At 43.0% G+C, this 276,710-nt stretch overlaps 3 protein-coding genes, 1 non-coding gene and 1 pseudogene across 4 annotated transcripts; 1 reads left to right on the forward strand and 4 right to left on the reverse strand.

Moving 5' to 3' along the window:
• Positions 1–53,304: 53,304 nt before the first annotated feature.
• Positions 53,305–59,329, reverse strand: DUSP6 (dual specificity phosphatase 6). The gene is made up of 3 exons (XM_036252228.1): positions 58,340–59,329; positions 57,296–57,733; positions 53,305–56,272 (listed from the first exon to the last, which is right to left on the reverse strand). Exons 1-3 carry the CDS (start codon positions 58,737–58,739, stop codon positions 55,965–55,967), a joined length of 1,146 nt encoding a protein of 381 aa, XP_036108121.1. The 5' UTR covers positions 58,740–59,329; the 3' UTR covers positions 53,305–55,964.
• Positions 59,330–125,553: 66,224 nt separating this feature from the next.
• Positions 125,554–220,424, reverse strand: POC1B (POC1 centriolar protein B). The gene is made up of 11 exons (XM_036251278.1): positions 220,326–220,424; positions 198,738–198,909; positions 193,032–193,211; positions 177,515–177,622; positions 177,285–177,400; positions 176,114–176,247; positions 173,499–173,567; positions 172,641–172,793; positions 164,694–164,774; positions 130,286–130,504; positions 125,554–126,546 (listed from the first exon to the last, which is right to left on the reverse strand). The coding sequence occupies exons 2-11, from the start codon at positions 198,881–198,883 to the stop codon at positions 126,442–126,444; spliced, it is 1,311 nt and encodes a 436-aa protein (XP_036107171.1). The 5' UTR covers positions 198,884–198,909; positions 220,326–220,424; the 3' UTR covers positions 125,554–126,441.
• On the reverse strand, positions 158,078–158,197 carry LOC118624918 (annotated as a pseudogene).
• On the forward strand, positions 184,380–184,486 carry LOC118624799. The gene has a single exon (XR_004958468.1). It is a non-coding gene; the product is annotated as a U6 spliceosomal RNA (small nuclear RNA).
• Positions 215,288–219,984, reverse strand: LOC118623561 (polypeptide N-acetylgalactosaminyltransferase 4). The gene has a single exon (XM_036251277.1). It carries the CDS (start codon positions 219,737–219,739, stop codon positions 218,006–218,008), a length of 1,734 nt encoding a protein of 577 aa, XP_036107170.1. The 5' UTR covers positions 219,740–219,984; the 3' UTR covers positions 215,288–218,005.
• Positions 220,425–276,710: the final 56,286 nt, after the last annotated feature.

Below are 276,710 nucleotides of genomic sequence, written 5' to 3' on the forward strand. Positions count from 1 at the left end.
TCTGGTTTCTCTAATACAGGGGGAAAAATGCTCTTTATATCCCTTTCTTACAGATCTTCAAAGGCTGAGACTTTAATAAGCTTTGTTTCTCTCCTAAACAGCTCCTAAACTCTACAGCTTGGAATTTGACCTATCGTCTGAGTGATCTGACTGGCACTGAATCTAACTACTACAAAGCATCCTATAGCATCAGCAGACTTCCCAAGCCAAGCTTGGAACTTTTTATTGATGATAAAACGTGGAGATTTTATATAGTAATGAGGTAATAATTTTAAAATGGAGATACGATAAGCAATCGTCAGAGCTATACTGTAGTTAATAAGTACTAGAGGGACAACAGTAATAACTTTAGATTGAGTCTGACTGTTTTCTGGTTCAAAGTAATTGGTTAAGACTTCCTGAAGTAGGTTCCCCTAAAGAAAGATTGAAAAGATCATGGTTGACAAATAAAAGTGAGGATGGTGAAATAAAAGTGATTGCTAACATTGATTAACTCCAAATCCCTATGTTTGACCTCTATTATTTTGCCCTGTTGGTATCCAGCATTATAGTGTGATTTCATGCATGCAGGGTTCTGCACTTATTTACATATCCCAATGTCATCGTGACCTTTCTTAGCAAAACTGCAATGTTGACTTATGCTCAACTTAGTCTGCTCTAACCCCAGGTCCTTTTGTGACAGAAAATTACATTTCCACAACAAATAATATAAAATGTTAGTCATCAGAACAGAATACAATGTTCTGATAAGAAAAATTAATTTGCAATTTATTTTTATACTGTTGAATGTACTTTATTATTACTCACATATGGATTTCAGTCTGAGATTGGATTAAGATGACACAGACCACTCTGACTTAGTCCAATAGCCCATGAGGATACAGTAGGCCTGCTGGTACCAACACGTTCTTGAACAATAAATTTCATGAGACTTACTGTGAAAGATCCACTAGAAATTTTCATCTCTTCCCGCTACTGTCATGCATCCTAAAATTTAGATATGTACCAACTAATGTTAGTATTGATCTCAGTAAAATATGTAAAAAGAAGGTCTACTATGAAATACAGTCTACATTTGCACAATATATGCCTCTGTAGACAATGCCAAATTGAATTGATTTCTTAAAATTACCACGAGCTGGCTATAGCCACACCACTCCACGGTCACTAACACAGATCATCAAAACATGGTCAAAATTGCTTTGATGGCAAGAAAACTTTCTTTTCTCAGGATCTTCTGGGCTCTCTAGGTTATTAGTTATTATTCTAAACTGTGCAATAAGAATCATTTTATTCATGTTTCCAATTTCCATTGGCCAATATACTTTATTCTTAGAGCCAAATGTGTGACCCATATATAATATTCATTCTGTAAACTAACCCCCTTTGAGTTCCATTCTGCTTTCTTAGCTTGGTTTCCCCTTTTCCTACTTATCCATGCCTATTTTAAACCTCTTATTATATTGGTGGTACCTGTGTAGGCCATTTCATATTCTTTTCTGCAAAAAGACAATTGTGGGGGCTGGAGTCCTCTGAGAAGCAGACACCATGATGTGATTAGACATGCAAGAGATTTGGGGGAACTGGTGAAGAATAAAGAGGAGAGAGCAGAAGTCGCGAGGGAGAGGCTCCCAAGGCAGATGCAAGAATAACCCCTTGGAAAGAAAGGAGCCATGGCTAGGAAGAGTCTCATCCTGCCGGGCAGTCCTATGAAAAAGAATCTGCCAGATGAATGGGGAGTTGCTGAGCCAAAATCAGTCATTAGAAAGGTCCCAAATGGCACTGCCCTGCCATCATTGGCTGGGGGCAGCCATCAAAAGTGTGTCCACTGTGGCGGATTCTCAGAGAAGGCTCTCCATCAGCCGCGCTCCCCGTAGGAAGTTCTCCGGACGGAGATGTCAATGGCACATTTCCCAGTTCTCACAGTAATACACAAATAAACAAATAAGCGAGGAAGCGTTCACAGATAAATTCTCATCGTTGCAAACCTGTCACAGTAATTCTACCCAAACAAATCTTCATGAAAAAGTAAGATTCTAATGTTTTCAAGTTATAATGGATTCGAGTCACATGGAGATTTATAGTGACTGAACCACGTCTGAGTGTCCCTTTAATAAGAGACAAAAATCCTTAGGTTTCGGAACTGTGCCTTCCTCACACCTGGGCTACTGGATTTGCTGCAACATGTAACTGTTCTCAGCTATTTGTACTGCGGTTATTTTTCATTGTGCCACACAGCAAGCCAGAAAGGAAGGGAATCTCAGGTTTTGCTTTCCCTTCTGTTTCCATGGACACAGGTTTATAATTTTATATGAAAAGTCAAAATCTGTCACTCTCATTAAGTCTGTTCTTGAAGCTACTTTGCTAACAGCTTTGATTAATGCAGTAAAATAATTAGGAACCAGGAAAGAAACACACACAAAACGAAGGGAAATGAGCCCCTTCTTAAAGATGACCAACTGAGGTGGAGGGGGGGCAGGGGGGGCTTGGGAAAGAGATGAATAGAAGGCAATAAAGTACTTAATGAATGTGAGTAGTACAGGGCATTGGATGGCATCTCAGCAGGCACCGTGGATATAGCCTGCTTTTAAACCAGAAACAACAGAATTAATGTTCCTTTTAAGCATAATAAATCCTAATGGTTAGCACTATATCCATTTCCTGCTGTCTTACACAAAAATGTGAATATATCAGCTGAACAGTTTCAAGAATCTTGCCATCAAAACATTTACCATTCCAAAAAAAAAAAAATTAGAATTATCTTCATAATCATCCACTTGACTTTGGTCCAGACTGCTACTCTGCTAGCCCTGAGTCCCTGGAGCTGTGCCATCCTGTTCTCATCACATGAGATTTACTGAGGCCCTACTGTGTGAAGGGCACTCATAGACGACAGTTGATAGAAAGAACGTGAGGGAACTTTCTTTTTAGGTAATATTATATTTTAAAATATGAATTTTAGCCCTGGCCAGTTTGGCTCGGCAGTTAGAGCATAACTTTGCAGACCAGAGAGTCCTGGGTTCAATTCCAGCCAAGAGCATGTACCTTGGTTGGGGTTCATCCCAGGCCCCGGTTGGGGTCATGTGGGTGACAACCAATCTTTGTGTCTCTCTCACATCTATGTTTCTCTCGCTCTCCCTTCCTCCTGCTCTATCTGAAGATAAATGGAAAAATATCTCAGGTGAGGATTATAAATAAATAAATAAACATATGAATTTTAGCCCTGGCCGGTTTGGCTCCGCAGTTGAAGCGTCGGCCCACTGACCAATGAATCATGGGTTTGATTTTGGTCAAGGGCATGTACCTTGGTTATGGTTCAACCCCCACCCTGGTCAGGGTTGTGCAGGAGGCAACCCGTCAGTGTGTCTTTCTCACATTGATGTTTCTCTCTCTCCCTCCCTCCCATTCTATCTGAAGATAAATAGAAAAATATCCTCAGGTGAGGATTAAATACATATTTTTTTTTAAAGCAAACTTAGGAAGTAATTATTAAATTATAAGGAATTCTTCACTTTGCAGGAAGGATTTATTTCACTGGCGCCATGAAACTGGAATGACTGTGTAATACCTCATTTCCAAAGTGTTTGGTATGGACCTGGGCCATGTTCAAGCTGTGGGCAACTGCATTCAGAAGCCCCACCTGATCAGGTCTGACCCACCCAGGATAATCTCTTTTTTGAGTAACTCAAAGTCAACTAATGTGGAACCTTCACTCCACTTGCAAAATTCTTTCACATTCGCTGTGTAACACAACCTCATCATGAGAGTGAAAATCTGTCACAGTCACAGGCCCACAGGCAACAGTCAGGGATTCTAGAGTATGTACATCAAGTGGCAGGAATCGTAGAGACCACCTTAGAATTCGCCTCCCATGGGTGAAAACCAAATCTTCACTTGATAGATAGTGGTACATTTTTATTGTAATAATGAGATCATAACTGGATTTCATTGTTAGTCTAAATACTATGCCTCATGAGCATCATTACACAATTTTAGCTAGATTTAGAAACACCCATACATATAGACTGTGATTAAAGGTAGCCATGGTAACTGGAAATTTCATTACAGTCTTAGTACCAGTATTTCTTTTCCTCTGAGTATTATCCACATCCTTAGAGAGTGTACTCATGTGTGTGTGCAGTTGGGGGTGAGAATTAGGGAATACATTTTGTCTGTTTGAGTAGAAAGTTGTTATTTAAAATTAATGAGTAATATACCACCAAGAGCTTGACAGAGGGCAAATGCTGTTCAGATGATATTTCTAATGTAAGAATCACTTCAAAATTTCTTCTTCAGAGACTATGAATAAAATCACTCTCCATATGAACATGACTACATATCTTCTCTATATGATAAACATATCTTTTGTATTATATACATATTATATACCTTCTAGGCAAGTTTGAACACTCTCTGAGGAATGGTCTTTATTTTAAATTAGACATTGAACACCCTTATGTCCAGAATCCCCATATCCATTCTAACAAATTGTTCTCACTCTAACAAATTACTTCTGATGTAAAATTTTCCAATCCAAGCAATTAAATTCTCTATTAAAATACCAACATATTTGGCAAAACCTTTCAAATATCATGTTTGAAAGTTCATCAAGAATTATTTTCATGACCTACTGTGTGACAGGCAGTGCTTTGGAAAAGAGACAGAGCCCTGTTTTTTAAGAAGGAGAGAGTATAAATAAGTAAGAAAATAGACAGGACATTTGCAGACGATGCTACATTAGATGAAGCAAAACAAACTGATGAGTAGGATTAAACTAGGAGCAGCAGAGATGAGGGGAGGTTAATTTAGATTGTTTATGAGATAAATTCTCATCGAGGAGTTTGAGCTGCAACCTGAGAGACAAAAACAAGGTCAGCCAAGAGAAAAGCTGAAGACAAGAGCTCCCGGGTAAAGGGATCAACAATGCAAAAATTCATGGTTGGAACAAATTTTGGTGTGTTTGAGGAATACAAAGCAAGTCAGGTAGTATTGAAGTCCAGTGAGGGGAGCGGGAGAGCGGAGGTCAGATCATGAAGGTTATGTAGGTTTTATAAGCCATGCATGACTGAGTTTTTGTTTCTAGTTGCAATTGGCAGCCATTCTAGGACTGATTTGAATTGCGCTGTTTTTAAAAAAAAACATTCTGGCTGCTGTATCGTGAATGGTATTTGATACCACCCCATCCGTATTCATTGATTATAACTCAAAACAAAAATGTATTACTAGTCCTGGGGAAGCAATCAGTCAATTAATTATTGTTTTCACTATCCAGTATTTACTTTTGTTTTTAACACATCTCTCAATTAATATTTTTCTATTTGGCATAAATCTTGTCCATAGTTATTTCTGATTAAAAACCATAAAAGGGAACTGTCAAAGAAATATTATCAATATTTTTACTGCACTGGCTGTTACTTTCGAAAATCCAAAGGAACCCTGGCCAGTTTGGCTCAGCGATGTGAGCATTGGCCCACGAACCAAATAGTCGTGGGTTCGATTCTACTCAAGGGCACGTACCTCAGCTGCAATTCTGTTCCTGGCCCCGGTTGGGGTCGAGCAGAGGGCAACCAGTCGATGTCTCTCTCTCTCTCTCTCTCTCTCTCTCTCGCTCTCGCTCTCGCTCTCTCTCTCCCTTCCTCCCACTCTATCTAAAATAACAATAATAATAATAATAATTAATTTAAAAATCCAAAAAAATGTGAAGCCCAAACTTGTCCCTTAATCTATTTTTCCTCTATTGGTATGCTATGATTTGTTACTTTAGACTTGCTAAGGAGTTCAAATATAATGGTACTACAGACTTTTTTAAAACTAGAAACACCAACCAGGCCAGTTTGGCTCAGCAGTTAGAACATCATTCCACGCACCAAAGAGCCGCAGGTTCGATTCCAGTCAAGGGCACGTACCACGGTTGCAGTTGTCCCCAGCCCTGGTCAGGGTCATGCGGGAGGCAACTGGTCGATGTGTCTCTCTCATGTTGATGTTTTCCTCTCAGTCCTTCTTTCTCTCACGTTCCCTCCCACTCTATCTGAAGATAAATGGGAAAATATCCTCTAGAGAGGATTAAAAAATAATAATAAATAATAATTATTAATTAATAATAATAAATAATAATAAAAATAATAACAACAATAGTATGCCTATGTTGCAATAAAAAGGAATAAAATTTCATGACATAGAAAAGTTAAATTTGACAGGATTCTTTTCTTTTCAATAGCCTATTTTCAGTACTCATAACTGTTTTTTTTGTTTGTTTTTTTTTAAGCTGTATTTGGTATGCATGAACAAGCATATCCTGCTTACAAACCTCCATCATTTTGGTCACTTTAAGTAGCTAGGATTTAAAATATCCAGGCCATTCACTTCGCAGTGCTATTTAAAAAAAAAAAAAGCAGGAATGTGGATACAGTTCAAAACATTCTCCCCTTCAAGCACTATAGAGAAAGGAGCACAAGAAATCCAAAATCAGAAGTCAGAAGCTGGCAGAACCAATGTTAATCCTCTTAAGAAGAAGCGCTATCCTCGACCTCAAATTATTTCTATAAACAAGTTGGCACCAGAGAAATGAAAAACTGTACATATATTAATAACAGCAGAAAAATTGACCATAGAAATCAAGCAACAGTTACTTCAAGGTATTAGACTCCTCAGACACAGACTTGAACAAGCAACATTTATCATTTATGATGTTGAAGGAGATAAAGGCCAAGATTGAGAATTTCGACAGGGGACTAGAGACTATCAACTAAGAACCAACCAGAAGCTCCATAAACTTCATTGAAAAATAAAATTACATTTTAAAATGCAATGGAGTGAGAAACCCGAACATATAAGATCATGAAAAAGTTACACAGTGTAGGACACAGTATTTGAAGAACACAAACCAAGGATTCAAGGATTCTCGCCGACCCGTGTGGTACAAAGGCTTTCCCTGAGACAGGGCACAAGAAAATAACGCTTATAACACCACTTTTATCCAACAAAATAGGACAATAAAAATTGATAGACGCTTTAGGCATAGAGAGGAAAAACAACATAGCTGTCATTCTTCTCAGACAATATAATTATGTAATTAGAAAAATCCAAAGAAATAGTGAATCACTCAAAACAATTCCCTAATATTCTAATCAACTGTAATTTAAAAATTTTTTTAAACTTATAAATAAATATTCTTAACAAGCAAAGAGAAAATACAAATACACAGAAAGTAAGGGCCAGTACTAAAAGGGCAGGGAGGTTTTATTGCGCATCTTCACGTGTGTGCTCAGGGTGACCACAGCGGCAGGCTTGGCTCGGACTCTCCTGCGGACTCAGATTGTATCAGGGACACTGGGGCTCCCAGAAATGGTCAAAGGTGACCTTTCTTTGCTGAGAATTTATAGTCTATTTACAGATATAAGGCTACTGCAGATACAATCAGTTGCAAAAACAGTGTATTTATTCATTCGGGTATTTGTTCATTTTACCACAAAATATCGACTTCCTGCCCTAAGCCAGTGTGGCTCAATTGTTTGGAACATCAAAGGTCTCAGGTTCGGTTCTGGTCAGGGCACATACCCTGGATGCGGGCAGGGGAGGCATGTAAAAACATATCTTTAAGTGAGGACTTAAAAGGGGTGAAGAAAGCCCTGGCTGGTTTGGCTCAATGGTTGGAGCTTCGGCCTGCGGACTAGAGAGTTCCAGGTTCGGCCCCCGCTAGGGGCACGTACAAAAGAAGAAAAAAAAGAAGTACGGACTTCTTGCCTACCACAAAACAAGCAATTTTTTAAAGACATTAAGAAATATAAAAATGAGCAGAACAGAATCCTTGCTTAATATTATACCCGAAAAGTCCAAAAAAGAGAGACAGACAACAAGGCTTGAAGGATGTAGGGAATGTTTTGTTGAGGATGAACTAAGCTAAGGTTTTCGGGGGTGGAGAGGATTTGGTACAGTTAAAAAAGGGAGGAGGGGGATGAATGTGGTGTGGCCATGCATTCCAAGTTAATTTAAAAACCCAGCAGAGGAGTCTAGAATTCAAGCAGTACGGCATTGGGAGTGAACTGTGGTCTTTTTTGCACATGCGAAATGTCAGGGCATACACATAATTACCTCTACTCTTAGTTCCTGGAGTTGACAAATCTGCGTATCTATTTTCGGTAGATGAGCATAGTGCGTAGAAGCAGGAAGCCCAGAGCCAGGCTGCCCAGGTTTGAACCAGCCTCCGCCACTTACTAACAGTAAGTGACCCAGACACCTTCCTCATACAGAAAATGGGATAGTAATAGTACTGCTTCATAGATCTTTTTTAAAAGCTAAATGAATTAATTCACATTATGATTCGGCCAATGCCTGGCACAAAGCAAACACTGTATAATTCAGCTATAATAATAATTATTACTATCTATTTTATGTCCAATATTACCCTGAACACTGTGGTAGATTTTTTTTTTTTTATCCTCACTTGATGACATTTTTTCATTTTTTTGTTCAGATAGAGTGGGAGGGAGAGAGAGGAAGAGAGAGAGAGAAACATTGACGTGAAAGGGACACATCGAGTGGCTGCCACCCGCACAACCCAACCCGGGCCGGGGACAAACTGCAACCGCGGTACGTGCCCTTAGCGGGAACCGAACCCCGGTCTCTCTGGACTGCAGGCTGACACTCTAACCACTGAGCAACCAGCCAGAGCTAGATATATTTTTTTAAGTCTCTGCTCTAAAAGACTTTATTATTTACTTGGGGGTGGGGCAAGTTGCCACTAATGTAAATGGTGAAGGAAACTTAATATCATGAAAAAATGTTCAAATACATGGCAAAGAAAACAAGAAAGGAAAAGGAAACAACAATGCAGAACAGGAAATAGAATCCCAGATATCTTAGTTTGCATGTACAGATAGAATTTCTAAAATTCTGGAAGATACCAGGTACTAGCTCTGAGTATGGTGATTCTGAGTGATTTGAAGACGCATTATTGGACTGTAAACTTGAAAGAGAGGCAGTGGGGTAATGGGCCTCACAGGCTTTGGGCTCATAAAGTGGGTGGATGTCTCAGCTGAACCTCTTGCCTGTACAACCTTGAAAAAGTTTTAGTTTTTTTTGCTTGTTCGTTTTTAACTTTCTCAGCCTCTGTTTCTTCATCTACAAAATGGGTGCGTGCCTGGCACCGAGTAGACGCTTTACACTGTGGATTTTTTTTGCAAAGTAAACTAATTCCACATAGCATTCACTGCCAGTCACACAATGTCACCATAAGCCCATGTCTGTGCCACTGGCTACTCGTGTCACCGGTGTTACAATGTGGTCACATTGATTTCAGACATTTGTAAATATTCAGTGATGTTCAAGGCAGCAAAAGAGTGTATTTGTTTCTTCATTCACCTGGCAAGAATTCACGCTGAATACCTGAACTTGCACAGTGAGATGCTGGGCGGTAGTCTTCGCAGACATCTAACTTGTCACACAGTATGAAGTTAATATTCATTTTTAAGTATTTTTTTATTCATTAAATGACTATTCATAAATTGTGTTCACTAGGCTAAGCAACGAGTATGGAATCGGTGCATCCCCAGTTTATTTCTTCTAGCCTCTTACAAAAACTACATTTGGTTCTGCTTGTGGTTTCCAAAGGAGACCTAAAATTATATTTACCTTTGACTATAAATAGCACTGGAATAAGCACATGTCAAATAAATTCCCACTGATCAAACCCTAGCGGCTCTCACATGACATTTCAATCCTTTCATGCTGTTTTTGAGCTATTTGAGTGAGGTATTTGGGGGTTTGCTTATTTTAAAAGCCAAGATCAAATACTGTCGCATATTTTGTCGGTTTCAGATAATATTGGAAGTTGAAAAAAAAAAAAAAAAGCCAGCTTAAATTTAGTCCAAAAACTCTTATTTAATTAATAGCCTACTGCCAGATAACCAGAACTTGAATGAAATAAAAGGAAAGACATACAGAGTCTCTTTTTCTTCACAGCAGTTTTTTCCAGACAATATCTATTTCTGAAACCCACACAGAAAAAGAAAGAATCAAGAAATGTTCTTCTTATGAAAAGTTTGGTAACACAGCTATAAAGGTATTGTTCACAGAGTTATAAAAGCAAGAAGTTTAAAACAATCTATATACTTAGTAATAGAAGACTAAATAAAATATTGTATTTGTACAAAACAGAATATGTATCCATTGAAATATTATAAATATTCAATGATATGAAAAGTCCTACAAGATAACCCTGGCCGGTTTGGCTCAGCGGTTAGAGCGTCCGCCTGCGGTCCGGAGAGACCCGGGTTCGGTTCTCTCTAAGGGCGCGTACCTCGGTTGCAGTTTGTCCCTGGCCCTGGTTGGTCGTGCGGGTGGCAGCCACTCGATGTGTCCCTTTCACATCGATGTTTCCCTCTCTCTCTTCCTCTCTCTCCCTCCCACGTCTGTACAAAAAATGGAAAAATGTCCTCGGATGAGGATAAAAAAAAAAAAAAAAAAGTCCTACAAGATAAATTGTTATATAAAAATCAAATTACAAAATAATATTTACAGGATGTTTCAACCTCACCATTTTAACCCAGCTATTTTTGTCTTTGAGGACATTTTGACCTTGAGGATGTTTATAATGCAAACATTTTCATCAGATTAGGCCAGTATTGATAAAATTTTTAAAAATTAGTTCCCAGAGCAAATACCACTGAGCCAAACTATTTCCTTGATCAAAGTAGTATCATAAACATTTTCAATACTTTTTTAATTTTATTCTTTCTTTAACTGAGATTATTTTATTGGCATTAATTATTTTCTATGTAAATGATAAAATTATAATTAATTAATCAATAAGGATTTGGTCATGCCAAGTTTTATTGATTCTTTTCTATCCTTGTGAGTTTTATTTTGTGGTCTATTTCTTCCAAGTTCAATATTTCTGGGTGAGATTTTGCAGTTCTCAACATTCTCAGGAAGATGTTATTCTTCTATTGATTTTTAGTCAATAACAAATTTTATTCTGTAGAGATTTTTATGCATCAGTAATGTTTAATGCAAGCATTATATTTATTTCTCAATTCATTCATATAAAATTGTAAGCAATTTAATAGAAAAAAAGGGAAAGAGGTCAAAAAAGGGAGAGAGGATGGGTGAATGGAGAAAGCAAGAGAGAATAAGAAAAACAGAGACCCTCCTCCCAAAAACACTATAGAAAGATAGAACAGTACATATGTGTAATCAAAACAGTAGGATCAAAATGGTGGGACAGGTGATTACCAAAATAAAATTTAATAATGCTGTCTCTTTAAGCTTAATCATGCTAATGTTCTCCCTTCATGAGATGAGTTCCTAAAAAGACTCCTGGAAGAACATCCCTGTGTTTTCTACTTTCTTTCTTTTTTTTTTTTTTTGGTACATGCCCCTAGCAGGAACCGAACCCAGGACCCTCTGGTCTGCAGGTCAATGCTCCAACCGCTGAACCAAATCGGCCAGGGCTGTATTTCCTACTTTCAACCTCCCTACATACTGATTTGCATCAGAGAAATAATGAATTCACCACGTCAATGAAGGATCTTTCTACATGACCATGTAAAAACCAGTTAAAATGTATAACATTTAATATTGTTTGTTCTACGTGCTGAACAGTTAGTTAGCCTGAGGTTGTTTATCAAAATGACTGGGTATTTTGACATCAGCCTATTTGGGGTACGCGGAGATTCTATTGGATCCCCAACATCCCACCTCTTCAAATAAAATACAATGAAATCAAAGATAAGGCTGAGATCAAGAAAATGAGCAAACCAAATGCTCGATATTGGTCTGCAACTAAGGGCCAAGGGTGTGGAAGTAGATGAAGGGATAAGGAGGACAAGCTCAGTGAGGTAGAGCAGATAAGAACAAGGGTAGTTAGTATCCCTCAGCTGGGATGGTCACTTCTCTGGGCCACTCTGAGAACCAAGAGATCTTGGTTTCTGCTACTCTTTGTGCCCAGTCCCCATGCATTTATCTTTACAGTTCCAAATTATTACTTGAACCAATAGTTTTCAAACCTCTCACCCTGCTTTGTAAGACATAAACTCTTAAATCTTATGTAAAAGCCTAATTTTATAAATTAGAAAGTTGTTCTGGAGTTATAATGCCCAGTGGATGGAGCCGGTGGTGGGGTATGGTGACCCCCACACACTCAGGTTTCCTGTTCTTCTCCACTCCAAACACACCACAGTGGCCATAAAACCCAGTTTAAACTCCACTGGCTTAGACTTTTGTGCTGTATACTAGAGTTTCTAGAGGTAAATTTTACAAATAGGGTTATCCTTGTAAAGATATCACTGCTTTACTGAGCCTTGAAAATTGAACCAGCTTAATACATTTTAGGGTTTGTTTTACTGTTTTTTAGCTAAAAATTTAAATTTTAAATATTTTAAACATTTGTCATTGATGTTTGATTTAGGTTATTAAAAATAATGATGATGAGCCCGGCTGGTGTGGCTCAGTGGTTGAGCATCAACCCATACACCAAGAGGTCACCGGTTCGATTCCCAGTCAGGGCACCTGCCCAAGTTGTGGGCCTGATCCCCAATGGGGAGCATGCAGGAGGTGGCCAATCGATGTTCTCTCTCATCGATGTTTCTCTCTCTCTCTCTCAAATCAATAAAGAATAAAAGTTTTTTTTAAATAATAATGATGATGAGATGATGATAGCCAACAACAATGTAGTACCTTCTTCTTTCCTGATGAGGTTCTAAGTGCTGACATATATTAACATATTTATTCCTCATAATTCTGAGAGAGCAATACTATTAGTATCCCCTATGTAGACTAGATGAAGAAACAGACACAGAGACGTCAGCTAATTTATCCAAGTTCATATATCTTGTAAGTGAAGTGGAAATAGATTAAAATCATAATCTGATATAATTTTCATTTGCAGGAATTAGAAATTATGCTTGAATCCAATTATGGAAAAGTTTCTTCAGTGATTAACAACTCATATGGGATTTTCTGAATAGTTCATTCCAAGCAATTTCCAAAGGGTCATGGAAATTAATTCTTCAGGCTTAAGTCATAGAAGGTCATGAAAATTTGGCCTGAGTGATTCAAGAGCTTTGTAGGAATCTCTGAATCTTGATAAATTCATTTTATATTTGAATAATTTATGGCAATAATACTTGCCTAACAGAGTCTTCTTATGAAACCCACTTAAAGAATAAAATCTATCCCAAAACATTTTTCCAAACTTTTGCTAGGTGTCACAAGGGGAATTAAAGTAAAAGATACTGCTATCATCAGGAGTATAACATAAATCAATAGGGAATAATATGGGAAGATATTATGACTAGATTACAAAATATTAAGTACAGTGGAAGATTAGTAGTATGGGTGAAAATTATCAGTGGAAGATGAGATTTTACCTAGATTCTGAAGAACCTCTAGAAATTCATTAATTTATTTAATAACAAATAAATAAAACAATAAAAGCTTTAAATTTGATTTTAAAGAACTAGCACAATTTTATTAGTTCATTCAAAAATTAACAGTTATTGCCCTGGCCCATTTGCTCAGTGGTTAGAGCATCAGCCCATGGACCAAAGGGTTGTAAGTTCGATCCTCAGGCCCTGTTGGGATCCTGAGGAAGCAACCAATCAGTGTGTCTCTCTCACACAGATGTTTCTCTTTCTCTCTCTTTGCCTTCCTTCCACTTTATCTAAAAGTCAGTAGAAAAATATCCTCAGGTGAGGATTAACAAACAAACAAAAAAATTAAGTTATTTATTGACTACCTAATAATAGTAAAAAGTAGCACTGTCTTCAGTAATACAGAATAAGTAGGACCAAAAGGTTCTGCTCTCTTGAGGCTTATATTCTAATGAAGAGAGACAGATGATAAACAAGTGACTACATGAGAAAAGCACTGGATAGTGGTAAGTGTATGCAGAGATGGTGTGATAAGACAACCAAGTCTAGTAGTTACTTTAGACTGAGTAATCAAAAAAAAAAAGCATCTCAGCATCTTTTAAGCTGCAACCTAAATGACAGAAAATGTTCTGCAGATGAGAGAGAAGAGCAGGCAGCAGGATGGATAGTGGAAAGACGCTAAGGTGTGGTCAGATTGGGCTTAGTCACAGAACGGAAAGACAGCTGGTGTGGCTGGAGCATCATCGTCAAAGGAGGAGAGAAAGAAGAAATGAGGCTGCAGTTCTGGGCCTTCTAGAGCAGGGGTGAATTATATTTATTTTTCAGTAGAAAAACTGATAAACACATAATACTTCCATAGGATACATGTTATGGTAGAGATAAATATGGACAGCCTGCTATTAGAGCATAGAGGTCCCTACCCAAAACTAGGAAAAGTGGCATTAGTTTTGAACACTACAGGATAAGAGGAGATAGCCAGACAAGGCAAGACTAAAAGGTGGGTTTTTGAAGAACAAATAGTTCATTATAGTCAGAGCCTGGATTCGGAGGAGTGTGGTGAGAGATGAGCCTGAGTACATAGGCAAGAACAATGACAGTCCCCAAGCACCCCAACACCCTGAAGTTAACATTTTAACTCGGTGGCTCAAACGAGCATAATGAATATGAATGTACCACATAACACCTATGTAAATATATTAGAAAGTGGTCCTCGAGAGCCTGGTGTTCTAAATGATGAGGTCCTCTACCTTATTTCTAGCCTCCTGGAAAAATGAAAAGGAAGATATTAGTGCCAAGCCCAGTCACCAAACTCAGTCCTTGTCTGAAGTTATTTTACTTTATGTTGACATATTGCCAGTGAATCCTCCCTGCAGTAGTTTGTTCCCCAAATAGTCTGGTCCCCTTCTTTGCAGTGTCTTCCCTGAGGGAAGAACATATATCACTGCTCTGCTGAACTTAGAAGTGACCATGTGACTTGCTTTCACCAATAACATACATAGACAGAAATGATATGCATTACCTCCATAAAGAAGCTTCCAGATCTGGCAAGCAGTTCTCTATGTTCCTTATCCTTCTGTTCTGATGACCAGGTGTCTAGATAGAGGCTGCTCCATCAGAAGACAAGAAGTAGAACAGCAGCAGTATGGAAAGGACATGGTGTAGAAGATAAGCAATAAATCACTGAGATTGGCGTGAGGTGTTCGTTACTGCAGCACAAACCAGCCTATCCTGACTAAGATATTCACAGATTTCAAAGGATGCTGAGCACACACCATAGACCTGCCAGGTGAGTACCTGGGGCTTATCCTACTCAGGAATTTCCACCACAGATTTCACACCAGACCCACGGAAATGAAGCAGACTGGAATTTTATATTTTCATTCTCTCTCTGCTCGTGACCAAACAATTCAGTACTAATGACTAACTACTCCAACCAAAAAAAAAAAAGTGTGACGGGATGTAGGCAGACTGTCTGTGCTCTATTTCCACAGCCACGGCTATAAATAATACCATTAGGAAAGCACACATTGCCTTAGAGGGACAGCACAAAGAAAAGCACTTTCTCTGATAGTTTAGCAACACATTCAGATTTCATGTCTCAAGGTAAAAATAGGCCTCACAAAGAATTAAATTTGGAAGCTGAGCTGAAGCGAAGAGAACTAGTATTATGAAATGTGCTGTAGGAGGAAAGAGAGACTTATAAGGTGCTGTATTCTCTCTGCTGGCGAGCCGTATAGAAGAGTGAAAAAAAAGGATTTTCCTGAGAAATAAATATAATCATAAAGAATGTGAGATTTAAAATACCATCCTTATTAAATTGGTAACCAAAGGGAACTCACAAAACTGGGAGGCCTCGGCAAAGCATAAAATAAGTCTCAACAGTTCAGAATTTTTCCTCTGCACTTTCAACATTAAGAAGGAAAAAAAATCCTAAGAAAATAGATGTCGAAGAAGGTTAACAAACAATACAAAAACTTTCAGTTCAGTAAGTCATATGCTTTGATTGTTTAGGTTTTTTTTGTTTCAGTAGCCCCCATTTCTATTTTGCCATTTTCAGTGCTATTTTTAATGGTACCTGGACAGAAAAAAGCATTAAGGGACGCGATATCTTCCAAAAAACAGAAAAGTTTATCAATCATCCACCTTTCTTAATGCTGCAGTCTAGGGCAAGTATACCTCTCTATCCTCTACCACATGCAAACAAAAATAATAATAAATTGTCTTTCTACATCAAATATATGCTTTTTATTTAATTTTATTTTTCAATTACAGTTCACATTTAATATTATTTTGTATTTGTTTCAGGTGTACAGCATCTTGGTTAAACATAGAGTTTCCAAAGTGATCCCCCCGATATTTCAAGTACCATGCGTAGTTATTACAATATTATCGACTCTATTCTCTGTGGCTGTTTTGTAACTAATCTTTTTACCAAGCACTCCCAAACCCCCTTCCCTCTGGCAACCATCAGTCTGCTCTCTCTATTTATGAATCTGTTTCTGTTTTGCTTGTTCGTTTATTTTGTTCCTTGGATGCCACATATAAGTGAGATCATATGGTATTTGTCTTCCTCGGTCTGACTTATTTCACTGAGCATTATACCCTCCAGTCCATCCATGCCAGAGTGAACTTTGTCCATTAGCCTTATTTGCTCTAAGTGGCCTATTACCAATGTTGATGCAAAATTAGTGCAGGCAAAACATCAACAGACAGTAACAGCACATTATCACTTTATGTTTAAATCTGTGGGCCTGAAACGTTCTCTACACTATACCGCTGGCACCATCAGTGAGTTAGGATAACTCAATCGCATCACTTCACTGAACAGCTGAAGAGCTGCCTAAATATGCCAACAGACCTGTGACCATGGTGATTTGGCCAGGTCTCAGTTCCCCAAGCACAGGCCCTGAACACAGGTGAACCCTTTCCAAGAGATCCAAATAAATGGTTTGGGGACATAGCCATGATCAGGAGTAAGCAGAGGGCCCTTGTGTTCCTTGTAGAAACCGGCCTGAAACAACTCATTCCCGGATACCTGCATGACTGTTGTGATCAACGCCTCCAAGCTGTAGAGTTCTAAGTAATCAGCCATCCCACACTGTCAACAACGGTTGTGCAAACTGCCGAGACAATGCAAGGGCTCCTTCATTAATCTGTGAATAGTTCTGTTCTGCTGCTTTAAGACTGGCTAGCATGTTAGGACAAAGCACAGATTTAATATCAGAAACAGAAACATCAATGATAAAGAATTTTTTCATATTTATTAAGTTACTAGCACAGACGCCCAGCAGACTGGACACCCCACTCCAGCAGTGCCTGTCTTGATATGTCTGTGAAGTGGCTCAACAACAGGACCTAAATTAAGACAAACTAGAGCAGACTAGGGTTTCCATCTTGTTGTTTTTCAGAGTAAACACACCATGAACTTAATAGTTTTGTCTGGGGTTGAGTGACTTCAGGGTCATTCAGACAGAGACTTAAAGCAAAACTGAAAGTTTCCAACTCACACTTCATACAGAACCAAATCAACAAACATTAGTGAATGTTCAGGAGTGGGATTGGACACCAAGATATAATGATGATGAACAAATGAGTAGGGTATTATTAGAAGGGTGTAGCACTTGTTGAATGTTGCATAAATTTATCTTCCATTGATTTCACAATTAGGATACCACTTCTCCAACCCCAGAAAAAAGGCTCTCAATGAACTAATGAAACTTTCAGCCTCAAAGATATTTTATTATTTTTGTAATATTTTTTCTTTATTGATTTTAGAGAGAGAGGAAGGGAGAGGGACAGAGAGATAGAAACATAAATGAGAGAGGACATCGATTGGCTGCCTCCTGCATGCCCCGCACTGGAGATCTGGTCCACAACCTGGGCATGTGCCCTGACCGAAAATCGAACCGGCAACCTCCTGGTGCATGGGGTCGATGCCCAACCAGTGAGCCACACTGGCCAGGCTCAAAAATATTTTAAAATAAAGACGCAACTAAGAGTTAACCTCATTGAATATGATGACTTAGGCACCTATAATAATACACTGACAATCAGCCATTGTTGATAAGCCTATGCATGGTCAAAATCTGCAAAGACTTTGAACCTAGAAGGAAGAGCAAAAAGCCAGTTGATTGAAGAATCTGGATATAGATTCATTCATTTAACCATTTATTTATAAATGTGTTTATTCAACATAAATCTACTGAGTCTTGAATATGAGTGTATCTGTCCTAGGCATTGGAGTACCATATGGAACAAAACAGGTAAAGTCTTCCTGTCTTTAACCTTATATTTTAATGGGGAAGACAAAATAAATAGACAAGCAAATAAAAATATATAATTTCACTAAGACTAAGTGCTAAAAAGATAAAGTAGGATAAGGTCAAAGAAACTGATTAATGGAGTGGGAGGAGAAATACATGGTGAACATCTCATCTCAGCAGGCTATATTTTGGCAGACATAGAAAATACACACAAACACACACCAAGAATATCGCTGAAGCAAGGGGGCCACCGAAAGAAAGAATGGATCCAACATGTCTCAGCTCAACTCCCAAAGACTCCCCCAAATCCCAAAGCAATGCCACATCAGCCTGTGATGATACTGTTTATGCAACGCAGAGCCTGGGATTTTATGAAGAGCAAATTAGGTATAGTAAAGTAATAATTAGTTTCTGAGATGCAAAATAGGATAATGTGCCAAGACAACAGTCTTGCCAGATACATTACTGCACCGAGAGAAGATTTTCCAGATCACTTTATTCTTTCCTTTAGTATATCAAAAATTGAGTCTGGGTGATTTGGATCATTGAGCTCCACCATGGTGCAAAAGGATGTCTGCCGTCCTCACACCGCTCAGAGGATGTGTCATAAAGAAGGTACAAGAAAGTTTGTCATTTTATGGACACAAGATTGGTGAAAAAGGGAGAGGAGAGAGGGAAAAAAAAAGTAAACATGTGTCTCCAAACCTTTTCCATTTTGGCTTCCACCAGGAGAGGGGTGATCCGTCACACAAGTGCAGTGCCGATGAGATCGGCTTCCCCCAAGTGAGGTTCTGAAAGGGAACTGCTGAGCAGAGTATCCACTCTGAGACACGGCCACAGTTTGTAACTTTAGCAGTACAATGTGATTAGGTCAAGAAGCCTTGAAATTTGTGGGTCACAAGCCACACGCATTCCCCTGTGGTTTGGATTCAGTAGACCCACCATGGAGTCCACCATGGCAAAGCATAAGGATTCCCCAGCAGAGGCTAGGGAAGATCCCCCAGAATTGCGCTGATGGAGGGCTGATCGGGGACTCGGTGGCTGACATCAGCACAGCCCAAAGATTCATCTGCTGCAAACCTCAGCTCTGAAAGCCAGGAGAGAATTCAACAATCAATACACCACTGGCCATGACGTTGGAGCGCAGAAGACATCACACCTAAACATTCCCAAATCTTCTCCTTGCCGAGCACTGTACAAGCTTAAGCAACACTCACCTCCTAGCTCACAGGAACTCACTGTTAGAAGCCTGAGAAAATAGAAACCGTCTGAGATGCTAAATAATTGTTATTCTTATAAGAAACTGAGTATAACCCGAAGGGATTCTTTAAATTGACAGAGTGGGCCAATATAAAAACATACTTTAAATTTAATTAAGTTTTCCCACAAACCAGCAGACGGAAGCTCCTGAGGGAGGCAGTCTACAGACAAACTGAAGAAGCTCTGTCTCTCTGGGCATCGAAACCATCATGTGCGTTAAACCCACATCAGCCACGTGTCACTAAGCACCCCCTTCTCTCTCCGCCTGTGGGGTCCATGTACTGGGGTTGGAGAAAAAGCTGCCGCGAGAGACTTGAGTTCAAAATATGAAAAGCTGACATAATTCTTTTCAGGATAGTCAATCATTCTATTCAGAATTAAGATAAAAAGGTGTTTTTTTTTTCTAAAGGGAGAAGGCAGGAACTACTTTCTGAGGTTTAGTTGTCTAATGGGTGTTGAGAACGTTCCAGAGATTAGAAAGCCAGAACTGTGCCAAATGAAAGCACACCATCGAAGGGACAGTGCCTTTGCGAAATGCGTAGATTCAGAAGTATACGTTCATGGGAAAAAGTAGGTGGACATGATCAAAGCTCCCATAAGAGGTGTCTTTCTTTTCCCATAAATTTGTCCCTCCAGTTATTTTAGTTCCTTAGTTTTAAAAGATCACAAATGAGTTCAACACATGAATGAGAACTGTACTCTCAACAATCAAACCCTGGATTGTTGTTGTTTTTTAAAAGAAATGTAAATGAAATCATGACTAGGGGGCAGTGATGTAGTTGTGATTTTAAGAAATCTCCCGCATATGATCTCACTGATTTGTGGAATATAATGAACATAACAGTTTGAGGAATGGGGTAGCCCCAGAGACGCGGAAGCGGGGTACAGACTGACAATCCCCTAAGGAGTGGAGAGGTGGGAGAGGGATGAACCACAGAACTTATACGCATGTATGCATGAACAGTGGACATGGACAACAATCTGGGGACAGGGGCAGGGAGGGAAGGGGGAGGGGGGAATCAGTGGGGGAAAAAAGGAGAATCATCTGTAACAAAAATTAATCAATAAAAAAATAAAATAAAATAAAATAAAAAGAAATCTCCCGACTTTACAGAAGTCCAAATTCCAACATAAAATAAAATCAATGTACCTATTTTACAGAAAAATGCGAAAATAATATAAAATAAAAATTTTCTAAGATTAAGAGATCTTCCCCTGGGGGGGGGGGGACCGAGATTCATTGAAAACATTTGCAAATATTAATTTCCATTTATACTTATTTCAGAGTTGTGTAAAGTAGATCTCTGCTAAAATAAGTAAAAAATAGCTTGCTGACAAAATGCAGTTTAGGGGGGGAAAAAAAACAGAGGTCTAACCATTGTTCTTTTACTATTTCTACCTAGTATTTTTTAAAGTTCTGTCTTCATTGTTCTTCTAACATCTTTTTATAGCCAACTTCAATGTGATCGCATATTACATTTTCTTAAATGAAATACTATATCTATCTTTTATTCCACAAATCAATCGGGTATAACCCATAGCTTACGTACTTGAACAAAGCCAAGTTTTCCCCTGCAGAGATGCCGAGTGGGATCCAAAGAACCCCGTGGAGCACGAACACGGTTTGTAACACGATTTGTTACTAAGCAAGTCACCTGATCGAGCCCCAGCTCACGTTTTTTAAAACGCCCTCTCGCCCAGCAAAACTTTCCACACTTGTTAAATCTTATCACCTCCGGTAACCTTTAATACTTACAGGTGACTGATCACTTGCCCTTTCCCCAAAGAGCCCCCTGCTTCTACTTCCCTATAACAACCTTTTAAGATGGAACTTAATTTTCTTGCTCACAAATTACAAGCCTATAACCGTTACCTCAAGAGTGGCACCAGGAAACAAGAGTACATTATTACCGCACCATCATCCCTTAATATTTTTAATTTATTCCTCTCGTGCCCAGCCTTTGCAACAGGGCTCATTTATTCTTAGATTCCAGGAACACGGGAGCTAGGGCAAGCTTTGTTGTGTGGCAGAGAGCTTCAGATCTGGCATTCATGGGGCCGGGGAAAGCAAATGGGGCCATCCGTTAACAAGTCGGCCCAGAATCCTTGTGAAACTCCCACCTTTTCAAATGACCGATGAGCCTCTCGTCCTTTCTGGGCCCGGGGCCCCTCGGACTGCAGGCTGTTTGCATTCATTCAACACTTCAATTTTATAGGCCTGTGGAGCCAAAGATTACAAGAGTTTTGAACTCCAGGCTGCCTTCTGTCTGGCTACACCCTCTGTTTCTGGAGCCCAAATCTTTTTTAACAACCCTACAAAAACAAGCAATTAGGGTAAGGTCTGTTAATCCTCTCCTTTGGACCTAGAGGTAATTACGTATTTTCGAATCAACCAGTGAGGCAGCCGAATGACCACTAGCAAAGCTCGGAGCTGTTTTGGAAAGGATCAAACTGTGCATCAAAGGGAGTGATGGGGGCTGACGTGAGTCCCTTAAAAGTGTCCTACTGTGGTTTCACAGGAAGTTATGTGCGAATCTCAGCTAGACTTTTAAGGGAAAGAAGAAATATATACATGAAAACGGATGAAAAAACAAAGTCAGGGAGAGCTTTGAAAAGGCTCAAAGTATGTGAGAACCTCCCCTGGTCTGTCTTCCTCTTGGTAACTTCGCGTCTAGTTTCTCTGTACGCATAACAGCACCTCATCTTTTTTCTTAATTCACATTATTGATGTACTTTCTGTCTAGTAGCAGTTTTGAGATTTTGTCTAGGCGATTTGTATTAAATTAATAACACATTGGGGTTCTTTTAGTTACACAAAATAAAATAATAATTCAGGAAAATTCATTGCATTCCTTTTAAAACCTGACATTTAGAACCGTATTTTATTTCTAATCTAAGTTGTGCACAATAATAGACAATAAGTAAAGTGTCCTTCGAAAGAGAAATATTTTTTCTTCCCGTGAACAAATACTTTGCTATAAAATGTGTCATTAGTCAATTCTGCACTAACCTGGCATCTTTTCAAGCAAACCTGTTGTTTTTCAGTAAAGATTTTGCATGGATGTGTCAACTCTACACTTCTTGGAACATAAACATCATCAGTTGTAGCAAGACTACCACTATCACCAAGAGAACTGGGAGTTCTCAATTTACTAATGGGTTGCCTACTTCAAACTTCATTTTTCAAGTATTTGGAACACAGAATGCATTTTTCCATAGAAACATTGTTGTGACTGTTTCATCCAAATAGGCAACAGCTCTTCACTCGCACCTCTCCCTATCTGCCCTTTGACTGACTCACACAGCTCCCTCCTCCTGAAATACCCTTCACCCCTCCTCTCCCTCACATCCAAAGCCAACTCATGTCCTGGGCTACCAGCTCAAATGCTACTCTACCAAGATCCTCAGCAGATGGAACTGATCACCGGATCCTCAGAACTAAAGTACTCGTCATGACCCTTCTGTGGTAGACACTGTGGTTATTTCCTCCAACATCTGTTCCACCCTTCCCAGCCGGTGGTGGCGAGATTGCGTCTACCCCATTTCCCAGAGAGTGATCTGGACACTGGTCCAGGTAATCCAGACCTAAGTCGATAGGTATTTGGCATTTCCCTGGCCACATGGACTGATTCAGGGAAGGTCCAATCAGCACAAATTTCAGGGCTTTTGACCAATGGTTGTGGAAGGGAGCTTTCTCTACCTGGGTTTGAAAGGTAAGGATTATATGGCTCACATTGCTGTGGGCACATCTTCTGCTCAACATGAAGTTGACACCCAGAGGAGAGCAGAGCAGAGGGATTCAGAGTAATGAAGCCAGATCCTGGTAGAGCGAACTCCCTAAGCCTGACTAACCTCTGCACTTTCCAGTTACATAAGCCAATCATTCCCTCTTATCATTCAAGCCACCGTGAGCTGGGTTTTCTAACCTCCAGTGAAGGCATACTACTTTATATATCATTTGTGTATCCCAGTTTTATGTTCCCTATTGCACGCATTAACTTTCTGAGACCCATACCGTATCTAACATATTGTATCTGCCCATGGTGCCTAGCATATACATGTGTATACATATATATAACTGCTGGTTGAATTGAGGCGATTGACTCCGTGTTTGTCAAGGGAATGTCAGTTATGTGAGATGTTCAAACAGTTTATAGAGGGAAATTCTATCTTTAATTAGGATTGACACGCACTGGATTTTTAAACCAGGGAATAATATTTGTACTATAATATATCTTAGAGTCCTCAATATACCGTCCTAATGTGCATTGTGACAAAAGGTGGGATTTAACACATAACATTTTACAAACTTATGTGACTGCTTGTCTCTTTCATACTGAGCACCTTGAGGAACTAATGTCACAAACAACATACTTGGGAAAATACTGTTATATGTCACAATGTACTTAAACTATGCTGAGAACTCCAACTTGATGGGTTTTGAAGAATAGGAAAAAGGAAAATGAAGTTTTCTCAATTCCTGAAGTCAGGACCAGCCCAGCACAGTTGTCTGGGAACACTTATAGCTCCTGTGGGCGTCCCACAGACTCACACCTGTGTGTCAACCTGCACCATTGAGCCAAACTCACCAAGTTTTGATCTTCCAATCAAAGAGCTCCCTTCCCTTGCCCCTTCCTACAGTCAAACTCTTTCCCTCCAAACATTTGGAATTTGCAGAGGAAAACAATCTGACTAAATTATGTCCTTTTATGTGTGAAAAATCAGCCAATTTTTCAAATGTCCAATTCCTACAGATATACTTTTTTGTTGTTGTTAATCCTCCCCCGAGGATATTTTTCCATTGATTTTTAGATAGAGTGGAAAGAAAGGAGGGAGAGAAAGGAAAAAATCATCGATGTGAGAAAGACACATCGACTGGCTGCCTCCTGCACAACCCCAATCGGGGCAGGGGATGGAACCTGCAAACCAGGTACATGCCCTTGACCGGGAATCGAACCTGGGACCCTTCAATCCACGGACTGACACTCTAGCCACTAAACCAAACCAGCCAGGGCCAGATATTATACTTTTTAAATATTTCTATTAACACTGTCCCCACAACTTATTTCCATGTTGCATATAATGGATGTCAGCATTGCAAATGGAAGAGTAGTGCAAACATTCTTTGAGTGTTTGTTTTTAAGTGAGATTATTCTATGGAAGACCTTTGACCTTTGCTATAGAAATAAGGGGCATTTTAGTTGTCAGGATCATCATCACCATTGTTAGGTTTTTTTCGTTTTTTGTTTTTCTTTTATCCTCACCAGAGGACTTTTTTTTTTTTTTTTTTTTTGCATAGAATGAGAGGGAGAGAGGGAGGAAGAGAGAGAGAGAAACATCAATAGGAGAGAGACACATCAAGTGGTTGCCACCCACATGACCCCAACTAGGGCCAGGGACAAACTGAAACCGAGGTATGTGCCCTTAGCAGGGACTGAACACTGGCCTCTCTGGTCCATGGGCTGACGCTCTAACTGCTGAGCCAAACTGGCCAGGGCCCATTGTTAGTTTTAATAAGAGTAGATTTTAATAACCTCTGGTCTTTACTAGAGGTAAAAGGTGAGAGGTGGCAAAATGGTTGAAGGGTATATACTTCCAGTTGTGAGATGAATAAGTTTTGGGGATCTAATGTGCAGTATGGTGACTATAGTACCAATACTGTATTATGTACTTGAAAGTTGATAAAATAATAGATTTTAAAAGTTCTTTTGATTAGAAAACAAAAATTGTAACTATGTGTGGTGATAAATGTTAACAACTTATTCTGGTAATCATTTGGCAATATGTACCTATATTCAATCATTATTTTGTACACCTAAAACTAATACAATTATTCATGTCAGTTGTATCTCAATTAATTAAAAATAATAATAGTGCCCTGGCTGGTTTGGCTTAGCAGTTAAAGCATCAACCCTCGGACCAAAGCGTCTCAGGTTCGATTCTGATCAAGGGCATGTACTTCGGTTGTGGTTTGGTCCCCGGCTCTTGTCAGGGTTGTGCAGGAGGCAACCAGTCGACGTGTCTCTTTTTTATTGATGTTTCTTTCTCTCTCTTTCTCTCTCTCTCTCTCTCTCTAACCCAGGAATTCAAAGGGTATGAATGGATTTTCCCCATCTCCCTTGAAGAAAAACTCTTCCCAGGAGGAAGAAGTGAGAAGATTCACCAGATTGCATCTTTATTTTTATTTTTAATTTTTTTTTTAGCCTCACCTGAGGACATTTTTCCATTTTTGTTCAGATAGAGCGAGAGGGAGAGAGAGGGGAAAAGAGAGAGAGAAACATCGACATGAAAGGGACACATCGAGTGGCCGGCCGCCTCCCGCCCGACCCCAACCAGGGCCAGGGACAAACTGCAGCTGAGTTACATGCATGCCCTCAGCAGAAACCGAACCTGGGTCTCTGGACCGCGGGCCAATGCTCTAACCGCTGAACCAAACCAGCCAGGGTGCATCTTTATTTTTAAATCTTTCACTCATGAGCACCATTAATCTAGTTTGCAAACTTGACCTTTATCCATGTAGAAATGTGTTGCAAGTGCTCTTTGATTTTTTGAAGGTATTTTTGGCTCTAAAGGTGAAACAGTTTGCTTAGAGCTGCTCTATAAATCCACGGCACCCGTGTTTCATTCTTGACTTCCCTTTCATCCGTTAAATTTCTTTGCCAACAAGGACCTTTTGTCTTGCAACAACAGTTTCACAAACTTTATGTTAGGTAACGGTATCAATAACACCACTTTCTGGAACCAGATTTATTAAAACTGCCTTAGATTGCTAGCTAGTCATTCCGACCGTGCATGCAAAGATAGATCTTTTTTTAAGAACACTGCATGTAGTATATCGGACTTTCAATCTGGGTAATAAATGTGGTGTGTGAAACAAACAAATAAAAGAATGAATAGTAAGTGGCTTATAGGACCAATGATTTATTACTTCTCTCAGTTCTTCTGGTCTGGGTCAGCCTGATACGAAATGAAAGGTCTCAGATGCCCTGCTGACTCACCTGTGAGGCCTCCGCAGCGCACCTGAGAGGCCTGGCCTCTCCCCACTTGCTTTCTCCTTCTCCAGGAAGCTAGTTTCGGCTTCTTCAACAGGTGTTCTCCCGTTTCTCAGCGGCAAGAGAAAGCGCCAATGTGCAAGGACCTCTCAACGTTCTGCTGTGGAGTGTTTGCTAATGCCCATGGGGCAAAATATGTCACACAGTTAAATTCACTAAGGAGGGTAGAGAAATGAACCCCTCCGTTTGACGAGCGGGGTGGCAAAGTCACACCGTAAAGGCACATTTGTGTGGGGGTGGAAGGAATTGTCACGCCACCTTGGCAGACCATCTACTTCGTTTCCACTCTGGACCCAGGGACCCTCGAGATGCGTGGTCACAGCTGAGCTCTGCACAGGCTGCTGATGCGAGCAATCGAGAGAAAATAAATGCTGGCCATTTAGGCCACTAAATTCTGGGAACAGTATTTGTATCGCAAGAGCTAACTAAAACAACTTCTGAATCCATACGGTAGCAGAGTTCCAAAATGGTTTCAGTTTCCTTTTTAAAACTCGTCTTATTTTTTTAGACTAAAGTATTTTAAAGTAAATTAGAGGCATCATGTAACTCTTCCCGACAATTTCCCTTTTTTTTTTTAATCCTCACCTGAGGATATTTTTCCATTTATCTTCAGATAGAGTCTGAGAGAGAGAGAGAAACATCGATGTGAGAGAGCCAACCAGTCGATGTTGGTCCAACGGCCAACGCTCTAACCACTGCGCAACCAGCCCCAGGGCACTCCCCACAATTTCTATTAAGCAAGATGGAGAACAAAAGGCTGTTCATACATGAAAGTCAAGTGTCAGTTAGGTACTTGAACGCTCGGGCATGCCTCTGTGGCCCTTCTACACCAACTCACCAGTGAAGAGAAGGACGAGGGTTTAATGAAACAACCACAGAAACAAAACATGCATTTGATTGAGAAACACTGTAGGAGAAGCCACCATATGCTTTTATCCTCAGTCTGACATATGAAGGCCAAACCATAAGCAATGCATTTCCTTAGGAAGCTCTCAGAATTCCTAGAACAGATCCCAAGGCAAAGAAAAGGCAGGGAAATAAGAGAGGCCGGCAACTCTGCTCTAAGTTTAAAATATAAAAGGAAACACTTCCAGTTTCCTGCCTACCACTCCTCCAACTGCATTTCCAGACGAGTTTTTCATCAAAATGTAGCGGAATTTAGAACTCTTGGACTTTCCTTTTGCCACTAACCAGCTATTTGACCTCAAATAAATCAGCTGACACATCTGGGTCTGGGCTTCCACAGCCATTAACTGAAAGTGTTCGACTAGGCGACCTACCTAAATCTCGCCCTTCTAGAAATTAAACTACTGACCCAACCTCACACCTCACACTGGAATGCCGGTCAGTGTAGCATTGTGGTCAAACACATGAACTTCGTTATCAAAAAGAAGCAGTGCGGTGTCCAGCTCAGTCACAGACTAGCTGTATCTTAAATTCTCGGTTTCTTCATTTGTAAAATGAGAACAAGAGCTGTATTAGCATCTGCTAATTGTGAGATAATGCGTCTCGTATGTTCGGCATATGCCTGGCCCATTAGGAAGTGCTCGGGAAATATGTCTTCGTGTTGTTGACAAGAACCTAAACCATGTCTGTTAATCTTGTCCATACTGCCATAAATACCCAGGTCAGACCACATGGTCCACCAAGGAATCCTGAAGCTGCCCATCACAGCCGCCGGAATCTCAGCTCGCCTCGCAGGTCCTGGCGACAACGCAGAAGTAGAACGTTCAAAATCAACAGAACATTCTAGATCGACCACTTTCCCTGCCCAAGCTGTTTTACTTCCCTTAAAAAAAGACTTCTAATTTCAAGCCTGAGAAAGAAAAGGAGAGTCGGGATCTGAGCTGAAAGGAGAGGAAGAAGGCAGGCTGCGCAGACCAGCGCTAGCTTCTTCCCTGGCTCGCGGAGGAAGTCCTCGCCCGGTTCCCAGAGTGAAGAATGTCTTCCAATCCTCCACTTGAAACAGGATACTCAGTCCAACCAGTAATTCTGGTCTCTCCCTCTTCCCCCTTCATGAACAAGGTATCAAAAGAACAAATGATGCCAAAAACATCAAAGATATTTTTATCCTTCAACTAAAAACAACTATGTCCATTCACAAAATGAAAAGTAATGAGAGTTAAACAGCAGGGAGAATATGCTCTTCAGTCTTTGAGGATCTCTACTGCAATCGCTAAGGAGAGTAACAAAACAATAGCAATGTGAGGGGAGGGGACTCTCAACCTTTCACCTCTGTCTAAACCAGTAAACCCAAGAAATAATTCATATGCAGGCGGGGCCAGGGCAGGGGGACCAATGAAAGCCTGCACACCAAATGAATAAATAATTAAAAGTTATAAAAATACATTTAGCCCTGGCCAGTTTGGTTCAGTGGTTAGAGCATCGGCCCGTGGACCCGAGAGACCCAGTTCGGTTCCCGCTAAGGGCAGTACCTCAGTTGTGGTTTGTCCCGGGCCCTGGTTGGGGTTGTGTGGGTGGCGGCCACACGATGTGTCTCTGTCCTGTCGCTGTTTCTCTCTCTCTCTCTCTCTTCCTCCCTCTCTCCCTCCTGCTCTATCTGAAAATAAATGCAAAAAATGTCCTCAGGTGAGGATAAAAAATAATAATAATAATACATTTAAAGGGTTATAAAAATGGGTAAATAAAATATATTCTATCTTCCTGCTGTGACAAATCTATCTTCTTAATAACGAGGAAGACCAGGTTCACGATCAGTATTCCTGGACTCCTCAGAGTTCCACACTCGCACATGGTGACATAGAGAGAGTCCTCCGTTGACCCCAGCTCACCCCGTCTCTATCCAGCACCACAACCAGCCTCCAAGGCACAGTTGAGGACAATCCAGCTCCTACACCCAAGCAGTTCAAACCCTGCCTGTCAGCTGGCCCTTGGCAGCCACACAGGCCTAGAAATGCACAATAGTGTGCAGTGAGGACAAGCTCAGGGCAGATGCCCATCAGGCCCAGGGTGTTCATGGAGCCTAGGCATCCAGACCTGGTCAGGAAGGAGAACATGGACTCCAGATAGGGAAGTTCTGCAGGCCTCCCAGACTCCCTGCCCAGTACATCTCAAGGAAACCAGAACAGGACCATTCTGCGCTTTTGACCCAGGAGAGATTCCTCTTACCTTGGTCTGAGGGCAACACCTCCCCTCAGATCTTTCTCAGTCCTTGGCCCCAGGAGTTGTTCCATAAGGGAGATCCCTCCGCACACCTCCTCCCACAGGCACGACTTCTAGAGAAGTCCCTCACCCTTCAACTTCTTTTAGGTTCCACCTCCTCTCTCACAACCTTCTCCATAAGTCACAAACAAATGTCAGGCAACCAGCTTCTTTCCAATGTCTCATTCCTGACATTATTCTTTAGACTGAAACTGCAGTCCGAGTTCCTCATTTTCTCCAAATTCAGAAAGCTCGTTTTTCTCCTGACATTTTAACCTGCCCCAGGATAATTCTAGTCATTCACCCTTCCCCCACCGAGAAAACGGGGAATATACATTTATGTATTAGACAATGGCCATCTTAAAGTCATTGCTTCCCCTTCACTTCCCATAAGAGGCTAATGCTTGGTTCCTTTTTCAACTTAATAATTACTCATATCTGACTTTGTGTCTTTATCCCTGGGCCATGATTGTTTCCTAATTTTACTAGGATTCCCTTTCTTTGAGGTTATCCCTAGCTATTGCCCTACAACTGAAATCAGTTCAACCAAAACCACCCAAGTTATCATTCTGGCTGACACCCCTTTCTCTCTCTCTTTTTTTTTTTTATCCTCACCCAAAGACATTTTTCTATTTTTTGTTCAGATAGAGTAGGAGGGAGAGAGAGAGAGAAACATCGATGTGAAAGGGACACATCGAGTGGCTGCCACCCTCACAACCGACCAGGGCCGGGGACAAACTGCAACCGAGGTACGTGCCCTTAGCGGGAAAAGAACCCGGGTCTCTCTGGACCACAGGCCGACACTCTAACCACTGAGCCAAACCGGCCAGGGCTGACACCCCTTTCTCTAAGCCCAGCAAGTTCTCCCCATGCCTCCTCACAAAAGATTAAAGCCCTGGCCGGTTGCTTGCTCAGTGGTTAGAGCGTTAGCCCGTGGACCAATGAGTCATGGGTTCGACTCTGGCCAAGGGCACGTACCTCCGTTGCAGTTCATCCCGGCCCTGGTCGGGTGGTGCTGGAGGTAACCAGTCGATGTGGCTCTATCACATCGATGTTTCTCTCTCTCTCCCTCCCTCCCACTCTATCTGATGATAAATAGAAAAATGTCCTTGGGTGAGGAATAAAAAAAGAAAAGGTTATTAGAGAGCCTTCCCTGGCAGCTTTTACCATCAGTTGCTTCCTCTCCCTCATCCACTTCCCCTCCCACCTGCTTTCTCTCTTCCACTCCCATCAAGCTCTCTCTCCTTTGTCCATTCTGTCCTACTTCTTTGTGCTTTTTAGTCTAACTCTCTCTGTTCTAAACAAGTTCCATTTCCTCAACAGCATCTACTAAAAGCCCTCCTCGTGGGCCCTGTGAATTGTCACCGGGCCAAGGCATAGGGAGGACATTCAGGGGGCAAGCTTATTTTCTTTCAACCAGCCCAGTAAGCTCTCCTGCACTAAGAAAAGTCAGATGAAAAACAGGGCCAATTTCATGGGTTTGCATCCCATGCTTCCTTCGGTTTAATGTTCTGTCATCTTCCTAAAATTCATGTAAGTTTTCTCTTTGAACCCTTTTCTACGCAAAATCGAATGGGCCACTTGGGCGTGCGGGTGAGCGGAAGAGAGCGACACGTGAGGCCTGCCTGCCGTTCACCGCTACTGCGCTCCCAGAAGGCGTTCGCAATGCCCCGTGAGCGCAGAATGCCCGGGGTCTCCGACGTTCGGGAGATCAGCCAGGCTGAAAGCAAGTGCGTGGAATGTCACATCCATGGCTGCGTACGTGGACTACTGACCACACCGAGGAGTCACACTTTCCACTCTACCCAGAACTTGCTCCAAATGCAAAAAAGAGGCAGTGGCATTCTAAGCCACCCAAACCAACAAATACTCGCATGTCTTTTGTTATTCCTAGCACTTCCCTGTATTAGCCAACCACTTACCCTGAAAATTTTGACATAGAAAAAATGGTGAGATAGTAGTTCCTTTTCTTTTCAGTCCTTTTTTACTCACCAGGAAGTAAAAGGTAGAGTGTTGGTAGATATTGCATATTAAGAAATATAAAGAGCCCTGGTCAATGTTGCTCAGTGGGTAGAGAGTCAGCCGGCGCACCAAAGGGTTGAACGTTTGATTCCCAGTCAAGGGCACATACCTGGGTTGCAGATTCAATCCCCGGCCCCTATCAGGGCACATGTAGGAGGCAACCGATCAATGTGTCTCAGATCAATGTTTCTCTCTCTCTCTCTCTCTCTCCCTTCCTCTCTCTCTTCCTCTCTCTCTCCCTCTCCCTCCCTCCCTTCCACTTTCTTTAAAAATCAATGGAAAAAATATCCTCTGGTGAGGACTAACATAAAGGAAGAAGAAATATAAACAGTTGAGGTAGTTTTATGCAGCATTTCCACTGTTCTGTTGTGTGAACTACCAAACGTGAAATGTACAGTTTTGGTGATTCCACATATAGGCAACATGCTCTTACATTTGCATTTAATCCTGGCACTGCACAGTATGGAGATGAATGGTACAGTCACTGCTATAAGTTTAAATGTCAGTGTCTCTTTCGAGTTGCATTAAATGGCAAATTTAAAACATTATGAAAGAGTCTGCAAAAAGAAGGGAAAAGCTTTACATTTTAGTACCTCTCACTGTATCTTTTTTCCTCTGTTTGAACAAGAGGCCCCATATTTTCTTTTTCTTTTGGACTAGGTCATGCAAGTTATGTAGCCACCCTTGGTGACAATGAAAAGAAATTGAGTGAGACAGAGGTAGGGCTGGAAGAGGCCACAGCTCAGCAAGATACAAACATTTGTCTACATGGTTTCCTTGACACCAGAATCCCATATTGAAACATGTCCTATTTCATTCAGAGTTAAATCCAAAATTTTTATTATGGCTCTATCCCACCAACACCTCCCTGCCTACCTCTCTGAGCTCATCTCCCACCACTCACCAGCCTTCTCAGCTCTAGCAAGGCTATCCTACTTACATTCTCCCACCTAACAGACATTCTTCCACCCCAGGGCCTTTGCACATACCATGACTTTCCCTCAAACACTTTGCCCTCAGGATATCTGGAGCACCCATTTTTCTCACATCTACAGGCATCTCATCAGATGTCACTGTACCAGAGAAGACTTCCCCGACCACCTCATATAAACAAACAATACTTTACTCATCTGCTTTATTTTCTTCCTTAGCCCTTCTCACCACTGGACCTCTCATATATGGTTTTTTTTTGTTTTGTTTTTTTAATTTATTTAAAATCTTGGTCTTTACCGGAATGTAAATTGCATGAGGGTAGAGACTTTGTCAGTTTTATCCACTGCTATATATTCAAACTTAAACAATGTTGAATGAATGAAGCTAATATACTTCCTAAAGTCTGAAGTCATGGATATTAAGATAAGAAACGCGTATTGAATATGGAGGCATAAAGCCGGATGAGCTTTTTATATTACGAAATAAACTCTAACTTAAATCCACAAATGGTGCCTGACGTCCCAAGTCAGGAAGCATTCTGTTTAGGGAAAACCACCGAACTAGGGCGCCAAGGAGCCTGGGGCTGAAGAGGGAAATGGACTCTGCCTTTAATGAGCTGTGCAATCATAGGAAATGACTAGAACCCACTACAGCCTGGAGTCTCTCAGCTATAAAACGAACATGATTTAACAATACCTGCCCTCCTTATCTCACAGGTTTTTGCATGTAATAAATGAGGATAATAAATGTAAACAGTCTGAAATGTTAAAGAAATGCTAGGGAATTGTATTTGCCCTGCTAATAAAGGAAACAGTGAGAGGGGAGGGGGGGCCTGGTGGAGGGAGAACCAGGGCTGTGGGGCCACTTAGCTAGGACTGGTATTTAGAGAGAGTGGAACGAAAGAAGCCATGCAAAGCAGCCGACGCTGGGTCCTTGTTGATCTTTCGCAGGGCGACCCCCATACATCTCTTATTTGACACGAATGTCACTGAGTCCAATTAGAATTAGCCTTTCACATAACATTCAAATTCCTGGACTTCCGAGAACAGCCATATAAGGGAGGGACAGACAGTGCAGATAAGAGGAGAGGAATGGAAAGGCAAAAGGTTACAGGAAAAAACGGAGATTCTTACATTCCCCACACAAAGGACACGATGTTTCGACAAATCCTATCATTTGTGGAAAGATTTAACTAGAGAATATTTATTTATCTAAGTTGTCCGGATATTCTTTTTCTCAGCATGTCTGTGCGGGGTGGGGTTTTCTTTCATGTCTTTTTACTTCCAGACTTTATTTTTGGTTTGGTTAATTTGCTTTGTTTTTCATCTATTTCAATGGGTGTTTATTTGTTTGATTTTTCATTTCCTTTTGCTGCACTCACGATGTTGGCTGATCTGTACCCTCAGCACCAAAGTCACCTTGTGTCTCCCAATTTAGTCGGCTTTGACACAGCGGGGGATCAGGGTGCTCACGGCCAGGCGAATGTGTTCTTCAAACTCATTTTCATACCAACAATACCCCTGCAAAGATGGTGAAGCACAGAAAACCAAATTGCGCGTGACTTTTAATCAGGAAACTGAAGCCATTTTTAAGCACTCTTAGATGCTTTAAATAACCCTTCTTGCATAATTTCGAGGCTCCAGATAAATTAAGCGGAACATGTTTAAAATAAAAATGCTTTGACATGTACCGGAGAAGGGAGGTAGAAGTGGCTGTGAGCAGTGAGCAGCCTGGCATTGCTCTGAACCAGGGAAGCCCGAGTCTATTTTTAGGCCAACCTGTGTCGTTAGAAGTGAAGTCACCAGGTCTCCTGATAAAGCTTTTGGGGGCTGCCGGAGGATAAGTTTGAAGTGCTGGAAATGTCATTACCACCCACTCTGAGGAAAACGAGCCTTGAGATTCTGCCTTTTTGCAGGACCAAAAAATAATAAAAATTGTGCATTTCCTGAGTAAAGGGAAGCAGCCTCGTAGAGAAAACCCAGAAGCCCCCAAGTCTTCGAAAATTGGTGTGAACACCACATTTTTGGTGCTGGTCACAAGCAAGAGAAGTGAGTGATGTCGTGTTTGAGCTTTGAGTAGTTGGAGAAAAATGAGTAGTGCCTCATAAATAAATGTGGTTGTTTAAGTAATTCCAATGAGAAACATGGAGCAAATATGAAAGAATTTGGACAGTAGGGCCTCCGCTACTCCGTTACCGGGTCCTCAGATAAATGATAAGGATGGAGATTCATCCGCCAGGTAGGAATGCAAAATGATTGAGCAGAGAAATTATGGACTCCCACCTCCCAGCTTTCTAGTTCAATGTGTAATCTTAATTATTTGACATCTCTGAGCCTTAATTTTCCTCATCTCTAAAATGGGCCTGATGACACTGGACCTTGCAGGGTTGCTGTTAGGATTAAAGAACAACACAGGAAAGGGGGTAAGAGGACTTAATATATGTTGATGGAAGATGGTTTGATTTTGGGTGGTGGGCATACAGGACAATATACAGATCATGTGCTATAGAAATGTACACTTGAAATCTATATGATCCTACTAACCAATGTTACCCCAATAAATTTTAATTAAAAAAAAAAAATAACACAGAGTAAATGGCACTTAATAAGACCACAGTGAAGGGTACATCCCAAGGACCTGCCAGACCTCAAATTTCCCGAAAGGGCACTAAGTATGAGCAACCAGAAGGGGTTTTCTGGGCGGTACCACCTATATTCTTCTCAGTAATCAAATAAATGGCCCAGCTGCCCCCTCCAGCTTCCGGTTGACCGGTGCCTGGTCCTGACTTAAGTTCTGACTAGGAGCTCAGTACCCTACTCCCCAAACCCCACTCCCCACCGAAACACACACACATGTCCACACTCCTCAGACCACAGCCAAGAGCACACACTGTGTCAGTGCCCGGCCCTGGGTGATCCTGACACGAGTCCCCTAAGGGCAGTTGTTTGACTGAATGGAACCCCTTATTATAAATTAATTTCTGTCAAACCCGATTACATATGAACACAGCCTCATTGTGAGCGCTACCGTGATTTCTGGAAACAAACATAGGCCCTACTGTTGCCAAACGCAAGGGGCAGTTTAGGACAATTCTGAATCCTGATCCATGAACACAGAGATACAGCCAGCAGATTCCCTGAGGCTCACAAAGGCATTTGTGCCCTGGAGACTTCAGCGACCCCACCCTCCTTCTGCCCCTCCCTACCCCACACACTCTCCCGGCCCTGGGAGCTGCAGAGACGAAGGCCGAAGGCCGGCCCTTCATGCACATGGCCCTAGCACCGAATCCAGATTCTACCACAAGCGTGCTGTCCTTTGAAAGTTTAGGCTTCCCCCTCTGTAAATACTGAATAACTCTGGTAACCTAGCTCATATAGTTGGGGGAGGATTCAATGAGACAACAGACAGGGGGTGGGCAAAAGTAGGTTTATAGTTGTTCATATGGAAAATAACACAATCATTAATAAACAAGAATACAAGAATAAACTCTGTGTTTCGTGTACTCAAAACTGTAAGCCTATTTTTTCCCACCCCGTGGGTAAATCACGGAGAATATAGAGAGCAGACCCTCAATAAATACCCATCCCATCGCCCACTTGCCACTCTGCCCTGTGCATTCCTGTCCTGGCATATTGTCTTCTGCAACGTGTCTTCTAAATTTAGGGCACAAAATCAAGGGTTCTCATTTTCATTTTTCTTTTTTTCATCCTTACCTGAGGACAATTTTTTTGCTTTTATCTTCAGATAGAGCTGGAGGGAGGGAGGAAGAGAGAGAAACACATCGACTGGCCACCACCCACATGCCACCACCCACATGACCCCACCCGGGGCCAGGATGAACCGCCACCGAGGTATGAGGTACATATCCTAAGCAGGAACCAAACCCAGGTCTCTCTGGTCCACGTGCCAACACTCTAACCACTGAGCCATATCAGCCAGGGTGGTTCTCATTTTCTTGATAGCAATGGATTGAAGAGAACAAAGATCTAAGGTTAAAATACTCTAGACCAGATTTACACATGCCACATTATCTCTAATAAAATTTGATTTTTCTCATCTGCATTAATTGTTTCTTCTCCTTCTATCTCATGAGATCAAGGAGAAACAAGAGCTAGAGGTAGAAAATTCAGTGTGTCCTCCTCTTCTCCCTACTTTCTATGTCTTCAACATTTTTGCAATCGACAACTTTGACCTGGCATTGTACGATCTTCTAATGTGGAGAGATGCCAACTTCTAAAATGGGTGCTGGCTGAGAAAGATAAAAAAGAGTGACAATGCCCGGTGAGAAAACGGTGGCAAATCTGAAGGAAGGCACGCATGCAATAAGGATCAGATATAAAATGTGAGGTCACTGACCCAGTCACTCCACTTCCAGGAATTTATCCAAAGGAAATAATTAAGCAAGCATAAACCAGTGAATTTTATTATAGTGGTGCTGACAACACATCGAGAAAAATTATAAACTAGCTAATGTTCCTCAATAGGAAGTTGGTCATATAAATTATTTTATATTCATACAATTGAATATACTTGTAATCATTTTTTTTTCAATAAAATAAAGTTATGTTTAGGGAAATGGAAAGTTCTCTATAAATTGTTAAAGTTGAAAAAGGCTGGTTGCAGAAAAATATGTTAATATAGTTCTGTTTATGTAAAAATATAAAAATATTTTATGTGTATTTATATATAAGCATTTTTAAAACCCAAAATATGCTTTTTCAAAGTCATTATCTTTGGTGGGAGGATTATAAGGGTATTTTTAAAGATGTTTATAAACTTAAGCATGGCATGAATTTAGTAATTTGTGCCTATATACATCTGTAATCACCCAAACAAAATAGAAATGTTTCTTCATTTTTTCAAAGGTGCTACAAGGTTTAACTTTTCTCATCTGGTAAATAAAAGAATTGAGAGTATGACCTAATAAAAGAGTTTTAAAACACACAAAGCAAAAATTGACAGAATTAATGGAAGATATAAACAATTTAATAATCAAATCATAGATATGAACATTCCTCACAAGCAATTAACAGATTAACTGGACAAAATATCTGTAAAGATATAAAAGATCTAAAGACCATCAACTACCTTGAACCAATAATTTATAGACACTTTACTCAACAACTACAGGATACATATTCTCTTCAACTGCACATAATATGCTCACCAAGATAAACCATGTGCTACGTCATAAAACAAACCTAGTTATTAAAGAAGTTGAAATTATACAAATATGTTTTCTTACCACACTGGAGGTAAGACAGAAATCAATTTTAAAATATCTAGAAAAACCCCAAGTGTTTGGAAATCAAGTGACATATTTCTAAATTATCCATAGGTCCAAGAAGAATTTGCAAAGGATATAGGAAATATTTTGAGCTAAATAATAATAAAAATATAACTTATCAAACTTTGTGTGATGCAGCTAAAGCAGTGCTCAGAGGGAGAATTATAGTTTTGAATGGTTATATAGAAAAAAGAAAGATGTAGGATCACTTATTTAAATTTCCTACATTAGATGCTGGAAACAAGAAGAACAAAGTAAATCCAAAGTAGAAGGAAGAAAATAATTCAAATACCAACAGAAATCAAGGAAATGGGGAACAACAACAGAGAAAATTAACACAATTTAAAAAGTTGGATATAGATCTTTAAGACCACATTTCCCGAAAAAGTTTTAGAATTCTAAGTGACTTTAGGCTATCAGATTCCCAAAGACTGTCTTCCTATCTCTGGATGATACATGGTTCTATTTAGCAAACATTTGTCAATTTGCATGTTTCGCCTAGATAAAACCTATGTAAGGTTTATACTGCTTGTACCCCTAGAACATAAGCAAATATGTATTGCCTAGATAATGAAATTCAGTAACCAAGATCCTTACAAACATTCACATAATAAGTATTTATCAAGGATCTACAAAATGTATGACACTGTGTTTTACCTAGACATATCATTAATATGTATAATACTTCCATTTGTTTATCCTTCTCTAATATTCATTGAACATTTAGCATGTAGCAGGCACTATTCTAGGTGATGGGGTAACAAGAATACTTATAAGCTAGTTATTATTGCTCCCATTTTACAGTTGAAAAAACTGAGTTACAAAGAAGTTCAGTAGGTAGCTCAGGATCAGAGCAAAGATTTTCTGCCCAACTCAAAGCCTAGTTTTAAACAACTACACTACATGAAAAGACACTAAGACACAAAGATGAAGGGACACAGTTGAGCCAATAGTTATAAACCAACCATTTATAATAGAATATAAGGTATGATAAATGGAGATAAATACAAATTGCCATGGGACCATGTTAAAATCAACTCCTATATCTGCTTAAGAAATTCAGAAAGCTTCCCAAAGGATATGGCATGAGTTGAGACTTGAAGCATCAGGAAAAGTTTGCCAACAAGTCTGGCAAACACATCATCACATTTAAGCTGCACGATAACCCTGGAAGGGTTACCATTTGTGGTTATGGCTCTTTCACAGATGAGAAGACTGAGGTCAAGATTGCTCAAAGGACTTACTCAGGTTCACACAGTGACTATGCTACATGCCAGGGTCTGTGACAAGCAATTCACAGCCATTGGTCTTGGGACAATCCTGAGGTTCAGGCCACCCAACCACTAACATTATTGCCCCTGGGCCTTGCCTAAGTTTGGGCAACATCATATTTATTAGTGGTGAAGCTGGGGCATACTCCCAAGTCCAAGAAGTAGGTCCTATAAAAGCTTTCTGGATTATGAGTCCGAAGTCCTGGGTGCTAAAGACAAGAGTGACTTTAGGAAGAAAGGAGAAAATTTGCTTATTTAGGCTCATGTCAAGAACCTCATTCTTCCCACCAAAACAAACACCAGATATATCTAAAATATAATTTTTAAAATTCTAAAAAGAAATGCTGACTTTCACTCCAACTTAAGGAATAAGTTCCAACATATTTTTTTAATCTCTGGTCTTAAACCTCGCTTCTCCTCATCTCCTCCCTACAGGCTGATTTAGTCACATGCCTTACCTAAGTCGAAAGACTGGCCTAACTCTAGTTTCCCTTGGAAGGCATGACTTGAGGCTGGCTCAGCTTCCTCTGTCTTTTTGTGACCTTCTGATGACCTGGAAATTCCACCCACTTTGGTTAGGGTTGCTCCACTCCTCCATCTACACATCAGTGGGATTCAGTTTTCCTTTTGCTGAATGACTTCTCAGAACCTTACTCATGTAGCAACCCACCCATTTCCTCTCCTGCGTCTCAGGCCTTTATGGGCAATAGCCCACCTCTCCTCAGCAGGCAGCCTCTTTGGGGGTGATGGTGATTGATTGATTTACAGTTATCCTTATGTTTTATTTGGTTGTTTTGACTGTTTTGTTTTGTTTTCCCTTCTTACATGGGTTAAAGAGCCAAATTGTGTTTTGCTGCCACTATCTTAAGACTTTGGGTGTCAGCTAGTAATCCTTTGGCTTCTCCTTCTATAGTAACCTTTGTTTTTTAGTATAATTATAGACCTCGGTACTTGGGACAATCACACTTTAAACTGGCCTGTCCTTTGACTGAAGAAATCATCCAGAAAAAGTCAGAACAATACAGGAATCATGCTACTAAATTAACATCACGAAGGCCCATTATTTTTTTTTAATTATATATATATACATATATATATGTGTGTGTGTGGAGAGAGAGAGAGAGAGAAAGAAAGAAAGAAAGGAAAGAAAGAAAGAAAGAAAGAAAGAAAGAAAGAAAGAAAGAAAGAAAGAAAGAAAGAAAGAAAGAAAGAGAAAGAAAGAAAGAGAAAGAAAGAAAGAAAGAAAAAGAAAGAAGTTTTAAAAGAGGAAAAAAAGAACTGGAAAATGTTTGCTTTAGCTGGCTCAAGGGTACAGACTTCCCAACTGCCCGCAGAAGGGTAAGGAAAAGGCCTTTGGTGAGAATGACCACCAGCAGCAAAACCCTGCAATTCTGAACTACAACCACATAAAATACAAAGTGTATTTAGCATAAAGGGAGCCAACAGAAAAATGTGGCTGCACAGAGAATTCTCCAGTTTTAATAAATTACAAAGGACGCATTTAACAAATTTTGCAACTCGTTTTCAAAAGCCTCTCACATCTCTCAGCGGCCTCCAAAGTAAACACAGCTTCCACATAGTAGCGTCTATTTCTATAGAATTAAGTTTCTGCTCTAAAATCACGGAATCTTCCATCCGGGGCAACTTAACAAATACCTTCACCAAAGGACAGAGCAACAGAATCCAGCCCCCTTTCTTCCATTCCTCAGAAAACGTGCCATGCTGGGCTGCACGTTAGTGCATCAACCAGGAAACAGTTAGTAAACAGAATTTGTACTCCATTTACTCTGAGTTTACTTTAAGAAGCCACTTATCTCTTTTGGAAGGACTTCCCTTGCCAATACCTTGTGGAAAAGGCCTGGGAGAGACACTCCCTGAGGACGTGCAGAATCCTAGGTCAACCGCCAGTGTGGTAGAAATAAACAACTAACCTATCTGCGTCCTACGATCTTCCCTTTTCCTTCCAAAGACAATCGTTCTTTTTAGAGGCACTGAGACACGTACGCAGGTACACGCGCGGACGGGAGCTCGCGTACAGGCACGTGCACGCGCATTGCAAGGACTCCTCTGCACCTTCTTGGAAACATGACCACCATTTCTTTCCCAGTGACGGTGTATGCTAAAATACCAAACATAAATAATAATTTTGGAGGTAAAAAGGCTCTTTAAAATCCTATTGCTCAATACTTCATTTAACAAAGAAGGACACAGAGGCCAGGTATAAATTCATTCCAAAGAATTTCTATTTCCCAAGAATTTTGAGGCAAGCTTAGAGTATCTCCTTATCTGATCTCTCACAGTGGAAAGATCAGAGGCTCTGAGATCAAATCAGCCTGGGTTCAAATTCCAGTTCCACCATTTACCATCTTGGTGATCTTCGGTCAATTAATCTCTCTAAGCCTCCATTTTCCCATCTGCAAAATGGAAATGATAAGAATTGAAAGGATCCAGAATGTACCACTGTGAAAAGGGTTCTTTGTTTTCTTCTAAAGCCCCTATCTGCCTAAAAACTGAGCCTCCCAAGAGAATTCAACTGTCAAAAATCCCCTCCCAGGGAATTTCACAACCAGGGAAGTATGACTCCTATAACTGGAGAGAAGTCAGCACTATAATAAGAAGTCACCTAAACAGACATTGTCACAAAACTATCATATCTCCTAAGGACCCACTGATCTTTCCTCAAAGTCACTGTTTTTCCATAAATGCCCTTCTCTCCCTTCGTTTCTCCTATTAAGACGGTATAGAGCCCTGGCCGGTTTTGCTCAGCGGTTAGAGCGTCGGACCGCGCACCAGAGAGGCCTGCGTTTGGTTCCCACTAGGGCAAGTACTTCGGTTGCAGATTGTCCCCGGCCCCAGTTGTGGACATGTGGGTGGCAACCAGTCGATGTGTCTCTCTCACATCTATGTTTCTCCCTCCCTCTTCCTCCCTCTCTCCCTCCCGCTCTATCTGAAGATACATGCAAAAATTTCCTCAGGTGAGGATAAAAAAAAATTTAATTAAAAAAAAAAAGATGCTATATAAGCCCTAAATTCTAACCACCTCCTTGAGTCATATTGTTCTGTGCACTCCAGCAAACATAATGTGGATAAGTTTGTCTTTTCTCTTGCCAATCTGTCTTCTGTCACAGGCTTCCAATCACCGAATCTAAGAAGTTAAAAGGAAATATATTTTATCCCCAACAGAGCAAACATGTATTTATTACTTACAATGAACAAAATGCTATTCTAGGAACACTTAAGTGTATTAATGTATTTGTTTCCCACCACATCCCTATATTATTTCCATTTTAAAATCAGGAAACCGAGGCACAGAGAGGTTAACCAACTTACTTAAAGTCAAACAGCTGGTAAATTGTAGTATCAGGATTTGAACCAAGCAATCTACTTCCAGAGTTCTTGCATTTATGAAGGTAATCTCTACCTCACCAGAGAGTACCAAAAATTAGAGGAGGCAATCTACAGATAGCATCTAGCCTGGCCAAAAGGAAAGGCTCAAATAATGTAGATTGCATTTTTACTGTTGAAAAATGTGTCCATGTGCTGTTGATGAAACTGGGGTGTTGCCCATCTCTCATCAACGGTTAGGGCAGAACAAAGAATCTAATCTCTGCTTGATAGTCAGTGTTGGAGTTCCTGAAAACAGACAAGGACGAAAGAGACAGAGAAGAAAAACTTGTCAGGATTATCTAGCACCATCCGATGAAACGCAATAGTCCACTGACTACAAAAGTGCAGGCTTTGTTTCATTTTGTTTTGTTTGTCTGATCACAGAGCAGGAATAATGTCTCAACTCTGATATAAAATGGCTGAGGTATGCCACAAAGTCCCACCATGTCCATGCTCATCAGCAATCTTGCAGTAAGAAGTTCAGATATCCTCATTCCCTCACCCTCAGCCTGGGAAGGGAGTAACCAGTGCAGAGAGCAATGTTCACATCTCTGTAGAGGGTATAAAACAGATGTTAACAACCTGGGCTTTAGAATCACACAGATCTGTGAACAATACCAGCTTTACCAGAATTTACCTGGGAAACCTTCACTTAATTTAAACTCTATGGCTCTGGCTGGTTTAGGTCAGCAGTTAGAGAATAAGGTCATGGGTTCGATTCGCTGTCTAGGGCACGTACCTGGGTTTCAGGTTCAATCCTCGGCCCTAGTTGGGGTCATGTGGGAGGCAACCAATCGATGTGTCTCTCACATAGATATTTCTCACTCTCTCTCTCCCTCCCTCCCTTCCATTCTATCTGAAAATCAGTGGAAAAACATTCTCGGGTGAGGATTAACAAAAGAAAATAAACTGTGTGGATTTCTGTTTCCTCATCTGAAAGATGAAGATTTAATATGCTTATAAAACCTACCTCACAGGATAGCTGGGCAGGGTTCATGGTAAGAGCTCAATGTGTATCCTTCAGGAAATTTATAAACTGGCTTTGTAACTTAGCCACTTGTGGAAAGTCTTCCCCGGGCCCTTCCTTCCTCTGTGGTCCTTCTGGCTCTCTAATGTGGAAATAGGTAACATTACCTCCTATGTGCCAGCCAACTTGCTAAGCACTTTACATGCATTTTCTCACGTAATCCTGATAGCAACACTATGAGGTAAGTAGTATAATTATCTCCATTTTTTCACAGATGAGAAGAACATTTTAATGAGGCTAAGTAACTGATTTAAGGTTACACAGGTAGCGAGTGATGAAGCTAATAATTGACCCTGCAAGAGTTTAAATCCAGAACCTATGTCCTTCATGCTGTTTGTCATTCTACACCTTATAATGATTTATGTTCATTCCCAGTTTCATTTCAAGATTCAAAGGTCAAGATGTGTATGTCAGTTATATTTTTATGGCCCCCAGACATCCTTTGAACACACAGGTTGTCTATTATTGAATGAATGAATCATTGTATATCATAATTCCACTCCTCAGAGCCTTATCAATCATAATTGATTTGCATTAAGTGCTTGATATCAATTGTCTTGTTCTATGCTCACAACAACTCCATCAGCTGAGTGTTACTATTTCCACTGTGCTGATGAGGAAACCAAGGCTCAGAGCGATGAGTAACTTGCCTAAGGTCACATGGCTACTAAGTTACAGATCTGGATTCCTATCTGGGAAGACAACCCTCTGACTGAGTTTGTAGCCATCATTCCTCAGCGGAGAACCAGACCTGAACTGAGATGGCCCCATCAGACCACAGACACATTCTAAGGGCCACTCAGCCAGCATATCTTTTTAAAACTTTTTAACTCTTGATGGCTTTATTCAAGGAATTAGAAGGGTCTTTAAAATGTGAAAGTTTGTATGTAAATTAGTGGCAATTCCAAAATTCCTTATAAGAGGGTTTAGAAATAGCAATTTCATTGGACTTGAGGTGGGGGGGAGAGGGGTACAAGTATCTTTCTTTTTATTTATTTATTTATTTTTTTTAATTGAAATTTTTTAGAGAGAGAGGAAGGGAGAGGGAGAGAAAGATAGAAACATTGCTGAGAGAGAACATTGACTGGCTGCCTCCAGCATGCCCCCCACTGGGGATCAGGCCCAAAACCTGAGCATGTGTCCTGACCAGGAATCTAACCAGCAACCTATTGGTGCATGGGTCGATGCTCAGCCACTGAGCCACACCAGCCGGACAAGAATCTTTTATTTTCTTTGAAATTATCATAAACTATATTTTCATACGCAGCTGTGTAATTTTTAATCAGATTCCATTATTATTTGCAGATTGTTGATGGATATTATAGGGGCACTTTAAAGGGATAATTACTCTTTTGTTTGAGGATATATTTAAAATTGTGTGTTTCATTTCCTGTTGGAGCATTTCAGATGGTTGGGGTAATGTCCCATGCACTGAAATGTTGCTGGTTCCATTCCCCAGTCAGGACACATGCCCAGGTTTCAGGTTCAGTCCCTGGTTGGGGCTTGAGTATGGCTGAAAGCCGATGGATGTTTCTCTCTCTCTCTTTCTCTCTCTCTCTCTCTCTCTCTCTCTCTCTCTCTCAGCATGTCCTCAGGTGAGGATAAAAAAAAACAAAATTGTGTGTTTCATGATTCTGTACGTGAACCAGTCTTGCTTACCTTTTGTAAAAGTGATTTAAACATCAATAAAGCAAAGTCTCACATTTATAAACGACATCAAGATTTTCGGGCAATTGAAATCCTAACCTGACAAGAAGAGACATTAAGAAGATTGCACAGAGCTATGTGAGCGGGCAGGGACCGCGCGCTCGGGGTAAAGAATACACAGATACACAGAATCCCGCGGGGAAAGACCCCACCTTGTTCTCAAGAGACCACAGCCTCTGAGTAGACGTGATCCAGGAAAAGGATGATGGCATCATTGTAGACCCGTCTCTGAAGAAGTCGGTCCAAAGCATTGTGGCAGTGACAAAAGCAAGCACCGTCAGGAAGGATGTTAAAAAACAAAATAGAAAGCACAATCTCATGAGTTCGCGCACACACGCACACACACAGACACCAGTATTCATCAGCTTCAGAAATGCGGGGTGGAGTTCCAGCCATTAAACCTCAAAGATGTCACAAGGAACATGGAACATATCCAAAGAAGGCCACTTTAAATGATTAGGGTTTGTGAAGAAACCAGAAACATTAAGACATTTCAGTTTGGAAAGACAAAATGAGAGAGATGGTGGGCCAGAATCTATAAAATCACCAAGGGTACTGACGGAGTGAACTGCTTTTTTTAGCAAAGCAGACCTAGAAGCCCTGATGAAAAAGTATTTTTAGGACAATGTATGTTTTCAAATGCTGATTTAGAGGGCAGATAATAAAATAGAAAAAAATCATAACTCTAAGAGAGTCTATAGTTGGGAGCTCATAATAGCTCATGGTACAGACACAGCTAAACTATATGATCAGCCTTTGGATGTCCAGTGTTCTGGAAGACATGTAGCAAGCTCCCCCCACACTGTTGAAGACCCCGAGAAAGGAGATGCCAGATTAAATTAACTGCTGGTTTCATATGCATGGCATGTCTGGTAATTCTCAAACAGGCCAATCAAAAGAATCACCTGGGGACCTTCCCTAAACAAAACAGATTCCCAGGCCTCATAGCCTATAATTCTGATCAGTACATATGGGACTTAGCCACACTGAGACAATCTTTTCCATAAAAAAAAAAAAAAAAAATGCAGAGTGTAATCTGATTGGTTGGACTTGAATCATGTTTTGTCCCTAAACCAATCACTGAGATGGGCAAACCAGCACTCATCTTGGCCTGGCCTGGATCAGGAACCCTCCCCTATGGTGCGGGAGAGGTTCCCCCAGGAAAGAAACTGGGTGACTAATATTCAGTCTCCCCTTCTTCCCAAGTAACTGAACCTTAATTATATTAGGGGACGCATGTGCCCAACTGAAAGTCTACATCCCCCCGGCTCTCTAGCTGTAACTATCTGGTGAATTCTGAACGCTGAGCACACAGAGTCCAAGAAGTCCAAGTCCAAGAAGCTTCTTTAAGGAAACTAATTCTGCAGGAAAGTGCACCCTTTCTCCTCCTCTCCTTCCCCTTCCTACTGCCTGGAATGCGAATGTGATGACTAGCAATGGAGTCAGCGTCCTGTGACCATGGGAATAAAAGCTGAAATAAGCCTGAGTTACAGATAATCCTTCAAATTTGCCCAGTTAGGCCAGGATTTCCTATCTCCTCACTATTACTGAATAGAATAAGCCCCTGTGAGTGTTAATGATTTTTCGTTTTTGTTCTCTATACTAGGCTTCTGATCCTAATTCTTTCTAATGCAGTAGGATTCTGTAACCAGATGTAACTGGAAAGGGAGACTAAGCAGTTATTCCTATGTTCTGCAAAGTCTCTAAATTTCATCCCCCATATCTCTAGGCATTCTGATTTTTGCTCTCTCTTCTACAACTTGAAAAAGACTCTTGTCATGCCTTACAAAGAATTTGTCTTTTACTACTTATTTGTCTGGGCATACTTCATCAGCTACACCTGTAACATCCTTTTCTTACATCTGTGAAAAATCACTCCCTCTCAAAACTTGGTCCAAGGTTTAGTATGCCCTAAAATGCTTCTAGACCAGCTCCACTGAAGTCCAGATCATCAAAAGTAGTCCTTCTTTTAACCCCATCTCTCGTATTCTGTTTTCACTCTTGTTAAACAGAGTCAATCAGTGATTTTCAGACATTTTTAGCCACAGTCCCTTGGTTCAGAAAAAACAAATACAAGAGCCCCTAAGGCCTCCAAGGAAGGTTATGCAGGTTGGGCACTGCCATTTTTGTCCTTGTCTTTCTGATCGACACCTTTTAGAACTGTGCTGTGTACAACCTGCCCCAAAATACACGTAGGAGGTGCATTCCCTGAGGAGGAGCAGAGGAACAAAGCATTGAAAAGCATTGCGCTGGTAATTTCAATGCATATAATCAATAAAGGTCTAGTGTTTAGAATATCAAAACACTCCTTATTTTAATACAAATAACAGAAGTAACCCAACTGAAAAGTTGGCAAAAGACTTGAACAGGCACTTTGCAAAATAAAATATACTATGGTCAGTCAACCCAGGGCAAGGGCTGAGCCTCAATAAGAATCAAAATGATGAAAATTAAAATCATAATAAACAACCATTTCATCCACCAGATAAGCAAAACCTAAGAAATCTGACACTATAAAGTGTTGCCAAAAGTAGGAAAATACGTGAAACCTCAAATACAGTTGGTGAGAATGTAAATTGGTACGACTTTGAAAACAATTTGTCATTATCTGAAGTTAGGGATCTACGCAGCCTGTACCTATTCCTCTCCTTCATCTACCCCATGGAAATGCATCAGGGCACATGTAGAAAGTGTTCTTAGCACTATTGTTTATAATAGTTTAAACTGAAATAAAATTATCCATCAATATAAGATGGTCTAGTATAATGGAATACAATGAAATACTATTTTGCATGAAAATAATAAACTATCACTGCACTCAATGTTTTCATTTCTCTGCCAAAATGAAAACATTGATATTCTTTGGTAAAACGATTTTATATTTTATTTTATGGGTCAATCCTTTTAAAAATTTTTAATTCAATTATGACTTAATTGACATAAAGAAAATTTAACATTTAAAATTCTATTGCCACTGCAAATTTAATTTCAAATTACATATACATCCTTAGTTTAAAGAAAATTATAAGAGAGACAACAATTAAAGAAAGACTCTCACCTATAAAAATACTTTGTCTGAAGGAAAAAACTATGGGAGAAATGGAATGGAATACAAGTTCACAAAGAAGAGAAATGATGAAAAACTTTTGACTACTGAAATGAAAATGTCACTGTCCATATATATTTCTTAATATATGCTATATTGATTTTTTAGAGAGAGGAAGGGAGAGGGAGAGATAGAAATTTCAATGAGAGAGAAACATTGATCGACAGGCCCCTGTACACCTCCTACTGGGGTTTGAGTCCGAAACTTGGGGCACGTGTCCTGACCTGGAGTTGAACCTAACATCTCTTGGTCCATGGTCAATGCTCAACCACTGAGCCACACCAGCTAAGCTATTTTTAAAATTATGATTTATCAATGTTATTATATTTAAATTTCTCAGATAAATTAAAACATGTATTGACTATATGTAAATTTTATTTGAATTGTCAATATTTGCAATATTCTGAAAATTATTTGCACCTGTGTAAAATTGATAAAAAGTTTAGATGTCAATCTGAAAATGGATGCAAGAATACATAGTTTTATGTTTGTTTTTTAATTATTTCAGGAGGTAAGCTAGCCCAAAGGTTCAAAGACCACAGAAATAAAGTATCTGTGGGATTACTCTCAAGGGGTGGTTCTCCTTTTCCCCCTTCCCTCCCCAGAGACCTTCCTTCCTCTTCTACTCCAATGTCTCCAATTGTCATTTTGATTTAAAAAAATTTTTTTTTCTTTATTGATTTTAGATAGAGAGAGGAAGAGAGAGGGAGAGAGAGATAAAAATATCGATGAGGCCCTGGCCGGTTTGGCTCAGCGGTTGGAGCGTCGGCCTGCGGACCAGAGAGTCCAGGGTTCAGTTGCCGCTAGGGGCACGTACCAAAAAAAATTAAGAAAAATAAAAAACATCGATGAGACAGAACATCGATTGGCTGCCTCCTGCATGCCCCCCACTGGGGATCAGGCCCACAACCTGGGCATGTGCCCTGCCTGGGAATTGAACCACTGACCTCTTGGTGCATGGGTCTACGCTCAACCACTGAGCCACACCGGCTAGGCCTCATTTTTATTTTTAAATAAACTCATATTTTGCCTATCTTCCTTACTTTATCTCCAGTGACTCTATTCAGTGAATGAAGTTTGTCATCTTGTCAATGGATAAACATCACCTGCGTTCTTGGACCCTCCTCTCACATGGAAGCTTTGGCCCTTGCTGTTGATAATGTCGTGACCCCATTTTATGGGTCAGCCTTAATGATTGTTTTGATGGCATGCTCTATGGTGAATATTAGAGACAGATGAAAAAAAGTTGGATTAAAAGAACAATTACAGCCCAGCTGGTGTGGCTCAGTGATTGAGCATCGACCCATACACCAAGAGGTCACTGGTTCGATGCCCATGTTGTGGGCCTGATCCCAGTGGGGGCACACAGGACGCAGCCAATTGATGTTCTCTATCATCAATGTTTCTACCTCTCCCTCTCCCTTCCTCTCTCTTTCTAACATCAATACCAAAAAAATTTAAAAAGAACAATTACAACAGTTGACAATTATGTTTTCAAGATAGGAACAGGAGGTTAGTAGGGGGGCTCACTATTATTTCTCTGAGTCCTCCATTCAAACAGCTTACGTATTACGATGTGGTGGGCTGTTTTTGCTAAAAATGGCTGCAACAATATTTTCCTTCCCATGTGCTCTTTCCAAATCTTGCCCCTCCTTCACCTCTTCTCCTGAAACCATGACGGATCTCTGTATACAGTAGAAGTGAGCCTAGGACCTGAAAATCAATCGCTTCCACCTGGCTCTGTTACTTTAGGTTTCACCGAGAGAACCCGGACACCATGCCGTGAGGAAGTTTAGGCCACGTGGAGAAGAGCCGAGGTCCCCGGCCCTGGAGAACGGAAGTCCGTGGCCCTGAAACCGGGGTGAGCTCCCCGCTGGTAGCCAAACACTAGCTGCCAGCCACGTGAGTGAGCCATCTTGGCCAGGGGGCTGCCCGACAAAACACAGCCTCCCCTGCTGAGATCTTCCCAAATGAGGATTTAACAGCAAAATAGAAGATGGCTTGCAACCACTAGGTTTTGGGGTGGTTTGTTATGCAGCAATAATAACCAGAATATAATATACAGGGGCCTTCTCCCTACAATTGTCCTGAGAGCTGTGTGTTTCCCAAGACCCCCCTTTTCACCTTCCCCCTCTCTTCCTTTTTCTCTGGTTAGTATTTGAAGTAGGAATTAACTAGACCTAGTGGGGGGAAAAATTTTTTTTTAATGTAATTAATAGTTAGATTGTCTCCAAAAGCAAAAAAGAGGGAATTCTAGCTTAGAGGAAGCAACTTTTTTCACACTTGGTTAGTGCTTTTTAGAATGTCATTACCAACTTACATATGGTCTTTCTTCTCTTTTTTCTTGTATATCTGAGAGTTCATTTTTGGAGGCCTGGTGGTCCAAAACATCTCATCACCAAAAGGCAATGGATACACACACATTCGCTAAAGGTATTTTCCGTGACAAAACAGGGAAGTCGCTCAGCCAAATTGCATGCGTGTGGGCTATTAATCCTTTTCTATATAAAAAATCAAATATAGGGTCTAACATGGTATTTCAACTATTGCAGCATATAGAGATATACAAGGACCTGCCCAGCCGTGCCATGAAGGTTACATTCTGATTTGGGGGACACACAGAAAGATGAAGAGAGTACACCTAGAAATGTGGCGTTGCCTTCGGTCTTGGAAGGCTTGTTAAGTCTTCGCTTCCCTTCTGCCTGAACCTTGTTTCATCAAACCAGTGCAAAACAGACCAAGGCCCGGATAAATATTTGTGAGTTGTTTGAACTTTGTTCTGTGCCCTTAAATACTCCTAGGAAATCAATTTTGGACTAAAGATGTTTGAAGATTCTGTCACTGAAATGACTGATTCGGGGCCAATTGTGATAAGAACACAAGAGTAAAGGTATTTAAAATTTCAGTCTGTAAGACCTTCCGGAAAGCGAGTATTACTGAGTGAGAAATGCATATAAATGTATACTCAAAGTAATTCTTTTGAAATAATTTAAGGTCTAAACACTGATTTTTTTTTTTAGATGACTTTTCAAGAATATTTACTTACAGCTAGCTATCACATGATCTGCCCTTACTTCTCTCTCTTTCTCCCCCACCTGAACAACCCCCCCACCCCCCACCCCCACCCACACACACACATCCTTTTCTCCACAGGAATCAGATAGAGGAAGTGAATTTCTCTGGGATCTTTTCACTAGTGTAATCCAGAAAGGGGAGCAGGCAAGGGTCAGGGCCCATTGGACAGCTGCTAGCCACTCTAAAGATCCTTAGGAAAATCAATTTTGTAATTTATGTGCTCATGAGCCCAAGAAAGGACAACTTCTCTGTGGAAGGAGAGAATGGAAGTTTCCAGACAGATATGACACCTCTCTGGCAACATATCAGCTGGGGGCCTCTCATGATTTGGCTGTCGAATGTGGGTTTCATTTGGCAGGTCACTTAACCTCTGCTTCCTCCACTTCCTCAGCTGAAAAATGGGGTCACCACTTCCTAGTCAACATCACGGGACTTGATAAAGATGAGCAAATACTGATGGCAAGCAGTTTACAACGAGCTAAAGCTTTGAAACTCAGCTCAACCACTTCCTGTTAGGTGACTTTAGGTGTTACTGGCCTCTCTCTGCCTCAGTTTCCTCTCTGAAAACTAAGGAGAATAATAGGACCTATCTCACACAGCTGTTTGAGGATTAAATGCTATAATACTGTACATGAGGCACAGCATCTAATAGTCTTAATAAACATTCATTGTTTCACCTGCTCTGCACCTTATTTTATCTAATATGTGTCTCGGATCCATGACCAGAAGGCTGGACTTATAAGAGAATCCTGGAATGAAAGGCAAAGACTCTCTCACTTTACAGACAAGAAAAAAGAAACTCAGGGAGGTCGGGTGACTGACCCAGGGCTATCCGTCTGATTCAGTAGTGAGAGGGCCCGAGTGAGAATTCAGGTCTCCTAATTGTTGGGTCGGGGCAAGTCTCCATTTCCACTCCTTTGAAGACCGCGCTGGTATTTCTTTCTATCCCCAGATAATTCTTTCTCAGTCTGCTTTTAACCCTAAAACCAGTTCATTCCATCAACTGGTGCATTCCCTGTCTCCCACAGCCCCCACGAAACCTGCAGATAACCTCCTCTCCAGAAACGCCCCCCAGCCCCCGGCAGAAGGCCAGGAAAGGTAACACTTTCTCTCTGAGACCTGAGGAAGCCACTAATGGGGACAGCAGGTGAGGAGGGAGGCCGGGGAGCTGCAGCTGCTGGCAAAGGTTGCCCTAGTAACCGCATGCGGGCTCCATTCAGGAAGTGAGCCCAACTCCAAGATGCAAAATGATCGCCCTCACAGCGCTCCTACCAGCACAAAAGAACCAAAGGAACAGAGGGATGGCCGGGAAGGGGGGCGAAAGAAGAGGGGGGGCTCATGCTGTCGGTTACAACCTTCCACCTTCCACAGAAGAAAATGAGAATAGCTCTTTGAATCTTCTGGCTTGTGTGAACCATAAAAATCACCCATTTAACATGAATCCTTTTGTGGCAATAGAGGGAAGCAGGTCCCCCTCTGTTTACCAGCCTTATGAAACAATATACCAGGAAAGGGGAGAAATCCCAGACATTGCAACTTTATGGGGGCCCTAAACTCTCCTTGCTCCCTCTTTTATTCAGACTGATGACAAAGACCATTTGCTACCAATTTATTGGAAACTTTTTTTTTTTTTTTCTTCACAGCTTGAGCTGTTTAATGCAGGGAGCTCCCTCTCCCCAAATCAATGTCAGACACTTGCTGAATGGGCCAGGCTCAATTATGTTCCCTCCACAGGTTCAGCTCACACTGTGACCCTGCATGGCTTCCTGCTATTCATATGTGTTACTTCCCCTTTGTGGTAATGGCTTGTGGCACTTGGCCAGAAAACATTATTAATTTCAGAAGTGGACTGACAAACAACAAACCCACAGTGAACCGAGAGGAAGTGCTGGGGAGGCCAGCTGCCGGCTGGAGCGGAGCAGTAGGAACTCAATGTATGCAACTTTGAGGAGGAAAGATGATAATCCACAGAGAGGAAATGCACTAAAATTATCCACAGCCCATGGTAAAGAAAAAAAGAAAGAAAAAAGAAAAAGAAACCAGAACAAAGAAAGGGGGGGGGGGAGCACACAGCTACTTGAGCTGCAGCTGGACAGGAAATTGCTAACGCTGCTTGCAAATCCCCACTTTGAACAGCCAGTTTAGGGAATGCCAGGAGCGGAAACCGTTCAGAACTGGATTAACACGGGCCAAGTGGAACTGCAACCCACTTCTCCTTTCTGAGCTCCCGCTGACTTGGGAAAGCCAAATGGGAGACTGACTTGGTCGTTTTCTACACGTTGGCCTTTTATATATGCTTAGTTGCTAAAAGTCACACTGGACAGTTTGATATGATTGCCATAAAATCAGGGCCACATGCCTCCTATCATGTAGATTACCAAACCATCCAACTGGCATCTCTCATGTGCCATGTGGGTGAAAAGCTCATCTTTCTCCCCAGAGCAAGTACAGGGACTTTTGAAAGGAATACAGAATGTAGTTGTGTTCTATTTCTTTAGATGTCAGACACCTGCCCTCATCTTTTATTTTGGTTTGTACTGTTACACTTGGGACAGGGAGAGATGTCCCAAAGAAAATGACAATATAGTAAGCCTTTACCTTAAAAGAAACGGCTCAAAATCACCTCCATAAGGTTCAACTGTGGCTTCTGACCTACATTCTAAACTAGTTGAGCACAGAGCACCTTAGAGCAGGAGCTTGAGCTTCAACTAAAATGCCAGTGGTGAGTGTTAAAGCCAAACCCAGGCTCCGGTGAGAAAGCTTAGATAGACTTCGATATGGACATGAGAAAAGGGAGACACCCCTCCTGATTCATTTGTTATTCCAACATTAGGATAATTTGCAAGTAGAATTGCCACAGTAACTGACTGGAAAAATAATTACTCCTACTTTCTCCTTGGCATGTGAATTACTGAGTGGAAGATCCTGACAGAAGAAAGAGGTTAACATGACTGTCTTCTTGTCATTCTAGCACCCCTCTTTGACTGTTAATATCCCTGTCTTGTACCTCAGCAGTAAGGTGTGCTCTATGGCTTCCTTTGTTTTGAGAGCATTGCTATTTTCTTACATAAGCCAGAACCATATTTGTAGAAAGTATTATCCGTGTACATGATATAGTTGGTCCACTTCATGATGTCTTTCTTTGAAGCAAAAGATCAATTTCATAAACTGCACCTAAAAAACATTCTTAGAATAGTTTAAAAGATGAGAACTTTGCCCTCCTGTGCCCACAAGTGCTTTTACAAGCCAGCATCAGTCCCAGCTGAAAAATACCTAAAATGTGTCATTTCACATTCAGGTGAAATTAAGAATTAAAAAAAAACAACACCACACACACACACATTCAATAGCCAAAATAGTTATTTATTAATAATTTAAGGTTTTACATTCTTATAATAAATTTTATCTCAAAACTTTACACCATGAACAGAATGAAGCAACTTAACTCTCCCTTCTTCACAATCAGATGCACTTCACCTATCAAATGGGTACCCATGCTCACACACACACTTCCAGTTTTATACAAATTTTTTAGAAGGAAAGAAACCAACCCAAAGTATTGCATTAGAGGTGACACTCCCTGAAGAATTTTGTACAGAGGTAATATACTGTTTAGCACAGCTGAAGTTAAAGAAGGAAAAAAAAGTGAGCCCATGATTTTGGTGCCTTTCCAAGGTATCCCCTTTAAGACAACGCAAGCCAAAATATTTACAAAGGTAAGGCAGAGTCAAACTACATTAAGGGGGCAGGATCACAAGGAAGATATATGTAAGAGACTGAGGACTGCACCATAACAAGGTCTCAGCGGTAATAGTGTCCATGAAAATGTCCTTCAGAATCGGTAAAGTTGAGCATGCTGCAAATATTATCCTTTGGATTAAAATCAAAAGTTTACATTTTTTGTTTTAAAAAGTGGTACACTGCTCTTTCTCCCTTTGGATGATTTCTTTTAAACCCATCAAAGAAAAAACAAACACAATTCAAACATTGCCAAGTGATTTCAGATCAAATATTTACAATAATCAAATGGAGTATCAGATTTATTTTATCTATTATTCACGGTGTGTTTTTTTGTTTTTGTTTTTTTCCTGCAAACTGACACTAGAGCTGAAACCTGTCTTTGGCTCCTCTATATGCAAAATTGAATCAGTCTTCACTGAAGACAATATAGTCAGTTCCAGATGTAAAAGGAAACAGTCATACAAGGCTCTAAAGAACACATGCTCCTATCCTACCATTTGGTCCTACCCTATTTATCTGGAAGTCTGCGAATTCCAGTCCCTGCATGGGTAGGCTGTACACATAGGTGTGGAGCAGACCGACTGCCTGTATCTATACAGCATGTCCTGTTCTTTCAAGGAGAATGGAGCAAATCTCTCCCTTTGTAATAACCAATTCCACATATGATAACCTTTGTCTAATAGACAGCTGGTGTCATCTGGACACCCTGGGCCACATACAAAGAAAGCAGCCCAGCTGATGCTGCCAAGAGAAACTGCTAAAGGAAAGGACACATCCTAGCGCGGAGGAATGTGGGGCCTTTCACGTGGATTGCAGGGAGTCCACCTGGTAGACGTTCTGGTTGGAAGGAGTGGTGAAGTAGAGCTGTTGTGCTGGGACCCGGTTATCGCAGGGGCTGCTGAGTCCCAGCGTCCTCTCGAAGTCCAGCAGCTGGCCCATGAAGTTGAAGTTGGGAGAGATGTTGGATTTCTTCATCTTGACAATGTCATAAGCATCGTTCATTGACAGATTGAGCTTCTGCATAAGATAAGCCACAGTCACAGTGACTGAGCGGCTAATGCCAGCCAAGCAATGCACCAAGACGCCACAGTTTTTGCCCCGGGCTTCGTCTGTAAACACAGAAAGAAAGGCAAGATTTCAGTAGACCGAAAAACCAGCCTTTGTGAATGATCCGTCTAAAAGATGAATTTTTAAAAAGATTTAAAAAATAATCTCGTGTGGCAGTTGAGCCCTGCAGGCAGCAGAAAATGTATCACTGTGATAAAACGTGTACACTGGGCACAATTACATATTTCAGATATTTTCTGAAAAGGGAGCTTTTGTATTAAGTTTCTGCCAACAACAAACAAAAAAAACCTCCTTAATGTGGGCATTCTTTGCCTCAGCATGTGAATACCAGAAACCCTGCAATATGGTAGTGAATGCCTTTTATACAGACAAGCAGACTGCAAGGGTCTATTAAATTATTCTCCAACTGTTGTGCAGCTAACAATGGAGGTATTCAGGCATTTTAAAAGAGAGAGGGAAGTCACAGGGGACAGCCCATTAGGAGGAACAGGATGTCGACATGGCCTGAAAATGAGTTCCTTTGTAATAGGAAATGCATTACAATGCCTGGAGATTCGCTTCTCCAGGCTGCCAGCCCACAGTCCTTCCTGCTGGGCTCAGGTTACCCTCACCGTCTCACTGTTCACTGGTATCACAGTAACATTCAACTGGATTACATCTAGCATTCATAGGGCTTTCCAACAACTAACCTGATGTCCTAAAATAACTTCCAGGTCTTTTAAAATGATAAAGCAGTGCTACAATTCCTGCCTACCATAAGTACTGCTATCTAGGCCTCCCCCATTCCAAAGATTGTGGTAAAATTCTGTTGTCTGATTATGACTGAATTTAGAGTCAAGAAACAGACAGCATTTGAAATACACGTGTGATCAGCAGCCTGATCAAACGGTGGTTTTTCTTTTCTTAGCAAGATAAACCAGAATGAAGAAGACCTTCCGAACATTAGAGACCTGTAGTCTGACAAATTAACAAGCAGCGAGAAAAAATCAAAAGCTTGAACTCTGTGAATGGCTAATGATTTTTGCATTTAAAAGTCTGAGCGAGTACTGGTTAATTAGTCTCACCTATGAATGAAATGGCCTCAGGGAAAAACTGGGACAGGTTTTGGCTCCAGTGATCCGAGATGGGGATCTGCTTGTATTTAAACTCTCCTGCGTTCTCAAAGAGATTCGGCAGATTGGGGGTGACGTTCAAGATGTACTTGATGCCGAACTCCTCCAACACGTCCAGGTTGGTGGAGTCCTTGGCACAACCCAAGTAAAGGAAGGGCAAGATCTCCACGGGGAAAGAAGGCTGGCTGTTGGACAGCGGGCTGCCATCCGAGTCCGTTGCACTATTGGGGTCTCGGTCAAGGTCAGATTCAATGTCCGAGGAAGAGTCGGAGCTGATCCGCAGGCCCCCGAGACCCAGCACTGGCAACGGCGGCGAGCTGCTGCTACAAGAGCCGTCTAGATTGGTCTCGCAGTGCAGGGCGAACTCGGCTTGGAACTTACTGAAGCCACCTGCCAGGACGAGAAAAGCAATCGTGTAACCCGAGATCCCGTAGTAGTTTTCACAGCTTTGAAAGCCGCAACCGGACGCAGGAAACACCACAGCACCTTACGAACCCTCTACACCCAGAGCCAGATGTAATAAAGACACTTAAATGTGCACCCTTGAAAATGGAACGAATGGGCCAGCCTCCCCTGGAATCCCTTATTCTTTTTGAATCCGGAAATGCACAAAATGGCAACTTTTCTGAATATTTTGAGGGGCTAGGAAATGCCAATGTGCACCCACAACGACCTATCCCACCCTGCAAATCTTAATTCAAAATCGAACGACTGAAAGCAGGGCAAAGTGGAGGATATTACAAGTAACAATTGATTAGATCGGCTGGTGCCTGCGGCCCTGACGCGGGTGGATTCTGCGCCAGGCCAGCTCTCCCGTGCCGGACGCGCGAGGTTCGCAGCTTGGAGCCGGCGGGCGGGCAGCCCCAGGCGGGGCAGCGCGGCTCAGAAGCGCTAGCCAAACGCAGCCGGGGCACCTCCAGTTTGCCTGCCCCGCCGGCAGCCCGCAGCCTCGCACGTCCCGTCCTGCCCCGCGCGCCGCGCTCCCCTAGCACATACCTTCCAGGTAGAACGCCCGGCAGCCCTCGTCCTTGAGCTTCTTTAGCAGGAGTCCAAGCACCGACTCGCCACCCGTGTTCTCGTTCCAGTCGCTGCTATTCTCGTCGTAGAGCACCACTGTGTCGGTGCCGCAGCGCCGGGTGAAGCGGTCCCGGTCCTCGCCGCGCGTGAAGAGCGCACGCACCGGCAGGTTGCCCTTCTGCAGGCGCCGCAGCATGATGCCCGGGATGGCCACGTTTATGGCTGACTCGATGTGTGACGACTCGTACAGCTCCTGCGGCCGGCAGTCCATCAGCAGCAGCCGCTCGTTGCCCAGCTCCAGCTGCTCGTTGAGCCACGCCACCGTCTTGCTGATCGCCATTTCCGACGCGAAGGGCACGGGTCTGAGCGTATCTATCATGGGGGTCGAGCTGCGAGGGAGGGTGGGGTGCCTAGCAGATGCCCCTTGGGGCAGGCATAGGCCGAGCGCGCTAAGCGAAGCCGCCGCTCACGGAGCGGGGTTGAATTCCACCTCGCTCTTCCCAAACCGGGTTAGAGGTTGGGGAAGGAGAGACAGAAGTGAAGCCGGAGGTTCCTTCTGCACCGGGCTGCAGCCGCTCGTTCTCGGTGTCAATGAATCGCTTTGAATGAAGGTGCCCAGACAGTTTTGTTCCTCCCCAGTGAATGAAATCCAATTAATTCGGACTCCGTGCTACTGAGAGGGGAGGAGGGAAAAAAAGTCCAGCGGCTCCTAATCCCTCCCTCCAAGGCTGCACCTCAAATCCACCCGAGCGTCTTTCTCCTCGGATTATTCAAGCCTCTATTTGCTCTCTCTCTCTCCCTGTCTCTCTCGGACTCAGCCCTCGCACACCCCTAGCGCGAGGCAGCTCCTCAATGGATACAAACAGCGAGCGTCTCAATGGATACATTCTCCCAGCCAGCCAATGAGCGTGCTGCGGAAGGGGCTGTTACCGTGGAGACGGGCCGGCTGGAACAGGTTGTGTTGATGAATTGTTAATGAGTTTGTCATTCACAAAAACGGAAAGGAATTTCCGCTCCGGATAAGCCCCAGTGCAAACAAGCTGCAACAGCGGGCTCGGCGGGAGGAAGGAGAAAGAAGAGGAGGCGGCGGCGGCGGAGGAGCAGGGCACATAAACCAGGGCACTTCAGTTGTCTCATGTTTCCTTCTGTTGAGAGTTCACACTTCGCGTCGGAACTTTTGCGCACAAATGGTGCAATTAGCAGGCACAAAAGCCCTTGTTCGTGACGCCTGTGCTCGCAAGCTAGCTTTAGGAAAACTTGTACTGACTTTTCTTTTTTATTTCCTTTAAACTCTTTTGGACCGGAGTTCTCCTTAACCCTACCCCCCTCCCGCCCTCCTTTAGGCACTGTGACGTTTGTTTGCCAGTTTAAAAAGCCCAATTCTGTTTGCTCTGATGTTCTTTTAGCCGAGGCTGTGTTGGGGCTGCTGGACTGCCTGGCTTTAGTGATCGATGAGGTGTTAAATGTTAATCCAACATCTTTGGAAACAAACCAGGATTTTATTGAAACACTTTAAAGCAAGCAAACAAACAAGAGCCTGTTGTTCAGATATTAGGAATAAAGCTTTTAAAAAATACGTTTTACTTATTTTTTAAAAAACAGTGGAGGCTGCAGAAACAAACTTGTTGGGCAGTACGATGCTTTTATTCCCCTCCTGTGGCGTGGGGCGTTAAGAGCCATTGTTCGCGTTGTGCGGGGTGGGGGTCACGCTCATTAATCATTTGTAAGTAGGGAACTCAGTTTTCGAAAAAGGAGCTGGTCTGGCGCGACATGCGCTAGGGCGCGCGGAGCCTGCGGGCTGTCCCCACCATCGTCGAGGCATGGGGAAGTCCTCCCGCAAGGCCTGCAGGTCGCAGGGATAAGCTGGGCTTGGCGACTGGTTACTGTAGCCAGAAAGCCATGTCAAAGAGGAGCTTCCACGCACATACACCCTCTTCCCTGCTTGAGCCGCAGCCCCCTCCCCCAACCTCACCGGGCACTAGCGGAGCACCGGTCGCGCCTGCGCGTTGCACTCCTTGCCAGCACCCAATTACCCCCGCCTTCTAACTAAGTGGGCACCGGACGTTGGGCGACTCTGCGGACGGGTGTGGAGCTGATTGCAGGACTGTGTGAGGGACTGTGGGCTCCGTAGCGGCTTAGGGAGGGTGAGGGGAGTGCAGAAGGGGAACCCCTGGCTCCTAAGGAGGGCTAGGAGTCCCGGGGAACGTCTCTGCAGCTCTGCAGAGCCAGCAGGTAATAGGGGAGGTGTTGGCCCCGCCAGCGAGCAGCGCTCCGCCGAGGCGCCGGGCGGGCCGGCCAGGGGCCGGATGGAGGCGTGGCCTGGCTGGGGCATCGGCGACAGGGAGGCGCAGTCCCGGCGCGCAGAGCTCCATTGTTATATAAAAGTGCCGGGGCCTGCCTCTCCTGAGCGGAAAACCACCTGTGTGCGGCCGGCGCGGCGCTGAGGCCGGGGGAGGGGAGGGGGGCTGGGGCCGGAAGGCGCGGGCCCTAATCCGGCCTCCCCTCCCTCCCTAACCCCCCGCGGAAAAGAGGCCGCTCTTTGTGCGGCCGCCGCCAGGGAGGCGGAAGCGGGGGCAGCGGCTTGGCTGGGAGCGGCTGTTCCGAGCGCCCCTGCCGGCGCTCCGTGCCCATCGCAAATGTGACGGAGGGCACCTGAGGTCGTGGGGTCTCCCTTAGCCAGACTCCGCACCCACGGGCCAGCCTGTTGACGCCCCGCTCCAATTTGCATTTTTAGTCACCCGCCTCTTCCCTGGTTTGGGGAATGTAGGCTAAAAAAAGCAGGCTGCGAGGCCCAGGTTGCCAATTTTGGAGCTCTGATGCAGGCAGGCCGCCCCTGGAGGAGCGCGATCGACGAAGGTGGGGGCTGCCGTGCTCCTCTCGCCGCTCCTTTTTTGGGCATGACTTGGAACAAAATTCCCATATTTTACTGGATATCATTTAGTTCCAGCTGGAGGAGGCCTTCGCTGGAGTTGACGCCTCCGATTCGCCCCCACCTGTTACAGACGTTCCCAGCCCCAAACATTTCAGTCCCTGGGGCCTGGAGGCGAGGCGAGGAGATGCAGGGTGCCCTGCTGCAGAACCGAGACCCGCGGGCTGTTTCAGCCCGGGACCTCCCGCAGAAGAGGCCCCGAGGAACATTAGTTTCTATTTAGCTCTTTTTAAAGTGCAAGTTACCTGAGCCTGGGCACACATTTGGAAGGATAATCGCCAACATTTTGCAAACCTGACGATGGAAACGTTTAGTTTGACCCGTGCTTCTTAACCCTATCGCAACGAAACGTCGGTCCTTCTCGGCACGTTTTATAAAACGGCCTCCTGACGGTGCGTTCCTAAAGCAGGTGGCGTCAAGAGCCTCTGAAGTGGGGCGGCCCGGGTTTAAATTGTGCCTCGGTCGCTTCCTAAACACTCGACAGTGGTTAAACCTTCTGTTCTAAGCCCGATCTTCCACGGTGGCAAGATGGAGATAATAAAAATATCTGCGATGACTGGAGGCGACCAAGGGGTGCTATTAGCTGTTATTATTTTTATCGCTTTGAATTCCGAACCAGCACAATAGCCTGAGTCCTTTCCAACCCAAAGACCCCCTTTGTGGGCTGTTTAACAGCTCGCCTGGAATTGGCTAGTCTCCACAGAAGCCCTCTGAGGAACTTCCCTAAACAGTTTAATCCCTCCCAGTTCAGCTGTCAAGCAAAGCAGGTGCTGTTACAGACCAGGGTCAAAATCCTGTAACTCCTTCTACAGACAGAAAGTGCCCAGTTACCTTTCTAACTTCTCCCTAATGGATCCGTTTAAAAACACTCTATTCTCCAAACCAAACCAAATTGATCTGGTAGAAATAATACATTTTGGGCATTTACTACATTGTAGGCATGGTAATGATTTCTCTATTTAAGTTCATAATTTTGGTCAGTCTCCAGAAAACCCATGTAAATGATCTCCATTCACAGAGGTTAAGGAATTTGCCTGAGGTCACACATTAGAAAATGGTGGGAACAGGATTTGAGGCCAGACCGTTAAGGATTAACCACATACATGTAAATATTACAGGATGTTGGAGAGATCACAGCACGCTGCGCTGTTCCCCGCTGGGATTTGCAGGATTAAGGTCTGCATTTTGAATTTTGACCACCAGAGTCACATATTCTGTTGCACCTTCCCCATACATGTTAGGATCAAAAGTTAGGCTTACTTTTCTGCTCCTACATCTGGTGGTTTCCTTCAACTGTATGCACCTCTTAATTTAGTTAACCACGCAGTAAATGTTGCTTATTGCTTTTCCTTAGAGTGTGTCTTGGATTTTCACAACTACAATTACTTATCTAGTTGTCTGTGTAGCACATGGGCCTGGGTTCAAATCTTAGCTCTATCATTCACTTGCAGTCTGACAGAGGACAGTTACTAGCCTCTTTGTGTTTCTATTCATGCATTCATTCACTCTTTTATTCTAGGTCCCAGGAAAGCATCAGTGAGTAAAACAGACAAGAATACCTGCCGTCCCAGAGCTTACCTCCTAGTGAGGACAGATGATAAATAACATAAATAAGTAGACAGTATATTGGAAAGTGAAAGTGCAATGGAGAAAAATAAAGCAAGGAAAGGAATTCAGTGGTGTGCAAAATTGGGATGAGTTCTCATCCTCAAAGGACTGTGAGGATTGGAGACAACCTAGGTGATATGCAAAAAGTGTTGGGCACCATATGGGGACCCAAAAGATGATGTTTTTAAAACTCACTGATTTATTCCTACACAAAGCTGACTCGCTGCTGTTGCTGATTATCCTGTCTTCAATCTCCTCATCCTGGCCCTGTCACCTAGCCTCCTGGGAAACACCCAGAAGAGTTCTAGCACCTGAAAGAATCACAGGTTTCCTTACTTCCAGAGGCCTCAGTTCCCTGCTTAGCATGTCGTTCACATGTAGAGGACTGTGTCTAAGTGCAGGGAAGCAATTTCAGAGATCCTCATTTTTCCGTGTGTGTATGCCTGTGCATCCTCAGAGAACCCAGTCTTGAACTTTTCCTGATGGTTCCCCCTGGGAAGCTGCTTCAAAGTGAGTCTTCCAGTTACCAGTGTTTGCTGGACTATAGGAGAAGCATTCTAACTTCGCAAGGATTTTCCTACATTGAGGACTCTCGGGATTTAAGAGATGCCAAAGGGTTAGCATGACCTTTAATCTTCTCGGAGTAATCGCTATGAATACAGTGACATTAACACATCATGTGAAAATTGTTAAACTGATTTTCAGCTAGAAGGGAGGGCATGCTTTGGAAGGTCTGACTTAAAATGGCATATTCAAGATTCACTTTTAGAGGTCCCAGGGAGGCCCTCAAAGTGACAACGGCTTTCAGAACAGTTAAACCTCAGAGTGGAATTTAACTGCATTTGAGAAATATCTTTGAAATAATCTGACTTGAAATAAAGGGCATATGAGGTTCACAAAACTCATGCTGAGGTCTCTTGGCAGATGCCTCCAAAAGGCAGCGAGGTACTCTGATCAGCAGCAACCCCAGAGGCCCGAAGGACTGACAGGAGGATAGGCTGTACAGAGAAAACCAGAAGGAGTTTCAAATGTGGGCCCCAAATCAAAACCGCAACTGCAGACCCTGGTTTGCAATCAAACTGCTTCTCCTGGGGCCGCTTCCTTAGCCTGCCCCAGGGTGAGGGGCTGCGGGGTTGACGATTCTCCCAAACAATTCAGGGGTGGAGAAAAGACAGGCTAAGTTAGATGCACTAACAGGTAGCTTGGTCGGCAGCAGTGCCAGAATCACACACCCACAATCACATCTTGGGGTGGCTGGAGCTTTTCTAGAAACCACATGGCATGTAACATCTTGCTGGAATGACACAACCAAAAGAAAAATGTGAACTACTGCGAAATTCAGACCTTGGCCCCAAGCTTTCAAAAATGAGGGTCTTCATCAGCTTTCTTGTGTTTCCGTTTCCCATCACCTGATGGAATGCACGTAATTTGCCTTCAGGATCCCATAGCGACTTTATCTAGAATACTTTTTGAAGTCTCTAGCAAGAAAATGCATTTAACGATAACAATGTTGATTTCTTCTTTGAAAAGCTTTCATTCCTTTCCTTCCAGGGGGGAAACCATTGATTCTTCCCTTATCCTTTATTGTCACAAAGTAGGAAATGTAAAAATCTATGTAAAAGTCGTCAGGAAGCTGCCTCTGCAGTACTGCCCAGCTCATACATTTTTGGGGGGTGGGGTTCGGGAATGGGGAGGAAAGACAACCAACCGCACCTTGCTTTCCTTTGTACAATTTCCACATGATCCTTCGTGGGAAATTGGGCTTACATGGCCTTCTAGGGAGACGAGGGACCACGTGTGTTCATCTTCCAGAGCCCTCCTGGTCAGGCCGTGAGGCGTGTGCAGCCTCCTGGGCGTTAACTGTGGTGCAGCTCCATGCAGAAGGTCTGCCTCGTGCCTCCGTGAGTGAGCCATGTGCCTTTCTGGTGGCTTTTCTCTTCTTGTGTTCCTTTATTTACTCAGATGTGAGCAGTACAAGTAACTGTGTGTAAGAGAACTAATTTCCAGCCCATTTTTAGCTCGGCAATCAGTGGACATGACTCTGTGTAGCCACACTACATGGAATGCTTTAACTCATTTTGTCAACTTGAAGAACTCACATGTCCTCCAAGAACATATTGGTGGAACCTCAGGGGCCCCCACACTCCAGTCCAAGCAATACTGCTCTGAGCCATTTGACGGGTTAATTATAAAAGTTGTATTTAGATATATCATGAAAATAGCAACAGAACGGCTACAATCTAATCTACATCCAACTGTGCACATGTTAACTGTGACCGTGATAAGTGCAAAGCAGGTATACCACTTCCACAGTTTCATGGCGGGGCTGGCTGAGCTCAAATGTCAGGTAATTACACTGGAATCTAAACTCACATTTCAGGCCCTTTGAAGCCTCCATGGTATATTCTACTCTCTACTCAATAAGACTGGCTCTAAGGAGTGTGACTTCCTGCAACCTGTTATGAATTTGACCTGTTAAAATGGCAGCTTCAACATCATTTATTAACTTTTTTATTGCTGGTCAAGAATGTTAGTTCTGGAGTTAGACCACCCTGGATTCTGATGCTTTCCAGTCGTGTGACCGCAGGAAATCGCACAATCATCCTCTGCCTCAGTTTCCTCACCTGTAAAATGGGGAACATATCACAGGACTATTGTAACAAGTGACACATTTGTAAAGGGGTAGGAACAGTCCTGAAACAATAATAATCGAAAGTCACTTGTTTTTATTACACGCACATGCACCTCCAAATAAACATTTATTGATCTTGCTGAAAGGGATTATATAATGGAGCATACCACAGTGTCCATTTTGTTCTCAGGAATAGAAAAACAATCCATACAGAATTTTTAAAATTATGTTTAGTAGATTGCTGATGTGAGCAGCCCAGAAATCACAGTTTCTCAGTGTGCCGAGACGAGAGACCGGGCTAAACTGGGGAGGTTGGGAATGCTGATTGCTTGGGAGGATTTCCCAGCTGTCTGGGACTAGCCTGCTGAAACAGCGGGAGCCCCTCCCCCACCCCCGGCCCGTCACTGCTGGCTCATGGCCATTCCTGTTGACTGCATATTCTGCAAAAAGGGAATTGGAAATCTCCTGGCCCCAGCAATATTCCATTCTCCCTCAGTGATCTGGGTTCGCGGTCGCTGGTGGGAGCATCCATTTACATACTCAAGCCTGTAAGGCCTCCTGCATCTCAGACGTCTTATCTTCTGGGAAGTTCCTTCCTCCCTGTGACTTCTTGTTCCTTCCTTCCTCTGACTTCTTAAGCGATCAGCATTCCCAACCTCCCCAGCAAGGTCACTGTGGTTTTTTCCATTATATAACCCCTCTCAGCAAGGTCAGTAAATGTTTATTTGGATGTGCGTGTGTGTACAATAAAAACAGGTAACTGTCAATTATTGTTTCAGGACTGTTCCTACCCCTTTACAAATGTAAGTCATTTGTTACAATAGTCCTGTGATATGTTCCCCCATTTTACAAGTGAGGAAACTGAGGCAGAGGGGGATTGCGCGATTTCCTGCGGTCACACGACTGGAAAGCATCAGAATCCAGGTTGGTCTAACTCCAGAACTAACATTCTTGACCAGCAATAAAAAAGTTAACAAATGATGTTGAAGCTGCCGTTTTAACAGGTCAAATTTGTACCAGGCTGCATGAAGTCCCATGATTTTGGAGATCTTCAGATGGAGGACAGTGAGGGAGTATCAGAGCCACTGGGTATGAGAGTCCAGCTCCCATGACTGAAAGGACTCTTCTGTCCCTGGGGGAAGGGTGCTGTGCTGGAGACCACATGGTAGCCAACAGGCCACCTGCTAACAGTTTCTGTATGCATCTTTTGTAGTATTCCCATCAGGTTTTCTGGATCCACCAGAAGTTTACCCAAACCCCAGAAGTCTAAACCCTTGCCTGGTCATGCTCCCCTTTCCTGGTCTTCTCCCTGCCCCTTACTACCTCACCAGTTTCCCAGAGGTAAGGCCTTTATGGTGCGATTTCTCTGCCCCTTTGTTCTATTGTCTGTATGGTAATTGACTTTTAAGTAATTGAGTATAACTATCCTAGTACTCTAGGGATGGATAATTAACTGTAGCATTCTTTGCTTTTAATCCTCATCCAATTTCAGATAGAGCAGGAGGGAGAGAGGGAGGAAGAGAGAGAGAGAAACATTGACGTGAGAGCGACACATCTATTGGTTGCCACCCACACGACCCCAACTGGGGCCCAGGATGAACTGCAACCAAGGTATATGCCCTTAGCGGAAACTGAACCCAAGACTCTCTGGTACATGGGCTGATGCTCTTAACCACTGAGCAAAACCGGCCAGGACAGCTGTGCCATTCTTTAATATGAAACAATTCCTTAGACTGAGTGATCGGCTGGATTTGTGTGTTTTTTGTTTTTTTAATTTAGCACAAAGGATGTGATTGGTGGCATTTCTGACATATGATGGTTAGAAGAGTTGTGACAGAACCTTTGGATCTTTCACGACCAAGATATCAGAAGGCAGCCAGCCCGCCTGCCTGTGTAACACAGCCGTTAGGCCCCGGAGCCCCTCGCCCTTCCCTTCAGCTAGGACCCCGCCCTCAGTGAGACTCAGAGCTACCGGATGGGACTGGGGGACGCTGCCTTTCCTTCGGCGTGGCCTTCTCGTGCAAGGTGCTGTTCATCAAATTACTGAGCGTAGAGAGGACAGTTGCTACAACTGTGCTGACTTGCTAAAACATACATTTTTATCTAGTTAATTTTGGTACGGGATTTATTTTTGCAGTGAAAGGGAAATGGGTACAGGGAGGAGTGTAACCTAAGTCGGGCCTCTGACCACTAGAGGCCTCTGATTTTTATCAGAAGAATATGACATTTATCTAACAGCCAACTTGGCTCAGAAACAGAGATTTTGAAAAATATAGATGCCTAAGCCCCATCTCCAGTAACTCTGACTTAAATGATGTAAGGGGTTCCCTGCCCTGACTGGTTTTGCTCAGTGGTTAGAGCAATGGCCAGCAGACTGAAGGATCTCTGGTTCAATTCTGGTCAAGGACACGTACCTGGGTTGCAGGTTCGACCCCCAACCCCGGTCAGAGTCATGTGGGAGTCAACCAACAATGTGTCTCTCTCACACTGGTGTTTCTCTCTCTCTCTCCATCTTCCCTTCCACTCTCTTTAAAGAAGAAGAAGAAGAGGAGGAGGAGGTGGAGGAGGAGGAGGAGGAAGAAGAAGAAGAGGAAGAAGAAGAAGAGGAAGAAGAAGAAGAAGAAGAAGAAGAAGAAGAAGAAGAAGAAGAAGAAGAAGGAGAAGAAGGAGAAGAATAATTATTAAACTTAAAAAATCATGTAGCACAGCAATTGCAACAGAAAGGAAATGCACTGGGAAACAGGAGGAAGTGGTTCATCAACCTTGGGTGTTGGAAAGTGTCCCAGAGTTAGATCTTTATAGATAAGCACATTTCTCCCTCTCTCCCGTCCCAGAGAGACGGGAGAAGAAAGGCACTCTGGGCTGGAGAGCCGGCCAGCATGAGCAAAGGTTTGGAGACACGGACATGCATGACAGCTCGGCAGCGTGGAGGGTGCAGAGTGGCAAAGAACACAGAAAAGATTCGTTTAACGATGCCGTGGACTTGGGGTGTCATGCTGTGGAGTCTGGAGAAGTGAGAAGTCATCAAAGACATTTATGCGGGGGTGTGACATGATTTCAGAATATGATTCTGGTAACAAAGGGGTGAGTGGACTGGGCAGGAAAGACAAACTAGAGGCAGAGAATCCAACTGGGAAGCAATTGCACTTGTCTAGGAGTGATGCCATACCTCCACCACTGTCCTGTTCCCGAAATAATCATGTTGTCTCTGGGGCTAGGGAATCTCTCGGTGCTTCTGTGACGCAGAGGCCCTCCCTATTAATAGAAGATGACGAAATACTCATCTTACCTTACACAGGGAGGCACTGAGAGGTCCTTGTCATTGCGGCCAGGAAAGAGGGGGACGTGCTATTCTAAATGTGAGTGGTGTAATCCATTTCTGGGGAGAGGAACTGCCTTTGGCCTCTAACGTTTCATTGTAAAAATGTAAAACCGACAGAAAAGTTGAAGTTGAGTAAAAGTAGCAGAAACACTCTTTGGAGGGAAGAAGTAGCTTTTCTAATGCAAGGCGTGGGGATGGCGTGGCGACACGTTTCGTGACAAACACTGTTCCATAAAATGAGGTTTTGTAAAGAAAGGCCTCTCTCCTCATTGCTCTTTCTATTACAAACAAAAATGGAAGGAATGTTGCTCCTGTTACTTCTACTGCTGAAATGGGATGGAGGCACCACGTGATAGCAGACGTTCAGCAATGGTGGAAGGGAAGAGTTGGGCAAAATGCTTTCAGGTTGTGCTCGAGGGTTGGGTCGCGGAGTCTGTCCTCGTAGCGAGGGGCAGCTAGTTGTGTCTTGCCATCTGCTGCCTGGCCCGTTCTGAACAATCAGTCTCCATCGCATTGCCCAGGACCACATCAGATGTGTCTGAGTTTGGTTTTGTTGTAAATTTATCTGTATTGTTGAAAGTATTACAGATGTCCCTTCTTTCCCCCACCATCGACTTCACCACACTGTATCATTGCTGTCCATCACAGAATGCACTACAGATGGACAAAGATTTAAATTTTGCCAACGTGGCTTTGTCTTTTATCTTTTTTTTTTAATCTATGCTTGATGTATCTGCTGAGTTGGTGCAAGATATTCTGAAGGATAAAAAGATAAATCACATGGGGACACTCCCCTCAAGAAGTCAACAGGTGGGGCCAGTGACGTAAGAGGGAATGTGACAAAGGTAGCATTCGGTGTGCCATAAGCAGAGTGTCAAAGCTCAAGATCCCAAAGGACACTCGTGTTAGATAACATAGTCCTTCAGTCCAGGACGGGCAATTTGGAATGCAACGAGGAACTCTACATGAAAACTACAGAGTGATATGTAATAAGGAGTTAGGAACAAATGCACACACACAATGAGATATGCTCCTCTCTGAGGTACCTTTAGGTAACGATTCTCTCTTTCACATGGACATGGTGCTGTAGTACAGTAAATTATTCTGATTCATTCGTTCCGTCTTAACTTGCATTTCTTGGGAAACTTGACTGGTGAAAATTGTCACAAAGCAACTGGGAGATTACAGAAGAATAAGCCTTTTCAATCCTCAAATTAGTGTTCATCTTAAGGGCAGTTGAAATAGCACCACATCACCGTCTGCACTGGCGCATCCTGCTCCGTTGCTTGTTGGGTTCCTTTACTGCGACGAGCTCAGGGCTGTGCGGACAACGAAGTACCAATTACAAAGGGAAGGAACAAAGATGTATCCGTTTATTAATAAAGTAATGTGGCCATCTGATCATTCTAATTTCTGATTCAATATTCAAAAGTGACTTTTTTTTTTTTTTTTTTCCTTTTTTTTGAGAGAGAGAGGAAGGGAGAGGGAGAGAGAGAGAAACATCGATGAGAGAGAACATTGATTGGCCGCCTCCTGCATCAAAAGTGACTTCTTTTTTTACAGTGTGTAAGCCACACACTGGGAGAAAACACTTTGCAAAAGACAAATCTGATAAAGGACTGTTACCCAACATATACCGAGAACCCTTAACACTCACCAATAAGAAAGTTAACAGCCTGATTTAAACACGGACCAGAGACCTTACTGGACACCTCGCCAAAGAAGGGACACAGGTGGCAAGTGAGCGTATGCAATGAAGTTCCACACCCTGTGTCACCAGAGAAGTGCAAATCAAAACAACAATGCCACCACTGCACACCCGTTAGAATGGCAACAACTGCAAAGTGGTGCAGCCACTTCAGAAGAAAGACAGTTTGGCATCTTCTTATAAAACTAAATGTATGCTTTATTATACAGTCCCGCAATCATGCTTCTCGGTATTGACCCACAGGAGTTGAAAACCTGCACATGGATGCATACGGCAGCTTTAATTCATAACTGCTCAAACATGGAAGCAACCAAGATGTCCTTCCGTACATGAATGGATTAACAAACTGTGGTACATCCACACAATGAAATAGTATTCAGCACCAAAAAGAAATAAGCTCTCAAAACATGAAAGACATGGTGGGGTGGGGATTAATGCATATTGCTAAATGAAAGAAGCCAATATGAAAAGGCAACATCCTGTATGATTCCAGCTATGTGATATCCGGAAAAGGCAAAGCTCTGGAGAGGGAAATGGTCAGTGATCACCAGGGATTGAAGGAAGAAAGGAATGAGTTGGTGGAGCGCAGAGAATTTTTAGGGCCGTGAAACTGTTCTATTATAACAGTACATACATGTTATTGTACGTTTGTTAAAATCTATAAAATGTGCACCACCAAGAGTAAGCCTTTATGTAAACTGTGGACTCGCCCTGGTCAGTTTGGCTCAGCAGTTAGAGCGCTGGCCTGTGGACCAAAGAGTCGCGGGTTCAATTCTGGTCAAGAGCATGTACCTCGGTTGCAGTTTGGTCCCCTTGTGCGGGAGACAACCAATCGATGTGTCTCTCTCACATGGATGTTTCTTTCTCTCTCTCCCTCACACTGTATCTGAAGATAAATGGAAAAATATCCTCAGGAAAAGATTTAAAATGAAATAAAATAAAAATAAACTATGGACTTTGGGTGATAATAACTTGTCAGTGTAGGTTCATCGATTGTGTTCTGCCAGGTTTTCGAAGTTGATAATGGTGGAAGCTGTCCCTGTGTGTGGGGACAGGGGAATATGAAAATCTCTGTATTTCCTGCCCCATTTTGCTGTAAGTATAAAACTGCTCTAAAAAATAAAGTCTGTTAAAAACCAACCATCAAAAATGTGTATGCTGCTGCCCAGTGACTTGGAACCTCAGAATATAATTTTTCCGTGGATTGGATGAAAGCCCCTTTCCAAATGTCTGCATATATTATTTAGTTTTTGCTTCTCTGAAAAAATAAAGCATTATTAAGTTATGTTAAGGTGACACTTGTGCATGAAAAAAACGTTAAAAAAAAGTGGTATAGAATAAAAGTCTCTGAATAAAAGCCCGGAAACAACCACTGTTAACTAGTTTTTGTGAATTCTCCCAAAGAGAGAGTCTATGAATACAAAAGCATGTACATTTAATATTGTTGATGATATTAGTGTACAATTGTAGCAATCTAAAATACAGAGTGCAATTTGATTTTTCACTGAATAAATTTTGGAGAGTGCCTCATATCAGAAAACATAGAGCTTTCTCATTCTTTTTAATTTTTTTCCTTTATTGATTTTAGAGAGAGAGGAAGGGAGAGGGAGAGAAAGATAGAAACATCAGTGAGAGAGAACATCGATTGGCCGCCTCCTACATGCCCCACACTGGGGATTTGGCCCACAACCTGGACATGTGTCCTGACTGGGAATTGAACCAGTGACCTCTTGGTGCACGCTCAACCACTGAGCCACACCGGCTGGACTCCTCATTCTTTTTAATGGCTACATAGTATTCCATTGCATGGGCACTGCATAGTTTACTTATCCAATCTTCCTGCTGATGGACATTAAGGTTGTTCATAATTTTTTTTTTTTTTTTTGCTATTTCAAAAAATGACTGTAGTGAATATGCCTCTTACACATTCATCCACTTGGTATATGAGTATGTTTGTAGGATAAATTCTTAAATGTGGACTTGCTTAGTCAGCATACATACATTTATAATTTTGATAGATAACACCCAAATGCCTCCTTCAAAGACTGTACGAGTTTGCATTCCCACCAGGAATGTATATCCCCATACTTGAGCTACATTGGGGACTTTCAAGCCTTTTGGCAATCTGATAGATGAATACCAATATCTTATGGTAGCTAATTTGCACTTCCCTTATTAAGACTCAGATTGAGCATCTTTCTGTATGTTTAAAAGCTACTTGAATTCCTTTCCTGCGAACTGTCTATTCACATTTATTAAATAAATAACTTTTTGATTGGTAACTAAATAAAATCCTATTTTATTTTCATACCTTAGTTTTCTTTTTTATTGTTTTTCTTTATTGATTTGAGGGAGAGAGAGAGATAGAAACACTGATGAGACAGAACATTGATTAGCTGCCTCTTGCATGCCCCCCCAGTTGGGATCAGGCCCACAACCTGGGCATGTGCCCCAACCAGGAATCGAACTGGCGATCTCTTGGTGCATGGGTCGACACTCAACCACTGAGCCACACTGGCTGGGCTCATACCTTATTTTTCAACAATAATATCAAGTTCATTGTAACCATTAATCAATCATTAGTTTCAAGTAGGAAAAAATGTAGAAGCACTTGATAACTCTAAAGCACACTTTGACACTTAACTCATTGATGTCTGACTTTTCCTTCTCAACTCAGCCTAAATCTCACATGGTAATGAAAACCCCTCTCATGCCTTAGGCTCGCTCAAGGTCAAAAAGCCCTGGTTCTTGTTTGTTTTGTCTTAATCCCAGAAGAGTTGTTTGTCTTAAGCTCTGCCTAGGCCATTACTTCCTATGCAAACTTTCTGCGGAATTTTAACTTATGAAAACAACAGCCTTCATAATGCTCTGCTAGCATTCACAGGCCCTGACTCCCACAGGAGCAGAAGGAGAGTGACAACCCTGTCTAAAAGCCTTTGTCCTCACCCCCACTCCTCCATAAGAAGATAGGATCTGGCCCATGAAATAGAGAACGAAAAAGTCCCTTTACTTCTCTTTCTCAGTCTGGGAAAGACTTGTGACACTAAAGTATCTTGTTCACAATTCAAATATCACCTTGCCTTTAGCAGCCAATGTAATATAGCTGTTGATTGAAAAATACAATAGCCTTGGCCAGTGGCTCAGTCGGTTGGAGCACCGTCCCATGCACCAAAAAGTTGTGGGTTCAATTCCCGGTCAGGGCACATACCTAGGTTGTGGGTTCAATCCCTGTCAGGGTGCATACAGGAGGCAATCTATCATTGATGGCTCTCTCTCTCTCATTAATAGCCTTGGGTGAGAATATTTTTTACAAATACATATTTTGCACAAAACAGAATATCCTGAACCAAAAGGATTTTGAACAGTACTTTCAACTGGCTTTATCACAAATACCTGTAAGGAATTTGATGAGAAATGGGAGATAAGGGCACAAAGAAGGGAGAAGATAACATCAGAGATGATAAGATGGAGGTCAGAATGTAGATTCATAAATACCAGGCTGTATGTAGGAAAAGCTGTTGTCCTTCCTGTTCACCACACCAAACTAGGCAGAAGCAAGCAGCTGAGAAAATAATTGTTCGTGTTATTGGAGAAATGCAGGGTTGGTCGTTCTCTGTTGCTAGTGGGAATGGAGTCCTTGGGGTGCTGCTGGAATAAGCATTTCCAGAGGCCCCCATGGGAGGATGGGATGTGGTAGAAAGCTTTATTTGCATGGAATTACATCCCTCAGTTTCAAAAGTTCCATTTTCCTAATCCAGCCCTGGAAGATGTGCAGAGGGGGATTCAGTAGAACTAGAAGCAAAGCCAGCGTCCAGAGCTTCTGTTCCGTATTGCAGCTAGACTAGGTTTAGCATTAAGCTAGTTGCAGTCTGTTCGTCCATTGTGTGGGGTGCACATGGCTGTGGGCCATGTGGGTGAATGCAGGGAACCAGAGTGCGAGAGCCTCTGAAAAACCAGGAGTCAACCAAGAGGAACCAAGAGATCCAAGAGTGCAAGAGGCAAGAGAGGGAACTCCTTTGTTTAGGGGGTTCAGTATCTCAAACCTTCCCATGCTTGCAGACTTCCCTGGGCATAGGTCTATTCTGCACCCTGTTCAGTCCTTGTTCCCATCAGTCTGCAGAGAATGGATCTGGGGAGTGTTAAACTGCAGCTTCCTGGCAAAGCTGCACAAATGACATGTCCATAATATTTGGCCTTCCCCCTCCTCCTTTCCAGTTATTAAAACCTGGGTTGTTACAGTGGTATCACCAGTACCCCGTCCAATTGTCGTGGTATAACATTCACAGGAAAGGCACATTTGACTTAGGAAACATATTCTCAATAAGAGACACTTCCTGGTGCAACTCTAGTTAACCTTCAGAGGGGTTCATCTTTCTTATTAAGAAGAAAATAGACGGCAGGCAGGAAGCCAGATTGAAGATATAACATGTGATTTTATTTTTAGCATCGTCTTAGCCGAATTCCCTAATACAACTTGAGGCGAAGACTACTCGCTAAGGCTGGCCAGGTGGGAAGGTGCAATCCCAGGGCTGCACAAGTGAGGGAGAAAGAAAGATAAGGCAGGAAAGAAGGAATGCGGAAGCCCCTCACGAGGAAATATAAGCCGGTCGCTTACCCTGCACGTCACCTTGAAGCAATCCAGCAGGGGTGGGAGTTGGAAAAAGGAGGAAGGACTTACCTTCTTGGTCTCTAATCCCTTGATTCAATATTTAACTCTCCAGCACATCTGAGTTGTTACTCAGCCACTTCAGATTGCCGTTAGGGAAGCCAATTCCACTTCTTACCTCTCTTCCTGGAAGAGATGGGAGGAGAAAAACTATCCATATGGTGCATGAGTCTTGGCAGGTCACACCTGGGCCCTGGAGACCCTGCAGCTGCTGCTGCAGCAGGTGAGATGCGGTCTCACCAAAGCCTGGCTCCCCAGGAGGCTGTCCATTCAGGAAGAGGCCAGAGTCTTGGGGCTAAGGAATCTTGAAAAGCACAAACATTAATACAGTCATGTTTTTACATTTTGAATAATCATTTTCAAGCTTTTTAGAATCCAAGAATTAATGCTTTTGTGAAGGTTAATATAAATGACTTTCAGAAAAATGAGTCAGCCAATCATAATGAGTATGGGTGGAAATTCTATTATTAACAAGATTTATGATTGCTGAAATTTGTTTTATGATTATTCAGGTTGGTTTCCAGACTAAGTTACTCGTTTTTAATTTGATGACTTTTTATTAAAATTGACTTTAAAAGGAGTGTTCATTAATAAAAAAAAAAAATGCTCTTAACCACAATGCTTTGTTTCCAAGTGGTATATAATAATTTGCGCTAAGCGACATCTCAACTTCTAGATTCGTATTTTATCAAAACTTCTATTGCACTAAGAAAAAAAAAAATAACAAGCTCTTTCTGCACACGTGTGTTACCAACAGGGTCCTGGGGTGTATATGGGTCTAGGGGAGGGAGGGCAGATGACACATTAGCAGGAAAAAATGTCCAAAGGTGACTTCACAAGTACACATTTGGGGGTGTCATAAGAAGTATCCGGCAGTTGAGGTTTCTATGCTCTTCTGGAGCTAAAGAAAGAGATGGCAGGGGCTTAGTTTGGGACTTCAAAAGGCAGGAAGGCAATTTACATGGAGATAGAAAAACAAATGTTTGGAAAATAAATGTTTGTTGGGCCATCCTTAACAATGGGACACAGGGGCTTAGCACAAATGGGCCTCCTCTGTGTATCCCACATGAGATCATATTAAACTGTAGTATCAGTGATGCTGTCTCCCTTACTGGAGTAGGTTTTATTTCAATTCCTTCAGGCAGTCAAAGGGGGAGGGTCAAAGGTTCCTTTTGAGTCTTTTGTTCCTTAATAACCAGTTTAAAATCAATTTGGCAGTGGAAAAACTTCGGTTCCTTCATCCCGGAGATCTTAGTATTGTAATGTCCTTTCCGCGTCCCTGCCACCAAAACCCCACCAAGAAAGAGTTCTGGTTTTCCTGCCTCAGGCATGTTTTTATCTGAATGTAGTCTCCCTCCGCCAGCTTCCCTCCAGGCCTTGGCCAATCCCCCGTGAGGTCCCCGTGGCAGGGAAGAATGCTCACGTGCTTACTTGCTATCCTGCAGGGGGAAGAAGACAGCAGGAGAAAATCTGTTGCCACTCGTTAAAAGTAGTTTAATGTCAAAACCCAAGGAGAGGATAAATAGTCCGACCTGGGCCCGGACTGAGTGTTCCACTTTCCCTATACTTCAGATGTCTGAGAAGAGTCTGAACGGATGTGAGGTTACAAGTTAGTACCTGAAAGCGGGCCCAGCTCCCCACCCCGCGGCCACCACCCCTGGAATGAATGTACACTTCCAGGGGGGGTGGAAGGAACAGCCATGTGCCCACAGGCTCAGCCACCTGCTGTTCCAACCACATGTCTCTCCCCCCGTTTCCGGCCAATGATTCATCTATTCTTTTTCTCAAAGAGAACTATGTAGTCATTTAAGGAGGGGAATGTCATTAAGAAAAGTGGAATCTGGATTTCTTAGGATGAGGTAGAGAAGCTTCAACAGCCTGGAATTTCACAAAGTCAACAGTGCAGGTGTAGACGCTGGGCTCTCCTCTCTCCCCCCGGTGCATCATTTCACAACAGGTTATCGTCCGCCATCAGGGACAGGTCAGCTAAAACGACTGCATGTGAACTATGAGGGCGTGAGTTGCTAAAGAGCAGGCGAGAGCAGCAGGAGCCAGGAAGAGGATGCTGCTCATCGTACCCCCCATCACAGATGCCTCCTGCCTCTAATTTTACCCCAATGAATGAGGTCTCTGTGACTTCTTCTGATAAGCAGACCAAAAAGCGGCCCCCAAATCTACTTTAAAGGAGATCCAACCGATGGCCAGAGAAGGCGCTTAGCGCTGTGTCCCTGACACCAAAGGGTATTGGTGGCAACATGCTGGGTGGAAAGGGGATGAGCATGTCTGACAAGAGGTGCTCAGTAGACATTATTGAAGTGCAGCGAATGGGACACAGATGGGCCTCGGCTCAAATCTTGGCTCTGCTTCCAGCTTCTGGGTACAGTATGCAGGTTGCTAACCCTCTGCGACTCCCAGGTGCCTCCTGTGTACGTCGGGAGACGAGGACATCTACCTTACGGGGTGGTGTGAGGGCTGAACTGGATCATGTACGTGAAGTAGGTCACGTGGTCCTTGGAATGAGGTAGATATCAGGTGAAAAACAGTTTCTGCCACATCCTGCACCCTAAGGCGAGCAAGGCCAGGACCTCAAAGGAGAACTGGGGCCCCGGGAGAGGGAGGGCAAACATCACGTGGGGCCTGGCAATAGAAGTGCATGGGACACACTCTGCGTGTTCATGCAAGACACAGGGGAGTGGGGGGAGCAGAGAGACAAGCAGAGCCTGATGACACCTTCTACCCCCACCCCCAACAGCCACCATGACCCCTGTGGCAAGTGAAGGGCTCAAGGAGTGAGCGGCCCTATTGCTGAGTAGAATACACAGCCCCCAGGTCACTGAGCTCTGGAAGACTCTAGCATCATGCCTCCATTTTCTCACCTGTAAAAATGGGTGTTGCAATTGCACCTACATCTCGAGTTACTGTGAAGAGGAAATAAGCTAATCCATATAAAGGATTGAGCCCAGGAGCCCAGCACATACACGTTAGCAACAGTCATTATTTTATACCCCTTGTCAGTATATGGAATCGACAATGACTTTGTTCATGAACCTGTTTATGGATTAATGGACTTACATTTAATAAACACTAGTTCACTCCATTCAGGGAACTGAATTATTCGTCACTCCATTCATTTATTTATCTTCAAATATTTATTGAGATCTTGTGCTGGGTTGGTACGAGGCTGGCCTCAGAGATGCCAAGGCTCACTTGGCAAGAAGCTCGAGGCTAGCTGGGGAGAGAGATGTGTGAGGAAGAGCAGAACAAGACCAGGTGTGCTAAGTGTCAGGAGCCAGGAGGGGCTTCCCAGAAAAGTGGCTTTTTGAAGGGGATCCTGAAGGATCAGCAGCCAGAGGAGTTTGGGCTTGGACATTTCAGATAACAGACACAAAAGAGAATAAAGTTGGGGGAGGGGGTGTGGCACAGAACAGGACTAGAGGCCATGAGGACTTTGGTGTGGGTAGTGTCCAGCCACACAGATTGATGACCTCGTGTTGAAAGTCTCCATGACGACCATTTGGCGGAACTGCCCTGTTACTGCCTAAACAAAAACCTGCTGCAGCTGCTGGGGAGAACTACCCCCAGACCCCGCAGAGCAGCACACCCCATCCGGCTCAGCTCCGACAATTCCTCAGCTCCGTTCTGTCTACTGCCATTGGAAAAGGCACTGCCTTGGGACTGAAAGTCACACCAAACACATGCTATTTTGGGATACACTTTATGCCATCTATACTTTAGTAAATTCCCCAAAGCACTGGTTGTATAGAAGATATCCAATAAAAGCCACCAGAGTGTATGCTACTAATGAGCCTCAGTGTGGTAGGCTCAGGCTTGCTGTACTGACTGGCATGTCACAGCATGTCATGGCATGTGCCGTTTTCCTTGACATTGCTCAGGAGACTAGGACACCGGTCCCACACCACCAGCCACAACTTTCAAAAAACAAACTTGGGAATAAAGTCCCAAGAGGCCATGAGGGCCATTTGGAAATTGGAGAACCCACACATTCCCTGGGTTTTTGTTGTTGTTTTCAGGAAGGATTTCAGAGCTTCAGCCTGTTTTAATCCTAGCCCGTCTGGCTGCTTTAGTCATGAAAACAGTAGCATTCTTCTAATGCTCTCCTGCGAAGCAGTGTTTTCCAAAAAATGATGGAAAGAACTTTTAGATTCGATGTATTATATTTTCTTTTTCTCTTTTTGAAAATATGTCCCAACAGATTTTGGAGAGAGTGTGTGCATAGAAATACTCAGTGAGTCACGCCTGCTGGTGCAGGTCTCTTCCGGTGCGTGGGGTTTCCTGAACAATTACATAAGTGTTAGCAGAGCCAGGAACTTTTGACATTTGTGGCAGCCTAATGGAGCTCTTTTCATCATTGAAAATATCCTAATTGTTGTTTCCTTAAATTCAAAATGCATAAAACTGGTGAAGCAGTATAAATTGATTTGGAGGCCCTTCTATCAAGTGTACTTTGTTGGCAAAGAAACTGAAAAAAATTTATTTGCAATGAAATACAGGTGATCATGCCGGCACACATGAAATAATCTAATCCGTCAGCAAAAATTGCCTGGGTGCATAAATTGTGCGTGAGATAGTTTTGTTTCGTTTCCTTCTGCTACCCATCAAGACTTTCTTCCCATTCGGAGCGTCTGGGGCATATCGTGTACTTGGACAGCCTGAAATACAATTTTGAAAATACTGGGATTCCAAAAGCCACGAGGACATACCAATACCTTACTTTTATTTTTCAGAAGCTCGCCCAAGGGATAACATGACACCACTAATATGTTTGTTAAAATGTTAGTTATCTTTATTTTATTTTGATAATCCTCACCCCAGGATATTTTTTCCATTGATTTTCTATTTAGAGAGAGTTGGAAGGGAGGGAGGGAGGGGGGGAGAGAGAGAGAGAGAGAGAGAGAGAGAGAGAGAGAGAGAGAGGAGAGAGAGAGAGAGAGAGAGAAACATCGATGTGACAGAGACACATCAATTGGTTGCCTCCCACACGAGCCCCAACAGGGGCCAGGGATGGAACCTGCAACCCAGGTATGTGCCCTTGACCGGGGATTGAACCTGTAATGCTTCGGTGCATGGGCCAGCACTCTAACCACTGAACAACACTGCTAGGGCTAGTTATCTTTATGTTAAAAAGACTCTCAGGTTCCAAGGTATCTTGAAATAGGAGAAATTAGGAGAAGGTCCAACTAGAGGCATTGTCAACTCATCTTTTCCATCTCCAAAGTGAGCCCCTCCAAACTCAGGGTTTAGGGGTTTTCTAGGCAGGGTGGAGACCTTGGTTCTCCTAGATGTTTGTTCAGCATCTTGCACAACCTTCCTACTGGCTTATTTTTCTGTAGCTAAGAGGTTGTAGACATGGGTGTTATGTGTTCACTGGTTCAAAAGACTGGCGCAAAGGACTGGCAAGCAGAGTGGGCACTGGCTCACAGAGGCTGTTGCCTGCATGTGCCCCTCGTGCCCCTTGTGAGGGGAGAGCACAGTTCACCAAGTCCAACTCTGCACTCCCAGGCACTGCTGGATTCTTTCCACATGACCGCAAGTGCCGGAACCCCCTTCCTCAGCGGGGAGCACAGAGCGCCCTTGGCCTCCCGCAGGGAGGAGCGGCGAGGCGATGTGAACTGCGTGGGCTGTGGTCACAGGTGAGAATGTACCTGGGCTCACAATTGCAGTAAGTGTCCTGTGACACACAGTCATCACTCGAGTGTGCTTGTTGATGCTGGAGTACTACGTGCCGTCCAGGACTACTTCCAAGAATCGACTGAACAAGTTCCCTGGGGCTTAGGAGATACAGAGAAAAGAGGAATTTGACATCCCTGCCAAGTTTCATAAATAATGGAGATGATGTTTTAGGAGGAAGTGACATGTTCGTCCCAGGGCTGAGGGGGTGAGAAGGAAGAAAGCAGCCGTAGCAAGTAAGAAATGCTGCCAAAAGCAAGGCCAGGGCCAGCAGCCCCCTAGATCAGGGAGCAGAGGTGAGGGGGGCTCAAAACCTCATCTTACTCTACGTATTCCTGGCTTTCTGCATCCAGTAGTCACCAAACCCAGCGAGCTCTCTCTCTTCTGATTCTGGAATCCCTTTGTTCTCCACCCTCCAGCCACCAAAGTCGGCCTCGGCATCTCTCACCGGGATCACCATCATAGCCTCCCACCTGTGCTCACTGGTTCCGGTCTTAGCCCCTGGCCCGCATCCCGGCCCATATCTCAGCAACGGGACCCTTCATGTCCATGGGAATTTATTGGGAAGATTTTTTTCTTTCTTTCTCAGCTCTCAGCATGGAGCAGAAGGCTTGGAAAGTGATAGTCACTGATGGGGACGGGGATCTGATAGGTCTAGGAGCCTGTGCCCTGCCCCAGAATGCATGATCTGCTCTCATTTCTGGGGAAGGTTTTCTGTCTTTCTATCCCCTTCAAGATTCCAGTTACAGGGAGTGAACGTCATTACGGCTTGGGTCGGGTGGCTGTTTGTTGGTGAGTCAGATGATGGCACCTGGATTTAGAGTCTTGCTAGACTTTCGGTGGGAGAGAAGTAATCCTTCAAAAGGAAATCAAAGCGACATGGATAATGAGTGGTAAAAAACGTATGTGTTCATAACATGTGATTATAGAAAGAGCTTCTAAGTGCAGCAGACAATATCCATTATTCCATTGTCCTGAGAAAGCTTTTGAACTTATTAAGAAACATGTCTTTTTTTAAAATTTTTTTCTTTTATTGATTTTTCAAGAGGAAGGGAGAGGGAGAGAGAGAGAGACATCGTTGAGAGAGAACATTGATTGGCCGCCTCCTGCATGCCCCCCACTGGGGATATGGCCCACAACCTGGGCATGTGCCCTGACTGGAAATCAAACCGGCAACCTCTTGGTCCATGGGTTGACGCTCAACCATTGAGCCACACCGGCCAGGCAAGAATCATGTCTTTTTTATTTATCTTTGTATGGCTGGCCTCTCATAGACAGCCATACACACATACAATAAATATTTGTTGTATGAAACAATAAATCAATATCCTTTTAAATGAAAGCTTTGTTTTATCTAGCCTACGAGTATTCAGAAATACTTAATGGATTCCAGCCCCAGCCTTCAGTGATCCTCCCTGACCTAAAACTACTTGACACTGAACTCAGTGGCACTCAGTCCACTCACACTCGGGGTGCTCCCAACGGGGAAGAGAGAGGGAGAACCAACAGACTGTGTCCCAGATGCAAGATTCATTCTGCCTCCGTTCCTCCATCGCTTCTAGCACCATTTTGGTCTTCTAGAACTCCTAACATGTATTTGTTCCTGACTTAGCTGTTCTTGATAAGCTAATATCTAACTAGATTATTTGGCATAATACAATGGAAACAATGTGCTTTGAAATCAGATGTAGGTTCCACTACAAACCCACCAATTCCGAGCTCTGTGACCCCGGAGACTTTTTTAAACTTCTCTGGGTCTCGGGTTATACATATGTTCACTGAAGATACTACAAGTGTAAATGGGGGAAAAAATGCAATGACAGACAGTTGTCAACAATGCTTGTCATTCCATTCCTTCTGCTTTGGGGGCTAATAGACAGAGGCACGAGGGAAATGTGCAGTGAAATTACCTAGGAGGTAATTTGAACCGAAAGGCAAGAGAAAAAGAAGCAGATGAACATACCAATTTGCTCCAACAGGAATCAATTATTGATTTTTTTTTTTTTCACCGAACTAGATAAAACATACCAAAGTTTTCAAAAATGTAACAAATAGGTTCAAGGGAGAAACAAACCCATAAATATATACACACATATATATATCTAAGACGGCAACCGAGTTAGATACTCTCCAAACTAGAACCTACACAGACATGACATGGAAACGGAAGAGAATTCTCCTCCCTTGGGTGTTGCACTCTGCTCCACTCTAGGATGCATCGGGAAGAAATCCTGGGTGCATTAGGGTTGTTGGCTTGTGTGCCCTGAGAGGTGGCTTCCAGGAAACCCCGAGCCAGGAAGACCAAGGACTGGAGCGCAGCAAGCACTCAGATGCGCAAGTTGTCTGGCAGGTGCTGGATGTGGGTTTCTGCCCAATAACTTTCCTCCACTTCTGGCACTTTCATTTGTTGTTGTTGTTGATCTCATCAATAAAACATTATTTAAGTTTAATGACACATGTTATAACTATATAGTAAAACCTTTTTAGAGAGGTCAGTCCTAGAAAAAGGAATTAAAGAAACATTTCTGGCTATCACTGTATCATGTTTTTTTCTTACATTTAAAAATATTACAAGTTGCCCTGGCCCGTTTGGACCAAAGAGTTTCGGGTTTGATTCAGGTCAAGGGCATGTACCTTAGTTGCGGTTCGGTCCCCGGCTCTGGTTGGGGTCGTGCAGGAGACAACCAGTTGATGTGTCTCTTTCACATGGATGTTTCTCTCTCTCTCTCTCCTTCCCCTTATTCTATCTGAAGATAAATGGAAAAATTACCTTGAGTGAGGATTTTAAAATAGTATATCACGAGTAGAAAATTCAACATACTGCAGCAGATATATTATTTGAGTTTCTCTCAAATGAAATAAAAATGTGTTGACCTAAAAGAGAACTGAAACCAACTTAGCAGCTCAAAAGGAGGGCATAATACCCATTCCCCTGTGTCCAGTGTCATGCCTCTCACTCATTTTCCCCTTCTCCCAACTGCTGAGCTGCTCACGCACCCCAGATTGATTCTGGGGAGGAGCCCGTGCTAGCCTGGGGTGGGAATGCCCAGTGTGCTCATTTGTGGTTTGGAGGAGAGGGAAGCTGTGAGGAAGAACTGGAGGAGAGTGAGCCAGAAATAGCATATGTGTCTGGCCAGTGTGGCTCAGTGGTTGAGCATCACCCATGCACCAAGGGTCACTGGTTCGATTCCCGGTCAGGGCACAAGCCCAGGTTGCGGGCCTGATCCCCAGTAGAGGGCATGCAGGAGGAGGCCAGTCAATGTTCTCTCTCATCAGTGTTTCTATCTCTCTCTCCCTCTCCCTTCCTCTCTTTTTAAAATCAATAAAGGAAAAAAGAAAAAAGAAAGAAAATAGTATAGGCCACCTCTGGCCTCTGCACCAACTCCCACCCTGCCAAAGCGGAGCTGCTGGGCCTGAGTAGCCTGAGGAAAGAGAGCCTGCAGTTTTAGTCAGAAAATTACTTTTCCTCTATAGAAGACATGACTATCCATCATGGTGCCTTCCCCTGTCCCGGCCAAGGCGAGGTTGACTCCGTAACTGACGCTCAGTCTGTCAGGTGCTCTTGACCTGGTATTCTGATGTTGAGAGAAATGACACAAAAACTAAAAATTGTTCCAAATCATTTACTCTGGTAGCACTGGGCATAGAGTTATTCCTAACACCTGAATTCCTAAAGCTTCTTTTGTATTTTTATAAAGCAGATTCTCAGCGTCTCCTTCTGTTCTGTGAGCGGGTCTATATCCTTCCAATAAATTCATGTTTGCTTGAGAGTCAGACTCAGCTTGTTATTTTCCTCACAGAACTTAGCTCGTCACATGATACAGGTTCCAATATGCAATGGTTAAGGTCAAAATGTGGCATGTGGATGATCTCACTTATTTGTGGAATATAATGAACAAGGTGGGCTGATGAATGAATAGACCCAGAGACATAGAAAGGAGTATGGTTCAGACTGACAAACCTCAGGGGAGGGGGGCGGGGAGATGGATGAGATGAACCAAAGAACTTATATGCACGTATGTATAACCAATGGACACAGACAACAATGCTGGGGGTGTAGAGAGGCGGGATGGGGAGGAGGGTGTCTGGGGGGTGGAAAAGGAGAAACATCTGTTAACAAAAATAAATGAATAAAAATTGGAAAAAAAAAATGTGGCACGTGGAGAGAGTGACTTAGGGTCAAACATTTACTCAGGCACCAAACTCAAGGTTTCTTAAGCCATTCAAGTCCCAAACGTCGGCTCCCCGGCATCCCACACTAGCCGGGGAGGGCAAAGGAGCCCCTGAGCCCACTGTCCCGGGGTTAATTTGGTTAAAACATCAGATTCTCTAGTTCTGCCACTGCAATTCAGATAAGCCCCAGGGATTCTAGAAAAATGTCAGCGGCGTTGGTCTAGGTGGGTAAATGGAAATGGGTCTGGTACCAGGCAGCACCGGAGCTGCATCATGTAATTATATAACAGATGATGGAAGGGCTGGCAGCCAGTAAGGTCAATCGGCATTTTAAAATCACTGCGTGGGAACCCTTTCAAACCACAACCCTGCATCAGGAGCCTGCATTTCCCAGAAAATCCTCGTTCCTTCATTTAGGCAGCAATTTTAAAGTCAGCTGAAACCACTCCTTCAACACGACAGCAACTGGAAAAGAACCAGGCTGGATTTTACTTTCCTGTTAAGCCGCAGCTCCTGTTCATGGCATTTTGCAACCCTACGATGTCACCCTCTTCAGAAGTTATTTTCAGCTTTGGTTTGAAAAGCAACCGAGATCAACAATAACCAGCCTTGTCCTCATGGAGCTGAGGGAGCCAGAGGGAGTCCGGGAAATGGGTACATGGTTCCTTAAATATTTACTATTTATCTCAACCTGTTGACATTTCTTCTTCTTGTATTGTTTGTTTTTGCTATGGGTGCCACGCCAGCATACTAAAGGGGAAGAAAGAACCTCTGTGTGTTCTTTTATTTAGTAAACCTTTGTTGGATGAGTACCTATGAAGTGCCCGGCGTTGCACCCTGTACCAGCCACTGGTAAAGTAGCGGGCAGCATGGTGCTGGCCTTGAGGGAGCTGCTATTCTAATGGAGGGAGACAGAAACCAGCACGGGTGGGCATTCAGACCTGCTCGGCCCACGGGTAGCCCCTGGGTCTAACTTATTTTCCAGGTGGGATGGTTGTTGGAAGTAGCAAGGAGTTAGACAAACACTTCAGACAAGGACGTTCAAAACAGGACACTGTTGATTTCAAACAAATCCAAAGAAGAAAAATCTTTCAGGAAAGCTTTCCTTGCAATGATTTATTTCGTATTTCTTTGTTCTCATTTGGAATCCTTTAACGAATACCTCCGTTGGCGGACAGCTGCATGGTTTTGCGGAGCCCTTTCTGCACCTGGTTTCGTTTGGTCCCGTGTGAAGGACTAAGCAGGTATCATTGTGATTTTACAGATGAGGAAAACTGAGGCTCACAGGACTTTGCTACTGTTCTCAGCTGGCTTAAGTGTGAGTAAATGCCAGGTTTTCCCCCTTCCTGGTCAGTACCATGGTCTTCATGTCTCTCCGTCCAACTGTCTCATCATCATCATTTTCTTCTTTCACAAAGTGCCCCATTGCTGTGGGTTTGATTGAAATTAGCTGTAATATTTGGATTGGGAACCAGAACATTTCCCCTCACACATACGCACACCCCCCTCCCCCTAGAAAATACATACACCTGTAATTTGCTACCTTCATTTGTTCAAAATGATTATTTAAAAAAATTGTTTTCCTGGCTCAGAGACTATTCACAAAAAGAAACACATTTCCAGCGGGATGTCTGCTTTTCCAGCAGAGAAGGTCATAGGAAGCAATCCAGACAGGACATAGTGCACCTAATTATTGTTTCGTATCAAAGACACTAAAAGCAGGAATATTGTTGCCATATTAATAACAGCAGGCTCTGAATGTATAACAATAAGAAACTAAGTTATCTGTGACCCACTTGCCTAACTCATTCATCCCCATAAAAGAATTGATCAATTCAGTAAGAAAAGGACAACAAGTGTTGGCGAGGGTGTGGAGAAAAGGGGACTCTAGTGCACTGCTGGTGGGAATGCAGACTGGTGCAGCCACTATGGAAAACACTATGGTGTTACCTCAAAAAATTAAAAATTGAACTGCCATTTGACCCAGTGATCCCACTTCTAGGAATATACCTAAGAAGACTGAAACACCAATCAGAAAGAATATATGTACCCCCATGTTCATAGCAGCACTATTTACAATAGCTAAGATCTGGAAACAGCCCAAGTGTCCATCAGTAGACGAATGGATAAAAAAGCTGTGGTACATATACCCAATGGTGTATTTTTTACAGCTATGCAGCTGTAAAAAAGATCTCTTATCCTTTGAGACAACATGGAAGGACCTAGAAAGTATCATCCTAAGCAAAACAAGCCAAGCAGAGAAAGACAAATATCATATGATCTCACTTATATGTGGAATATAATTAACATAATGGTCTGAGGAATAGGGTTGTCCCAGAGATGTGGAAGTGGGGTACAGACTGACAATCCCTAGAAGAGGGAATGGGGGGGGGAGATAAACCATTGAACTTATATGCATGTATGCATAACTGATGGACATAGACAACAAAGCTGGGGACAGGGCAGGGAGGGAGGGGGAGGAGGGTGTCAATGGGGGGAAAAAGGAGAAACATCTATAACAACAACAACAAATATATATATTTTTTTTCCTAGAAAAGGATGGAAACCACATACAGATAAACCATTTGTTGTAATAACACAGCCTCTACTAATGAAAATTAACCTTTTATCTAGCACCTATTACAAGCAAGGCCTTATGCTAAGTGTTTCATGCCAAGTATCTAATTTACACTTTACCCCAACTTTTAGGTAGAAGCTACTTTTTTTTAGGGTTGTTAGAATTTATTATTTAGTTGGATATTTTAGAATAACAAAATGTATAAGGTATTGGTTATAAACTATTGTGATTCTTGGTTTTTGCTCTTTTAGTCATACAAACGATGGTTATCAGAGTACATGCTGTTTGCTTCTTTTTTTCATTTACAGTTGACATTGAATATCATGTTAGCTTCAGGTGTATAACAGAGTGGTTAGACATTTATGTAACTTACGAAGTGATCCATTGTAAGTCTAGTACCCATCTGATACCACATATGGTTATTACAATATTATTGGCTCTATCCCCTAAGCTGTACTTTATATCCCTGTGAATATTTTGTAACTGCCAATTTGAACTTCTAATCCCTTCACCCATTTCACCCAGCTCTCCAACACCCCTCCCATCTGGCAACCATCAGTTTCTTCTCTGTATCTATGAGTTTGTTTCTGCATGCTTGTTTGTTTATTGTTTTTTAGATTCCACATGTAAGTGAAATCATGTGGTATTTGTTTTTCTCTGTCTTACTTATTTCATTTAGCTTCATGCCTTGTAGGTCCATTCATTTTTTTTATATCCATTATAGAAATGTACCATTTCTTTATCCACTCAGGTAGTATCTTAGCTATTGTAAATAAAGCTGCAATGAACATAGGGATGCATATATTTTTTTCAAGTGAGTGTTTTTTATTTCTTCAGATAAATAACCAGAAGTGGGCTTGCTGGTTATATGGTAGTTCTATTTTTAATTTTGGGGGGACCCTTCATACTGTTTTCCACAATGACTGCACCAATTTGCAATTTCACCAACAGTGCATGAGGGTTCCCTTTTCTCCACATCCTCACCGACACTTGTTGTTTGTGGATTTACTGATGATAGCCATTCTGACACGTGTAAGGTAATGATATCCCATTGTGGTTTTAATTTGCATTTGTCTGATGACTAGTGATATTGAACTTTAAAAAAAAAAAAAAAATGTCTATTTACCATCTGTATGTCTCCTTGGGAAAAATGTCTGTTAAGGTCCTCTGCCCATTTTTTAACCAAACTGTTCATCTTTTTGGTGTTAAGTTGTACGATATATATTTTGAACACTAAATCCTTATCGGATGTATCATTGGAGAAAATCTACCATTCAGTAGGTTTTCATTTGGTTTTCTTGATAGTTTCCTTTGCCGTGAAAAAACATTTTAGTTTGATATAGGCCCGTTTATTTTTTCTTTTTGTTTCCCTTGCCCAAGGAGACATAACCCTTCAAAATATTACTAAGAGCAAGGTCATAGAGTTCACCACCTATGCTTTCTTCTAGTAGTTTTATGGTTTGGGGTGTTACATTTAAGTCTGCAATCCATTATGAGATCATTTTTGTATATAGAGTAAGAAAGTGGTCTAGTTTAATTTTTTTTGGCTTGTATCTGTCCAATTTTCCCAGCACCATTTATTGAAGAGATTGTGTTTACCCCATTGTATATTCTACCTCCTTTGTCATAGAGTAATTGGCTAAATAGGCATGAGTTTATTTCTGGTCTCTCTATTCTGTTCCATTGATCTATATGTCTGTTTTTATGCCATTACAATGCTGTTTTGATTACTATAGCATTATAATATAGTTTGATAGCAGCACAATACCTCCAAATTTGTTCTTCTTTCTCAAAATTGCTTTGGCTATTGGGGTCTTTTGTGGTTTTATATACATTTTAGAATTATCTCTTTCAATTCTGTGAAAAATGCCATTGGTATTTTGGGAGGAATTGCATTAAATCTAAAGATTGCTTTAGATAGTATGAACATTTTAATGATGTTAATTCTTCCTATTCATGAGCACAGTATATGCTACCATTCATTTGTATCTTTTTCAATTTCTTTCTTCAATGCCTTATAATTTTTTTTTTAGTACACTTCTCCTCTTTCATTTCTGATTTTATTTACTTTAGTCTTCTATTTTTGTTTTTCTTGATGGGTCTGCTTAAAGGTTTATTAATTTTGTTTATCTTTTCAAAGAATCAGTTCCTAGTGTTATTAATTTTCATATTGTTTTTTTAGATTCTGTTTTGTTTATTTCTGCTCTAATCTTTTTTTATTTCCTTTCTTCTACTCACTTTGAGCTTTGTTCTTCTTTTTAATATTTTTTTAGGTTTAAGGTTAGATTGTTTGAGTTTTTTTGTTTGTTTCTTGAGGTAGGCCTTTATTGCTATGAATTTCCCTCTTCTTTAAAACTGCTTTTGCTCTGTGACATAGGTTTTGGGTTGTTGTGTTTTCATTTTCATTTGTCTTAAGGTATCTTTTGATTTCTTGCTTGATCTCATTGTTAACCCATTCATTGCTTAGTAGCATGTTACTTAGCCTCCATGTGTCCATTTTTTTCAGTTTTCTCCTTGTAATAGATTTCTAATTTTATACCATTGTGGTCAGAGAAGATGCTTGATATGATTTCAACTTCTTAAATATATTGAGACTTGTTTTGTGTCCTAACATGTGGTCTATCCTGAAAAATGTTCCATGGCACTTGAAAAGAATGTATATTCTGCTGCTTTGGGGTGAAATGCTCTAAAAATATAAATTAAGTCCATCTAGTCTAGTGTGTCATTTAAGGCCACTGTTTTCTTGTTGATTTTCTGTCTGAAAGATTTATCTATTAATATTAATGGAATGTTAAAAGCCCCCAATAATTACTGTACTACTTTAGATTGATCTCTCCCTTTATGTTCATCAACATTTGTTTTATATATTTAGGTGCTCCACATTAGGTGCATAAATGTTTACAAGGGTTATGTCCTCTTATTGGTTTGATCACTTTATCATTATGCAATGACCTTCTTTTCTTTTCTTATAGACTTTGCTTTAAAATCTATTTTGTCTGCTACTCCAGCTTTTGGTTTGTTTGCATATGCGTGAAATATTTTCTCCTTCCTTTACTTTCAGTCTGTATATGTTTTTCAATCTGAAGTGGGTCTCTTGTAGACAGCATATATATTAATCTTGTGTTCTTATCCATTCAGTCACTCTGTGTCTTTTCATTGGAGCATTTAATTCATTTACATTCAAAGTGATTATTGAGAGCTATGTACTTATTGCCATTTTATTTTTTATATTTCAGAATTTTTTCTTTCTTCTTAAAGAAGTCCCTTGAAGATTATTATTATTTATTTTTTTTTGCAATACTGGTTTAGTGGTGATGAACTTTTTTAGCTTTTTCTTGTCTGGGAAGCAATTTATCCCTCTTTCAATTCTAAATGATAGCCTTGCTGGGTAGAGTAATCTTGGTTGTATATTTTTCCTTTTCATCACTTTGAATATTTTGTGCTAGTTCCTTCTGGACTGCAAACCTTTTGTTGAGAAATCAGCTGACAGTCTTATGGGAACTCCCATGTAGGCAACTTACTGCTTTTCTCTTGCTGCTTTGAAGATTGTCTCTTAGTCTTTAACCTTTGGTATTTTGATGATGATGTGTCTTGGTGTGGGCCTCTTTGACTCTCTACACTTCCTGGACTTGTATGTCTATTTTCTTTACAAGATTAGGGACGTTTTCAGTCATTATTTCTTCAAGTAGGTTTTCAATTCTTTGCTGTTTCTCTTCTTCTTCTGGTACCCCTATGATATGACTATTGTTATGCTTGATGTTTTCCCAGAGGTTCCTTAAACTATCCTCAATTTTTAAAATGCTATTTTCTTTTTGCTGTTTCAATGGGTGTTTTCTACTACCTTGCCTTCCAAGTTACTGATTTGATCCTTTGCTTTATCCGATCTGGTTTTTTTGTTTTTGTTTTTGTTTTTTGGTACGTGCCTCTAGTGGGAACTAAACCTGGGACTCTCTGATCCACAGGCCGATGATCCAACTGCTGAGCCAAACTGGCCAGGGCATCCAATCTGTTGTTGATTCCCTCTAATGTATTCTTCATTTCTGACTGGTTCTTTTTAATAGTTTCTATGTCCTTTTCATGTTTACTATCTCTTTGTTGAAGTACTCATTGAATTGAGCTAATCTTCCCCTAAATTCATTGAGCATCCTTATAACCAGTGTTTTGAACTCTGTATCTGATAGATTGCTTGCCTCTATTTCATTTATTTTTTCTAGTTTTTTCCTCTTCTGTTATTTGGGATATATTTCTTTGTCTCTATTTTGTCTGTCTCCCTGTATTTGTTCATATGTATTATATAGATTTGCTGCATCTCACAGTCTTGGCAGTCTTTATACTCAGATTATGAAATAAGTATCCTTTGGGGCCCAGTGGTGCAGTCTTCCTCATCACCTGATCCAGGTGTTCCAGGGATGTCTCTTATTTGAGTTGTATGTGCTCTCCTCTTATTGTTGAGCTTGTTTGCTGTTGGTACATCAGTGGGTGGGATTGACGCTCAGTCTGACTGGCTGTGAAGACTAGCCTTGCCTACAGCAGATGAACTGTGGTGCAGGAGGCTGACCCCATGGAGCAGGATTCACTTCAGCGGGGCTCTGCTGAGTACACACTTTGGGGGTGTCATTTGTGGAACTACTTGGGTCGTACTCTGTTGTGGGCTGAAGCTAGCCACTGGGTATGTTGGTTCTGGGGCCTCTTAGTGGGGGCTGAAATGCCAGTCAAGGTCAGCCTCTGCCTGTGCTCAGCTCAGACCAAATTGGTAGGAATTACAAAGTGATTTGAACTTGGTAGCTACCTGTGCTGGGCTTGGAGGTACCTGGGAGATGCTATGCTGCAAGCCTAGGCTAGCTGCCACTAGTGTGAGGCTTGGGACTGCTTAGAAAGAGGTACCGGGCATATCAAGGCCAGCCACTGCTTGTTTGGGATTTGTGGACCTTTGATAAATTGCAAGAGAGTTCAAAGTACAAGCTGAGGCCAGCCACTTGTAAGGAGCAGCCACTGAAAGAGGTTCAGGACTGTGCATAAGTTGGAAAGGGCAGGTTCTCAGGGAATCACTATGGTGGGTGAGTGGTGTTAGCCAGGCTGATGGAGACTCAGAACTGGTGCCTGCCTGCGCCTGCAGCCTGAGAGAGGGGAGAGCTCAACAGAGAAACAATGGCACCTGCCTGCCCTTCTGTTCTGGATAGAGCCATGCCTACAGCCATCACCATGAAGCCAGACAATTTGGTTCCTCCTGCATGCCCCTGCCACTTTTAGAGCTACCATGCCTTTTGCTGAAGCTCAGGGTGTCTGTGAGTGAGGGAATCTGTGTTCACTTCCCTGAAGAGGACATCTGGGTGGGTCTAAAGCAGCCCTCCATCTAACCCGGATTGAATGCCTACTGATTTTCACAGCCAGGTGTTATGGGGACTCCTCTTCCCGGCACTAGAGCCCTGGGATGTGCAGCCTGGTGTGAGGCTGGGACCCCTCACTTCTCAGGGGGGCTCTGTAGCCGAGGCATTCCTCCTGATTCTCAACCACCAGCCTGTTTTGTGTTTCCACCCCCTCGCCCAGTCTTGACATGGCTTCTTCTTTATAGCCTATATAGTTCCGTTTAGCCAGTCTTCAGGTGGTTCTCAAGGGGAGTTGTTCTATAATTTAATTGTAATTTTGATGTAGTTGTGGAAGCAGGTGAGCACCACAATACCTATTTTGTCATCTTGACCGGAAGTAGGTAGGTGCTGTTATTATAACCATTTTACAGGTGAGGAAATTGAGGTTCCAACAGGTTTACTATTTTGCCCAACAATACATAGCAACTTAGGGGTGGGACTGGTGCTTGAAACCAGAGCTCTCTGACTGCAGAGCCCTCTTTTCTGATCACTGTTCTAATTAGGAGCACAGATTATTAGAGTCAGATCTTAGTCCACTCACTATTTTATGCAAGAGGGATCAGAGGCCCTAGCAGATTAAGGATCTGCTAAAAGTCACACAACATGTCTTCACCAACAGAATGGGACTTGCTTCTACATAGCCTCTACCAAATGGAGAAAAGCTAGAATGAGTCCGAGTATTTGCCTGTCGATTTACAGAAGAATATCTCTGGAGAGTTTGAGTTGAGAATACCCATGCCACGTAAGTGTAATCTTCACAAACTCGTGCTCAAAGACTCGATTATAAGGTTTTCTATTACATTACATTTCTATTACATTCTTTTTTCCCCACCCATTTATCTTTAGATAGAGTGTGGGGTGGGGGAGAGAGAGAGAAACATCAATGTGAGAGAGACACATCGACTGATTGCTTCCCACATGACCCCAACCAGGGCTGGGGACCAAACTACAATCAAGGTACGTGCCCTTGACCGGAATCGAACCTGAGACTCTTTGGTCCAGGGGCTGATGCTCCAACCACTGAGCAACACCAGCCAGGGCACAAGGAACACTTCTAAACAATTGTAAACCAGCTATATTCTGGTAGGAGTCTCCAGTTCCACCTGGATCTGTTTTGATAAGAGCAAACCTGGAGAACAATTATCTGTTTCATAATAGCGTGTTTATCTCAAGCTTCCAGGGGAGTCATCTTTGAAAAACTCATAAGCAGAAAGATAACTCGTAATAAACTGGTGGTGAGGCTGCAGGTTTTATGACTTTCGTTGTTTTGCCTGTTTTTCTTCTTTTAAGAGCTCAGTAAAACATGCTGAATATTAACAATCCATTAGCTCGAAAGGAAATATTTTTAGCTCCCAGAAAATTAATTTTACCTCCCAAATTTGAACCTGTAAACACAAAAGCTGTTTGTCTTCTGAAAAGGCTTAGGAATAGTTGTTTCCACAAGATTAGCCCTATTGATCTGTGGTACCTGCGCTTCTAGAAAATGTAGAGCATTATCAATTTTTACCGTTTGTCCAGGAAGCTGTGCTTGGACTAATGTTATTTATCCAGCTGGGTATACTGACGAGAACCGAGAAGATCAAAGCAATTGCAGATTGCATAACATCTAAGATCTGTCCTGATCATCCGTCAAGCCTGAAGCATACAAACCTGATTACAAAGTGTCCGCTCACACATCCTTTTAGGATTCTGATTACAGAAGTGGAAGGCAGTGCTCTCTGTACCGGCGGTAACCCACTTCAAGGATTCCTATGACCTCTTTTTACATCATTCTGTAGTTCTACTTAGTTTTCCGCATGGTGAACACACAGTAAGCCCACGATGAAAACCCTAACACGCAATTTGCTGCAACAGGACCCTTAGGATTGTTTAAAAAAAACACAAATGAAATGGAGTATGGGAGGAGGCCTGTGGAACTGTGCGTGCCGCCCCCAGATGAGCCTGCTTTAGCCCTCTCTGCAGGGAACAAGGCTGGGAAATTGCACCCCATCTCTGTTGCCTCCTGCTGCATTCACCCTAGCAGCAGGAAGGCACAGGAAAAGCCACTCGTTAGGGGGACAGCCCTGGCATCTGTGTTCAGCCTTGGGTGTTCACTGAAAGCATGAGGGCTGGGGATGGGAGGGGCAAACAGGAAGAGGAAAATACAAGATGGTTTGGCAAGAAAAAAAAATCATTGAAAGAGAAAGAAAAAAGAAAGAGAGAAAAAAAGCCCAAACCACAAGCTGCATTTTTACCTGAGAAGCAAGAAATGAAAGGAAGCAGTTTAAACTAGAATGATGCAAAAGTGGCAGGTGGGGAAGCACCCCTCTTCCCACCACCAGCAGGTGGAGGGTAGGAGGAGACATCCAAGCCGCACCGAGCCTGGCCAGGGGCTGCTCGCTCAATGACACCGGTCTCACCCAGCTGCTCGGGAGGGAGGGAGTTTGCATGAAGAAGGTAGCATGGGCGTGCTCTGCTCTCTCTGAGTTCCAGAGCTTCTCAGAGAACTTTGAAGGCTGACAGCTAAATTTAATCAGGGTTAAGTCAGTGAAATGAAGATGATGTTCTTATGCAACACAAATGAAAAGATATTCTGCCAGCACTTTCCCTACAAGGCAACGGTGCAGACGACTCCTCGGCGCAGCCCCTCAGCTTGGAAATGTTATGAATTCAGGGGAGGCAGGAAATGTGAAAGTCTGGTTCATCGCTAATATTATCTTCCGGGGATGCGAGGCCTGCAGGTTAAGCAGGCAGCTGGTATTCTGTAATCACCGTGCTTAGTCAATTGCTCGCTCTCAGTTCAGTAAAATTCTTCATACATGGCACCCTCACTGCATTCTATATTTAGGACGGCCTTTTGTTCGTAGGAACTTCAAATGTTTTCTGCAAAAGGAGTTTGCATAAACCTCACAACCGGAGACGTGGACTGAATGAAACAGTCGTTTGCTTCAAGAGCGTCTGGCCGTCTGATTGTGTGCCAGTTTAGTTATTTTAGAAAATGTCTAGGTCCAGTTCTGGTTCGGACGGACTTACCACATGATTTCTTTTCTTTAAAGATCAGTGTCCTGCACCCTTGGTGTGATGGGATGAGAAGGGCAGTTTACCTCTGCAGTAGTCCTCCCCCAAACCCATAATCCCTGTTAAAAACACGAGAGGAACATCAGAGAAGCCCAAATTCAAAAGCAGTCTATAAATGACCTGACCAGTATTTCTTAAACTGTCAAGGTCACCAGAAGCAAGGAAAGTGTAGAAACTGTCACCGTTTCCAGGAGCCTAAAGAGACATGGAACCCTGGATGGGACCCTGGAACAGAAAAGGGCATGAGGTCAAAGGACATGAGACTCAGAGAATCTGAGTCAAGGATGGGCTTAGGTGAACAATCACGTGTCATTTTGTTTTCTCAGCTGGGACCCGTGTGACCTGCTGAGGTAAGATATCACCAATAGAGGATGTATGGGAACTCTCTGTACTATTTTTACAACCTTGTTAAAAAATATATTTTTTTCTTTATTGATTTTAGAGAGAGAGGAAGGGAGCAGGAGAGAGAGATAGAAACATTGATGAGAGAGAACATCGATTGGCTGCCTCCGGCATGCCCCCCACTGGGGATCGGGCCCACAACCTGGGTATGTGTCCTGACCGGGAATCAAACCGATGACCTCTTGGTGCATGGGTCGACGTTCAACCACTGAGCCATACCGACTGGGCTATTTTTACAACTTTTTAAAAAGATCTAAAATTAGGTGTTTATTATAAAATAAATGTTAAAAGTGAGTTTGGTTCACAGTTCTGCAAAAACCAATCATTTGAGTTTATTTCAGTTTCTATATGGTTTCTACGCTGCCAGGATTCTGGGAAATAAAGGAGTTTCAAGTGTTACCTTTTAAAGAGTCTATGCATTTCAATGATACATTTTGGCGAGGGGCAAGCAGGCCCTAAGCAACGGTTTTATAGTGGTGGAATGTCCAAAAAAAGATGCAGTTGGTTAGGCCTAAAGAACGGCTCCCCTGGACCTTAAGCCATTTCTATCACTGAGGCAGCCAGTCAGTATTAGCACAGTGGTCTTAAATCCTGAGTCTAAGGGCATGACTTCCCGGAGTCCTTCAAGGACAAGGTGACTTCTCATCGAAGGCACATGTGATCCAGTCAGTGTGGAAGTGAGTCCTGGAGCCCATGACAACAGGAGACTGCGGTCAGCCTCAAAGAGATGACCTGTACCTTGCTTTTTGGTCTTTAATACCTGAGACATTTCTGCCAGCTATCTAACCAAGTTCTGCCACTGCTGGAATGAGAATGTGACAGATTTGGGACTCATAAAGTCCTGAGTTCAAGTCCTCACGTCCAAGTTGGCCATTTCTTGGCTGTGTGGCCCAGGTCAGGCTACTACTTCATCTCACTGATCTTCAGGTTTTTCATCAGGAACAATAAGGCTGATCATAATCCTGCTTTGAAGGGATGCCAGGAGGAGTAACTACATGGAGGTGGTGGGAGCCCCTTACCCAGTGTCTGGAACATGGCAGGTGCTAAACAGATATCCCTTCCCCTCCCCTTCCCCTTCCCTCCTCACAGAACCAGGACAGCGGGGACAGGCACAGTCTGGACAGCTCAGCCCCTCACAAATGGCTCTCTCTGTTCTCACACGATTAGCATTTCTAACAGGATCAGGAATTCTGCTAATTCATAGATCATTAATCCCGAGGTGTGCAAATCGCCTCTTCTGATTTGTGCAGAATCAGAAGCACTTACTGCTCTTGGAGGGTATACATTTTTTATTATTTGGTTGTTATTCAGTGGAAGGGTCTAATTTTATCCCACCAGAAACTGTCTGAGCAGCTCTCTTGCTGGACGGTGAAGGTTAATGGAAGCCAGGAGCTGTGCCAAGTGGGCACCGGAGAGGGTTGTTTAAAACAAGACAGGAACCGTCTGCTAAGAGGATGCCTTGCAAAAGAGGACGCCGGATCTTTGGTGGAACTGTGGGAACAAAGACTAAGAAGCAAGGCACCTAGGGAGGCTGGGTGGTGGGGAGAAGGAAGCAAAGAGTAAAATAAAACCAAAGGCAAGTGCCCAGGCCGGGTGAAGAAGGAGAGACAATCTGAAGGTGAAAAGGCTGAAGGAAGTTTCGCTGGGACAGGCTGACCGGAGATGCAGACACACACACATCCGAATGGCGGCACCTTCACGGTTGACGCGGTTCTGTCACGCTGGTGGGTCAGTGTGTGGGTTGTCGCAGGCCTTGTCCCAGAGAACCTTCGGCATTGTGATCATGACGGTGACAGGTCAGACAAGTCGTCATTTAGACCCAGCGTGATTTTGAGGAATTCTACAGAGATGTTTATATGTTTGAACCAAATGGGTCTTCTGAACCATTGGGTGGGGGGAAGACATCGATTTTAGTGGTTTTACTGCTGTCATTTTGCCGCATTGTTTTAAAAAACTTTTGTAAAATATGTTTTTATTTTTTATTTTTTAGAGGTAGAGAGAAATAGAAGCATTGATGCGAGAGTGAAAGATGGATTGGCTGCCTCCTGCACACCCCCCACTGGGGATCGAGCCCGCAACCCGGGCATGTGCCCTGACCGGGAATCAAACCAGGACCTCTCAGTCCATGGGATGACATTCAATCCAGTGAGCCACACTGGCTGGGCTATTTTAGAAAACTTTTTTTAAATGTGTGTGTGTGTTCCAATAAAACTTTATTTACTAAAACAGGTGGCAGGCTGGATTTGGTCCATGGGCTGTAGTTGGTTGACTCCTACTCTTAGCCACGTAACTTTGAACAGGTTGTTTAAGTTCTTTAAACCTCAGTTTTCTCTGTGAGAAATGAGGGTGATAGTTCTGCACTCAAAGGGTTATGCTCAGAATCAACAGAGATGATATTTGTGCCCTGCCGGTGTGGCTTAGTGGCTGGGCGTTGATCCATGCATCAAGAAGTCGCCGGCTCGATTCCCTGTCAGGGCACATGCCCAGGCCGTGGGCATACAGGAGGGGCCAATAGATGCTTTCCTTCATCGATGCCTCCATCTCTCTCTCCCTCTCCCTTCCTCTCTCTCATGAGGGTAGCAAGTGAAGGAGGCCGAGCCAAACAGGGGCAATCCATTTAGAAAACTTTTTAATCAAACAGATATTCATGTTCATGATGAAAAATGTTGACAGTGAGGAGCAGCTAAATAAATAAATAACATCCACTATGTCATTAACAAACAGTTGAATTAAGAAAAAAAGTGAAAAAGAAGAAAAAAGCATCTATAATGATTCCACCTTAACTACTATCAGAACTTTGGTATATATATATTTTTAGGTACTTTTTCCATTTCTATGAGTAAAATTCCTTTTTTAACATGGTTGCAACCAAACTGTGTATACAATTTAGAATCATGGTATTTTTACCTGACATTGCCACAAGTCTTTTTTGCAGGTTACAAGTTTTCTCTTCAAAAATATTTATTTCTAAGGGTACTCTGATGTAGTTATACTATTGCTTCTATTTAATTATTCCCCTATAGTTGGGATTTAGTTTGTTTCCAGAGTTTTGTTATTAGAAATGCCATGGTATCAAAGTAGTACTACCCTAAAACTTTTTTTTTTTAAAGGTCTCAGAAATGGTATGATTTTGTTACCCCAGATTGTTTCTGTTTATACAACAGACATTTCTGGAGTGTCTGATATCTATAGGGTTCTGGGATACCAAAGTGAATAAGATATAGGTCCTACACCCAGGAGACGGCAGTGGAGACAGGATATGGAGGAGACAGATGCTTATGCGACGTATTTTCATTCACCTTGAGAAGTGCCGTAATAGCAGTAAGTGCCAGGTTCTGAGAGCTAATGTATAAAAACATTTGCCCTGTACCTGGCACATAGTAAGGGCTCAATAACCAAGTGACAATGACGACGATGACTTGCAGCCATCATATTTCTGATCGAATCCTTTAACTGCTGGATTCCATGATTCACATCTACAGAAAAATAAATAAAAGCAAGGGAGCAGCAAAAAGCACTCCTTGAATTATAAAAAAAAAAAAAAAAAAAAAAAAAACAATGATAACCCCATACATGCCCAGACTATGCCAGCAAAGAGCAAAGATTATCACGCTCCTTCTAATAGCTAAAATAAAGTTCTTCATGGAACAAACTCCTTCCGGAGAGATGTTGTGATGGCATGATGTCATCCTCGCTAAATGCTGTCAAAGAGAATAACTCGGCTATTCTGAATGACGTGGGTCAGATGGAGCTATTTTCAGATAGGCGGTAGGTCCATTTTGTTGTAATTCCATTTCTTTTAAAAAATTATGTCTTTATTAATGTAATATAAAACTTTGGTGGACGAAGGCAGAGGTGGGGACGCTAAAATTTTCCATAGGTACGGTTTCTTGTTTGTCATTGCCGATTCCCATCATTGCCCTTAGCCAGGTCTGCAGACCTGAACAATGGTTAATGTTTAAAAAGGTACAGCATGTTCTGGTTAATAACCCTGCTCATTTCCTCTTCCTGATGGTGCTGCTGTGATTGCAGGACTCAAGGTAGGCCTTTCAGTCCATGAGGACACATAAGAAATGATGCTCAAGTCATAATAAATGAGAGATTCAAGTTGTTTAAAGATAAAGAACTTAACATCCTTGAGGAAAAACTTGAATTGGTTTGGATCTCCATAGGGAGAGTTTAATGGTCCTGGAAATAATCCACACCCACCACTTAAATATACACAAGGATTTCAGAGAGGAAATGAAGGAAAAGCTACATGAAACTGGATTTAAATAAGGTGAATATGGATTCTCTGGTGAGAATTTGAGCCGGCACCACAGGCACTGGTTCGCCCTCTCGACTACAGTAGTGGAAAGAATGATACGGTCTGCCCATCAAGTCCAGAATATAAAGTGCTTTCCAGTCTCCCAATTATCCTCCTCCTTTGCTTGTGAATTTCATTCTCATTCATCCCCGCACAGTGTTCCAGGGGAGCAGCACACGCACCTGCTGACATTTCCCATCAATGATGTGCCCAGTCTTCTTCCCCACCCAATCAGCTCTACTTCCCTCAAACTTGACTCAGCATTTCTCTGCGAAGCTTTTCCCCGATTGCCCTGTAGTCCTTCCTTATCATGGAAAACCCTCCGGCGTTCTTTGTGGATAGATTTGCTCTCTAACTACTGCGGGGTATTCACGGGTGCTCCGCACTGGGCCGGGCCCTGGGGCCACATGATGAGTAAATCCTCGTCACTGCCCTCACAGAGGTCACAGTCCACGTAACACACACACATAAACAGTCTCATAAAATGTGATGATGAGGGCAATGACTGAGATAGGCACGCGGAAGCACAGACATTCATCCTCTGGGGAGTCAACGGCTTCCTGGAAAAGCTGACGCCAGAGCTGAGTCTTCTGGGATGAGCAGCGGCGCAGGTAGAGGACCGGGGAGGGGCCCAGGTGGAGTGTGCCGGGCCGGTGGAGGCCCGTGTGCCATGCTGTGCTCGCGTACATTAGTAATCTTCCACTTGCTGCTGAGGATTCTCTGAATTCGGGTTCTTTTCCTACCACTGAATTACAAACTCTCCCAGGGAATCCTATTTTCTACCTACTTTGCCTTCTTCCCTGTCGGTCTGTTGTAGTACCTAGTGTTTTCCAAAGAGTGTGTTCTACCATTCTGGGAAACACTGCCAACTCACTGGCCACCTCCTGGGCCCTCTGTCCAGCAGCGGGAACAAGACATGTGTGGCCATGGAAAGATGACCATGCTGTCAGCCGCAAGCTGAGCCTGGGCAGAGGGCGTAGCTTGACTGGCAGCAGGGATGTGCTGTGCTGTGTCCATGAGGAGCCAGCCAACCCCGCCGCTCACCGGGAAACCCCATCCAATACCGTCTCCCTGCCCTGCCGTGGCCTAGTCTTAGCCTTTGTGATGATGACTTACATTTTATGCTCAAAAAGTTCTGTACCAATATTTCTACTAAGAGTTCATTGGATACTAAAGAATGTCACTGAGCAAGAATGTAAGTTCTAAGCATTTTTTTAAACTATTAACCTTTTTTGAAAATCCTTATCTGAGGATATTTCTTTTTTGTCTTCAAATAGAGTGGGAGGGGGAGAGACAGAAAGAGAAACAGCCACATGAGAGGGACACATTGACTGACTGCCTCCCCCATGACCCTGAACAGGGCTGGGACAAACCACAACCGAGATACATGCCTTGACCGGAATCGAACCTGTACCTCTTTGGTCCGAGGGCCGACACTCTAACCATTGAACAAACTGGCCAGGGCTAAACCCGTTTTTAAATTGATGTTGCTACCTCCAAAGCTGCAAATGTTGAATCTGATTTTGAAATACGTAGTGGGCAAACAGACCCGCATTTTCCAAACCTCCGGGAGCTCAGATGAGACCGAGACCAAAGCGCGGGATGTGCACACAGTTTCTGCCTTGCGTTTGACCCCTAGGCAAACAGACCTCCACATTCCAAGGCAGCCGAATTGCCATCCTTCATGGATGATTAAATCCCAGTCCCTTCTTTCACTGCCCGGGGTCAGGGGTGGAGGAAGGAGAGGCAGAATATCGACAACAGGGGAAACTCATTCCAAAAAAGAAAAAAGAAAAAAAGTACTAAGCGAGTTTGACAGGCTCTGCGGCTTCAAAGTCGTCATTTCAAGGTTACGGCTTTAGAATAACAAGAGGCAGCTGTCCACCTGAGCCCTGAATGCAAACAGCAGGATCTCGCTTGCCTCCGGAAAGAAGAAAAAAATCCCGGAGCGTGGAGCCAGTTGGGGAATGTGATCGCTGAACCCAGAGCTTTTGAAACTACCCAACAATCCGTGAAACCTTTGTTTCTGATGGCCCAGCAGCAGGGCCGAAATCATATTTAGTGTGAAAGTGAAACTAATGACCTGTTTTAAATTCCCCAACTAGAGTTTCCAAACCCTGGTGATATCCCAATAGTCGGACACCCCATGGGTGAGATGGTTACATAAAAGCCACTTACTTCCATACCCATGGCCTCTGTCACGGAGGGAAAGGTGAGCAATACCTCTTAATCTGGTTAAGCATCACAGTTCCGAGACCAACTAATCCAGTTCAAACACATTGTACATGAACACTTTGGGGAAAGTCGAATGATACTTCCAAATTGACCTTTGCCCCAAGCCTCACTGTTCGTGTTGATATATTAGCGATAGTGATGTCTAATTCAATAGGACAGTCATAACGATTTCACAAGTTAAGATTTTAAAGGACCAGCAGAGTAGGCATCTAAAGCTGATTTGCTTCCTCCTTTTCTCCCACTATTCTGACTCCTATTGTTCTTACCATTTTGGAAGTTGATTATATAAACCAACTTGGGCTGCTTCTTAATTTATGTTTTCTTTCCTGGAAGAGTCTGAAACCTTGTCTGATGCACTTCACGCAGAGGACTGCCCATGGTAGGTGGACTGTTGGTGTTCACTGGGTGCATGTTTCTCAACCTGCAGCAAACTGCTTCACTGTCGTCTGACTTTTCTTCCCTCTCAGTCACAGGGACACAAAACATGCTTTTCAATATTTGTATCACCTTTTCTCACCTTTAAAGATAACAGGCAAACAGGAATGAAATTAAAAGGAGAAAAATACTTATTAACAAAGGTCGTTCTGAGTAGAGGACAATGTTCATTTTTCCCAACCAGAACAGCGTTAGGGCACATGACTTTCAAGCTGTTTAAGTACAGCCTCAGCAAAGTGTAAGATCAAAGCACCGATCCGGCCAAGAGGGCATTTTACAGATAACTTCATAGCCTTACTGAATCCAGCTCTCCAACCTATTGCAAAACCCCAGTACCCTTGCAGCTGCCTTACTGATATCATCAATCGCCGGGCAGAGAATGTTTGGGGAGGCTTGGACTTCCACCCTTAGACGACATCTAGAGACAGAAGGTCATTCAAGATGACCAAGTCTTTCATTTCACAGATGAGTATGCTGAAACCAGAGAAGTTATGATTCGCCCAAGATCACAAGGCTAGTTAGGCATTGAGTCGGATGGAAAAACCCAAAAGCAGTGGTTCCTAGTCCACTTCATTTATTCAAAAGATATTTATTAAATGCCTAATGTGTGTTTACTATGTTGGCGGTACAAAGATGAGCGTGACATGGTTCCAATACTCTCATGGGTCGTGAGTCTAAGGGAGGATGAGAGACGAGAGAAATCTTCAGCTCCAGAACCATGTGGAGTAATGGACGTAAAGGGGACTAGGGCGCCAGGCAAGGAGACCGAAGCACTCACTTTGGGCTCAAAATTTAAAGAGACACCAAAATCTCAGCGATCAGGGTCAGAAAGGTATGGGTATGACTGATTTTTCCTTTGGGCGCTGGCTCCAATATGGCTGAGCAGGCACTATTGTCAATTTTATCTTCATTTAACACCTTAAAATTTTGTTCATCCTGGAGTGTTTTTTATTTGCATTAATTTGGATTGTTTAAAATATTACATTAACATACTCTTCATCTTGTCTGGCCCCTGTGGCTCAGTGGTTGAGTGTTGACCCATGTACCAAAAGGTCACCAGTTCGATTCCCAGTCAGGGCACATGCCCAGGTTGTGGGCCCAATCCCCAGCACGCAGCGTGCAGGAGGTGGTCAGTCCATATTCGCTCTCATCAATGGTTTTTTTTTTTTTAATTAATTTATTTTTGTTACAGATGTTTCTCCTTTTTTTCCCCTTGACACCCTCCTCCCCATCCCCTCAACCCATCCCCAGCTTTGTTGTCCGTGTCCTGTGGTTATGCGTACAATATAAGTTCTGTGGTTTATCTCTTTCCTCCCCCACCAACCCCTCTTCTGAGGGTTGTCAGTCTGTACCCTACTTCCACGTCTCTGGGTCTACTCTGTTCCTCAGACTGTTATGTTCATTATATTCCACAAATAAGTGAGATCATGTGATATTTGTCTTTCTCGGCTTGGCTTGTTATCTCTCTCTCCCTCTCACTTCCTCTCTCTCCAAAATCAACAAAGAGAAAATATTTTAAATAATACTTTTAACTTGGATGACTGAGCTTTTCTGGTGCTCCCCTCTAAACTTTTGCACCTTGGGCAGGGGCCTGACTTGTCTCCGGCGGAATGTCACCTGGGGGAAGGGGAGTTCCCGGAGAGGCGCAGGTTTTCCGACTCTGCCTCCAGAAGGCTTGCAGGCCCTACATCACCCGGTCGGGAGGGCTAGGATCTTTTCGGCTACAGCAGTCTGCCTCCATTGTTCTGTTCGCTAGCATTTTGTGCAAGGGTTTGTTGTATTCTCAGTTTGGTAAGAAAAGGGACTCTCAGGTCTAAACACTGTTTGAAAAACCCTTACAACAATGAGAAAGATTAGGTTCAAACACATAAGGCCAGTCACACGCATCCATGCATCATGGGGCTCAAGCGCAGGGGCTGAGGGGCAGAGTAAGGCATCAGCATACCAGATGCTGGTTGGCCCGCAGGGGTGGAATGGGCTTGATTCCCAGTCAGGGCACATGCCCAGGTTTCTGGCCTAATCCCCAGTAGGGGGCGTGCAGGAGGCGGCCAGTCAGTGTTGCTCACATTGACGCTTCTATCTCTCTCTCCCTAAAAAAAATCAATAAAAACACCAAAAAAAAAAGGATGGAATGGGTGTCAGAGATCAGCTGTTTGCTCTCCTTCCAAACTCCCCTGCTAGAGTTCTGTTAGCAAACTCATTCAATGAATAAATCTGCTCATTTTACTGGACCGAATGGCCAGCATCCCCTTCTTCGTTCACCAGAGAAAGGGCAAAAAGAACATTTGTTTAAAGTTTGACTTATATTGACAGAAGGTCTTCTTTCCTTAGACAAATGCTCTCTAGGTGGTGAGGGAGAAGGGCGGAGCCAGAGAAAGAAAACATCCTAGACACGATTCATAAAACTGAAGTGTCATGCAGTCGAGACCTTTCTGGGCGAGGCCACATTGCACAACTCCAGGTGGCGACTTCTCTTTGTAGTCTAGGTAAGTGGCACCCCCTGGAGTCAGTAACGCACAACCAGTGGACTATACAGGAAGGCAACTGTTTATGACAGTCATCCAAATATCCACTAGGAAATAATAGTTTGTCTCACATTTGGCTAATTCACGCATCCTCGTTCAAACGGTTGGGCGCTCTCAGTTTTAACAATCTGGCTTCTCAGACTCTAAAAATTTTCTCCAGCAGGAGCATTCAGTACTTTTCTCAAGGAGGAGCAATTTTCCTTCTCTTGGATCTCTGCCTTTACTAGGAAAGAGGGTGCACGGTGACAAGTGAGCAAGGCGATGGGAATGTGGGGTGACCAGAGCCAAGTTATTATATTGGTTGGATTACATACAAAACAAATCTGATAAGACCAAGTTTGGGGGAAGAAGATACAAATCGGACTCTCACACACTCCCAGTAAGATGTAACTTGGTATTTCTGGAAGACTTTGTGTGTGTGTGGGTGTATGTGTTCAAAATCTAAATTACATGCATATCAACATTTTAAAGCAGGTTTTAAAACTATGTCTGGAGTGATCCCCACCAAAAATATTTTTGAGTATAGAAAAAAAAAAGTGAGATTATACACATGTAAATGGATGGTTCACTGGATAGTATGGTAATGGGTAATGTTTTTCCAGGTTTATTGAGATATAATTGACATTTAACATTGTGTAGGTTTAAGATGTACAATATTTTGATCATATATGTGTGTGTGTGTGTGGCAAAATGATTGCCACCATAGCTTGAGCTAACACCTCTATCACATCACATAATTACCATTTCTTTTTTGTGGTGAGAACATTGAAGATTTACTCACTGAGTAACTTTCAAGCCTATAATACAGTATTATGGCCTATAATCATCATGCTGTACTTAGATCCTCAGGACTTATAACTGGAAGTTTGTACTCTTTGACCAACATCTTCCCGTTTCTCCCATCCCCCCACCCCCACCCCCACCCCCTAGTGACCACCAGTGTACTCCTTCATCTATCAGTTTTTTACATGCCACATGTAAGTGACATCATACCATACTTGTCTCTCTTTATCTGATTTATGTCACTTAGCGTAATGCCTTCAAGGCCCACCTGTGTCCTCACAAACAGCTGGATTTCTTCTTTCTTGTGGCTGAATAATATTCCATTTAAAAATATATGAATAACCAGCCTGGCCGGTGTGGCTCAGTGGTTGAGCATCAGCCCACGCACCAAGAGGTCGCCGGTTCGATTCCCAGTCAGGACACAGGCCCAGGTTGTGGGCCAAATCCCCAGTGGGGGGCATGCAGGAGGCGGCCAATCGATATTCTCTCTCATTGATGTTTCTATCTCTCTCTTCCTCTCTCTGCAAAATCAATAAAGGAAAAAAAATGTTTTTTAAATAAATATACGAAGAACTTTTTTCTAATTCTCTCCTTTTACTTGTCTACTTGTTTTGAAAAAAATTGATTGCCGCAACAAACATTTACTGAGCACCTGCCACATGTGGGGGTTGTTGCAGGTGCAGGGGTCCAGCAGCAAACCTCAAGGCACTCGGTTCTAATGCAGAGACTGAGGCAACAAAGGAAACAAACACCCTGTGTAGGGACATGGAGAAAAGTAAAGTGGAGGGGAGGGAGAGAATGCTGGGTGGAAACTGGGGAGCCATTTTTAAATGTGTCCAAAAGCGCCTCGGAGAAGGGTGTTGTTTAAGCAAACTGAAAGGAGGTGAGAGAGTAAGCCTCCGGTGTTTGTGGGGAGAGTTCCACACAGTCACAGCGTGTGCAAAGGCCCCGAAGGGGAGGACAGCGCAAGCGAAGAAGGGGGTAACAAGATCTGAGGTTAGAAATGCAAGGGGACCGAGTACGTGAGGCCTGAGGTCTTTCCAAAAGCTTTGCTGTTATTCTGGATGAGAAGGAAAACCGTTTCCAGTTCTGAGCAGAAGAGTTGCACTGTCTGGCACATGTGTCAGTGTATCACTCTGGCTGCAATGGGAAGAGTTTCCATGGAGTAAGGACAGAATGAGCGGACCAGTCATGAGGCTGTTTCAATAATCCAGCAAGACGTTCCGGTGGTTCATACCAGAGTGACGGTGACAGTCACATGGTACTAGGTGCATTCTGCAAGTGTGGCCAAAGGATTGACTGAAGATTTGGATGGGTAGCGTGAGAGAGAAAGAGAGATCAAGGAAGATTCCAAGGTGTGTGGCCTAGTTGGAGCTGCCCCTGGGCGAGACAGGGACATTTGCAGGAGGAGCAGGTTGGGGAGGGGGAGGACTGGGCTTCAGTTTGGGACATGCTGTTTTTGCAATGTGAAGGAGCCATTGGACCTGGAGCTCAGGGGCAGGCTGGAGAGATATATTTGGAAGTTTGTAACCATATCTGTGATATTCAGGCCAAGAGACTGGATGAGATCACCAGGAGACGGAGTTTAAAGTGAAGAGGTATCCCCACCCTGCCTCCTGGAGCATTCTAGAGTCAGGCCCCAGACGTGAGGAGAAGCCAGCAAGAGATGCTGAGACGGAAGAAGTGAAGCATGAGCCCATGAGCTCTGCAGCCTCGTAAAAAAAAACATCTTTCGAGAAAGAGGGACTGATGATGTTTCATCTGCTGCTGATTGGTTAGGTAAGATGAGACTGAAAGCTGCCCACTGGCTGTGGCAACTTGGAGGTCATTGGTGACCTCGACTAGAATGGAGTTGGCAGAGTGTGCAGGTCACAGCCTGAGTGGAGGGAGCGTAAGAAAAAACGGAAATCATTACAAACAGTGAATGAAGACAACTTTCCAGTTCTGCTGCAAAGGGGAGACGAAAAATAGATCTGTAGTTAGAAGTGGAAATGGGGCTGAGAAAAGGGTTTTGCTTATTTGGTTTTAAAGTGAGAAGGGAAGGCAGGGCTTATGGCCACAGTCACTGAAAGGTGGGCGAGAGTAGTGGTGGGATCATGGAAGTGATCTTCTGGTGGTATCTATTTTCTCACAAAACATGGAGCAATCCAATCAGCTGAGAGTAGGGAGTCAAAAAAGAGTGGGAGAATGAGTCAACTAATGTGATCTAATTACTGAGAAGTGTTAAGGAGATGCACAGGTATTACTTAAGGACAAGGAGATAAGAAAAGAAAGAAAACTTAGCTCAGCTGGTGTGGTTCAGTGGATTGAGCATCATTTCATGGACTGAGAGGTCCCGGTTCCATTCCTAGTCAGGACACATGCCCGGGTTGTGAGCTGGATCCCCAGCAGGGGGCGTGCAGGAGGCAGCTGATCAATGTTTCTCCGTCGCATAGATGTTTCTATCTCTCTCCCTTCCTCTCTCTCTAAAAAATCAATGAAAACATACTTGAAAAAATAAGTAAATAAAAATGTATTTAAGCAAAAAGAAAGAAAGAAAGAAAACTTAAATATGCATGAACTTTCATTGGCAATACAACTTCCAGGAATTTTACTTAAGGAAATGATGAAGGAATTTTGCCAGAATGTTCTCTGGCAAGACTGTGAGAGGAAGAAGTTAAAAACAATCTAAGAGCTGCACAATAGTCAGTTGGTTATATTTAATCAACTTATTAATCGGTGCAGCTGTTCAAATGTATACATTGATCCTGAAAGCTATTGACCATTTATTTAGAAGAAAAAGAAAGTTCCCATATTCTTAGAAAAATATATGTTTATTTATATATCTCTATTTATATATATCTAGATGTTTAAAATTGATAATCTTTGCCAAACTGAATCATTGACTGCCAATTATTTTTGTTGACTATATTTTCTGATTTTTCTATAATAAGCAGAATGAGATATCTTAATGACAAAACAACCTAAGAACCTGCTTGTCCTGGGTGAGGTGACTCAGTTGGCTTGAGTGTCATCCTCTACACCAAAAGGTTGTGGGTTCGATTCCCGGATGGTGCACACACCTAGTTGCAGGTTTGATCCCTGGGTGGGGCGCATACAGGAGGAAACCGATTGATGTTTCTCTCTCACCTCTCTCTCTCTTTTTCTCTCTCTCTCTCTCTCACGCCCCCCCCTTCCTCTCTCTAAAAAAGTCAGTAAACATAACCTCAGGTGAGGATTTAAAAAGAAGAACCTGCTAAATGTTTCTGAGAACCTGCCACTGTGTGGCTCCTTTAGGTTATTCTTGTGATTTTCAAGGTACCCTACAGGCTGCTTTCTATGCAACCTCCGCCTTCTCTGAATTTCCTTACATTTAAAGCAAACCCTGGTAACACCACCGTGTGGCTACATCCCTACCTAAAATCTCCATCAACACACCATCACCACAAATACTGCCCCAACTAAAAATATCAGAGATAATTGGTTTAAAGATACTTCAGCCTAGGTAGTTGGTGTGTGCAAGCATTCACTCCCATCAACAACACAAGGGGTGATTAATTAGTATATGAAGTGGCTGAATCGAAATCTACATCTTACAGGTGATTTTAGCCTATGAAGGAAACTGACATGAATCAACACTGGAGAGTAGTTAATTAGCATGAAATATCGGGAACGATGTTTATGGTGAAATTGTGAGTTAGCAGTGGTGAGACAGAGCCACTGACCCTGCTCGGGCAAGCCCAGCGGCTCACACCCACTCGGTCTGGGCTCTCTGAGCCCTGGTCCCTCCGCTCCATAGAGAACGCTCTGGCCTCATTCCACTCAAATGCCACCTTGCAGTCCTGCTATGAGTAGTCAGCAAGTCCACTTCGGACTCTGCCTTTCCTGTCAGATGCCAGTGGACAGCAAAGGGGGGCAGAGGGCCCTGTGCGGAGCCGTGGGCTCTCCTGGCAGCCCGCTTGCTAACCTGCGTGCAGGTGCTTGGCTGATCTGTACTCACACTCGCTGAGATTGTGATACAGCAATGGGTTTGGCTCAGATAACACCCACTGGCCTGTTAGAAGAAACTACCAAAATTTACCAGGAAGCATCTCATAATCATCTGTTGGCTAGATTGGTTCAGGCCATTTGCTACAAATAAAAACAATCATATTCATTGATAGGTATAATGGAAATTGTCTCAGTAGTATCTTAGGTGAGTGTACTTAGATTTTTACTACTTTTATTGATCTGATGTCTATAATTTAAGTTTAAAAACTGTGACACCTATGACAGAGCTTTAAAACGGCCCCCAGCCATCCCTCTTTTAACCAGATTGTTGTGCCAAACTCCTGTTATACGGGGATTCTGGCATCTCCCCTCCCTCCACCACCCCTGCCCCAGGGGCTGCTGAATATCTTTAAGACACCCTGCCTTATTTTCACAAGGCGCCACTTTCAAACGGCAGCTCCAGAATTTAAATGTCAAGCCCCAAGCTGGCATTTCTCCGATCCATTGGCAACTTATGCACTATTAATGTTTGGATTACACTGGATAATTTGGAGGTTAAAACTGATTCATGCTCATGAATGAATAAGCGATAGAGACATGACCTGGAGTAATCTCCTGGTTTGATATTGCATAAACAGGTTTTATAATCTGTGTAACAGCAAACTCGATACTTCCTGAACGTGTCAACCATAACACACGCTTTTCTGTTATAAGGGAGAAAAAGAAAAACCATGCTTTTCTTCTCATTCAGAATTAAAGAAATTATTAAACGAGGAAAATCCGGTTGCCCTCAGTAATAAACCTTCTTGGGCTTTTCTTTTTGTCCTGTATTCTTTTTTTTTCCCCCCCTTCATCTTCTTGTGCAGGGCTGACACAAGGGAACTCTTATACCTGGAATGGTGGCATTTAATCTCACATTTATGATTTTTTTTTTTTGGTACATGCCCGTAGCGGGAACCAAACCCGGGACTCTGGTCCACAAGCCGATGATCCAACTGCTGAGCCGAACTGGCCAGGGCTCATTTATGGTTTTTAATACACCTGCCTGGCTCTGACCAGAGATCAAAATGAACATTGCAATAATGGGACAGATTGACAGTATGTGACCTTTGATAAGAGAGGAACACAGCACCATTGCTATGATATTCCTGGTAAAATACATCTGCTAATCATACGGAAACATCACACAAACCGAAAATGAGGGAGATTCTACAAAATAACTGGTGTCAAATCTCCAGGTCACGAAAGACAAGGAATGATTGAAGAGTCATTCCAGATTGAAAGAGACTAAAGAGACATCAAAAGTATCAAAAGTACACGAGACACTTTCTTCTGGATTGAATCCAGAAACAGAGGGGACATATTTTTTTCCGTACAATAGGTGAAGTGACATGGTGCTACTGTATAAATGTCAATTTCCTGCTTTTAATGTCCGAACTGGGGTTTCTGGAGGAGAATGTCCTTGTCTTTTAACAAATACACATTGATATTTCCAGTGGGACTGGGGCGTTATGTCTGCAGCTTTCAATGGCTTCGGGAAAAGAGATGAGAGAGAGAAAAAGAAAGATAGATGCATCTGTATATACAGATGTAACAAAAGTGGCAAAATGTTAACAGTTAGGGAACCTGGGTAAAAGGTTTACGGCAGTCCCTTGAATTATTCTTTCAACTTTCTGTCAGTTTGAAATTATTTTAAAATAAAAGTTAACAAGAAAGAAATAAATATATATATTAAGGAGTACCTTAAAGCAAGAGTCATTAAAATGAGGATGTTCACTATCACCCTAAAACAAATTACGAATATCTGCATGTATGTTTGTATATGATATGTAGTCTCTTTCTCTTTTTTTTTTTTATCTTCACCCGAGGACATTTTTGCATTTATCTTAAGATAGAGCAGGAGGGAGAGAGAGAGGAAGAAAGAGAGAGAGAGACACATCGATGTGATAGGGACACATCGACTGGTTGTCACCCACATGACCCCAACTGGGGCCTGGGATGAACCACAACCAAGATTCCCTTAGCAGGAACCGAATCTGGGACTCTCTGGTCCACGGGCCTATGCTCTAATCACTGAGCCAAACTGGCCAGGGCTGTAGTCTTTATCTTATATATGTACATGTATATACTTTGCCCAGGATCCTGCACACCTGCTGAGTTAGAATGGGGGGAGGAGGGGTGGAGTCTACCACTGGCTGGTTTGGCTCAGCAGTTGGAGTGTCGGCCTGTGGTCGGGAGAGACCCGGGTTCGGTTCCCGCTAAGGGCATGTACCTTAGTTGCAGTTTGTCCCTGGCCCTCTTTGGTCATGCGGGAGGCAGCCACTTGATGTGTCCCTTTCACGTCAATGTTTATCTCTCTCTCCCTTCCTCTCTCTCCCTCCCACTCTATCTGAACAAATAAATGGGAAAATGTCCTCGGGTGAGGATAAAAAAAAAAAGAATGTGGGGGGTCTCCAGAGACAATTGTAGTACACGCGCAGCCCCCCTCCCAGTCCTCAGTTCCGGGAGATCTTGGGTAGGCCTGGGAAGGAAGAAATTCTTCTGCCTTGTTTCTCTCAGTCGAAGTCCAGCACCACTGTCTTCTCTCTCTTGCCACTTCACGTACGAGGGTGTAAACACCTGATAATAATGATTCAGCAGAGCTGTGTTCCTCCAAACCCTACTGTGGTCTCAGAAAACAAATGAAACCGAAAACAGAAACCCCATCCGGTTCTTGGGTTGAGCAAGTCTGTTACAATGATTCATGCAAGGACTCCGCTCGGACCTGTACCACACGCGTTCTCTACAAATGGCTGCGTTTTGTGTAATTCAGTGTTTTGCAAATCTCTGTGGCCTTGGGGTGCTTTCCCATCCCGGAATATCCAGGGACGCTGTGTCTCTCCAGGTTTAAGGAGTACCTTAACGCAAGGGTCATTAAACAAAGTACAAATAAAGCTGTGGTGTGAGTCATTTAGGATACTGGAGGGAGACACGGAAGGTAGGCGGCCTCGGGCACTTTGTTATCCTCACAGCTCTGCCTTCTTGGCGTCCCAGCTTTATCCGCAGGGTGACTTCCCCGTGAGATTTCGAGATGCTGTGAGCGGCAGCAGGGTCTATTGCTTCTCCCTTCACAGCCATGCAGACAACGTGTTGTACCTTCCCTGCTCAGACTGCCCTGAACCAGCCACCACACCTAGGGAGACGGGGTTGCCCTGCTAGCTTGGGCTGGCTGGAAGGGGTCCCGTTCATACAGGGTGGCTCCACAATGGGGAGGAGGTGGAATGGATGTTGGGGGAACGTCCTCCAGTGTGGAATTTCAGTCAGCAGAGACGTAAAGGCATTGCACCTGCTCAGGTAAGCCTTTCCCCACGCCGGGCTCGCCAGTGATCACCGACTCCTCAGGAAGTTCTACGCCTGGGGCCTCTGTCCTTGGGGTGAGAAAGGGACCCCTTGAGTGCAGTCCCCCCTTTCTGGGTGGACAGCAGGGCACAGGGGCAGAGGCACAGGCAAGAACTGAGGGACAGATAAGAAAACCAGTATATTGAGTTGACTTTTCATTTTTATTCTTTTCTCTTTTTTTTCATTCCCATGCTTTCCACAACTGGATTTTTCTTTTTCTTTAGTCCCACTTTAATGTCCTGCGAGTCCTGGTCTCTAGGAGTAAACGGTCATTCGAGACACTTCTGAAAAAAATATGGAACACAGATCGTTTCCAGTTCTTCCACGGGGTGTTGAATTCCAAAGGTTGTTTCTTTTCTTTAAGGCTTAATCTCAACCTTTGGCCTCAAAATTTTGAAGTAAAATCCTTCTCAAGACAGGTCTTTACCACGTGTTGGGCACTGAACACTGTCACTATTCCACGTGCAGACATTTGCAAGTTCCAGGTGTCTGCGAGGAACTCCGCACGGGTCAGCCAGGCTGCCCCCAAGAGGACGCGGATGGCTTCATCGTCCAGGCTGGACTTCCCCTCGCTTCCTGTGCACCAGCGAATGTCATGAGCACAGTGCTTTCGGGACGACCGCTGGCTTTCACGGAGGGCCAGCCCCTTTCTCACCCACAGTGGATGAGGCACAAGTTCTAGGGCTCAGGACTGCTCACCGCTGGACGCCCTGGAAAGCTTGGCACCTGTCCCAGAGCTGGTGTCCAGTCAGGTGTTACCTCTCTGCTTCCTTCTCTTCTTCCTTCCCCTAAACCCCGCCCCAGAGGGGAAAAAACAAACAAACAAGAAAATACTGAAAATTAATGTAACAAGTTACCCCCCACCCACCTGCAGCTACTCCTACTGAGATTAGCAGCCAGTAGGTTACTGCCTAATTCATTTGATAAATTACGATGTGATAAGGTGTATCACTCACACACACACACACACACACACACACTTTCAAAGTGTGTCTTCAATGCCTTGACTCAAAATAGTGATGAGCTGAGAACCTCAGGCTTTCTCCTCACCATCAGGTGCTACTCTCTTAAAGCAACCCGAGAGGAGAGACGAGTTTGACATTTGTTAGGATCACTTTGGTGCACAAGGGACCCTTTAAAGCCTACTGCTGCCTTTCAAATACCTGCCTCGGAAGAGTCAGCGCCTGACAATTCTGACAGTTTCCTGAGGTTCAAAAGTCCTCTCCAGGCATCTTAGACTGTGAGTCGCCTCGGGTCCCAGAACAGCATGTACGTTTATCCGTTCAGCACACATAAACCACAGGGTCATGGGGTGTTAGGGTAAAGGATGATCTCAGATGTTCTAGCCCTTATTCCAAACTACAGATGCCTGCCAGGTGGTAGTCGAGCCTCCTCTAAAACATGTGTGGAACGAGCCACCCTCTGCTTCTAGAGGAGGACCATTTTTCTTTCGGATAGTACTGATCGCTTGAAAGTTTGCATTAGGCCTGGGTTAAGTCTACCTTTCTATAGTTTCTACCTTCCTTCTCCCCTCTGGAATAAAATGAATAATGTCCAGAGTGTCCATGTGGCAGATTTTAAATACCCAGAGTCAGCTCTTTCCTGGAGGGAACTCTTGGTTGAGCAGGTGGACTTGAACGTCCACCGGTCCCAGCTGAGGGGAGCAATGTGCTTCCTTGTGCCTAAGTGGCCATGTGACTCCACCACCCTGGTCAGCCTGTGGGCTGATCTGTGGCCTGTGAGTGAGCCTAGCACAGATGTTTGTCTCAATAGGGATAATGATACTTAAATTCATCAATGAGATTCTTTCAACCAATATTTGGACTAGAAAAACAGGACCAGGTCACTTAGCAAGATTTGCAAAGCGGAGACAGAACAAAAATAGCCAAGACATCTTTTTTTTTTTTTTTTAAATCTTCACCCGAGGACAATTTTGCATTTATCTTCAGATAGAGTGGGAGGGAGAGTGGGAGGAAGAAAGAGAAACATCCATGTGAAAAGACACATCGACTGGTTGCCATCCACATGACCCCAACCGGGGCTGGGGACAAACTGCAATGGAGGTACATGCCCTTAGCGGGAACCAAACCCGGGACTTTCTGGTCCGTGGGCCGAGCCAAACCAGCCAGGGCAGCCAAGACATGCTAAGGATGATGTGCCAGGATCAGTGTCCTGCTGCCGGGGCTATGAGGGAGCAACCAGGTCACCTGCAATTTTGATGGATTCCCAATAATATTAGTGGTTCCCTGCTCTAGATCTACGTTCTAGACTCAGGTCCAGCTAGATCATGATTTCTCTCCTTTTGAACAAATTTAACTGTGAGGTCTTCCTGGGTTGTCATAATACCTGACATTGTAATTGAAATTCTTAACTTTTTAAAAAAATCTTCCCCTGAGAACATGCTTAGAGAGAGGAAGGGAGATGGAGAGGGAGAGTGGGAGAGAGAGAAAGAGAGAAACATTGATGTGAGACAGAAACATCGATCAGTTGCCTTCCGTAGGTGCCCCAATCGGGGATTGAACCCCACAGCCCAGGCATGTGCCCTGACCAGGAATCAAACCGGCAACCTTCCATGCACATGATGATGCTCAACCAACTGAGCAACTCCGATTGGGAGTTTCTTGCCTTTGTTATTTTCACATATATTCTTCCAAAAATTCCTGCATTGCTTGAAATAAACCAAGAGAATCTCTAATCATTGAACCCACAAACATTGAACTAAGAGTTCTCCTGTTTTCCAAGTCTCTTTTTTCCCAGGGTAAAGATCGCCAAAGATATAAACCATTATGATGAAATGGCTTCTCACCTTCTCAGCTTCTCTGCCTGCCTCTCTTGCCCACCTCCTCTCTCTAAATCTCTCCGTCCCACCTCCTCACCCCCCTTAACCAGCATCAAGGGAAGCAGATCAAACAGCATATGAAATCAAACATGCTTTTCCTTCCATTTTCTGAATGATCAGAGTAAAGATTTCCCTGCCTGATCAGCCCCCTGGGACCCAAGATTATTAGAACAAATGTGTGAACACAAAACAAAGCGGATGACTATGTGGATGCTCGGGAAGGTGGAAGGATGAAGTCTTCTTTGATCTCCTGACTACCCCCTTTGTTGGATAAATAATCAAAGTTATTGGCTTGCATTTCAATTTACTTGGCAGTGTTGGAAAAATAAAAAAAATAAAAATAAAAATAAGCAAACTCTTAGATAATCAAGTTAATTATCTGAAAGAACATGTAAATATTCCGAAGGTGATTATCTGAAAGAACACGTTGATTATCTGAAAGAACATGTAAATTAAGTCTGAAAGAACATGTAAATGTTCTTAAATGTAGCCTTTTGTTTGTTTGTTTGTTTCTGGAGGCAATTATGAGGAAACCTAAGAGTGTGTAAAACCATAAGATATTATTTAATGAGGCATCTAAAACTGGGTGCAAGGTCTGTGGGTTGTGCTTTTTTCCTCTCAAGGTTAGAATCTCTCATTCTGCCTGAGAATTTGGCTTGGCATTTTCCTATGACTGTGTTCAAGACTGAAAGTCCTGATATCTCGAGCCACCAGAAGCCTTGCCCTTCCGTGTCATTAGTCAGGATGGAGGCACATGGCCCAGCTCAGCTGCAAAGGAAGCGAGGAAGCGAGTTTCTGGCAAAGGGAAGTGGGATTGCAAAGCGTCTGCCTCCGTGTGCTTGGAGTGTGTAAAAATAGGGTTTTATTCTACTACAAAAGTTAATATATATTATTAAAGAAAGTTTGGAACATAGAAGAAAACACTTCTCTAATGTCACTACCCAGAATCTTTCCTGCATGCACTATTTTAACACTGTTTTAATCATATTGTGTGTAGTGTGATTTTCCTTTTTTTCACTTAACCTATGATTAAGGCTCTATGGTTTTTGAAATAGATTTACCCTTTTGAGATACAATGTAAACTCAAGGAGGCTGACTCATGAGTGATGAGACTGCGTGTGTCCCGGGTTCTGTCACGAATCTGTCACTGTATCTCCATTTCCTCAAAGCAAAGCCGTGCCCCGGCTGGTGTGGCTCAGTGGTTGAGCATGGTCCTGTGCACCAAAACGTTGCCGGTTCCATTCCCGGTCAGGGCGCATGCCTGGGTTGCAGGTTCGATCTCATTTGGAGGCACCAAAGTTTCTCTCTCACATCGATGTTTCTCTCTCTCTCTTCCTATCTCTAAAATCAATAAAAATAAATAAAGAGCCATGTTTTCCTTAGTTCTACCATTTCCAAGACTATAAAATTGTGAGAGCTGTGCCTTTAAGACACACACGCCACAGTGCTCAGATAATGGCTCCACATAGCAGGTCACAGCCACCAAGGCAAGCAGACAGGGGAGCTGGACGCTGTTGCCATGTGAACTTGCTGTCCAGTCTATAATGAGGTAACAGACAATGCGTAATGTGTAACGTAAGGCAACAACAGATAGCAGCTCTTCCAATTTTTCAACAGAAGCCCCAAACCTGGATTTTTGTGCGCAATTGTTTGATTTTTTTCAATATGGACACCTAGTTCGAAAAATAAAATACTGCAGAGGCCAGACAACACACAGGTGCTGAGTGCCCGTTTGCCTCTCCAGATGAACCAGGGGCCACCTTGATCAACACCGGGCACAGGGGTACAGGAGAGGGGCCGGACGAACTGCGAGAAGACATTCTGGCTGTACAGCGACTGGGCTGTTACAGCCGAAACATCAGGGCAAATTCTAATGGCGAATACACACTGTCCAGGGTTTATCATCTCTGGTTTTCGCACTGACAGTACAATTACCCCATCGATGGTTCCAAATGCCCGGGGTCAGAGCTGGGCTTTGATGGGCTCTCTCGAATGAGCATGTACTGGAAACAACTAAGTCTGGACCCTCTGAGACCACAGCTCCTGCTACATGTATTTTTCATGATCCCATCTGGTTCGAGAGCAATTCCTGCATCTTTTGCCTTCATCCCTCAGTTTAAGGAGAAGACGAAAACGATGGACGTCTGAGACAGGTGTTCCCCGGAGCACGAACTGCCACCTCGAGCAGGTGACTCCCTTCTGGCCCTGTGTGGCGCCCGCAGTCTCCCCTTCTCGGAGGGAGATCAAGTCGCCGTCACCGCGGCCTCTGCTCGGGGTCACTCTGACTCCGGCTGGCTGAACGCGGTGCAGGAAGAGGATTTAAGAACTTTGAACTTTTTTACGCCTTTTTTTGCCTTTGACACAGTTGTTACTGGAAGTTCTGACCGAGCAACAGCCCCTACAAGAACGTCAGGTTTCTAAATGATTCATCTCCTCGCAGACCTTGATATTCGATCCAGGTGTAGGAATCCGCAGTGCGGCCCTCAGCTTCCCTCCTGCGGGCTTGGCCGGGCTTCAGGGAAATTCTATAGCAGAAGGCCCAGCGCTTCCCCTGTCGTTCTCTTTGTTCTCCGAACTTTTTTATCTCTGAAAAGCAAAGGGATTTCCTCTGGGGATTAAGCAGGGGAAACAACCGAAGGTAGCCGTACTGTTTCATTAGAATTATGAGACGCCCGAGTCCCCCCAAGTCAGCTCGACAAGAAGCTCCTTTTCCGTCTTGGATGCTCCCGGGCCTGTGGCCACCGCGGTTTTCCAGGGTCCCCCTCCTGGTCCTGGGGGTACCTGGGCCAACAGTAGTGGTTTCCTGAGTAAGCAGAGCACTGATCCAACAGTGAGGAGAAAGAGATACATGCGGACTTCTTTTTCCTTTTTCTTTGTATTAAAAAACAGTTTTACAAGTGTTATTCGGTCAACACAATCATTTTGAAATGAGTATTTCAAATTTTGATAGAAGGCATTCTCAGCCTGCTCAGCCATGGTTTTGAGTCACTGAAATGAACAAGGTTGAAGGAAAAGACAGAGGATACATTTTTTTTAAATGTTTTTATTGATTTTTTTAGAGAGAGAGGAAGGGAGAAAGAAATAGAAACATGAATGTGAGAGAGAAACATCCATCGGCTGCCTCCTGCGTGCCCTCTACTGGGGATCCAGCCCACAACCTGGGCACGTGCCCTGACTGGGAATCGAACAGGACCTCTCAGTCTGTGGGATGACGTTAGTCCACTGAGCCACACTGGCCGGGCAGATGATATGTTTCCTTAATGACAGATCTTCACGGAGAATGGATGAACATTAAGAGTTCCCTGTTCACAGAAGGACAATGTGCTCCCCACTTTACCGATCTGTCCTCGTCAGACGTTTTATTCCACACGGGGAGTCCACAGAAGGATTCGGGTACGACAATAAAGGGGAAAAAGACAGCAAAGTAGGGACACCACTGCTTGCCTGACATGACCACTTCCTGCCCACGCAGGGCCAGATGGAAAGTACAACGTAGGTGCTTTGCAAGAGCCACTAAGCAAAATCTTGAAATAAACAAGAATATAAATCGCATTTCTATTACATTGGTTTCTCAAATGTTTACATTCTGATTTATGGCTGAGATTGACTTTTAAAATGTTCAACGGCAACCTGAATGACTGAATCCTAAGTTAACCATGTTTTTATTAATTACTTGAGAAGTGAAACAAGTTTGTTTGTTTTTTTCCTTTTGGTTAAATTTTAACTTTAAAATTTCCAAAGAGAAACTAGTTTTTCTATTTCTTATTTTAACTTTGTACTATTTTGCTTTCAGTTATGACCACACTTTACATTTTTAGGAAGATGCTTGGTTCATACTTTCATTCCATATCCCATTTAATTTGGCATATTGCTTTTCTATTTATATTTAAAAATGCTCTTCTGTACATTTTGGGGGTATGTCTCTGGCTCAAATATTATTTAGTGGATTTTAAGTTTTTTCCCCTATTTTCTGTGTTATTGAGCATTTTATTTTGTTATTTCTAATTTTATGATTTACTCTCTGGGTATATGGAGTATAGACTTATGACTTATTTATATTGTGTGGCCCAGAACATGATAATTTTTGTTTAAAATATACTTGGGCAGCCCTGGTCAGTGTGGCTCAGTTGGTTGAGCATCGTCCCATGCCCCAAGAAGTCACCGTTTTGATTCTCAGTCAGGGCACATGCCAGGGTTGCAGGCTCGATCCGCAGTAGGGGGCGTGCAGGGGGCAGCCGATCAATGTTTCTTTCTCCCCTTCCTCTCTCTCTAAAAATCAGTAAAAACATATCTAAAAAATACAAATATACTTGGTTAAAAAAAGCATATTTGCTCATATTACCATGTAGTTTTTTAATCTTCACCCGAGGATATATATATTTTTTATTGATTTTAGAGAGAGAGAGAGAGGGAGAGAGAGAGACATCAATGTGATCAATGTGAGATAGAAACATCAATGGGTTCCCTCCTGTATGTGCCCTGACCAGGATCAAACCTGTAACCTGGGTATGTGCAGAATGGGAATTGAATCCTAAACCTATTGGTTTAGGGGACGACACTCCAACCGAGCCCCTAGCCAGGACACCAAAACGTTCTTTATACATATGTTAAGTCTGTCGTATTAATTTTGTGTAACTGTATATCACATGGATTAACTAAATTCTACTTATAAACTGTTGATATTCCCAATTATGTGCTGCACTTCTGCCCATTTTTCCTATTTATGTACTTTTTGCCAAATCTAGAAGTTTTAGATGGTCAAGTTCTTTCTTCTACTGCTTTTGTTGTGAAATCTACTTTAACATGGGAAAAATCCGACATCAGTGTTGTTATTTTTACTAGGAACAAGTTTGAGATTTGACCCAAAAGAAAATGCAACTGATGTATTCTGCAAATAAAAAAGGTAGTTGTGCACCCCAGTAAGCCCAGGCTGCCACCGTGGTACCTGGCTGAGTCACAGCGAGTGAGGGCTTAGAGGACAACCTGGCAATGACACTGCTCCTGCAGTCGGTGTACATCCATACATGCTCTGGTGCATCATGTTAAAACCTCGTGACTTACTAAGGCAAAACACTGTATACACCACCAGGAGAAATGAAGCATGTAGTGTATTGATGGTATAATTCCACTTTAATACTATGGGTGGGCCCATCTGTTTTTATAATTACATTTGCTATTGAGTTCAACATGATTATTTGTCAATACTGTCAAATATTAGAATAGTTCCCTTTCTCTCAGCTACCCAGGGACGACAGATGGTTTATCTCCCAATTCTTTTCGATGAATGAAATTTATCTCGGGAATAATAAACTCCCAAGTTTGTTCTAAACATGAAAAAAAAGTGAAGTGAGGATCTGGACTGACTTATCTTTAGAGAAAGGGCAGTAAGCAAATAATACTTGTCCTCCAAGTGGTCAAAGGGCAGGACAGTGTGAGTTCCAGGTTGGTTCACATTCCAGGCCCTTCTCCTCCTTCCTGTTTTTGCCCCATCTTTACTTAGGATAATTATGGCAATTTTACTGTCAGGCTGAGTTCCCCTGGAGTTGCTCAACAGCCAGTGTTTGGCCTGAACCTGGCGGTTTTCTGTGTAGGAAAGTCTAATCTCCTAAATATATTTATTATTATTGTTGAGCTTTTAAAAATAAAACATTATCTTTGGATGAAGTGTCGTGCTTTCCATGTGTTACCACTGTTGACGTAAGAACTGCCAAACCTGTAGATAATTTTTACAGGAGTTTATTTGAGTCAAAACTGACAATGTGCAAGGAAGAAAGCTGTCAAATGCTCTGGAGTAGAACAGTTTTGTTGTTTCTTTTTTTTTTTTAATCCTCACCCGAGGACATTTTTTGATATTTTGTTCAGATAGAGTGGGAGGGAGAGAGAGAGAAACATCAACGTGAAAGGGACACATTGAGTCATCGCCACCCGCACGACCCAACCAGGGCCGGGGACAAACTGCAATTGAGATACGTGCCCTTAGCGGGAACCGAACCCGGGTCTCTCCAGACCGCAGGCCGACGCTCTAACCACTGAGCCAAACCGGCCAGGGCTGTCGTTTCTTTTATGCATTTGAAAGTCAGGAGGGAACAGAAGGGAGATTCCATGATGGAGCAAGACCTGGACTGGGTTACAAGAGTGTTAAACTCTTGAGGGCAGGGAAGGAGGGGCCCGAAGGGGCATTTCAAAGGTGTGTTAATCTAGGTTCACAGAAACAATGGACAGGGCCTGCTTAAGGCAAAGAAGCTTTTTAGTTAGGAATTTATGGTCAGGTCACCCTGTGAGGTTGCTTTTTATAGGACCCCACACCCACCTTTTTTTTGTCCACACCACTTAATACTAGTCCTGGTATCTTTTCCATAGTTATAGTTGAAATCGTATTATTTAGAAATGCAGTCCAGAAAAACAAAATGATTAATAGCAATAATAGCTACACTTTTTGAGTACTTAGCTCTGTTCCAGAAATTGTTTCACAAACATAATTCACAGTGTTTTCACCTTTTACAGTGAAGGAAACTTTGGTTTTGTGAGTCCCTTTTCTAAGAGGCACACGACTAAAGAAAAGCAAAGCCAGGATCTGCACCCCAGTCTTTCTGGCTTTAGAGACTGTGCATATAACTGCTGATCTATACAAAGAATAGCAGGTCAAGTCCACCCCAAGTATCAAGCATCTAAAATAGAAATGTTATTTCTCATAGTCCACTTGGTCTAGTTTTTACCGCTTTTTAGATTTAAGTGAAGAGCAATGTTTTAAAGCCCCTTGAATAAATGAAAATCCTCTTTGTTTAGCTTCTCTGAATGAAGCGAGGTGCTAAGTGGGGAATCTCACAATGACCATTCTTGCTCTTTGAGAAGGTCAGGTCGCAGCAGAACTGCAGCTGTTGCCATCTGTGCTGTACCTGACGTGCAGGGAGCGGTCGGAGGGTTCTTACCGTTCACACAGGGCCATTTGGGAGAGCCCCTCGGGACAGGCAGCCTGTGAGCTTGTAATGAGGGAGGCCCGGGGACAGAGCTGGATGCTGAGAGGTCCCTGGGGATGGGGTGGTCCGTGCAGGGGGAATGGCAAGTACAAATGCCCTCAGGCGAGAGCCCATTTGCTTCTTCAAAGAGCAGTAAAGAGGCTGCTATGCAGGAGGTCAGGTGCCGGGTTTGGAGGAAGGGGAAGGGGAGCACGGCCGGTACTGTCTAGTCTGGGCTTTTACTGAGGAAGATGGAGGACCTGAAGGGTATTGCAGCGGAGAGCCACGTTTTAACTCGGGCTTTTCAAGAACCGCCCTGGCCTGCTGTACCAGGGTGACGGGAGGGAGACCGGTCAGGATGGAGCTGGAGGCGTCGGGTAAGAGCTGATGGTGGCCTGGCCGTCGCGGGGGATGTAGACGTGGCAAGGCGGTGGGGTTTTCATACGATCTGCTGAAGGGATGAGACGTGGGGCGTGAGAGAGCCCAGGACGGCGTCCAGGTCTGCAGCCTGAGCACCTGGAAGGAGCCGCCACTGACTGAGTGGGAGGACCAGGCGAGGGATGGGCTGCTGGGCGGTGGCTGGGGGGCGTGTCTCAGACCTACTGAGAGATGCCCACCGGTCTTCCAGGTGGAGACGTGGATCCGGCAGCTGAACTCCTGGGTTCGGGCAGCTGAGAGGCTGCGATCTGGTGAACACCAGGGAGAACCTGCAAAAGCTTAAAAAATGGGGCTGGGGTGGCGATTAAATGACTCTCTTGAAAAAGCTTTAAGGCATTTTAATTATCATCACTGTTTCTGTATCACTTGTAAAGGTCTGTGATGAGTGTAAAAATATGGGCAACATTACGCAGAGGCAGCGGCTAGAACTAGATCAATGGTTTCCGCAGCGTGGGCTCCAGGCCAACCACCATCAGCCCCACCTGTGGGCTTGTGCGAGCCCCACGGACCTACTGAACCACAACTTGAAGGGGCCCAGGAAACCATTTCGACAAGTTTTCCAGGAGGTTTTATGTGCATTAAAACTGAGTCAGCTAGATAATAACAAGTTTAGTATTTCCAGGTTTCAATCATTAAAAAAAAAAAAAGAAAGAACAACTTTTTTCTATGAGTAAAATGTCTTTATTGTTTCAAGCATAAAAAAGAGTAAACAAAACCAGTATGATATTTCATTTCTTACTTAGTCTTCCCAATGAGGTTATAAAAATATAGTGCCACTTGGTCTGTATAAACTCTTGAAAATATCTAGAAGTTCACACTGATATCATATAAAAAGGCACTTAACACGAGATAATAAAAACACCTCACTGATACAATTGCAATTGCTTTCAGAAAAATTTCTAAACACAGAGTCCTACATAAACAGGACTTCACTTTTTCTTGTTTCCCAAAACATAGTGTTTCCCCCATGTTTCCCTACAGACGCCATAAATGCAGACCACCTTCTGTCCCTGATACGGGTTAACAGAAAAGCAAGCTCATATTCATGTTTTTCTTCCATGTAATCTCTTATTTTGTTTAAGATGAAACATAATTCTTGACTTGTAACCAAGATCTTTTAGTATGCCTGGTTCATTTTCATTTCATTTCAAATCAAAATTCATTAAAAAATAGGAAGATGATGATGTGAATTTTTTTTTTTTTTTTTGGTATCCATTACTGAGCTGCCAAAATCACCCTCTGCAACATCTCTGAAGCGCGTGAACACAGATGTGTGTAGTTGTAAGTACTGTTGCTGCATCCTTCTGGCTTTTGAGCAGAATGAAATCACAATAACGTAATCTTTGCAAACTGGGATCATGGCTTAGAAGACAACTCAAAATCATCTAGTGCATTCATTGATGAAAGAAAAAACAGTGTGCTTTGCATACTTTTAACTTCATTTTCTTTCAGGTTGGTCAAAGAGAAACAATATACACCACATGTTAAAGAAAAGCCCATTGACCTATGTTGCACATGTACTGTTGCTAAAGTAAGTGTACTTGTCTTGGAAATTTTTATAAGGTCATCTTTTCAAGGCATTGGTAAGAAAGGGTAAATGTTTTCTTTGAACTGAAAGAATCACAAAACAGATCATTAACTCATTCTCTGCATACAGGATGCTATTTTAGAGGTAAGTGAATTATTTCACTCCAAGGGTGTTCACTAAAAAAAATACATTCATTGCTTTAAGGAATTGTGTGAACATGGTTAATCTGAAATGATTTAACAATGCAATCCAGAGATTTAGTTACTTTCTTAGTGAAAACTGACATTTAAAATAGTATGGGGAAAATATAGAGCCGCTTGAGTGCTTATCACTTTATTATTGCAATCATAAATGGTAATGATTTGAATTAGTCCTTGACATTGATTTGTGTGTTTAAGTTCATCCTTAGTTATGCCTTTTCTGCCTTTTATTCTGTTGCTCGCCCTTTTGAGAAATGTCACGATATTGGCGCACGGTTGTGTTACTCGGAGCCTCCCGCACTGCCTTCCTGTGCGTGTACACGTGTGCGCCTTGGTCGTCCTCTGCTCACGCTTTTCCACTTAGCTTTTCTGTTGGATGGCGCTGCAAAGCTTCTGCTGATTTTCAAGGCAGTCTTTCAGCTTATCCTCTGTCAAAGTCAGTCGCTGCTCCAAGATGGAAACAGTCTGCACAAAGGAGGACAGAACAATCAGTGGTCAGTGAGCTGCACGCTGACGACACTCTGCGGGGCATCCGTTTTGGAACTGGAATGCCCACCCTTTCGCCTGCAAGTTGGTTCAAACACGGGCCCCAGAACCTGCTCTGCTTCGGGGCCCGACCCCAGGGCAAAGCACTGTCAAGCAGTGTGAAGTAAAGATACAACAAAACTGGAATGGAAACCGGCCCGTGTAGACAGTTGCTGTCTGAGCTTCCGAAGCCCCAGTGCAGGAGAGAGGCCGCCGCGGCAATCTCAGCGGGGCCGTGCGCCACGTGGGCGGCGAGGGGCGGGTGCGGCAGAATGTCACCTGCCCAGCCCAGGCGCTCCTTCGTACCGCCACCGGGCCTTCCGTCCGTCCGTCTGCGACAGATCATACACACACCACCATGACGGCTGGCTACTACTGTACCTTGAAGATATCAGGATTGCCCCAGTTTGCAGGCCCAAAAGATGAGGACGGCACTTCAAAGGGCCGTGAGGGAGGCTGAATGAAGTAATCCACGGACAAGGCTTCAGCTAGGGCCTGGCACACAGGGTGTGGTGAATCTGAGCTGGTCTAACCCTTTCGGCTAATAAATAAGTGTATGACTACACAACACACACACTCACACGACCACTCTTTTTGTTGTTGTTAATCCTTACCCGAGGATATATTTTTCCCATTGATTTTTTAGAGTAGAAGGGAGGGAGGGGGAGAGGGAGAGAGACATCGATGTGAGAGGGACACATGGATTGGGTGCGTCCCACAGGTATGTGCCCTTGACCGGAATTGTATCCGAGACCCTTCAGCCTGCGGGTCGACACTCTCACCGTGGAGCCAAACCAGCCTGGGCCATATGACTACTCTTAAATTTGAGAAATCTAAGTTTTTTGTGATGTTGACTTCATCTTCAGTCTTTTATATCTTAAAAAAAAACACTTTTATTATAAAATAAAACAGATTCAGGAAGCTGCATAGAACACGTCACAATGAATTCTCATGAGAAAACACTCTTATGATCAGCACCCAGGGCAATACTGCCAGCCACCCACAGTGCCTCCCCATTCTGTCAGCATGACCACTCCTGGCCTCCCGCATCACGGCTACTATCTGCACCATGACAGTCATCACTTTCTTGTATTTCTTTATCGTTCTACCTCTCTGGCGTACATCCCCAGATGTCTTGCCCATTTTCAAGAGTTGATATGCCATTTAAAGTCTTTTTTTTTAATTCCTCAAAGATATTTTTTTGCATTTATCATCAGATAGAGTGGGGGGAAGGAAGAGAGAGAGACAGAGAAATATCGATGTGATAGAGCCACATCGACTAGTTGCCTCCATGTCACATGACCCAACCAGGGCTGGGTACGAACTGGAACCAAGGTACGTGCCCTTGACTGGAATCGAACCCATGACTTATTGGTCCGCAGGCCGACGCTCTAACCGCTGAGCCAGACCGGCCAGGGCTAACGTCTTTTTAAATTGATAGGCTCCTATCCCTTCCTTTTCTTTATTTTGTCTGCATTCAGGCTCAGGCTGTTTGAATGCAGAGTTCCCTCCGGTCTGGACTTCAGAACCAGCACACTCGGGGACAGAGCAGTCTGCTCTCCTACTCTCCTTATCTTGTCGATTGGCAGCTGGATTCAAAGACTGATGAGACTTAGGATAGATCCCTTGGTAACACTATAAGTGATGGTCTGTTCTTTCACATGTTTGGTCATTTCTATTTTCATGATGTTAGTAACCACTCAATGCCAAGATCTATTAATTCCTGGGAACTGTAAATGATGATATTCTAATTCCATCATTAAAATATATTAGAATAATTTATAAATAAGAGATATCTTATTTATTGTCTAGTCACCCATGGGAGAGTTCACAGGGGAAAGGCAGTATAAACGCTTGGTTATTTAAGGCAGCAAGTTTCAAGGTAAAGAATTAGTGCCCTACCATCCTCTGAAAGTCACCAACTTTCAAAAATGTCATTATTTAATACTTTTTGCTTTCCTTTTTGATAGTGTAGATCATGACAAATTAAAAGTAATAGAGATTCTGGTAATATATTCTGCCATTTCTTAAGTGACTACTATGGGTCAAGCATTTTGCCAGGTATTTTACATATAGTATCAAAATTCCACATGCTAAAGCTGTCGAGAATGTCATCAACACCTTTAACACTGGTTGGCTCCATTTATCTATTATCTAAAACATACTTTCATTTTAATTTATTTCTAATTATAGGTTAGTAACGACAGTTATTACACTGCAGCTGAGTTGGAGGCTCGGGCATCTGTAATCAAGGGGAATCAGAACACATTCATTTCACTGGGTCCTGGCTCACAGAGTTGCTGTTTCCATTTTGCAAGTGTGCTGTGGCTGCTTCCAACCACTTTCGTACATAAAAGCCAGCCAGCTATTCAAAATTAAAGATAAAAAAAATCATAGACACGTTCAATAAAGCTGAAAGTGACCGTTTATTCGTGAGCAGGTAAAGGAGGAGAGACGGGCCATGAAGCCGGAGAGTGAGAATGGAAGACGCGGGGAGAGGCCCACGAGGACCCAGCGTCGTGGGAAGAGTAGCTGAGGCAGGCGTGGCAGCTGGACCACAGGCCCCCCCGCTGAAGTTTCCACCCTGTGCCTAGTGCCCCGAAGCCCTGCTGCAACCCAAAACCACGTGGGGGGATCGAAGGACGATGCCAGCGCCGCATCCCCGACCAACGTGAATGAATCCCCGGAGGGGAGAAGGGGCATCTGAGAGCTTTCCAACTGCCCAGGTGGTTACAACGAGCAACCGGTGTCGAGAGCAGAATTAGATGATTTCTATGCAAGATCTATTTCGACGTGAAATATTCATTCTGGAAAAGTAACTAACGTCTCTCCAGGTCATATAGCCTCCCTTTCTGTATAACTGTGACAGCGTCGGCTCTCACAGATATTGGTATTCTCAGTCTATGTATAAAAGAGGAACAGCAGAAAACTTCTTCAGAAGAAACAGTGAATCAGCAAAGCTGGGAGAGAAACCTTTGGTGTATTGATTTCAACACACCACTTCCCCTCAATGACATCTACATCTCCTGACCAGAGTCGGAAGACCTTTGGTATATTAACATCCATGGTATTCCTTCTTGGCAAAGGTAAACTGGCATCAAAGGACTAGGTAAGATTCTACAATGGGAATGCAAAACCCATCCCCTCCAGAAGAACACAGCATCAACGTAAGAAGCTTTGGAACGAGGGAAGTTATGTACTGGATAGCAAGAATATCTTCAGCGTGAAGAACAATAAACTCTGCCAACATTTCATTCTAACCAGAAATGGTTAATCCCAATCCATTTGTCTTATGGCCCAAAATATGTTGTTGAAAATGCTCTAATCTGAATGCATTAAAAATTCTTAGGGTAAAACAGTATTGCCCACAATCAAATACATTTATAGCATGGAGGGCTGCCACCATTATTCTTCATAGTCTCCACTGCTCCCTTCTGGCCCCTGGATGCAAGATATAGCAGTGTGTGTGTGTGTGGGGGGGGGGGGGGAGGCAGGGCTCTGACCTTATCTCCACAGGATCTTGCTAGAGCAGTTCAACAGAGCATGCCCTGCTATCCTGACTGCCACTCTGCACTTGCCTTTCTAAGAAACATTTCCCCCTGCTCTGCCAGTTCTGTAACCTACTGTACCCAAGACTGTTGTGCACATCTTACCCCCAGTGCAAGGCCTGCCAACTCACCTGTGTCAAAACACTGAGCTGCTCCATGATGTGCTCTAAAGCTTCCGTCACGGCGAGTGGTATGCTTCTCTGACCCTCAGAAGGGAGGTCGCTCATGTCTTCTGCTTTCTTTTTCAAGGTGGTTGGTGCACATTCCGATGGCATTAAAGAAGGATTCGAGAAATACTTGCACATCTCTTCACCCTTGTCTGGAAGAGTTCTAAATATAGTTTCCGTTGTCTTTGACATCATAGAAAGGATAGAAAGCGTTCATTATATTTTCCAAACTTTAACATGACAATATATAAGTTTTCAATATTCTCTTTCTAAAGGCCCAGCTTTCCTTTAATTGTTTTTCCTCAGCTATGACAAAGTATGGGAATTACAATTGTAACAAGGAAATAAAGCTAACAATAAAAACAAAAGTTCACAAATTTCCTTGATTTTTTTTTCAATGAACTGCACTTTGCATGTATCTTCTTGGGGGATTAGCTGTTCCACCACTAAAAGATTATTAGATACATTCTAATTCTTAATTGAAAAACAAATACCACATTCATTATTTTAAAAGTGGAAAATAACAAGTGTTGGTGAGAATGCGGAGAAACGGGAACCCTCATGCATTGCTGGTGGGAATACAAAATGCCACAGCTCCTGTAAAAACAGTTTCACTGTTCTTCAAAACGTCAAACACAATTACCATACTATCTAGTAATTCCGCTCCTAAGTATATATCTGAAATAATTGAAGACAGGAACTTGAACAGAGACTTGTACAGCAATGTTAATGGTAATATTATTCAAAACAGCCCAAAGATGGAAACAATCCAATGTCCATCAACAGATAAATGTATAAACAATGGACTACTACTTAGCCATAAACATAAATGGAATTCTGATACATGCCACAACATGAATGAATCTTGAAAACATTATCCTAAGTGAAGTGAGCCAGACACAGAAGAAAATACTGTATAATTCTACATACATGTGGTACCTAGAATAGGCAAATTCAGAGACAGAAAGCAGAGTAGAGGTTACTAGGAGCTGGGAAGAGGGAAATGCGGGGATATGTACCTATTGCTGAACGGGTGTAGGGTTTCTGTTTGGAATGACCAAAAAGTTCTTAAAATAGATACTGGGAATGGTTACAAAACATTGTGAATACTTATTTAACGCCAGTGAAGTACATTTAGAAGTGGTTAAAATGCTAAGTTTTATGCTATGTATGTTTTACCACAATAAAATAAAAACACACACAAAAAAACCTCTCAAAATATATGAGTGATCAATCTGAAAATATAATTAAGAAACAATTCCACTTACAATAGCATCAAAAAGAATAGAGTACTTAGAAATAAATTTCATAAAAGTGCAAGACTTGTACACTGAAAACTACAAACCATGGTTGAAAGAAACTGAAGAACTAAGTAAATGGAAAGACATCCCTTATACCATGTTCATGAACCACAGATTTAGTATTGTTAGCATGGCAGTACTACCCAAATTAATACAGATTCAATCCAATCCCTCTCAGAACCCAGCTGCCATTTTCAAAGAAACTGACAAGCTGATCTTAAAATTCATACGGAAATGCAAGGAATTCAGAATAGCCAAGATAGTATTTAAGAACTAAGTTGGAGAACTCACATTTCCTAATTTCAAAACTTACTACAAACTACAGTAGTCAGGACAGCGTGGCACTGTCATAAAAACAGACACACAGCCTGGCCGCGTGGCTCAGTAAAGGAGGAGGGACATGACCATGGCCATGAGCACTACAGAGCTCACTGTGTGCACTTGGCCTGGGTCAAGTGCTGTACCCATCTCAACTGGTCTAATCCTCACAGTAATCCCCCCAGGCAGGTTCGACTGCTACTCCCCCTTTATAAATGAGGAAACTGGGATACAGATTAAATCACTTGTGCGAGGCCACACGGGCAGGAAAGACGTAGAGACGACCAGTCATAAATCTAGGAGCTGCCAGGACGCCGGCTACTGTGACTTTGGCATCAGAGCCGCTGTACCCCATGACCCTTCCAGCCATTTCTTAGGAAAATCAAAACTTGCAAGAATCTTACTAATTCACCATTTCTTGAAAATAATAAAAAAACAAAGTCAAAATCCACCATTCGGAATTCAAGCTTATTTTTAAAAGATGGATAAAGTATGTCTTAGTACTCTACGTAGCTGTGTGTTATCCACTCAGGGTCTCCTCGTTCGTTCACTTAGCAGATGTTTCTGGAGCCCAGCTGTGTGCCTGGCCCTGTTCTAAGTGGTGAGGACCTAGCAGTGGGCAGCTCGATCCCAGACCTGGCTCCCCCGAAGTCCAGGGTCCCTTCAGTCATGTGACAACTTATCTTTTCTTCCTCAGAGATTTATTAACTTATATTTTTGTTTAATTGTCTAGCAGCTATATTTATCTCTAAACACTGTCCTGGTCTCTGAGCAGTTACGCTCTGTTCCCCCAAGTTTTCCACATTTGTGATGTGCCTGAAAATGCTAGAGCGTGAACCTAAAACATCCCAGTGAGGATGCCTTCTCGGGAGATGAAGCACCCATGAAAATTCACACCCCCAAAGTAATCCCACTTCCATCCCTTGAATTACTCAGTGTGAGAAGGAAAAGCTAAAATTGTCCTTAAGATGTCCAGAAGCAAAATTTTTATCAACCACAGATACTGAAAAAAATAAGTCACCATAAAGGATTTTCGATGCTTCTCATCAGACACACCAGAAGCATCTATGACCTCTGACTATTCCTTCTCTGAGCTAAGGGAAGGGGGACGATAACATGCTGCCCTCGCCTACCTGGGTGGGTTCTGGCTACTGGCTGGGCAAAGGCTGGAATGAAAGCAGGCTTACGTGGAGTGTGGATATGCAAAGGGTTCGCCAAGAAGGCCTGTCTCACAGTCAGTCTGCACTCCAGACCCCTGGCAGCCACCTGACAGGACAATGCCAACATGGTCATGCATACCCATCCCCACCCCAAACAAAAACTCCTGCTCAAAGGGCAGACTTTGTATTCCTTTTTTTTTTTTAACATTGCTTCTTTTTTAAAAAAATTGTTTTTTCTTTATTGATTGGAGAGAGAGAGGATTGGAGAGTGATAGAAACATTGATGAGAGAGAATATCAGTTGGCTTCCTCCTGCACGCCCCCCACTGGGGATCGGGCCCACAACCTGGACATGTGCCCTGACCGGGAATCGAACCAGCGACCTCTTGGTGCCTGGGTCAGTGCTCAATGACTGAGTCACATGGTTTCTTTTCTACCTGCAAAGGCCTTCTCTGCCTTCCTAGCATGACCACATCCTCTCTGATCTCTAAATTTCAGCTGAATTGTCGCATCTCCAGAAAAGTAGTCTCGACCACCCTCCTGAAGCCGAACCTCCCCTCTGCTGACATCCGGACGCTCCTGCCATAACTGATCAGTTTGTGTTTACATAGTTGCTTCTTGTCTTGCTGTCTGTCTCCTGCACTAGACTGTGCTATGCCCACTCCTGTCATCACTGCAACCCCTGGACTTAGCGGGAACTTGAATATTTAAAAAAATATTAACTCTTATATGCAGATTTTATTGCTGTTTGCACACATGAAAAACAAACTTGATAACCAAGACCGTCTTTTTTGCACAGAGCACAGCATTTCTAAGTGCGTGCACAGGCGGCCGTAAATACCGCCGGTCCTGTGACAGCAGCAGCTCCAGCTGTTCCTGGGGAAAGGCCTGGACCTAACCAACAGGTCAGTCATTGGACTCGGGGGTTCGCAGACAGGTTGGTTAGTGAAGAGAGGGCGACGAGGCAAAGAAAAGATTTAAGATCAATACGCCGTACTAGCAGCCTTCTTGTTGTGACCAGCAACAAATACGTTCATATTTATGACCTGTGGAGATGGCAAACGGCAAAGGGATGGACAGAGAGGAAAAAGGACCAGATCTCCATCGCACGACATCGGCCAACTGGCCCATCTGTCTCTCTGCCTCTCAAAGGTTCTGGAATCTAGACATTAGAGATTCTTTCTCACCAACCAACCCTGCCTCTGCATCCTGTTTGTACAGGGAAGGAGTGAGATGCAGAACCCGGGGAAGTTTCACGCGTTCATTCATAAGAAACACCACCACCACCACGAACAACCGTGGAGGGAAGAGTTCTGAGCTGCGCTAGCCTTCGGCGCCCGGCAGGCGAGGCTTCGGCCGCTCCGCACGGCGAGGTCCTCTCCTTCCCGAAGGCGCCAGCATCCGTCTCCCAGGGGAGCGTGGCCGAGTGCCCACATCGGACGCCGCGTCGACAGTGCGAAACGCGATGTGCGCAGGACCCTGTGCGGTGGAGAGAGAATGAAGGCAGAGCGAGGCTGAGGCCCAGGCGGTGCCTGGCACTAGGACCAGCCGACGAACGGACAAGAAACCAGCAGACAAAGACGGAAAGACTGCGGGGAAGAACAAATGCTTCCGTGGCCCGTGAGGGCAGAAATCACACCGTGCCCCCTCATCTCTTACTTCTACTGCAGACACGAGTACAGCAGGGACAGTTGTTCATTTGATTTATTCAACGAAGGCCTCCGATGGCAGTCATTAAAGCCACAGCAGAGAACAAGTCAGCGGTGGTACCTTCCTTCGTGAAACCCAGTTCCCCAGGGACCCCTTCACCCGCAAAGACGGCAGGGTGGTCACCACACCTCTGCTCTCCCTGGATAAGCCCAAAGTGGCCACATCAGATTTGGCCACAGTGCATGGGCCAGAACTCAGATTTGGGCAATGCAGCCTCACCAAATGCAGGAATGGACCTAAGTGGCTGAGAAGTCCTCATCTCTACAGGTTAAAAAGTGTCACTGACCACATAGACATATAAAATAGGGTGGAAGATACTGAGTTGACCAATGCAGACAACTTTGAGAGTCCTGAGAGCGAGATAGAAAACCTGTCACCTTGTTTAAATGCCACGGTTAATGTTAGTGCATATGTTTTCGCATGTCACTTACACTGGAGAAGGAATTCTTTCAATGTATTGGTAGAAAGTGAAAGTTGTGAAAGCAAATTTTCATTAGGAAATTAACCATTCAACAATGTAATCAAGGTCCACACATCCAAACCATTAGTATTTACATAATTAACGATGGACCATTCAAGATACTGTGGCGCTCAGTTACACAGGAGTTCAAACGTCATATTTATCTCCTTTCTTCCTCTCTTCTCTCCTTCTACCACCCTCCCCATCCTCCCGCTGCCGGGGCTGGCTCATCAGAACTAATCATTGTTGCCACTTTACTCCCAGAAGTCTTTGCTCGGGCCACCTGCATAGCATGTGTGACTCCTTGTGACACTTGTGTTTACACGTCTGTATTCCCCACTAGATTACAAGGGATACTTTCTTATCGTGCCCTACAGTGCATGGGCCACACAGGGCTCAGCGTTTGCTGAACTGAATTCGCAAAGTATGCGTGTTAATGATGCGACAGTGCTTGGAGAGAAGTATGAACCCTAGGTGAGACCAGCATCATTGTCCACTAAACATTCCTGTCTGCAATGCCTCCGCTGAGGCACAACGGGGGGCAAGGCAGGTGCTGTCACGTAACTGCAAATCACTCCTTGGTTTTTATCCTCTAAAAGCATATTTGGTGGTTTCTGATGAAACAACATAGGATTTCCTGACAAACGTGAATGCAAAAGTAGGCATTTCACACGGAAAGATGATTAGTAATTTAAATCTCAGACATCCCTTTTAGAAATGGATTTACATGAGTCAGTGTTGGCTTACAGTGAACATTTCCAGTCCTGGTTCAATGCTGTAAGTGGGGAACAAAACAGACAAGAGTCAGAGAAGTCTCTCCAGAAGTGGTCTTGACCCCTCCAGCTAAAGCGAGTTTCCCAGCATTGAAGGTTCTAAAATAGACTAGGGATGGTCACTTGTCAGGGATATTGTGAGAAATACACAAACTTTGTATCAGGAAATTCAACAGAATGCCCTTTAAAGTCCTTTCCATTCCTGACATTCTGAGATTTCTAAATCACCACACACACACAGACTTATAAAATGCCTGCCTGAAATAGACTAGGATAACAAAAAAATGGCCTTTGCCTGGACAAAAATAAAAGCAAACATTATTTTTCAAATAAAAAATGGATCATTTATTTTTAATGATGACATTTAAAATTGGGATTAGAAAGAAACTGCAATGATCTTCATATGGAATCTAAAATAAAGAAGACATACCATTTACCCAAACAAAATTATTTTAGTCGGCACCTACATGCCAGGAAAGTTCTAGGTGCCAGAGATACAGAAGTGTATTAGTTTCCTACTGCTGCTGTAACAAATTACAAGTCTAGTGGCTTCAAACAACACAAATGTATTATCTTCAAGCTCTGTAGGTCAGAAGTCCCAATAGGTTTTACGGGGCTCAAATTACGGTGCTGGCTTGCCCGGCCGGTGTGGCTCAGTGGACTGAGTGCCCGCCCATGGACTGAGAGGTTCCGGTTCCATTCCCCGCTGGGCACATGCCCGGGTTGCAGGCTGGATCCCCAGTAGGGAGTGTGCAGGAGGCAGCCGATCGATGTTTCTCTCCCACATCAATGTTTCTATCTTTCTCCCCCCCAAAAACACATCAATAAAAACCTATTAAAAAAATTAAGGTGTCAGCAGAGCTGCGTTCCTCCTGGAGGCTCTAGGAGAGAATGTGGTCTTTGCCTTTCCCAGCTGTTAGAGGCCCACAGACACATCAGTCCCCTCTCTGCTGCCGCAGTCACCTCTCCCCTAGTTCCCATGCTTCCCCGTTTCCCTTATAAGGACCCTGGTGACTGCACCGGGTCCACTTAGATAATCCAGGGTCGTTTCCCCAGCTCAAGATCCTTAAGTTGATAACATTAGCAAAGTCCCTTTTGCCACACAAGGAAACCTATTCAGAGATTCTAGGGGATGAGGACATGGACCTCTCCACTGGACCATTATTCTGCCTACTGTAAGGAATGAATAAACAAAAGAGATCCTGTTGACGTAAGGTTATACTGCAGTGGATGAACTAGAAAAACAAATATATAAGTAAGTGATGTGATGTCAGGTAGTGACAAAGGTTATGTGATGTCAGGTAGTGACAAAGGTTATAAAGAACAGTAAAGCTGGGTGAGGCATTACATTAAGATGTAGGTCCACTGATGATGCCTTTTTAATACTAAGATAAAGAATAAGTCTTACGCACGTTACATTCGACATGCCTAGTAGACTTCTAGGGGCAAAGTCATGAATGCATTTGGAAATACATGATGCGAGACTTCTGTGGCGAGGTTGTGGAGAGTTATTAAAAGACACAAATGACAAGCCAGATGAAGAGGTACACTGAACAAGGTCTGGAAGGATCCCAGGCAGAGGAGTTTCTGTGCTGTGGGGGCTGTGTGCTCAGCATGTACACATTTACAGCCACGGGTCCGCGATCGCCCACGAAGGAGTCAAACCAGGGAAGAGCTGCTGAGACTTCAGAAGGCAAGGAGAGAAGGAGCAGGAACAGGGACCAGTGGCGTGTAAGGCAGGAGGGGTAGTGGCCCAAACGCCAACTGAGAGAAGAGTTTCAAGAAGGAAGTAATCACCAGGACCAAGTACGCAGGGAGGCTGAGTCGGACGAATCACGGGGGCCTTGACGTGAGTGGAATGGTGGGGACAGAAGCTTAATTGAAGTTAATCCAGAAAGTGGAAACGGAAGAAATGAAGACTGAATGCAGGCAACTCTTTGGGGAAATTTAGCTACAAAAGGGAGCACAGCAATAGAGAAACTGGAGAGAGACAAGGGATCAAATGAAGTTTTCCTTTTCAACGACGGGAAATACATTGCACGTGTGCAGCTGAGCAAGCTAGAGCAGAGAGACTTGACGGCACAAGACAGTGAGGCGGCAGCTACTAGGGAAACGGGTTGGCCAGGCAGTACTCGGCGCCCTGGTGAGTTCGGTCAGCATGGCTGCCGGGTCAAATTCAGTCGTTTGGGTGTAGGCACAGACTAGGCGGAGAAATAGATTAATAGATTTAACCAGGTTGAAGGGTGCTTTTTTTTTTTTTTTTTTTTGGTGAGCACAACGGCAGAAGAAAAAGGCAAGAGCTTGGCTGTACTGATGAAATATAGAATCTGCACCACATCAAGGAGAGACGCAGACATAAGAGGTAGGCAGTGGAAAGGCAGGAAGTGCGATGAATTTGAGGCTTTCTGGGTCGATGACTTATCGAAATTAGAGGACTGGAGGAAGTGGTGGCCTAAGAGTGGGAGGCCACTCTCAGGAGCTGACCATCAGCACAAAGGACTCAGACAGTCACCGGGTTCATCTGAGAATCTGACAGAGAGAGGACGTCTGTCTTTCAGAAGTGACTCAGCGTGTTGCTGTCTTTGGTTCCTTCCTTGAAATCAAAAGCCAATGCTAACCAAGAAGTGGATGGACCAGTCAGGGGAACAGAACAAAGAGGAACACAGCTATCCATCAGGGGATGTGACCGGCTCACCCTACAGGATTCATTTTCAATTTCGAAAATTTTTAGGAACAAAAGGCTGTTGATCCTGAAGGGGAGAATCACATCTCTTGAACCTTGTGTATTGCCACAGTGCATTGTGTATCTTTGTGAGAACATACCCACCTGATCAAGTCCGCTTGATTCAAAAGTTTTCTAAGATAAAATCAGAGAGTGTCATGTGAAATTTGTGTCTCCCAAACTAAATTGGCTGAACTGAAAAAGTTGTCCCTTGGAAGAAATCAGGCATCATTTTCTCAAAGAGAGAGCCTCAGGCTTTAGGGATACGGTTTTATAGAGAGCTTTGAGTTTTCTTCTTCAAACCAAACTGGAAATATCATTTTTTCCTCCCAAGACTTGTAAAACACACCCCTATGCAGCTATCAACTAGGATATCTGAATGATTAATTCACTCCCCTTGGAAAAGACAGCTGAGGTCACAAATCTACTATCTATCTGTGTCTTTAATCTTTATTCTTATCTCTACAGAAGCTTATTAATTTCGAAGCCATGAATGGGTAAGATACAACAAGAACAAATAAGATCTGTACAAAAATGTCTTTCCATGTTTCACTTCTTACCCAGTTAGGCAAACATAAACAATAAATTCCTTAAGCTCTGTCTCCTAATGCCCTGAGCTGAGTCTAGAATAGTGTACTGCACCAGACAAATCTTAAGTAAGGATCAAGTTCTGACCCAAATTGTTGTGGGCTGAGTGGCAGAGTAGGTGACCAGTGCAACAGGATTTGCTCTCTCTTTTGCATTAATATTAAACTAAAAATGCTACAGGTATATGTCATTCCCCACAGTCTAGACAAATATAACAACATAAAAACTTTCTGTAAATTCAAAAAGAAAAGCAAGTAGGTTTTGTGAATCTTGTTGTTATACCTCAAAGGGCTATAGAGTATGGGATCCATTCTTACTATCTCTTTCATATAGAATTCAACAAGAATAATTTTTGCAGCATGCTTTAATGACTAGGGTAGAAATAAACCACTATTTATAGTTATACTTCACTCTTTGCTCAAAAAAGGTGTGTGCCTGTGTGTGAATCTAAATTCGGAGGCAGGTAATAGCTTATATATCATATAATGATTTTTTTAATGAGATTTTATGTTCAAGTGAGTACTGCATCATGGGAAACATGGAAGCTAGACTTTGCAAGCCACATTGGTTTGGTTTCGCCCACACTGTGTCTCCAAAGAGCCACGTGCTCCTCTCAGAGAGTAGCCCCTTCTTTGCATGTACAACAGCAATCAGGCGAAATTATAACATGAGTGAATAAGAAGAGCATCCTCACTGTAACAGGAACAATTCTGAATGAACCAGTAATCCTTGTTTTTATCTAATAACAATTGGTTTACTTAAGTTTCAACTATACCTTTGAAAAAATTCAATGCAAAGGTATAAAGAAAAATAAAGCAATCCTCTCTCCCACCTTAAGATATAAGTGTACCCTTTTCTGATTGAACTCCCATTCTTTTCCTCGTAAAGTATACACCATCTCAAATACGGTGCCTCATTACAATCTATGTCCATTTACTTTCATGACACATGGAGACACCCCTAAACAGTAGTGTTGCTTTCACATGTTTTACAACTTCACATAAAATGGTATTATATTAGATCCTCTTGTTATTTTCTGCTAATCAACAGTTTTAGACTTGCCCATGGTGATGTAGGTAAGTCTAATTCATCTATTTTCACTGCCAAATAGCATTCCAGTGACTGACCATTCCACAATTTATGTGTCCCTTCTACTGTTAACTAGTGTTGAATGCTACTTAAGTATTCAACATTCTCATAAATGTCTCCTGTATACAGGTATGAGAGTTTCCCTAGAGCAGTGGTTCTCAACTTTCCTAATGCCGTGACGCTTTAATACAGTTCTTCAAGTTGTATGTGGGCGTATCTGCATGTGGGCGGACCCACCTGGAGATGGATAGAAGCGGTATCTCGGTTCCTAAGACCATCAGAAATATGTGTTTTCTGATGGTCTTAGGTGACCCTTGTGAAAGGGTCGTTTGACCCCCAAAGAGGTGGCGACTCACAGGTTGAGAACTGCTGCCCTAGAGTGAAACAGTTAAGTCATCGTTTCACCAGATATTGTTCAAAATGGTAGAATCAACTTGTTCTTCTATGAGCAAAAGAAAATCCCCCTTTTTCTACAAAGTCAACAATATTTGATTGTTAAACATTTTAAATTTTAACAAAAGTATAGACAGAAATTGGTCTCTCATGGTTTTAATTTCATTGTGCATTTCCTTGATTACTAGTAGCTTGAGCATATTTTATGAGTATGTTGGTAATTCTGTAAATTATCTGTTTAACCTTTTCTCCAGTTTAAATGGTCCACTTCTCTTTTTTCTAATGTATGAGTTCTTTATATATCCTGGATACCATTACTCTGTAATATATCTGCTACTCTATGGTTTGTCTTCACTTTTACTTTATTTTATTTTTATTCACACAAGTTTTTGTTTTAAATGTAGCCAAATATTTAAAACCTTTTCTTTATGACTTGTACATTTCACATTTTGTTTAAGCAATCCTTGCCTACTCAAAATGCATAAATATATTCTGTTTTCTTTTAGAACTTTTAAAATGCTGTTTTGTTTTTCTTATTTAACTTTTTAACCTGTCTGGTATTGATTTTGTTTGTGGTCACAAGTAAGAACACAGCCCTGACCAGTTTGGCTCAGCAATTAGAGCATCGGCTCGTGGACCAAAGGGTCGTGAGTTCGATTCCCGGTCAGGCCACGTACCTGGGTTGCAGGTTCAATCCCCAGCCCCAGTCAGGATCGTTTGGAAGGCAACCAATAGTTATGTCTGTCTCACATCAATGTTTCTCTCTCTCTCTCCTCCCCTCCCTTCCACACTATCTAAAACTCAATGGAAAAATATTCTTGGGTGAGGATTAACAAAAAAACAAAGTAAGAATACCATTTTATTGTTTTCCACACAGCTGGCTGTCCCAGCAACATTTACTAGCAGTCCCTTTAGTGACTGATATATCTCTAAGGGTCTGCGAAGCCAGGCCTTTCATATACCAACCACCTATGTTCGTGTGTGTCTGTTTATGCACTTTCCATCGTGAACTCTTTCTGCCTATCCCTGTAACGCCATCCACTTAGAATTTAACAAGTCCTCACACTTCATGTTTCTTTTTTTTTTTTAATCCTCACCCGAGGACATTTTTCCATTTTTTGTTCAGATAGAGTGGGAAGGAGAGAGAGGGAGAGAGAGAGAGAGAGAGACATCGACGTGAAAGGGACACATCGAGTAGCTGCCACCCGCATGACCCAACCAGGGCTGGGGACAAACTGCAACCGAGGTACGTGCCCTTAGCGGGAACCGAACGCGGGTCTCTCCGGACCGCAGGCTGACGCTCTAGCCGCTGAGCCAAACCGGCCAGGGCCAACGTTTCTTAAAAATTGTCCTGGCTACTTTCTGCCCTTTGTCCTTGCATAAGCTTTAAAATGAACTGTTTAGGTTTGGTTAAAATTCTTACTGAGATGTTATTGGAATTGCCTTGAATTTATAGATTTATTTGGCGAGAACTAACATCTTTATGACATTGAGCTTCCCTATCTACAAATATAGAATTCAAAAAATGTGAACTCTTTATAAAATTTCATGCTTTCCCTACATGGAGGCCCCTCTGGTATTCTCTGTGTCATTTCAATTTTGGTATATGTGCTTCCAAAGCAAACACACCACTACTACTTAAGTATCATAACAATGTATATGTTCAGAAAGCGAACCAAATTAACAAGTCAAGTTACATTCTCAAATAACTATGCTTATTATTTTTGTGAAACATAAAATGATCACAGAATCAGAAGCATTATATTTAACATTTCTGAAAAATTATTTTCTGGGCTTGTTTATTCTCTGAGATAAATAATGCCATTCTTTGGCCTTTCTTACAGACCCCATTTTCTGATGCTCAAAACTCTTCAAATGCCAAATTCAAATGAAGTAAGCTGTGTGTTAAGAGTCATGAGATAATTCTTTTAAATTATACACACGAGTAAATCATGCTTTGCTCACTTGAATAAGACTTTAGCTTCCTTATTGTATGTATTTTAATGCTACAAAGAAGCAACTTTAAGGCAAAAATTCAACCAATCATTTAACAAAACTACATTCAGAAAGCTAGAATGCTTTATGGAACATCCTTTAGAGGGCAAATATTATATTTATTGTTCTAGTCGCCAGCTAGAATAATGTGAATATTCTAGTATGATTAATGATAACTGTGATTATAACAGTGATGTATATTCATAGCTGGGTAGTGAGAACCACCCTTCTGTCCATTTATGATTCATTAAATCATTTATAACACAGACAGTAAAAGTTTTCTATGTGAACTCAGTATACACAGTGTGCATTATGTTAGTTGACTGTAATTTGTATTTGCAAAATAATAAAGTCTTTTATTCCCCAAGAAGATGCAATTTACCACTCATTTAAATCTCTACAAAAATTCAATTTTGCTTCTTAAGGCAATTATCAGTTTTTCATTACATTTCTGCTATTCGTGATATGCTATAATTATTTATGCTGCCATATAGTATGGTGGCTATATGCATAGCACATCAAGCCACACAACTTGGGTTTAATCCTACTTCTTCCTTGCATTAACTGTTTGACTTTGGACAAGTTATTTGACCTCTCTAAGTTTAATTCCCTCCTCTATAAAATGGAGAAAATAATTCTGAGCTACATTATAATGTTGTTGTGAGAATGTAGGTAAAGAGTTTAATCTACAGTTTATATTCCATTGCCTCCCATCATCACAGTGTGTCCTGCTCCCAAGTCACTAAAACCTAAATGGCATCTCTCCAGAAGGCAGAAGCCAAGCTTACCTTCTCCCAGACAGCTGACAACACGCTGAGTACTTCCTCTGTGTCAGGCACTCGAAGTAATCAAATCATTTTTTTGAATTAAAGATAGTTCTCTGTCCATTATATTCCAAATTTTCGTTAAGTTCTCCCCATCTATGTCTGATTTCTCAAATTAAATAATAAGCTATTAAGAGTAGTGGCAGTTCAATAAATAAATAAATCAGCCATACTAAGTGTTAACTAGTAAATTAATACACATATGCTGACTATACATTTAAAATAAAAATCACTGTTGAATAAATCCAGAACAAAATGTTAAGGCATTTTCAGATGTAGTTTTAAAAAGGAAACCAGGTTTCTGTTTCCAGGTAACCGCCTGAAAAGTGTATATAATACTTTTTTAAAGTACTTAGTAGACAAAGACCCAACATCTATTTAAAAATTCTGGTCTTATCATTTTAATGGATGAAAAATAGTTTTCTAATAATCATACAGGATGCCAATCTAACATCAAACATTTAAATCTATGAATCTCACCCAAAATATTTAACTCCTTGATAAAAATTATGGCATAAAATCTTCAGAAAGTATAACTTATGAGTATAAAATCAGTAACTGATACTTAATTATAAATAACTGAAAATACGATGCTATGATAATACTGTTTGATAGTGATACTGTATTTTTCTTTCCTAAATTTTTGCGTGCAGAAAAGTGTAGGTTTTTCTCTTTATTTTGCTGGTTAAAGAAGCACAGAAACCAAAGACAATAAAAATAATGATGGTGTTTATAAAGATTGTTCTTGTCTTTTAAACCAATTACCACTGGGGAAAATGGTCCAGGAGAAATCACATTCAAATACTACCATAAAATTGAAAAAAATATTTATCACAGATGCCATGAGTCAAAGACAATGAGAACTAGATTCACTGCTTTGTAAAAAAGAGAGGTTAAGAATCACGATAACTTATCTACACACACACACACACGCACACGCACACGCACACGCACACGCACACATGAAAGCAGGAAGTTCTTAAAGAAGTATGACACCATGTTTGCTCCGTACATCCATTAAATGTAACCACTTTTATCTGCTTCATATTTCAGTCACAATATTTACCAAATACCCAGCATTATTCAAATAAAGTATTCTAATGATCCCTCCTGATGAATTTAATGCTGATCACCTGTTTATTGTAGTCATTACAATATTTACAATGGAGCTATAGTTTAGGGATCATCCTGTGGGACCCCAATTAAAGATTCTCAACTCTTTACCACTGGACTGGATGCTCCCTACCCAAGCCCTACCTCTTTCCTATCTTGGTAAACGGTGCCATTATCTACTCAGAACCTCAAATTTGCTCGATATTCTAGACTCCTCTCTCTCCTCCCATATCCAATCAGTAAACAGAACTTTTGACTCTTTCTCTCCAGCATCTCATGGGCTGGTCTCCTCTTCATTTCCTGTGCTGCTGCTGCTGCTCCAGAGCAGGTGGCCCTCCCTTCCACCTGGGTTCCTCCTGCAGCTGCCTCCCAACTTCCACACGGCCAGGCTCACCTCCCCCAACTCCTTCATTACTTTCCAGAGTAACTGCTCAGAAATTCAAATATCTTTTTGTCACTGTCCTGCTTAAAATCCTACACTGGTCCTCCTAAAATCCTTAAGGTGAATCCAAATACCTTCAAATGGCATTCAAGGTCATCCATATCCAGCCTCATCTCTTCCCTCCTGCCTCACTCACCCCATGCTGTCCCCCAATCCCACCCAATGCTGCAGCCAACCATAAATGTCCACAGCCCCCTGGATCCACCAGCCCCTTTGCCTTTGCCTATGCTAAGCCCTGTCCTTGGCTCTGTCTGACCCAGGGACCATGGTCAGAGGAAAATTGGTTCCACATGTCCTAGCCTTCCTGCTCTAACAAGCTGGTTGGCCACAGTCTCCACGGACAGCTCCCAGGTCTCCATGTCCTCTCGTGCCAAGTATACAAGGTACAGAGAAACCTTGTTTTGTTTATTATCAGGCATATTCTTTAAAAATCAGCTCAAGTATCAACCCCTTCTGGGCAGCTATGTCTGATAAAATTTCTGTACCTGCCCTAGTTTTCTTGTGTACACACACACATCCCTTATTAAGCACCTCACTGGTGTACTCCTATAGCAACTTACGCACATATCACTGTTACTGGGCTTACCCTTTCATCTGTACATTTTCATTGCTTGCAAATAAAGATAGTCAGGAGATGCACTGAAGAAAAGAAAGGATCACCGAGTTTAGCCGTCTCTTGCTCACCGCTCCCCTTCCGCTCACTGTTCAACCCACTTCCTATCGGCTTGCACCTGTATTATTCCATCAAGAAAGCTCTTAAGCAGATAACAAAAATCCCAGCTAATTCACCATTTTTCAACCTTCCTCTTGGCTCTCAGCAATGTTGGCTACCAACCTCCTGTCACACTCCTCTCTTGGCTGCCATGACAACACCTTCTCCCTGCATCCCTGGGCTCCAGACCTCTTCCGGCCCCTAGAGCACACCCAGCTCCCCGGTAAGACGCAGTCTTTGCACACACTGTTGCCTCTGCCGGGACACTCCAGCGCACCTCCATCTTCTCACCTCAACTCCTACTGAAACTTTATAAAGATCAGCGCCTCCCAAACTTGAGGGTACACATGAATGCCTGGTGATCTTACTAAAATGCGGAGTCGAATTTAGTAGGACTGTGGTGGCACCTGAGAATCTGCATCTCTAACAAGCTCTCAGGTGATGCTAAGACAAACCATCCAAGGACCACATTTTGAATAGCAAGATTTTAGATCTTAGCTCAAGTGTCTTTCTGAGAGAAGCTGCCTCTGATCCCACCTCACCCACACTCCCGACTTAGTCAAATGCCCCCGATCCACTCTTACTGTACCATGTAAAGCTCCCTGATGGCTTCTGCTTATCATTATAGCCTATGTGCATCCTCCTCCCGCCGAGCCCGGACCCCCTGCTTGTACCTAGTGCCTGGCATGTTCATGTTTGAGAAATGAATGAACAATGTCTGCTGAGCCAGCCCCTGACTTGGGCTGAATCACTTCCTTTTGTGATGACAGCACAAGGTTCACCACCCTGAGCTTAGCTCCTACAGAAATCGAGCTCATCTGTGGTTAGTGCTCTGAGAGATTTACTATTCCTGCCAAGAGTAACTCATGTGGGGACTGTAGGAACCATGGTCAGAGGAAAATTGATTCCACATGTCCTGGCCTTTCTGCTCTAACAAGCTGGTTGGCCACAGTCTCCACGGACAGCTCCCAGGACTCCATGTCCTCTCGTGCCAGGTATACCAGGTACAGAGGGAAAAAGCAAATCCTAGTCACTGGGGTTGGATCCAAATCTCCCACTCTGGTGTGAGAAACGGCACCAGGAGAGGCAGAGGCAGGAGGAAAAGACAAAGACTTTTAGTATATTCTGATATTCTTCTATTCGAAATTGATTGCCAAAATTCTCAAAAAATACATACTTTTATGTTTAGGAAACAAATTTTGACAAAAGTACTGTAGGAAAAATTATATAAGGAAAGGGCTGAATACAACCACTAGAACATTTGCAAGAAATAAGTCGTGACGGGGAATATAATGATAGATATTAATTACAAAACACTCGTGACAGGCAGAAGCAACAGCACTATTGCCAAGAAAGAGTGCCAAAGCAAAGCTAAAAATAAACAAACTCCAGGAATGTCGCTTGCCTTCATTAATAAATACATAAAAATAGTCATAGCACGTAGCTGCAGAAATAAAAAGATCTTAACACTTGATTAAAAATAATAATATCTTGGAAAAAACTGTGCTCTCTAAACAAAAAGTTTTAAATACACTTAAGGGGACAGGTTATTTATTTTGAAGTTAAAAAATCTTTTCTTTCTCAATTGTATTTGGCAAAACTATCAGTACACTCAATTAAAAAATGGTGACATATTTTTTTTTACACATAATCTTATTTGCTTGAAGTTCTTCATGTCATCTCATGGTACATCAGACAGAGATTGTTTATTCAGAGGTGGGAGAAAGAGAGTTACTCCCCCAAATGTAAAACAGCCAGAGTTTTATGGCATTTATAATTCATAGAACACCTACATTATATGTGATTACTTAAAAAAAGACAACATTACTTTTAAATAGTGTTAAATAGTGTTAATGTCATTATTTTTTTTCTGTAATTTCACTATGCATTGAATAGTATTAAAAAGTACAGAGACCAGTCTGGCCAGTGTGGCTCAGTGGTTGAGCGTCGACCCACGCACCAAGAGGTCACCAATTTGATTCCCAGTCAGGGCACATGCCCAGGTTGTGGGCCCGATCCCCAGTCGGGGGCATGAAGGAGGCAGCCAGTCAATGTTCTCTCTCATCAATGTTTCTATCTCTCTCTCTCCCTCTCTCTTCCTTTCTCTCTAAAATCAATAAAGAAAAAAAAAATTAAAAGTACAGAGAATCTGCCCTGGCCGGTTTGGCTCAGCGGTTAGAGCATCAGCCTGCGGTCCACAGAGACCCGGGTTTGGTTCCCGCTAAGGGCATGTACCTTGGCTGCAGTTTGTCCCCGGCCCTGGCTGGGTTGTGTGGGTGGCGGCCACTCGATGTGTCCCTTTCACATCGATGTTTCTCTTTCTCTCTCTTCCTCTCTCTCCCTCCCACTCTATCTGAGTAAAAAATGGAAAAATGTCCTCGGGTGAGGATAAAAAAAAAAAAAAAGTACGGAGAATCTTCTAAAGTACAAATCTGGGAGAGTACATTTCTTAGTTAAATTCAACTTTTCAACTTATTTTCCAACGCACACAACTGTCTTCATTTTATCTTAATAATATGTTTCCAGTTCTACTTAAAATAAGTAATTATTTGAATTATTTATATCCCGACCTACTTGAATTATTATTATCCCCAACATGCATATTTCTGAATCTAGAATAACATTTACTCAGCATGGTACTTTGCCTAATGGCTAATGTCATTTAAAATAAATTTATTTTACATGTCAGCCTTCGAGAATGAGGGCACAGATTCATTTTGCTGAACATGAAGTTCAAGCAGAAGGACTGTCCAAGCGATCTGTGAAATTCTCTGAAAGTTCCACCTGTGGGGACAAGGCGTAACACTGTAACAGCTTGTCACATCATCACTCCCAAAGGCATGGGAAGGGGGTCTGAGGGCCGTGAACATGGAAGGACTGGATCCCTGGAACTGTGGACACTCGTGATTTGAGGAATAATGTCAAGAGAGACAGAAAGGTTGGAGGAGATGGCCGGGATTCTGCAAAGAGGCACATAGCCATAAAATTGCCTCAAATCACCAGAAAAAAACAAAACAAAACAAAAACAACCCTAAATATTATGGGTTTGGATATGTTTTTGAACCTTGCCCACAAGATTTCCAGCCCAATAAATTGAGGATATTTAACAACAAAACAAAACATAGCTCTATTTAAAAATAAAAGCCAATGAAAAATAGAACTCACTTTTTAAAAACTACACTGTAACCAGATCTGATGGAAACTGATGGCATCACCCAGTCCACAAAGGAAATCATTCCTGCACACATAGAACCAACAGCAGCACCACCACCAGAGAAAACTCAAGCACACACAATTCTCACCATAAAGAACATCCTTTCTTAGAAACAACAAACAGCCCTGGCCGGTTTGGCTCAGCGGTTAGAGCATCGGCCTGCAGTCCAGAGAGACCCGGATTAGGTTCCCGCTGAGGGCACGTTCCTTGGTTGCAGTTTGTCCCCGGCCCTGGTTGGGTCGTGCGAAAGGCAGCCACTCGATGTGTCCCTTTCATGTCGATGTTTCTCTCTCTCTCCCTCTTCCTCTCTCTCCCTCCCACTTTATCTGAACCAAAAATGGAAAAATGTCCTCGGGTGAGGATTAAAAAACAAACAAACAACAAACAGCCCTGGCTGGGTGGCTCAGTTGGTTGGAGTGTCATTCTGTACACCAACGGACTGTGAGTTCGAGTCCCGGTTGGGGCACATACCTAGGTTGCAGGTTCGATTCCCGGTGAGGGTGCTTACAGGAGGCAACTGACCAATGTTTCTCTCTCACATCAATGTTTCTCTCTTTCTCTCAAACAATGGAAACATATTCTTGGGTGAGGATTAAAAACGAAAACCACAACAAACAAAAAATGAAAATTAGTGAGGGTGAGGTTGGAGGTCTAGGGGAGCAATAAAGGAAAAGCAGTGACAAAGCCCTGCCAAGGTGCCCAGGACATTATATCATGATGAACTAGATTCACAGATATGACAGATCAAATAACTGTCACTCCAGGAAGCCACATCCCCTCAACTAGGCCTGGACCACCTACGGTGAGCACACACTATGGCACACCTTCTGGACAATCAGTAAGGGACGAGTGTGTCTTAAACACAATTCTTTTTTTGAAATAATGTATTGTTTTGTATTAAGATAGAAAAATATCCTGACTAATGGTATAACAAGTAGGAACATGCAGGGAAAGAGAGTGTAGTGTGCAAAGATTCTGCCCCCCACCGCTGAATATATACTTTTATTTTTTAATTTTTTAATCTTTATTGTTGAAAGTATTATAGATGTCTCCCTTTTCCCCCTATTGACCCCCTCCTCCCCACTCCCACCCCTCTCCTGCTTTCCCCAAACTACTGTCTGTGTCCATTGGTTATGCATATTAAGTTCTTTGCTAAGCACAATTCTTTTTGATGAGGATCATACTAAGTGACTTGGGGTGGTGAACACACAATACAGTATACAGTTGATGTATTATAGAAGTGTACACCTGAAACCTATATAATTTTACTAACCAATGTCACCTCAATAAATTCAATTAAAAAAAGTACTTTTTAAAAAAAGAATTTGTGCTTACAAAAGTCTGGTACATGCCAAAGATTAGAGTACTTGGCAAGTTGGAACAGGTAATGTGTAAAATCCCAAAGTAGCCTCTACAACTGATTACAAACTTTGACTCTAGGGCCTGTCTCCCCATATGCTTCCCAACTGGAAGTGGAGGTCCTCACACTTGTCTCCTGTTTTTAAAGAAGAGATTCTGATCAAGCCTTTTTGGTTACTATACTATGCTGTGTTGAAGAAACGCTCACTTAGGCTAACCCATGCCAATAACAAGGAAGCGAATACCAGCATTCAGAGTGACGGGGCATGTGATCTCAACATGCAGGGAGCAGTATGGTTCACAGTCTGGGCTCTGAACCTAGCCGTCTGGGCCCTGGGCCTCGATCACTTCCCAGATGGTGTGATTGGGGTGCTACCTCACCTCTCTAAGGCTGATTTGTGGAGAGAAACTATGTGCAGCCTTAGTAAGTAAGGAGGTAAAACACTGAGCAGTATGTAAACAACGGTGAGTATTTTATGGAAACCACAGACGTGTAACAAGAATGCTCCTAAATTTGATTCAGTGAAATTTTAAAAGCAAATGCAAGACAGTAAAATTGGCAATTCCCCTCAAATTATTTTATAAATCTAATGTCGTGCCAATCAACATTGCAATAGGATGTTTTTATAAAAGTGAAAAAATAATTCTAAAGTCCATGTGGATAAAAAAAAAAAGGCCACAATATCCAAGAAACTTTTGAAGGAAAAATTATGTACTATATTAAAAAATATATATTTTAAAGCTACCATAAATAACAAGGTATGATAATGGATCAAGAACAAACAGATCAATAAGACAGAAGAGAAAGTCTTCAAATATATACAAGAACATAAAAATTTAATGTTTTTTTTTAAGGTAAATCAAATAAGAAAAAAACAAACAAAAATTGAGGACATGTTGTTAAGCATAAATCTATACCTTATAACTAAAATTAATTCATCTAAAATGTAATATTTAATTGTCAAAAATAAAACCTTGGGAAAAGTAGCTGGAGATAATATTAGGGGAACAGGAAGAGATTTTCTTTGCATACACTCCAGTGAAGTCATAAAATTAAAATAATTATGTTTTTCAAGAAATGAATGCAACTAAACTGACCAGCAATCAGAAACAAAATTCAAGCCTGACTGGTGTGGCTCAGTGGTTGAGTATCGACCCATGCACCAAGAAGTCTCCGGTTTGATTCCTGGTCAGGGCACAGGCCCAGGTTGTGGGTCAAACCCCCAGTGGGGGCATGCAGGAGGCGGCCAATCGATGTTCTCTCTCCTTGATGTTTCTATCTCTCTCTCTTCACTTCCTCTCTTTCTAAAGTCAATAAAAAAATAAAAAATAAAAAAAAGAAACAAAATTCAAGGGAAAATGACAAGACAAACATATTTGTAGCATGTGGCAAAGGATGTCAACCTTCTAAATTATGATGACAATTTAAAATTCAATTTTAAAATAGACAAATGAGCAGAGTATACATATGGGTAATTCTCAGAAATATAAATGAACAGTTATCATGAGAAAAAGTCAAAGCTTACGAGGCAGTGTAATAATAGGTAATAACTATATTAATTAGTTGGATCGTAGTACTACATATACACATATTACTTTGTACACCTTAAACCCAATTTTTATTTGTCAAAAAATGTTTAAACCTCACAAGTCACTAAAAAATATAAATTAACTTAATATTTCCTGCTTATTACATTTTTAAAGGCTACTTAAAAATAATGTTGTAATGTAGAAAATAGGAAAATATTACCACTGGGAATCCAAACTTGTCTACATATTCTAGAGTGAATTTGCCTTATAAAAGCCTTTTGCAAAAAAAAGTCTCTACCCTCTAATTCAATAACCCCTCACTCCCACACCCACCCTTCAAAAGTCTGTTTTGTGATACTGAGGCCAGGACTCGCGAATCTAGTTTTCTCTTGCTAGTTGGTTGCGTTAGGTTCTGCTAACAAAAGGCACAAAGTGGAGACCAGAGACCAGAGGCACAGAATAGACTTGCTCCAAGTTTGCTTGCTGTGCTTGTCAGCTGCTTCCTAGCGACAGCTTTTACCCTCCTCAGATATATTAGAGCCGGCTGGCCAGTGCCCCTCAGCAGTTAGGTCCAGCTCCATGAGGTCTGTCCTCTGAGCTCCAGCGGACAGAAGGCAGAGCCTCTTCTCTTGGATTACAGGTTCTAATATCCACAACCTCACCACGGGAGAGTATACTTCAACATGTCAGCAATGATTTTCTCCTTATCAGTATTTCCACTGACCCAGGATCAAATCCAGAATCTCACACATTGCATTTAGTTATTGTTGTTCAACATGGTATGGCTACATAATATTCCATCTGTTCAGAGACTACTTTTATTTAACTAGTACTGTTACCGTTGTAGCTAGCTGGCTAATGTTAATAATAAGAAAGGAGCAAAGGGGAGGCTAGATGTAAACATGGTCATTGGGCAGCTTCACCAGGAAGCTACAACTTTACGCTCCCCAGGAACCACCAGTCCATTCCCTGCAAATCACTGGGGCAAGGGGTCCAATAAAGGGGAAGATGGACATGTGCACTGAAGTCAGGGTGATGAAGGGCAAGTGCTTGCCTGTCCGTCTAACTTGGGGAAAGATAACTGGTTAGAGAGGGTGGAGCCATTGCAAGCACCCACAATCCTGAAGGATTCATTGGACAAGCTCCTAGTTAAAATCCGCAGATAGGAATTCTCTCTCCTGCTGCTCGCTTTCCCGTTTCCCACTGGCTCGGAGCCCCGCACTCCCTGCGCCTCCACTGCCATGCGGCCCTGGAAGCCCACACTGCACTGCAGCTGGGGCCTCAGGCGAACCGAGCGGTGCTGGGCTGGGCTGTGCCTGTGGCGGGGAAACTCTGGGCAATGGCTCAGCCCTGCTGAAGGCAAACGGGACTTTTTCCATGGCAGGACGGAGGGAGGGGGGACCCTGAAGGGAAACTCCCTTAATGTTACCTCAGCAATAAAGCTTTCCACAATACCTCATCTTCCTGTGGGAGCCTCAGGAAATTCCTGTTCCCGTGGCACCCCAAGAGCTCCACTTCCACCAGCAACAGGTGGGGACAAAGAGGACGCCCCATCGATACCAATTCTGTCGTCCAGGACATATGATCTGTGTCCCTTTTTAAAATTATAAATAATGCTAGAATAAACATCATTGAATAGAAGTCTTTGTTCGTATATCTTATTTCTTCAGGATCGTTTAGGATCCTTAGGATGATCGTTCAGGATCCACACCAGTTATTTTAACGGAGCGGATTTAATGTAAGGAACCAGTTGAACAGGTCTGGAGGTTTGTAAAGGCTAAAAGGGAGCCCCGAGGGGAAAACAGTAAATGCATGATGCAACTGCCTCTCCAGGTCTGGGGGAACAAAGAGCTTGGGTTATAAGAAACGAGACACTTGGAGGCTCCTCACGGGTTGGGCTTGTTCCTGGGAGAGAAGAGGAATGTTCATTAAAAAGACATTCTGAAAAGGATGAGGAAATGCCTGGCGTTCCTTCTCCGTCTCCCCTTCAGCCGAAAACAAACAACAAGTAACTCTTGTGTGCCTCGGTGAAATGATCCAAACAAAAAGAATCCTGCCACCACAAACACGGAAACCTACCAACATTCGGTAGAGATTTGGAACGCAATTTAAAAAGTACATATGATATGAATACTGGGCTTTGTAGTGGTCATCCTTATCTCAAGCAAAGGAGAAAGAAAATACTGTAGGAATTAGGGGGGAAAAAAGAGGTCAATTTATACCAGACCACTTTTTAATTGTAAAAGTCAGTTTGAATTTTCATAGGATTGGGGTTGTTGGATTTAAAGCCACAGAGCTGCATGTATTCTTGAGCACGCATGGCTGTGCGCACAGTATGCTGTCTTCTGCTGGCGCCTGCCTATCTCAGAAAGTAAGAGGAAAGAAATGGAAAACCACAGAAAGAACTAGGCAAGGACCAACACTGGGCCTAAAAGCCAGGTCACTCAGGTTTGAGGTTTTCAATCTTGCTGAAGCGTTAACATGGCACATAACCTGACTTGAGAAAGCACAAAGACCCGGCTGAAACATCCACTTCGGCAGACGTGCTGACCATTCCCACCAAATCGTGAGCAGCCAGCGAGTGGCTCGGTAAAGACAGCACAGGAAACTCAGCTTCACTGCATCAGCAGCACTGAGTAACGCCGGACCAGATGGGGGCAGATGTACAGAACAGCTGAAAGCCACGTTCGCTGTTTTCCATGGAAGGCCGGCAGAAAGCACCGCAGATGGCCCGGACCCCACAGCGAACCGTCCAGCAGGTCGGCAGGAAGCGCACTGTGGGCCGACGGTCCAGGAGACAGCACTTCGCGGAGTAATTTCCTGTGTGAAAAGCTCACTGCTGTTCCTGCATTCCTCAGGGTGCATTTCTTACCGTCTCGGAGGATGTCGCTCTTCCCCAGGAAGAGGAAGGCACCAGTTGTCACTGGATGTGTGGGCTGAGGGCGGCAGGCATTTTCGGCATGCCTCGGTCTCAGCTGTGGGAACCGGGGACACGGCTTTGGGCCTGCGCCCGGGACAGGGGGCCGATATCACTGCAGCGGTTGGGAGGGACCGTTTGGAAACAGTATCTCAGGAAGGCGGGTGGCAGAAATAATACTTGGAACTCCGGCGCTTCCAGTTTCCAGAAATGTGCTCATTTTCTAAGGGAAATTCTAAAAAGCATTTACTCTGTTGTGCTCCCAAGAAGCATGTTTTATCAAATCCTTTTGCAGCATCTCTCTCTACATCTATCTATATACACACACATACACATTCCACACAGAAAAGATTAAGTGGAGGGTGACCAAAGTTTTGCAACCTCAAAATATGCCTTTTGGGGTATTGATTCTAAACTGCCTCAGAAAGAACCTTGTCCTTCCCGCCTTTCCTGTCTAAAGAAATTCAGATGAAAAACACTGCTTAAAGGAAGGGCACGTCACCCCTTAGCGTCAGAATACAAACTGAATGTGGCCGACGAGAAGCCCAGCGAAGACTGTCTGTTGAGCTGCCCACTGTGTCCCATGGTCTCTGGGTGGCCTGGCAAGAATCTGTTTACCACACGTTTGTTCTTTCTCCTCTACCTGCGAATCAGCTGCTTTCTCTGTCGAGTCCCCTGCTCCCTCTCCTTTCCCCAGAATGGCACATACACCTCAACGCCCGAAGCACCCTTGGCTCTCCATGCCCACGGCACCCCTGCACATACATCTGCAATACATTCTGGACATTTTCTCCTGTCCATCTGCCCCATGTTAATGTGATTATTAGCTCAGCTAGAACAACTTAGCAGGTGAAGGGAAATTATTTTTTGAGCCTCCACAAGTCCTAAATCACGTTTGTTAGTAAGTACAAGGACTGGTTTTGTCGGAAGAAAACAGTTCTTCCGTGAGATCTCCAGAAAAGCACTTCATGGGTCCAAGCATGGGAGATTGTGGTGTGGCAAGGTTATTTGTGATGCGAAATCAAAGGGGTTACCACCAGAGTTCTCAGTGTCCATCTCCTCGGGCCCGCTCTGAAACAATGCCACCCTGCCCTCAGCAAGGCCTGACAAGGGCAGTGTCCCGACTTGGCGCTCCATCCTCTTGGAGCCCAGGAGTCTGCGCAGGCCCTGGTAGCTACTAGACCTGCAAGGTCGCACGCTGCTAATGCAACCAATGAGGCCAGCGGGGGTCACAGAGGGACGGGGTGAGGAGGAGGACAGGCAGGGAGGGGGAGAGGGAGAGACACAGAAAGAGAGCCCTCTTTGTCTCCTCGGATTATAACCAGGAGCTTTTTCAAAATAACCTACCATCTTCCTAAGCTTTGGGGCTTCCACTGGGTCTACCCCCCAGCCAATGATCTTTCCCCAGGCCAGACTGCCAGTCCTCTATGGTCAGGTACCTCTCCCTGGGACGTTCTGACTTCTACTGCACATGTGCTTATCGCCCCCACCTTTTCCTCTACCCCTTCCCCCAGTGGTCTTTGGGGGACGAGAGGTGTGTGAGGCTGTAATTTCCTGGTGGAACAACAGGTCTCCACTCTCCGGCTGACCGTGCTCCCCAGTGTCTGATTTCTCTTGCTCTCTTCCTATTAATATCTAGCTAACTACAGTTAACAGTTTTATTGCATAAAGTATTATTTGGCTAGGGTTATTTTAAAAGCTTTGATTAGCAGCCCTGGCCGGTTTGGCTCAGCGGTCCAGAGACCTGGGATCGGTTCCCGCTTGGGGCATGTACCTCAGTTGCAGTTTGTCCCCGGCCCTGGTTGGTCGTGCGGGTGGCAGCCACTTGATGTGTCCCTTTCACGTCGATATTTCTCTCTCTCCCTCTGTTCCTCTCTCTCCCTCCCACTGTACCTGAACAAAAAAATGGAAAAATGTCCTTGGGTGAGGATAAAAAAAATAATAATAATAAAATAATAATAATAATAAAAGCTTCGATTAGCATACAATTTCTAGTAAAAGAAAATACCCACTGATGTAAGCCTTCTTTTACTGTGACCTCGAGACTGAAAGGGAATGAAGCTCAAATTAGCAAACTTTTCAGTATGGCTAAATCAAACATGGAACTTGGTCCTTGTTGTGATTTTTACTAAAAAGTGTATTTTATTTGGAGAAAATAAGAAAGCCTCTGACCCATACTATTAATCTCTTATTACAGTAGTACTCTCCGTAAATTTGATAAGAGTTCCAGATATCTATCTTCTAAAACAAAACAAAACAAAACAAAACAAAACAAAACAAAATGTTCCTTTAACAAACTAAAAGGTTTTAGGTGGGTTTTTTTTTTGTTTTCATTTTTTAAAATTTACAACCCAAAACGTTTTGTAAAGGCCGCATCACGCCCACCGCCGCGGGTTTCTATGACGCGTGGGCTCTGACGCGCTTCAGAAGCAAGGACACAGCTCATTTGGAAATGGTGAGAAATTTGTGGAAAAGTACTTTTCATCTTTCACTTCTGTTAATTATCGTGTATGTCCTAATTTTTAAATGCCTTTGATGATTTAGTTACCACATTTCTTAAAACTTCAAAGGGCAATGGCATGTTAAACACAAAACCTTAACTTCCAAGAACTTAAAAGCATAGAGACACAACCAACGGACACAGACATTAGATTGGGTACAGCAGAAAGGGGGGGGAGCAGGGAGGAGGGTGTCAATGGGAAAGAAAGGGGGACGTCGGTAACATTTTCAACAATAAAAAATGAAAATAACAACAAAACAAACAAACAAAAGAGACTTAACTTCCATGACTGGAAGCCTTTTCAGAAGGGTTTATTGAGCCAGAAAGGATCAGGCCCTGGGGCACGAAGTCTAAACCTCCAGGAGCAACAGCGGCACTGGGAGGAAAGGCCACTGTCCACTGTCCTGCTGTTGAGCACGTGCACACGATGCCCTTCGGCAAGGGAGATGTCAGTTGTTTGGAAATTCACACTGGCTACAGATAAAGCCGCAGAAGGGGAGGCGGGGCTAACTCAGGGAGAGGTGCAGAGCCCGTGAGGAAGAAGTATTTGCTTATTTGGGCTGGTCACGGGCAATAGTTCTTGTGTAGGTAAGAAGCCTCATGAGGCTCCTGGGGTTCCGTGGCACCTGGTTGCTCCTGGGGTTCCGTGGCACCTGCCTATTCTCATTTAGATACTGGTGGATAGAGGATGTATCAGATATTAAACTGATAAGAACAGATACTACACTTGATCTTAGTCAGAAGGCCGAGAAGCAATAGAAAATGGTGGAAATAGCCACCAGGAAGTTAATTCAAAATTCCAACGTAAACTCAGGAGCGTGAGCGGTCTTTTGTCAGCTGGCCCCAGTTATCAACAGGCAAACCGCCCAAATGCTCTGTCTCTCTCTCTCTCTCTCTCACGTTCTGGCCTCCCTAATTTAATTTAAACATCTCAGATTTCTTTTTCCTTGTCAGTTTTTAAATTTCTCAACTCTGATAAGATTTCCTCTTTTACGCCTAAGTATTTTAGAAGTACACTTTACTGTTTGAGTCACTGGATAAAAAAAATTACTGTATCTGATCACTTGACATATTCACTGTGGTTTGAAATTAAGAATTTAAATAAAAGGAGGAAACATTGTGGCAAGCACCAGCTAGTGAGTCCAGACACGGATTCCACAAATGCGCATGTTCCTTTCCTCTCAGCTGCTTAGAGTGGGAGCAGGAGGCGGCTACTGCGGGGCTCCCGAGCCAATGCCTCCGGACACCGCGAGAACGTTCCCCGAAGCTCAGTACGAGCCAGCGCCTCCGGGCACCGTGAGAACGTTCCCCGAAGCTCAGTACGAGCCACAATGCTACAAATATACCCATTTTCAGAAATCAGAAGCACTCGATTTACAAATTAAAGGCCACCTTATAAATTGTTGCAAAGTTTAGAAATTTAAAAAAGAACCTCACCCCTCTCCAAAGTTAGACACTGTTTATATGTAAATCTAGGAATGTTAGCACACACACAAAAACTAGTGGAAGCAGAAGGTGTGTACAACAGGGTTTTTATTGATTTTCCTGGGAAAGGAAATGTGAATCTGGAGACAGTAAATTTCATATTGCCATCTTACACTTTCAAAGTTATAAATTTTAGTTTCAGGACATTTAGGTTTGCATACACTGTGTCCTTTCAAGTAAGTCTTTCCAAATCTTTGCTTACATAAGCAGTTAGGAACTGGAATAACTGAACTAGTTATGCAATGTTGTTTAGCAACCAGAACAAACGGTTGCCACAACATCCGTGGAGATAGTCTCTCTGTATCTGCAAGTTTACTCTTTGTATGTCCATGTGTTTTGTCAATACATTAATATTTTTCAGATAGCAAATTCCATATGACAACCTCCATGAAAGTGTATAACCTTTTTCTTCCTAAAAATAGGCTCATGCTAAAATCTCTCCAAAAGGGAAACCAATGCATTTTGCTGAGAAATACGAACCTAAGTGACATCTAGGAAGGAGTGTGTTTTAAAACTTCACTTCCCCAAGTCACAGAAACGCACATTCTCTCTTGCATTGATTCGGCTGATCACTTGACTGAGCCTAGAAGAGAAGATAAAAAACACCATAGTTTTCTTCTCTCAGTAACCCCACTGGCAAAACAAAGCCAAGCTAGGAGATCATCAGGGCCACTCTGAGATGACTCAGGGCTACCCCTTCGGTCCTGGGGAAAGGGCGTGAGGAATCTCACATCTGAGATCAATCTGTCAGGAAAGCCTCTTGGCTCTGCCTTCAAAATACATCAGAATCCCACCACTCAGCATCACCTCCATGGCCAGCACCGAAGATCACGCAAGCATTGCCTCCCGTCTGACTACTTACTAGCTTTCTAACTCATCTCCTTGCTCCCTGCCCACTGCCACCCCCAGGCAATGCTCACCCAGTAGCCAAAGTGAAGCTGTTAAAACGTCAGATCATGTCCCTCCTCTGAAGGTGACCCTTGGTGACTCCTCTCTCACTCCCCACCTGGCCATCTAGCATTGCTCCTATTGCCTGCTCTTTCCGGATAGCCACATGACGTGTTCCCTTCATTCCTTCAGCTCTTTACTCAATGTCACTAATGTGACCCTTGTCCCGGCCATGCTCTCTAAACACACCCTCTTCCTGTCCGCCTGCAGTGCCTTTTCACCTTCGCATTTTCTGGTCTACTACACTAGACAGTCTACATATTTTTTTAAATTTGTGAATTGCTCACCTCTGCCGCTAGAAAATAGGTGTCTCTGGGGCAGGTGTTTTTGTTTTGCTCACTTTTCTAAAGACAAGAACAGTTAGTGGCACAGAAAGTTACTCAAGAAATATTGATTGAGAGCCAAAAATGTGTGTGAGTGGCCACGCTCCCGGCATTCTACATGTGTTATCCATGGAGCTAAGAAATCCCAAATCAGATGGATGCACGTTTATTACCGTGGTACGCGATGTCTGTTCAATGACTACTGAGGCATCTGCTTATACCTGCTGCCCCCACCTGGAATGTTCCTACCAAAAGTCTACTCATCTCTGGTCAGGTCAAGAACTGCCCCAAGGTTTTCTTCTAGAGAAGTCCTCCAGTGTCTTCTAGACCACTAATGACCCTGTCTGAATATTCCCATTAACCTTTCCTTTGACAATCATGCACACTTGGCAATCTGGTATACCAAAATTGCCGCTTATTTCCTACACTGTTTTTTCTGCCTGGCTAGGCTGTAAGTTTCTTGAGGTCGGGTGGCTACCCGGATGCCATGCAATCCTTCGTGTAGTATGGCTTTAAGTGTTTTGACTGATGAGCAGCAAAACACTATCAACATTGATAGTTTTCTATGATGTAATTGCAAAGTCCCAGTTTATTGTAAAACATCCATTTGTCCTGAAACACTGCCCCTACTTCTAAAGAAAGGTGTGCCCGTCACATTCGAGGTCTCTATACAGTTGCAGGGGTGGAGACGGAGCAGTTTCTCTGAGAAGAGAGCAGCGCCGGGCAGTCGGAGCGGCACCGGCTGGACCGTCAGGCTCACTGTGCTCAGTTATAGGACAAATAACAAAATTAATACCGCAAAACTTAGGAGTACAATTTATCTAAAACAATTTTTTAAATTTAATATCCCAGAGTGTTATAAATACATTTTGTTTATAGTCAGCAGTATTTTTTAAAAAAATTTTCTTTATTTATTTTAGAGAGGGAGGAAGGTAGAGGGAGAGAGATAGAAACATCGATGAGAGACATTGATCGGCCGCCTCCTGCATGCCCCCCACTGGGGATCAGGCCCACAACCTGGGCATGTGCCCTGACCGGGAATCAAACCGGCGACCTTTTGGTGCATGAGTCGACGCTCAACTACTGAGCTACACTGGCCAGCTTACAGTCAGCAGTTTTTTATAAACACTGCTCGCCTTTTGGGTGGGGTTGAGGGAGGGCACTGAAATCTTATGTAGCTATATCACATCAATGAGAATGTGAAATGCCCTCGTACAATTTTGATGACAAACTTGGTCGCATTGTAACTGAATAAATGAAAACATTAACAGATATAACGGATTCTTGAACTAAGTAATTTTAAGAAAATCAGCATATAATAAGTGACAACATGATTGCAATAAAAATTCAAAAATTGGAGATCCACATTATTAAACTACGTCTACATGACAGCCAGTATATGCCTTTACAGAAACACTATTTTACAACAAAGCTTTAAAAATGCAGCTTGGTAACAGCTTATTTTGATCCCAAAACATTGTATCAAATTTCCTGCCTGGCACTGTAGACACAGGTGCAAGCCACACACACAACTACAGCACGGTGCGCCATAGTGCCCTCTCCAGTACGAAGACACCAGCTCCCTGCACTCGGAGCTACGAATCATCCTGCACGTACTGTGAACTCAAGCCAAAGCACACATAGAAGCTAACCATTTCTATGCCATAACAAACCTGCTTCTACCTTAACAAGATGGACGAATTAAGGTTTAAAGAGTAATCTTTTTATGCCCCATCTCGGTGAAATGAATGTCTAAGGAAACTTTCTTCCAGTTTGCAAAAATCAAACAAACAAATCCCCAAATAAACAGTAACCACAATAACAAAAAACCAAACCCACCTTTATACATGGCTTTCATTAAATTCCAATAGTTCTCTGGTTTTTTAAAATTTTAATCAAGGCAAAGTTCACACCACAAATATTTAATGCCAGAGCAGAAACAAATCTTCCTCACAAATGTGTCTGATTTGTTGCACAGAAGCCAAAGAAAAGCAGCCAGGTATGATAGAGTAAGAATCACCAGTAGATTAATGGGAAGGTAAACAGTTAAAAGTGATTTCACTTTAATTTTCTAACCAATTATCTATCAATGAGCTAAAAATATTATATATACACACTGAAGAGCTCAACTTAATGGGAGAAGAGGTTTGCAAATGATATATCCAATAAGGGGTGAATATCCAAAATATATAAAGAATCCAAACAACACCAAACACAAAAACAAAACAAAACAAAAAAACCAACAATCCACTTTAAAAATTGGCAGAGAGCCTGAATAGACATTTCTCCCAAGAGGACATACAGAGGGCCAACAGATATATAAAAAGATGCTCAACATTACGAATCATCAGGGAAAGGCAAATTAAAACCACAGTGAACTATCTCTGCACACCTGTCAGAGTGGCTACCCTCAGTAAATCAACAAATACCAACTACTATGGAGGATGTGGAGGACTGTGGTGGGACGTGAATTAGTGCAGCCACTATAGAAAACAGTCTGGAGATTCCTGAAAATATTAAAAATAGAGCTGCCACACAATCCATCAATTCCACTTCTGGGTATTTATCCAAAGGAAACAAAAACATTAATTTAAAAGATATGTGCACCCCTATGTTCACTGCAGCATTACTAGTAACAGCCAAGATATGGATGTCCATCAATAGGGAATGGATAAATAAGATTCAGCGCGCGCGCACGCGCGTGCGCGCGCACACACACACACACACACACACACACACAGGAATATTATTCAGCAATGCAAAAGAATGAAATATTGTCATTTGTGATAACATGGATGGACCTAGAGGGTATTATGCTAAGTGAAATAAGCCAGACAGAAAGACAAATACTCTACTTGTGGAATCTAGAAGAAACAAAATGAATGAACAAAACAAAACAGAAACACACCCACAGGTATAGAGAATGAGCTGATGGCTGCCAAAGAGGAGGGAGTGGGAGGGATGGGAATAAAAAACAAAAACAAAAGAAACAACTTTAAAAAGGGAAAAATTTAAAGAAAAGCACTTAAGGGATATTCTTTATAAAAACTGAAATGCTTTATGAGCATCTTTTCCTTCAGAAGAGGCCCTAGTGAAATATGTAAAATCAGGAGACTCTATACCTTGCCTGGAGACGAGCGATGAGTATGGGACTTCATAAACCTAATCCCAAACCAATCTGTAGCAACGAGTTTTTGTCTTTCTGTGTTTTCTTGTTTGTTTTATTTTTATGTAGTATCAAGTATACAACTCAAAGTTAACAGTGGAGTTTTCTTCCTTTTAATGCTTACATATTGGGTTGAACCATGGGTAATCACTGACATTACACCATTTTGCCTATAAAAGGTCAATTTCATATAATTTAACCTAATATTATCTTTGTGTAGATAATAATTATACTCCTCAGTCTAATTATTCTATTTTGTATCACAACTGCAAACCGGTCATGTGTTGATCACACAGAATCATCCTCCGGAAGTCCTGCATACGCTGTATCCCTGAGTTAGGGCCCATTAGCACAGACCAGCAGCCTGTGGCCCCTCTGGATTACCATCTAAGGACGGACACCCGCTGTCGATTGCTAGGCAGCAGTATGCCCAGCTCCATAGCACACAGCCGGCCGAGAACAGCTGGACTCCTCAGGCCAGGACGCTCTGCAAAGCTCGAAGGGTCCTGGCAGGGAGAGTGAGTCTGCAAGTGTGGTCGAAGGTTTTAGACGATGCATGATTTCAGTTGTAGTCTGCTCTCTGCCTCGTAAGAGGGCAGCACATCTTCAAACCTCCTAGTTTTTGCTCCTCTCACTACAGGGGCCAAATCCAACTCACCAGAATTTGTGAATTTCAGCAGCATGCCTTTCAGCAGTGACACCGTCACAGTAGTGCCCCAAAGACATGCCATTCCTCTCATTTGTTCTTATGATTAGCAGTATCGACAACAGTGATCGGCCTTGCAAAGGGGAACAGACTCAATCGAAAGGCTGAGCCTCTCAATTTCTGAAGACTTTGGGTACCCCGAGTAAATAAATGATCTGTATGGAATTTTTACAAACAAAACTACAAGTATTAGAAATACTTCTGAATGTCTGCATGATCCACCAGGAAGGATTAACAAAGGGAAAATGACTGCTTTTAAGGAGAGCACTACAGCAAGTTCAAAACCGCAGAAAGGCAATTAACAAAGAAGAAAGTATGTTCTGTGACAGCAGGTGAAATGCCATCTGGTGGCACCTTGAGAGGAGATGAACAGTGATTGTGGGTTAGGCTGAGCTCTGGGTCCTCCAAGTGAAGGCTTTTCAGGAAATTGTGCTGCGCTGCTCCCCCTTGTGGCTAGTTAGACACATGAACAACATGGCTTTTTGGACAAGGTTTTCTTTTCTATGCTAAAATGTTAGGCTATTTAGCCCACTTTTTATCTCCTCTCCCACACTTAAAAAAAAGAAAAGAAAAGAAAGGATTGTCCCAAATAATGAAATGCCACTTAAATGTCAAAGAAACTTACTGTGGTAGAATCGAAAGAAAGGATGTCCACAACAGGGGGCGTGGAGGACTGCAAGCCAATGACCTCGAGCTTCGGGTTGATCTGTGTACATACACATGAGAAGAGTTACTATCAGAAACTTACACCATGAGAAACTGGATGCCGTTTGTAAAACTTAGAGGGCATTTCCTAATATATTCTAAAATTAAAATACACTGGTATATTCTTTAACATGGATGCAAAAATTTTAAACAAAATATTAGCCTATCAAATCTATCAATGTATAAGAAAAGACCATCATGACCAAGTTGAAATTATTCCAGAAATAAAAAGTTTAATTTTATATTAAAAAATCAATATAATTCACCTCGTAAGGGGATTTTAAAAACAAAATAAAATAACCCACCTCATAAGACGCAGAAAAAAGTCCTAGCCAGGTTATTAACACAAGAAAAGGAAATAAAAGGTGTTAAGATGGAAGAATTGGAACAGAAGAAATAAATCTGTCATTATATATAAGATAATTGTCTATGGAGAAATCCCCAAAGAGTCTAGTGCTATATCATTAAAACTAAAAGAAAGTTTACTAAATTGAAAATCAAAATACAAAATAAATTGTATGTCTGTACTTCAGGATAGAAATGTACATTTTATTTTTTATTTTATTTTATTTTTTTTATCCTCATCCGAGGACATTTTTCCATTTTTTGTACAGATAGAGTGGGAGGGAGAGACAGGAACAGAGAGAGAGAGGGAAACATCGATGTGAAAGGGACACATCGAGTGGCTACCACCCGCACGACCGACCAGGGCCGGGGACAAACTGCAACCGAGGTACGTGCTCTTAGCGGGAACCGAACCCGGGTCTCTCCGGACCGCAGGCGGACGCTCTAACCGCTGAGCCAAACCAGCCAGGGCTAGAAATGTACATTTTAAAAAGATATCATTTATAATACCATAAAAAATTAAAACATCAGAATAAACATATAAAGATGGGTATGTACTATATGGGAAAAAAAATAAAACTCATGCAAAGACAAAATAAAAAGTCTAACATAAGGAGATCAAATGCAGAGCCCTGTGTACATAGAAAATAAATTCAAAAGGAAAATGGTCCCTAAAATCAGTAGAGGAAAGATGATTTACAGTTGAGAAAACTGGCTCATTATATGGACCCCTGACTTATATACTACATACAAAAGTGGATAACAGATCAACTAGAAACCTAAGTGTTATGTAAAATTAAAAAGTTAATAAAGAGAAATGTATATCTTTGTGACCCAGGGTCGAGAAGGACTACTTAAACAAAAGCTGCAAAAGCAAAATCATAAGGAAAAAGAAAGAAAATAAAGGCTGATTATATCAAAAGTAAGTTTCTGTTTAACAACGCATCCCACAAAGTTAACTCACAGATACTGGAACAGAAGGAGGTAGTATGATGTCTAAGACTAAAAAGGGCAGATATCAAAAATATGTAAGAAAAACCTACAAATCAATGTGAAAAAGACAGAAATCCCAAGAAAATAAATTATAGAAACGAAAACCTGACAGTTAACCAGCATATAAAGAGATTTTCCGAAACATTAGTAATTAGAAAAGGTTAAAGCAAAATACCACTTGACACCTATTAAACTGCAAAAACTAGAAGCTTGATGATGCCAACATCAGTTACAGCTCCATTGTTTGTAATGGCAAAGAGCAAAAGTAACCCCTGACCAGAAATCTCCAAATGTTTATCAACAGTAGGGCATATACATGCGTCGTGGGGATTACTACATGGTAAAGTCACGGGAATCCCGTACAGCTGCAAAAGGAGCGAACTAGAATTCTGTGCAATGATACATGAATGTACAGATTCACAGTACATACATATGAATCTCAGGATCTTAATGTTAAATAAAAAAAGCAGGTACAGAAAACTATATTCAGTAGGATGTCATGTATATGAAGTTTAAAACCATCAAGAAGTAAATCATACCTATATGCTATAGATTCAAACATATATAGCATATTTTTAAAAAGCAAAGGAACCACTAGTGGCGACTACTTCTAAGTGAGGTTACTTCCAAATTTGAGAAAATAAAAATAGACCACATCATCACCAAATATTTATTAAACATTACGAATACAAAGAAGTGAACACAGGGCAACAAAGACAGCAGAACTGTATGAAATGAATGACAACAACAGTAAGTGCACTGAAGAACCACAAGGAAGAAACTGTTGACTGAGCACCTGGTGAGAGGGTGAACAAGGAGGAAACAGAGTGTAAGATGGCTCCTTTAAATAAGGTTCGGAAAACAAACCAAAACAGAGACACAGTGATGGGGTGAAATGCATTTCTGGGCAGAGGTGAATTGTGACATGACTTTTGCACAGGGTAGCTATTATAGGTCAGCAAGGGTCAGATTATGAAGGGTGAAGGAATTTGGGAAGGCACAGAAAAACTGGAGGCTAAAATGTGCTTTAGGAGCATTAACTGAACAGAGACATGCAGAGAGAGTATCAAGAATAAAGCAGGGGTAACAGTGAGGACCCTACGGTGACAGTCCTGGACTGTGGGGAAAAGGGCTGAGCCAGAGGTTAGAGGAGTGGAATGATTTTAAAAGTGCTTATCCTGTTTGAAGGCTATAGCTGTAGTTTTGGAAATATTAAGGAGCTTTTATAATTATCCAATGCATTGTGTTAGAGGCAGACGTATACATGCTCAGTAATCCCCACTCTGCGGTAGATGAGACCTTGCAGGGTGAGAAGGGGGAACTACTCGCCCAGCCGGTTGACACCCGTGTTCCTTCCTGGCTTTTCCTAGAGCAGACACACAGCCCCATCCTGTCCACTCTGAAGCCAGACTTAGGGCAAAGACAAGAAACCTGGGCTCGATAACTTTCCATCCTAACCAGCGGTCCTAAGAGACTGCTTTGCAAACACTGTATTCTCTTTTATCTACTGCCACCTAGTGTAGATAGGAAATTGTTTACCTATGACAAATACAATCTGGTTTTACCGCCTGAAATTGGAACTGCTCAAAAAATCTAAATCACATGAAGATAACTGGTCAGCATCTCTCATTGAGAAATCCTTGAACTTCTACAAGTTGAGAAGCTGCTGAAGTAACAGTATTTTGTTGTATTGTGGCACAGGTTGCTGTCACATACGTTACATAGAACAGGAAATTCTTACTAAGTAAAAGTTTAGTCTTCTCCATAAAGAAAATATGTTGTGGACAGGGCGGGGGTGACACTCACTGTTGAGTTCTTTGTTGGCTAATCTCCAGAAGTACTAACAGTACCCTTTGGCTTTCCATTGTATCAAAGGGGAGAAATCTTTTATAATAATTCGTTGCCTTGAAACAAAGTGGGCTGCCTTATGAGACGCTGGATTCTCTCTCACTGAACAGGGCATACAGTCGCCCCTGGTTTATCGCGGTCGATCCATGCCAGACTCCAGCGGTTGCACCTGGCGTTGAAGGACTCCTGGGGCGCTCGAATACATAGGCCTACAGTCCATACGTACAGTCATTTTAATTTTAATTATAATACAGGGGTGTGTAATTGACTCAGACAACCGAGCACGTGCTGCATCATTTTCACTGTCTCAGTCAACTTTTTAATGAATATATTTGAAAAAACCGTGATCGAGTGAAGCCGCGAACGTGAGCGCGAAGTGGCGAGGGACGACTGTATCATTGAGGGATTCATGCATGAAGAGGTTAGTCTAGATGACCTCACAGGAACCCCCCACTCTGAGGTTCTCTGTGTCCATCACACCTAGGAGTCCATGAACACAAACACCGCTACTACCGCGTTCCCAAGGGCAAGGAGTCTGTCCATGGTGTTCCCTGTTGCCTACCCTAAAGTTACTACAGTGTCCAGTACATAGACACTTAATATGTTAGCAGGATGAAATTTAATTTTGATTATACTGAAGCATTACATCAAAATGGCTGAAAGTGCAGAGTGAAACCAGAGTGCCTGGGTTGACCTGCCAGCGCTCACTTGCCAGCTGGACGATCTCTCTGCCGGGCCTCAGTTTCTCGTGGGACAACACGGTGCTGCTCCACAGAGTTTCTAGGAAGACTGACTGACTTCACTTGTGTAAAGGAATTAAAATAATGTTGTATGTGTTTGATATTATTATTACTACTATTATTATCATGCACTCTCTGAAGGACAATTATTGAGGCCCAAAATAATATAGCCATATACTACAGCTAGAACTAAAATACAAATTTGGTAGAGAAGTGGTCATTTTTTATCATAAGTTATAATGTTTTCAACTCTTATGAAAGATTGAGATAAGGTCATCCTGACCTACCATACAAAGCGACCCAGCCAGCTGACTGCTTTCTGGGGGCAGCCAAGCAGAGCTACTCAGACAAAACTGTTGATGTTTTAAAGAAAGTTCAGCACTTCTTTTTTTTTTAAATCCTCACCTGAGGATATTTTTCTTTTTATCTTCAGATAGAGACTTGAAGACTTAAATTGATCACTTAGAGTTTCCAACAATGCATCGTGGCCATATTATTATACAAATATTTGGTTAAGTTAAAAGAAGTTTTCCTTCCTAGTAAATATCATACAGAATTTCCAATGCAATTTACAGGTTAAGATCATCTTAAATAGCCATTATAAAATTAAAAGCCAGTAGAGCAATTATTTTATTAATAAAGTCTTTAAAACTAATTAACCATAATCCCTTCCTCTAATATCCTGCAATTCTCCCAGAATAACTATTTTGACGCCTTCCTGTCACCAAGATCTACCACCTTCCCTCAGTGTGACTCTATTGTCTTCCTATCAAGATAAGCTGGGGTGCTGGATATCAAGTGCCCTGCCCTCACATTGAGCTCCTCCTTCAAGATGGAAAGTCTGCTTGTGTTTGGGGGCAGGGCTGTGCAATGTAGCTCGAGACAGTCTGGAGAAGATAAAGTCAGCGTGACCTAGTGATGTGCCACAGCGCAATGGGGGTAGGGTTAAGACATACTATTTAGAAATTAGGCTTCTTTCCTACCAGACAAAAGAAAGAAGTGGTTCTCAGGTTTCAGACAGAGTGCCTAGGCCATGAGCACCACAGCGGACCTGCAGGTCGATCCACAGGAAGGAGGCAGGAGGGGTCTACTTCATGCAGTGAGGTAAGGACTGTATGCTTCACATCTTCTTTCATGCTTTCAACTGAGCTTCTCTCATGTGTTCTGAAAGCAAACTGCTGTCGCCCTGTCTACCCACGTAGACATTAGTGATTTATTTATGTACACTTAGTCAGCTGGCACCCCAGGTCTAAGATTCTGCAGGACCCCCACCTCCAAACGAGTGGAGCACGTAAGGCTGGCTAATGGGTGCCTTGTGCAAAGGGCCAAACAAGCTCACCCAGGAGACTGCAATGATGCAACTCAAATGAGCGTCACAGAAAACACAATAAATTGAAAAGCACAGAAATGCTACATTGCTTCAAACTCAGAAATGAAACATTCATGGTTACTGCAAGAAGAGAAAGTTTGTGAAATTAATTAGATCACAGATGCCATTTATTCTACATCCTCTCATAACACGTTTGTTCTTTTAGCCATGAATTCCAACCTCAAAATATTTTTTGCTAATTTTTAAACATTTCCAAAGTAACATGTAAGGTGACTTTCCTTAAAGATTTGAAAAATAATTCAATCCACAAAATTTAGTAAAGTAAAATTTACTTAATCTAAATGAACACACAGTGTGATATCTAGTCTGATTCATACTATTCTATTTTAGGTGATATTTAAAGTTAAAAAAATAATTTGATATTTAATAATTATTAATAATATTTAAAAAATAAATTAAACAATTGGTTATTCATATGCAGAATCCGATCACTTCTCTGGGATTTTATATTACATGATATGAACATATTTTACAAATATGTCACCTTGTATACTTATTAAGCAACCATAAGTACTTACAGATAATGTAACTAGGTACACTCAGGCCAATTTTCCTAAGGCCACAAATAGTCACAATACTCAACATTCCGTAACTGAACTCTAATTCCAAGATGAAAAGTCAGTTTTCTAAAAGGTTTTTAAAGTGTATATGTGAAAAATACTGTAGAGAGTACGCTCTGCACGGCCCGGGTCATCCTGACCTACCATACAAAGCGACCCAGCCAGCTGACTGCTTTCTGGCTGCAGCCAAGCAGAGCTACTCAGACAAACTTGTTGATGTTTTGAAGAAAGTTCAGCACTCCTGTTTTATTGTTTAACCCTCACCTGAGGATATTTTTCTATTCATCTTCAGATAGAGTGGGAGGAAAAGGGAGGGGGGAGAGGGTGAGGAACGGCGGGTGGCTGAGCGCAGGCCCGGGCAGCAGCCACTGGGATGGATGAGCTCAGCCAGCCACAGTAATGCCAGAATAGGAAACACGGGGAGAGTTAGTAACACCAGCTGGGGCTAAACAAGGGAAAAAAACCTCAAAATATATTTTACAATATATGTAATATTCTATGTGAATACATGTCATCACAGGGGATCAAAAATATGTCTATCGTTATAAAAACAGAAACACATATATGACGAACCACAAACAAATTACATTATATTCTTTCTTTCAAAAAAATAAAAGGAGTAGTAAAGCATAATGGTCAAAACTTTATTTAGAAGAACTAGAAAGAAAGTCAAAGTTGGAAGGGACCAAAATTATAGCAAAGAACTGAAAATAAACATTACCAAGGAAAAACCAGAATAGAAATCACAAAATGTGGCTACATTAAACAAAACATAGAAAATAGTCCAAAAAATTGAAGAGTTTTAAAAACTTAAACTTACACACACACACACACACACAACCTGAAACTGACAGACATACCTGAGAAAACAGCAAGACCAAGACTAAGGAAACCAAAATCACAGAATCGATCGGGGCAGGCAGAGACCGTGGAGGGGGTGAGCACGAACACTACACGGGGTGCCCATGCACTGCAACCCAGGAGTAAGTCTTAGGACTCAAAACACCTCCTCGAAAAGCAAAGAAAGGCTCTGTCAATGATAAAACAATTTCAGGTGAACGGGAAATAATGATTTAGCATTAATTCTTGGAAGAGAAAAGGGCTTAAGGAGAATCATGCAAAATAAAAAGTAGCCAGCAAAGATGATTTTTTTTTTTTTTTGGAGAGAGAACATTTCAATCGATAGGACCTAAAGGAACTTGTCAACAAGAACCTGCAGCTAAATAGATCATTATATACTCGAAAACATAGGTAAGCAAATAGCAAAATGGTTTCAATTATTAGGTTTAATGATCAAATCTCTTCTTTGCATTGTCCTTAAGATTTTCTTCTTTGTTATGAAAGGACTTTAAGATACTTCTTTCAATAACTGTCATACAAAGTAATGCCCTTGAGCCTGTTCTCATGGGCTCCCTAAACACATCTAGAATAGGAAGTTTGTTCAGACTTCACCATCACCAAAGGCCTTAGATTTATTTATCCTCATGTCCTACTATTATTAACTCAGTTTTAAAGTTTTATTTCTTTTTCACTTTTTTATTCCTCACATGAGGATATTTTTCTACTTATTATCAGATAGAGAGAGACAGAGGGAGACAGAGAGAATCATCGACGTGATAGAGCCACATCGACTGGTACCCTCCCGCATGACCTGACCAGGGCCAGGGACGAATGGCAACTAGGTACCTGGCCTTGACCGGAACTGAACCTGAGACTCATCAGCCCATGGGCCGACGCTCTAACCACTGAGCCAAACTGGTCAGGGCTGTTTTATTTCTAAGTCTTCAAGAAGCAAATATGAGAGGCTTAGCACTGTTACACAGTACCATATTTAAAGTTTTATTAGTAAAAATAAGTGTTTCTCAAGGTTCTGCTGTTTTAAGGCAGAACTAGGTTTTATATAATTAAATATAATTTCAAGCATCTAGTTGACCAGTTGCCCCAAAATGTACACTTGCAAAGAGCAGGACAAATATGCACAAAGTACTCACTTCAACAGTCTCGGTTTTCTCCTCATGGTTATGTGGTGTTCTCGGGTAGATGTCAAAAAGATGTGGTGGCGAATCAAAATGTAACCTTTTGAGATTTCTTTTAGTAAAATTTTTATAATTCAGTTCATCAAAGTTAGTCCTCCATAATAAAACCTGTTACAAAAAGTAACCATGTTGGCTATTATTGACTTGCATATACAAGCAATAGAACTGATTTTTTTAAAAAATGAATACATAGGAAGGTCTCTCTACATAGGAACACTAGATATATATTTCAATAACATTATGACTTCTCGATAATTTTTTAAGGGTTGATCAAGAGATTTAGCCTTTTGAACTGCCTTTGTGTCCAGTTTAAAACTCAAATTAAGAAAATAACTTATCCTCCTAATAGTCTTTTTTCCCAAAGCCCGAAAACTATGTTGTCTACCTTATCTAATAAATCTAGCAATGAATGACTTTTGGCTATTTCAAGTAAATGCAAAATTGCTGCATAAAAATGTATATTTACTATCCTCAAGAACCTTAACATGTGAAACCTAAAACATACAGACAAAATACCAGGCAACAGTTCAAGGGAAATGCCACACCAATACTGGGCATATAGTAGGTCTCAGTTACATGCATAATTAAGTGTGAAGATAAGCAAAGAAAGTATCTGCTGTTTGAATTCCAAATATGATGAGAACTGGCACGATTTCAGTCATGAAACAGCAGATTTCCTGGCATTAAGTTAAAATACAAACTCACTGATACTCATCTTAACACACACAAACTAGTTGGTTATAGAAATCTCCGCCGAGGTCTTGGATTCCTCCACCCGACCTAACCCGAGAGGGAGCTGAAGGACGGACAAACCTGTGCATCCGCACCTCCCGACGAGAACTGCTCTCCACCTTTTGAAAACGAAACAGTAAAGACAGGTCCCTAAGACATAAATGGAGATAAAAGAAAAGGTACTTGGTGATGTTTTCCCATGACCAAGAGTACTGTGAATATTCATTTTTTTCTTCCTGATTTATGTAGACTGTTTGTGCCACGAGTCTGAGAGAACATATCCAGTTGCTAGCAACTAATGCAGGCAGCGTGAAGATAATCAAAGAACCAACCCAATTATATGAAAACACCCATAAATGATATTAAGTAAAAAAGAAATTCTAATAAAAAATTTCAAATATACTTTTTCTTTTTCCTTTAAAGAAAAGCTTGTACATGTGTAAGTTAACAAGAATTTCTGTTAAGACTTTCTGATTTTGGATCTTTAGTCAACACATCACTAGCAGAAACTGAACGATAACCCTGAGAGTGATGAGAATAAACCACACGAAAACAGGCCATTTTCTGTCTACAACAGGATTCCCTGAGTCCCCTTCATGTGGGCAGCAGTGAGCCACTAATACTTTTAAAAGCAGGATATGGACAGCAGAAGAGCTGTGATGAAAACTGATATCACAAACATTTTATAAAGTACGTGACTGTCTAACCACCATGCTGTGTACCTGAAACTAATACAAAATAATACTGAATAGCCCTGGCCGGTTTGGCTCAGTGGTTAGAGCTCTGGCCTGTGGACCAAAGGGTCACAGGTTCAATTCCGGTCAAGGGATGTACCTGGGTTGCAGGTTCGATCCCGGGCCCCGGTTGGGGTTGTGAGGGAGGCATTCGGTTGATGTGTCTCTCTCATATCAATGTTGCTCTCTCTCTTCCTTTCACTTTCTCTAAAAATCAATGGAAAAAGATCCTCAGGGGAGGATTAATCAAAATAATAATAATAAATGAAAACTGATGTCACAATTTGAGATGATGAGTCGAAGTAGGAATGAATGGCTGGAGGCCAGCTAGGGTTACTGCAATGATCTGGGTGAGCGGCAGTGAGCACCTGGGACTGAGCAAGGACTGTGACGTTGGACAAGACGGCACTTGGCACAGACACAACATCACAGACTCAAGGTCAGTTTCCAACCCAGACATCAGCACGTTCTGCTTTGTTAATACGTCCTTAATCTATACAAGGACACTTCTGGGAAAAACATCTTCTATCTTTAAAGTAGATTATCCTTCAGATTTATGTTATTGCAGCCTCACAAACATCTCCTCCTCCAGATTGTGAAAAATTCTATCTTGTGTATAAATTTTTCTCCTAAAATACTGTTTATCTTTTTTTTTTTTCCTTCTATTAATCTATTTCCATGGATAGTTTAACCCCTGGCTACTTGCATTGGTTATTTATTCAGCTTAAATCTGTGGATACGTACATATGAGTTGGCTGGTGTCTATTTCTGCTTCATGTTAATACCACTGCAGAGCCAATGACAAAGAAAAGCAGGAAGCCAGGCAGGATATATGAAGGCAGAAAAAAATCCCATTTCCCCTAGACCACAAAGCCCATTCTATTTCTGGATTTAAACTGCTCATACTTGGTTAAAAGGAAGTATCTAGTACTTTAAAAAACAACAACAATGTATTCTAAAAAATTCAGAGAAGTTTGAATATTTACCCAGAAAGAAGGAATTGGTTTATACACTTAAAAAGGTTTTTCTTTAATGTGTTATATACCAGGGTGTGTGTATGTGTGATTCTAAAAAATTCAGAGAAGTTTGAATATTTACCCAGAAAGAAGGAATTGGTTTATACACTTAAAAAGGTTTTTCTTTAATGTGTTATATACCAGGGTGTGTGTATGTGTGATTCTAAAAAATTCAGAGAAGTTTGAATATTTACCCAGAAAGAAGGAATTGGTTTATACACTTAAAAAGGTTTTTCTTTAATGTGTTATATACCAGGGTGTGTGTATGTGTGATTGAACAGACTCAATAAACAGGAACTCTCTTCCCCACTGGGTTCTAAACCAATTGAGAAATAAGACAGAGAAATGAGGCATATGAGAGCCATATTTACTGATAAAGGTTTGCAAACAAAGAATGTGGCTTTATCTGTGGGTAAATGGACTTTCTAGGACTGAATCCCAGCAAGAGTCAGATGCGAGGCCCCCCAACAAGAAGGATCTGAGGACAGGCGAGGGCAGGCTGACTTCCGCACGCAGAAGGCACTGGGCTCCGCTGGCTGCATGTCCCCTTGGATCTCCCCAGGTCAGGGAAAGGAGCGGCCGCAGGGTGGGAAAGGCCAAGAGCGTCAGAGCTGGTGGGGCAGCCTCCCCCGGAGACGGAAGGTCAGGAGGAGGAAAAAATGTACCTGTCAGCCCTTCACCAGTTACACTGCATCCTGATGAAGACAGTGGTGAAGGATTAACTTAGTGGCTATAAAAGATACACAATGATTTTGACAAGAATTACAATAAATAATATTTCTAAGAGTTGCTTCCAGAGGATAAAAACACCGCCTTGGAAGCAAACATATTTTTATGATAGCAGTAATGTGTACTACACTTGGAAAAATAACAAAGGCATATAATACAATGGGTCAAAACTTTAAAATATGTATTATTTAAAAGACACAAATCTTAGCGTGAGTACCGTGTGTCCTTGAAGTGTATATATGAGCCTTCCTTCTAGTAGATCCAGAATCTTCAGGGTCCCGTCTGAAGAAGCGGTGATGACATAGTGACCCGAAGGATGGAATGATAAACAATTAACTCCGCCGCTGTGAACTGATTTGTAGAAAATAAAGCAAACGTTTTAGAGAACATTTCTTCATTCTAAAGATGCCCCTTTGCCCTATTAGCGATATTAGGTTGAAAACAAAAATCAGTTAGAGGCCATGACTCCACAACACCAAAATTCCATAGAGCTCACTAAAACAAGTAAGTAGTTTAGCATCATACAGCTTACGTATCCAGCTAATGAGACAGAACAGCTTTCAAAATGGGAAGATAACTAGTAAGGCTTCAGATACTTTAACAACATAACCGATAGTTGATTACTACTGGCTCACGTAAGGTATACAACCTTGCCTTAAACTAAATTTAGTGATCAATGAGTAGGTTGGTACCAAGGGGTGAAGAGTGTGGAGATGTATTTGGAGAAGGGCACAGTCTTGTCAGTTTGAGAATTCATTTCTGGACACCGTCCTTCCAATAGGAGGCAGTGTAACACAGTGATGGAAAGTTTGTAAACAGAAAGACCCAAGTTGGTTTTATCAGTTCTTTTCATAGAAGTCACCCTCTCGAAGCCTCCATTTCCTTATCTTTAAATTGGGGGTAATAATAATACCTCCCCTTAGGGCTATTGTGAGGACTTTTCAGTGTCAGTCACATGGTAAATCTCACACTTATTATGTCTGAGAAATGTGGATTTAACATAAGTCCAATGTAAACCAAGTCACTGATTCATTTCTCTCTTAACTTCGATGCACAGACACAGTAAGATGTTGCTTCCTACCAGTTATGACGAGTATTTGTGCCAATTTATATCCCTGACTTCTCATTAATGCAAAGAACCAGAGTTTGCAAGTCTTTCTTTTTTCTTCTTTACTTTGCAGTCCAAGCATCATGTCCAAGGCCCCTCACCCCCCTCTCCACGCGGGCATGCACCCCGGCCTCGCGGACCACTCGCGGGTGGGGGTGACCGCTCGTTGGGCAGGTCAGAGGCAGCCCACGACTCCGACCAGGAGGCCGGGCCACACTGCGAAGGGCGGTCTGTCGGCCGACGTTCCCGGGACTCCCCTGAATTCTTACAGAAACGGTACCTTGATAATGCTGGAGTAATTTGTTCAATCTTATATCCCAGATTTTCACAGTATGATCAGAACCCGCTGAAGCTATGCATGTACCGTTAGGGTTAAAATCCACAAAATTGGCAAACCTAGGAGAAAAGAATACGATGGTCTTATACTTGGATTTCTTTATTCGAACTGTAGTAATTAAATGTCTCCTTAGCAAACTATGCCACATAAATGCACCAACAGAGTGGACTTACCCTACAGAATCTGAGAAGTTACTGACACACTGCTTACTTGTGGTGTCCCAAATTTTAATAGTTTTATCTTCACTACATGATACAATTAGTCTTCCGTCTGGTGAAAATCTGGAAAGCACAGCAAAGAAGAATGGTTTTGTGAAAGGCTGCTGATCATCACAATCCAGCCGCCCCTCCCCCACCACACACGAGCCAGGCTGGACTCACTAAACACGAGAGACTACTGTCACCACACTGTGCGGGAAGCTGTACTCTGCACCCAACATCTTTTCCACTAAAAATAAGCATGACAAATGACACTGACAGGCCAGTAAAAGATCAAAGTATCCCAGTGGGGTTGGCTCAGTGAACTGAGCTAGTCCCATGGACTGAGAGGTCCCTGTTCGATTTCTGGTCCGGGCACATGCCCGGGTTGTGGGCTCGATCTCCCTTAGGGGGCGTGCAGGAGGCAGCTGATCGATGTTTCTCCCTCACACGATGTTTCTCTCTCTCTCCCTTTTTTTCCTCTCTAAAAAAATCAATAAAAACATATTTAAAAACAAAAAAGATCAAAATGTACTATGTAGATTAACCAAGGTTCTTCTCCTTTTATTTAAATAATTTAGTCTTAGGGCATCTGTTCTAGGTCCTCGATTCATCTCTATACTCCTTCCAGCCAAGTACTTTGCTTTTTAAAAGTACTCTTCCCTTCTTTCTTCTATATCTGTCATTTTCTGGTGTTTTCCGTATGACCCAAGAGAGCCTTTATTATTCATCCTCCCAACCCTGTAGTTAAACTTTTTGTAAGAAACAGACTTGTGTGTTTAGAATTAAAATTAGCCCAGCCAGTGTGGCTCAGTGGATTGAACGTCATCCCACGGACTGGGAGGTCCCGGTTCGATCTCCAGTAGGGGGCATGGAGGAGGCAGCTGGGAGATGTATCTCTCTCACAATGATGTTTCTATCTCTCTCTCCCATCCTCTCTGTCTAAAAAATCAATTAAAAATATTTAGAATTAAAATTAAATGATATCATCAACAAAAAGAACCAACTCCCGCCCTGGCCAGTGGCTAGAGTGTTGGCCAGTGGCCTGAAAGTTTAATTCTGGTCCAGGGCACAGACCTGGGCCTTGAAGGAGGCAACCAATCGATGTGTCTCTCACACCGACGTTTCTCTCTCTCTCTCTCCCTCCCTCCCTCCCTCTCCCCTCCCTATAAGGGGAAAAAAGAAAAATATCCTCAGGTGAGGATTAACAAAAAAATAAGAAAGAACCACCCCGCTGCACCTATACATTTCTGGACGTGGGGAGGCCCGAGCTCCAGGGACCGAAAGCAGGACACCCCCCCCCCCACCCGCAGGAAACAGTCCCTGGGGACACACCCGTCATCCACGGCCGTTCGAAACCATGGCAACCCCTGGACAGCCGGCTACTCTGCTTATGCTCTCGTGCCACTTTAAGATCCTTTCCAAGGTTCTTCCCCCCCAGGTGCCTTAAGGATAGACAGAAGAGCAGAAGACACTCCCCCAAATTTTAGGTTACTAGGAAACTATGAATGGTGTTTGTGTTATTAATATTTTAGCAGTACCAAAACTAAAAAAGACAAATTCAGGTCATAGATTGATTATGTTTCAATTTTATTTGTATTTCCCTCTTTGCTCAGATTACTACAAGTCATCAATTATAGGTGTGGATTGTAATTAAAGACTTTTCTTTTTATTCTCTCTCACTCTGTCCTCTCCTCCCTCCCTGATTTTAAGGCTGACCTAAGAATAATTCTTCCTGACAGAAACTGAATCTGGCATTTAGGGATTCACTATACATACATACTTATATGTGTATGTATACATACATATGTATGTATGTGTGCATATATATATATAACACAGAAGCACAGTTATGTTCTACATAAAATAACCTTTAAAAATTCAAGAAAATAACTTGCAAGAAAATATCTTCCATGCTGGTAGCTCAGCGTGATTTTATAATAACAATATATATTATTAATCTTTTCCAATGGAAAAATATGTGATGAAGACTCAAATATGAAGGACAATATTATAGAAATGCTCCAAATAGATGAGATTTATTTTACACAGACCCTGGACATGAAAAACCTACTCAGTATCCCCATGAAAATAAACTTTACATAATAATGTAAACAATTGCCCTGGCCAGTTTGGCTCAGCGGTTAAAGCGTCGGCCTGCGGTCCGGAGAGACCCGGGTTCGGTTCCCGCTAAGGGCACGTACTTCGGTTGCAGTTTGTCCCCCGCCCTGGTTGGTCGTGCGGGTAGCAGCCACTCGATGTGTCCCTTCACGTCGATGTTTCTCTCTCTCTCTCCCTTCCTCTCTCTCCCTCCCACTCTATCTGTACAAAAAAATGGAAAAATATCCTCGGGTGAGGATAAAAAATAAATAAAAGAATAATTTACAGGGATTCAATAGTAGAGTAGGTAAAGCCAAGAAGGAAACCATCGATTTGGAATATAAGGAAGCACAAAAAAAAACACGCAATCATAACAGCAAAAAAAAAAGAAAAAAAAAAATAATGTAAACAATTAATGCAAAGAATCAAATTGTATTTCTTAGTAAGCTTTCTATTTACAAAATGACTTAGTGTGGCTCAGTGGTTGAGCATCGACCCATGCACCAAGAGGTCTCTGGTTCAATTCCCAGTCAGGGCACGTGCCCAGGTTGTGGGCCAAATCCCCAGTGGGGGGCATGCAGGAGGCAGTCGTTTGATGTTCTCTTTCATCGATGTTTCTATCCCTCTCTCCCTTCCTTTCCCTCACAAAAAATAAATAAATAAATAAAAATAATAAAAAGAAATGACTTAATGTGACTATTCTGAACAGTGAGACTATTCCTGAAATGACTGGATTCTTACATTTCAAGAAAGCAATGATGAAAAATTTAATCAAATGGAATGATCAGATTAAAAATAAAGTACAAAAGTCCTCGCCCTACAACATGACTGGCCAACTCCTACCTCCACCACCATCATCAGTACCCCGCTAACCCTCCAGCACCCTACCGGACAGGTGGCACCGCCAGCCTCCTGGTGCAGACGCACAACTGGGCACATCCAGGATCAGGAACTGCCAGCGTCACACAGCCAGGACGGCAGAACCGCACAACCTGGCTCCACAGCGACACCTGTCAGTCACTCTAAGTCTCTGACAGAAAGGGGGCTTCTTCCACTGGCCACAGCGTTTGGAGCACAGTCGTGTGTGGCTTCTGTGTCACCACAGAAGGTTTCACAGTGGAGAACCAGGAGGCAGTGCTCTTCAGATGGGACTGGGCTCTGATGGGCTAACCACTAGACTATCCTTCAGTAAACGTCTGAGTGTGCCACCATCTGCTGTCAGTGTTCTAGAGGGTTTGTGGGGAGGACATTCATATTCCAGTCAGTCAGTCCGTCAGTCAAATATTCACTGAGCACCTGCCAGAGCCAGGCACTGGGCACCGCCCTCAGTCGGAGGAACACAGTGGCGAATAAAACTAAGATCCTTGTCCTCATGAGGTTTCCAATCTAGGAAGGAGGAAGGAGGGACAGCACACAAATAATATAGTTTTAGACAGTGACAAGAAAACAAAAAGGTGCCAATTTATCATTAGAAGCTCCATAGAAGAAACACGATTTTAAAGAAACTGGTGAATAAGAAAAAGGAGGTATACTGGCCAGATAGAATTCATCCTGAGCAGGAGGGGCTAGAGAATAAGAGACATTTTTCAAGCCAGAAATGTATCTTGAGTAGGAAGGGTTACAGCCTGAGAGAAATTTCCCTGTGCTAAAGAAAGTGTTGTGGCGCGACAGAGTCAAAGAAAGACCACTAGAGAACTGAAGTCCAAATCAGAGCCGGCGTCTGATTCCGAACACCCCTGTGACAGAGTCTCTGGAATCAGCCCCGATATGCTTTATTACATGCCTTTTATACCGACATAAAATAGGATCTTCTTGAAATAATGTCCAGGGCTACAACAATGCTGTATAGAATTAGTTTGCCTTGAAGGTAACAGGAACACCCAGGCACACCCAGGTATTTCAAGGTACATTGGGTCACACTTTGCCCTGAGCTGCACAAACACCATGCAAGCCTGATTCCTTGAGATTGTGGGGGTGGTCGAGTCTCTGACTCAAGACCTCCAAGCTCCATGGATTCTGTTAAACACGTAGCTGGCTCCCAACAATTTCTTGGTTCAGGGAGTATTCCAAAATTCTTTACAAAACAGGGTCAGCTAGAGGGCACAGAGTGACTTTCCCAATCATCAATTATGGAGCTATAAACAAGTCAGCACAATTTACCAATCATCAATTATGGGGTTATGAACATGTCAGCACAAAAGGAAGGAATGCACACCTCAGACAAACAGGGACGGGAGGAGGCGGCTGGGAAGAAGCTGGCGGCAGAGGGAGAGGACGCTGCCCCCTCCAACTCCGCACGACCCAGGGGGACTCAGGGCGAAGCCGCGCCCTCCTCTGGACCTACCTTATAAGCCCCATATGCTTTCCGTATGTTTTGGCCTTTGGAGGGGTTGAAAGTGAAGGTAGTGGCTTGTATCTTCTCCCCTTTTCATGTTTAATTAGATACATCAAAAATACATTAGCACCAATAAAACAGGCTTTTCTTTGCCCTGATTTTGATCAGGAAAGAAAAATCCTTTCTTTGTCAGGGCCCTGAGACGGTAATAGAGTTCTAATTCTTTAATTCAGTACCACAAACCGCCTTTTAAAACTTCCAGAGACTGTGCCACCAAGACGGATACTACATTAGTCCATAGTGACTAATGGATCAGCAGACACTGACTGTCTATAAGGCATTTGAGAAGCTGACTGAATACTCTTCAATCCTCTAAAATGTATTGGTACTCATTCGAAAGAATGAGGAAGTTCTTGAACACTTTCCAGAAAAACTGGTTCACGTGTCCTTGAAAGTAGCCCAAGAGTTACATAGTAGATCTTTAACTTGGAATCTATGGTGTTCCCAAAACTATGCAAAATTGCCTGTCTCTAGGCACAGAAACAGAGTTATTCATTCATTAGAGAGCCCAATGGGACCATGCACCATGAGAAGTTTTAAAGTGCTTTCATAAGAAATCAGAGATTTAATTGGATATTTCCTATCATTAGAATAAATATTCTATAAAAACACGTTTCTAGCCCTCAGGACTCCGAGACTAGAATGGGCATTGTCCCTGTCGTTTAAGAAACAGACCATTAGTAAGAGAGAGGCACTGTGCAGCCAGCAGCGTTGCTGGAGGGGAGACAGCAAACAGCTGTGGAAAGACTGCTGGTCATTCGGAGTCCTCAATTGTAGGGTCGATTGTGCAACTGCCCCACTCTGTAATCTTTTGCAACTTATAACCCCCCTGGCCACCACTTTCTATTTGGATAATGTGAGAGTTTGGATTGCATTCAGATCTAAAACTTTCATAGACCCATTAGAAAAAAAAAAAAAAAAAAAGGCAGTCTCAGAGTTTGCTTTGATGGGACTGTTTACATACTGAAGTTGAAGTTCAAGGCAATAAGCAAAATATTTATGTTTTTTAAGTGTTGGTCAGCATTAGAAGAGAAACCATCTGTTGATTGCAGTCACAGGATTCACTCCTGCAAATGTTGAGAGACAAAAAGCAGCTGAAAGAGGTATAAAAAAAGTTAAATATGTTAATGATGTGTTGGATCATCTAACACTGGGATCTCCACCCTTAAGTACACTTGCCTTCCGGGTGTCCCCTCCTGGATAACCTGCAGGCACCTCTGTCTCCGAACTTGTCTGGATCTGAACTCAGCTTCCTCAAACGGCTCCTTCTCCAGTGTTCCATGTCTCGGAAAATGGTTTCTGACGCCAGAAGCCTGGCAGTCATGCTTGATTCCTCCTTCTCCTCCACTCCCCCCTCCACTCCAGGACTAGTCCCTGGCTCTTCAAACCACAATGGGCCCTGCTCTCTTCCATTCTCCACATGCAACAAAAATGATGTTTAAATTGTGAATCAAAGAGTTCACATTAAAACCCTTTGGTGATTTCACAATTCCCCTTGGAAGAAGTCTGACATTCTTACCATTGCCTATCAGGTTCTCTGGGCTCTTCCCTTCTCTCTCTCTCTCTCTCTCTCTCTCTCTCTCTCTCTCTCGTGTTAATCCTCACCTGAGGATATTTTTTTCATTGATTTTTTTTTTTTTTTTTAGAAAGAGTGGAAGGGAGGGAGGGAAGGAGGGAGGGAGGGAGGAGGAGAGATAGAGACTGGGAAATGAGAGAGACACACTGATTGGCTGTCTCCCAAACATGCCCTGATAGGGGCAGGGATCCAACCTGCAATCCAAGTATGTGCCCTTGACCAGGAATCGAACCCTCGGCCCTTCAGTCTGAAGCCAAACCGACCAGGGCCCTCCTGTCTCTCCATCTTCATCACTCCCCTATTTCTGACACCACACCCCGTCTCTCAGTTCTTGATCCTGCCTCAGGTGTTTCTTCACAAGCCCTCTGTTCCCTGTGCCTCAACCACCACCCTGGCTCTTTATCTAGTTTAAATTACCTAAAAGGGTCTTACTCCTCCTTCAAGTCTCTGCTCCCCTCACTTCCTCAAGAAAAGCCTTCCTGAGCCCCTCCCCCCAGGTGAGCTCCCCAGGAGGTGTTCCGAACACAGCTCACATTCACCTGCCACCCTCACAATTGTGTGTTCTGTTTGCTTCCCTAACAAAAGTGAGCTCTAAGAAACAAGAAACCACATCTGTCCTATTCACCGCTGTGTCCCTAGACTCAGTGCATGGTACTGACTAGGTCCTCAGTAAACATTTAGGGCATAAGAAAAAACAAAACTTTTTAAGGGAACTGGTACTAACCTAATATTATAGCCAACAAGAGCATGTTTAAAATCTCTGCAATGATGTGCTCGCTTCGGCAGCACACACACTACAATTGGACCGATACAGAGAAGATTAGCAGGGCCCCTGCGCAAGGATGACACGCACGTTCGCGAAGCCTTCCATAAAAAAATAAAATCTTTGCAATTTGTCATATAACACAAACATACTTAATGCCGCTGAACTGTATACTTAAAATGGTAAACTTTGAATTATATATACTTTAGCACAATAACAATAACAAAAAAAATATTTGCAATTTAGATGGTTAAAGATCTCGTGTAACACTACCAACAAGTGAAAATTAAAAGCAGATTTCCCCCATAAAAACTAATGCTCTAAAAGCAATGATGTTGGAAAAGTTGTCTCAGCCTCTCCTTATTTTTGACTCAGAACACCATAAAGAAACTAAGTTATCTCACAGTCTACATTATTTTTAAAAACACAGGGCTACAATAATTCTAACTTTTAGAATTCTTTTGCCCCTAAAATAGATATTTCTCACCTACATATATATATTTCAAATGGTAAATGTTTTCATTACTCATTAAAGAAAAATTACTTGTTTAATAAACTAGGAAATATAGTAAGGAAAAAGGTTCACAGTCCCCACCACCCAAGCGAAACCACTTATTATTTTGTATGTAATAGGTACGTTATCTTTTGTTCATGTATAGGCCCTTTATATTATAATCATGAATTCTGAATTTTGCCCTTTCTCACCCAACATAATCATGTTCACATGTAATTTCTGCTTATAGTCCCCTTATAATGGCTACATAATAATCTAAATTTATTTAACCAGTTATCTTTATTCAGAAGAATTGCTTGTTTACAATTTTTCACTATTGTAAATTATACTGAAAGCAATATCTTTGAGTATAAATCTTTTTCCTTTGAATACAAAAGGATATTTATTTATAATAAATTCCCAGTTGTGGTGGAATCACTGTAACACACATTCCTGATATATTCTGCACACTGATTTCTAAAAAGACTATACTAACTTATATTTTTAAAGTATGAATATATTTCCCAATAGCTGGCATATCTTAAAAATATCTCTGTAAATTAAGAAGCATAGTCATAAACAATGGTTAGTCCAGAGAACATAACTGTTCATCTCTTTTTACATTAATGGGCACCATCTCTGGGCCCCATGGAGTAAGTATGGACTTTAGGAAAAAGCTCGTAAGTACTGGGCCCAAAGACAGACACAGAATTTTAGTTGCTTAAGTCCATATTTAAAATTCAAAGACTAAAGGGAGAAACAATTGCTCTAAAGACCCTCTATATTCATTTAAATACACTCTCCATGTATTTGGAGGAAGAACAGTATCACCTGGATTACTTTTTAATATTTAGTTGTTAAATTCATCTACAATTTTTGTAAATGTATGGTGTTCAATACAGATCCAAATTTATATTTTTTCCAAATAAAAATCCAATGCTCTTATAACAAAAAATAAATTAAGAAAAAAAAGAAATCCAATAATCTTAACTACCTACTAAATAGTCCATCTACACCCCCATTGATTGGCAATGCCGTCATTATCACAAAATATGTATGGGCCTGCTTCTGGCCTTTCTGTGACCTATTTTCCTAAATCCTGCACCATTTTCACCATTTTTAAATTTCTTTAGTTTTATACTGTGTTCTGAGCACTGGCTGGACAAGTCCCTTCTCATTTTTTTCTTGTCATCTTTTCCTTGGCTATTCTTGCACATGAACTCATCCATATGAATATCAAAATTAGCTCGTCAGGTTCCACTAAATTCCTTTGGCAGAACTTCCAGTTCTGGACATGTGGAGTAATGGCCATCAGACTTATATCTCTACCATAAATAGCCATACAACTGGGCAAAATAAATGAAACAACTGTTTTTAGACTCTGCACAGAAACGGCACAGGGTTGTAAATCCTGCGAGATGGAAACCAAGGACATGAGCAGCAGGGTCCCACCTGGGAGCAATCTGCAGAGCGTGGCGCAAGGACACCGAGCCCAAGCAGACAGTAGCTTTCTTGCTGAACAAAGGACACAGAAATTAGAATTCAAAACTGCTAAGAGACAGGACTTCTTGTTGTTGTTCAGATAAGTGGGAGGGAGAGAGAGGAAGAGAGAGAAAGGGAGAAACATCGATGTGAAAGGGACACATCAAGTGGCCACCTCCCACACGACCCCAAGCAGGGCTGGGGACGAATCACAACCCAGGTACTGCCCTTGACCGGAACCAAACCAGTGACTCATTGGTCCGTGGACCGATGCTCTAACCTCTGAGCCAAATCGGCCAGTGCGGGGCTGGACTTTTGAGGCAGAGAAGGAGAGAGAAACTATGATGAGCAGAATCCCCCAAAAGATCTGCCTATGAATCCCACTGAGTCTTTGGTCAAATACAAAGCTGCTTACACACAGGGAAATGTTGGCACAGAACGACTACTGGGAGATTGAGCAGAACAAAGATTACAGAGGTTACCTAGTACTGAGAGATGCTCAAATTCTGAGCAGACTTTGCTGAATCCTCCAAACATCCATCTGGCTGAGATCCTAGAAAGACTGTTAGTACTATAACATAAGAGTAAAGGCTACTCTGGATACACCCTGTGAAGTCTAAATCCAAGCCCCAACAGAATCTAGCTGGGCCAGCAATAAGATAATTGCTTCCCAGAACAAAGCTCAACTCTTTTCTAGACAATGACAGAGTAATTCATAATCTCACTTAGCAATGATTTGGGCACACAATTAAAAAAAATATCATGACACATACAAAGCAGCAAAGATGTGACGCAGACATCATAGATGTTGGAGTTAGCAGACAAGGACTTCAAAAGCAATTAAGGATATAAAGGAAAGGATGGGCATCGTGAGCAAACTAATGGAGAATCTCATCAAAGAAATGGATAAGCTTGCAGTAGACTGGGCACTGAAGGAAAAGAAAAACCCTGGCAAACTTGAGAACAGGTCAACAGAAACTTTGTAAACTGAAGCACAAAGAGAAAAAATGTTGGCGTAAATGAACAGAGCCTCTGTAAACTATGAAACATTATCAAATGTTAAAACGTGTGAATTTGGAATCCCAGAACGAGATGAGAAAGAAATTAGGGCAGAAAAATAGAGAAAAAAATGACAATTTTTTTTACAAATATGACAAAAATATGAACCCATAAATCCACACTGTTCAGTCAGCTACAAGAATAATACACAAAACCATACCCCGGTTCATCATGGTCAAATCGCTAAAAACAAAAGACTAAGAAAAAAACCTTAAAGCAACCAGGGGTAGGGGTTTTTGGGCAGGAATGTTACATATAGGGAAATAACAATAAAAACCCAAACCAACCCTGCCAGTGTGGCACAGTGGATTATTGAGCATCGTCTCATGGACTGAGAGGTTCCGGTCCGATTCCCAGTCAGGGCACATGCCAGGGTTTTGGGCTTGATCCCCAGTGGGGGGCATGCAGGAGGCAGCTGATCGATGTTTCTCTCTCACATGGATGTTTCTCTCTCTTTCTCTTTCTTCCTCTCTAAAAAGAATCAATAAAAACATATTTTCTAAAAATGCAAACCAGAAAACAATGGAATGACATTATTGAAGTGCTAAAAGAAAAATTATCCACTGAACTAGAATGCAACATCTCAGCAAAAATATTTTTTAAAAAGGATAAACAAAAAGTTGGGAGAATTCATCACCAGGAGACCTGCACTGCAAGAAATAGTAAATGAAGATTTTTAGGCGGAAGGGAAATGACACCAGATGGAAACTTGGATCTATACAAAGGAATAAAGAGTGCTAGAAAAGGCAAATATGAAAGCAAATATAATAGACTTTTTTTTTATTTTTATTGTTGACGCTATTACAGATGTCACTATTACAGACGACAGCCTCACACACTTGGGGAGCTGTAGCAGGCGAATGGCGAAAGGGAAGAAGATGCTGGGACAGGAAGGCAGAACCGATGGGCAAGGAGTCACTGGGCACTCTGGAGCTGAGGAGCAGCGGGAAGAGATCTGCTTTCAGGTCTCGTTGGAGGTGGCAGAGCAGAGGGGAGGAAGGTCGAATGAAGGCCTGTCTGCAGTCAGGGAGAACATTTAGGAGGTTACTGCACAAGTCTCTACAAGGGCCAGTGATGCTAAACATGAGGCAGTGGTGCTGGGATGGAGAAAAAGCAGGTGTCTGAGTGCACAGGTACTGGAGGCGAGGATGACTCCCACTTTTACATCACTCTGCTCCACTATCACTTCCTATGGAAAGTGCCTTAAAAAAAGCAAAAGGGCATTTTTCAAGGCTCATGTCCCCCCACCCCCACTCCCATACCTCCCCACGCACATGCGCTAGTATCAAGGCACAGCTGTGTCCAGAAGCACACCACGTACCTAGGCAGCAAGGCATTCGTCTCTCACAGCTCCGCTCCCCTTAGGACCAGCACCACTCCCGGGTCAGCTCTTGCCCACAGGATCCCTCAGCATTCTCATCCTCACAACTGTCCCCCAAGGAAGCCTCACTCCCCAGAGGCCGCGCGCCATCCCCGCCCCCGCCCAGGGAACGGGTGGGGCAGGCAGGCCTGTGCATCCGGCATGGACTACCTCATGCCCACCCTTACTGCACAGCCAGGCTGGCAGACAGACCGATGCGTAAACAAGAGCTCAGAAAGACCCTGTTCCCAATGCCAAGCCTTCCGGTGCCTCTGTAGAGCCTGTGGGGATGGAGCCTCAAACCTTTTCATATCACCCAGTGGCCCTGAACCTTCCCTGCCTCCTCCCCGACCATGTCCCACTTTACTTCCTGTGTCTGGCCACAGCTGAATGACTGGTGAATGCCCGGAGCACACTTGAACCCCAGGCTACAGTGCTTATCCTGTTGGTTCCCTCTCTGGACCGGTTTACCACCCTCCTCCCGTCTGATGAGACGCCTCCCCTCCCTTCCCTTCCTGCCCGCAGTCGAGGGCCGAACGTCCTCCTTGACTTCTCCTCGCACAAGCCTAGTTCAGTGCCCCACTCGCAGACTTTTAATAATCTTGTGCATCACCTTCTCAAAGGTCACGCCATTGCACAATTGCTCAGCATCTCTTTCTCCCTTCGAACCATGGACGCTCCCGGAGGCTCGCGCAGGGTCCTGCAGCTCCACCCCAGCACAGGGACGGGCCGCAGCGTGCGCGCTCTGCTGTGAGGGAGTGGGTGCACTTTTCTCGTTGATCCTCACCCAAGAATATTCTCCCACTGATTTTTAGAGAGAGTGGAGGGAGGGAGGGAAGGGGAGAAGGAGAGAGAAACAGAAACATCGATGTGAGAGAGACACATCAATTGGCTGCCTCTTGCAAGCGCCCTGACTGGGGCCAGGATCGAACCTGCCACCCAGGTACATGCCCTCAACAGGAATCGTGGCCAACACTTTAACCACTGAGCCACATTGGCCAGGGCACGGAAGAAATATTTTGAAAACCAAAATTTCACTTCATTGGTGACCTTTCAACCGTTCCTAAATTCTTCTGGTTTATATTGTTATCTTTAAAAAACTGTTTTATATTATACACAGATGATTCAACACAAGAGCAAGGAATAAAGTACCTCCTAAAATTTACTCCAGGAAAAAATGTTCTCTTAACTGAACCACTTGGTAGGATTCCTTCTGGTTAGAAAGTGCAAACGTGTCAGCCCCCACCACTTCGTCGGCACCCCAGCTGCGGGAAGCAGGCTGGACGTGTCCACTCTGTGCTGGCCGAGGTGCCACGCCTCCAGGGAGAACTGCCTCCTCATCCTCTCCCGTGACTGGTACATACGCAGGTGTGAGCATCATTACAGACCACCTTAAACTCTTCTTGGAAGGATGGGTAGGCATGTAAGACAAACTGGATAACTAATAGCTATTTATTTGTTATAAGTCGGAGTATACATGAAACATTCTGTCTTGATTAGTTAAATCAATGTTCAATGTTTTTGCTTATGTTGAACTTTGTGATGAAGATAATAAAAATCAGTCTCTTTGCCAAACATTAAAAATTGACACATAGTGGGAGTTAAATAACTCTTCCCAGGACCTGGCCCAGCTGCCTATGTGTTCTCTGGGCCTGATCTACTAGATGATAGATCTTTGTCTCCTCTTCTTACTACAGCATCGTTGATACATAAATAATAATGTATTTGTTACTATAAGACAATTAAGTGATTTGACCGCCTCTTGGAACCTTCTTAGATGGAAAATAATTATCAACTCAAAGTAATAAAATATCTTTCAAAATTAAATAAAAATATGTCCAATGATGATGCAGATGATGGCTAAGATTTTTCTAGTGATTACTATGTATATTCTCTCTCTATATTTGCTCATTTAATTAAATACCATGACAACATATGTGGCAGGTAACTGTTATCATTGTCCTAATTTCACAGGTAAGAAAACGGAAACACTGAGAAGTTAGGTAACGTTCCCAGAGGTCACACAGCTGGTTAAGTGGCAGTATTGGGATGTTACCTATATATATAGGTTCCAGGTCCATGTTCTCAACTACACAGCTACATGGGATATATAAAAAATACTGAGCCTTGGCGGGTTTGGCTCAGCGGTTAGAGCACTGGCCTGCAGACCAGAGAATCCCGGGTTTGGTTCCTGCTAAGAGCACGTACCTCGGTTGCAGGATGTCCCCGGCCCCGGTTGGGTCGTGTGGGTGGCGACCACTTGATGTGTCTCTCTCACATCGATGTTTCTCTCTCTCTCTTCCCGCCTCTCTCCCTCTCACTCTATCCGGAAAAAAAAAAAAAAGAAGAAGAAAAGACAAATACTGAGATGGCCAGAGCCAAAAGTAGCTGAAATCTTTAGAAGAAAAAAACTGCTGACTAAAAGCATGGCCTTCTGTATTTTTAATTTTTCTTAGACTCATTACCATAGATTCAACACCCTCTTAAGCAACCGTGTTCCGCTGACAGCGTCACAGGTGTTAGGAGTGTGGGCTGAGGCCGCGCACAGACCTGGGCTGCTCCCCCATCCCGCCACAGCCCAGCGGGGGTCCCCGTGCCCACAGCGGCACAAAGCCGAGTGCTTGCTGGGTTCAGGCTCAGTTTTCCCCGGTGACCGTGTCTGTCCCAGCCCCCTCTTGTGAGAACTGTCCTCTCTCACCAGAACCTATGGCTGGAAGGAGCCCTCCTCCCCGGACAGCTTAACTGGTCTCAGTCAGGTGTTTGGCTGAACTGAGACGACCACAGGAGCTCACTGCCTGGCTGGGACGGGCATGGGCCTGAGCTGGGATCACCCCTGGCACCTTTTTCTACAACTGGAGCTGGGGAAAGCCACGAGAAGAGTGGTCACGAAGTGTGGACCAGGGTGTCCGAGAGAGTGGGGCCGGCACGCAGAGGCCTGGAGGGGGACCGAGGGCACTGCAGCCCGCTGGCCGTTCCCTCCGCCCTCCACGCCACCAACACATCGGCCAAGAGCAGAAAAAGGACTTGTTTCTGCCACTTTCATCTGGACAAGCTCGACGCTCAGGCTGACGCCCAGTGTCCTCATCTGCACAGTGGGGAAAAGAAAACAGCCTTCCCTCCCGGGACAGTTCCGAGGGGAAGCGAGACAAGCACTTCGAGGATGTTAGCGGTGTGTTTTAGGGACACGAAGGGCCCCGTGGCTGTTGGCTGACAGTAATAACACCTACAGTAGCACTTCCCCCTCAGAATGCTGCCAAGACTATGGAGTGAGTCTTGGTTCCTCTTTCTCTGTCCATCCAGTAGGACAGCAAGCACGGTCGGTAGTAACTTCAGACTACTATAGCTACAATCCAGCCACTTCTCAAAATCTCTAGTGTCACCACCGGGGATGGTCCAAACCAGGATGGAAACTACTCGCCAGCCTGCCTGACCTCTGACGGTCTCTTCTCCCCCCCGACTCCAAGTGACCCAGCCCATTACAGGGTGACTCGGAAAATGAACAAGGCCCAATGGCATCTCATCTCACTCACAGGGCACATCAGAGCTGCGCCTGACCGCCCTCTGAATTTCTACCACACCCGCCCCAGCTCCGCCCCCACCAGCCTTCTTATTTGTCCTCACTCAGCCAGCGGGCTCCACACCGTCCTCGCTCGGCCGGGCTCCATACTTGTCCTCAATGAGCCAGCAGGCTCCTTACCGCCCGCACTCAGCCAGCGGGCTCCATACCGTCCTCGCTCAGCCAGCGGGCTCCTTACCGACCTCACTCAGCCAGCGGGCTCCATACTTGTCCTCAATGAGCCAGCAGGCTCCAGCTAGGGGCTTTCATACTTGCTCCCTCTATCCAAGACACTCCTTTCCCAAGTATCTTCAAGCCTCACTCTCTTCCTTCCTGTAGGGTCTGCTCAAAGGCCACCCTTTTGTAAATATTGCCTGGAACTCTATTTAAAAGTGTAGCCCTCCTGCTAATTCAGCTCTTTTTTGTTCCCTAAAACTTACCGCCATCCGACCTACCATATCCATTTCCCTGTGTGTTCCCTGCCTGCCTCCCCTCTCTAGAATGCAAGCTTCAGGGGAGCAGGGGTTTTTCAACTGTTTTGTTTACTATTGTTCTCATCTCTGTTGTGTTCCCAGGCACACAATAAATGTTTGCAGGCAGGCAGGCAGGCAGGCAGGAAGGAAGGAAGGAAGGAAGGAAAACAAACTCCTTTTCTGGGAGTTAAAGGAAATAAATGTGGAAATCTTCTTATGAAACTTTTTGCACTTACTTGGCGCAGCGCACCCAGTGTGTATGTCGGTACAAGGAATACAAGAAGCGCTGGCGATACATGTTCCATACTTTGATGGATTTGTCTTCAGAAGCTGTAGCTAGAAACTGGCCATCAGCTGAGAAGTCCACACTGCGAACTGGAGCTGTGTGAGCTTTAAATTCAGAGGATTTCCCTCTCCTGGAAAGAAACAGTTTAATGTTTATAACACTTGATTAATTATAATCAATCGCTAGTCAGTATACAGACTCTGAAATCATAAAACAGCTCAACTCTTGCAACACTAACAGAAATGTGAAAGGTTGTGTTGTCTTCTACTCTTTACTGATACTCTTTCAAGCTGGTTTTGTCAATTAAAGTCACAACTGATACTTGGTAAGAAAGACTCTGGTGGTCCCCACCCTGAAATATTTATTCTTTATGTTTTTTTTTTCTTTATTGTTTTTTAGAGAGAGAGAAAAGGAGAGGAAGAGCAATAAAAATACCAATGAGAGAGAACATGGATTGGCCGCCTCCTGCATGCCCCCCACTGGGGATCGGGCCCACAACCCAGGCATGTGCCCTGACCAGGAATAGAACCAGTGACCTCTTGGTGCATGGGTGGATGCTCAACCACTGAGCCCCACCAGCTGGGCTACTCTTTATGGTTTTTTTTTTAATCCTCACCTGAGGACATTTTTTTCCATTTTTTGTTCAGATAGAGTGGGAGGGAGGGAGGGAGAGAGAGAGAGAGAGAGAGAGAGAGAGAAACATCAACATGAAAGAGACACATCGAGTGGTTGCCACCCGCATGACCCAACCAGGGCTTCGGACAAACTGCAACCGAGGTACGTGCCCTTAGCAGGAACTGAACCCGGGTCTCTCTGGACCGCAGGTCGATGCTCTAACCGCTGAGCCAAACCGGCCAGGGCTACTCTTTATGTTTTAATTTGAAGATAGGGTAATAACATTTTGAACAACTCTCTGCCACGCATTTTAAGTTCCTGCTGTTCCTCCAGAAAGAGCAAAGCTATTTCTCTAGAAAAGCTATTTCCTCTAGAAAAGCTAAGACTGATTAAATGACTATCTCCAAGGCAATGTTTTCAAACTGGGGTCACACGCAAGTTGTGTGGACAGAAAGTCTGGGCTGGGAAGGAGGAGATGTCCCTGAGTTATCTGCCTCTGACTTTCCTGTTTCCACCCACCAGTGATGAGAACTGATCCCCCCCCCCCCCCACCTCCACTGGGATGCTCCTGGGCCCAGTCACATAGGAGCAAAACAAAGGGTAAATGGTAACACAGTACTTCAGTTCTCCACACCTTGAAATTTCAGATGCATTTATTTTCTTGGTTAGGGTGGGAAAAAGAGAATAGGAAAAACAGATGGAGAAAATAACATGGCTTAATTTAAGGAGAAGCAGCAGGGGAAACAATGTTAAAACAGGAGCAGGGAGCAGACAGCCCTGGAGTTAAAAGGAGGCCTTTGGAGAACACAGCTTGGTGTCGCTCTCCGACGTTCCCAAGGCACTTTCACTTTACACCGCATCCGGACTCGCAGTTTTCCACCCAGAAAGTCACGTCGACGCAGGTGACACCTTAGGAGGAAAATCGCTGTGACTGTTTGAAAAAGATCCTGAATCTGCAGAAGCCTGGAGGTCACACTCAACAACTCCCCCTGCCTCTCCTCCCACGCCCACTAGGTCAGCACACCTCTGAGTGACCGTGACATCGCGGAGTGTCTTTGAATCCCTCTTCTGTCCCCGCTGTGCTTGCGTGAAGGTAGATACACCCTCAGTATCCTTCACCCAGATTATTGCAAAAGCCTCTTAGCTGGTCTCCCTGCTCTAATCTTTTATCCACTCCGGTCACCTATATACTGAGCTTAATACCTGGCTAAAGGGGTAACTCCAAGCCTGCAGATCCCAGTGCCAGCGTGTCACTGGCTGCCCTCCCAAAAGAGGCACAACCCCCGCGTTCTCTGGCAGGTGTCCTGCCGGTACTGAACTTCGTTCTCTGAGAACAGTCCCAGCACCTCCGGCTTCTTCGCACCTGCTGCTTCCCAGCCCAGACCTGTTCGACCAGCCCCGACAGGCTCAACTGCCCCCTCTGCTCCATCTGTTTTGCTGATTACATTATGCAATACTTAAAAAAAAAAAAAAAAAGATATGTCTCTCCTAGTAAGCAGTAAGTTTTTTGAGGACAGGAATGATGATTTATTCGCCTCTGTAAGACCAGACTCTGGCACAATGCCAAGCATATAAAAAGAGCTCGATGCGTTTTGTTGAATTCCACTGGGAAGAGGCAACACTTAAAGGTTCTTGGGTCCAGCCTGGCTTACCCTCCAGTGGCCTACAGAAGACAAAGGGGACTGTCCTGAACCTCCAACACCCGACACCCGATACATGACATTATACCAGGAATAACTAAAATCAATATTTAAAAACCAGGAGGGGCATTCAGGGACTGGTTCGGTGAAACTTCAGGGGAAGTTCTTTGGGTAGAGGTCAGAGTGCAGTTTGGCCTGAATTCAGATATAAGAGCTGGAGAAAACAAAAGCTTTGGCATCTGCTGTGACCAGGAAGCCAAGAGACAGTCAGCATCATCGAAACCTGCCCCGCTCCTCAGTTCTGGGCTGCACTCCTTCTTCCTGAAGGCCCCTCTCAGCTCCAGGCTGGCCACTGGATCCGGTCCCAACAGGAAGCGTGTAAACAGACAGACAAAAGAACAAGGAGCGCCCTGGCCGGTTTGGCTCAGCGGTTAGAGCGTCAGCCCGTGGACCAGTGAGTCGCGGGTTCGGTTTCGGTCAAGGGCACGTACCTCGGTTGCGATTCGTCCCCGGCCCTGGTCGGGTTGTGTGGGAGGCAACCAGTCCATGTGGCTCTATCATGTCCATGTTTCTCTCTGTCTCTCTCTCTCCCACTCTGTCTGATAATAAGTAGCAAAATATCCTCAGGTGAGGAATAAAAAAAAAAAACAAGGAGTGCCTTGTTTGTTGTGCTTAACATGTTTCTAATTCCTCACCTTGCCTTAATGTAGGTGCTCTGCTTCCCCATATTTACCTGTCCTTTCTGCCCAGATTCTCTCAACGGCCCACTGTGCCAAACTGCAGGCCAGACCCGCCGCCACTGGTCTTTCTCACCTGCCGGGTGCCCGTCTGCTCTACAGCTGCCCACGGTTCCTCACCCTGCCCACTCGCGCCAGTCCTCCCACAGGGGGCAGAGCTGCCATGTTCCTCCCTCTGGCTCTGGGCTGCTGGGCGACTTACTGTGACCAGCAGAATGGGGCAGAAGTGACACTGTGCACACTTCAGGCCTGGCCCTTAACGGGTCCAGCGGCGTCTGCTTCTACTGCCCTGGAAGCTGGCTGCCACGCTGCGTGCAAGTGCCTGTCCCGCCAGGCAGGGGGTCTGTGGAGGACCAGGGTGCCCCAGCCAAGAGCCAGTACCAAGGCCCTTGGCATACGAGTGAGGTGCTGGGCCCACCAGTCCTGCTGTTGGCTTAATGAAGCTGCAAAAGCAGTAGCCAAGCCCGGCCGGTGCGGCTCAGTGGTTGAGCGTCGACCCAGGCACTAAGAGGTCATCAGTTCGATGCCCGGTCAGGGCACATGCAGGTTGTGGGCCCGATCCCCAGTGGGGGGCATGCAGGAGGCGGCCTATCGATGTTCTCTCTCATCCATGTTTCTATCTCTCTCTCCCTCTCCTTTCCTCTCTCTGTAAAATCAATAAAGAAAAAATATTAAAAAAAAAAAATAAGCAATAGCCAACACCACATGGGGCAGAAGAATCATCCATACAACCCACAACACTGTGAGAAGTGATAGTTATTGTAGTTAGCTACTATGTTTTTGTTTTTTTATTCCTCACCCAAGGATATTTTTCCCTTTATCTTCAGATACAGTAGGAGGGAGGGAAAGAGAAACAACGATGTGAGAGATTTCACATCAACCAGTTGCCTCCTGCACAACCCCAACCAGGGCCAGGGACTGAACTGCAACCGAGGTACGTGCCCTTGACTGGAATCAAACCCATGACTCTGGTCCAAAGGCCAACGCTCTAACCAGCCAGGACCTAGCCAGGACCTAACCACTGTGTTTTGACACTTGTTATGCAGCAATAGAGAATCTAATACATGAGTTTCCTTCCCACTGCTGAGATCTGCTATTGCCTAGGCCCATTCTATGATTTAAAAAGAGGAACAAGAGCCCTGGCCAGTTTGGCTCAGCGGTTAGAGCCTGCGGTCCGGAGAGACCCGGGTTCGGTTCCTGCTAAGGGCACGTACTTTGGTTGCAGTTTGTCCCCGGCCCTGGTTGGTCATGCGGGTGGCAGCCACTCGATGTGTCCCTTCACGTCGATGTTTCTCTCTCTCTCTCCCTTCCTCTCTCTCCCTCCCACTCTATCTGTACAAAAAATGGAAAAATATCCTCGGGTGAGGATAAAAAAATAAATAAAAAAAATAAATAGAGGAACAAGAGACACCCACCCAGCTTACTTTCTGTGCTTAGATTGGCCAGCGCAGACTAATGGTTCAGTGTGTGTAATGGTTCCCCTGTGCTCACCAAGGGTTCCTTGAATTCGCAGTGGGTGACTGAGGTTGTGTTGTGCTGGTCCTCAATCCCAAAAATTTAGGATTTTAGAAAATGCTTCCCCTTTTAAACCACAAACCTGTCTCTCTGCCTTACAGATCCCCTCTCTATTGTCATCCACAGTGTCATCACAACACATCATTTCTCTTCAACAGTCTGCGCTGCCATCAGGATCCTACTCGGATTTCTGAGCGTGGCGTTCCCCTCGGGTGGTGGAGGGAAAGGCCTCGCGAGCTTTCTTTCGGGGAGAGCCCGATCAGTCCCAGGCCACCAATCAAATCCTGCCACACCAGAGTCATAGAAATGGCTCAAATTCTTATTCTCTGAAGTATACATAGCGGGAGATGACGTGATGTGTGGGATTGTTCTAAAGACTCTAGAGAAAAGGAACAGGAGCGGCGCACAGATGAAACGAGGTCGGCAGTGCTGAAACTGCGGATCTGATAGATGGGGACGGGGCGAGGGGGTCTGCGCTAGTCTCTCTCTTTTCAAGTGTGTTTGAAAAATTGCATAATTAAGAGTTTAAAAACATAGAAAAAGATGAATGGCTCAATAACTGCTTAAAATAGACGAGCTACCAACGAGGGTTTGAGGTGTCTTATGGAGAGGTTCGTCCCCACGGACAGGGCCTCCCGACACATGCAACGACTGACTCACACTTTTGTCAGAAATGTTCTTTAGCAAGAACGTTCTGGAGCCTAACAGTGAATGATACACAGAAAGAACAGTTCTGGCACAGGGGCTTTTAGTGGGGTCCAAAGGTCCCTAAAGACCCATGAATGAGGCTTTCGGAGGTTAAGGAACTGTAGTTTTTGTTACACATGCCAATGTGTATCTCTGGGGAGACAATCTAAAGCTTGTATCAGATTTACTAAGGGATTGATAACTATCATCTCCCCCCCATAACTTAATACATAGTAACATATCCCCATGGTTAGAAACAGTTTTCAAACAGAAGACTTAGTTGTGAGTTAAGATGAGAACAAAGCGCTATGAAGGCGTCTGACTTGACACCTCGTGTGAGACTCAGGCTGAGCGCAGGGCAGGTAACTGGGAGTCCGGGCCATCCCCAGAAGTGCAGCAGGACCAGCCTGTTCTCTTCCCCATGTCTACATGCAGAGCGCGTCCGATGTCCGCTCCTCTTACTTGTCGGGAATCCAGAGTCGAACAGTCCTGTCTCGCGATGCAGACGCCAGCAAGTTTCCCACCGGAGAAAACTGCACGCTCGTCACGACGTCCTTGTGGCCCACGTATCTGAAGGCCCTGGCTTGCGGCCTGCAGCTCCACAGCATGAGGAATGTGTCCCAGGAGGCGGTAGCTATCAAGAAGGAGAGGAACAAAAACGCCGGTTATTCTAATGTAACACGTAGGCATGTCTCATTACAATGGGCAGCATATCTAGTAACAAGATGTCCAGGTAATAGAGGGGCTGAAGGTTGTAAGGCTGACCAGGTAATGGCAAAAATACGTTTTAGCAGAAACCCAAAGCTCCATCATGAATATGCAAGCTTGGCTACGTGTAACCACACACAGGCTCCCTGGCCCTGTGAAGAAGGCAGATCAGTATGACAGAGCACAGCGTCTGTCTCTGGCTCCCAGGGTGGCTGAGCAAAGTTACTTAACCTCTGTCATGAGAACGGAATGGTTTTCCTGAGAGGGCTGGAAGGCAGGATTATTTTTAAAAAACTGTGTTTGTGGAAATAATTTCATTTATAAAAAGTTACAAGAATAATATAAAGAACACTAAAATACACATTACCAGATCCATCTATTATTACTATTTTGCTTCATTTGGTCTATAATTTGCTCTGGTACACACTCGCACACATGCACTCTCTTTGTACACGAGTATGCACACACGCAGGTTTTTTTTCCTGAACCATTTGGTAGTATGAAAATACATCATCATGGCACTTTGATTCCTAAATACTTCAGTGTATCTCTCTAAGAATAAAAATATTCTCATACATAGAACAGTTATCAACTTCAGAAAATTTATCATTGACAATACTTGAATCTACAACTGTATTCCAATTTTGTCAATTGAACCATTAATATCTCTCTCTCCCTCTTTTTTTTAATCCTCACCTAAGGAAATGTTGAGAGAAGAGAAGAGGAAGTAAGCGAGAGAAAGAGAAAGAGAGAGAGAAACATCTATGTGAGTGAGAGATAAACATTGATCAGTAGCTTCCTGTACACACCCTGACCAGAGATTGAACCCACAACCTAGGTATGTACCCTGACCGGTATTCAAACCTGCTTTGTTTTGGTAAAAGCCACCTGGCCAGGGCCCCACGAATGTCTTCTATAGCTAGACGAGATGACCTTAAAAATCTTTTCTGCTGTTAGTTTATGACATTCTATGATGAATAAAAGAATTATGTGCCAGATATTAGCTTAAGGCTTTAGGAAAAGGAACACAAATGCAATCAATGGTGGAACTAGATGCCTTGGACAAAAAATGAACAAACAGCCCTGGCCGGGTTGCTCAGCTGGTTGGAGCCATTGTCCTGTGCGCCCGATTCCTGGTCAGGGCACATACCTAGGTTGTGGGTTTGATCCTTAGTAGTGGAGCATATGAGAGGCAACCAATCGATGTTTCTCTTACATTGATGTTTCTCTCTCTCCTTATCCTTTCCCCTCTCTCTCTAAAAATCAATAAAAACATATCCTTGAGTGAGAAAAAAAAAGAATAAATGAAAGCGTGTTCTAACTCTTGCCCCAAAACCAAACTTTACATATGCAAGTAGCCCCCCAGAATAGCCGCAATAATTGAAACCAGGTCAATGAGAATCACTAAGTCTAGATTGTAGAATGCTTAGGAAAAAAAATACGACTTTATAAAATTTAAATGCAATTAACATTACTGTTAGATGGACTATATAAAGTCACTGAAAACCTTCTAAGTTTTTTAGCCACATTACCCTGGCCAGTTTGGCTCAGCAGTTAAAGCGTTGGCCCAGTCAGTTTGATTCTGGTCAAGGGCATACACCTGGGTTGGAGGTTTGATTCCTGGCCCCAGTTGGGGTTGTACAGGAGGCAGCCAATCAATGTCTGTCTGTCTGTCTGTCTGTCTCTCTCTCCCCACCCACCCCTTCCACTCCATCTAAAAATTAATGGAAAAATATCCTCAGGTGAGGATTAGTAAATAAATAAACAAATTCTTTATCCGCTGGTAAAATTCACTTGGGTTTACTTAACCTATGCACTGTTTCCATGTAAAACAGTTAAAGTGAGTTTTTATGTTTCAAACTGTAGTGCTGTCTACTACTCCTTTTTTGCAAAGTACAAAGAGTTGATGTTCCACCACAGCTGATCAAATTATTAAATATTTATACCAGAGTCTGAATTATCTGAAGCAAATACAGAGAAAACAATGAATTATCACATGCTTTATACTTAGGACTCTATTTGAGTTGTAATATATTCTGCTGCAAAAAAGATCAACAAAAGGACAGCAGGACACAATCCCTTACCCCAAGGAATCATGATGTTGTGGGGAGAAGATTCATTAGTAATATCATACATATTCAGAAGACTATAACATATTATTATTTCTTAATATTACATGGGGTGGGTAGTGGTCCTTTCAAAGGAAAGGATCTGAGCACACGTGAGTGAGAGGAGGGTGACCCAGGCTAAGATGTGAGAAAGAACGCCCCACGTGCAAGGGCCTCATACGACAATGCGCGTGAAGACCAAGGAACTAACCGCAAGGGGCCGGCGTGTCCACAGTGGTGGGAGAAAGAGAGCACGAGAGGGAAGCGGAGAAGCACGCAGAGGCCAGCCAGAAGCCATGGTAACAGGTGGGTATTTATTCTAAGTGCGATGGAAAACCGTTGAAGGATTTCGAGCAGGGAGATCTCAATGAATTTAAGAAAATTGCCTCTCTGGCCCTGGCCAGTTCGGCTCAGCGGTTGGAGCGTTGGCCTGCGGACCAGAGAGTCCCGGGTTCGGTTCCCGCTATGGGCACGTAACAAAAATATAATAATAATAAAAAGAGACAGTATTTGTGATTTCTTTAAAAAAAAAGAAAGAAAGAAAATTGCCTCTCTGACAATGAGAAAAAGGTGATCTTTCCAAAAAATGAAGTAGGATCAACTGGATATTCATAAAAAACAAAAGTAATGATGCCTACATTTTATGCTATACATACATGCAAAAAGAGTTCCCTATGGGTTGTAGATCTAAATGTGATAGGTAAGACAATACGCTTTTAGATGAGAATATAGAACATCTTCATGGCCATTGGGATAGGCAAAGATTACTTAAACAGGACATGAAAAGTACTAAATTACTAATGAAAAAAAATTTGCTCATTGAAGGGTACCACAAAGTAACTGAAAAGGCAGGCCAGAGAATGGAAGAAGATATTTACAATAAATACATCCAACATATAACAAAGAATCTACAAAGATTCCTACAAGCCAATTAGAAAAGGCAGAAAAACTGGCAAAGAGCTTAAATAGGCACTTCATTAAGAAGGATAGCCAGGCCCTGGCCGGTTTGGCTCAGCGGTTAGAGCGTTGGCCTGTGGACCAATGAGACCTGAGTTCAGTTCTGGTCAAGGGCACGTACTTCGGTTGAGTTCATCCCCAGCCCTGGTCGGGATCGCACGGGAGGCAACCAGTTGATGTGTCTCTCTCACATCGATGTTTCTCTCTCTCCCTCCTTCCTAATCTGTCTAAAGATGAATGGAAAAATGTCCTCGGGTGAGGATAAAAAAAAAGAAAGTATAGCCAAATGGCTAATAAACATGAAAAGATACTCAATTCTATTAGTCGCCAGCAGAATGTAAATTAAAACCACAATGAGATATTACTACAAAAAAAGAGATAAACAATACCAAATCTTGGTGAGGATGTGAACAACTAGAATTCCCATATAATGCTGGTGGCTGTAACCACTTAGAAAAATTGCTTTTGAAATATCTACCAAAGCTGACTATACACTTACCATCTGATTCAGCAGTTTCACTCCCAAGAACATACCTGACAGAAATTCTTATATATGTTTAGCAAAAAACATACAAGAATGTTTGTGGCAGTACCATTAAAAATAGACCAAAGCTAGAAACTCAAATATCCATCAAAGTAAATTTGATATATAAATTGTGGTACATTGATACTCTATAACTACTGTGCAATTAAAGTTCATGTGTGTGAAGTTCAAGCGGCAGTGCATTAACCTATGGAGTCAGAAGTAGCACAGAGGTGATCCGGGTGGCAGGGAGGGAGGCAGCAGCTGGAAGGGGCACCAAGGTGGCCTCTAAGGGCACTGGTGATACTGGGTCTCTCCTCTGGGTGTTGGCTAAACAGGCATGTCACACTGTGAAGATTCATCATGGTGTCCAATTTTGACTCATATCTTATGCTTCAATAAAACACTTAAGATGAAGGGACCTAGAGAGCATTATGCTAAGTAAAATAAGTCAATCAGAGAAAGACAAGTATCACATGATCTCACTTAATGAACGAAATAAGCTGATGAACAAAATAGACCCAGAGACATAGAAAGGAGTACAGTGCAGACTGACAAACCTGAAGAGGGAGGTGGGGGGAGGGAAGAGATAAACCACAGAACTTATATGCATGTGTGCGTAACCAATGGACACGGACAACAGTGCCGGGAGTGGGGGTGGGGTGGGGAGGGGGGTGTCTATGGGGGGAAAAGGAGAAACATTTGTAACAAAAATTAATTAATAAAACTTGAAAAAAAAAAACAAGAAACATTTAGGGGGGAAAAAAGCCACGTTGGCTGTTGTGTGGAGACTATGGGGGACAGACTTGAAGAAGGAAATCCGTTAGGAGGCTGTTCCAATGATCTGTCGGGGAGGCGGAGGTCTGGCCCAGGGGCCGTGGGAGGGAAGACACATGGTGAAGCCCATGAGGCTGCTGACAGATTCGATATGGAGGAGAGAACGAGAAGCAGCAAAGATGCCAAGCTTTTGGCAGGCCACCCAGGTGAATTCCAGTGCCTCCTAATGAGGATGGAAGGACCAGAAGAGGAGGAGGTTGAGAGCGAGGCAGAACGGGGTGGGACATCAAGAGTACTTCTTAGAATATAAAGTTTAAGATGTTTGCCATACAAGTTGAAATACCAAGTAGGGTGTTGGACATTCTCACCTGGAGCTCAGGAAGGGGTTTTCACTGTCCAGTGTGGTGGTTTAAAAAGCAAAGTATAGAATTCAACTTGCTGACTGAAATCCAGGCTTACCAGCTCTGTGCCCTTGGGTAGGCTACCCAACCTCTCTCTGACTGGGACACTTTATCTGCAAAATGAGGTACTTAGAGCATTAAGTGAAATAATACTTATAATTCATGCCTGGCACACAGAAGACAGTCAGGTGTAACGACTGTCCCTAGAGTTTCTGTCACTGTTAGCAGCAGCAGCAGCCTAGACAGTACTAGAGACTGGGAACTGAACGGGGTCACTCAGGACTGAGCATGGATAAGAGAGGGTGGTGGTACTCACCTTGAGAGAGGAAAGCAAACAAGGGAGCCATGGGTGAGGCAGGAGGGGCAAGGAGACTGTGGTGGTGGGAAGTTCGGAAAGTATTCCAAGAGGGTGATGAGCTGTGTCAAATGCTTCGAGGAGATTTAGTAAGAGCAGGCCTAGACAAGACCAGCGACATAACTTGTGGGGCCTTGGGTAAAATGGAACGTGGGGGCCCTCTGTCATGCTTTGTGTAAAGGACACCTAACCTAGAATAGACACTCAAAACATCGATGTAGACCCCAGCTGGGTGGCTCAGTTGGTTGGAGCGTTGTCCCATACGCCAAATGGTTGTGGGTTTGATTCCTGGTCAGGGCACATACCTAGGATTTGGTTCAATCCCCGGTCAGGGTGTGTACAGGAGGCAACCAACTAATGTTTCTCAGGTGAGGATTGAAAAAACAACCTAACTTCAGAGCTGATGGCTACATACTGACACTAAAGCCAGGCTTGCTATTATCTGCACGAGGCCTGCTAAAGAGAAGTGACAGCAAGCAGGATGAACCAATAGTCTGAAGGACACAGACGGCCGAACCTTAGGGTAAGGTGGCATTTTAGAGGGTGGCTAATTATAAAACACCAGAAGCAGAGATGTCCCAATCACAAGTGTGGGGCCCAAGCTACACTCTACATTTTTTGGCAAATTTCAGAAAAACAGAAAAAAAGATCAACAACCTATAAAAGCCCCATGAGTGTATTTTTACTAAAAACTGAAAACTAACACTGAATTTTCCTCCTTACCAGACTAATTGCACGATAATGAACGGTGTTTGATGATCAAAGTCGATATTGTTTAGTGCCAACTTGGAATCTGTGTTCATACGTGTCCACTGAGCGACACCCTACACAAACATTACCACATAATTTAAAATGTCAAAGCCATACTATTCGTCATCTGACTGGTATAGTTTGAGATAAAATGTCAAAAGGGGGAAGTTAAGAAAAAAAAGTTAACTGGTAAATCTACCCATTAAAAAAAAAAAAAAACATTCATTTTCTATAACAATAATTCATTGTTTCAATACATCCAAGAAAGAACAAAGTCCACGCTCAACTGGACCATTGCTTTGCCCCTGGAGGTAACAGAAGGAACATACTAAGGGAGAACATGTTTGCTCTCAGGAATGTCCAAAAGGCCAACAGTTACTATGTTGCCCTTAGTAGCAATAACCTTCTTTAGTCAACCCAAGCTCTCTCACTCATTAATTTAACCAAACTCAATTCCTTAAGAGGTCTGCTTTGTTGAGAATACATTTTCTGCCTCCAGTTTTGCATTTCTTGTTACATTATCTTTTCAGTTGTTAATACATGTACATGATACAGAATCCAATGTTACTAAAGAGAACTGACCACAATCTCCTTCCAGCCCTTGTCCCCGATTCCTTCCCTAGAGATAGCCGGTGTCAACCATGTTCTTTCTTTCCTTTTTTTTTTTCTTTATTGATTTTAGAGAGAGAGGAAAAGAGAGGGAGAGAGACACAGAGACATCGATGAGAGAGAACATCACCTGGCTGCCTCCTGCATGTCCCCCACTGGGGATCAGACCCACAACCTGGGCATGTGCCTTGACCGGGAATCAAACTGGCGACCTCTTGATGCCTGGGCTGACACTCAACCACTGGGCCACACTGGCTGGGTGCAACCATTTTCTTGGTACCCTCCTATGTACTTGAACAGATGTGTGTCTATTCACCTGTGCTCTTGATACTAACAGTAGTATGCCACCCCGGCCATTCTGCACTCGGCCTCTCTAGCCGCCGCCTCCTGCCCACTCCGTGGGGTGGGATACACTGGAGATCATGCTTTATTAGTACACGGAGCTGCCTTCTTTCCCCACCCACTTCTGATACATTTTTATTTTGACAATTTCAAGCTTACACTACATTTACAATGCAGCACAAGAAATTTACATAATGTTATTAACCAATGTACCCAATACATTTAATAATAAAGAAATGTCCTTATAATCTCTACTTTAGATTTTCCTCTTGTTGACATTTTGTCCATCTGTTTTATTATTCTCTCTATATGTAAACACTTTTATATATGCATATTTTTCCTTAGCTCATTGAAACGATGTTAGAAACACGGTTTTCTACTGCCACATACTTCAGTATGTATTTCCTAAGAACAAGAACGTGCACTGACATAAAGCACATACGATAAACAAAGTCAGGAAATTAAGTGCTATTTAATATTTTATTAGCCACAGTTCATATGTGGATTTTGCCTATTACACCATTTTCCCTAGTCCGCGATGTGAGCCAGGATATGCGTTGCATTAATTGCAATGTGTTCAGTCTCCTGTGAACTAGAAAGATTTCCTAGGTCATTCTTTGTCTTCATTGACCTTAATATTCCTGAAGATTGCAGGCTCAGGTGAGAATTAATATATATATTTTTCCACTTATCTTCAGATGGAGTGGGGAGAGGACTAGAGAAAGACAGAGAGAGAGAAACATCTATGTGAGAGAGACACATCCATTGGTTGCCACCCGCATTGGGGTCGGGGGACCCCCAACCGAGGTATGTGCCCTTGGCTGGAATGAACCAGGGACTCTCTGGTCCACTGGCCAATGCTCTAATGCTGCGCCAAACTGGCCAGGACTGCTCAATATATTTTTCTTCCAGCCTAGAATATACAAACAGTAGGGTGATAATCACTAACCCACACCTCTGCAAATAGCAATCCCACTAACCAGAATTCAGGATCCCGCCGTTCTCCCTCTTGGTCTTGTCAGACTTGGTTTCACTCTTTATTAGAGTGGATCTAGTTCAGTTCTGAATTCAGGTTTCAAGGCATGCCTCTTGTACCAGGTGTGGTCCTGATTCCTAAAGCTTGGCCTCCCTGGTGTCTCACCCACATGTCTGAGGTGCTCAGCGAGATGTCCCCACTTGGTCTCAACTGGAGATACAGGGACACCCAGCCCTCCACAGTCACTGGCATCACCATTCAGCTTCCAGCTCAGCATTAAGTGATCCCTGCTGGACCTCATAGATTCTCAGCTTGCACACGTGTTGCTGGGCCCTCAGCCAAAACTATAACAACCTCCCACAGACTTCTGTGGCTGCTTGCCCTACTAGAACTTCTCAGGAATTCTGCCGCACACGTCAGCCCATCACAGCCAGGATCTGCCCTCCGCTGCCCGGTGCAGCCGGGCTGCCGCTCACTTAGGCTCCCCCTCTGCTGTTCAGCAGGCAGAGTGCCCCTAGGGAGAAAGCCAGGTGGGGGTGGGGGGGCTCACCGTGTGCTTCCCTTCTTGAAATGATCAGTTTTGTACTCTCTGTTGCTCTGAAAACACTTGTCTCATACATTTTGTCTTAGCTTACAGTTGTTTTCAGCTGGAGGGCAAGTTTGGTTATCAATGACTGTCAAGACTGGAGGTGGGTCTGCTTTTTCTTTTTAATAGCTGCATAGTATTCTATTGTGCCCCCTAATTTACTGACTCAGTTTCCCCTATTTAGGTTGTTGACAGTGCTTTTAAAAACCAGCCTGTAAGGTATGTGTGTCATTTCTGACCTGTGCAAATATATCTTTGTGATAAATTCCCAAAAGAATTACTGCTGGGTTAAAGAATACATATTTTAGAATTTACTAAAAGGTGCTGTGTTCACAGTACAGTACCTTCCACAACTTTATAAATTAAGATGATATCCCTCTCAAGCCTTTTCATTCCATATTCAAGAGAGTCCTAATAATCCAATCACCTTCGTCTAGCGTTCTTGAATTTTTTGATTGCTGCAGAAGCCCCTCTTTGTGTCTCCCACCCTCACCATGCCCTATGCCCTACTTCAAAGCCACCTCCCGGGACTGACGCCTGCTTCCTCGCTCGGAGGCCCCATGGTCTGCCCTCCCCGCTCCGTCTCTAGGCTCGCGCCGCTCTTACTCCTGGTCACAGAGGAAACACTAAGCTGCCTTCTTCGGGCAAAAAATAAACACGGAAATCTTCTAAGGAAATCTATGGGAAGGAGTTCTCTATAAATATTTTTAAGAAAAGAAAAATAAAATGTAACCCCCAGGCATACACATCTATAAACCCAGACAGAAGTGAGAGGGTTGCACAATAAAAAGATAATATTCTCATCTCAACTAGATAAACTTTACTACCCTATCGCATACTTTCAAAATTGGTTAGATTTTCCTAGCTCTGTACAGTGATGTTATTAAATGATGGTACGAATGTAAAACTTCTTTGCTCTGAATGAGAGAATAATTAAGCATGTTTTCCTACCGGGTGACTCTAAGTGATTAGCTTGCTAGCTTAAGCCTGGTCTCAAAGAAGCTGTGAGCGCTTTAAAAATAATCTTTGGTAATAATCAATCTGGAGAATTTTAATTTAATTTATTCAAATTCCACATGTCCATGAGGACTGATAATTGTAACAACACAAACCTTTACTGAGCTGTTTTTATGGGCCAAGTACCTTTAAAGACCTCATCAGCGTTCTTTTATTTAATCCTCACAACAGTGTGAGTGATATAATTATCCCTCTTTTATAGATGCGGAAATGAGTCTTAGTGAGGGTAAGTCACTTGTCCAAGATTACACAGAAGGAAAGCTGTAGACTCCATATTTAAACCCAGTTCTATCAGACTCCAAGGCCTGGGCATTTATCAATAACACAGTGCTACTCAAAGTGCTGGGGATTTATGGATTATCTCCACTGAATTACTGGCGACCTTACAATGCCTACTTATCGTAGCTTACATTCTTTGCGGGGTACATACATAGAAACTTGAGAAATATTGCACTCTGCTATCACCTCTCAGTGAGTACACAAGATTACTTTAGCACATGGGAGTAATTTTTAAAGCTGTAACAGTAGGAGAAGCTGCAACGAAGCCACTACACAGGTTGCCATCAAGAACCATATTAGAAAAAGAATCTCTGGTAAACTTTTACTACGGTTTCACTGTGAGAAAATAACCTAAAAATGTCCACTTTAATTCTGCCTCTATTCAGTTAGAAAAGGAGAAATGAACTTGTTCTTTACAAGCATTTATTCTACAAACAACCCACACACATTAAACAGGGACTGAGTCAATGACAGGGTAACCTTGAAGGAAAAAAGGGAAAACACTGACGACTTCAATGTTAAAATTTTATCATTTTAAATGGAAACTTCTAAAGTGCAGCTCAGATTCTGCAAACTATATGAAAAAACTTCTAGCCTCTTCTGATGTTTGTATAAGCTCGAGTGTAGGCCTCTGGGAAAGAGACTGCTAGTCTAATGAAAAAGAGCACGGCTCCAGGGCCCGACCCGACCCAGGCTCAGCCGGGCTGGCGGAACCCCGTTCTGCAGCCACGCAAAGGGATGGCAGCCCTTCGCAGGTCACTGCTCTCCCCATCCCCTCTCCTCTCTGTCCTCCGACCACCTCTCAACCTATCCTGTGAAACCCAAGGGCCCACCCCCTTCCAGGAGGCTATTAGGAAGAAACCGATCATGTAAACTCTGTAGAGGGAACACAGTCATGCCACAGGTACTAGATTCACAACAGGGATCACTTTGTAAGGTAAACAAATGTCTAATCACTATGTTGTACACCTGAAACTAATACAATATTGTATGTCAACTATAATTGAAGAAAAATGTTTAAAAAAAAAAATGAATCCATCATGCTTCATGTTCTGTTCTCTCCCAGCATGACCAGAAGTTTAAGACTTAAGCCCCTCGCTCTGGCTGGTTTGGCTCAGCAGTGAGAGCAACAACCAGCGAAACAAAGGGTCTTGGGTTCAATTCCTGCTCAAGGGCACGTACCTGGGTTGTGGGTTCGGTCCCCAGCCCCAGTCGAGTTCGTGAGGGAGGCAACCAATTGATGTGTCTCTCTCACATCGAAGTTTCTCTCTCTCTCCCTTCCTCCCTTCCACTGTCTAAAAAAAAAATCAATGGAAAATATCCTCGGATGAGGATTAACCAAAAAAAGACTTCAGCCCCTGTGGTCATCATGTACTCTCACTCCCATAATGCTCTGGGTATGCCCTTAGCTGAACCTGGCAGCCATGCCTTCCCTCCTTCCCCAAAGTACCCACTAGACCACAGGAGCACCCATTCGATGACCACGCTTTTATCCACACTCTGAAAGTCCCTCCTTGTCCTTAACTACTGAAACCTCAACCCACCTGGGGGACACCAAGTTTGCCAAAACCCCTTCAAGCAACAACTGTTATCTCTTCACACTTCGCCTACCTCAGGACACCCTTCTCCTGCGTTCCTGCTCTTGGCATTATCAGTGCATCCAACACATACGCCCTACAACATCAGGTACTGGGGGGGGGGTGTGCTAAGTCAAAAATAGGCAAAATTTTTAAATGAGGAGCTTATATTCACGTGGAAAAGAAGAAAACCAACAAGCAAGACATGAAAGATAAAGCAGGAAGTCATGAGACTTGTGTGCGGGGCAGAACACCTACTGCACGGGGACTGCCCAGCAGCAGGTTTAAGTGGAGGCGTGAAGGACAAGGAGGAGCCGGCCAAGCAGAGTGAGGTGGTGAAGAACATCAGACCAGGGGGACAGAGGCCTCCCCAAACACTTTGCTTCCATGCTTCCTTCACAACCCATCCTGTGGTCACACCCTGGATCCTGTCACCAGAGCCTGCGCCCGTCCCGCGGGGCTACCTGAACCTGCCGTCCTCTGACAACATGCTCTCCTCAGAGCTCTTGCTCCGTCGCTCCCACCTCATCCAGAGTCTAATCCCCTGACTGTGTTCTCCACTAAGGCTCTTTTACCACCTTCATTTAACCATGCAGTTCATAAGTCCCCTCTTGCACATCTGTTCATTCCCTTGACTTTCCCTCCGTCGCTCAGCTAGCCTGGCAAGGTCCCAATCACTCTGCCTTTTCCGAGACGGTGTCTGTGCCGGCAACAACTGCTAGACACCAGCCAGACGGGGTGGGAGCGCTGGAAGGTCACGACCACTCACCTCACAGGGGTCGTCTGCACTGCCCGGCAGTGCTCAATTCTGCAACAGTTCCCTCCTCCCCTCTCTAGTGACTGTTTGGTACCTTCTCCTCTCCAACATTTTACCCTACTCTGGACCTTGGTTTTCATGATACCCTACTATAACGGCTTTCCCTCCTATCTGTCTGATTACTCCTTCGTTGCTTTTGTCATTTCCTCTTCTGATCTAAAGTTTGGAGAGCTTCAGGTCCCAGACAGGGGCCATTCACCCTCATTCTTCTGTGTTCTTCCCAGGTGACTTTATCTACTCCCATGACTTTAAATACCATCGATATGCTAATAACTCCCACGTTTCTTTCTTTCCCACCACCTCTTACTTTGAAGATCACCCCTCTAGTTTGAACCACCATCATATCCTGCTGATATTATTATAATAGCTCTTGATTTCTCTCCTAATAGTCCAGTCTCTCCATGGTAACCACAGTGCTCTTTTTGAGGTATAAATCAGATCATGCTATTGCCTACTTAACACCCTTCCACCATTCCCCCGATTCTCCGAACAAAATCCTAAAATGTGGCCTGTTAGTTTCCTGTGGCTGCCATAACAAATTGCCAAAAACCGGGAGGCTTCAAACAACAGACATTTATTCTCTCACTGTGCTAGAGACTAGCCGTCTAAAACCAAGGCGCTGGCAGTACCGTATTTCCTCTAAAGACCCGAGATTCCATTCCTGGCCTCTTCCGGCGTCTGGTGCCTTCGGGAGCGCCTTGGCGTGCAGCTCGGTCGCTCCAATGCTCTGCCTCTGGTTTCATGTGGCTTCCGCTCATCTCCTCTGTGTGTGTCTTACAAGAACACTTGTCATTGGATTTAGAGCCCACCCAGATCATCCTAGATGATTTCTACTAAAGATCCTTAACTTAGCCCTGGCCGGTTTGGCTCAGCGGTTAGAGCGTCGGCATGCGGTCCGGAGAGACCCGGGTTCGGTTCCCGCTAAGGGCACGTACCTCGGTTGCAGTTTGTCCCCGGCCCTGGTTGGTCGTGAGGGTGGCATCCACCTGATGTGTCCCTTTCATGTCGATGTTTCTCTCTCTCTCTCACTCTACCTGAACAAAAAAATGGGAAAATGTCCTCGGGTGAGGATAAAAAAAAAAAAAAAAAAAGATCCTTAACTTAGTCACATTTGCAAAGACCGTTATTCACAAACAATGTCACATTTACAGGTTCTGGGTTTAGGACCTGGGCATATCCTCTGGAGGACCCCCACTTAACCCACTCCAGCCTCCCGTCCTCCAAGGCCTCGCCGAGCTGCCCCTGCCTCCCCGCAACCCCGTCACCCAAAGCTCTCCTCGCAGCTCTGAGTGTGCTGGGGGCCTTGCCTCTCCGTGAGGACCAGCTCTTCCCCGTCCTCTTCACATAGGCTACTCTGTCTCCAGTCTTTGCCTAGCTAACGGCTCCCTCGTGGCTTGAATAAATCTAACTTCCTCAGAGAGGTGCTCTTTGACCCCATAAACTTAAGTCTGTTGACACAGTTAATATCCCTCAAAGCTCCTTGTTCTCTTTCTTCGCAGCATTCAATTGTTTTCCTGTCTCGAGCTGTACCTGCATTTGTGTGTTCCCTTGTTACTGTGGTCTCTAGACTGGACTGTGACTCCTTCGAACCACTTCTGGCACGCCTGCTTTGTGTGCCCGAGCGGAGGACAGCATCTGGCACCCAGTGGCAATAACCAAACAAAGGCATACTAATAAAACAGTACCTCCCATCCCCCTTTTGAACACAATCAGTGAGTGAAAACCAGTGGGTTAGGGGACGCTGGGCCTGCAGCAGACCTCGCTCCCAGGGCAGCCGGAGGAAGAGAGCACACTGGGCACGGACGAGACGAGGCCGGATTACTAGCACGGTACAAGGACTCCTCCAGTCTTCGGCTCTGCCATGAACAAACTACATACCTCAGGAACTCATTCACCTTTGATGATAATCTCTACCTCCTGCTCAAAAGGATTAATTGAGGCCCTGGCTGGTTTCGCTCAGTGGTTAGAGCATTGCCCCCACCACCACCACCGAAGAATCTGGGGTTAGATTCCTGGTCAAGGGCACGTGCCTGGGCTGCAGGTTTGATCCCCGCCCCCATCGGGGAGCGTGCAGGAGGCAACCAATGTGTCTCTCTCACATCGATGTTTTTCTCCCTTCCACTCTCTTTTTAAAAATCAATAGAAAAAATATCCTCGGGCAGGATTAAAAAAAAAAAGAATTAATTGAGGTTTTTCTGACTCTTAGAAAAAACTACAATACAAACTGATTTCATCCTGCAGCCTAATACTAAGCTGGGAGATTCCTGTTATATCTAAATTTCTTAATTCTACTGAATTACAAAATGACTCAAGTATTAATACTAAATACTGCTGGTCTGTGTTAAAGTCTAGTATGCATAGAGGGACACAGAAAAGATCTTTTCTAGGACACAGGAAATTCTCCGGGCTCTTTATTACCTTGAAGTTGTTTTTATTTTTTTTTAATTGTGATATTAGCATGTGACTAATAAAATAAAATTCCCTTTTATTTATTTATTTATTTCAATCTTTACCGGGGGACATGTTTTTTTCTATTTATCTTCAGATACAGTGGGAGGAAGGCAGGAAGAGAGAGAGAAACATTGACTGGTTGCCTCCCACACGGCCCCTGCAGGGCCTGGGAGGAACTGCAACCGAGGTACGTGCCCTTGACTGGAATGGAACCCGCAACTCATTGGTCCGAGGGCCGACGCTCTAACCACTGAGAAAACTGGCCAGGGCTGTAAATTCCCTTCTAAAGTGTACAATTCAGTGTTTTGCCCAAAGTCGTACCACCACTGTCACCATCTAATTCCAGAACATTCTCATCACCACCACTCCCTTGCCCTAAAGACACCCATCCTCATTAGCAATCATTTTTGCTATTCCTCCCTCTCCCAGTCTCTGGCAACCACTACTGTACTATGGTTTTTCATCTACGGACTTTCCAGTTTGTTTTTCATATTCATGAGACAAACACAGAGACATGAAATGATTTGCACAGGCTTGCAGTCACCTAGTAAGAGAGCAAGATTGTAGCACGTATTTACAGCAACTTTTAAAATAGTATAAAAAACAAGAGATCAGTGAAGGTATATTTAGCTCAACTATACATGTGTTCAGTGTAGCTGTAAGACCCCTGATGCAGGAGTCCTTAGACTAGTCGTCCTCAGGCAGTGTGCCGGGCTCGGGGAGGCAGGTGTGCAGGGTGTCAGGCAGGAATCACTGAAGAGGAAGAAACATGCTACTGGTGCACAGGAATTACACTCAGGACAGGGTGATGCAGACAGAAGGCTGAATAAGTGTGAGGCTACGAGGTTTATAGGACAGAATTTTTTTTCTTGCAGCCCAGGGTTGTGAAATTACTGCTGATGTGCCCAGGTGCCCACTTGCTTTCATTTATAGTGCCCTCGACAGGTCCCAGAGATCCCCGGTTATTCCCAGTTTGTTTGAGTAGTTAATACATAATGCTTACACCACCTCAGAATACTTGCTGGTGGATGACACCTTGCAAAATAATACAGAAAACTTGACTTTTCTTTTTTTTTATATTCTACTGTTTGCATTCTCAATTAAGTTAAAGAATTACAAGCTTAACTTACTTCTGTACCATCAACAAATGTGTACACAGAGACAGTGATGCCATAGACTAAAATAATCAGACTCCATTTGCAAAAATAATTAGGCACATATTTTATTTTCTGTCCTAATCGATATTGCAAATACCATTAACAAAAGGAAAAAAGGATTGAAACCACTCATCACACAGAAAAACATTCATTGTTCAAAACAGATTAATCTGAACCTCAACATTCTTTGTGCTCATTTAAAAATATTAGAACAGCAACTCAAAAAGACAAACAAGTCAAAATTAAGTATTTTATCAATTCAAATTGAAATCCTAAATCAACTAGGACTATACAACTTAAAAATAACCTTGTCTTATTTTGATTAGCCAACATATAATGAATACAATTTTTTTTCTTTATCGATTTTAGAGAGAGAGGAAGGGAGGAGAGAGAGAAACATCGATGAGAGAGAACATCGATTAGCTGCCTCCTGCATGCCCCCCACTGGGGATCAGACCCACAACCTGGGCATGTGCCCTGCGAACTGATGACCTCTTGGCACATGGGTCAATACTACCCCTGAGCCACAGTGGCTGGGCCAAATTTAAAAAAAAAAAAATTATTTTGAGTTGTAGAGATACTACAGATGACTCGCTTGTCATTAAACACACACAAACACACACACACACACACACTAACTTCTAAAAATGCCTATTTAGATGGTAAAACTATTCATAGACATGGATACTAAATGACATAGTGACTGGCCATTTAAGATTGAAACTTCTTGTCTAGCAAATATTTTACTAAAACTGTTAGTAACCATGTAAACTAACTTAAAAGGTCAATTCTTAATTATCCACAACAAAAGAGAGCTTTGGTACCAATAAGTTAGAAGTAGGGCATCAAAATATATTTTGTTTGTGGTTTTATAGTGTGCTTTCAGAATTAAATTGGAATTGTCTATGTATGAAAAGTGAAACCCTCATTCTTCTGTTACCTACGTGAACAGCCTAACTGCTCAAAATTATTGATAAAAATAAAGCACTAGCCTAACATTTCTTCTAAAAAGATGAATGGATCATGCCCTGAAATTTAGACCAAAGGTAAATAAAGAATTAAGCACTACTTTACTTTTCAGTCTCCCTTTCCCTCTTGATGTGAGCAGCAAGATACTAGAATAAAAATAACTCCAATAAGTACTTCCAAAATATATCAATTTTAGTTCTCCCAGTTGATAGGGGGCTAAGAAGAACAACAAAAATACATTTTTAAAAATAAAAGGTAATTTAATAATTTAAAAATGGCAGACTGAGCAAGGGGAGAGGGTAGGTTTAGGAGAATATCTATTCTCAGTCAACTCTTCTGTAAAATTCAGAGCACTATTATAAGTCCTCCTTTAAATTACACCCAGGACCATGCACACAGCACATGGAATCTGGGCAATTCTTTGATAAAATTTGAGGTTGCTAGATAATTTACAGACAGTTAATAACACATTTTCACTTTAAGAAGCAAAAAAGAGGCAAAATATTCAAGATATTGAGCAATTTTACTTTTTGAAATGGCTATCCTAAATTTTTTTCTTAATTTCAGATTTTGCAAAGTTGCTGCTCTCTAGGTCATTAAGTAGACATTGAAAACAACTTTTCATATGAGTACTATAGACTAGTTCTTTACGAAGCATGCATTTTTCAAAAATCTAGACCAAAGGGAACTAATTGATATATAATTCTGAATTTATCCTGTGATCTCTATATCACATTGGAATACAACCAGTAAAAATACTTCTCAGTGTGTCTACTTCTCAAATTATTTAGTTTGGGAAATAGTTATATCCTTAGCCCAAAAGGTGACTTCCAGTTGGAAAGATTAAAGATAGAAACAAAAATTGGTTCAACAACTGTCAAAATGAAATGAATACAGTGACCACAACAACTTTCCACTCAATCTAAAATAAGCCACTGCAGGGTGAGCGCAGCTCACTCAAGTTTTACAACCATTTCTCTTTTCCAGCTTCATAAACGGACTGAACGTTGCTCAACAACATTACCTATATTGAAAGTGAAGAGATAAAAAGTGTTGTAAAGATTGCACAATGAATGAATCTGAGATGGGTGTAAGGTATAATCATAACATTTCCAAGCTGGAAGGGACCTTCAAGACCTAATCCAGCAGCTACATTTTGCAGATGAGGAAACTGAGGCCCAAACTGAGTCATTTGGTCAAAGTCACAAGACCAAAGTCACATTCCTGGGCGGAGCCAGTCAGTCATTCTCCCACTTACTGAAAAAGCTAACTAAGTGCCAGGCTGAAAACAAGCTGGAAGGCAGCAGTCCCCATTGTCAAGACAGGCTTTTCCCCTTGTCTTCTTAAAATAAATCCTGAAATGCCCTAATCAGCAAGAACTCACAGAAGAGTCCAGCAGCCTTTGCAAAACAGGGCCTACTTTCGGTTTCACACGTTTCAGTAAACACAGTTAGGTTTAAACTGTCAACTTCTGAGAGGCCTCAATTGTATTTACTTTAAGTGATTAAGCATTAAACAAAGGGAAGGAAGTACAGTATTCTGAATGAGTCCCTCACAAGTACATTCATAACTTAAAGAAATGCAATCTGAAAATGCCCTAATACACAAACAAGTTCACAGACAGGATAGGTTAAGAAATCAAAGTGATTTGAGGTATCAGTATAGATCAGTTAAGTCCAACAGCTCAAGTTTACAAAGTGTTGAATGCAAAGATCTCTCCATTTCATTCAGCTATGGGTATATTTTTCTGAGATGTCTATGTGTTAAAAAGACCTCTAAACTCACATTCAAACGAATGCCCTCTTCTAATGACACGCATATCTAAACCAGGCCTTTCTCCTTAAAATCAATTTATTTTGATTTCCATTTGATTTTTAAAAATTAGAATAAAAAATGAACAAAATCTAAAATTTAATGTGCTGTCTAAAGAAATTCAAATTCTATGTACAATCAAAACAGCTATAGCTCAAACTGCACATTTGAGTTTTGTTAAAAAAAAAAAAAAAGAGGGATGTGCAGTGAACTTACCCATCAACATAAATCATCTCTTATTTTACTTGGACTTTTTACATTCTTTAATATCATCTGGCACTTAAATGTTTTGTGTATCTCAAGTCATCTTCTTTAAGGAGAAGAAGCCATATTGACAGAGCTCTGAAATAAAACAACCTATAAGTAAGGCGCTTCCCAATATGAAACAGCAGCTCTCTGTGCATCAGTTTCAGTGTTCTATACCGAAATGAACCACAGATTACAAGGCGCTCTCGCAGATGACCACTGGGCGATCTCTGATAAAACAGAACCTTCACTGAGGCTCTCTGACTTTCCTGAATATATTGTCAGCTCAGGACCAAAGTGCTGCTGAGCTCTTTTAGTTCTCAAACTTCCAGATTTGATTTTTATCTAATGCATCACAAGTCCTCATCTGAACATCAGGTCGGCCCTCAGATGTCCGATAAGCACTGAGACACAGTCCTGAGTTTGGATGAAAAATGGTTCCATCTTCTTTAAAATGCCAAATGATGTTTGTTGGCACAGGGAACCCATCTTTTGGACAATTTTGCATTCCTACATGATTTTTTTGCTCAGGAACCTCTGCACATAACTCAGTCACAGAATTAAACCTGATTTCTTTGTTTGAAGTGTATTCAAAGAACTGATTGCCTCCTTGACCATGGCATCCGAACAGGGAAAGGTTAGCACCTGTGGGGTTGCTGTCAGGGGCATTATAATCTAAGCACTCAGAAGAGATCCCCAGACTGCGGACAGCTCCGTGCCAGCCTGGCCTATCCTCTGGAACGTGTAAATTCGAAAACACATTTTTCAAATACCAGTCAAAGCTCTTGCACTTCAGCCGTTCTCGTAGTAATATTCTTTCAGAAATATCACCATAAGCTTCTTTCCTTGCTGGAGGGTTTCGATTGTAGAAATGCTCTTTGTACTCATCCATCCACACTTCTGCTGCCCGAGCAGTGTTCTGCAGGAAATTGGGCCGAGCATATGGAGCCCGCTTAGGGAATACATGGCCCACATGGGAACACGGGTGGATCTCCAATTTACCTCCACACTGCCACACCCTAAAAGACAGTTCCAGGTTTTCACCTCCCCACACTTCCATTCCGGTGTCATATGTTCCAAGGTACTCAAAATATTTCTTGCTGACAGCAAACAGTCCTCCGGCCATGGTGGGCGATCTGATTGGCTCAATTCTCGATTTCTGCCTGTCCCTTTCATGTTTGGGGACAGAATGCCACTGGAATGTTAACCGCCAGTCAAACCCGCCAATCATGGGTTCCCCAGTCTGCATATAAAATTCAAAAGTATTCCAATCAATGGTATCTATAACAGGACAAACAATTGCTGTTTCATCCTCACCAATCCTTTCCAAAAGTGGTTCCAACCAACCAGAATTACACTCACAGTGACAATCCAGGAAAGTGAGAACATCCCCAGTAGCAAAAGTGGCCCCAATCAGGCGGGCCCTAACCAGCCCTTCCCGCTTATTTGTTCTAATCAAGCGGACTCTATTGAGATTGCTGATATAAGTTTCAAGTTGTGTCTTCAAATAAACTCTGTCACTCAAGTCATCCACTAAGATGATCTCCTTCAGAAGGACCGCAGGAGAAGTTTCTAAAACACTGTGGATGGTGCGGAGCAAAGTCGACCAGGCTTCGTTGTAGAAAGCAATGATAACCGAGGTGGTGGGAAGTCTTCTATAGTAAAACGTCTTAGATTTGCACTCATACATTCTTTTATCCTCTATGTGGCGGTGCAAGGAAATTCTGTCACTGAGGTAAATATTGATGGCATATCTCTCAATGAGCTCTTCTTGCTGCTTCAGTTCAGCCTCGTTGAGCTGGAGTTTGCTGGCTTTCCCCCACTCCCCAAGTGCATGGAAATCTGCAGGAGGCTTCTCATAAAGCGGTCGGGACAAATCCTCTGCCTTCTTCCCGGGGTCTGGGAGCTGCCAGGCAAGGCCAGCTCCTTGGGAGGCATGGAAAGTGGAGACGGAGAGTTCCACCAGAACATAGGCCACAGTTAAAAGCGCCAGCAGCAGGCAGCTTTTGCATGCCCAGGTCCACCTCACGGCCATCCGGATCCTCATGGCTAGGGCGCAGACGCGGCCACCGGAGTCACCACGCAAGGGAAGGGCTGCGGGATCCGCCACTTGATTTCCCGACTCAGGTAGGAGCAAACTTCCGACCAGGTCCCTCCTTTCTTGCAGGTCCTCGGTCCCTTTCCAGCCACAGGGGCTTCCCGGGGGTCACCCGAGACCTCTCAGTAATCCGCCTCCGGCATAGCTCCGACTCCTCTACCACTTCCTCCCGCGCGCGTCTCACAACTTTTCACAAACTCTGTAGCCAACACCCCACCCTCCTCCCAGGGCGGAGGACAAAGCCCTCCCCTTGCCCCTCGCGCCTCCTGGTGGTTAGTTCGCGAAGGTGCCCTGCCAGGCTCGGAGACTGCGGAGCCAGGATGGGCCGGGGACCATCCTGACCCAGGTGGCCCGGCTCCAGCCCACTCGCACTGCGACTGCACCCGCTGCACCGGGCTCCCCGAGCCCCCGCCGCCCTCCACCGCCACGGAGGTCCTCGGTGGTTCTAGGGGCCCAGCGTGGACAGGAGACAAGGTTTCCGACCAGCTGAGCTTTTGCCCCATCGCAAAAAGAAAAAAAAGAGAATACAACTTACCAAGTTGTTTGCCGTTGGGACTAAAGTCCACAGAGGTGATCGCAGCTTTGTGGCCCTTAAAATAACGCTCCAGAACAGGGTCCTCCTGGGAAGAAAGTTGTCAAGTTCTGAAAGCAGGTGCGGACCTCAGATTCTGGGGGTCGGGATGCACGCGGTCCCCTCCCGCGGGTCAGGCCTGGGAACGGCAGGCAGTGGCCCCGCCAGCAGGACCCCCGCGTGGCGCACAGGGGGACGCGGGGCGCCAACCTCCCCGCAGGGGCAGGGCCGCAGGGGCCGGCCGGAGACATCCTCGGTTGACGCCACTCGGAACAGAGCGCACCTGGGATGCCCCGGCAGCTCGTCTGAAATGCGGGTTCCCGGGGCCCCCCGCTGCTCGCAGTCACCGGAGCCCGCGTCCCCGGCTTTGGCACTTTTTAAAAACCTCCCAGGTGATTCTGACGCAGGCGCTCCACGGGAACCCTGAGAATTCTGGGGACCGTGCGACTGCGGGGCTCCGTGCCGAGCTCCGACGGGAGCGGCGCCCCGGGGAGCACAGGGGAGACGCGGGGTCCGGGGCGAGGGGCGAGGAGCTAGAGGTTCTGGACCCGGGAGCACACCCCGGCCTCCAGCTCCCTCCAGGTGCGGGCACGGCCCTGGCCCCGCACGCAGCCCACGGGACCGGCTTCGGGGAGTCGCTCCCCAGCCCGTCCTTACCGGGGCGGAGGCCATGGTGGGGGGCGGCGGGCGCCCAGTTCCTGCTGGTGGGGGAAACCAGGGGAAAGAAGGGGATGGGGTGGGATGGGGGACCGTGCGGCGCCCGGAACCGTCGGCCTGGAGCAGCGGCGCCTCCCGGTCACTACAACAACGGCGGCCCAATCAAACCCCGCGCTCCAGGCGTGGCCAGCCGAACCCCGAGGCACCCCGAGGCTCCCCGCACCGGAGGCCCGCGGGCGTCCTCAGGGGGGCAGGCGGGGCGCCCCGAGGCAGGTGCGACCACACACGGAATCGTAGTTTATTAACACTCGCGCCCCTCCTGTCTTGACACCCCAAAGGAGTCGTCACCAGGACAGGAACAAAACCGGTGGGAGGAAGAGGGTAAGAAGGCTGCGATCGATGCAATCGGAGTTCTACTGCTCGTTAAAGAGACAGCGCCGCGAATTCGGCGGGTCGCTGCCAGCTTCTTACCAAGGGGAAGATTTGATCAGAAGTGGGGCAGCTTCCTAGTTATTAATATAAGCAAAGGAGCTAAACCTCTGGAGAACAGATTTGAATTTATTTAATTACTATTCTAAACGCAATGCCCTGCTTGATGTAAATACAGATCCTGGATAAATGTGATGACTGAACGAATGAATGCTGTGCATCCACTTGATGTTTTTCTATGTTTCTATTCTAATCAGCTCATTTGTATATGTTTTTAGAGCTGCCAATTTATACAGCAGCATATCTAGAGTCTTTGGGAAGAATTAGAAATAGACATTTTTGTTTTGTTTTGTTTTGTTTAAATTACTAGGCCACATAGTAACAACAGCTGTTTCAGGCTTCCTTACACATAATATCACTTGAGCTTCAGCAACACTGTAAAGGTGATAGAGTTACAAAATGTTACCAACCTTCACAAACATAAATTTCATTCTTAGATGTGTTATACGTAATTGTCAGGGAGAAGCTCTTTCCATTCCAAATCCATATTCTTTTGTGCCCTGCCTCAGAGCATGAAGAACTCAGCTGAAAATTACATAACAGAATAAGAATTCAGCGGGTAAAACACATATTCTATGCAAATGAAAGCTATACTACACACCTTAATTACAATTTCTCTACCTGTTGTCTAGTGATAGAATTTAGTTTTAATGAATACTGTACTTAGCAATTAGGCAGATAGGAAATTGCGTTAGATTGCAGTATTAGTTTAACTCAAGAATGTGCTGAGTATCTGTTCTGTGACTCTCAGGGATCAAAGGTGACTGAGATATCTTCCCTACCCTCAAGAACTCAACAATCTAGGTTTCTGAGACTCGCATTTTAGCACACGTAGTGATGCTTTAGGGGACCCCATTCCCAGAGGTGCTGATTCAACATATATGGGGTGGGATCCAGGGCCCTACAGACGTAAGAAGCCTCGTAAGTGATTGCTCCAGAGTCCAGGCTGTGTACAATGAGAAGCACTGCTCTAGTCTAGGAGGTGATGCATCAAGAGTGTTGATACCGGCAACTTGTCAGCAAACTGGCAGGACTCTAAGCCTTGCTATTTATTCTCAATCTAGGTATGTTGTGGTTGTTACTCCTCACCCAAGGATACTTTTTTTATTGATTTCTAGATAGAGTGGAAGAGAGGGAGGGAGGGAGGGAGGGAGGGAGGGAGGGAGGGAGGGAGGGAGGGAGAGAAAAATCTATGTGAGAGAGACACATAGATTGGCTGCCTCCCGAACAACCCGGACCAGGTTGGGAATTGAACCTGCAACTGTGCCCTTGACCGGAATCAAATCCTCCCCCTTTGGTCTGAGGGCCAATGCTCTAACCATTAAGCAAAACCATTCAGGGTGGTATGACTTTTTTTTTTTTTTAAGTCTTACATACTTTAAAATAATGCTGGATTCTAGTGGGACTATACCATGGTATAGCACTGTGGAAAACAGTTTGGCAGTTCCTAAAAACATTAACTCTTAGGTATGTACCCAAGAGTACTGAAGGCAGTACTTGGAACAGATACTTGCACACTAGTGATTATAACAGCATTATTCACAATAGCCAAAAACTAGAAACACTCACATGTTTAACAGATGAATTGATAAAAAAAGAAAAAAATGTGATACATACATGCAATGGACTATTATTCAGTCATAAAAAGCAATGAAGCTCTGACACAAGTTACAACAGAGGCGAACCTTGAAAATGTCATGCTAAGTGACTAAGCCAGACACAAGGAACATATGTCGTATGATTCTACTTGTATGAAGCATGTTGAATAAGCAGATTCATAGCGACGAAAAGTGGAATGGAAGTTACTAGGGGCTGCAGATAAGGGAGAATGGGGAGTTTTTGATTAATGGGTGGAGAGATTCTGTTTGAGATGAAGAAGTTCTGGAAATAGACAGTAGTGATGATTGTAAAACAATGTGAATGTATTCAAAGCCAGTAAACTTTACACTTAAAAATAGTTACAATGGCAAACTTTGTTATGGATATTTGACTACAATAAAAAAATAATTCTAGATACTCTGAGGAATAACCCCAACCTCAGGATGTCTCACAGCCAAGATATGACTAATATTGGCTACAGTAGATAAACAGAAAAAGAAACAGTTGCAGATGTAGAAACTAGCTCAAAAGAAAACAGAACTTTAAGTACAGATTTTCCTTTAAGTCTTTTAGTTAGAAAAAGTAAACTTTTTACCATTATTCAAAGATATATGTTTTTAATTGAATGAAAAAAAAAATCACCTATTGTTCCATCACCTAAAAGTTGACTTTTTAAAAATTTATCATCTACCCATCGTATGCTCACTACACGCCAGGTACTCTTCTAAGTACCTTACAAATTCTGGCATTTAATCTTCATTAGAATCTTATTAGAGAGATGCTACCATTGCTGTTCCCATTTTACGGATGAGGACATTGATGTGCAGAGACATTAAGTTACTTGCTCTGTACACAGCTAGGAAGTGGCAGAGCTTTAGGTCTTGGTGGGTGCCTCCAGACTCCACTCTCCTAGTCACTGTCATCATGCCTTGTGCATGATTGCAAGCGTATTGTAAATATGTAAAATTCTGTATCCTAGACTAACAGTAAGTTTACAAAAAGAAAAAGGTAACATCTGCTTTGTTTCCATTCCACGGTCCTCATCTATTACTCCAAACTGCCCTTCCTTTGCTGCTTTTCCATATCTGACTGGATCCCTTCTTGCTATTCCTCACCTTTGCAAAGAGCAAAAGCTCAGATGGACATTTGGGAATATGGCCAAATTGGTTTTTGTTTTTTTTTTTCCTCCTAACCCCGAGTTCAAATAGTTTTACTTGTGGCAGTAATTATTTGGGACTGCCTCAAACTGCCAACTTAATAACCTGAGTGGGAGCCAAGACAGTTCACAATATTTGAAAATCTACAAGGTATCATTGCAAGCCAAGTACTAGGTAGGGGAAACGGATCCTTTCATTAGCCCTCCTTTTACAGATCCCCCTCAAATCAGAAACTGCATTTATCTACCTGAGTACTACAAAGGGTTGTTTTTCTTATAGCTCTACGCATTCCTAGGTTCATTCACTTCGGAAGCGAGAATTCAGGCAGAGCACAAAAGTGCCATCTACTGTCCACATTCCTGCTTGGCACTTGGAGTGAGAATATTTTGTAGCCTGTTTGCAGGAAGTATAACACTCTTTGGAATGCAGTGCTCCAACGTATAGGAGAGCACACAGAAAGGAAAGTTGCAGATCTGTTTGTTTTAAAATACATGTTTTTATTGATTTCAGAGAGAGAGAGAGAGAGAGAGAGAGAAGGAGAGGGAGAGGGAAAGGGGGGGAAAGAGAGAGAGAAACATAGATGTGACAATGCTCAGCCAACTGAGCCACACCAGCCTGGGCATTTGCAGACATGTTTGAATTATTAAAGTATTAACCTCTTTTTTTTAATTTTTAATTTTTTAAAAATTCTCACCCAAGGATGTTTCTTTATTGACTTTTAGAGAGAGTAAGTGGGGACGGAGTGGGGGGGGGGGTGTCCATAAGTTGCCTCCCTTATATGCCCTGACCAGGGATTGATCTGCCATTTGACCCAGTGATCCCACTTCTAGGAATATATCCTAAGAAGCCTGACACACCAATCAGAAAGAATATAGGTACCCCCATGTTCATAGCAACACTATTTACAATAGCTAAGATCTGGAAACAGCCCAAGTGTCCATCAGTAGATGAGTGGATAAATAAAGCAGTGGTACATATACACAATGGAGTACTATGCAGCTGTAAGGAAGCAAGATCTCTTATCCTTTGAGATGACATTGAGGGACCTGGAGAGTATTATGCTAAGTGAAACAAGACAACAGAGAAAGACAAATATCACATGATCTCACTTATTTGTGGAATATAATGAACAAAACAAGCTGAAGAACAAAATAAAGCCAGAGACATAGAAGTAGGCTACAGACTGACAAACCTCAGAAGATGTGGATATGGGGGGAGGGAAGGAAGAACCACAGAACTTATACACATGTATGTGTAAACAAGGACACAGACGATAATGCTGGGGCGATGGGCGGGATTGGGAGGAGGGTGTCAATGGGGGGAAAAAAAGAGAACCGTGTAACAAAAATAAATAAGTTAATTAATTTAAAAAAAAATCTCACCCAAGGATATGTTTCTTTATTGACTTTTAGAGAGAGTAAGCAGGAGTGGGAGGGGGATGGACATCCATAGGTTGCCTCCCTTACACACCTTGACCAGGGATGAAACTGGAAACCTAGGTATGTGCCCTGATGGGGAATCGAACCCTCCACCTTTTGGTGTATGGCACGACACTCCAGCGGAGCCAAACAGCCAGGGCTAAAGCCTTAACCTCTTTATGATGACTGTCAATGATTTATTTCAATCAACATTCCTTCTCCAAATCCTATCAATTGATTGATCCTCACAATTGATTCTGCCCTCCCATCCTTCTGACCTTGCAGCTCCTGGCTCTCAACAGGCCCTCTTCTTCTACCTCCTAGAACAGTGCAGTAATTCCAGTGTACTTTCTGACTTCCAGACTTACCTCTGTCTGTCTGTCTTGCATACTGCCAACAGGTACAGCAGCATAGCTTGTAAAAGCACTGATTATTGGGCCCCGCCCTAGAGATTTGATTTAGAAAGTCTGGTGTGAATACTAAAACTCTGTGTGTTCTCAAACAAGCTTCCCTGGTGATTGTAATGTGTGTCAATATTTGGAAGCCAATGGACACATCATACCACAAGCCTTTCCTTCTTTCTTTCTTTTTAATTTAATTTATTTTTTATATACCTTTTTTGTTAATCCTCACCAGAGGATATTTTTCCATTGATTTTTAGATAGAGTGGAAGAGAGAGAGGGAGGGAGAGAGAGAGAGAAACACTGATGTGAGAGAGACACTGGTTGGTTGTCCCCTGCACGATGCCAACCAGGGCTGGGGATCAAACCTGCAACCAAGGTATGTGCCCTGGACAGGAATCAAATCCCCAGCCCTCTGGTGCACTAACACTCCAACCACTGAGCCACACTGGCCAGGGCCACAAGCCTTTTTTAAAATGCACTTTGTCACTTTATGGTCTGAGCCTTAAAACAAATTCCTATTTCGTGTTCAACCACACATCTCCTCCAGGCCTATTCTTTGTTTGGAACTGCAACTGAGGTACGTGCCCTTGACCGGAATCAAACCCTAGACTCATTGGTCCGTGGGTCGATGCTCTACCGCTGAGCCAAACCAGCCAGGGCTCCAGGCCTCTTCTTAAGCCCTAACAGGCAACTATACACTCACATTCTGCAGCCTTTTCCGGAACTGTTCTTAGAGTGGCGAATGCCTGGAGGACTCCCAGCTCCAGCTTCCACACAACGACACCCATCTATCTGAGGACCTGGGAAGAAAATAGTTTTGAGAAATTGCTTTTCTTGGAACCTATCCCCTACCCCCTTATAAAAATATAATGTTTCTTCCTTTGGTCCCTCCTAGCCTACTGCTTAAGAGTTCTCCGTCGTGAAGTTTTATGCTGCTGCATTTTATTATGTTTATGTCTCTAACAGTTCCCACTGCAGTGAAAGGTCCGCAAAGGCAGGGACTGCGTAGTCACCGTCCTGGTATCGCTGCAGCCACCACAAGTCCTAACATAGAGCAGAGGCTCAGTGAATGTGTCCTGTATTGATTGCAGACCTACAGTCTGGTTGGCCAGCTCTGTATTCACTTAAAAGGCCCACGAAAGGAAACAGAAAACATTCTCACGGGCCTCCAACAGTTTAAACTCCAATTGTGAAGACAAGACTTCCCAGTGAAACCAGTCAACATAAACACTAAGCTGTGTGAAGCAGCAAGTCCATAATGAACATGAGAATGTTACAAAGTATCGGGATTGTGCCCAAATGATTGTACTTTTATAGTGTCAAATATTCTTAAGATATGTGAGAGGTCCTTGGAGATGATGCTCTTGTATCAGGAAAGGTAATAGGAGAGGATGGGCAATATTATAGGGAAAGATGGGCATTTTTATGGGTGGCTGGGTGAGGGGTGGAGGGATTGAGCAAAAGAAAAAGAAAAAAGAAGAAAAAACTTGTGCATACGAACAGCATTGCAGTGATTGCCCGGGGGCGGGGTGGGGAAGGGTAAGGGGGATGAATGGATGGAAGGAGACTTGACTTGGGGTGGGGAACACACAATACAGTGTACAGATGCTGTGTTATGGAATTGTACAACTGAAACCTGTATAATTTTGTTAATCAGTGTCACACCAATAAATTCAATAAAAGGGATGGGAGGTGGGGGAATAAAACAAAATAAAGGTCATTTTTAAAGTTGAAAAATAATATAAAATGATTGGATTAGACTTGATCAGTGGTTTTCACTTTTTTTTTTTTTTAAATCCTCACCCAAGGATATTTTCTTTTCTTCCTTTTTTTACAGATTTTACAGAGAGGAAGGTAGGGAAAGAAATATCAATGTGAAAGAGAAACATCGATCAGCAGGGATTGGGCTAGCAACCCAGGCATGTGCCCTCACCGGGAATCAAACCTGCGACCTTCTAGTGTACAGGATGATGCTCCAGCCAACTGAGCCAGGGCAGTTGTTTTCAAATTTTAATGGTTATTAGGCTCACCTGAAGGACTTGGTAAGATGAAAACAGCTGGGCCTGTCCATGATTTTCTATTTCAGTAGGTCTGGGGCCTAGAAATTTGCATTTATAAGAAGCTCCTGGGTGAGATGCTCATGCTGTCAATCAGCCGTTCTGTGGCAATCATCAGATTCAGTAAAAACCAGGAGGGAGAGAGAGATGGTGTAGACTGGTGTTTGTCGGGGCTGAGAGGTGGGGGAAACGGGGAGATGTTGTTCAGAGGGTACACACTTTCGGTGGTAAGTTCTGGAGGTGTGATGGACAGCATGGTGACTCTAGGTAACAATACTGCATTGTGTACCGAATAAAGCTTTAGTGTTCTCTCCACCACTACAACAAAATGGTAATTATGTAAGAAAAAGGATCTGTTAACCTTATTGTGGTAAACATTTTGCAGTATATCCATGTATCAATCATCACAATGTACACCTGATACTTACTTATACAGTGTTATGTCAATTATATCTCAATAAAGCTGAACCAAGATGGATAACAACAAGTGTTGGGAAGAATGTGGAGAAACTGAAACTCTCTTAAGTGGGTGGTGACCATGTGGAATGATGCAGCTACTTTATACCTAGGAGTGGATTCCCCTCAAAAAGTTAAACAGAGAGTTACCCATGTCACCCAGAAACTCCACTCAATTATCATGTACCCGTGATAACAACACGTATGTCCACACAAAAACTTGCACACAAATGTTCATAGCAGGATTACAATAGCCAAAAGTACAAACAGCCCCATCGATCGATTATGGGGTAAACAAAATGTGGTACATTCACACAATGAGATATTACTCAGTGATAAAAAAGCATGAAGTACTAATGCATGCTACAACATGGATGAAACTTGAAAGCATTAGGCAAAGTGAAAGAAGCCAGATACTATATTCCATTCATACAACATGGTCAGAATAGCTCTGGCCAGTTTGGCTCAGCGGTGAGGGCTTCAGTCCATGGGCCAATGAGTCTTGGGTTTGATTCTGGTCAAGGGCACGTACCTTAGTTGCAGTTTGTTCCCGGCCCTGGTGGGGTCATGCGGGAGGCAACCAGTCGATGTGGCTCTCTCACATTGATGTTTCTCTCTGTCTCTCTCTCTTCCTCCCTCCCACTCTATCTGATAATAAGTAGAAAAATATCCTTGGGTGAGGAGTAAATAAAAAGGAAAAATGTTCAGAATAGACAAATCCATAGAGACAGAAAGTGGATTAGGGGTTACCAGGGACTGGGGGGTGGGAAAAAATAGAGTGACTACTAGTGAAAAGGTTTTTTTGGTGGGGCAGGGGGTGATGAAAATGTTCTGGTATTAAATAATGGTGATAGTTTCACAACTTGAAAAATATACTAAAACCACTGCTTTTTCTACTTAAAAATAAAATGATTTTTTTTCTTTAAACATACACAGACAACCGCTTATCTCTCACCAGAATGCAAACTCTGTATCAGTCATCCTGTTGGGACCAGAATAAAAACATGACCACATGATTAGCAAAGGACTCCACTATGTGTATGCTAGTGAAAAGTTAAGTATCAGTGCGTTTCAAAGTCAAGATGAGTAACTAATTTGGAAAAGAAGAGTTCAGAAAGTGGCCTGGAAATTTCCATCCATTTCCATAAAATAAATGAGTCACTCATTTTGGAATTTAGCAACACGGAGGTAATTTAGGTATCGTACCATCTGCTGCCTGGCAGATAGTGTTTAATAGGCATGAGATCCTTATCCCTCCATCTCCTGACCCTCCTAAGGTTTGAGTAAACACTCTCTTATCAGAGAAGGGGTGTAGGTCAGAGGACAGTGTGGTGTGTTAGCTTCCCTAGTCCCATGGACTCAGTCTGAGTGTCATGGAGAGAGGGGACCCAGGGAGAGGCAGAAGCAGCTGATTCATGATCGGGTCTGCTGAGACTGGCACAGACTGCGCGGCCGGGTACCTGGAGGCTAAGTGGAAACCGGAGTGAGGAGGAGTCTCCCTCCCGGTCTGCACAGACCACAGCACGGACTTGGCACAGTGAAGACGGCAGAGACATTACCTCGCTGGGTGGTTGTGAAGTTTTCGATTCAATTAGGTAACTTAAATCAGTGGTTCTTCACTGGGACAGTCCGCCCCCTGGGGTGGGGGGCATTTGGCAATGTCTACAGACGTTTACGGTCATCACAGCTGGGATGTGGGTGCCACTAGCATCTGGTGGGCAATGATCAGGGATGGTGCTCAGCACCTCACCATGCATAGCAGAGCCCCCACAACTGCCCAGCCCCAAATGGCAACAATGCCAAGCTTAAATCCCTTGCTTTAAATAGAGCACTTATCACAGAGCCTGACACTTGTTAGATACTCAATAAATGTTGATTCGCCCTTACACGCTTATCTTCTCCTGGTATCCACGGCAGTTCAAATACTCGGCAATCCTCAGAACTCCCCGTATATGCCCGAGTTTTTTCATTATAAGACATACTTTTTATGAAACCAGTCTTTTTAATTGGCATGAGGTGTGATCATTTATATGTATTCTCCCCTAATTAGCTGTTATCAAATCATGGTGTCTGTTAATGGCATCTTAAACCTCTGAAAAAAGTATACTGTATGCACTTCTGAGGTTCTGGGCTTCTAGTTGCAGCATTGGATTGGGAATTCTTTAGGTAGGGGCGGGGAACATAAAGTAATCTATTCATAGGTTAGCTGATTTCTATCACCAATTACATAGTCATTAATCCACATATCTCCTGAACATGCAGAGCAGCAAAGAGACTGAAAGCATCAGTTTTGGTCGAGGTCCTGGACAGCAAAGTTTTAACTCCCCTCCTTTTAGAGCTGGGAAACCAGGGGACCAGGGGGCTCAGTGACCTGCCCAACTTCATTCAGCTGGACAGTGACGCTCCAGCCTGCGTGTTGATGCTCCTGACTCCAGCTCAGGGCTGCCCCTCAAATAACGGAGCGTGCGCACTTTATTCAGAATGAACTCAGCAAAGGGTTGCTACTTTTCATCCATGTTTGTGTGACTTTGTGACATTCTCTATGGAACATAATTTTGGTCCTCAGGCTATATCGATATATTCATTCCACAAACATTGTTGAGCGCACCACCGGGAGCCAGGCAGTGTATTAGGTGTTAGACGTATAAAGAAAAGTAAAAGTGGATGCAGGGGTAGAAAACGCACTTACCTTCTAGATTCCAGCAAGTACAAAACTGAGTGAGGCAGCGTGAAGAAAATGAAAATGTGATTCAGCTGGTGTGGCTCAAGCTGCCCAGGCACCAAAAGGTCACTGGTTCGATTCCCAGTCAGGACACATGCCCAGGTCATGGACCCAATCCCCAGGGGGCGGGGGTGCTTGCAGGAGGTGGCCAATCGATGTTCTCTCTCATTGAGGTTTCTATCTCTCTCTTCCTCTCGCTCAAAAATCAATAAAGGAAAAAAATTAATAAAAAAGAACATCAAAAACACTAATTTGAAAGGGTATCTGCATCCCAGGTTCACCGTAGCATTGTTTGCAATAGCCAAGATATGGAAACCTAGGTGTCCATCAATAACTGACTGGATAAAAAGCTGTGATACATATATACAATGGAATATTACTCAGCAATAAAAAAAAAAAGAAGAAGAAGAATGAAATCTTGCCATTTGTGACACCATGGATGGATCTAGAAGGTAGTATGCTAAGTGAAATAAGTCAAGCAGAGAAAGACAAATACCACGTGATTTAACTTATATGTGGCATCTAAAACTCAAGAAAAATAAACAAACAAAACAGAAACAGACTCGATACAGAGAACAAACTGATGGTTGCCAGACAGGAGGAAGAGTTGGGGCACTGGGTGAAAAGGTGAAGGGGAATAAAAGGTACAAAATTCTGTTTATAAAATAAGCAGTCCACAGGGTTGTAGTGTACAGCACAGGGAATATGGTCAGTAATATAATGACTTTGTGCCGTGACGGATGGTTACCAAACTTATTGTGGTGATCACATCGTAAAGTATGTAAATGTCAAATCACTAGGTTGTACACATGAAACTAATATAATATTGCATATCAACTGCACTTTAATAAAAAAACAAAAATTAGTGAGACAGGGTAGATTGTAAGGTTGCCATATACGAATCAAGGCGCCCTACCTGAATTGCATGGACACACACTAAAACAATCCAATAAATCATGCCGCCGTTTACACGAACTTCAACTCTAAAGCAGACAGCTGGCATTTTATTTGCTCAACGCAGCATCCCGAGCGAGACAGGAAGCGGGGAGAGCTGGGTGATGCCTGCCTCCTGCGCAGGGGCGGCTGCGGCTGTCTCGGGAGGGATGCGGCCCAGTGTTGCCAAACCACTGAAATCATCACGAGAGGTTGGGAATCAACAATTTTAGTTAAAATCTTCCTAATTTTAAAAGTTCTAAACTGATTTGGAAAATTTTAAAGTCTGTGTAGACCATAAAACAAAAATCACATCTGTGCCCTGGCTGGTTTGCTCAGCGGTTAGAGCGTTGGCCGGAGGACCAGAGAGTCCGCGGTTCGGTTCCCGCTAAGGGCACGTACCTCGGTTGCAGTTTGTCCCCAGCCCCGGTTGGGGTCGTGTGGGTGGCAGCCACTGGATGTGTCTCTCTCACATGGATGTTTCTCTCTCTCTCTTCCCCCTTCTCTCCCTCCCACTCTATCTGAAGATAAATGCAAAAATGTCCTCGGGTGAGGATTTAAAAAAAAAAAAATCACGTCTGTGGATTTGAAACCGAACAACAACTTGAGCTAATTAAGCAGAGACCAGGTTGAATCGTGTATGAGCGTTTATTCCAGTATTGCCGGCAGTATGGGGGAGCAGTGGGTTGTCCCGTAAAATCTGCTCTGCCCACCCACAAACCAAACTGCTTATATTGGTATTACACGAGGAAGCAGGCAAAGGAATAACGGTGGGTAAAACATTATAGATTACAGGCATGGGAAGTAATGTGGGCTGGGGGTGGGGGTGCAGGCTCTCTCCAGTACACGCCTCCAAGACTGCAAGGTGGTCAGCCTTTCCTTGCCGAGGGAGGGCAGCTCGTGGGTAAGGGGAATGGACAGCATTCCCGAGGCAAACTCCCAGGGCCTACAGCTCTCAGCCAGGTCAGAATGGGCTTTCTCAACTTTTTTTTTTTTTTTAAATCCTTACCTAAGGATAATTTTAGTATTTTTACATTTATCATCAGATAGAGTGGGAGGGAGGGAGGAAGAGAGAGGGAGAGAGAGAAACATCAATGTGGACCCCGACCAGGGCTGGGGACGAACCGCAACCCAGGTACGTGCCCTTGACTGAAATCGAACCTGCGACTCTTTGGTTCACAGACTGATGCTCTAACTGCTGAGCCAAACCAGCCAGGGCCAGAATGGGCTTCTTCAATCAGAACAAAGCAATCACGATGAACAGAGTAAGGATGTTCAACATGTCTTATAACCATGGCTAGCACCCCACTATGATCAGTTCTCTATTATTCTATTCTCTCTCACCCCTTTCAGATTCTGATGGTGTCTATGGAAGTCCTGGAAGAAGACCTCTTTCCCACCCAAGTGGAGAGGCAGGTGAGCTCTCCAGGTTTCAGACAGACGAAGGTGAAAGTCAGCTTTGATACTGATGATATAACTAAAGGATTTGGCTCAAGTGCACAACCCAACAGGCTTGCTAGCAGGCTTCTGAACTGAACTCAGCCTCCTCCCCCCAATCCGTCCCTTCACCCCAGCAAATCAGAGACTACCCCACAGCCAAGAGAGCACCACAAGACTCCCTCCTTGCAGACGGAGCGTGTGCAGAAAGGAGTGTGGCACAGGCTGAGCTGAGGGTGCCCCACCCTTTCTTCCCAACTCCTCCCACCCTCACCTAACTGTAACCCCCACCCCACCCCCGACCAGGGACCAGGAAGCAAAAGCGAAGAGGCCAGTGTTCCTCCAGGGCAGCCCCTCCCTGTGGAGACAGGAGCCGAAGCCCAGGTTCCTCTAGCCTCCAACCAGTGGGATTTGGTCCAGGAGTCTCCAGTTTTGCTCACTTGACTCAGTCCCTGATCACAAAGTGCATCTAGTTCAGCAGAGGATCGACGTAATTAAGCACATCAACGTGCAACCAGTACTTTAATGAACATCTGTACAGGATCCATCTCCACGGCAGTGAGTTCTGCCTGGGGTAAGGGGTGTATATGGGTTAGGATGTTACTGAGGGGCACTTCCTGCCCTTTCTGACTCACTGTCTGCTGAGGCCCCAAGACAACAAGCTGTAAGTAGTCCCCATTCTAATGGGAGGGGCTGGAACACCTGTGCAGGACTTGAGAGGCAGGCGGGGACAGGGTGGAAGGCAAAAACCAGACTGTGACTCTTAGCAAATACTCATCTCGAGGCTGAGTTGGAAAATCAGAATTGCTCATTGCTCTGGGGTGTGTCAGTGTGTTTCTGTCTCAGCCCTCCTCCCATGCCCACGGGGAAGAGTTGGGGTTCTCTCCCCCTCCCCTCAAGCCTGCTGAGAGAGTCCACTGTCTTTCAGATAACTGCCCGTGGGTGCTGCGGAGCACGGTGACTGTGATGTGACACATGCCTGTGAACTCAAGAGGATGTGGTCGGCTGGCTGCTCTGCGGGCAGAGAGCAGAAACCAGACTGCCCTGAGCACACTGGTTCCCACTGAAGGCGGGCGAGGATGCATGAATGTCTCTGCAGGGCCTTCTGAGCCGGTGGGACAGAGAGTGCCGGCCTGCACCCCGAGAGCCCTGAGAGATGCCCTAAGCCCAACACGGGAAGAAATGAAAGTGACGTACAGAGACAAATGCATGGTTCACCTCCCACCCCAGTGCTAGTGACGTCCAGTGGTTAACTGAACTGGAAGTCAAGGGCGAGGGAGCTCATGGATGCAGCATACAGGCCAGTGTGCTGAGGCCCAGAGCAGAGTGGAAAGGAGTGGAGAGTGGATCCAGAGGGACACATGGAGCACAACCCAGCGTACAAGGAGGGCCACACATTTGGGGGAACAGACAGAAAAGAACAGAAAACACCCACTGGATCCTGAGACCTCACTGAAACGCAAAGTTAGGAGCACCGCTGGCCTCTAGAGAGAGCTCAAGGATTTCTCTCCTTTCACTCACTCACTCCGAGTGAAAGGGGCGGGAGAGAATGAGAGAACTGATCCTAGTCGGGTGCGGGCCACCGCTATAAGAAATGTTAAACATCCTTGCTCTGCTCATCGTGACTGCTTTGTTCGGATTAAAGAAAGCCCATTCTGACCTGGCTGGGAGCTGTACGCCCTGGGAATTTGCCTCAGGAACGCTGTCCATTCTCCTCACCCAAGAACTGCGCCGGCCGCAGCCTTGGAAATACTAACAACCTTGGAATCTTGGAGGCGTGTACCGGGGACAGCCCACACCCCCCAGCCCCCATTACGTCCCTGTGCCTGTAATCTGTAACCATTTTACCCATTGATATTCCCTTGGCCTACTTCCCCAGCCATTTCCATATTGATATTCCCTTTTGACCACTTCCCCAGTATAAGCCCCCGGCTAGGCGAGCGAGGAGTGCAGAGCAGATTTCCGCAGGATCATCTGGCTGCGCTCCCGTACTGCCGGCAATGTTGGAATAAATGCTCGTATATGATTCAACCTGTCTCCGCTTAGTTGGTTCAAGTAGTGACAGGCCGTCTAGACCCATTGTCGTCTGGTTTCAGGAGAACAACAGAGGAGGCCCAGGATCACACAGAGCCCAGGTAAGAGCCCTCCGCAAGGGGATGAAACTAGGAGGTGCAAAGGGATTGCTCCCAGGAGACATGTCCCCTTTGTGTTTAGATTTACTACATTGGGATCAATCTGTAATACTAGCATTTAACATAAACACAGCTGACACTAAGCTCTCAGTTGCTGTCTACTGGCCAGGTTCCTGGTTCTCAGATAGCTCAGCCCTTTGAGGGAGATACCATTGCCATACCCAGTTTATATTAGGACTGATAGAGCCTCGATTTGAGCACACGTCACGCTAGACAACTCTGCTCTTTTATTCTCGTTGGTTCAGTCCACTGGGTCAAAGGTTGCCTTTGTTTAGAAGGCCCAACAAAACCAGAGCCGGGCTGGGGCCGGGTGGCTCAGTTGGTTGGAGTATTGACCCGTGCACCAGAAGGTTTCGGGTGTGATTCCCCTGTCAGGGCGTTACGTCAGGCAACTGTTTCTCTCTCACACTGATATCTCTCTTTCTCTCTCTTTTGCTATCTCAAAATATCAATAAAAACCATATTCTTGGGTGAGGATTAAAAATAAAAAAAACAGGGCAAGGTCTAGGGGAAAAGAGACCTGGAAAGAGAATGAACTTTCTATGTTAGGATTTATCTTTATCAAAAATATTTTAAATATGTTTTTATTGATTTTTTAGAGAGAGTGGAAGGGAGAGGGAGGGAAAGATGGAAACATCGATGAGAGAGAACATCGATTGGCCGCCTCCTGCATGCCCCCCACTGGGGATCGGGCCTACAACCTGGGCATGTGCCCTGACTGAGAATTGAACTGACGACCTCTTGGTGCCTGGGTCAACGCTCAACCACTGAGCCACACCGGCCACGCAAACTCCACAGTCTTGAGCACAACCCAATTAGCCTCACAGGGTTTTTCTACCTGACAACACCTTTTCAGAGAAAAATAATGTCAACTATGAACTCTGAGTGATAGAGATCCTTGTTTCTGTCTTGGCCAGTTCCAGCCCGTGGAAATGCATCGACTTCTCCACAGTGGCGGTTTGCCCGCCTTCCATCAATTCCCCTGCCTCCCAAGAGCTGACCACCATGCTCTCTCCTTCCTCGGCATTTCCCCTGCTATAGCCACTGGCGTCTTAGCAGGAAACAGATGGCAGTCCCAAAGGGGTTTAACTGCAAAGCATTTCCAGGCAGGGATTATTTACAGAGGCGTGGGCAGGATTACCGAACCAACAAGGTCTGGGGAGACGCCCAGGGATTAGCCCTCGGGGGCCAAGCAGGGGGAACGCTGCTCCCAGCCTGGTAGGAGCTGGAGCTGGGCAAGAGCAGAGCTGGGCCTCTGCTGGGAAGGAGGAGGAGAAAGGACACAGCCCTGACCTTTCCTCCTGCACTCTGGCCTCCTGCCAAATGGCAAGGAGAAGCAACGAAATGACAGGGTTTGTGAAATGACAGGGTTTAGTGCCGGTCAGCCCCCCAGGCCACAGAGCATGGCAACAAAAGGCAGAGTAGAGATCTAAGAATAACCCGCCTTGGCCACTTCGTTGTCACTTAGCTTGCATTCTACTGCTCTACTTGGCTGAAGAAACTTGGGTCCCCAACACAGGGCAAGCATGCAGTCCCATCACTGAGGGGTGACAGCGCTGTCTTACTGCTTTCTGGAACTGAAGAGTCCCAGCAGCCACCACCAGGTTGCCAGGCAGCAAGGAAAGAAAAAGAAACAGTTACAATAAAATGTAGCTGCCATAGTCCCCAGCTGAGCAAATCGAATCTGAGCATCTTGGCTTCCTTCTTCCGCCACTCATTCCATGATTCTCTTACTCTCAACTGGCACCTTGGGGGTGAAGACGCTCTTACCAAACCTCTATTCCCACGGGGCCCAGGTGCTTAGTGGTTCTGTCGTTATTGAGCTGCTGCTGTTGCCCATTGACAGGAGTGTAATAAATCCATGGACTCTAGACATAGTGTTGTGGCAACAATCCAATTTCTCCTTGATAAGCAGAATCAGTAACACTGGCTCATGCAGGCACCCAATTCTCTGTCCTCCGTGAGTGGCATGAACAGCCTGAAATGGCCAGGGGGCATCCTCAGCATTTGCTGGTAAAAACGTTCCTCTCTGACAAGAGGACCCATTCACTAGATGCAATGTTTCGAGGACGGGAGTGAAATACTCTTGAAGTGGGTTATCAAGAGGAATAGTAAGATAAGCCACTCTACCGCCACTCCTCTGTTCCCAACGTCTTGTATCCAACATCCTGTGCTGACCACTTATCTGACCCCTTGAAGAGCAGCATCCCCAACTTCACAAGATGTAGTCTCTATGCTGGCTCCAAAACTGAGCCTTCAAAAGGTCATTCTATCATTTCATCAAACCAAGAGCTGCTAGGTGTTTACAGTTGTTTCACTGTAAATGAGTTCCTCAGTCAGCGGTAATGATGTGTGTGATGCCATGGGGGTGAATGCAACTATTCTTGTAAAGGCAAATCATTGCCCCTTCCATTATGGAGTGGCCCAAGGTAACCAACCTGGATGGCTGGTGCCCCAGGACACAGTGTCATATCAGGGCTCGATGTTGGCTTCTGTTTTAAAAAGTTGGGCACTCAGCAGCAGTGATCAGATCAAACATGGTGACAAGAAGTCCCTGTTTATGTCCCCATATATTACCTTCATTCCTGTTCTTATGGCCACTTGATGTACGGGCCATTTGTGCAAGCATAGAGATGGCCAGGGAAGGGGGCCTAGGCCATCTGGGCTACCTCCTCAGTTAGCTTTCCATACAGTGGACGTCCTCTGGGGGCCACTTACCTGCGGTTCAAATACCTTCTAATACTGTAGCAATTCTCATAAGCTCATCACATAATTTCCCTTCAGGTGATCTTGGCACCATTCTTCCAATCATGATTAAAAATTACCAAGTACCTGGTACATTGACCAACCCATTAGCTGTTGTCCATGAATCAGCATATTTCAGGAAAATTCCAGTTATCTCTTGCTTCATGCCAAGTGGCCGGCCAGATGTGGTACTCGAAGTTCTGTCCACTGGGAGATTCCCTACTGACCTCCAGAGCCACCCCATACAAACATTTCCTTAAACCAAGCCAGTGTCCTTCTGTCTTCTCATCAGTTGGTCACAGGGAATTCCCCATGAGGCCAGAGGTACAGTTTGAGGGAGAGGTGGGAAGTAATAGAAAGGCTGAGTCATCTGCTTTTGCAGGGAAGAAAATACTGAGAATAGAACTGGGGGTGTGAGGGAATAACGAATAACAGCTCACCCACACATGTGCAAGTTCTTTACCCTTAAGTTTAAATGAAATTATTCTTCGGCAAGCTTCCTCTTACTTTATGTGAGAAAAATTCTTATAGATGTAGCAGCATCGATATCACAAGCCAATAAGGCAATAAAGGAATATCTTAGCACTTGACATATATTTCTGACAATAGACTTCACAGTTCATCTTAAATGTACACGAGGTGAAGGAAAATGCATCCAATATCTATGTTTAGTTGACTTTTGCCAGAAAGTTTATCTTGACATGTGCTCTTCTGATAAATTCCTTATGTGTGGACTTTTTAAAACAAGTTCTATTTTTTATGCTTTCTTTGTCAGTGAGGGATAAAATCAGATCAATTCTATAAGGTCAGTGTTATACAAGCATTATTGAAACTTGAAATCCCAAGATGCTATCTTTACAATAAAATGTGCTTAAACTAATCCATGACATTGGAGGTCAGGAAGGGGAGCTCAAGGGGACATCTAACAGCTGCTAATGTTGTTTCCTCCTCTGGGTATCGATGACATGGGAGACTTCATTTCCTGAAACCACCATGAGCTGTACACTCCTAATAATGTACTATTCTATATGCGTGTGCGTGTTATACTTCAAGGAGAAGGAAAAATGCAATGTATTTTATGTAATGATAAAATTCTTCCAAAGTTTCCATGAACTTGCAACTAGATTAGAAAATCTTGTGAAATACTGCACAATTAGTGCATTCTTCTGGCTAAACAGTCAGCCCATCAAAATAGTCTATTGAAGGCCTAGAGTGCAAGGAATTGCATTAGGTATAAACTATAGTCTTGTGCAGAGGGGAACATATCTACACAAAATAAATATTTATTGAGCACCTACTACATATCATACACTAGTCTAGGCACCTGTTTTGCTTACGTGAGTAAGCAAAATAGGCAGAATTCCTGTCCTTGTGAAACTGATGCCCAGTGAGAGGAGACAGTCATCCAATTAACTACAAACAATAAATTGCATAATACGTTAGAAGGTGATAAGAGCTACTCACAAAAACAGAGCTGGGTAAGGAAGATAGGAGTGCTGTGTGTGTGTGTGTGTGTGTGTTGGCAGGGAGGGGGAATGGAGTTTGCAATTTTAAATAGCGTGCTCAGGTACGCATCACTAAGAAATGACACCAAAGTAAAGCAATGAAGGAGAAGGTATTAGCCATATGTATAGCTGGGGGAAGAGAATTCAGCAGAGGGAACTGTGATGCAGGAGAGGACCTGACAAATTCAAGGCAAAGACGCCGGTATGATTAGGATGAAGTGAGCAAGAGGGAAAAAAAGCAGACAGAAGTGAGGGCAGGGAGTTCATGAGGGGTAAGACATCGTAGCCTGTTGCAAGATTTTGTTCTCTTACCTTCAATGAAATGGGGCATCATTGCAGGCACTTGAGTAAGGGAGTGGCATCAGCTGACTTACATTTTGACAGTATCTGTCCACAGTTTTGAGCACAGACCATTGAAGAGGAAGAGTAGTAACAGGGAGACCAACCAGGAGGTTACTGCAATAATCCATTTGAAAAGTGACGGTATCTGGGACTGGGCTGGTAGCAGTAGACATGTACATAATTTTCAGAGTTTGAATATTTTGAAGATAGAGCCAACAGGATTTGCTCAAAAATTGAATATGACATTCCAGGAGAAAAAGAGAGTAAAGCATGATTTTGAGGTTTGGGGCCCGAACAAGGGTGAAGCTGTCATCCATTCAGACGAGGAAGGCTGTGCATAGAGCAAGACTGGGGAGGAAGATTAGAAGTTTGGTGTGTTATCCCTTAGGTTTGAGATGCCATTAGTCATCCTTACAGAGAGGTCAAGTAGGCAGGTAAGTATGTATGAGTTTAGAATCCCAGATAAATGTGTGGATGCATGTGTAAGATTATATTTATAGTCTGGCCAGTGTGGCTCAGTGATTGAGTGCCAACCCATGCACCAAAAAGTTCGCTGGTTCAATTCCCAGCCAGGGCACATGCCCAGGTTGTGGGCCTGATCCCCAGTGGGGGGCATGCAGGAGGCAGCCAATCAATGTTTCTCTCTTTCTCTCTAAAACAATCAATAAAGAAAAAAAAAAGATTATATTTATAAGACTGGGTGAGGTAACGAAGGAGAGAGTAAAAAACAGTGGCAGGAACCAAGGACTAAGGCCTGGAGCACTCCAACAGAAGGACCCAGCAATAGAGAAAAAAATAGCAGTTCTGTCCTAGGGTGCTCCAAGCTTGCAACAGTACTAGTTGACTTAACACTAGTGACCGTTGTAATAATGACCTCCCAGGAAAATATGTCCAAGGACATTTTCCAGTTTCTATGCCAAGCCAGGCTCATGAGTACCTGGCACACAGTCAGACTCTCTAATTATTGCAAATTGTTGAATGAATTCTTTCAGGGCTCTGGGGACAGGCCAAAATCTCCCGAGGCTTGAGCCTGTATTAGAGAGACCTGGTATTATAAATACATTTAAACACTCTCCCATTTATAGCCTCCAGGCATACTGGGGTCAGATGGATCAAGGTAGTCTCTACTTGAGACTAAGCTGGAAGCTCGTAGGCTACTCCCCCCATCCCCAAGCATCTGTTCTTCCTCCCTGGTCAGTTCTATCTGGATCAGTTCTTTGTGGCCCTTAACCATCTATTCTGCTGTAATCAAGCAATCTTCTGCCTCAGGGCCTCTGTCTTGATGGTCCCTCAGTCTGCAACATCTCTGCTTTAAAGAGTCACCTTTTCAGAGAAACCTGTTCGACCTCAAATTGCACTCATTGTCCAGTTATCATTCTCCTTATACCCCTCCCCTCCACCTGCCATTATATTATCTTATTTGTTTGGTTGGTGCTATGGACTAAATTATATCCCCCTAAAATTTATATGTTGAATCTTAACCCTACAGCTTTATTTATTTATTTATTTATTTATTTATTTTATCCTCACCCGAGGACATTTTTCCATTTTTTGTTCAGACAGAGTGGGAAGGAGGGAGAGGAAGAGAGAGAGAGAGAGAAACATTGACGTGAAAGGGACACATCTAGTGGCTGCCACCCGCACAGCCAACCAGGGCTGGGGACAAACTGCAACCGAGGTACATGCCTTTAGCGGGAACCGAACCCAGGTCTCTCTGGACCGCAGGCCAAGGCTCTAACTGCTGAGCCAAACCGGCCAGGGCCAGCTTGCTATATTTAGAGTGAGGAAGCAATTATGGCTAAATGAGGTAATAAGGGTGGAGCCCTGGTCCAATAGGATTAGTGTCTTCACAGTTCTCTCTCCTCTCTGCCATGTGAGCCCACTGCAAGAAGGTGGCCACGTGCAAACCGGAGAGGAAGCCCTCACTAGAAACCCAATCAGCCAACGCCTTGACCTTGGACTGCTCCACCTCCAGAACTTTAAGAAATAAATTGATAGCGTGTAAGGAGCCTAGTCTATGGTATTTTGTTATGGCAGCCCAAGTTGACTAATACAGCTGGTTACCTTCTGCCTCTCCTGCTAAAACAATCTCTTTATACCGGAGAACTTGCGTTATTCTTTGTCGCCAGGATATAGATCTAGAGCAGAGTTACCCATTGCAGTAACTCACCAGTGTCAAATAAATCACCTCTCTCCGATCTGGTCAAGATACCACTTAATTAAATACTTATATGGGTCACCCACCATGTGAAAGGATTTATGCTCAGCGGGGTAGAAGTAGAACCATGTGATCCCCCAGAAACCTGCAAGCTGGTGGCTCTGAGCCAGGCCGCTCCCCAAGGCTGAGAGTAGTTCCGCCCCAAAGCTCTCAGTGTTGTTTCCTGCCAGGCTCCCGAGAAAGGGCGGAGCTCTGGGTCCAAACACCCCTCATTTTAGCAGAAGTTCCAGGCTGTTTTCAGTGAGAATCATCTCCGGGCAAACAGAGCAGGTTTTCCAAGTAAATTTAGCTTCTGGGATGAATAGTCTGTATTTTGTCTTATGAGCCGTACCCAGTAATCTTTCCTCATCCTTGGCCCTCGGAGAGTAGAGGAAATGGTGTTTCTGACCAAAGCAGTTATAGGGCAGTTTATTTAAAAGATACTTGTAGGAAAGGGTCTGGAGAGAAGCCCTTGTTCCCTTGTCAAAAGACTCCCAATTCAGGATCTTATAACCTTGGTTAAACTCTGACTTTGAAAAGTCCCCAAAGTACACACTCATACACACACACCAGAACTAATACATTCACACTGACACCAGCGAACACAGTAGCACATTGTGTAGAGGCTGATCTTGACTGTGACCTGACTCCGCGGATTAGGGACCTGGGAGCCAAAACCAGCTATTTGTGTGGGAGAAGGGAATGATGTTATGGGTACTCAAGGCTATACAGGAAGGAAAAATAAGAAGATAAGCAATGACAAGAGCTCTCAGAGTCTCGTAGCCCAGGCCCCTGTCCGGAGATAAAAGCGTTTTATTTCTGTCTCAAGCGTGGGCCTAGGCAAGCCCAAGCTTTGCTCTTTGTGGTGGGCTTATGAGCAGGGTACATGGAAAAAGGAAAATTCCTGGCGAGCCCCGGCTTGGAGATGGGACAAAACAACCTCAGTAAGTATAATGTATTTCCTTCTTTCCTGAATCCATACTGACTTGCCCAGCAAAACTTTCTTGGGTCCTTTACTGATTCCAAAACTTATTTTAATTCTTGCCTTTCATTTCTTATTTCCTTTTCCACAGATGGTACTGGGTAAAACATAAGCCTGTAAAAGTAAAGCTTAAAAGACTTTCTTTTCTTTTTTTGGCTTTAACATGCTTCACATGACTCTGCGATAGTCCCTCCTCACCCACCCACATGCACATTCCCCTCTTCCACGCTAATAGGCCTCAGCACTCGGTGGGGCGGAACAGTTAGAAAACGGAACGTCATCTGTCGTTGTGTTGCCTCTTGGAGGAATTTTTAAAATATTGGAGTTCAATTCTAGGTACAATAGAGGAAGCACATTTCACCCTGTCCCTTCCACTGAACGAGGCGATGAAACCTGGACAGAATGTGTGGAGATGTGAAAAGTAAATGGCAGAAGAGGACCCAATGGCCACTTTACCCTTTTCTCCTCTGGAACCCCTTGGAAACCAACTCACGGCTGCCAGAAGCCCAGAGTGGGTGCTGAGAACAGATGACGAGAACACTAGGAGAAGGTCTCTAATTCTGGCTAAAAAGGTAGGAAAGGGAATTCCTAACACTGGAGAGACTTAGAGGGAACCATTATTCTAATGATTTCTTTCTTTCCTGAACTCTCTCGTTCACTTTTAGCCCCCAAGGATTACCCCATGGTGGCAGCAACAGGAACACGCAGGAGCCAACACTCAGAGGAGGGGAGACATTCCTCTCCACTTGGGGTTGCTGTGGTCCCAAGGGGCTGAGGCAAATGACTGTGGCTTGTCTGTCTCTGCTCTCTCCTCACACTCTGTCTCTGTCCTCTTACCACAGTATTCAACATGTCTAGAGTATACTCCAAAAGTATGAAGCGTATAAAGAACCAAGAAGATCACAACTCGTTTGGGAAAGGACAAGGAAGAGATGCCAACACCAAGATGCTATCAATGTTGGAATTAGCAGACAAAGGCTTAGAAAAGCTGTTGTACAAATGTTGTACAAATGTTCCACTAAGTAAAAAATTTAACTCTTCTATAAATGGGATGATAGAAGATCTCAACCAAGAAATAGAATCTATAAAGAAGAACCAGTTGAAAAGGTCTGAACTAAAAAAATATAACAACTTAAAAATGAAAATTCACTGGATAGGCTCAAGAGCAAAAGAGCAAAGAAAAAGTGAACTTGAAGATAATTTAATAGAAATTATCCAAGTTGAATAACAAACAAAAGAGATTTAAAAAGATGAACAGAGATTCAGGGGCCTATAGAACAATACCAAAAAGTCTAACATTTGTCACACCAGAGTCTCAGATGGAAAGAAAGAAGAGTATCATGTAGAAAAAAATATTAGAAGAAACAGCAGCTAGAAAATTCCCAAATTTGACAAGATAAATAAACTTACAAAATCAAGAAGCTTAGCAACTCCCACCCCCACGAGATAACACCCAAGAAATCCCCTCTTAGACACATTATAATCAAACTGCTAGAAATTAAAGACAAAGAAAAAAATATTAAAAGAAACCAGAAAAAAACAATACCTCACTTACAGGGAAACAATGATTTGAATGATGACAGATTTCTTGCCAGAAATCACGGAGAAGAAAACGAAGCAATATTTTTAAAGTGCTGAAGGACAAGAACTGTGAATTCAGAATTCTATAACCAGTGAAAATATTCTTCAGGAATTAAGGGGGTGGGGGGAGACATTCTCAGAGGAAAAACTACCAGAATTGACTGACAGCAAGCCTCTTCCAAAAGAAATGCTAATGGGAATTCCTCGATAAGTGAAATGATACTGAAGGAAACTTATAATATCAGTAATTAAGGAAAAGAAACAGATATATTAAATAGCTTTAAAATATACTATTCTTTTATTGAATCCTTTAAAATACGCTTGATGAGTGAAAGTAAAAATTATAAAATTTTTTATGGAGTTTTCAATGTGTATAAGACAACCACAACACAAAGCAAGGAGGAAAGTTATCCATGTGGTGGAAAGTTCACTATATTCCACTTTAAGTAGTAATTTATTGATTCTAAGTAAATTTAGAAAAGTTAAGTACATGCATTTAAATTTATGAGGTTCAGCAAAGCAGTGCTTAGATGAAAATTTATAGCACTAAATCCTTATATTAGGGAAAAAATGGTTTCATATCAATCATCTAAGTTTCCAATTCATGGAACTAGAGAAGAGAAAAATAAACCAAAGCAATCAGAAGGGGGAAAAAAAACCCATAAGAGCTCATATCAATAAAATTGAAAACAGAAAAACAATTCAAAAGTCAATGAAACCCAAAGCTACTTGTTTAAAACAAGATACACACCTACACACACACACACACACACACACACACACACACACACACCTCTAGCAAGACTGAAAAAAAGACATGTTACTATTATCAAGTATGAAAAAATATTACTACAGACACTGAAGACATTAAAAGGATAACAAAGAAATACTATGAGCAACTCTACATATTCAAATAATTATAAAAGTGGATGAATTCACAGAGAAAAAAACTTAACAATGCAAGCCCAAGAAAACTGGATCACCTAAATATTCCTAAAATTATTAACTTAATTCTCATCTAAAATCTTTCTAAAAAGAAAATTCCCAGGCGCTGATGATTTCACTGGTAAATTCTATCAAACAGAGAAGAAATAACACCAATTATACAAATCTCTTCCAGAAAACAAGAGGAAGTAACACTTCCTAGCTGATTTTATGAGAACTGCAATACTCTGACACAGAAACCAAAGATGGTACAAGAAAAGAAAACTATAGATCAATGTTTGTCATGAAAATTAATGTAAAAATCCTCAACAAAATCAACCCTAATACCATGTAAAACAATAATATATACCATGCCACATGGAATTTATCCTGCAAAGGCAAGACTTATTCAATGTTGAATAGCAATCAAGGCAAGTCACCATATTAACCATCTAAACAGTGAAAAGCCCTTGCTGGGCTGGTGTGGCTCAGTGGTTGAACGTTGACTCATGCACCAAGAGGTCACCAGTTCCATCCCCATTCGGGGCACATGCCCAGGCTGTGGGCCAGAACCTCAGGGGGGACATGCAGGAGGCAGCCAATTGATATCCTCTCTCATCAATGTTTCTATTTCTCTCTCCCTCTCCCTTCCTCTCTCTCTAAAATCAATACAGAAACAAAGAGTGACGAACCCATGACACCAAGAATATGACTTGTAAAAGAAAAAACTAATAAATTAAACTTCATCAAAATAAAAGACTTTTGCTCTGCAAAAGACAAGAGCGTAAAAAGACAAGCTACAAATTGAGAGAAAATATTTGCAAATCATATGTTCAGCACAGAACTTGTATTCAGAATATATAAAGAACCTTCAAATATCAACAATAAGGAAATAATCCAATTTTAAAGGGCAAAAGACTAAGAGATACGTTATCAAAAAGAACGTATGAAAGGCAAGTAGCCCATGAAGAGATGTTCAGCATCATTAGCTATTAATGAAAGGCAAGTTTAAACCACAATTACGCATCTATTAGAATGACTAAAATAAAAATTACTGAAATACCAAGTGGTGACAGGGATGCAGAGCAACAGGAACTCTCCTGTTTTGCTGGTGGGAATGCAACATGATATAAGCACTCTGGGAAAATGTTTGAAATGTATAAATAAAGCTAAACACGTTTGCACTCATCATATCCAGCAATTCTATTCCTGGGTATTTACCGCAAAGAAATAAATTTGTTTACAAAAACAAAACTCTTTGTTCATAATTATTTATATAGTGACTCTAACCATAATCAGCTCAAATTGGAAACATCCCAAATGTTCTTTAGCTGGTGAGTAGATAAACAAATTGCAGTACATCTAAATAATGAAATACTCCTCAACAATAAAAAAAAAAAAAAAACTACTGAATCATGCAACAACTTGGATGGATCTCAAAGACATTAAACTGAGTGAAGGGAGCCAGGTTCAAAGGTTACATACTAAATGATTCTATTTATATGAAACACTGTAAAGGACAAACTTATAGTGATAGAAAACAGAGGAGTGATTACTGATCTTTTAGGGATTAGAGTTGAGGAGAGAGTGTGATGGCAAAGGGATAACCTGAATGACTTTTGGGGGTGATAGAACTATATCTTTTTTTTTTTTATCCTCACTCGACATTTTTGCATTTATCTTCAGATAGAGTTGGAGGAAGAAAGGGAGGAAGAGAGAGAGAGCGAAACATCGATGTGAGAGAGACACATTGAGTGGTTGCCACCCACACAACCCCAACCAGGGCCAAGGACAAACTGCAACCAAGGTACGTGCCCTTAGCAGGAACTGAACCCGGGACTCTTTGGTCTGCAGGCTGACGCTCCAATTGCTAAGCCAAACTGGCCAGGGCGATAGAACTGTATCTTGATCCTGGTAGCAGTTATATGGATTTATACACATATTAAAATTTATGGAACTATACGTACAGAAAAGGTCAATTGTACTCTATGTTAATTTAAAAAATAATACTAGAAAAAGCACCAAAAATAGCACAGGCAGAATATCATCATTTTGCTCAATTTTCCTTTCCCATTGATCTGGGATGGAAAACAGCGCAGGCAACGTACTCTCAGATTTAATGCCCCACGTGTTTTTCCGGTCCCCATGTCCATCGAAGCAACCCTGCAACTTGAGTCACCAAGTGCAGATCTGGAACAGATAGCTGGGGGAAAGGACAGGCTATCAGAAAGTTAATGACTTGGACGGATGCCATCGTTGGAAGGAACAAGGAGGACATTCATACCGTAATGAAAGTATTCCGTCCGTGAGACAAGGAGACATGCTTTAGCTTTAATCTGCTTTTCCCGCAATATGTTCCAAGAGTTTGCTGGCTTTGCAAAGGACGGATGTCAAGTTCCTATGCGCATAAGAAAGAGGACCATTACCGTTCCATGTCCTTCCAAACATAGCTCTATACACCACAGAACTGTGCACCCAAGGCCAGGGTAGGACTAGAAGTTTGCTGATTTTTTATTTATTCGTTTATTTCTTGGTGACTGATGCTCCCAGAGGTCTTATCTGCCTAATGCACAGTTGTTCCTAAAATGAGCACATTCTAGGTGTTCAGTTAGTATTTATTGGATTGGATTGACTATTAGAAAGTCCCTTTAACTTGCTAGGATCCCTAATTCTAGACTACATCAGCAGTCCTAGTAAAAAAATAAATAAATAAGAGTAAGATACCCGGCAGAAAAACAAGGGTCTGAAATGCTTCTCATGGTGAGAACATCATATTCCAAGTGGGGAGAAGGGGGCATCATCTGGAATTCCACCCATGTGAGTCAGGAGAATCGGCCTCGGCTCCGGCCTGGGCGTTCACGGAGCAGAGGGCCACAGGGACCGCACAGCGGAGGGCTGTGACCCAGAGACCTGCTTTTGCTTGGTTTAGTTTATTTGCCAGTTACCTCAGGAAAAGCAGAGGTTGTTGTAAGCATACATGTGCGTGACTTCTGGAAACAGGTCCGGAACAGAGGCAACTCCAGCCTGGGCCACACTGTCTCGGCACATCAGCAGCGCAAAGCTTTTTGCTGCATTTCTCTCTCTGCCCACAGTGTCCTCTGCTCACGTGTTAGCTTCTGGGAACAACAGGGATACTTAACAGGGAGACCTCCTGGAATCCCTAGTTCTGATAGGTACCGAGTTTTCTTGGGCCATAGAAATATGTTACAACCTAGCCAATGGATGGGCTGCCCTTATGTCATAAATGCCTCTACTTGGGACCCTAGGAGATAAATGTGCCAGAAAGTTGGGGGCTGGAGGTGGGACAGTTTCCTTCACAAGGGTGTGTGAGGGGCAGGAGCTGCCATTCCAGGACAGAGGTTCCTCTGGGGTGAGGGGCTGGCTGATAGTGCTTGACATACTTTTTTGAAAAAAATTTTTTTCTTTATTGATTTTGAGAGAGAGGGAAAGAGAGAGAGAGAGAGAGAGAGAGAGAGAGAGAAACATTGATGAGAGATAACATCGACTGGCTGCCTCCTGCATGCCCTGCACTGGGGATCGGGCCCACAACCTGGGCATGTGCTCTGACCAGGAATTGAACCGGCAGCCTCTTGGTGCGTGTTTCTACACTCAAACACTGAGCCGCACTGGCTGGGCTGCTTTGTGATTTTGCATACATAATTTCACCCTCTGAACTTCACTTTTCTTGGTTATAAAATGGGGGTAATTCTCTCTTAGGTTCTTTAAAATAAAATCAAGACAATGCTATTGCTCTTACTTAATTTCCTGCATGACTTCCCATTATTCAAAGTTACATCTCAAGTCTTTGTAAAAGCTGACGATGCCCAGAACAAAGTCCACATCCTCCTCATGTCCAGGACTTCTTCCCTGTCTTGTTCTGTTGCAGCCACACGGCCACACTCCAGACATCCTCCTATCTCAGGCCCCTTCCACTAGCTGTATTTTCTGCCTAGAAAATATTCACCAGACAGCTTCACGGTTCATTCTGGGATCAACTTCCAGACTATGCCGAAATGCTACTGTCTCAGTAGTTTCCCCCACGGCTCAGTTTAACATGGTAACCACTCCTCTCCTTCCCGGCATTCTAAATTCCCTTTGCCCTGCTCTACTTTTCCATTCTCACAGTACATAATCAATTATTGATCTTGCGACTTTCTCTCTCCCACAGTAGAATATAAACCCCAGAGGACAGGTATTTTGTCTATTTTGTTCATTGACCTGGCTTCAGCATCTACAAAGGAGTAGGCATGAAAAAGGTACACAAGAAATTGTGTTGGTCCTGGTCGGTGTGGCTCAGTGGTTGAGTGTCATCCCATGCACCAAAAGGTCACCAGTGCAATTCCCTGTCAGGGCTCATGTCTGGGTTGCGGGCTAGATCCCCAGCAGGGAGTGAGCAGGAGGTAGCCGATCAATGTTTCTTTCTTTCATAGATGTTTCTCTCTCTCTCTCTCTCTCTCTCTCTCTCCCCTTCCTATCTCTCTAAAATAAGAAAATTAAAAAAAAAAAAAGGGATTGTTTTGAATGAATAAGCAAGTGTGTGTCGGCTGCCTTCTGGCTTCGTTTCTTTCCATTGCAACCTCAACTTCTGATGGTTACCTGACTCACCCTCTCACCCTCATCCATTCATTTATTCATTTGTCTGTTCAACAATTATTTATGTCTGTTCTGGACCAGAAATTGGAGATAGAGCTTTGAATAAAACTAAGTCACTACCCCCGTACTTGCCAGGAAGGCAGGCAATGAATACATAAACAAATACAAATACAAATGTACTCTACTGTTCGGCGCTGTAGGATACCAGACTATGCCATCCCAAAATGTGACTGTAGGAGACCAGAATATGCCCCCAACTATGCCTCTTTGACACAAGGATTATTTTGAGAAGCAGCAGACACAGGAGAAGCTCTGAAAATAAATTAAAAGATATACTTTAGTAAGGGAAACTTATATTTATAAAGAAAAATCTCCATTTGTAAGGGTGCCTCCTCTCTGTACCAGGGATAGGAAAATGATTGAATCACAAGAGACTCTTATCACAGAGAAGACACCTACTTAAATTTGCATAAGAAACCTTACCCTTGTTTACTATACTTTTCCTGGTCATTTTCTCATAATTTGCCTCCCCACACTCTTCTTCCTTTGTTTTAGCTGAGGGATGGTTTAAGCCCAAGTTCTAAACTACCTCTTTGAGTTACTTGTCGCTGAGTTTCTCTCATGTATGTATGAGGTATATATGTTGATAAACTTCCGGGTTTTTATTATTATTATTCATCTGTCTTTTGTTATAGTGGCATGTTGCCTCTCTTGGAGGTACTCATGTCAATGGGTAGACTGTGGCACTGTAGATCTATTGTTTCAAGTCTTGGATGGTTTCTCAGCACTGCTGGTATTGTTCTTAACTGCTCCCACTGGGGGTGGGGAGGGGCCGCTATTCTAAACATTCACCCCTCCCTAAACTAAAAATAATAATATGTAAACTAAAAATAAGAACATCAATAGCAACAACCTACTTTTATTCACACTTTCTATGGCCCAGGCAATATGCTAAGTTTTTTCCCCATACATCCAACTCATTTAGTTTTCACCTAATAGAGTGGTTCTCAACTTGTGGGTTGTGACCACTTTGGGGGTTGAACGACCCTTTCACAGGGGTCGCCTAAGACATAACAGTAGCAAAATTACAGTTATGAAGTAGCAACAAAAATAATTTCATGGTTGGGGGGTCACCACAACATGAGAAACTGTATTAAAGGGTCACGGCATTAGGAAGGTTGAGAACCACTGACCTAGAACATATAGGTTAGGGACTGTTATTTTATAGATGAGAAAACTGACACTTAGAGAGGTCAGGCAACTTGACCAAGGATCCCACCAGTAACTGGGGGACCTGAGAGTCAATCCAGAGCTAGGTTGTACTCACCAAATCCAAATTCCAGCCCCATCCATATTGGCAAAACACCTCATCTCATTCCCTACTTCATTTGCTCAGTAAGCAGAGTATGGAGGTAGTCCTACATGAAAGCCCTCAGATTACTGACATAGTTACCAGCCAAATTTTATCAAATCTAAGACTATTAATGATAAGAAACACCATTATTCTATATAACACTAAAAAGTGTTATAATTAAATTATGAAGCAACATTAAGGCAGTTTCTATATGAGATGTTTTAAGGTAAAAATAAACTGTGTTGAAACATTAATGATTATTTCTGCCATTTAATTTTTTTTTTAATTACAGTTAACATTCAGTATTATTTTGTTTGTTTCAGGTGTATAGCATAGTGGTTAGACAATGGTGTACTTTACAAAGTGATCCCCTGATATTTCATGTACCTACCTGGCACCATGTATAGGCATCACAATATTACTGACTATACTTTCTATGCTGTATTAATAATTTTTTAAATATGGCACATATTTAAATCCCATCAACATCTCTTCCCTTCTTGGGTCAAAAGATGAGGTGTCCCTTCTCAAGACTAAAACCCTCTTTCTATGTTCCTTTTTTTTTTTCTCCTCCTTGACCTTTTCCATTGATTTTTTTCCTTTCTCTCCAGTTTTCAACTCTACCTCTCTCAGACTAAAAACATCTTTAGGTCTCTTTCATCCTAAAAAACATCTGCTTGACTTATGCTATGTCATCCTCTAGCAATTGTTCCATTTTTCCTTTTCCCTTCTTATTTCTTCTTTCTGTCTGTCTTGTATTTACATTGAGACCTATGAAGACTATCAGAGAGACATCAGAAATTTGTTTGCAAAATCTTTGCAATGTGCATATGTTGTTATGGTTGTTCTCTGCGCAATAAACATTCCATTGGGGAACCAATTTTCTCCACACCATCCTACTGAAACACTGTTCAGTGTATATATTTCAGGAGCACTGACTTCCCAATTCCTTCATGTAAAGATGGGCACATAATCCAGGCCTGGTGAGAATCCTACATCAAGGTGAGCACTGGCCTCAGGTTGAGACAAGAATGGGCATAATCACCTACGACAGACCAAACAGAATTTTGCCCTGAAATTTTCCCTTGGAGCTCTCACAAAAGACGGTCTCTTATACCACGATTGTTCTTGAACTGTTGGTGGCCATTTGTTCATGGAAGTAGTCTATGTAAGAAATGAAGAAAGATATGGACTCTGATGTCGTTGCATGATCTCCTAAATCCGAAGATGCCTAAAACCAGGCTACTCTTAGACTTTTCAGGCACGTGAGCTAATACATTTTTTTTTTGTTCATGCTGGTTAATTTGTGTTTCTGTTATGTAAAATCAAAACTTCTAAAGAATTGTTCTGTGTTCTTTTTAAAAAAATATGTTTTAGAGCATGGTACTGGCACAAGAACAGGCATATAGACCAGTGGAACAGAACTGAAAACCCAGAAATGGACCCAAGGCAATACGCTCAATTAATATTTGACAGTGGTGGCAAGAGCATACAGTGGAGTAAAGACAGCCTCTTTAATAAATGGTGTTGGGAAAATTGGACAGCTACGTGCAAAAAAATGAAACTAGACCATCAACTTACACCATACACAAAAATAAACTCAAAATGGATAAAAGACTTAAATGTGACCCGTGAATCCATAAAAATTCTAGAAGAAAATGTAGGCAACAAAATTTCGGACATCAAACGGAGCAGAATTTTCACTGATACATCACCTAAGGCAACAGAAACAAAGGAAAAAATGAACACATGGGACTACATCAAACTAAAAAGCTTCTGCACAGCAAAAGAAACAATCATCAAAATGGAAAGGCAATCCACTGTATGGGAGAACATCATTGCCAATGATGTATCAGATAAGGGGTTAATTTCCAATATATATATAGAGTGCTCATACAACTCAACAAAAGGAAGACAAAAGGAAGACAAAGAACCCAATTAAAAAATGGGCAGAGGAGCTGAATAGACACCTCTCCAAACAGGACATACAAATGGCCAAAAGACATATGAAGAAATGCTCAACATCACTAATCATCAGAAAGATCCAAATTAAAACAACAATGAGGTATCACTTCACACCTGTCAGAATGGCCACCATCAACAAATCATCAAACAACAAGTGTTGGCGAGGGTGTGGAGAAAAGGGGACTCTAGTACACTGCTGGTGGGAATGCAGACTGGTGCAGCCACTATGGAAAACACTATGGTGTTACCTCAAAAAATTAAAAATTGAACTTCCATTTGACCCAGTGATCCCACTTCTAGGAATATACCCTAAGAAGCCTGAAACACCAATCAGGAAGAATATATGTACCCCCATGTTCATAGCAGCACTATTTACAATAGCTAAGATCTGGAAACAGCCCAAGTGTCCACCAGTAGACGAATGGATAAAAAAGCTGTGGTACATATACACAATGGAGTACTATGCAGCGGTAAGAAAGAAAGATCTCTTATTCTTTGAGACAACATGGAGGGACCTGGAAAGTATTATCCTAAGTGAAAGAAGCCAAGCAGAAAAAGAAAAATACCACATGATCTCACTTATATACGAATATAATGAACATAACAGTCTGAGGAATACAGTAGACCCAGAAACATGGAAGTAGGGCACAGACTGACATCCCTCAGAAGAGGGGGGGGGGGAGAGATAAACCACAGAACTTATATGCATGTATGCATGACCAATGGACATGGACAACTAAGCCGGGGATGGGGCGAGGGTGGGGTGGGGAAGGGGGTGCCAATGGGGTAAAAAAGGTAAAATATCTGTAACAAAAAAATAAATAAAAAATTTATTAAAAAAATAAATAAATAAAATTAAATTTAAAAAAATATGTTTTTATTGATTTTTTTTTTTTTTTTTTTTTTTTAGAAAGAGATAGAAATATTGATGTGAGACAGAAACAATGATTGCCTGCCTCCTGCACACACCTACTGGGGATTGAGACTGCAACCTGGGCATGTGCCCTGACCAGGAATCAAACCAGCACCTCTCAGTCCATGGGACAACACTCAATCCACTGAGCCACACCAGCTGGGCTGTTCTGTGTCCATTTATGTGATGGTCAATTACATGTGACTACAAGAGGAGACAAGGAGAGGCACAAAAATACCAAAGTTTATTATACTCAGTGAGAGGGGCTCACCGCTTGCCATACCTGGTCATGGGAAAGCTCCAGGATTTGTTAAGGTGGCAGACGACAGGAGCAAGGGGAAAGCTGAAGGTAGGGCCTTTTTGAGTTTGGGTAGGAAAGGCAAGGCAGTACTGAGTAAACTGTCTGGGATTGGCTTGTTTGATTAATTTCAGTGGGCTCTAAACTATAAGGGTGGTCTCTTGTTGCCTGACACTTGACCTAGAATGATTAAGCAAAGGGATATTGTTCCTGGGGTATAGAGCCTGATAGAGAAGTTTCAGTTCTAGATGGGTTAATTTGCATATCAAGGGCATGCTCCCAGGTGGGTCTTTGCTATCTCTAAGAATTTACTAGCTTCTGGAGGGGAAGTGTCTTCAAAGACAGAAATATTATTAAAAAAAAAAAAAAAAAAAAAGATAGGGGATTCCAAAATGGCGGTGGAGTGAATGGAAGCTACACAGAACATTTCCCAGAACCAAACTGGATTTGCAACTAAAATAAAGACAAATCCTTGGGGAAAAGCAATAGAAAAGCAGCTGGAGAGGACTCATATAACCAGGGACAGGAAAAGAAGATACTTAATTGAGCCTGGTAGGATCTATGGAGGCATGAGAGGGCTGGCTGAGAGCCCACAGACAGCAGCTGTTTTAGCTGTCAGCAGCTCCCTTGGTGTTAAAATTCTAAGCCAGCTCCAGAGCACAGAGGGCCAGGATAGAGCACTAAATGAGCTACAGTCACTCACCTTGGGCTCCAGCAGAAGGAGAATAAACTGGACTGGAACTGTGTGGACATTCGGGAGCTTGGAGAGCTGGGAAGGCATTGTGAGTTTTGTGCTGAATCACTCCTTCACAGGACAGTAGCCATATTACTCAAAGAGCCCCTTCCCAGAGCTCTTGGGAGAAGCAACAGTCCCTCCCTCAGAAATTTAACTCCACCCAGTTGGGTCAGAGAAATGCACATTGAGGCTCATTAACAGCCAACATCTGCTCCACCCTCTGGGAATCCTTTTACCCTGAACACCTGAGGGATTTTTTTTATTCAGCTGAGGGCTACAACACAAGGTTTATCAAGTAACTGAGACTAATAGACTCCAGGCAAAAAGCTAGAGGATGAACATTTCCTGGGCTTGTAAATCTACCCAGGGAAGTAAGATTTGACAGTGGTGTTTAATGTGGGTCCTCCCACACTCATCCAAACGCAGTAGAGGGAGCCACAAACAGCAGATACCAACACCCACAGGGAAAATTTGGCAGGCTCCAAAACCCACTGAGATAGCCAAAATGGTTAAACAAAGAAACAAATCTCAAATGAAACAATAAGAGAATTCTACTGAACATGAGATAAATGAAAAGCAGTTAAGCAAGTTATCAGAGGTAGAGTTTAGACTGATGATAATGAGAAAGCTCTGCAGCATGGGTAAAGAGCTCAGCACCATGAGTAAAGATGTAGAAACATTGAAAACCAACCAATTGGAAATGAAGAATGGCATAGCAGAAATAAAGAAAACATTGGAAGGAATAACCAGCAGAGTAGAGAAAACTGAAGACTGTATCAGTGAAGTAAAAGACAGGGTAGAAAAAATTCACCCAATCAGAAAATCAGAAAGAAAAAACAATTAAAAAACAGAAAGACAGCTTAAGAGAACTGTGGGACAACTGGAAATGTAACAACATTCAAATCACAAGAGTTCTAGAAGAAGAAGACAATGAGTAAGGGTAAGAGAATATATTTAAAAAAAATAGTGACAGAAAACTTCCAAACTTGGTGAAAGAAAAAGGCATTTAAGTTCAACAACCACAGAGAGACTCAAGTAAGAAGAACCCAAACAGGCCCACACCAAGACTCATAATAATTGAAATGTCAAAAAATTCAAGACAAGGAGAGAATTCTAAAGGCAACAAAAGAAAAGCAACAGGTTACCTACAAAGGAAGCCCCATAAGGCTATCAGCTCACTTCTCAACACTACAGGCCAGAAGAAACTGCATGAAGTAATCAAGGTAATGAAAACCAAGGAACAGAATCCAAGACTACTCTATCCAGCAAGGCAATCATTCAAAATAGAAGGTGAAATAAAAAGCTTCCCAGACAAAAAAAAAAAAAAAAAAAAAAAGGCTAAGGGACTATTTTAGCACCAAACCAGCAGTACAAGAAATGTTAAAAGGACTGCTGTAATTAGTAGAAGAAATAGGAAGAAAAATATAACCACAATAAACGAAAATGCCAATAAATAAGTACATTGTCAATAATAACCTTAAATGTAAATGGTTTCAATGCTCCAATCAAAAGACACAGAGTAGTGGATTGGATAAGAAAGTATGACTCATATATATGTTGTTTATAAGAGACCAACCTCACAACAAAAGACTTACATAGGTTGAAAGTGAAGGGATGGAAAAAAATCTTCAAAGCAAATGAAAGGGAAAAAAAGCTGGAGTAGCAATACTCATATCTGATAAAAATAGATTTCAAAATGAAGGCCATAACTAGAGACAAAGAAGGCCACTTCATAATATTGAAAGGATCTATCCAACAGGAAGATGGAACCTTGGTAAACATATATGCACCCAATATAGGAGCACCAAAATATACTTAAAATCTTCTGGAGGACTTTAAAGAAGAAATTGAGAGAGATACATTCATAGCAGGGGACTTCAACACCCCAATGACATCACTGATACATCATCTAGACAAAAAATTAACAAGGAAATAGACTCTAAATGATGTACTATAGCAAATGGACTTAATAGATACCTACAGAGAATTACATCCCAATACTGCAGAATTGACATTTTTCTCAAGTGCACATGGCATATTCTCAAAAATTGACCACGTGTTAGGACACAAACTACGTCTCTACAAGTTCAAGAAGACTGAAATCATATCAAGCATCTTCTCAGATCACAATGGCATGAAACTAGAAATCAATTATAATAAAAACACATAAAGACATTTGAACATATGGAGGCCAAATAGCATGTTATTAAACAATGAATGGGTTACCAAGGAGATCAAGGAAGAAATTAAAACTGCCTGGAAACTGATGAAAATGAACACACAACAACACAAAATTTATGGGACACAGCAAAAGCAGGTCTGAGAGGGAAGTTCATAGCACTACAGGCCTACCTCAAGAAATAAGGAAAATCTCTAATAGACTATCTAACCTCACAACTTAAAGAACTAGAGAGCAAACAAAAAGAAAAGCCCAGAGCAAGTAGAAGGAAGGAAATAGTAAAGATCAGAGCAGAAATGAACAACATAGAGACCAAAAAACAAAAACAAAAACAAAAAAAACCCACAATTCAAAAGACCAATGAAACAAAGAGCTGATTTTTTGAAAAGATAAACAAGATTGATAGACCCTTAACTTGACTCACCAAGAAACAAAGAGAGAGGACCCAAATAAACAAAATCAGAAATGAAAGACTAGAAGTAACAACTGACATCACAGAAATACAAAGGATCATTAACAAATACTATGAAAAAGTATATGGCAACTAATTGGATAATCTAAGCAAAATGGACAAATTTCCAGAAACACATAGTCTCCCAAAACTAAACCGGGAAGAGATAGAAAACTTGAACAGACCAATAACAACTAAGGACATTGAAGATGTAATCAAGACTCTCACAGCAAACAGAAGCCCTTGCCCAGACAGCCTCACAGGGAAGTTTTACAAATATTCAAAGAAGAACTAACACCCATTCTCTTCAAACTATTCCAAAAAATTCAAGAAGGAAGATTTCCAAACTCATTTTATGACGCCAGCATAATTCTGATTCCAAAACCAGATAAAGACACTACAAAGAAAGAAAACTACAGGCCAATATCCCCGATGACCATAGATGCCAAAATCCTTAACAAAATATTAGCAAATTAGATCCAGCAATACATTAAAAAAATTATTCACCATGACCAAGTGGAATTCATTCCAAGGATGCAAGGCTGGTACAATATTTGTAAATCACCACATAAATGTGATACACCACATAAACAAAATGAAAAATAAAAACCATATGATTATATCAATAGATGCTGAAAAAGCATTCAACAAATTCCAGCACTCATTTCTGATAAAAACACTCAGAAATCTGGGAATAAAGGGATCATATCTTGACATAATAAAGGCCATATATGAAAAACCTACAGCCAACATAAGGAACAAGAACAGGAAAGAACAGGAACAAGACAGAGATATCCACTTTTGCCACTCTTATTTAACATAGTACTGGAAGTCTTAGCCACAGCAATCAGATATGAAGAAAAAGAAAAGGGATCCAAATTGGAAAGGAGAAAGTGAAACTGTCATTATGCACAGATGACAAAATATTGTACATAGAAAACCCTAAAGACTCCATCATCAAAAATCTACTTGATTTAATAAACAAATTTTTCAAGGTAGCAGGATACAAAATTAACATCAAGAAATCAGTGGCATTCTTATACATCAATAATGAACTCACAGAAAGAGAAACTAAAAAAAAGTCTCATTTACCATTGCAGCAAAAAAATTAAGATACCTAGGAATAAACTTAACCAAAGAAGTAAAGGATCTATTTGCAGAAAACTATAGGACATTAAAAAAGAAATAGAGGAACATATAAAAAAGTGAAAGCACATACCTTATACATGGATTGGAAGAAGTAACATCATTAAAATGTCCATACTACCCAAAGCAATCTATGGATTCAATGCAAACCCCATCAAAATACCAATAACATATTTTGTAGAACTAGAACAAACACTTCAAAAGTTCATATGGAACCAAAAAGACCCCAAATAGCCACAGCAATCTTGAAAAAGAAGGACAAAGTAGGTGGGATCACAGTATGGGATATCAGGTTATACTACAAAGCCATTGTAATCAAAACAGCCTGGTACTGGCACTAGAACAGGCATAGAGATCAATGGAATAGAACAGAGAACCCAGAAATTAAACCAAAACATTATGCTGTATTGATATTTGACAAAGGTGGAAAGAGTATACAATGGAGTAAAGACAGCCTCTTCAATAAATGATGTTGGGAAAATTGGACAGCCACATGCAAAAAAAAAAAAAAAGAAACTAGACCATCAACTTATGCCATACACAAGAATAAACTCAAAATGGATAAAAGACTTAAATATGTCTCAAAAGCTTCTGCACAGCAAAAACAAACAAATAAACAACCATCAAAATGGGAAGGGAACCCACTATATGGGAGAGCATAATTGCCAACGATACAACAGGTAAGGGGTTAATTTCCAAAATATATACAGTGCTCATACAACTCAACAAAAGAAAGACAAAGAACCCAATTAAAAAATGAGCAGAGGACCTAAAGAGACACCTCTTTTTTTTATTTATTTTATTTTTTTATCCTCACCCGAGGACATTTTTCCATTTTTTGTTCAGGTAGAGTGGGAGGGAGAGAGAGGAACAGAGAGAGAGAGAGAGAAACATCGATGTGAAGGGACACATTGAGTGGCTGCCACCCGCACGACTGACCAGACCCGGGGACAAACTGCAACCAAGGTACATGCCCTTAGCGGGAACCGAACCCGGGAAGAGACACCTCTTTAAACAGGACATACAAATGGCCAAGAGATATATGAAAAACGCTCAACGTCACTAATCATCAGGAAAATGCAAATTAAAATAACTACAAGGTATCATCTCACACCTGCCAGAATGGCTGCCATCAATAAATTATCAAACAAGTGCTGGCGACGGTGTGGAGAAAACGGGACTCTAGTACATAGTTGGTGGGAATGCTACTGGTGCAGCCACTGTGGAAAACACTATGGTGTTTCCTCAAAAAAATTAAAAGTTCTTCTGCCATTTGAGCCAGTGATCCTACTTCTAGGAATATATCCTAAGAAACCTGAAACACCAATCAGAAAGAATATATGTACACCCATGTTCAGCACTATTTACTATTGCTAAGATCTGGAAACAGCCCAAGTGTCCATCAATAGATGAGTGGATAAAAAAGCTGTGGTACATATACACAATGGAACACTGCAGCTGTAAAAAAGAAATATTTCTTATCCTTTGAGACAACATGGAGGGACCTGGAGAGTATTATGCTAAGCAAAATAAGCCAATCAGAGAAAGACAAATACCACATGGTCTCACTTATTTGTGGAATATAATGAACAACAAAAGTTGATGAACAAAATAGACCCAGAGACATAGAAAGGAGTATGGTTCAGACTGACAAACCTCAGAGGATGGCTCGAGGGGGATGAATGAGATAAACCAAAGAACTTATATGCATGTATGCATAACCAATGGACACAGACAACAGTGCTGGGGGTGGAGGGGAGGGATAGGGAGGAGGGTGTCTAGGGGGAAAAAAGGAGAAACATCTGTAACAAAAATAAATGAATAAGAATTGAAAAAAAGATATCAAAGCATCATAATATACAGAAAATAAAAAAAAAAAACTATACACAAAATTTAAAGTTTTCCTATGCATTATTTTACTTGATCCTATACTATTGCGGGGGGGGGGGGGGGGATATATGCTTGTCTTGCTCACAAGTAAATTTCTGGGAATTAGCACATGTTAAGCATTATAACCAGTGCTAAAAATACTTGTTGACTGAAATGAGCATCATGTATGTTATTACTTAATTCATTTTATAAAACAGGATACAAAGATCAGAGAGCTAGATGTTGGAGGTTTCTGCTTTGTATTTGAGTTGGGTTTGAGGGGACTAGGTTCAGAGGGTATGGGGAAAGCCTAAACTAGAAAGAGGCAGTGTAGGATGGATTTGGATGACAATACCAGTGTCAAATCCATTCTAGTCTTTTTTTCTGGAACTCTACAGGTCTTAATTATCTCTCCCTCAAAGTCTGGTCCTTTACAATCCACTAACGACTCAACTGCCACAGTAATCTCGTTACAGTGCGAGTCAGATCCTATTACTTGTCTGCTTTAAACCCTTCCATGGTTTCCTTTCACTTTCAGAGATATAAGGCCAAATTCTCAACATATAATATATGGTCCTTATGATCTGGCTGGCCCCTGCCTATCCTGCAGCTCCATGTCTTCCTGTCCTCCGTATTCTCTCTGATCCAGCCAAATAGGCTTCTTTCCATTCTAGGAAAGTACACACTGATAGGTGGCATGAAATCGAAACACAGGGATGAGCGTGGAAGACAGGGGTACAGACCTAGAATGCAAGTGGGGAGGGAGCATCCACTGAAGGCTCTGGAGGTGATGATGCTGGAACTGAGACCTTACTATTGGGAGGAAATACCTAGATAAGGAGTGAAGGAGGAAGACGTATGAGGCAAAGGCTCTGAGTTGGGAAGGTACAGTAATGATTATGAAATATGGACTCTCCAAAAGACCACCAGCATAAGCTGTTGATCGCATACTTCTTAGATATGCCTCAGAAGGGAAAAGGCAAGAGCTGCTATTTATAGAGGCCGAGGCTCTAGTGATTTTAAGGGGATCTAATTGCTACCTGGCAAAGTTATTTGTATAATAATTTAGGGTTGGTGAATTTAGAGTAAGGTCAGAATTTTGAAGCAAATCTTTAACATTTCTTTTATTTTCTAATTACAGTTGACGTTCAATATTATAGTTTTTTTTTTCAGGTGTACAGTATAATGGTGAGACACATATATAACTTACAAAGTGATACCCCGATAAGTCTAGCACTCACCTGGCCCAATACATATGTACAGTCGTCTCTCGCCACTTCGCGCTTCGACTTTTGCTGCTTCACTCTATCGCGGTTTTTTCAAATATATTCATTAAAAAGTTGATCAAGACAGTGAAAATGATACAGCACATACTCGGTTGTCTGAGTCAATTATACACCCCTGTATTAAAATTATTAAAATTACTGTACGTATGGACTATAGGCCTATGTATTCGAGCAGCCCATTAAATCCTCCAATGCCAGGTGCAACCGCTCGACCACTCCGGTGTGTGGGCAACAACTCTCTTCCAAAAAATTGGGTGTGGTGAAACCAAGCCAATCAGAGCGTGCTGTTCACTGATTGGCTATCTTATTCTTTTCCTATTCTGGCCTCTGGCTCAGCCTCATGCAAGTTCGTTTCTCTCATACATGCTTCTACATCACTATGCATCGGAAGCATCTTTGCTCTTATAAGTGTTTGTGATTTCTGAGAACTTTTATCTAAGCCCCACGATGGCTCCTAAATGTGCTGCTTCTTCTAAGTCTTCTGATGATGAAACTAAGTGCTGGAGGAAGATGCTTACCACCCAGGAGAAGGTGAAACTCTTGGATATGATCAAAGATGGCAAGAAAATCGTGGAGGTTGCCCGCCATTACCACTTGAATGAGTCTATATTTCTCTCCATCCGTAAAGATGAAAAGAACATCCGTACAACGGCTACTGTCTCTTTCAACAAGGAAGCAAAGTGCCTCCTGACAAGTCCTAGTAAGTTCATAGTGAAAACGGAGTCTGCCCTAGCCGTTTGGATCTGCGACAGCCGCAAGAAAAACATTCTGTTGGATTCGCTGGTCATCCGGGAGAAGGAGAAGCAGCTCTATCAGCACTTTATGGGGGACAAACCTCAACCAGGACCCTCTTCTGCAACGTTCATGGATTTCACGGCGAGTAAGGGTTGGTTCGAGAAGTTCCAGAAGAGGTATCATCTGAAGAGTGTCATTCTCTATGGAGAAGCTGCCTCTGCTGACCAGCCTGCAGCAGAGGACTACGTGAACAACACGTTCCAGAAGATCCTTGAGGAGGGCGAGTATCATCCAGAACATGGATGAGCTGCTGGAGACACATTTGGATCCCTTAACTTATGAGGATCTGGTGGAGATGACTAAGTCTGCAAGTGAGGAGGAGGAAGAGCGGCCAGAGGTTCCTGGGGGTCAGGAGGAGGAAGTTGGCCTTACACTTGAGCGTCCCTCGCCAGTCGTGAGAACTATTAAGGTAGTACAGGACATGATTGGAGAATGGGACCCACAAATGATGCATGCATTGCAGTTCCGGAAAGCACTTGATGGAGCGATAGAACCAGACAAAAGCCACTGAAATGACAGTGCCAGCAACTGCCTATCACAATGTTCTTCAGCTGCCCACCCAGACACCCACTGCCTACTCCTAGTGCTCCTTCAGCGGAAAATGATGAAAACCCACCTGCTGAAGATACTGCACCACCTGAGGACTCTCCTACTGAGGTTGTGCCTTCAGAGGAGCAGTAACCTTACTCTTCTTTGCTGTGAAGTACCTCTCTTCATCTTCATTGCTTCATCATCGACCAAGTTGCACTATTTTTATAGGTTAGTTGTGTGTAAAACTGTGTGTGTGTGTGTAATTAAATGTACAATGATAATATGATATTTGTAACGTCTAATATGTCTTATTTTCTCTTATTTTGTCTAATATATTAGGTAATACGAGTGTAATGATGACTAAAGGGTGTTATTTCACGTCTAGAAGGCTCTAATAATGTTAAAATGTATTTAGAAGGTTGTAAACGGGTTTTTTATGCTATAACTTAGAAAATATTCAATTTATAAATAAAGAATCTTACTTTGTGGAAATTCATTTCTCGCGGTAGAGTCTGAAACTGATTAACCGCGATAAATGAGGGCCGACTGTATTACAATATCATTGACTCCTTCCCTTATAGCATTTGTGACAATTGCAATTGTAACATTGATTAATGTCCATCTCTGACAGCAAACTGTTCACCATTTTACTCCCTGTACTGGTCACAGCACCTGGAACATAAAAGGTATTCCACTAATATTTGTTAATATTGAATGAGACCTTGGACATAGTGTGGGTGGGAGGAAGAAGAAGAAATCAGAGATTACTTTGTCTTCAGTCCTACATCGGAGGAGTTCCAGTGTTGTTGAACGAACACATTTAGAAGGGAGAGGTAAGAAGTTCCCCTTAGGGCAACTGAGTTTCATTACCAACAGGAAATACAGTATCTGGAATTAAGGAAAGATAACGCTAGGGCCATATACGCAAATTTTATAAATTATTTATTTGGAGTGACTTAAAAATCAAAGTCAGGTGGAATTGTCAAATGACTATCATTGCTATAAATCTGACTTTATCGGAGAAAAATTCTTCTAAAAAATCCGTTTAGATTAAAAGCTTTCTTCAGCATGTCAAGGGCGAGACTAATTAAAATGTACTAGGTTGTAAAGATGCTAATAAATACAGACATAGCGCCTTCTGTGTGCTGGGCTCTTTTCTAAATGCTTTACCTCATCAACTTAGCAACCCTCATAATAACCCTTTGAGGTAAAGAGACAAGAGACAAAGAATTGAGCAAAAGCTGCTTGCGACTACATGAAAAAGCTACATTAACATAACTTTTTATTCTGGGAATTTCTTGCCCCAGAAGGTAAAGGTGCAAAATATCTGTTTCAAAAGCATCCAGAAAATTCCTTTATCTGAAGAAAAGATAATGCAATGGAAAACCAGATTGTTTATCAAAGGGTTGTTTACTCAGGGAGAGTCACTTTAAAACTCATGCCTTGCTGTTTGGCCGGTGTGGCTCAGTGGCTGAGTGCTGACCCACGCACCAAGAGGTCGCCGGTTTGATTCCCAGTCAGGACACATGCGCAGGTTGTGAGCCCGATCCCCAATGGGGGGCACGTAGGAGGCGGTCAATCGATGGTCTCTCTCATCGATATTTCTATCTCACTTCCTCTCTCTCTAAAATCAACAAACAAATAAAACAATTTTAAACCCATGCCTTGCTGAGTTCACCGATCTTCAACTATTGTATCACAACTTGGCCCAGTCACAAGCAGGTCTTCACATGGAGACATCTCACTTAACTTTATAAATATCCATCCTTGAAGGCCTCCTCTGAGACTCACCAAGATTATGTCAAGAAGGTTGCTCCCCTTACTGCACTAAGCAATGAACTTGGCTTTGCTTGACCAATGGGTTATTTTAGTGGTCTTTTTGGGGAGTCAGTAATTAACAGAACCAAAAGATGAATCCCTTGTTCCTAATTCTTTGCTACTATGTTCCCTAATTTGTGTGGAGAGGGAAGATCAGGATTTGCTATCCAAATGGACACCCACCTCACTTGGGTACAGAAAATTAAGTTTTAAGAAAATTAGGGCAGAATTCTCTGTATCTGTTTCAGAGTTCAGCATAACATTAAACTGATTTCATTTGAACCTAGATAAAAAAGACAGAAGCAAGACACTTAAACGAGTATTGCCCCAAAACACTGGCCAGGTGCGAATTGAAGTTAGTGGAGAAGGTCCCAGGTTCTGTCAGGCACAGAGATGAAAAGTAGTGGCTTTGGATTCAGAAATAGGTTTAAGTTCTGGCTTCACCATTAACTAGTGATTTGACTTTGCTCAATTACCCTCCTGAACCTCAGAAGTTAACCTGTAAAATAGAAATAATGTTATTACCTGCATCATAGAATTAATATAAGGAGTGCATGGGACAGTGTGTACCAAGAGTCTATCATAGTGTCTTTGGTGGTATTTACTTCTATTATTATAACTCACGACAGGATTTTCGGGCTTGGGAAAAGGGAAGATAAGATCAATGCTATATTTAAAGAACTCAGAGAGACGAAACAAAAGATCCTACCAACTGGAAATTCAAGAGTGGATTTTTCTGTAGTCCTGTAGTATTTTTCCAGGTACACTGGCTACCGAGGCCAGGGGGGCAATTCTCCAGCTAAACTCTCCTTCACTAAACAGGAAAGCACCGCCTACCTCCCAAGAGGATCGCCTAGGCAGCGTTGAGGACTATAGCAGAAAGTTGGCCTCAAAAGTTTAAGAATTTAGAACCCCGAGAAAGAGCTGAAATCTGCTCATAAGAATTACCGAAGTGTTTTGGAGGAGATATGTAAGAGGTGACTACTGTGTGGTGAGTACTGTGGTTTTCTAGATGCTATCGCTAGTGATGCAAAAGAGCATGAGCTCCCTGAGCCCAGGGTTGTTCTTTTCTGAACATGTTTTTCCCCAGCCAAGCAAGTCTTGCCCAGAAGTAAGGAGAGGAGGTATTAACTGAACATAGCACTTCTTGCAAACCACGGCAATTTTATGTGTGGCCTTCACAGATAATAATCTTGGGAGGGAGGCCATTTTTTTCCTCACTATTTGCAGAACTATAGAGCTCAAGTCTACTTTGTATTCACCATGCGCCTCTAGGGCTGCTGCTTTGCATGCATCACCTCGTTTAATCCTTCTCACAAAATGCTCCAGGTATTACTATCCCCATCATTGAACGCCTGCTGGATTTACTCACACTTTCTCATTAAGTAAAGAAAAGATTCTTGAGGTCAAGAAAATTCCATGCTTTGTGAGCAGGCAGGAGAGATGTGGTGTGGTATTTGACTGCATTTGCAAATGGAGAAGAGTATAGAGAATCAACAAGAATATGTTCAAAATAGAAGTACCCGGACAGATGGATGGCAGGTTGAACATGAAGGACTAATGACCTTTATTTTAACTGTGGCCTTAAGTAGCAACTAACATTCAGAGGAGAGTCTCTAAGTATAAAGACAGAGTCTTGAGGATGATCTTGAGATAATGAGACTGGAAAGGGTTAACTATTTTCTGATTCTAATGTCCCTCTTGGGAAAAATGGGCTGTTTTCCAGGTTGCAAATGAATATTTGGAATGAGGTTAAAAGTTGTAAAACAATATTGTATGTATATTTTCACACCCACCTCCGATTTTAGTTTGGATCACTTGACTTTTATTGTTTTTAATCCTCACCTGAGGATATTATTCCATTGATTTTTAGATAGAGTCCAAGGGAGGGAGGGAGGGAGGGTGAGAGAAACATCAATGTGAGAGAGACATATCAATTGGTTGCTTCGAATGACCCCAACCGGGCCCTAGGATCGAACCTACAACTCAGGCACAATGCCCTTGACTGGGAATCGAACCTGTAACCCTTTGGCTGTGGGCTGACACTTTAACTGCTGACCCAAACTGGCCAGGGCTTGCATGACTTGATTTTTAAGTTAACACTGTCTCAAGATTCAATCCATAAGACATTTCATAATTCTAATTCCATCTCTTATCTCCTTATAAGAGATGGAGTGATCTGTTTCTGCGCTAGTTCATATCAACCCTTTCTCAGAAACAGTCAAAATACAAAGAGAAGTTCTCCAAAAGTTACCCCAGGGCAACACGTGAGCCACGCCAGTGTTGTAAGGTACACATAAATCCTTTCACAAATGTTCTAACTTGTTGAACTGTGAATTTCTCAGTTTCAAGCTTAAAGAATTCATTAAGCAATTAAAAAAAAAAAAAAAGAACACCGCCCTAGAAAAAAATGTGACTTGCCGAACTCACCTTATATCTTCTTCAACACAACTTTGCAACATTCCTGAGCACTTGTACACAGTTAAAGGAAATCAGAGGAGGAAGAGACGGTTAGATAGAAGGCTTTAGGAAGTAGGTGGGATTTGAACTTGGTCTTGGCTGTGGGAGTGGGGTGAGGTGGGGCGAAGGGAAGGGTTTGGAGTAGGTAGAATGGTTAATAGGCTATTCTGATTGAAGTGGGAAGTGGGGATTATGGCAGTTGGCCCTGACCATAGGTGCAATGCTATAAACTTGCTGATTAGCTTTCTAAAGAGGGCCATAATAATTGGTTGCAGGAGTGATTTCCTTTGCTGTTACCTCTGCCCTCTAGACATCTCTTCAACTTTCTCCTTCTGCTCTCCTCCCTGGCAGAGAGGTCAGTAGAGGCCACGTGATCAAGGGTCTTCCTTACCTTCTGGTTTGGTCGAAGAGGTGACAGGCGGGAGGTCGGTGATATGAGGGAAATGATTTTCCAGGATATTGTCTTACAGGGTCAGCTGGGGCTACTGCAGCCCACACGACAATTTCACAACTTCTCTGAGTCTTTGGGTTCTGATAAACATTTTGTCTCCTCTTCTGATTGGGTCTAGGGGTGGGGAGAACCCAGCTTGGGTACTGCCTTATTCCTATTCCCCATACGTTTGTCAGGAGTGTTTTTATTACTTTCCTCAAGTTATTGTAAAATAAGTGTACACTCTCGGTTTCCTGCTGAGTCCTCTTTCGGACCTAGATGGAGAAGCTCTGGGCATCTACGCACCTTGTTCCGGGGGGTGGGGGGTGCTCTGCTTATGCTCTCGGGTCCCACACTTCAGGCCAAGGTTAATTGGAAGAATGTTTGTATCCCTGACTCAAATTAGGCCCATCAGATACTCTTTTGGGGAGTCTGCATTAAGAAACTCTCCATGCCACTTGACCCAGTGATCCTACTTCTAGGAATATACCCTAAGAAACCTGAAACACCAATCAAAAAGAATATATGTACCCCTGTGTTCATAGAAGCACTATTTACAATAGCCAAGATCTGGAAACAGCCCAAGTGTCCATCAGTAGATGAGTGGACAAAAAAGCTGAGGTACATATATACAATGGAATACTATGCAGCTGTAAGAAAGAAAGATCTCTTATCCTTTGAGACAACATGGAGGGACATGGAAAGTATTATGCTAAGTGAAATTAGCCAAGCAGAGAAAGACAAATACCACATGATCTCACTTATTTGTGGAATATAATGAACAACAAAAGTTGATGAACAAAATAGACCCAGAGACATAGAAAGGAGTATGGTTCAGACTGACACACCTCAGAGGAGGGGGGCGGGGGGATGGATGAGATGAACCAAAGAACTTAAATGTATGTATGTGTAACCAATGGACACAGACAACAATGCTGGGGGAGGGGGGCAGGATTGGGAGGAGGGTGTCTAGGGGGAAAAAGGAGAAACATCTGTAAGAAAAATAAATTAATTAATAACAGATAATAAATAAAGAAATAAAGAAAGAAGGAAAGAAATAAGAAAGAAAGAAACCCTCCATGTAAACTGGAAAGATGAACTCAGGAGTTGTGGTGCACTGTTTGCCCACTAAGTGGACTGAGAAACACAGGAAGTGGTCTGTAAAGAAACTCACTATTTGCCCTGGGCGGTTTGGCTCAGTGCTTAGAGTGTTGGCCCGCAGACCAGAGAGTCCCAGGTTCAGTTCCCGCTAAGGGCATGTACCTTGGTTGCAGTTTGTCCTTGGCCCCCGTTGGCCGTGTGGGTGGCAGCCAGTCGATGGGTGTCTCTCACATTGATGTTTCTCTCTCTCTCTCTCTCTCTCTCTCTCTCTCTTCCCCCCTCTCTCCCTCCTGCTCTATCTGAAGATAAATGCAAAAATGTTCTCAGATGAGGATAAAAACAAACAAACAAAGAGAAACCCACTTGTGGAATTTGAGTGGTTTTTCAGTCCTTGGTTCCAGTCCCTCCTGAAGGCCAGGTAAATTCTTGTCCTCAGATTCCATGAGATAACTCTGTTTTCTTCAGGAAACACCACACTCACAGGCTCACAAACACCCAACATTTCGTGTCAGTGAGCACGTTCGAATTATTTTTTGTTACTTGCAGCAAAGAGACCTAACCAGTAGAAGTACTTAGTGTGTGTGCCAGACTTCACATGACATATCTTGTTTAATCCTCTCAACTACCCTGAGAAGCAGTTTTCTTGTGACTCAGCTCTTCCTTGGCTTAAAAGTTCCTTCCCTCTAACTGTCCCTTATTTTTTTCTTGGTGTCCCCAAAGGGATTTCATACTTTCCCTTTAACCAGTCCGTTGGCGTCAGTCACCACACAGTCTATTCTGTTCTTTTTTTTTTTTCCACTCACAGAAACCACTGCACACTGTGAAAATGACAATATCTACATTCAAGATCTCACCTGCGGTTGCTACTAAGTGTCCTGGTCCTTGGGGAGCTCAAACATCTCTGAGTTTGGTAACGAGATAGGATCTCCCTTCTCCCTCTGTGTCAACTCAGCTCTTCAGCAGCTCCTCGTGTGGCCAGCGGCTCCTCAAGTCTCCTGATGAGATGGCAGAGCTTCGCGGCTGCGCGTTGCGGCCCATTAGTGTACCACAAAGGTGACAGGGGCTATTGATCCTCCTGGCCCTTGGGGCAGCCTGGTGGGAACTAAGTGACAGAAGTCCTAGCACCATCATCAACCCCAGTGTATTATCTTCTGTAAATACCATGTCATGAATCTAGCCATCCACCCCCTCCTTCCCTGTCCACAGGGGAAACAAATCCAATTTGGACTAGATTGACAATCGACATTGTGCATTATGAGCATGGTTGCCTCTCCTGTCCGCTGGTCTCTTTCGTTAGAAAATAAAACTTGCAAACAAAGCAAGAAGCAGAGTTGTGGCGGGGGTCTACGTGTGAGTGAGTGAGTGGGTGTATATGGATGTATTACTAGAGAATCAGAAAGATACTGTCTATACTCTCATTGGCCAGCCACAAATGCCCTACGGCATATCCCATCCCGCTCTGACCAATGAGGAGTTAGGTCACCCACCTGAACTCACACACTAAGTGACAGAGCTGAGATTCCAATCCAGGCCTGTCTGGCTCTAGGGACACATGCCAGCGTCCTCACTATTGCCACAAGCCTCCTTCCCAACGTTCCACCAGTTAGGATTAAGACCCTCCACTCTCCGCCCTGGCCGGTTTGGCTCAGCAGTTAGAGCGTCGGCCTGTGGTCCAGAGAGACCCGGGTTCCCGCTAAGGGCACGTACCTCGGTTGCAGTTTGTCCCCGGCCCTGGTCGGTTGTGCGGGTGGCAGCCACTTGATGTGTTCCTTTCACATCGATGTTTCTCTCTCTCTCTCTCTCTCTGTTCCTCTCTCTCCCTCCCACTCTACCTGAACAAAAAGTGGAAAAATGTCCTTGGGTGAGGATAAAAAAAAAAAAAAAAAAAAAAAAAGACCCTCCACTCTCCATGTAGAGAACACGTTCGGAGGCAGCCACGGAGGCGCACCTCTCAGAACTTTCTGCAAGAGGGGACTGCCAGCCACACGACAGCAGCTCGCGACAGCAGCTCTGGGGTTGGGAACAGTGTTGGAGGCAGGCAAGGACATGTCTTCTCCAGGTAGTTCCAGTCAGTGACTGAGCATCGCACGAGTACTACAGCCTGGCCGTCTCTGCTCAACCTGGGACCCCTCCACTGAATATCTGTGAGCTGGATCTCCCCTATGGACTGCCAGGATGGTCTCGGAGCTGCACTGCAGTCTGAGGCTCTTCCTACCCAACCTGTTCCTCCATCTCTCATCATGTCAGGAGCTTGTTCCTGCGCCCTCACCCCTTTATAATTCACAGCATGACCGCTCACATGACTGCACCCCTACCTCACCCTGGTTCCCTGTTCCCTGTTCCCTGACAGAGGTCCCCGAGGGAATCGCCGTACACACCATTCTGTTCATCCTCTAAGCACTCAGTACAGGACTTTGTGCATAAGGAGTTTCTTGACTTTTGTTTTGGACAAACAAGCCATTTCATATGGTGGCAAATAAGGAGTTTCAATGTCTCCTTATGCTAGTTCTGGAAAAGCTCTGCACCCAAAGGCCCAGTGTGATACAGATCAAGGATGGTTGTAGAGCATGAGACTCACCCGCAGATTTTGTTTAAATGAGGATCCTGGTGTCCTCCGCTCAAAGATCTGCCTCGGAGGCATAGAGGACCTTCATCTTTAGTGAGCATCCCCAGTGGATTCTGAGCCGGGGTCCCCAGACCATACTTGAGAAGCACAACCTGTGAGAACGACTGTGCAGCTCCAAAGGTGGCCCCTTCCCCATCGCTGCCGCATTTGGTGGTGTGATTGCTGTCCCTGTGAATTGCGGAGAATCTTGGCCTATTCTAGGGTCAGGATTTTTCTAGCTCCTGGATATGTTCCAATCTGCATTTAACAATGAATATGTTAGCCCAGCAGAGTGTCTTCTGCTCATCTCTTTAACCTCCCTCAAGGGTAATGTCAAACATCACTTTCAGACTCCTCCAAGTGCCATCTTCTTCCAACATCCTGTTACCCCTGGTACTTCATTCATGGGTATACATCATCTTTAAACAGTTTACTTTATGTATCTTTTCCCCTCATTTGCCTGAAAAATTCTTTGGAAACAAAGTACATTTCTTTTTTTAAAAACACTTTTTTTCTTTGTTGATTGAGAGAGAGAAGAAGGGAGAGGGAGAGAAAGATAGAAACATCTATGAGAGAGAACATTGACTGGCCACCTCCTTCATGTCCCCCACTGGGGATCGGGCCCATAACCTGGGCATGTACCCTGCCTGGGAATCAAATTGGGGACCTCTTGGTGCACGGGTCAACGCTCAACCACTGAGCCATACCAGCTGGGCCAAAGTTCATTTCTTTTCATCTCTTCATTCCAATGCCTACCCCAATACCTAGAATATGGCAGGAGCTCAATTAATGGGCTGAAGGAAATGATGGATGGATAGATGGAAACAAGACGGAATGGGAGCGTGGAAGGAGGAATCAACTAATAGGGACCAGATACCTTTGTTCCAGAGCTTCATTTCCCTTGACTGTCCACACCCATGTCCAATAGCACTTTAGCTTAAAAATAAATGATTATGTCACCAAAATATACATTTATGTTCTTTATAGTTTCAGCTGATTTAAATGTACTTCAAGGGAATTGAAATATTTATGAGAACACTTTTTAAAAAGTAAAATGAAAAAAATTTTTTTAGACAAGATGAAAATTTAGATTGTAGAAGGAAGTGTGAGGTAGTGGGCTTTGGAATCTATTAGTCTGAGGTTTAAAAAAATCTCACTTTGTGACTTACTGGTATGTAGTTTTAGTATATCATGTAAAATGGGATTGATAATACTTATATCGTAACAGTTGTATAAACCCTAGCCAAGTGACTGATACATGGTAAGGGCTTGGCCAATATTAATTATCTTCTTCCTCTTTTGCCAAAACTTAATTGAATCCTTGTACGTGGAGACCAAATCCATGTCATTTAAAAAATTTTCTAAATGCATATGCATACAGTAAGTACTGTTAGATGAATGAGAAAATTGTTTCATGGATGCTGGCTTATCTCAAATTCTAATTTGAGTTCACTTTAGTGGTAGGAAGCAAATTTAAAAGCTACATGACTCAAAAGATTAAGATTTTTCCTCTCCAGAAATCTTGATTCCAATCTTCAGTGGTTGACTTTTGAGAAGAGTACAAATGTTGGCATTATCTTCTTTATTAGCAATTTGTAGAGAGCTGGGATCTCACACAGCTGTGTGCAACTCAAAGATGTACCAAGCAAAGAATAAATTTCCTGCCCACGCAAACTTGAGGCAAAAACCCGCAAGCTGTCTTATATTATCCTGACAGCCTGAGCAAGGTTTCTCATTTTTCTTATACAGCAACTTGACAAAATTATAAGAATTTTCCACTGTGTTGGATTTTTACTTTGTGGGGTTGTTCACGCTGATAATATATTTGTTTGAGGAGAGACGAAAGACTCGGAGGTACAGAGATGTACAGAGTTCACTCTACCAACTCGGCAAGTGGAGATTCCTTTTTGAGGCCTTCAAGTGACTACTGATGTGATCTGGATGGGGTCCACTCACAACCCTCTCCAACACGAATTTCACAGGATACAAGTACTCCGCATACAAAACTGTCGTGTACTCAAAACCGTGGTCCAGGTCAAAATGGGCCAGTCCTCTTCCGAATCCAGCTGGAGCCCGCCTCTTACTTCAAAGGACTGCAGTGGATGAGAGGGATTCAGTAGAGATCATTCTGCTCCCAGCTCCATTTACTGGAATCCGTCAGTACGGAACGGAGCGGGCTGCAGAGGTCTGATAGTCTCAGTAAAGCTCAGTACTGGGCAAAGACCAAGGAAACTCATCTATTGAGCATTAATTCTGTGAGAGGCACTTATGATGTCTTTGTATATCTATTTTATTTATACCCTCTTTCCAACAGGAATATAAAGCTGCTTATGAGAAAGCACATAGGTGAAGTGGGGATACTATCCAACAGGTGAAGTGGGGATGCTATCCACTAGGAAATGAAGATGAAGCCAGAAGAAGGGGTGTACAGGGTGCACAAGTTGCAGTCCACTTGCTAGCATTGGGCTGCGAACCCAGTTTGGAAATTCCTACCAACCAACGAATGATTCTTGTGGGTGGTTCTCAGTGTCCGAAAGGCTGCTGTGAAGCACAGAGCGAGTCCTGGTGATTTCCGAGTCTGCTTGCTGCCCCTACTACATGGAGTGAGAGGAAGAACAGGGCAGAGCTCACCTCGGAAGCGGGATGATGTTAGCTGCATAACAAACCGCCCCAAACGTGGTGGCACGAGACATAACGGCCTCTTACTACTGTTGTCTCTCGCAGTCCTGAGGGTTGACTGGGCTCAGGTAGGCAGTTCCCACTCAGAGTTTCTCACACGGTTGCAGTCAAAGGGTGGCTGGGCTGGAGTCACCTCCGAGGCTTCCTCACCCACGTCTGGTGGTTGATGTTGGCCATTCTTTGCGACGGTGGCTGGGACTGTCAGCGGGAGCACCTCCACCAGCTCTCCCACGTGCACTGATGTCTTACAGCTGGATCCAAGAGCAGGTGCGCCAACGGGTGGGTAGAGAGAGGAGAGAGAGAGTCAGAGAGAGAGAGAGAGAGAGAGAGGAGGAGGAGAAAGTCGTGCCAGGCAGAAGGTGCATTGTCTCAATTTTTAAATAAGTTCTATTTTGGAATAATTTTAGATTCACGGAAAAGTTGCAAAGAAAGAAAGTACAGAGAGTTTCTGTACATCCCTCACCCAGTTTCAGTTTCCCCTAATGTTACCATCTTTCCTTCCTGTGGTGCATTTGCTAAAATTAAGAAATTAACATTGGTTCATAACTATTCATCAAACTCTAGACTTTATCAGGATTTCACTAGTTTTTCCATTAGTGTCCTCTTTTTTTTTTTTTTTTTTTCTTTTCTGTTCCAGGATCCAATCCAGGATCCCACATTGTATTTATTTTTATGTCTTCTTTGTCTCCTCTGGCTCATGACAGCTTGTCAGTCTTGTTTCTTACGCCGTGACAGTTTTGAGGAGTACTAGTCAGCTATTTTGCAAAATGTGCCTCGAATTGGATCTGTCTGATATTTCCTCTTGTGATTAGACTGTGGGGATGGGTTTTTGAAAAGCAGACCACAGAGGCAAAGTCCCCTTCACAACACATCACACCTGGGGGGACAGGACACCTGTGTGCTATCACTGACGATGGAAACTTCAATCACCCGGTGAAGGCCATGTTTGCACTGTTTCTCCACAAATTGCTATTTTTTCTCCTTTCCATATTCTACCCTTTGGAAACAAGTCACTAATGTCACCCACGCTCAGAAGTGAGGCTGTAGTATTGACACATGTTATTTTGAATTTTCTGTATGGAATATCTCTCTCTTCTCTCTCATGTATGTATTTATGTCAGTGAGGACTCATGTATATTTATTTTATACTTTGGGTTACACTCCAAGCTACATTATTATATTGCTCAATTTTTCCAGCTTTAGGTATTGGGTAGCTTAGCTCCTGTGTCCCTTTGACATGAACATCTTTTAGAGATTTAGGTTTTTTGTTTGTTTTTAGCACTTCCTTACATTCTGGTATTATAAGATGTTTCCAGGATCGCTTGTATTTCCCCTACCTTATA

Source organism: Molossus molossus, unplaced genomic scaffold (assembly GCF_014108415.1).
Source record: "Molossus molossus isolate mMolMol1 unplaced genomic scaffold, mMolMol1.p scaffold_m16_p_10, whole genome shotgun sequence".
Taxonomy (NCBI): domain Eukaryota; kingdom Metazoa; phylum Chordata; class Mammalia; order Chiroptera; family Molossidae; genus Molossus; species Molossus molossus.

What these genes read in the sequence shown, in the direction of transcription:
- DUSP6 (XM_036252228.1), bottom strand. Translation starts at nt 58,739, where the DNA reads ATGATAGATACGCTCAGACCCGTGCCCTTCGCGTCGGAAATGGCGATC. An exon ending in CCGGGCGTTCTACCTGGAAG is followed by an intron (nt 57,734 to 58,339) that starts GTATGTGCTAGG and finishes TCGTCCTGGCAG; the next exon opens with GTGGCTTCAGTAAGTTCCAA. An exon ending in TGAGGCCATTTCATTCATAG is followed by an intron (nt 56,273 to 57,295) that starts GTGAGACTAATT and finishes CTGTGTTTACAG; the next exon opens with ACGAAGCCCGGGGCAAAAAC.
- POC1B (XM_036251278.1), bottom strand. Translation starts at nt 198,883, where the DNA reads ATGCTGTGGAGCTGCAGGCCGCAAGCCAGGGCCTTCAGATACGTGGGC. An exon ending in CACTGGGTGCGCTGCGCCAA is followed by an intron (nt 177,623 to 193,031) that starts GTAAGTGCAAAA and finishes TGTGCTTTCCAG; the next exon opens with ATTTTCACCAGACGGAAGAC. An exon ending in CGGGAGGTGCGGATGCACAG is followed by an intron (nt 172,794 to 173,498) that starts GTTTGTCCGTCC and finishes TTTTTGTAACAG; the next exon opens with GTTTTATTATGGAGGACTAA.
- LOC118623561 (XM_036251277.1), bottom strand. Translation starts at nt 219,739, where the DNA reads ATGAGGATCCGGATGGCCGTGAGGTGGACCTGGGCATGCAAAAGCTGC.